The sequence below is a fragment of the Vulpes vulpes genome, chromosome 2, assembly GCF_048418805.1.
Source record: "Vulpes vulpes isolate BD-2025 chromosome 2, VulVul3, whole genome shotgun sequence".
Classification (NCBI taxonomy): domain Eukaryota; kingdom Metazoa; phylum Chordata; class Mammalia; order Carnivora; family Canidae; genus Vulpes; species Vulpes vulpes.
In genome coordinates, this window is record NC_132781.1 from 25,604,275 (window position 1) to 25,885,960 (window position 281,686).

General features: G+C 50.5%; 6 protein-coding genes and 2 long non-coding RNA genes across 16 annotated transcripts; 3 read left to right on the forward strand and 5 right to left on the reverse strand.

Annotated features, from left to right (window-relative positions):
* Window positions 1–3,775: 3,775 nt before the first annotated feature.
* On the reverse strand, window positions 3,776–13,006 carry SLC35B1 (solute carrier family 35 member B1). Its single transcript, XM_072747437.1, has 9 exons — window positions 12,567–13,006; window positions 11,582–11,685; window positions 10,891–11,021; window positions 10,590–10,620; window positions 9,841–9,998; window positions 8,683–8,809; window positions 7,774–7,880; window positions 7,464–7,617; window positions 3,776–6,335 (listed from the first exon to the last, which is right to left on the reverse strand). Exons 1-9 carry the CDS (start codon window positions 12,782–12,784, stop codon window positions 6,283–6,285), a joined length of 1,083 nt encoding a protein of 360 aa, XP_072603538.1. The 5' UTR covers window positions 12,785–13,006; the 3' UTR covers window positions 3,776–6,282.
* Window positions 13,007–15,369: 2,363 nt separating this feature from the next.
* Window positions 15,370–58,401, reverse strand: FAM117A (family with sequence similarity 117 member A). 2 transcript variants are annotated; one of them, XM_072747442.1, is made up of 8 exons: window positions 58,168–58,401; window positions 33,083–33,252; window positions 24,885–24,980; window positions 23,079–23,189; window positions 22,471–22,605; window positions 21,183–21,384; window positions 19,649–19,799; window positions 15,370–16,609 (listed from the first exon to the last, which is right to left on the reverse strand). In XM_072747442.1, exons 1-8 carry the CDS (start codon window positions 58,361–58,363, stop codon window positions 16,309–16,311), a joined length of 1,362 nt encoding a protein of 453 aa, XP_072603543.1. In that variant the 5' UTR covers window positions 58,364–58,401; the 3' UTR covers window positions 15,370–16,308. The 2 variants fall into 2 exon arrangements, with proteins under 2 accessions (XP_072603543.1, XP_072603544.1); XM_072747443.1 differs by lacking the exons at window positions 33,083–33,252; window positions 58,168–58,401 and adding an exon at window positions 25,444–25,623.
* A 1,695-nt stretch (window positions 58,402–60,096) lies between these two features.
* LOC112917847 (uncharacterized) lies at window positions 60,097–78,642 on the reverse strand. Of its 2 annotated transcripts, XR_011999700.1 has the most exons (4): window positions 78,457–78,642; window positions 63,457–63,560; window positions 63,133–63,209; window positions 60,097–61,717 (listed from the first exon to the last, which is right to left on the reverse strand). It is a non-coding gene; the product is annotated as an uncharacterized lncRNA (long non-coding RNA). The 2 variants fall into 2 exon arrangements; XR_003234562.2 differs by lacking the exon at window positions 63,133–63,209.
* KAT7 (lysine acetyltransferase 7) lies at window positions 78,460–111,838 on the forward strand. Of its 4 annotated transcripts, XM_025996286.2 has the most exons (15): window positions 78,460–79,283; window positions 81,732–81,879; window positions 84,582–84,758; window positions 86,087–86,326; window positions 91,027–91,109; window positions 94,099–94,188; window positions 95,620–95,718; window positions 99,222–99,332; window positions 100,892–101,083; window positions 103,545–103,634; window positions 103,846–103,986; window positions 105,045–105,138; window positions 108,270–108,416; window positions 108,966–109,072; window positions 110,155–111,838. In XM_025996286.2, the coding sequence occupies exons 1-15, from the start codon at window positions 79,269–79,271 to the stop codon at window positions 110,254–110,256; spliced, it is 1,836 nt and encodes a 611-aa protein (XP_025852071.2). In that variant the 5' UTR covers window positions 78,460–79,268; the 3' UTR covers window positions 110,257–111,838. The 4 variants fall into 4 exon arrangements, with proteins under 4 accessions (XP_025852071.2, XP_072603539.1, XP_072603542.1 ...); XM_072747439.1 differs by lacking the exon at window positions 94,099–94,188 and having other exon boundaries at window positions 79,044–79,283; XM_072747438.1 differs by lacking the exons at window positions 81,732–81,879; window positions 84,582–84,758 and having other exon boundaries at window positions 78,974–79,283.
* A 7,329-nt stretch (window positions 111,839–119,167) lies between these two features.
* TAC4 (tachykinin precursor 4) lies at window positions 119,168–127,404 on the reverse strand. Of its 3 annotated transcripts, none has more exons than XM_025995860.2 (5): window positions 127,118–127,404; window positions 123,855–123,954; window positions 121,751–121,783; window positions 120,736–120,807; window positions 119,168–119,536 (listed from the first exon to the last, which is right to left on the reverse strand). In XM_025995860.2, exons 1-5 carry the CDS (start codon window positions 127,232–127,234, stop codon window positions 119,505–119,507), a joined length of 354 nt encoding a protein of 117 aa, XP_025851645.1. In that variant the 5' UTR covers window positions 127,235–127,404; the 3' UTR covers window positions 119,168–119,504. The 3 variants fall into 3 exon arrangements, with proteins under 3 accessions (XP_025851645.1, XP_025851644.1, XP_025851647.1); XM_025995859.2 differs by having other exon boundaries at window positions 123,910–123,954; window positions 127,118–127,351; XM_025995862.2 differs by lacking the exon at window positions 119,168–119,536 and having other exon boundaries at window positions 120,697–120,807; window positions 123,910–123,954; window positions 127,118–127,351.
* On the forward strand, window positions 119,704–122,506 carry LOC112917849 (uncharacterized). Its single transcript, XR_003234563.2, has 2 exons — window positions 119,704–121,266; window positions 122,167–122,506. It is a non-coding gene; the product is annotated as an uncharacterized lncRNA (long non-coding RNA).
* A 106,239-nt stretch (window positions 127,405–233,643) lies between the features above and the next one.
* DLX4 (distal-less homeobox 4) lies at window positions 233,644–239,455 on the forward strand. 2 transcript variants are annotated; one of them, XM_072742925.1, is made up of 3 exons: window positions 233,644–234,155; window positions 237,581–237,777; window positions 238,202–239,455. In XM_072742925.1, the coding sequence occupies exons 1-3, from the start codon at window positions 233,900–233,902 to the stop codon at window positions 238,445–238,447; spliced, it is 699 nt and encodes a 232-aa protein (XP_072599026.1). In that variant the 5' UTR covers window positions 233,644–233,899; the 3' UTR covers window positions 238,448–239,455. The 2 variants fall into 2 exon arrangements, with proteins under 2 accessions (XP_072599026.1, XP_025852018.1); XM_025996233.2 differs by having other exon boundaries at window positions 233,804–234,139; window positions 237,538–237,777; window positions 238,202–238,518.
* A 14,547-nt stretch (window positions 239,456–254,002) lies between these two features.
* Window positions 254,003–259,692, reverse strand: DLX3 (distal-less homeobox 3). The gene is made up of 3 exons (XM_025996234.2): window positions 258,754–259,692; window positions 257,445–257,635; window positions 254,003–255,869 (listed from the first exon to the last, which is right to left on the reverse strand). Exons 1-3 carry the CDS (start codon window positions 259,076–259,078, stop codon window positions 255,522–255,524), a joined length of 864 nt encoding a protein of 287 aa, XP_025852019.1. The 5' UTR covers window positions 259,079–259,692; the 3' UTR covers window positions 254,003–255,521.
* Between the last annotated feature and the right edge of the window lie 21,994 nt (window positions 259,693–281,686).

Genomic DNA, 281,686 nt, shown 5'->3' on the forward strand with positions numbered 1-281,686 from the left:
CAGGTTTCCTTGTTCCATCTGCCCCACACCCAGAGCAGTAGTAATAAGAACTTCCATCCACCGACTATTGTTCCCAGTCGTGTCCCTCTTCCCTCCCTATTTTCAGCCCTCCCACAGACATTGATTGATGTTTGGCCCCCAGCATTCACCAGTCACTAGGTTAGGGGCGAAAGACACAAGGATGGGGTCTTGGGGAAGCAAGTATCCATAGATATTAATCAGATACAAGGCAGTAATATAGTGTTGCTATATGGTAGGTGGCAAACTAGTGGCCAGAAGGCCCAATCCACCCTACAGGTGTGTTTAGTTTACCTAGTAAGAATTTTAAAAATTGAAAGAGTTCATATAAAAATCAGTATTTCCATATCTTTTTGAAACGATGGATTGATTTAGTAACAATCGGGAAGAGATGATAAGCCCTTTGGATGGGACACAAACTCTGTTTGTCACAGGGCACGCACCCCCACCTCTCCACCCTACCCCTTCCCTGTTAACGTCAACTGGCTATCTTCGTTCATTTGTGCTTCTGCAACAATTGTACAGGTGTTAGAATTCGGAACCCTTAAAACAAAAAGCCCTCAACTCTGCTGGAAGAAGTCAGACTGGTGAACTCCGGAACTAATTTTATGTATCTTGTTGATTTGATTACTTGTGTATTGTTTCTCCCCTCCTGTGGTGAGATGCACAAGGGAGGGGCTGTAGGTTGGCTGCCTTTCTGCACCTGCACTGTCTCTCCTGGCGCAAGGCTGAGTGCCTGGTACCCAGTTAGCCTCAGTACCTGTTTGTGCAATGTGTTGAATGAATAGAAATGCTAGAAGCACCAGGTGGAAAAAGGGATTCCAAGCAGAGGAAACCGTAGTCACAGAGGAGAGTGTACAGGGAAACTGCAAATAGTTCCTGGTGAATGGAGATGCTGGAAGTGTGAGGTGGGTGGGATCACGTAGGGTAGAAGCAGCAGGAGTTGAAGCAGGGAAAAGAGACTTCAGTGGGATCCTGAAGCACTTTTTATGCCACGTTCTGATGGTAACCATGGACCCTTAGAAGTGATTTAAGGAGTGAAGTAACAGGATCAGAGTCTTGCTTCAGAGACGAGTCTGGCAAGGTGTGAGGTAGGGAGAAGCTCCAGGAGGGGAAAGAGGAGCAGCAAATAGAATTCAATTCAATGCCCCACGGCCTCTTTCTGAGGCCCTTGAAACACCACTGGGGATCTATTTTAAGAAAATGGTGCCCCCTGCTGACGAGGTCTAAGCTTGCAGCTCCCCTGGGCCAAAAGGGGGAATTCGACAATGCTTGGCCCTGAACAAAAGTACCTGGAATCCCTAGGCGTGGGATTGCAAGGGGTGATGTATCAGAGAGGAAAAGAAAGACCGGTGAGAACATGTGTAATAATGACTAATGCCACAGTCTTGTAAGTAAATACGCAACACTGGCTAAACTTGAATTTCAGATAAACAACACATATGTCTCAAATATTGCACAAATAATTTTTAACGTAAGTATGTCCCAAGTATGACATTAGATGACACATACTTATACTAAAAAAAAAAAAAATTATGTGTTGTTTATCTGCGATTCAAATGTAGCCAGGCATCCTGTGTTTTTATTTGCTAAATTGGACAGTTCCAGCTTACGAAGCGTGTGGAGGGGCAAGGAGAAAACCAGAAATGAACTTGGTTGTGTTACACTCCTGGCATATCTCTGCAACCTCAACCCCACTCCCTCCTCTAAGCAGAGCTGGGGATGGTGCTTTCTCATATTTTGCAGTGGTGCCCAGGTACACTACTGTATTTGGGAAATTGCTTTTCATTAAATGAGCCTCAGGATTATGGCAGATATCATGTATGAACCCCTTTGAGAATCTGAAGAGAGCTGTGGACTCATTACAGAAAAATGAACCTACCAGCTGACATATGTGTGAGCATTTGTGCCATTATGCCTGCACGCACGCGCACACACACACACGGAGACACTTTTATTTTTTCATGCACAGACACTTTTACTTAAAGTTTGAGGGAGTTCCAAGCCTTCACACAAGAGTGACACATTCCTTCTAGGGCTGTGGTCTCTAATGTGGCCATTCTAGACACTGAGTAGGAGGAAATGGTGACCAGTCAGAACCTAAACTGAAACATGGTGCTTCTGCTAGCTCTGGCCACCCACACACCATGACAAAACGCAGAAGTGGGCGGGAAGAAACATTCGGTCCCTCCCCTCCATAAATGCTTTGAACCTCCTTCCTCTTCCACTTTTCCCAGAAATAACAGGGAATCAGGCATATTTGGACAGAAAGCCCACCAGCCCTGTGGACCTCTACCTCAGTGGAGTGGAAGGCACTCCCTATTCCAAGACCCTCTCTGTTGCCATTCCTGCCCTTCACACCATGGCAGGCAGGGCCTACTGGTTCTGAGTCTGAGAACTAATCTGTCAGAACTTGGCTTTAATTGGTAGGTGAAAACCTTCCAGAGCAAAATCTGGCCGCTCTGAGCTAGGTGATCAAAGCCACGGCTGGAACATTTTGGGAGTAGATCTTGGAGCAGGGCACTCCAGATCTCTAAGTCTCCCTCCTACAGCCCTTACTGGAAAGCTCTCTGACCCCCATGGCCTGCTCTCCTTCTAACCCTATAGAGCGAACACAGAAGTGGCCCAGGTGAGGGGGATGTTGTTTACACACTCCCTCAGAATGTTCTAAATGATGTGAGACCTCATTGCAGGGTGCTTCCATCTTTGTCAGCATGTTTATGTGACATTCCAGCGTCGGTGGACCAAGTTGTATTGAGCGAGCAATCATAAGGATACAGCCTACAATGCATTATCGTGGAATAACATTTTATGTTGAACATTTTCTGTAATTAAAAAATTACCTCATCTACATCGTGGTGTGATTTAAACTATAATTTCTTTGGAAGAAGGGTGCTTTATTTTGAGGTGGAGAGCTCTTCCTAAAATTTTTTGGAGTTAAAATGTTTTGTTGTAAGCCATATTGGTAATAGGTTGGTTTTTTTTTTTAATGTCCTTACTTAAAAAAGTAACAAAAAGCCAGCCCCCCACCCCAATTATTTGGAAATTCTACTGGACCAGGAAATCTTAATTGCTGGGAACCAGTGGCTTAGCTCACTGACTTTCTGACATGGGGTAAGTGAAGATTCACTTCTGGGCCCTGCCTTCCCACAGCCATGGGACTTCAGCTGATCCACTTTGGTGGGTTTCAGTCTCCCTATCCCAAATGTGGGGAGACTTGTCCTGGCCTAGGCTCTCCCGCCAGGAGTATTGTAAGGACAAATTTTCAGGAACTAAAGAGCTTTGGGAAGGGAGTTCAATAGATATGAGACTGTGGCTCCTGAAGACAGCTGGTGTGTTTTCAGTGGGAAGGGTTGAATGATCCCACAGAGACCCAGGATAATTTCTCTGCCACGGCATCTGGAGAAAGTGACCAGCACCACCACTCATAAAATGTGCAAACTGTTCCACTGACAAGAGGGAGCAGACAGCACAGGCAGTGGGCCTCCTGAGGAGCTTTGCTTCTCCCCGCCTGAGGGCACAGTCCAAGGTGTAACTAGGACTCCAGGAACCCTGCGTTCTAGCGAATCTCTTCTGCACATACCCAAAGACCTACCGCAGGTCACTTAACCTTCCCTAACTTGTTTTTCCATTTCTGCAAGGGACAGGTGCTTGCTCCGCCCTCCTTGCGAGGGTGTTAAAGGGCATTGATTCCTCAATGTGTCGCCTGACTGACACAGGAAATGTTTTGAAAGGGATAGGAATTACAAGTAGACTCTTTCTTTCTTTTAATATTTAATTCCAGAATAGCTTTCGCCACGTTTTTACTCCAAATCACACTGGTGGGCCACTCCCCTTACACGAGGCTGCTAGGGGTCCAGGATATGGACAAACTGCTTTACCATAAGCCTGAGACCAACAGCTCAGGAGGTTGACCTGATGGTGTGACCAAAATAGGCATTAAATACAGTACACCCCTAACTAAAAACATAGTGTTTGGGGAAACTTGTGTGCCGGCTCCTTCCCTCGTACACATAGCTGAGAATTAACTACAGATGAAAAGTCCTTTGATCTTAAGAAACCGGAGGCATTGGGCCGCCCAAGGTTAGCGATCAACACTACTTCTGTTGGGACTTGCCTGGTATTTCACATTTATCAGCCCTTATGCCATGACAGAGCACCATGGACTTGGGTCTAACTTGGCACACTCGGTTCCTGAGATCCTGTAGGTAAGTGTGCCACCTGAGCACACGGGCAGCTCATGCCACATCTTCACCTGTCCCCCATTTGAGCTGAACAACTGCCTCAGTGCAGAGCCACTGCTCTCATCTGACCTGACTGAGGGCAGGAGCATGGTGGGGGGGGGGGGGGGGAGGCGGGCAGTTGAAAAGCCCATTTCCCACTTGGCTCCACTTCCTCCTCCTTTCATCTTCCCACACGCTCCAGCTCAAGCCTCGCCTTGCCCAGACACTTGGTTGTTAGCTCTGCGCATCTGAGATGCAAGGATTTGTTTACCTGTCTCCCTCTTAGACTATGAACCCCCCAGAGGGGAAGTACTGGTCCTAGTTAGCTTTGAACTCCCAACAAGTTCACAGTACATGGCACACAGGAGGGATGGGTTAGGTGGGCAGACGGGGGGGGGGGGGGGGGGTGGACAGATACACCAGTGCCAGGCTCTCAGCACACAGTAGGTAGGATATACTAGCTCTGCTATCAGGTGACAGCCATGCTGGGCTGTTGAAGATTTTGTCTTGCTCTTGGTGCCTACAATTAGGCACCTCTGAGACAGCTCGTTGGGAAGGGTGAGGTGGATGGGATTGTCCGATGGCCAGGAGAGCAGGCCTGTCCCCAGCACTGGTCACACCCTCTAACCTCCTATCCAATCCACAGAAGACAGTTTGGAAGAACTATCAGTCCAGAAGAGAAGGAGCTAATTGCTGCAAACTTTGGGATATAAAAAACAGAAAGGGGAAAGGGGTGGAGAAGGAAGGAAGTTCAGTCAGATGTACTTAAAGCCTCTTCTCTCAAGGAGGAGTTCGAAAAGAGTGGGGGCCTTGAGGGCAGAGCTGCAGCAACACCAGAGGCCCTAGAGAGCAAAACGAGTGCAAGTGAGGCTGGCTTGAAAGCCTGGGGAGGGATGGCAAGGCAGCCGCTCAGGAAGGAGGCTGGGCTCCCAGCTGGAGAGCCAAGGGGCTGGGGCTGCTGAACAGATGGAGTGCAAGTTGCAGCTGGTGGAAATGCACTTTCATGTGTAAAGTTTGGTCCATGGAGGATTGCGATTTCCAGCTCTGAAGGCGGCTGTGGGCAGGTGGCTCTGCTCCATGCTCCGCCTTTTCCCCCCGATGCCACCCAGGAAACTTGACAGAGGCTCTGTGCCAGCACCCAGCCACCATGCCTTCCCCCAGCATCCCTTTCAACAGGCAGAAGCTGGCCTGGGGACACCTTGGCACAGCCACGACAGCAGAGGACTGCAATGCTTTAGCAGCTGAAGGGGACAAGGGAATAGGATTAATACAGCCTCCCCAGGAGGGGACTGCATGGACTGAGAACAGATGCAGGGATGGAGGGAGGGAACTGACCTTCCCAAGCTGTTCATGATATATACAACTGGGTCTCCACTCTGCGCTTGCTGGAGCTCTGGCTGAAGAGGAGGCCATTGGGAAATGTGAAAGCACAGCAGACTTGGAGGCTCTGGGCTCATTTCCCCCCAACCTCAAGGGAGGTTTCTTGAGGAAAGACTGTATCTGTATCTTTTTAAAGAAATATTTGCCCACCAGAGCTTGAAGAGATACAGTGATTTTTACATTCTCTGGCTCAGCAGCCAGCCACCTGTCCTGGCAGATTTGGACCTCCACCTGTGGAAACTGAGGCCACAAGCCCAACTGCAAATCTATTAAAGCTTCTCCCTACAATGCCTGGGCTCGTGGCAGGGGAGGTGGGGAGGGATTAGCCACCCAACCAGGTTACCCACATCCGAGAGGGAGCTTGGGCAAAGAGTATCAAGCTCTGCCTCTTTCCTCTCTCTTCTGTTTGCATTAGGCTGGGCTCCAGGTCATCTAGTACAGAAACTGGCAACTCTGTCTTGTTAAAATCCAAGCACTTTTTTAAGAATATGTGATTTTTGTTTCCTTTTCTTAAAAAACAACAACAAAAAAAAAACCCCACAAAAAAACAAAAACAGACTGGAACCCAGTCCTTTATCCCTATTGTGTCCATTTGCCCAGAGATGTCCATATTTGAGACAATAACTTAAATACTCTCGAAGTGGAGGTAGTCTCTCTCTTCCTAGTGGGATGTCTTCTTGGCTCCTTTCCCAAACTTGGCATCGAGACCGAGACCTATGGAAAGGGAGAAGATGGGCTTAGGTTTATGAGGAGAAATGAAACCCACCAATGATTCTGAGCGGGGGGGAGAGGGGGGGAGGTCAGCTTTGATTCTCCAAAATTGGAGCTTTAAATAAAACTAACTCCAAATACTGGTTTTATAGAACTCCCTCAGAGAAAAAGTATTGCATCAAATGAAAAAAATCACCAAGATACAGGCAATTACATATAAATAATAAAGTACAGTGAAACTAGAAGAAAAAATGTCAAAACTTTTTAGGTAGTTCTCTTAGCTCATCCACAGCAGCACAAATCTAACTATAATAGTTTTATCCTGTTCAGTGTTTGAGGAACCCAAGTCACTGGAGGAAAATCACTAAAATGAAATGCTCATTAGGAAGGGTGCATTAGAGGCAATATTTCCTTTCCTTTTATTTATTTTTGAAGATTTTATTTATTTATTCATGAGAGATACAGAAAGTGAAAACAGAGACCCAGGCAGAGGGAGAAGCATGATCCCTGTAGGGAGCCCAATATGGGACTTGATCCTGAAACTCCGAGATCACACCCTAAGCCAAAGGCAGACACTCAACTGCTGAACCCCCTAGGTGTCCCTTCCTTTTCTCTTTTAAAAACATTTTCTCTAAAATAACTAAATCAGGCAGCCCAGGTGGCTCAGCGGTTTAAGCGACGCCTTTAGCCCAGGGCCTGATCCTGGAGACCCAGGATCGAGTCCCACATCAGGCTCCCTGCATGGAGCCTGCTTCTCCCTCTGCCTGTGTCTCTGCCCAGCCTCCCCCTCCTCTCTGTGTCTCTCATGAATAAATAAATAAAAATCTTAAAAATAAAATAACTAAATCAATTTCATAAATATAACCTCAGAAAAAAGTATCATTTTAAATCAATCACAGGTTGCCTGGGGGTCTCAGTCAGTTAAGTGTCGGACTCTTGATTTTGGCTGTCATGAGATCAAGCTCAGCATCGGGCTATGCGTGGAGTCGGGAGGCTGCATGGGATTCTCTTTCTCCTTCTCCTGCTCCCCACTCCCCCCTCTCTCAAAAAAATAAACTAATTAGAATAAAAAGAAATAAAGCTCTGTGACTATTGCTTCACATGCCTGGAGATGCTCTGCAGGAAACTTACCCAAGAACACAAGCACGGTGCCCACCCACTGCAAGGGGCTGATGGGATTGGCGAAGAGGATCACAGAGGCCAAAATAGTGAAGAACTTTCGAGTTGTGGTGATGATGGAGCAGGTTAGGGGGCCAAAATACACAACTGTCATGAAGATGAAGCTCTAGAGAGACCGAGAAAACAAGATCAGGCTGGCCCTGGGGATCCACCCCAAAATCTAAAGTCTGCACTAGGACATCAGGGCTAGCCTTGCCACCCCTTCTCCCAGCCAGGTCAGTGTCTCTTGAGGAGCCAAGCCACCCCATCTCGAAGTACTCACCTGACCCAGGGCACTGGTCAGACCAAAGAGCAGAATGTTATAGATGATGTTGGGGTACCTTTCGGCAAAGCTCAAGAACTCCCAGAGCTCCCCAGTGAACAGGATTCCTGGGGAGAAATGCCAAAGATGAATGGCACACCTTGTGTGCCTGTGCCAGCACATGTGTTTGTACATAGCCCAGCAAAGTACTCTGCAGGAGAGCCAGGTGTGGGAAGTGCAGGAACTGAGTTCACACTGCCCCACCAGGCATCCTATTCCTAGTTTCCTGATTAGAGAAAACTAACTAAAGACTCTTCTAAGAGAGGCTTGAGAGTCAATTCGTTACTTCTGCCAAAGTCACTGGAAGCAGAGAATGTCAGATGTTGGGGAGATACACACATCCCCAGCCTAAGGCAACTCCAAGCACTGGTCACCTCCAGCCATCAGCAGTCTCTTCTGTTAACCCCACTGTGCTATTCAAAAGATACTTCCCACATGTGTCCAGATTTGAAAAAAGGTTAGGAAACACCGATTTAAAAGCAAATGCAAAAAATAATAAAAAAAAATAAAAAATAAAAAAATAAAAGCAAATGCACTCATATTCGAACTACATTTGAAATACCAATATCTCATCTCTCTTAGAAAGGAAGTTCTCCCAAGGTCCTGCTGTGACCCACTACCACGTGTCCTCCCACGGTAGCTGGCACAGGTCTAACCATGATTGTGCCAGTCATGAGAAGCAAGCAGAGCCCGCCAAGAAAGGTTTCTCCAGGAAGGTTTGGCAGGGGTTTGGACAGAGGGGCATCTTAGAGCTGAAACAGGCCTTTGGCCTGGCAAAATTAGCAACCACCATCTGAGCTAGGGATCAACTGGAGGGGGGCAGTCTGCCCTCTGGTGATACACAGAAAGAATAGCAGAACCACTCCTTACCAGCTCCCAGCAATAATGTCGACCAAAGGTTGATATTCAACATCATGTGGTTGGAGCCTGTTTGGTAATGAGCCCGCATGTGGTCCTGGGAAACGCCTGTCAGTCCATCCAGGGTCAGAGATAATAACTGAAAAAGAGAGAATGCACCCAGCAGTGAAGAGGCCACCAGGGCCCCTCCCTAACCCAGGACATAGGACTCACTTCTCTGAGACTCCTCACAAAGCTGCTGTCTTAAGACAGGGTCCTCAGAACAAAATGCTACCATTTGGTCATGGGTGAAGGGTCAAGAGAGATCATGATCACTGCCTCCTGCCCCGCCCAGGCACTAGAACAGCAAGCTATCTGACCCACAGAGTCGTAACGTAATCAGAGTGGGATGGGAAACCTAGCACTTCCTAACGTAGTGCTACGAAGCCTCACGTGCAGGGGCCTGAAACTCATTGTGGTGAGCCATATATTTTCCCATTATGGTAGAGAAAGGAAATGTAGTCCTGGCCTGTTAGGCTCCTGGCTTGGAGTAGTAATCCAGACTGGATTCTGTGGTCACACTACCAGGATTAGAAGGCTGGGCAAAGTTAGCCACTACCTCTGCCATTAATAGCCATGTGACCATGACAAGTGACTTATTTTCTCTGTATCTCACTGTCTTCACAATGAAAATGGAAATAGTACTTTAGTATCTCAGTGTCTTTACAAGGAAAATGGAGATAGTATTTTATACGTTATAAGGTTTCTGTTGTAAAAATTAACCAACGAATAGGTGAACCACTGGGAACAATACCTAATCCAAAGTAAACAAGAGCTACTATAGTATTATTTTAAACTCCTGGCTTCCAGGTTTCTCAGAAAGCCACAATGAGAGACACGCTATTCCTTCTCTATTTGTTCTCAGGTCTCTCTGGCCTCACACTAGCATTTAACTGCAGGCCTCAGAGTTGTCACTTCCCCAGGAGAGCTGAGCTGTTGTTAAATATTTCAGGCTTCCCACTATGGCCTTAGCAGAGCCAGGGGCCACGCAGCAAGAGACAAAGACCAGAAATGGGGGCAAGGAGCATCACAATCTCTCTTGACATATAACCGGCCTTTTACATGCCCAGGTGGGATGCTCCTTGGTTGTGATTACTGGAAAAGGCTGCCTTTCCCACCAGGATCACATACCAGAAGCAGCTCTCCGTAGCCAACTGTGTGTTCTTCCATCCCAACTACTTTCTTGGGTTTGTACATGAAAAGGGCCACTCCAGCCACAATTAGCAACACACACAGGTACTTGGCCATTGGGTACTTCTTCTTCAAGAGGGTAACTCCAAGGAGCATGACTACAGGGAAGAAACAGTGGAAAATTCGGGTACACACAGGCATTGATGAACCCAACACTGTCCTCTTAGGAGCCAAGAAGAGACTCCTGGGAGAAAACAATGTCTGAGAAGGAAGGCCTGCAGAGGCTAAGAGGAAGGCACAAGGCTGGCACCTAGATACAGACGATTGAGCAACAGGGTGAACAAAGGATATAAGGCAGGGAAAAGGCAGAGAACAAAGGTGAAAGATCCAAGAAGGAACGGGGGCAAGGGTGGGGACTGAACGTGTGAGAGATTGAGAGAAAGAAACTGATGATCAAAATGCGACTTAGGATGTCTAATGACGATGTAAGCACACAAGACACCAAAATGACTGGCATGTGAAACACTAGGTAAGCCTCTAGCTTCCAGCCTTCCAGCCCATGCATACCCAACACCATCGGAAGTGATATAGAAATGACAGGATGACAGGAGAAAAGGACAAAGGGACCGCACTGGAGATAGCTGGGCTGGCATAACCACTCCAAAGGGATACACAGCTCTGGGAGAGGAACAGAGAGCCTACTCCAGGAAGGGTGACGATGGTAGAGGGAGAGATCATCTTCTGCTTACCTGGGATTGGCTTGCAGGATTTACCAAGGACCTGAAATGAAATTCAGCAAATAATATCTGAGCCTCTGTGATGTGCCAGGCACCGTGGTAGGTGCTATGCTAAGATGAGTAATTGTGGGGCCTGCACCAGAAACCACAGCCTATTGTGGGCAACCCACCACCACTATGCTTCAGATCTGCAGTTCTTTGCTCTCTGAATTTCTCCACCACATTCTCTCTTAAGTCACAGACCTGAGCGAGGAATTCTTAGTTCTTATCAAACAACTTCTGAGCCAACCCATGTCACACCCTGAGGTTTCACCTGAGTTGGATAGTTGACAAACTGTAGTGCTGAGTTGCTAGAGACCATGGCACCCAGATAGGAGACAGAACAGGCAGCATAGAGCCAGCTCCGAGTACGATCCACCCTGGCAGTGTCAAAAAACTGGATCACTGGAAAAAGATAAAAAAACATATAAGAGAAACCTGGTGGGCCCAGGATGGGCCACTGAGCGAAAGTTGAAGCCACATGAAAGGAATATGTCAAATAAGACGAGAAGCATAAGATATTTCTGTCCTCTTAGACTGGAAAAACCTCTGAAGATTATTCAACTCTCCAGTCTCATCTACACCAAGCACAAGACCACATGCAGAGCAGAAATGGGGGCTCATTCAGTTCAAGGGACGAGTTAGCTCTGCTGTAGCTCCCAGGCAACAAAGAGAGAAGCTCAAAACATGTTTGAAGCGTGCACATAAAGGAAACTCAAAGGGAAGAAGAAAAAAAAAATTAAGTATTCCCAGTGGGGATCTGGAACACAGAAGACCCATTCTCTGCACATTTCTGACTCAGAAGTTGGTCTAATTTAAGGAAATAGGGTTTTACCCCATTCCAAACCCATTGGTTTTGTCGACTGAACAGAGAACGTCCTAAGGATGGTGGGAATGTTGAGAGTAAGACCTCATAGGTGGACAGGGAGGGGGGCACAGAACAGATTTACTACATAGGTACTCACAGATCTTGGCAAACACAGCATTGATCACACACTGGATGAAGACCAAAGTTAAGGCAAAAGTGAATGTTTCCTGCTTGGCTCCCTCCCCATACTTTCCTCTTGTTCTAAGAATGAAATGATAAGAAAAAAAGGGAGAAGAATTAGTATATTTTCGTTCGGGGCCATCTAGTATGTCTAGTCACTGACAGCTTTATCTTTTTTTTATTTTATTTTATTTATGATAGTCACAGAGAGAGAGAGAGAGAGAGAGAGAGAGGCAGAGACACAGGCAGAGGGAGAAGCAGGCTCCATGCACCGGGAGCCCGACGTGGGATTTGATCCCGGGTCTCCAGGATCACGCCCTGGGCCAAAGGCAGGCGCCAAACCGCTGCACCACCCAGGGACCCCCTCACTGACAGCTTTAAAATGATCTTGCTTCTTCGGATGACGGGACAGTTTGGTAAGGTTCACTGGCCTCGTTCACAAAAGGGGGGGCTGATTTTTATTGGATCTAGAAAGCAGACATCCCAGTCTGCTGATCTCGGAGCCCTGGGAAAGAATATCCGTAAAGGATGGAGCTAGAGGAAATGTGGAAAAACAGACGGTGGAATGAGTACCCCCAAATAGCAGATGAAAGAATTTGGGCTACAGCAGTAAGGCCAAAGGCAAAAGAACCAAACGTCGGAACGTCCCGCTGTCTGCAAACATCGGAAGTCCCAAAGAGAAGGTGGCACAGGCACGGAAACTCGGTGGGGGTGGGGAGACTGCTCAGCCTGTAAAACCCAAGCCCTTGGAACCAACAGGGAGAAAAACAAGGGAAGAAAAATAGCCAGGTCCCGAGAATCCGGAGACCAACTTTCGCATTTCGGAAATGTGAGCAGGCTCAGCCGCGGCGGCAAAGGTGTGGGGGTGCTGGGAGGGCGCGGGCAAGAGGGAGCGCCCGGGCCGGGGCCGGGGGCGGGGGCGGGGGGACAGGTGTGCGCTCCGGCCCCAGGAATCCGCTCACATCTTTTCCTGCAGGATCCCATAGTAGAAATAGCAGACAAAGACGCCGAGGAAGCAGAGCGGCAGGCGCAGCCGGTCGGGCACCAGGGAGCTGCTAGCGGCCATGAGACGCCCGGACGACCCGACCGGAGACCCGCTCACAGCCGGCAGCGGCAGCGGCAGCGGCGGCGGCGGCGACAGCTCCAGCCGGACATCGCCGACCGGCGACAGGGGCCTCATAGGAGCTGCATGAGACCGCCGCGCAGTAGGCCCCAGCAGCCACCGCCAGAGCTGCCAGCTCAGGGCCTCCGCGGGGGGAGACGCCTTGGGACCCAGAAGCCGTCCCCAAGAAAAGGAGATCCGCCCTGGGACCTTAGTTTCGTCCCTGCTGACCAAGGGAGTCAGCCGCTCGGGCACCAATTCCGTACCCTCGGGTTCTTCCGATCAGGCAATTCCGAGGACAGCTGCTACCCGGAACTCGGCGGGGCGGCCTAGGAGCTACGCAGGCGAGGAATGATGACGTATGAGGATGTGGAGCTCACCCATTGGCTGCGCTTTGCGGAGACGGACAGGTGAGCGGGGAGGAGGTGCGGCCGGCTGGGCTAATCCCACGATTTCTTCCCCAGTCGGCGGTCAGGCTTCCGCTGGGTCCTAACTCCCGGAAGTCTCAGTGGAACCTCAGCGCCCCCTAGCTGCTGCCCCGCGTCAGCGTCTCACCTTCTGCCAGAGTGTTCAAGGCCTCCTTCCAAGGGCGCATCACTAGGCTTCCAAGGGGGTCACCTACACGTGTCGCCTACCGTCCGAGCCACAGTTTTCCCAGCCTGGAAACTAGGGATAGATAATTAGCAAAAGCCACCTTGTCGCCTCTTCACTGTTCCGAGGATCACATGAGCTGAGATTTGTGAAAGTGTTTGATAAACTGTCAAGTGTGCTGTGAGCAAGCTTAAGGTATCATTAGTCATTACACTTTCCCCAACTCTGATCTTATTTTCTCACATCCTGTAAGGAAATGGAAGCTTACCGAAGTGGATCTTCTCCTGGGGCCTTACACCTCACCAATGATGGAACACAACCCTCCGGTGGCCCTCCAGGTTCAAAATTTCCCATTCATCACCTCTCTTTTTACCCCTCCCTCATTCGAGGCTGGGCCTCCTCACCTGCTACCTGCTAGCACCAAGGGCTAGGGCAAGACCCCAGGACATTGCACTACAACCCCCAAGCCCCACTTAGCCAATGGACTCTGGGCTGCTATCTGGGTAGAGGCTCCTTCTCTGCTTCTGAGAGCCCCGTCCTTTGGCACAGCCTCCGCCAAAGGAAGGAAACTCGGGGCAGCACCACACCCATCACTCCAGGCCTGACTCACTGAGGCTTTGGGGGTAGGCCAAACATCTTTCAGGGGGAGGGGTAAGAAATAGCAGACAGGGTCTGTCCTCAAACCCGTGTCTCCTTTATATCAGTGGAGGTGGGGGGGGCCCTCACATTTGCTGTCTTGCCCAGTGGCTTATTCACAAGCCAGCCTGTGATTCCAGGGCCCGAACAATAGCTGGGGTGAAAGACCTGGGTTCCGGTCCCAGCTCACCGGCTTCACCCACTGGGACTTCAAACAATTCTCTTGACCTCTGAGTCAAGTCTCCTCATCTGAAATCGATGGGAAAATAACAAGCGGGAGAGCGCTGTAGTTAGAAGCATGGGCACTGGATTCAAATGATCTGCTTCATCTTAGCTCCCCAACTTTGCATCTGTCTTTGGAGTAAAGTTATACAATCTTTTCTGTCCTCTCATTTAGTACAGTGGGATTGATCACATTTCTCTCATTGGGTTGTGGTGGTATTTCGGTAACATTTTATGCCAAGTGCTATGACACGATCTGATGCTTACCAAGCCAAAGAATGATAGTTGGCATAGCCGCCTTTGGGAGTTTGTCTTAAGGTCTTAGGACATAGATACAATGGTAGTTATTATGACTTCCCTTGGGGTAGTCAACTTTTCACCCATACACTGGGGATAATATGTCCAGTGAAAATGTTTGTAAATCATAAAGCACCATCAGAATGTTGGGATGGTCATTCGCACCCCCCCCACCCCCCCCCCCACCCCCCGCCCCAAAGCCTCTGAGCTTTTATCAGATCCAAGCTGAGAGGCCAGGATCCCTGGGTGGCCCAGCGGTTTAGCGCCATCTTCAGCCCAGGGTGTGATCCTGGAGACCCAGGATCGAGTCCCGCATCAGGCTCCCTGCATGGAGCCTGCTTCTCCCTCTGCCTGTGTCTGTGTCTCTGCCTTTCGCTCTCTGTGTGTCTCTCATGAATAAAATCTTAAAAAATAAAATTTAAAAAAAAAAAGCTGAGAGGCTGCAAACCCCTCTGTGCTATGGGTACTCATGAGATAGAATACTCCAGAAGAGCTAAAGCTTCCCTAAACCTGTGCCAAGAGATGCAACCCAACCACCATTCCCTGGTTTGTTCCCCTTGCCAGTGCAAGGAGCACCCACAATGTCAGACTTGGTCACCCTCACTTCCTCTCTCAAAACCATTCTCCCTAGGGAGCTTTGCCAGACTCACCCAGAATAAGTGACTTCCCCACTGACTCCTTCACCCCACCTCCACCATGCTATTCATTCTGGACAGCCTCTCCATGGACCTACTGCTTAGATGTCCATCTAAAGAATCCAAGCCTCGTGACCTGAGGACAGAAACTCTGGGCATCCATACAACACCCACATCCACATCATTATGTGTTAAGACAAGGATGAAGCGATCAATATAATAACCCTCAATCTCCATCCCATTCTCCGCCCCCCCCCCCAAAAAAAACCATTTAACAGAACCTCAAGCTGCTGGGAATATTTATTTATTTGGTCTATTAACACCAAGATCTGCAAAAAACAACTTCTAAACACAGGATAAGAAAACTTGAACATTAACATTCTTCTTCAATTTTGTGTAAGCTCTGCAGTACGGAAAATATACAAACTTCAAACAGCTGCAAAAATAGTGTCTTTGGGAGAAAATAGAGTTTCTACATCGATACAAGAAAAATAGGCATTTTTCTAATCCAACCCAGTCCTGGGGCAGGTGGAGGGTGTAGAGTCGCCGCTTGCCACCTAGAGGAATGCCAGCTCTCCTTCTCCCCCACCACCCACCAGGGGCTGGGCAAGCTGGGTTGCTGCTTAAGACAATCTTAGGGTGAAAGCGAGATGAAAATGCCACTTGGGAAAACGCTTGGTTCCCCCCTCTGCCAGCAGCTGGATTGGTCAAGTGTTATGGCCCTTTAGGGCTGCTTTGGTCAGCTCCTCCAATCAGAGGGAGGCATGGGGATGGGGGCCGGGAGGACGGGGGTATCTATCTTCAGGTCTCCTCTTCCATGTCTGTGGAGGAGAGGGAAGGAAATCTGTTGTGTCCCCTCTCCTTTGATCATGGCCAGCTTGTTCCATGACAAGGTCAAGGGGCCCAGATATAGTCCTTTGGACTCATACACAGAGGTGGGGGACCCAAGACCTTCTGGGTGAATTTTCCACCAAGTGAGAGAGGCGGCAAGAACACAGGTGTGACTTGTGAGTTGCCCAGCTGCTAGTGGAGAAGGCAGGTCCCCTCACATCCGGAGGGGCCGGTGTCCATCAGAAAGAGGACCCGGGGCTTTGACACAATAAATGAAAGTGCTCGAAGGCCGAGAGGGAAGGGCTCCTTTGTCCCCAACCTCAGGGGAGCTGGGGAGGGGCCTGCCACCAAGGCACTGGTCTCCATGGTGAAGTGGTAGGGTTGGGGCCCTCAGACCACCAGGGAACTCTGGAAGAGCACGGGCTCTTCTGATGGCGGAGTGCGCTGCCATGGCTCAAACGGCAGCGAGGAGGCTTTGGAGGCCTCTGGATCCTTCCGAGGCGGTGGCCTGGGGCTGGGGGGCGGCAGGGGGGACCCCGGGCTTGAGGGGCAGTTACGGAAAATGAAGCCCATGCTGGGGAAGAGAGGCTTCATCAAGCTGACGGGGCAGAAGGCCGAGCCGGTCGGGTTGAAATGGACTTTGTTCTTGTCAGGACAGGAAGTCAGGAAGGCCAGGTCAGGGCCTGGGGACCTGGAGAATGGTGAGAGAAAAACAGACACACACACACACGTAGAGAAAGAGCCAGTGAGAAGGGATGGGAGACATCACGACATCAGGGGACAAAGGAGCTGGGTCTCTGTTCGAACAGGATGGTGACTCTACCAAAAAAAAATGACAGGTGACTGAGCCTTGACCAGCCTTTAGGCCTCCAGCAACCCATTTATTCGGAATATGGCTAAACAACAGGAAATCTACTTCAGCTAGAAACAGGAGGACCTGAAGGTAGGCAGAAAGGAAGATTCCTGACAATGTGACTTTTAAAAGAGGAGCCAAGGGATCTTTTAATTGGAGGTATGTCATCAGTAAACAGTGTTTGGGGGGCAGACAGCTTGCCTAGAAACAGAGACCAGGCAACATTATTTTCTAAGACTTTGTGTAGCCTAAAGCAGGGTTTCTCAATATCAACCCTATTGACATCTTGAGCTGGATGATTCTTGGTTGTGGGGAGCTGTCCTGTGCATCGTAGGATGCTTAAGAGCATCCCTGGTCCCCTACACACTAGAAGCCAGGAGCACCTGTGCACCCCGGATGTTGTAACAACCAAAAAAGTTTCCTAATATTGCCAAATGCCCCCGGCGGGGGGTGTTTCCCCCATTAAAATCTACCAACTTCAGGAGTCTCATTCACACCTTTGAAAGGTGTGACTTTTCAAAGGCCTTGCTGAGACACAAGGGTAACAACCATTGGGAGAAGGCAGGCAGACCTTATTAGGAGGTCTGGGCTCTAACTCACCCTGTGGTCTCAACCCACCTGCCTTACCTTTCATGTGGAAAGAACCATCCCCACCCTTCTGATCATGTGGAAGAAATGGAAGAATAAAAGGAGTGACGTCAGGTAGAGTAAGGGATCCTTATGATAAAGAAGATTCGGCCATGCTTTGAGGGGGAAGCAGCTGAGAAGCTGCTGGTTGTGAGGGTCGCGGGAAGAAGGCAAATGTGTGGTACGATGGTGAAGCTCTGTTGCCAGCAGATCCCTTGACTGCCTTCCTCTTTACTATATAGACAGAAAGATTAACTTAGCATATAGTACGGTAAATTGATGACCACTTTAATTATAGAATTCTAAAAAAATTTCAAACCCAGGAAGATGAGCGAGACACAAGGAGGGCAGGGGTGAGCAGAGAGCGATAGGTGAAGAAGAGGTGAAGATCCATGTGCTGGGTGTATTTGGGAAGGCCTGGGCAGCAGGATCTCACCTGACCAAGAAAGCTTTACGAGAATCCCACCTTATGGACAGTGGAAAATGGGCAGGAGAGGGGACTGCTCTCAGTGTGTGCATGCACACATGGGGAAGGTTACCCAGGAAACCAAGCACCACTCTAAGGACATGGGGGCAAACGGCATGACCCTGAATGGCTTGATTCCCTGCCCTGGGAAATCCAGGCCATCTTATAAGATCAGCAGCTAGGAAAAGGAAACGTGACAGAGGAATTGCTAAACATAAGAACTTCTCAATGGGAAAGTTGATACAGTGACGAGGCCCCAATGAGCTGAGAATTTCTCTCCCAGGGCATCTTAGAAAGCAATCGGTGAGTCAGCTCCCCCCCCCCTTTTTAAGGTTTATTTATTCATTTGAGACACAGTCAGAGCATGCATACACAAGCAGGGAGAGGGGCAGAGGGAGAGGGGGAGAGAGAAACTCAAGCAGACTCCCTGCTGAGTTCAAAGCCCGACACAGACCTGGATCCCACAACACTGAGATCATGACCTGAGTTGAAATCAAGAGTGGATGCTTCACCAACTGAGCCATCCAGGTGCCCCAAGAGTCACTACCTCTCTTAAAGGGTTAACACAGGGACAGGGAGCTAGAAGAGATGGCTTTAAGACCTCTGCTGGCACCATGAGTCTGTGGAAGAATCAGGACAGGCAATAGCCTAATTTCCACAAGCAATCCCAGGTTGCAGTTACTTGAATATAACATGGACTGGGGAAAGACACAAGAGCCCAGTCTGCTGAAGCTGCAGGAGCTGGTGTTTTGCCTCCATACCACCCCTGAGGAGCCAGGTTTCTTGGGAGAGCTATACCAGGCAAGAGCTAAGCTGGGAGCAAAAACCCCGGGGACCATGGTTCTCTCCATAACTCCCACTCTGGCTTCTAGCTGAACCCTCTGCCAGTACCACGGACTGTCCCCTCCCTCATCTGCAACACGAACAGAGCTCTCAAGGCTCAAATCCTGTCTTAGCTGCAGCTCAGCTCACACACTATGACCAAATCTGAGATTTGGCCTGAATCTGCCTGAGAATCTGCCTGAGATTCTGCCTGAGAATCTGTCTCGCTGACTACCAAGCTGGTGGGGGGAAGGAAGTGAGCTCTTTGGGCACCTGTTACAGGGGGCCGGGTGGGCATTTGGGAAGGTTCAGCCCTCGATTCTCTCTGCTCGTGGGAGGGGGCTGTGGTAAAGAGATCAATCATCATCAGAATGGCTTCTGAATTGTCCCATCTGCTTTGGGGATATTCCATAGTCCTTTCTTGTAAGGACTAGAAATTTAGGTCTGGGAGTTGAAGACACTTGAACCACTGCAGGCATGGGGTAAAGACTTGACTCAGAAGCAATGAGGAAGCTGTTTGGTGCCCCCACCACTCTAGTGGGGACACTTCCCATCTCTGCTAGTATATTCTCTCTCTCTCTCTCTCTCTCTCTCTCTCCGACTACTGTCTAGCACACTCACACCTTACCCAGGGATAGAAAAAAATTGAAGAAACAAAGGGTTCGAGTTTCAGATCTCTTTCCTTTCCAGCTCCTGCAGCACTTGTGGCTGGCATGTGGGCAGAGAGCAGGTTTCCATAGAGATCATGATAAGCAAAGATTGAAGGGCTCAGAGTAGGTAATGTCAACAAGTTTGATCATGGAAAAAGTGCAATCCGGATCTCTGAAGTTGACAACGGCCCCAGGCCGAGAGAGTCCAGGGCCGAAGAAGGGCAGTTCAGAGGACAGCCCAGGGCTCATCCTGATCCCTGCCCCTGCCGCCACCCTCCGCCCCGTCCCATCCGCGGAAAGTACAGTACTCACGTGGCCTCTTCGAACACGCGCACTCTCTCGCAGCCTTCCGGGGGCTCCCGCTTGAACACGTAGCTGTGATTGGGCCGAGGAGAGGCGGCAAAGGCAAGGACTGGAGATGGGCTGCTGTCCTCCAGGCAGGTTGGGCGGCCTGGAGAGGAGGCTGCAAACAGAGCAAGGCAGAGGCCAGTGGAGCTGACCCGCTTTCCTGGGCTCAGGCTTCAGTGTAAAGGGGCGAGACCGGGACATGCAGTGAGAGGGTTGGTGGCGCTTATGCTAAGTCAGGTTGTTTGTCCACGCTCTACCTTAAAATATCTTTGAGGCAGCTTACAAAAATCCGTATCTTGTGCAGGATAACAAAATATAGTTGAGGGGCACCTGGCTGGCTCAGTCGGTTGGGCATCTGACTCTTGGTTTCGGCTCAGGTCATGGTCTCAGGGTCGTGAGATTGAGCCCTGCATCAGGCTCCATGCTAAGTGGGGAGTCTGCTTAAGACTCTCTCTCCTTCTGCCCCTCTCCCCCTATGCCCACTCTCTATCTCTCAAATAAATAAGTAAATGTTTTTTTTAAATACAGTTAAATTGGTGGGAAAATCAGGTCTAACAGCAATGCTATATTCCCAGGAGGAAGACTGCAATCGGGATTCTAAGTCTGACTTACAGAAATCCTAACTTCTGTCTCCCTGCTTTCTTCCAAACCCTTCCTGCACCACCCTGCTCTGCCAGCATACCACAGCCTCATTCTCTCCACAGTCTTAAAAAAAGCTATCCCTTCTTCCAGGAAGAGCTCTTGTACTGACTCAGAGAAGCAGTCTTTACTCAATCCCACTTGTGGGAGAAAATCGCTCTCCCTTTCCACACAGCAAATGTACTTTGCCTAGGCTGCAAATATTGACTTTATCTGTATTTATCTCACATTTATTCCTTATTACTCTATGCTCTGTTTGCCTCTGTGTATTGTGAGATCATGCCCTTGACCAGCCTACCTCACAGGGCTCTATGAGAATCCAATTCGGTGAGGCAGGCCACAGTGCTTTAGGACAGGAGGATCATTATTGTGGGGAGGAAGGGCTTGGGTCTCGTCCTCCTGTAAAGGAGCCAGGCACAGGACTAGGTAGAAATTTTGGAGTCAGAAAGCTTGGGTTTCAATCCGAGTCAAACAGTGTGACCCTGGGGCAAGAGGCCACATTCGCTTATTTTGTATCTTTCACAACCACCTTGAGACCTGTTGCTGGTAATGTGTGCAGTGGACACCTGGACAGACCCACGGGCTTTCTACTCAGCATGCTGAACCTTAGCCAAAGCAGGAGAGTGAGAGGTACTGCTTGGGTCACAGTGAAAACAGAAGTGTAGGCACAGAGACTTTATGTAAGTTATAAATCAGAATCTATGCAAAAGATCATTGCTACTACTGGCATCACATATAGAATAAAGATGACCCATGAAGATATTTCAGTTGGTTAGGCAAGGAGGGCTCCCAAGCTTGAAATTGATTAGAGGTGGAAAGGGTGGGAGGGCCCCCTGCTACCCCAGCCCCCTCAGCTTACCTTTGTCATTGGGGATGAATGCCAACTCCTCGACTGCACCCCGGTGTTCCTCACGGCTGGCCTGGCCTGAAGGCTGGGGGGATGCCAGGGGCACGGAGGGAGAGCTGGCAAGGTTGCCAAGCTCCAGCAGGAGGAGGGGGTGGTCACAGCTGCCACTCTGAGGGGGAGCTGGGGCACGGTGGCCATCAGGAACATCAAGGATCTGCCAGGAAAGAGGGTGGGGAAGGACTCTCAGGCCCTTCTCTTCAGGCCAGCAGAGCACCAGTGACCCTTAAGCTCCTCCCCTTGCTGTTCTTCTGGCCTCTATCCCTAACACACAGCAGTAACTGGACCTGGCTTTCTCAAGTCACTGATTTAAGGGAAAGCCCTCCCTATTTCTCTCCTAGCATTTGCAACCCAATCTGAAATTGCATGTTTATTTGTCTTGCTTCATTAAGGTGATGCCAACAGCAGGCTGTGGGCCAAGAGAACAGGGACCTTCTCCAGGAACCTGTGGGAAGCACAATAGGGGTCAAACCCCCAGGATGCTAACCACGTAAGCCCCTGTAGGACAGGTGTGCCCATCATCATCACGTGTGAAATACCCCCTCCCTGCTTCTTAACCATCAATGCTACTTGTACCTGCAGCTCACCTGTGCGGATATCTGGGTGGGTATAAAATCCTACATATACGTAAATTAAAAATCAACTAGCAAGTAACTCATAAACTAAGGAGTGTGCCCATTAGAATTATATAAATACTGTCCAACTGGCATTCTCCGATTATACTGTGTCAGTATAAAAATGTGCCTGAGACTGCAGAAAACATAGCAAATAATTGTGCCTGGTAGGGGGTGGCTGGGGGTTGGGGGAGGATGCACAGGGGCAACTGGGCATGAAGAATAAATGCAGGTCACTAGGTGGACATGGGGGAGAAGTGGTGACACTGACAACTGAGGCCAGTGAGGGCAATGGGGATGAGGACACAGGGAGCAGGGAGCCATTGCCTTGGCAGAAGAGTGATGCTAAGCCCCTTCCTTCTAGCTGGGGAACCTTCCCTCCACCCAGCATCGCTCCCTCTCTTTCCACTCAGCACCACAAAAGCATGTCCCCGGCCCCACTGCTGGCTCTGCTGGCCTGGTGGCTGAGTCCATGTGAATCTAACAAACTCGATCTGTGTTCCTCATGCAGGCTAGGGTCTGCCCTGCACCAAGGACATGGCTGCAGCGTGGAGCCCCCAGAAAGCAAGAGTCCCACTGGCCCGCACCCCGACTCTGCTGTTACACAGTGAGAGCACGCCCCCACTCACCCGCAACAGCTCCTCGTCACCCTGCTCCTTCACAAACACCTCCTCCAGCTCTTGGTTAAGCCCTTCCAGGCTCCGGTGCAGGCAGGGGCTGAGCCGCAGGACAGGTGACCCTGAGGGAAAGCTGGGAGGGGACGCCTGAGGAGGAGGCAGATGCAGCGATCACAGACCCCCCGCCACCTCCCCAAAGCCCCATCCAGTGACTAGTTCTGAACAGGGAGTCATGTCCCATCTACACAGCAGAACCAAGCGAGTAAAGGGGGATCTGGGGACAGAGACAGACTGCAATGGGAAAGCTCAGTGGGCTTTTCTCTGGAAGTCAGCACTTTGAGAGGTCCTGAGGGGCTTTTAGAGTCTGCAGGCTCATTGCCACTCAATCGGAGAGGGGTGCGGGGGTTGAGGGAAGAGCCATTTGCGAGGACAAGGAGCCCTTCCAGCCTCACCCAGCAAGCCTGAGGTTGCACCCAAGCCACCTGGGCAGCCATGGGGCCACAGGGTGTGCAGCGTGGCCAGCTCAGTCAGCAGCAGGAAGCCCCGAGAGAACCTGCCCACACGAGGACCACCACCAGTGACAACAAGGGGAGCGGCCTGGGGAGGGGGCAGAAACATACCCTCAGTGCTCCGCGTACCGCATGGTCCCCTTGGAGTGGGGAGCCCCGCTCCTTCTCTTTCCCACTGCGGCTCAGCTTTGTCCTCTGCAGTTGTTGCTTCAACTTGGTAATCTAGCAGCCCAGAGATCGGGTGGGGGGGGGGGGAGGGTAGGGAGAAAGAGGGAGAAGCAGGTGAAGCAAAGCTAAAGGGCACAGGATCCCTCCTCCCAGGCGTGGCTCCTGCCCGAGGCCCATGAAAATGCATAAAAGGAAGATGGAAAATTTCTCAAGAAACCTTGGTGAATTCAGAACTGATGATACGTTCATCGGGCAAGCTGGAGACCTTACTAACTAGATATGTGGTGTCTCTGAATGATCATGTAGTTCATAGATCAGTTGGAAAAATGAATCAGATGGATCAGTTTCCAAAAACTTCAAAATATGCAATGCTGAACCCATTTTTGTCTTTCACGGATTCCAAAGTCGTGGACTACTACTCTATTAATAGAAATAGGAAATGATGTTTTTAAATTCACTCTTCAAAGTATATTCACAGCTATCTCAAAGGCCCTGGAACCAGGAAGGATGGAAGGATCCCCCCGCCCCACCACCATTTTAAAGTAGACTGAGCTGAGCAAGGAACAGACTCTCAAGGAGGAATATCAGATTTTGTCCTGACTTCCAGATCTTGTAACAATTATGTATTATAATCAATAGGCTGGGCTATTATCCCTGTCACATCTATAATTCTGCATCTACTTGTCCTCAGCTGGCAAATGCTCAGGAGATGCAGATCTATTTAAATATGGGCCCAGGGGCGCCTGGGTGGCTCAGCTGGGCAAGCGACTGCCTTTGGCTCAGGTCATGATCTCAGGTCCTGGGATGGAGTCCCATGTTGGGCTCCCTGCTTGGCAGGAAGTCTGCTTTTCCCTCTGCCTCTGCTCCTTGCTTGTGCACTCTCCCTCCCTCCCTCCCTCTCTCTCTCTCTCTCTAATAAATAAAATCCTTAAAAAATAAACATGGGCCCAAATTAAATAGGACTTCAGAGAATAGATTTGCTGCCCATAGCCATACAAGTTATGACCATTGCCAAGAAGAAAGTGTTTCTAGATTTGCTATCAGGCACCATTCACACCAGGATTCCACATTTAGTATAAATAACCTGCTTACTCTGATATACCAACGTTACATACTTCATATTTTCCACTAGTTTTTAATTTGTAGAGCATTCCTTTCTCATTTTCACTCTGTTCTTGCAACCAAGATGGGCTTGAGATGACTTCCAGCGAGTCGGCCCTCAGGGGCTGCCACCTGGCCCGGGAATCCCAGTCTGTGCTTCTCTTTACTCTACCTTAGTGACTAGAGTCCTCTTGAGAGAGGGGAAGGGCCAGGGAAAAGCATTTGCGAACCCACAACTATTTTTCCCTTCTTTTAAAAACAAGGCTGTTTGCGTAGTTAAGTAGGATGTGAGGTTGGGGGCTTTCGGTTTTAGAAACTCACGATCTTTCTCCAGCATTGGGATGGCTTATCTGGATAGAACCTCAAAGTAAAGCGAGAACAGTGGTGGCTCCCACTCTGCACTTGGCTGCGGAGGGCACCAGCAGTCACTGGCAAAGCCCCTGCCTGCCGGCAGAAGGGCCTGGACTCCTAAGGTCCAGCCACCAGGACGCTGACAGGCAGCTTCAAAGGAACCATCTCACTAGGAAAAGGCTAGATCCAGGCAAGTGAGATCGGAGATGTGAGGCCACTCTGGAGCAGACGCATCCATGGTGCTGCGTGTGGACAGGAGGCAGCTACCATGGCCAGGGAGTCAAAGGGAGCAGTTACCTCTTTTCGGTGGTCTGTGCTGCCCCAGGATGCTGATCGCTTGTGTGTACAGGAGCTGGCCCGGTCACCTTCAAGCTCTTGCCAGGACAGGGGGGTCTGCAGGAAGAGAAACCCCGTGAGACAGAGTGGCTTCCCAGTCGGGCTCTGGGGAAGCAGCCACTTCCAGACAGAAGTGGTGGCTCTTTGAAGCCTTCTCTGTCATCTTGTCATCTGCCTCCTAAACACTGCCCACCTCTTTTATCCTTTGAGGCTTCTCCACCTGCAGGATCCACGTCCTCCAGGAAGCCTTCCCTGATGAGCCAACAAGGCTAACTTGCTCTTTACTGTCTTATGACTTTTGCATATGGATTAGGGCCCCAGCTATTCCAGGTGCCCCACCATTGGGCAAGTTCTACCCCCTACTCCCCATCTTTCCCAACCAGCTCCAAAAGAACACAGGCTCAGGGAACCACTGGCATCCTCGATTCTTGGACCCTTTATGGGTCCAGCACAGGTTCAGGTTCCTGGGAGTGTAATGAAAAACAAGTTACTAGACAGGATTCCATTTAGCAATCATTACTTGGTAAAACAGGAAAAATGTCAGTAGAGGTCCCCCGTCCTCCATCTTCAACCGAAGCAGGAGACTTCCATGTAGTGCCGCGTCTCGAGCTCCTTTTCACGATTTTTCCCTGCACACAGAGTGAATGTTGGGCGCCCCAAAGTCCTCCTGAATATGCACAGGAGGGTACATTCTCAGCAAGGAGGAAGCCAGAATCCTGAACTCAGCCCTGACCCTTACCCTGACCCCTCTCAGGTTTATCACAGCTCCTTCTCCTGAGCCCTGTGCTGCCCTTCCTGAGAACAGACCTCTCAGATTGGCCACGTCCCACCCCACCGCCCACCCACCAGCTGCATCAAAGGCCAAGGACCCAAGAATGAGGCAGGGGGAGGTGTAACCCACTTCCTGTGCCCCAACCTGAGGGAGGAAACTGTTGGCTTAAAAAGCATGAGGCAGAGGACAACTAGATCACTTCCCACCACCAACACCCCTACTTCTATTCCAAGGGAGGGGCCCAAGGGGGAATGCTCCAGAGGAACCAGCTCTAACTTCTTTGCATGAGCTGCCAAACCACGAGGGCCTGGGAACCGTCTCCTCCAACAGATCTGCTGACCTCCCCCGAGAGGTTGTTGCAAACAGAAAAGGGGGAGGATAGAGGGGGGAAAAAAACCCAACCACTCACCACCCAACAGCTGTGAAGAAGAGCCTCGGGGTGGGAGGCAGACTGCCCCGTGTGACAGCTGTATGGAGGGGCCACAGGGGGCTGAGTCTCCCTGGCTCTCCCTTCTCCCAGCTGCTGAACCAGGACCTTTCTCGGACCATGCGACACAACCAGGGTGAGACAACTGCCCCACCTTCCTTCCCCTATGCTAGCCCCGCAGGGAAGACCAGCCAGGGCTCTGGCCTCCACACCCCTCCTCCTTCAGGAAGAGGGCTGCAGCCCAAGCCCTCAAGGTAAAGCTGCCTGTGACAGTAGACGGCAGCCAAGCAGCTAGTCTACTTCCAAATGCCCGCGTCTCCCCCAAACTGGGGTTTTGGCAGACAGAGCCTCAGGGGAACGCTGCACATACTACAGAGTGAGGAGGAGGTCCCCCCTCCCAGAGCCTCCTCAGCCCAGCAGACCCACAAACATGCCTCCCCTCCCAAGGCTCCACAGCCAACCCTACAGATCACTAGCTCTGCTCAGCAAACCTGAGGGCCACACAAGCCTGCTGTCCCTGGAAGATGGCAGAGGCCACAGAGGAGAGATGGCACAGGCCTAGGTGGCGATGCCCATTTCCCTTCCACCGGGAAGGTACTGCACTCACAACAGCCCCATCCAGGCTGCCAACAGTTCTACTAACATCTCTTACAGAATCTTCAACTACCTCCTTCCTTCCGAAATGCGTGAGGGGGTGGAAGGAGAAATGGGGGCTGGCACTGGAGTTTAGAAAAGATGTGAAAATTCCTGCCAAACTGGGATCATTTCTCTTGGTCCGTTTTACTCCACTGCTCTCTGCTCACCCACATCTTCCAGCAACTGCTGCTGCCTCGGTGTAAACTATGTTGCTAAGGCCATCACTTTGCCTCAACACCCAGCCACTCCCTGGTCAGGGATATTGCCATCTTACCTTCCATTCCATGGGCCCTCTGTACTGGGCACTCATCCCACCCAGGCAAACCTAGCTCTGCCTCCTTTCTCCCCTTACCCTGGACCTCCAAGCCTGGCCTCTCCAACTAAGAGGGCCTGCCCTACCAACTCTTCCCAGCCTTCCCCTCAGCGAGCCCTCCTAACTTGTCTACTCCGTACTGACTGCTCCTTTGCTCCACGTCTCCTCTGTACAGATGGGCTCAGAGTATATATCATCCACACACTCAACATATAGTTACTGAATGCATACTGCGTGTCAGGTACCGTTCCAGGTGCGGGGGACACAGCAATTCACAAAACAACAAAAATCCTTGTACCCTTTGAGTTTATGTTCTAGTTGGGGACATAGTTTAAACAGTCATAAGTACTAAGAGAAAAACACAGCAATGAGAGAAGATAGGAACGTGGAGAGGGAGAACATGATATTAAATGTCAAGGATATCCTCAATGAAAAAGTAACATCTGAAGGAAAATGTGAAGAGGATGTGGGTGTGAGCCACACAGATATCTGAGGTGAGAGTGATTTAGATGAAGGGAACAGCAAGTGCAAAGGCCCTGAGGCAGGAGCAAGCTTGGTTTGTTTGAGAATGATACGGAGGCCAGTGTGGCTGGAGCAGAGCGACCGAGAGGCAAAGCAGTAGAAGATGAGGTCAAGTAGGTGTGACAGCCTGAAAAATGGCCCTCAGAGATACCAGGTCCCATTCCCTGAAACCAATTACTTCCTATGGTAAAGTTTTTACAGATGTGTTTAAGTTACAGATCTTGAGATGGGAATATTATCCTGGGTTATTCAAATAAAATGGGCCATTACAAGTGTCCTTATAAGAGAGACAAAGGGCAATTAGACACACATGGAGAAAGATAAGGTGATGTGACCACAAAGGCAGACACTGGAGTGATGTGGCCACAAGCCAAGGGACACTGGCAGCCACAGAAGCTGGAAGATGCAAGGAATGGATCTCCCAGAGAGCCTCCAGAGCATGCAGGCCTGCCAACACCTTGATCCTGGCTCAGTGAAATAGAATTCGACTTCTGGCCTCCAGAACTGTGAGAGAATAAAGTTTTGTTGTTTTAAGCCACTAAGTTTGAGGTAATCTGTTATAGCAGCCCTAGGAACCGAATACAGTAGGTCATCCTGTGTTTGAAGCCGTTTAAAGACGGGTTTTGAGTATCTGGAAAGCAAGCCCATGCACAAGTGTGGGCATTGGCCCCTCCCACTGACTTGGAGGTGTCAAGATTGGGGACCAGGCCCTGCTGCTTAGTTCCAGCACATCTGGGTAGACAGGCCACTTCTCTGGGTCTCATCACAGAGGTCTGGGCCAAGGTCACCCTGGGGCACAGAAAAGTCACAGCTAAGGAAGGTCACCCTTCAAAGAGTGCCCCTTTCTGGCACAAGGGTCAAACCATGCTGCAGGCCTACAATGGAAGGAATCATTCCAGATGAAGCAGAGTGGAGCTTGAGCTCAGAGGACCAAAACATCATTGTTTGTCAAAGGGATTCATGCACTGGAACAGATTTATTTTAACACTCTGGCCCAAGGGGAGCAGCTGAGGGAGAAGCAGGGCCACTTTCTAGCCATGAGTGACATCAGCCAACTGTGTAGATGATGCTTGGATTATGTAAAACTGCATGTGGGTCCAACTAAGGAAGCCTTGCCTGGGCTTCTGAGTAACCAGAGCAACATGTGGAAGGATAACTGGGGATGGGGGTGGAGGGCAGCTTTCCAAAGAACAGCCTGATAGGACAAGGCAAGGATGGGATGGAGCTGGAAACCCTCTGAATTGGAACCTGTTTCTCTGACACCACCTCAACTCAGTTTCTACCTGGATTCCAAGGCAGGAGTCCCAGCTGTGCCATCTCCAGGGAACTTGGCAGAGCCAGCTGGGCCCTGGGAGCACAAGCCCATATATCTAAGAGGGGACAGAGAACAGTGTGGTGCCTGGCCTGGTAGAGATGCTCAGTAACTATGCATTGAAGTGAAATTCGGCAGGGAATCAGCCCCCTGGGGACTCTGGTGAAACACAGGCAGGAAAAGGCTCTTTGAGGGTGGTCTGCTGGCCCATGCCAAGAACTCTGGCTGCAGGTGGCCAAGGCCACACCATCCCTGGCCCTACAGTGACTACATAACCCTCAGATTTTCCATCACAGACCCATTTTCAAATATTCTGTGCTGCTGTCAAACCATATGCTGAACAACTGGTCCCGCTCGCCAGTTTGGAAAATAGGCGCCATGCCCAGGCCCCCACACCCACAAAGAAAGCCCGTGATGGGCAGACTGAATTGTGTGTCATTACCAAACACCGAGGCGCTGGCTTGGGAAAAAGAGTAATGAAAGGAAAGAAAACACAGTAGGGAAAAGTCATAGAAAGGGAAGTCTTCCCAAAGTATGCTGCCTCTCCCTCTGGCCTACAAGACACTCCCTGAGATTTGTTAAGGACTTAAGCTATTTTTCTCCTCCCACAGGCTAAATCAAGCCTAGAAGAAAAAAAAAAAGGTCTATCATAGAGGCTTCCACTGCTCACCTGGAGCATGTAGAGGAAGCAGGGCTGGGATGAGAGAACAGGGGGCCAGGCAGGGCAGGTGCCCCAGGACCCATCTGTCTAAAGGATGAGACCAACGGGGGAACTTTGCTCAAACAGTCATTCCAGCTGCGGTGAGACCACTTCTTCCCTCCAGGAGAACGCACAGAGATCCTAGTGCCTCACACAGCAAGAAGGTAGGCAGTGACCACAACCATGGGCATGTGCAGCCATTGCCCGCCCTGGCCCAGCCACTGGGAGTGCCAGCCCAGAGCACTTGGTGGCCAGCTCTGATTTACCAGCTGACCTGGGAAGACAGTAGTCCAGAGAGGAAAAAACATACTCAGATTAGTTTGGAGAATCCTGACAAAATCCTCTAAGACACAATGAACCTCCTCCATATGATGGTGATTGCATACAGGAACCTTGCCAGTCCTCCCTGGATGGCCACTCTGTGCCCCACTCCCATTGTACCCAAGCTCTTCCTTGGGCTCACAAAGCTTATCTCTGGAAAACCTGGTCTGCTCTCCCCCATTGCTCTTCCTGGCTCAGAACACGCACGACTTCACAGAACCACCATTCCCCCAAAAAACCCATCTACCTCTCTTTCTCCCGTGCCCCCCATACTTGGGTAACCACCCTGCAAAGAAGATTCAGGAATGCAGTATGCTTGGCTATCTAAATAGGCAGGTACTCTGTGCTTGCTGCCCAGGTTCTTGTTTCCTCTAGGAGGTTCAGAGAGGCGAGCTGCTCAGCCGAACAGGGCTGCTGCCCTCACTACAAGGCATGTCCCTGGGAATGCCAGGACTGATGTGGTCTCCAGGCACACACACTCTAGCTTCTGGCTCTGGGGTGGGGGGCAAATCAGAGGGCAGAAGTGAGGGTCTGCCTGCCAGACACAGTAGAAGTGCTGGTGTGTCAGGAAGAGAAGGGGCAGACGGCAGCTGCAGGGCTCAGAGAAATAACGAAAAGGTGCTGGCAGCAATCTATTTTCTAACAACATTAAAGCTTTCAAGGGCTTTGGTAAATCCTGCGTCCCCACCTTCGCTCTACCCTGTCCAAGCTCCCTTGTATCTCCCCAGGAAAAGCCCTCCCTCATTTCTAGTCCTTTCTGGGGATATGCCCATGCTCTGTAGAGAAGGAACACCAATTACTTCGGGAGATGTCAGGGGAGCCTCAGGTCTTTCTGGTGTAATGCCAGAGTTGAAGGACGTAGCTTGTGCCAGGCCAGGGGGGCTCGAGCAGGAATTTGAATGGAAACCCAAAATCTAGAAGCAGAGAGTTCCCAGCAGGCCAGGAATGAAAGATGGGCAAAGTGCATATTTTGGTTTGGATGCCTACGTTGATCAGAATTCTCTCACCTCTTGACTGCAGCCACAATATTGACAGGTTGCTAAGAGTTCCTCGAGGGCTGGAGCCCATCCCGGGAAAAGAGGAAAGCTGCACAGCATGGCCTTGCCAGACCCACGGAGGCGCATCGCTGACCTCTGCCTTGCTGTGGCAAGAAGCCCAGACTTGTTATATAAAAGATCTGGCCTGCAGCTGGAGCCCAAGCAAAAACACATAGCCTAGAGCCTATGCCTCTAAATCCAGCCAGGGAACATCTGAGGCCAACCCCCCCTCGAGCTGACAAAGAGAACTCTCTCCAAGGAGTGGGGTAGAGGCTTCCTAGAAGGTTGGTGGCTGGAAGTGACAGAAACAGGGAGAGGTGGGAAGCCTGCACCTGGTAAAAGGGGTTGCACCCATGAGGTTGTACCCCGGAAGCAGCCTCGAGTCCTGTCCTCCTGGAAGTCCTCTTTGACTTGGTACATTATTGGAATTAAACACTCCTTTCCAAAGAGAAGGGGGCATGCACTCCAGGCCTGGGAGGGCAAAGCATAAGTCATCTTACTCAGCCTTTGCAAAGGATGCAGGGAACAGAAGCGCCTAGAGCTCCAAGGAGGCGGCCCCCGCTGTTCACCACTGGAGTGTGTCCTCCCTTCAAATTCTGTTTGTAGATCTAAAGAGGGCCACTGATATTAGCTGCAGCAAATTCTTGTTGGTTCAAGGTGGGGCATTCCCGTGAGAATTCCTCTCCTCTAAACTGTGCCAAACATTTGGCCCCATCTCATCCCTTGGCTGTCTGTTCACTGGCCTTCATGGAACTGGCATCCAGACCTGTAGAGGCCAAATCTTGTTCTCATTTCCTTATTCTTCATTCCAACATGCCGAGAACAGTACTGGGCATTCAGACATTCACTAGCAACATTTGAAAATAGATCTTGTTAAAGAAAATAAATCAAAGAAAGGGACCAATGTGATGTGCACAGAAGAGGAGGTAGGGGGACAGAAGTGCACAAAACACTTTCACACTTGGCCATCACCCCACCTGCGAGCAAGCAGAGTGGCCACCTGCCCCTGGCTGGCAAAGGAAGAGCCAACGTGCCCAGGACCCCCCAGGATGGGGCCTGCTTCTGAGCTGGTGTTCTTCCTACCTCGTTTCCTCTTTCCTGAGAACAACTCATTTGTTCTGAAGTTGAACAGGAATGGGTTTAAATCTATCAAAATGGAAAATATTTGACTCTTAACAACTGCTAAGAACATTGAAGTTCTGAGTGAGACTAAGAAATATATTTGAATAGGAGCGCCTGGGTAGCTCAGTCAGTAGAGCACCAGACTCTTCATTTTGGCTCAAGTCATGATCCCTGGGTTGTGAGGTTGAGCCCCATGTCAGGCTCTGCGTTCAGCTCAGCTCTTTCCCCCACTACCCCCCCCCCCACCCTGTGCACACACTCTCACACTTTCTCTTTCAAATAAATAAATAAATCTTAAAAAAAAAAAGGAACAAATATCTTTGTATAATTTCACACGGAAGATAACTGCTTGCTCAGGTGAACACTATCTTATTCAAAAACCAACCAGTGGGCCAGGTGATCTGTGGAGATTCCGTCCAAGTTTAGGATTCTTACTGAGAAGACTGCCAGGAAAGAAAATACTGACAGACAAGTCCTGGGCTCCAAAGGACTCAAATGAGCCCACCAGACTCCCATGGGCTGCTGGCTAGGGCTCAAGTCTTCATTATCTGAGAGCTTTCCACTCCTACTGCTCCAGTGGGATCTCTCCTGGCTCGACACACTTTCTGGCCCCTTCTTCCAGTTGTCTGGGGAATGTGAACTTGGTTGAATGTTGGCCTGCTTAATTTTAGAAAGGTAAATCTCATTTTTGAAAACCTAGAATAGATTCCAAAGTCAACTCTTGCTTACCCACACACGAATACTCAAAGCCAGACTGGAAAGCCCAGATTGAGTTCTCTCTTCCACTAGCCAGGTGGAATGCAAACTCATTTTCACGTAAGTTTACAGAGAAAACCAAGCCAGTAAATATCAGATGCTGAAAAGCCACATGGCGAAGATGTACAGCCAAAACTCAGGACAGATCATTTCAGTGACTAAGAGTTGGTAAATAGACCAAAGGCCTCCTCAGCCAGCCCCTTCCCCCCATCCTTAACCCATTAGGAGAGTGCGTCATTACCTGGGTGGCCTTGTCATTGGTACAGCAGGTGAAGGCCCCATCGGCATCTCGTGGCCACTGGCCCAGAAGGTAGGAGCTGAGGATGGTGTCCAGGGAGAATGTACGTCGGACTTGGGGTGGCTGAGGCCTACACACTGACTTTTCTGGGGCCACGGAGCATGGGACGCTGGCTGGAAGAGAGCACAGCCCGCAAACCTTGACATCAGCATGGAGGAAGGAGACGTGGTAACAACCTTCTCTCTCCTAAGAAAGTCTCACCTGACAGCCACGTCTTCACTTGTATCCACCTCCCTCCTAAAAGATTACTCAAAGTGGCCCATAAAGCAGATATAGTCTGACCAGAGCTGTCCTGATTTAACCAGCTGGCCTTTATCACTGGAAACAATTTATATTATTTTACTTTGGACAAGGGATTATTTTATATATGCCTTCTTTTTCCTGTTCCTAATGGACTATGAGCCCTGAATTCCCAAGTCTCAGACTAGTTCCTGAGAACAGGACCATTTCCCATCATTAATGAGGAAACTCTAAGTGGCAATCTTTTATCCCCTGGCCTGCCTCTCTCCGGCACCCACTGCAGGGCTCCTGCAGGGCTCCTAAGCACTACACAAATTCAACTCAATTAACTGAAGAACTCTTCATATTTCCTTCAAGACTGGTTAGCTCAGGGAACCTAGGTGACTGAGACAAAGAGAACAATAGAACTCCTTTCAACCATCCGGGATAGAGGAATCCAGCTAAGGAAAATCAGTCTTTGGGTTCCCTCCTCTGTCTCTGACTCCTGGCTATACAGGACAAAAATAAAGCAATTATAAATCCATCCATTTAATTTTTACCTTGGTTAAAGCCTTTTTGGAAGAAGGTAAAAATCGAAACTGTTGATAAAATGTAAAGGTTCTGGAATCATCTGTAAGTTTCAATCATCCGGGTTGACCCTGTTTTCCATGGCCACATTCAAAACATTCTATCTTAAGATCTATAAAGGCTCTTTCCTTTAAACAGAGCAGAAACATTTTCACATCTGTAGTAATCCCTTGATAATTCATGTGTGCATTAAGCACAGTGAAAGGAGCTGGGGATCGTAGGTATAAATAAACTTGAAGAGTTTTATATTAAAAAGACACCAACAGGTTGGCAGTTTCTCAAAAAAGTTAAACATAAGATTACCATGCAAGCCAGCAGTTGCCCTGGTAGATAAATATACAAAAGAATTGAAAGCAGGGTCTTGAAGAGATATTTGCACACTCAGGTTCATAGCAGTGCTATTCACAACTGAAAAGTGGAAGCAACCAAATGTCTGTCAACAAATGAATGGATAAACCAAATGTGGTATATACATTGAGCAATGGCTCATTAGTCTCAAAAGGGGATGGAATTCTGATACATTCTACACAACTTCAAAACATTATGCTAAGTGAAATAAAGCAGACACAGAAGGACAAATAGTATATGATTCTACTTCTATGAAGCAAACTCATATGGACAGGAAGTAGAATAGAGGTTACCAGGGACTTAGGGGGTGAAGGGAATGGGGAGGTATTATTTATGGGCAGAGTTTCTGCTTGGCATAATGATAATATTCTGGAAATGGATGGTGGTGATGGTTGCACAATATTGTGAATGTATTTAATGCCACTGAATTTATGAACTTAAAATGGTTAAATGCTAAATCTTATGGTAAGCATCTACCATAATAGAAAAAGAAATGCTGGGAAGCCCGGGTGGCTCAGTGGTTTAGCGCCGCCTTTGGCCCAGGGCCTAATCCTGGAGATCCGGGCTCCCTGCATGGAGCCTGCTTCTCCCTCTGCCTGTGTCTCTGCCTGTTTCTCTCTCTCTCTCTCTCTCTCTCTCTCTCTGTGTCTCATGAATAAATAAATTAAATCTTTTAAAAAAAAAGAAAAAGAGATGCTAACCACACTATGTATATCCTCCAAGTCCATTTACGTACTTACACACATTTTGACATAGTTATAATCAATGTGAAATGTATATTATGTTCTGCTTTGTTCTATCCATTTCATAGACCCATTTCCAAGTCTCAACAATCTACACATTTGTTATTTCCAATAACTACATAACATTCCACTAGGTTGGTATAGTCGTTTGCTTAGCTGCTCCCATATATTGGGCATTTGAGGGGTCTTCCTGCCCACAATCTAGGTATCACAAACGTTACTGCATGGATAACTTTCAGTCTGTTTTTATCTAATTCAGCATCTTTCCGAGTCCTCTCCCTCAGCTATCATACGTGCTCATTTAAAACAAAAGAAAAATGATATACTACAAAAGTAGTAAGTGTGAATTGCAGAAAAGTCAGGAAATATATAAACAAAGATAAACCTCAAATCTTGACATCCAGAGATAATCACTGATTAGGAGATATATCCTTGTCAGCCAGATTGCTGCTGTGTATGTGCTTTAAAATGAAAAATGATATCATACTGTACAAATTGTTTTACAATATGTTTTCACCTTATACCATAAACACTTTTCCAAACAGTATATATTGATCCGCAAGACATCCTTTTAAAAGATCTTAACATTTCTGTTAAAACTCTTCAAAGGCTCAATAGTCAAAGGCCTCAGGTTCTGGTCCCACTTACCTTTCCTGTACATTTCATTCCTCTTCAAGGTCTCTATGTCCTGAACAAGCTGTACTATGCATCATTTCCTACCTATGTCCTGTGACTTCCTTCCTCTAAGGTTTTGCACAGGTGCCCAGGGTCGAAATCTGCCCTGTGGGTCAGGGACAGCCTAACTGCCTCCACCTCCACAAAGCCTTCTGGATTTTCTGGAAGGAATATCTCAGAATTTTCTGATTTTCCTCAGCACTTTGTACTCTTCTAGTACTTAGCACCCTCTTGGATTATGGGTATTTTAACTCCTAGGTAATAAACAACCTGCAGCCAAAGATTGTCTCTAACTTATCTTTATACCTCCATACAGTGATGAAACATTGGGCTGGCGATTGGCAGACACCTGAGTTTTCGTGTAAAATCAAAAACTGTTACTAAAGGGAGCAACTGCTCTAATTATATCATGAATTCAGTTTGTCTGCCTTGTACATCCATGCTCAACCCACTCCCCATGAGTAAAGCCCCCAGGGCTGCCTGTCTCTTCCTTTCTCTGACTCAGGAAGGTCTGACCTCTCTCTTCTCCTCCGTATCTTGTCACCCAGTAAGTCAGTGATAGGCATGCTGGGCTCAAGCCCCAACTTCATCTCCCACACTAGCATGTCAACCAACCATTCTTTTTCCTGTCCTGGGTTTGAGACCAAAAGGTGACAATCCAGGTATTTTGGGGAGGTTTTGATGCATGCTGGCAGGCAGGTCAGACACAACACTGCTGCCCTATGGTCCTCCAAAACCATACATGAGAACCCAGGGATGAGGCAGGTGGTAGCCCCAGAAAACAAGTTTACAGGATTATATAACAGAACAGCAGAGAGGCAGGTGGGAAGCAGATGAGCAAGAGGTTAGCTTAAAGGCCAGAACAAGGTGATCCTGATAGCTGCTTCATCACTGTGCGAAAGAGGGCCATGACTTCTGGGCAGGGAAAGCAGCAAGGAAAGGGGATCTCTGAGAACAGCCTCCTGAGCCCCTCAGCAGAAGCTGCTGCAAAAGCCTCCTTGAGATTTTTCTTTCACTGAGACCACAAGGGCTCTCTGGTATTTATATAGAGCCTTCAAGTTTTGCCCCATCTCCACAGTCTTTTCATGTGAGTCTTTACTCTCTGGTCAGCCCTGAAAGGGGCTTGGGGGGACTATTAGAGAACCAAGGCCCAGGGAGAGCCTACCTCAGACTGGACTCAGTTGCCCATGAGGTCCGATGTGGTCCTATGCCTAAACCCAAGCTTCCTTCCTCCTCAATCACCCCACGTAGGCTTCCAGCCCCTTGGCATCAGGAACACCCTCTGAGGTTGCAGGGATAACTGCCTAGACACCTTCAGAAAGGACTTTTAGTTCCTTTTCAGGGAAGGGAGTCTTCTGATGGCAGGCACTGCCCAGATGTCTATACTGACTTTCTGTTTCTCGGGTTGGTTGGTTTGGGTTTTTTTGAAGTCTTTGAAACCTTGGGATTCTACTATCTCCCAGGGACAATTTAAACCACACCCATTCGATAAGTTCACATTACCCCTCATATCCCACCTCACTCACAAGCTACAGTAGAAATCCAACTTCAAAGGCAGTAATCAGAGATGGGATCGTACTCCCAGTACTCCCGGGCAAAGGGAGGACCTAGAATCCTGGAATTTGTTGCGAGAATCCACCCACCCACCCTGGTCAACTCTACGTGCTTTCTGGCTACCTTTGACCAAAGTGATTCACAAAGACTCTGAGGGCATCATGGGTCCTGACTTGCTCTCCATATACAAAGAAAAAAAAAAAAACACGAAAGGAAGGAAGGAAGGAAGGAAGGAAGGGGGATCCCTGGATGGCGCAGCGGCTTAGCGCCTGCCTTTGGCTCAGGGCGCGATCCTGGAGACCCGGGATCGAATCCCACATCAGGCTCCCGGTGCATGGAGCCTGCTTCTCCCTCTGCCTGTGTCTCTGCCTCTCTCTCTCTCTCTCTCTGTGACTATCATAAATAAAAAAATAAAAAAATAAAAAATTTTTTAAAAGAAAGGAAGGAAGGAAGGGAGGAGGAAGGAAGGAAGGAAGGAAGGAAGGAAGGAAGGAAGGAAGGAAGAAAGAAAGAGAAAAAGAAAAAGAAAAAAGATAGATAAGATAGATAGAGGGAACAGATAGGAATGGAGAGAAACCGAGCAACCCAATCCAGAACCAGTGGCCACGCATGCCCTCCTCTCTGCCAGATCTGTGAGGATCTCACTGCATTGAGGTCAAATTGGAGGCCTTGACTCTGTTTCTTTTCCTTTTAGGAGACAGCTCGGCCTCAGCCTTATTTCTAGGGTGACCACATCCTATCACTGGCACAGTTCCTACCAGTTACATGATGACAGAACCACCTTCTGTCTCAGACTCAGCAAGTCCCCACTTCCCCTCCCCAACCCCCAATTCTTGGCATGTCCTGACACCACTGAAGAGAGTAAAATGCCGTGTTTTCCTTCTCATCCAGAAAATAGGAAGGGGAGCACTTTTTGAAAAATTAGATTTTGATAAGTAAAGAAAACTTACCACTTATTTCAAAAACCTGGCCCTAAATGGTTTGGTGAGCTCCTGCTAATTTGGGTGCTGAAACTGAAGGGCTAAACCAGTGTGTCAAGTTCCCCCCAAATACAACACAAACCAAAGCTAGAATCAGACAGTGATGGGTGTTATACCATCCTCAAAGGGGCAACAGGCTGGAGCGGCGTGGCTCCGCAATATCCAGAAGAGGCTCAGATGTGAGGGACCCCGTTCTGACCAAGGCTCTACCTTCTCCTGATGCTATAGCAGTCAACAACAACCCAACCTCCCTGGGCCTACTCTCTCATCTGGCAGGTGGGTGCTCAATCCCAGCCGACATTACTTCCTAGGAGTGCTCTCAAGAACAGAAGGTGAGATGCAAAACTGCTTTAAAGTCTTCATTAGACTGATTAGGTTGAACCAGTTAATGTCACTTAATCCCTCCCTCCTCCACAATTCTTAAGGATAGAATGTGGGGGTAAAAGAGCCTAGAAAAAGAAGATAGCCCAGAAAAGACACACAGAATGAGTCCCGACCACACTATCCCTTCCTTATCCCACACTTCTTTATAGAGTGTCAAAGCCTTGCCTAGTGACTGAGCCAGCATGGACACCACCTTGAGGAAATGGAGAGGCTGCTTGTATGTGCTGTGCTGCCCATGGAGCCCTTGCTCAGTTGGGAACGTCCCAAAGAAATCTCACAAGCCAATATAGTCAAAATAGGAGCCTCATGGGCTCATCCCTCATGGATACACTGGAAAGATCTGGGGATTGGGTTGTGCCCTGCCATTGTGTGATTATGGTCAAAGAAGAAGCATTGAGAAGTTACAACAGTTGCTTGTGGTTGGAAGCTGAACTGTTTCATTTCTGGAAAGTACCCTCTCAGATTTGGGAAACAGGGGGAGGGCAAGAGGACAATCGGCTCCCCTATCTGAGAAGGGACGCCCATATCATGACGGGTCATGACAAAGCAGCAGGCTGCCGGGGCACCGGCTGGGTGCCTGCAGGAGGGTGGAGTGTCCTGTTTACAGTGCAGTGGGGTATTATCGGCCCATCGCATGCAGCAGCCTCCACAGCCCAACCACCTGGCGAAGCATCCTGGCACAGGGCCAGGCCATTTCACCATGCAGCTGAGCAGTGGCGGATGCTTGCGTTCTTGGGCAACAGCAAATGGAAAAAACAAAACAAAACAGCACACACCGGAGATAAGAAGCCTTAGGTGCTATCTTCCAGAGACACTTGGTTCTGTTTCCCAACTGCTGCATTTATATGGCTTCGAGGACAGGGGCTCTGAGTAGAGAGCGCCAGTAGTCAGGTGTCTGAGCACTTAAGGGTTAGATCAGAGGGCAGAAAGCAGAGAGCAGACAAGACATTGGACCGAGAACAGCCAAGAGGGGCCTGGTGCACCACCATATACTGACTAATTCCTCCAGTGAGCAGATTTTGAGCGCCTATGATGAGCCAGTCTACGAGCACCGGTGATATGGGAGGAGTGCACGCAGCTACCGACAAGGGTGAAGTGCACAAGGCTGCTATAATCCCTAAGGGCCAGGCTACCAGGCACAGCCCCTGGGGGTCCCCCCAGCCAATGCCTCTTCAGAAGGACCACCAAACTGTCTCCGCAGCTCCCTCTTCTCCTTGGCTAGAAATCAGCTCAGGCCTGACCATACCAGCAACCCCCCACCCTGGGAATCCAAAGGAGAAGGATGACAGCACTTAGAAGAAGAGCAAGAGGGGGTCAGGGGAAGGCAGCAGATGATGCAGGAAGTGAGGCTTTTGTGGCTGCCTTTCTCAATTTGGCCAGATAGTGTGGGGTGGAGGTTTGGCAGCTCACAAGGAGAAACCAGTGGCTGGCCAAAGGGTCCCAGCTGGGCATCTAGGGGGAGCTGCTTCACTCACATTACTACCTTTGAAGCAATGTAGGAGAAGCCTGGGGAGTGAGACAAGGCTATTCTCCCCACCCTCCATTAACACGAGGCCCAGTGATCCCAAAATACCCAAGAAGGACTGCAGAAGGCAGAAGGACAGCCGATGAGATCATACATGTGGCCCAAACTCAACAACTAGCTGGTCTAACAAATGAGCTATGAGACACTTTCTCACGTTGTTGGGCTTTGAAGCATTATTAGCCCTAGTCTTCTCACTGCTCCTCTTAAAGACAGATAGCTTAATATAGCAGAAGCTGTACCTTTTTAGAGGAAACATGAAAATGCAGATGAGCAAAAACTGAAAAATAAAAACTGTGCTGGTCCCCGGCTCAGAGATTGCCACCTATCCACATCCTTCCTGATCTCTCTGCGTGCATGCATGTATGCGTCTTTTTAATGAGATATTAGACACTTTTTCCTACAATCTGCTTATTTCCTTCACTGATCCTCCTTCAGAAAGAGGAGTAGGCAGGGGTGAGGCAGTCTAGGAAGGTGAGGCCGGGCACACAGACTGGCTGGCCATCAGGGGAGCAGGTCCTGCCCTGTCCCCCACCCCCCACCAGCTGTGATACAGCGCTTTTGCTGGGGGTGGGGAAGGAGAGGAGTATGCTAATCTGGAGAGGAGCAAAGTAAACCAGGGAATCAGAATTTCTAAACAGTTCCCCAATAACAGATTGGCAGTTAAGTCGGGGAAGTTCCCCTCCAGCAGCTTTATAGGGATTCTTTTTCCATTTCGGTATGCGAGTTGGGATTGAACACTGCAGGCAGTCTTCTGAGCAACCTGTGGCCTAGCGCCGCTAAACTGCTTAACTCAGGGATGTGTGTGGGTTTTGGAGGGAAATTGTGGTCAAACTGAAATTCCCAATATGACTGTACAAGAGTTAGAAGCCCTCCTTGGAAAGCCCAAGGAGAACCCATCCATCCTGGCAGGAAGAATAAAGCTGGGGCTTAAAACACTTTATTCAATACCAAGCAAGCAGCTCATTTCAGCCACAATGGGGAGAAGAAGCTACAGAAACTAGATTGAAAAAGAAAGAAGGAGGGATCCCTGGGTGGCACAGCGGTTTGGCGCCTGCCTTTGGCCCAGGGCGCGATCCTGGAGACCCGGGATCGAATCCCACGTTGGGCTCCCGGTGCATGGAGCCTGCTTCTCTCTCTGCCTGTGTCTCTGCCTCTCTCTCTCTCTCTCTCTCTGTGTGTGTGACTATCATAAATAAATAAAAATTAAAAAAAAAAAAAAGAAAGAAGGAAAGAAGAGTAGCATCACATTTCCCTTACCAAGGAGGCATATCTAAAGGGAGAAGTGATGATATTTGTATACGCATGAAAAAACTACCTGGCCAGGCCCTCTGTTAATTACTAATTCCATGGTTAAGTGTGCAGCTCACATGAAAATATTTCTTTCTGGCTATGTGTCTGACTTCCCAGCACGCAGATCACATCTATGGGAAGCTGGAAAGAAGCGCCAGGAGAAACCTATCTAGAGAGGTCACTGTGGGGGAAAAAAATAAGGAATACCGTCTTTGTATCAGCGAGGAAAAAGGGTGATCCCAAGTGTGAGTGTGTGCGTGCGTGTGTGTATGTGTATTTAAATAGAGTAGACACCAGTTATTTAGACGGTTGTTCAATTCTCAAGAAGCTACAGTTAGAAGAAAAGGAAGTGGTGTGAACTTTTCACCTTTTATCTGAATTCTCTGAAGACTTCTGTAGGATTTCAACATTCTTAAAGCAAAACAAAATACTAGCAGTTAGTGATTGGAGCATGCTTTTTCCTTTGGGATCCACTTGGCCTCTGCAAGAATAGCATAAATAGCACATAGCCTTGCCCTCTTCTTCTTAAAAAAAAGAAAAGAAAAAAATCCCCACCCATGGTTATTTGGGAGTGACAAATCTCTGGGTGGCCCATAAACTCAGAGGACAGGCATAAACCCTTCTATATCTTCACTTCTTATAACAATTTGATTCCTATCAAGTCAAGAAGAAATCATGACATCCAAGTCATCTCTCAGGTAGTCTTGTAAGATAAGTGAGGGAGAGGAAGAACCAGAGATCGAGGAGGTTCATCTATAATGAACCCTGTGAGAGCGCATCTGTGATTGAAACTTGCCGATTTCTGCTCTGAAGGTGTGCACCCTATACTCTCGTGAACTCATCTATGGAAAAGGATGCAGAGCTTCTGGGCGGGGGAGTGCGGGGATGGGTCACAGGTGAGGTGAACTGATTTCTGCAGTGTCACAGAGGAAACTGAGATTCAGATCTTTTCTCCCCAGAAGACCTGGATCCCTGTGTTCCATCGTCAGATTCAACTGTCTTGACTGCCTGGCTGCTTTGGTTCAGGAACTAGTCCACAGGTTGGAAGGGTTCTACTTTTTTCCCTTGCTAGGAACCAGGGTGATCATACCTGGATCTCAGGAACACTGTTTTACTCACTGGGTATCTTGGGTGGGTCAAGGGTGAGAAGACAAATGAAAAATGAGAGATTCCTTTTCTAGTAAGGAGAGCAGAAACTGTCTGAAAGAAAGAAAAGGAAATAGGAACAGAATTACGAAGAACTTCCAATCAAAATAATTTCTGCTTTGTGAACCAATTAGGACTTATTTTTAGCTCCAGCCAACCTGCCTTCCCCTGACCTGAAGCAAACTGCCAGAGTAAGCAACTACTACTCAATTTAATATCAATACCAACTCATACAAAATACCTAGTCTTTGACAGAATTTGACTGACCCCATTTTGTTGCTTTCCCCCCACACCGATGATTTCAAAAACCAAAAGAAAAATATTTTTATATCTCCTTTGAGCTTCTCATGTCCATACTCACATCCATAAGTGTTCATTCAGAATTAGCTTTATGAAACTCCCAAAGTAATCTCTTAGAAGAGTCATTAGTGGGTGCCAAACCACTGGAAGAAATATTGTGGGGAACAGAATATTTAACTAATGCCAAAGTATCACCCCATAAACCACTTATTAAAAGAATAATGTATTTTTACAGTGGGGAGTCTGGTGGCCACCACCTCAAGTGATCATTTGGCCATTACTAGTAATGGATGCTCTGACCTTATATGCCTCCTAAAGTGATATATTATAAAGTATACAACTTCACTCATGAAATGTTTTTACTAAAAGTGTTTTACCTGAATCAAATCAGGCCCTAGGACCTAACTTTCCATTTGCAGGAAATAGAGAGGATAGAGGAACAAGTTCATTGCCACCATGAAAAAAACAGAAAAAATCCAGAATGTGAGATAACTAGAAGGCAGAACTGGTCCACATTTTTCAAAGTCACTCAAAACCAAAAACCAAAAACATGAGTGGGAGAGGAATTCTAGATAAACTCTTTAAAAAAACAAGTAAGAATTTTTTCTTATTCTTTTTTCTTTCTTTCTTTCTTTCTTTCTTTCTTTCTTTCTTTCTTTCTTTCTTTCTTTCTTTCTTTCTTTCTTTTTTTTTTTTTTTTTTTACCAAATAAGAATCTTGACTGGATTCTGGCCCAAAGACAAAACAAGGGGCGCCTGGCTGACTCAATTGGTAGAGCATGGGACTCTTGATTTCAAGGTTGTAAGTTCCAGCCCCATGTTGGGTGTAGAGATTACTTAAAAAATTAAAAAAAAAAAAAAGAAGAAGAAGAGCAATCAGAGGTGAAATTTGAAAATGGACTGGATACTAGATATACAGGATTATAGATAATCTCTTTAAGGGTAATAATGATATCGTGATTACATAGAAGAATGGCCTTATTCTCAGGAGATACCACTGCAGTTAAGGGCAAATTGTGTCATATTTACAACTTATTTTCAGACAGTTCAAAACAAACACATACAGATGTACATATAAATCTAGACACACAGAATGTAATACACAGGAGAGAAGAGAGATTTGACAATTGTAGCAAAAAATTTTCAGTGAGTCTAGGTGAAAGATAAGTGGGTGAACATTGTGCTTATAACTTTTCTGTAGGTTTGAAATTCTTCCAAAATAAAGTCGGGGAGGAGGGGAAGAGCTGGCTTAATTTGGGAAAACGGAAATTCAATTCACTCCTCAGCAAGGATCTAAACCCTTCAGCATTTCCATCTTGGCAGGCTGTAGTCAAATTCAATTGGGTCACTGCTCTGGACTTCTAATTTGGGGAACGGGAAGGTGGGCAAGAAGAAACAAAACACTGAATGAGGCTTAATCTGTAGCAAGGAATTGAAAGATGTAAATCATACAAAGTAGAATAAAGATACTGAGTGAAGGAGGCAATGTTAAATTAAGAAAGGTCACATCATCCCAGGAGCAAGGCCAAGACTGTGGGCAGAATGAAGGGGCTCCTACTGGTCCAGAAACACAGCTGGAATTGGACAGAACCTCGGCTATGCCCAGCAATGTTAGTGCTGGGCATCCATCTGCCATTATTGCTCCTCCACAGGAACACTGAAACCAGGGAGATCTTATGGGAGGATAAAAATGGCTGACAGGAAGGTAGGTAGGTCCCAGGGAATGGCAAAAAGATTTAGCATTTATCAGTCTTCTTCTATGTGGATGCAAAAATGAAGGGAAGTCAACAGACTTGAGTGAGAATAGGAAAGAGTCCAGCTAGGTGAAAGGAAGACCTTGCTCATCACAGTTGGAGGAGGAAGACTATGGAGTCTGCCCCTGAACAGCTCTGAGAAGAGAGAATTACATGCCCCCAGACATCTCAGTAGTTCCCCCCAGCGCCCCCCTCTCCCTGGAAGGCAGGGAAGTACAGCAGAGGAGTCTGAGCCTGACTAGTTCTAGAATTCCCCAACTATTAAAGGGTAAATAAGAGATGGCACTGACCAATTCAGCTAAATGGAAAGCTCAGAGCCCATGCTATTATCTGGGGCGAGATAAGTTAAGGGGGAAGCGGGGGAGGCGCACATTCAAAGGGAGATTTGCCTTACCTAGCCTGATCAGACAGCTGTGCTCCAGGCTCCCAGACCAAGCAAGAGGGTATAAACAGCACTCAATTTACCTGTGGCTAGCCACAGGCAGAAAGTCTGATCACATGACGAGGCAAGCCAACATCAGAGCTCAGAGGGCAGGTTTGCTCACTGGCTACACCTCACTAGGTTGGAACCTGTCAGGCTCATTTTGCTTGGGGCTGAAGAGTGGGGAGGGGGGCTCCTAAAAAGCAATTGCTCAATTATTCAGGACCAGGAAGTTCCAGTCACAGGATTTGCTTTGCCTTCAGGGTCTGAAATCCTACTAGGGTCACTCAGCCTGTCCCTGGCAGCCTCACAAAACTGCATGGACCACACTGTCCCACTTGCAGAAAGTCTTCTCTGGTTACCTCCATCTCCTTCTGCAAGTTCTACTGTGTCCCCAGCTGCAAAGGGGAGATACCCAAGAGTCCACTATATCCCACCCAGTGGTTCCCCCCCTGGACTCTGACATCTTGGACCTAATCCAGCCTGACCCCAAGTCCCAGGCAAATTCCCAGGTTGTTGCCCTACCGGTGGAAAAACCCCAAAGTGTGCTGGGCAACATTCCAGGGCAACCCCTGTGCTGCAGCTTTTGTCTTGCCAGTTGTTCAGATCTCCTAAGGGAGGCTCAAAGGTTAGGCAGTGCCTCCAGGGTAAACCTAGTCTGAAAAGCAAGATCAGATGGCCCCTCCAGAAACAGCCTTGAAAGGTATAATATTGGGAAGATTTTCTCTACCATCAGTGTATGCCCAAGACCACTGATGACTTCAGAGCAGAAGGACACTTGTCAGGTCACCTCGCTACATGTGCTTCCAGAGGCAGAGATGGACAGGGCAACACACAGCCCTGGTGATCAACCACCACTCCCACCCCACCCCCGAAGAGCTTTGTGTCTGCTCTTAGAATCAAGGTCTAGTGTCTTCTTTTATAAGTCAGGCAAAGAAAAGGCTTAGCTTCCCGAAATAAAGGAGAATTTGATCCAGGAAAATAGTTCGGGATGTTAATTACCAAGACATCCTATCTATACATTTAAGAATTGAAACACAAAGGCTCCATCCATTACTGCTGTCTTAAGGAGACCCTTTGGCCATTTGCACACCTCCATGCTGCACACAACCCAACAGGAATCGGGGCGGGCGGCAGCCTTTCCTCATCCTCCTACATCTTGTTCTGACCAGGGATGTCATTCACCCAGCACTTATTTTGGGGTAGGACAGAGCCAAGAAGAATCAGAGAATAGCGGGGATAACTATAACTGCCTAAAGACCAGCAATCTAAGTATATATAAGCTGGGGTAATAATATAGTAAATGTTCACAGGTCTATTTCACATAACTGGCTGGAGCCCATGAAAAAAAAATCTTTTGATGCCAACTTAACCTCAATCTCATGGCTCTAGGGTGGCTGCCAGGAGGCACTGCAGATAAAGGACACATGCTAAAACTAAAGATTTTCAAAACTGTTCTATGTTATGAACTGGAGTATATCTCATTCACTTATCCTAATTCTGGAAGCTGCTGGGGGTGGAGGGAGAATACAGGAAATAATCAGTAAGCAAAACAGTCAGGAATGATTCTAGTGCCTTCAAGGAGCACAGAGGGATGTAGAGTATGTGGTTTGGTGTTAGAGGAGCCAGGAAGCAAACAGCAGTGTCTGAACCTCTCCCTCCACCTGGCTCCCTAAGATGATCAGATATACCCCTCCTTGGGCCCTGTGGTCGGTAGGTTCTCACTGATGGACAGTGAGCCCCCAATTTGTGTACAGAGTTGTAATTCCTGTCCACTTGGTCAGACATGCTGCACAAACCACACAAATGTCCTCCCTTGGGCTCCTATGCCTTCACAAACCGACTAGGGTGCACAGCTGAGAAAGCTGTCTGGCCCAGGCCCATGCTCTGGCATTGCTCTCCATGCTGAAGCCGACTGCTTTTACCCTCAGATCTCTGACATAAAAACTCGAAGTAGAATTACTCCATGGCTCCGGCACAAGAATTACTCCATGGCTTCTGATCTCAGGCTCTTTAAGAAACATAAACAGTTAAGAGCAGAGAAAGAGTGTTTCTTAGAAAAAGTAAGCAGTTGTCCCGAGAAGGTACCTGGACATCCTGAGTGTGCTCAGTGCACTTGAGCAGACTGCAGCAACCCCACGGAGGCCCTGCTAGGGGCATGGACAGGGCGTGGGCACACCGCAGCAGGCACCTGATCATTCCTGGAATCTGATGCCTGCCTTGTCCAGCTCAGGTAGTAAGGACAAGCCGCAGTCTAGTCTCCTGAGTGGCCTACTACAGTGTCAATACTTAGGCCCACATCCTGCCCCGGGCCCAGTATGCTATGTGAATTCAGGTCACTTGACTTCTCTGGGCTTCAGTTTTGCTGTCTGTTAAATGGGGAGAATAAGAGATGTTGTAAGATGAAGAAAACTTCCACTCTCAAGAACTCCTGGTACCGTCAAATTAGTCTAGCATGTACTCATTTTTTTAACTTTTTATTTGGAAGTAATTTCAAACTTACAGATACAAGTAGAACAAGAGCAGTACATACAACATCCGTATAACCTTCACCCATGTTCTCCCTCAGGGAAGCATTTGCCCCACCTGCTTTGTCATTTGCTTTCGTTCACATGTACTTTTTCACACATTTGCACACACACACATGCTTACACTCAGCACCTACATGCTCAAGACTCACACACACTCAGATAAAACACTGTTGGGTTTTTGTACGTTTGTTCTGCTCGAAAACAGGGAGTATAGGAGGGTGAGAGGTTCGAGATGAAATGAAAACAAGAGGGCCCTGGTACTTGGTGATGGCTCCATTGCTCTTCTCTCTCCTCCCTGCAGCCAAGGCGGACAGCTAGTACTCAGGGGCCCTGGCTTAGGGACGAACCATTACATGGACAGGGACCAGAAAAAGTACCTGATACAGAAGAAGAGGCTGTGTACTCTTTTCTTTAAACAACAAAAACCACACAAAAAAACAACAAAGCATTTATATGAACCATGGATATAACTTTATTATACAGAATTATTTTTTAGAATGTTCATTATAAGGAGATTTTATCTTATGAAGTTGAGAAGTAACAGGCAAAGAAAGGTTGCACATAAGTATATGGTTATCAGGACATTCAAGAATTCCATACAAAATCTGGTTTCGTAAGAGGTAAGGGGATAAGACCTGCCCTGCCCTGTCAGGAGGGCTAGGTAACCTCCATGAAGCAGGCTGGGCAATTCATGATACCAAGTCCCTAGATGGAGCTTTCTCCTGAAGTCAAGTCCCTGCTATTCTCCTTTACTGGGCACACACTTGTCTCATAAAGGCACTATCATGTATTGCAATGACACCACTCCCACTTAACCTAAAGCCAGAAGAAGGGAACATACTCAAATAGATCACAGGGATGGTTTGCACCAGGAGTTCCCTACATGGAAGACTAAGTTGTCATTGTGACGTAATGCCACCTGAACCTACGCCCCATCAGAAGAATGCACCACCCACATCTATTCCCAAGTGCTTCTCGGGGTTTCATATAGTCACACATAAGAAAGACACCCTCTTTCCTGTAAGCTCCATCTTAGAGGTGTCTCCCTGACACAGCCCCAAGCTCAGTTACTATGACCCCACAAGAACAAGAAAAGCCTGCCTGCCTCCTAGGCCTAACTGTCCCTGGTTAGCTTCTCATGCTACATGGAAATTGCTTATCTCAAACCAGTCGGAGACACCCAAAAGCCACACAAGTATCACACATTTAATGTAATAGCCATCACCTTCCAAATAGCCACACCAAGTGAATAGTCACTTATGGGGTGCTGAAGGAACAAGAGACTTCTTTCCAGCCCACTTTCCTTTCCAATTCACTTTGGGCCAACTGAACATATGAATGTTTGCTCCTGGAATACAGGCATACAAGCAGAAGGGAAACACAGGCTGGGCGTGTGCTAGGCAGGCAGCAGAGAGGATGCCAACTTGCAAGGAAATTCACAATGGACTCACCACACACATGTGGGAAGAACCCTGGGATCAGGAGCAAAACGGCTTTATAGTCACATGGTCTTAGGCAAGTCACTTCCTTTCCGGGCCTCATTTAACTTATCTGCAAAAACAAGTCAATGCCACCTGCACCTGCAGGAGTATCATGAGGATGAATGGGAAACATTCTAGAGTACTGACCAGGAGCAACAAAGAGCTAAATGAACGGAACACACGGTTAAAACTAGAGCCATCTAGACACTCAACTTCCATGAAAAATACAAAAATTGATTTGAGATTCCCAGACTCTTCCACAGAAGCAGCTGTTTTTGCCTTCTCGTGTGAACACAGAACTACCCAGGACTGCAGTTCCAGTGAGACAGTCCAGGGACTGCTCTGGGCAGTAGGAAGTGCACACACCACATGGGTGTGACTTGCCCCACCTTCTTCCCAATCTTAGCATCAGGCTATGTCATGCTGCAAAGGCTCTCTGGCTGCCTCCCCTCCGTCTCGCCAAATGCCATCCAGCTCCACCCTCAACCCCAGTTTGTCTGTCATATCTGATGGGTATGAGTTACAAAGACAATCCCCAAATGGAGGCAGCAGGTTTTCAGCCAGCTTGCAGGTGTGGGGCAGGGAGCGCACGTGTTATCAGCGGTGGTTCTCTCAAAGCCATGTGGGCGATCAAACATGCACCTAGCACAGAAAACTCGTACAGGGACAGCAGTGTGGGGTAGGGAAAAGGAGAAGGGAGGGCGAGGTAAAAGATGCTGTCTTTGTTTTCTCTCAATTGCAATTTTACTCTGTTCAAAGTTACCCACAGCTGGGCAGGTTTATAAAATCATTTGCCTAAGCCACCAGGTCCATGGTTGACAACTTGAACAGCTGGGGAACATGGGCTCCATGGATGACAATGTATGCAGCCAGGGTGTGGGGAATGAGAGCATTTCTTGGTAGCATTTCCCAACTCGTGGCAGGGTTGGGGAGAGAAGGAGAACAAGATGGTGCCTGGCTTGGGAGGGGGGGCTTCCAGCCTGATCACACCTCTAGGTGAAGCCTGAAGCACCCCCAGTCTAGAAAAGTCACTGATTCAGATTTGATTTTTCTGCCATTATAACACTATGAGGAATTTGGTGTAAATCTACCTGGAGTGAAAGGATACCCACTACTCCTCTCAGTTTCCTTGGCCTGTCACCCATATCTGCTTCTAAGCCTAAAAGCCAGGTAGTCTGACTTTTTTGTTTGTTTGTTTAACAAAAGCCTAACAAAATCCTAAATGTTGGCTGTTTCCATGGATCAACCTGGTAACTAACTGCCCAAGCTCACCCTCTGGCTTTAAGCGAGAGGAAGGGAACCTACAGGCCTAGCAATGACATCCATGGAAATGCCACGTCTTTGCCACCAGCTGGGCTTCAAGCCCAATGACCAGGATGAATAGGAGACCAGTGATTTAAAGAGAGAGAGAACACTAACACTTCAGCGGGGGAGGGGGGTAGGTTGCCTTGGAAGTAGCTGCAGAGAGGTATTATAAAGGGGGCACAGTGTGTGGGGACCAGAAGTGGGAAAAACCATTTCAAGTGAGCCTGGGGGAAGTGTGGCTCACTCTCCCCACCCTGGCTGCCTTTCCAGCAACTCAATCCAACAAGTATTTATTGAGCACGACACTCCCCATCTGCCCTGGCCCTCCCTCTGCAAAAACACTCAAATCTGTTCAAGCTGCAGGGTGAGTTCCATTGCACTTGAACTTGAAACATGAGGTGCCTACCTTTTAAAAAGGCAGGCACACAATTTGCAGCATGGAGCTGAAGGGGCTAAACAAATCTGAGAAAGTGAAGATACACAGCTGACCAGACAGGGCCATGCCAATGCCACTTTTGAAAGGGAAGGGAAAAGAAAAGAGCAAAACCTTAATTTAAGCTTAGGAAGAATGATACATTGGCCAATTTAAAAAAAAAAAAAAAAAAAAAGCTTACTGCAAACATCCCTGTTAATTCTCCAATGTTCCTTTATTCTATGCCTCCTCCCGTTTGATTTTATATTTTATTCTCTTGTGGACGAGTTAGACATTTGCTTTTAAGAGTCCTATGTTTAATCCTACCTTTCCCTCTTAAGGAGGTGAGACCTCAGTGCTCCCCTACATGGTTTCATTGAGGATCAGATGACAGGGGATTCAGGTGACAGGGCTGGGGACAGACTAGACCTATGCTTATTAACATAAGTTCTCTCCACCTTGAAAAGCCACCCTCCATTCACGAGATAGGGAGCTCAGGGTCTGAGAAGAGGCATCCCAGACTTACAGTTCTGCCCTGCCAAATAACTATCCACCCTCTAAGGAGCCACATTCAGGCACCCTCAGAGAAAACTTCATCATCCCTGATCACAGGCCTGCTGCTTCAGATCAACCAAAGCCCTCAGAGGAATCTTCCCAGGCCTCCCCCAACCTCCACCCCTTTTTATTAGGGAGTTGGAAACAGAAACTGCTCATGTGCAGGCAGTGCTGAGCCCAAGGCACTCCATCCACCCCCAGTGTCAGCTGGCTGGGGCTCATGAGCAGGGCAGGGTAGGTGTCCAGAGCCCCAACTTCAGTTCCAGGTTCCCCAAGGGCTGGAGCTAAGAGATTCCCCGTTATGAAATACTTTGATAGCATTCTCTTAAGTTCATTAAAGTCACCCTTGATTGGCTGTGGTTTTCTGACACAGTAAAAGTCAACTGAGGCTTATTTGGGCCTGAGGATAAACATTTAAATGACTCCAAGCTGAGCATGCAGCTTTGTAGTGACCCTGAGAAAAAAATCATGGGGGAGAAGAGCAAAGTGCCAGGAAGAGTTTTCAAAACCAGGAGGTTTGGTGGGGACCCAGAGCTGAAGGCCTGAGTGTGGGCAGCCAGCTGTAGAGAAACTCCCTCCATCCAGCTGTTCCTAAGAACAACGGCCCCTTCACAAGCTCTACACCGCTGGAGAGGAACTGGAGCACAGATAATTTATAACTTCGAATATAATCCAAAACTCTTTTCTCTCAGAGATCAGGATTTGGTTTTGACCTAACAATGTGAATAGATTCGGCTTGTGTTTGGTTAATTCATAACCCTGCAAACCAAATAATGGAGCCCTCTATGAAGACTCAACTCAGCCCTCAGCCCGAGGGGGGGAGGGGGAGGCAGGGAGACGACACACACGCAGGTTTGGCCAGATTTCTTACTCATCTTTTGTCTGCTTCCACTCTCCCTGGCTCCTCTTCTATCCACTTCCAGGTGGGGCAAAACGTATTAACCCACGAAGAGATCGTCCACTCGCACTCAATTAAATGCTAGTGGGCACCCACCTTCACTCTGAACTGGGAAGGAAATGCAAGGTTTTCCTCCCAATCCCTTGAAAGGGCTCCAAACTGCCTGTAGAATAAGGGTAAGCCCAGGCAAGACTAGGAAAGCACTGGAGCTAGTGTCAAATAGTTTGATTAAATGTGATAGTGTAAGATTTCAAAACCAGACCTGCCTCCAGAACATGTCACATCCTAAAGTGTGAAATCTTATGGCACAAAGGCTCTGTGGGAGAGGTGTAAAAATCCAGAGGATGATGCTTGATTTCTTTTTTTTTTTTTTTAAGTAATCTCTACACCCAACATGGGGCTTGAACTCACAACCTAGAGATCAAGAGTCGCGTGCTCTCCCAACTGAGCCAGCCAGGCACCCCCAAGGACGTTTGATTTCTTACAGTTTCAACAAGATCGAGGAATACACAGTAATGTACAGAACTGTTGAATCATTATGTGGTACAACTGAAACTAATATAACACTGTATGCGGGATCCCTAGGTGGCGCAGCGGTTTGGCGCCTGCCTTTGGCCCAGGGCACGATCCTGGAGACCCGGGATCGAATCCCACGTCAGGCTCCTGGTGCATGGAGCCTGCTTCTCTCTCTGCCTGTGTCTCTGCCTCTCTCTCTCTCTCTGTATGACTATCATAAATAAATAATAATAAAAAAAAAACACTGTATGTTAATTACACTTTAATTAAAAAGAGAACAAGACCAAGAATAGTGTGGCCTTGCTGGCCATCACACCATTCAGTTCTAAACTAGCCAAAAATATAAATAAAGCATTCTCTGCCATTAAAGCCCACCAACCACTTTGGCAACACTCACATGGCCACCATAACTGGAAGTTTTGCGATCCTGCCCCCAATTTTTTGGAGATATAACTATATTTGGAACCAGAGAGAATGATGTTCTCTTACCACCACACCCACTTTTGTTCTCACCCCTCCTCCGCTGACCTCAAATGGTTTAAAATATCCTAGCTCTGGGTTACATGAGTGGAGAACTTCCCATATATATATAATCCTTTGCTATCCAAAACATGAAAGAACATGTGGACCCACACTCCTTTGGCCCGGAAATTTCAAGGATGTGGTCACTGGTGGTAACATTTAAGATGGACTTCAGCAGTGCATTTTGGGGACCATGTGCCTGGCACAAGCAAAGCTGTCAAAAGCAAATTGGCAACATCAGGCTAAGCAGTGTTTAATGCTTCCCAAACAGAAGCTGCCTCAATCACAGAGTTTTCAAAAATGATTGTAGCTCTTAAAAGGATTTTAACTGCCCTACCCTGGCTTCATTACAGCAAGATGGCTCCTTGGTGTTGAGAAGTTGGACTGCTCCTGGCATCAGGGTCCAGGGGGACCATGATTTAATGAGGACGTTTTTTCAAGGTCTCTAAAATAAGGGACCTCCTTTATGTGGTTCCAGACCTATCTAAACACCCATCCCCCAAGAACTAAGTTTTCAAACCATTGCAAGGAAAGAAGTTTAATAATTACCAATAGCATTGTTAATAACAATGCTGCCTTATATTCACTAAAACAGCTATCCTGGAGAACCGAATTTATGTATGAAATAAACCTATCCTATGTCCCTGTGGGGAAGCTAGTATTTTAAGGCAGCCACAACTACTGCCAGCTGTCAGTGATCTGTTTGAAAAAATAAAAGGTAGCGAGAAAAATCCCAAACAGGGGATAAACCTAAAGCCATTTCCAACTGATTTGAGATGTGTTCACTGCAGTTGTGGGTGGTTTGGGAGGGGGCTTAAGGGGAGGGGATGCACATTTGCCTAACAGTCAAGCTTTTATGTAAATCCAAATTAGTTTGTCTACTGAACACATGCCACCTGACAACGGCCCGCCAGGGTGGGGGCAGGGAGGGGGGGCACCTCCACTCACATGTGCTGATCTTCCACAAATACTGAGAACTGCCTGGAAGCTGATGACCCCCCTCTTTTTTTTTTCACCTAAAACATGAGTGGGGATACAGGCTTGTTACTTTTCTTTACCCTGTTAGGATGTTCTGAGGAGATGTACACCACATGCATTAAAACTGATCTTTATACAGGAATAATGAATGGTAAGGAACGTTGTTTAAGACAAGGAAGGGTAGGCTAACTTTTCCTGTAAAGTGCCATGTTAGTAGATATTTTAAGCTTTGTGGGCCTCACAGTCTCTATTACAACTACTCAACTCTGTTACTGTAGTGCAAAAGCAGCCACAGATAATACTAAATGAAGGAGCATGGCTGTGTTCCAATAAAACTTTATTTACAAAAGCAGGGAGAGGCCTAGATTTGGCCTGCAGGCCATAATTGCCAACCCTTGGTTTAAGAAGGTTCTAGTAGGGATCCCTGGGTGGCGCAGCGGTTTGGCGCCTGCCTTTGGCTCAGGGCGCGATCCTGGAGACCCGGGATCGAATCCCACGTCGGGCTCCCGGTGCATGGAGCCTGCTTCTCTCTCTGCCTGTGTCTCTGCCTCTCTCTCTCTCTCTGTGACTATCGTAAATAAATAATAAAAAAATATTAAAAAAAAAAAAAAGAAGGTTCTAGTGGACAGAGGAGGTACAGAGGCAACATGTGGCTCCCCCCAGCACCCAGCTGACCCCAGTGGGGCTGGTCCACTAGAGGGGAATCTGTAAAGTTGTATTAAACATTATCTTCATTCTAGAGATGTGAAGAGACACTAAACAGGATAGGTAAGACTGGAACCCAGAACAATTCACCTCCTAGTCCCATTTTGTCCATCAGTAGTTCTGGAAGAACATAAAAATTAGCAGCCTCCAATTGACATACTGACATAAGACACAAATGAGAATTTAATTAAAAAGGGATCTGCCATAAGAAATTTATCTTGGGTTGCTATTCCCCATGGGTGGATCTCAGCTTTCTTAGACTTGACCTTTATTTTTCTCATTGCTTTCCACACCCCTAGCCCCGGCTCAGAAAAATGAAGCCATTCCTCACTTTATGAAGACACCCCTCATGGATGAATGGCCACAGAAAGTAAATCCTGTTCTTTACACCATCACCCTGTTTTTACAAGGTCTAATATATCTTGTCAGGAACACAAAAGGGTGTGGAGTAGAGAAATAACTGCATAGCCCTGAGCATCATGTCACTTCGGGATGGGAAAGAAACAGTGATGACACCTAATTGTCCCTGAAACCCAGTCCCAGCTCACATGCCTTTTTAAACAGCTGGGTTCTGGAGCCCTGTTTAGAAAAGCTCATTTTAAAAGATGAGGGAATAAAACTGCAAGAGGAGGCCTTGAGATTCTGAAACCTGCAGTACTGGTTTCAGACCAATATAGGTTTGCTCTTTGAAGCCTGAAAGGCAATGGGTTTTGGCCAACAGTGCTCTCATCTTGGCTAGGTGGAGGAAAAGTAATGATATAAGCAGTGGCAAACACTGATGGCACCTACTAGGTGCCTCGACACTTTCTATCTGCTCACTCATGATATAGTTATGATTCACATTTTAACAGATAGGAAACTGAGGCACAGAAGTTAAGAAACCTCCTCCACACCACACTGCTAGTAAATGGCAGGGCCTGGATTCAAAATTCAGGAATCCTGGCACCCAAAGCCAGGAGGATTCTCTTAAGGGTTTATGAACCCAAGGTGTTTCCTCCTACGGCACATACCCCACTGGTTTAGAGGAAACCACTTCTGCCACTTCTCAAGTGCAAAGAATGGAAACAATCTGAACACACGTAGACGGTAAAGTTAACACACAGAAGAGCCAACGTGCTCCCAAACCAAAGGCCAGGTACATTCCCTTAATGTCTGCTCACAAGGAAGCCCACAGGCTCAGACCGCTCTTTCCTTCTGTCTTTCCTCTCTCCTGCCTCACTGAAAAGCTATAGATAATCCCACTATACACCAGAGAAGGACCTCACTAATGCCTCTAGGATACTAAAATGTGGAGGGATGACCCATCAGACCAATCCCTTACAAAAGAGACCACTCCACTTGCCCTAAATCATCCAACAAGGTATGCAGACCTCTAGCATCCTATGGTTTTTACCAGTTATCCTCGGGCCCCTGATCCTATAAAAAAGGAAGAGGCCATGTAGAGAACCCAGTTATCCAAACCTACAGGTTTCTCCATTCCACAGCACCCATCAGTGTCTCCATTCCACAGCACCCATCACTTAGTTCTATAGTAGACCTAAAATAACTGCTCTTAAAAGATGACTAGTAATAGATTTCCAGCTACTGCATAGGCAGGCTTTCTGCTGATTTCTACTTAAAGTGACTAAGGTCCTGGTGCTTGCTGTTCTATTAACTTCCCTGGACTCCAAGGAAGTCCAAACAAAACCAACAGGTTTATAATCTTGTGGTTTGCTTTATAGCTCATGATAGGCACGAGCCTGGGCACTGCTCTGCTCTATACCACCAGATTCTAGGCATACTTTTACTAGTTGGTCTCCATCTTGCTACCAGATTTGGCCATTTCTGTGTTCCAAGATGCAATGTTAACATTTACAATGAGATCCATCCAGATAGACTTGGACCTTCTGCTTCAGAGACTCTCCTACCTAGAAAGGCACTTTAGCTGCTCTAACTTCAGGAGGGGAGTATGCAGCAACCAAGCCTGGTAATTGCAAAAAGCTCAAGCAACTCTGATGCAGAGAACGTCGTTAACCATTAGACGGCGGGGACCATGACTTTTGTACATTTGGTAGACTCTGAGGCTTTGGAAGTGTGCAATGATCTTTTTCACATCTGGTGTGAATCAAATGCAAGCCTCACTTTCAACTTATTGCCAACCTCCTCATGCAAGTAGGTTCTTTTTCCCATTCTGAACTGCCTGCCTTTGTGGGGGATCTATCAGAGCTTTGAGTGTGAAAGCAAGGTTAATCTTGCTCCTCCCTAGTTTCCCCACACCCACTACATCAAGCTGCTATTAAGACACGGTTTCAGTGCTGTTCAGAAAGTGGGGGTATTTGCCACAGTGTACTTGATTGTGGCCCTCACCCCACTGCCACGTTGGCTGGCAAGGCCATGGACAAAAAGCCTTGGTGGGGGTAGAAGGGAAAGGCAGGGGGCAAACTGCCCGGGCACTATACACACACGCACACGATGGTTGGAATGAGACAGCCATATTAAGCAGGTCAATGATCTGGGAACATACAACTTCTGCGCTGCACCAAGAGGAATGTAGGGAATCGGAGCGGAGCGTTTGTACCGTAGTAAAAGCCGTTAAACTAACTTATTCCAACGGCTCGGTTCGGATGAAATCAGCTCCGGGATGTGGCATAAAGGGAAGTGCACGTGAAGTGGGGTGGGGGGTGGGGGGAGGAACTCCTGAGCCGGAGAGCGGGATGCTGGGGCCAAACTCAAGTTGGAGAAGTAACACATGGCTCTACGGGGCTCTCCTCCATGCCCCTCCCCCCTCCCCGTGCAGGCGTCCAGCGCCCACCGGCTCCCCACTCCAGCGCCAGCCTGCACAGGGCGCCCCCATCATGCGACACTCACTCCTTCCTCACACCTCGCTGCCACCCCTGCATCTTCCACTCACCCCCATACGACACCTCTGCCCACTTTTCGGTTACGCCCCCAAAGCCAGCCTCCATCTGCCATGTCCCTCCCCTCACCTCCCGGCCCCGACTCCCTGCACACTGTCCCAGCGGCGCACGCAGCGCTCACCGCTCCTCGCTCTCTCCCCCTCCGCCCTCGCTGACTCTGCGCGACCCCCTTTCTCTCCCTTCGCCCCCATCCACTTCCCCCTCACGCTTCTCCCCCTACCCCTCCCCCCGTCACGCGCCCCCCCCTCCCCCAACGGCTCCTCTCCCCCCTCCCCCCGGTACCCGCTCCAGGCCCGGCTCACCTGCACGGCCACCCCCGTCCCGGCGCTGGTGCGGCTGCTGCAGCTGGAAGGGGACCGTGGCCCTGAGCGGCTGCAGCCCAGCCCGGGGGGAGCCGGCGGGGGCTGGGGGAGAGCAGCCCCGCCGGAGCCCTCCGGCCCCTCCGCGCCCCGGCCCCCAGGGACCTCCGCCTCTGCCGCCCGCTGCGGCCCCCGCCATCGCCCGCCCGACCGCCTGCCCGCCTCGGCCCCACAGCGAGCCCCACACAGCCCCCCAACCCCCGCTGCGGCTGCTTATCTGCTCTGCGGGGCGGAGACCGGCCCCCTCAGCCCAGAACTCTCATTGGCCTACAGAGCCCCAGACCCCTCCCCCCAACCAATCCGTGGCTTGTTCTTCCCATTCCAGAGGATGATTGGTCTAGATGCCTAGCGATCCAACCCAAGACTCCGCCCTCATCCCGCCCCCTCCCGCTTTCCTCCGTCCGAGGGGCCGCTGATTGGTCTGCCTGGAAGGGGGCTGGTTCTTCGGTGCCGCCAATGAGATGACACAGAAAAGGGGAGCGTCACACCCAGTCCCAGGTAGTATGCAAATACGCTGTCACGTGACGTCAGGCTAAGCGGGGGTGGGGCCGGGAGTAAGATGGAATCAAGCACTAGTGAAATCATTGTGGGGGGTAGGGAGGAGTATCAAACTTTCAATAGTTGAACCCGGCGAGCACCGAGAAAGCGATAACTTCATAAAGCATTACTTTTGGTTTAACCTAAAAATATTAGTTGTGAATCTTCATAGGATCTCAGTGCTGTTTGCAAGCTCCAAAGTTAAGATTCTATAAATTAATGCAAAGTTTGCATATATTTGCATGCGATTTGCATTATATTCGTGCAGTTAATGGCTACCGTGCCTCATGTGACACCCACGTTTGTCTTTATCCACGTTTCCAAGTCCCTAGCTGGTGTGGGTCCAACCCCCCCCCCCAAAAAAAAAACCACCCAGCTGCTAGCCTGTAAATTATATTGAGACTGAAAAGGAGCAGGGAATTTCCCTTCAGAGCCGTCCATTCCAAGTCTAGCTCAGCAGAGTGGAAGGAACAAAGTGACTGAGAAACTTGCCCAAATTTGTACAGTAATTCCATTAGCAAATCCTGGTCTTCCCAATTCAATGCTCTCTGACCTATAAGTCAAAATGAGATGAGATGGTCCCCAAAGAAAATACATGTAGTTGTAAAAATCACATGCTAACATTAGGGAAGGAAAACAGCATTTAAGTTACTATTAAAAACTATTACTCTTCAAAAGAAAAAAATTATTACTTGGTATTTATTAACCATTTTGTTCTATATAAGGAAAAAGCAGAAGGCAATCAACCCTGGATTGTCTGCGATAAGGGACCATACAAATAATTGGATAATTCCCTCCAGATTTATATTTAGCTATGAATTCTATTTTTGATCTTGCTTCAGATTTATCTTTCTATTTCTGTTTTTGCCCACTTTAATGTTAAAATGAAGGTATTCCCTGAAGCCATACTAGCTAATCAGAGAAAAGGAGGCAATCTGGGAGCATCCTCCAAGGCTAAGAGAGGTCATTCTGTGATTACGTATTGAAAGCAGATAATACCCAAAGTGGAAATTCAAGAGTTGGTTGAATATTAAAATCACCCTACATACACAGAACAAATTGAGGCAATGGAACATCCTAAAGAATGGTTTTCTTTGCAAAGAGTGTGTGTACTCTAGCATATTTGAGGGATTTAGGTCAAGATCTAACATTTGAGGGGGGCCTGGGTAGCTCAGTTGGTTAAGTGTCTGCCTTCCACTCAGGTCATGATGCCAGGGTCCTGGGATCCTGCTCAGTGGGAAGACTGCTTCTCCCTCTCCCTCTGCCACTCCTCCTGCTTGTGCGTTCGTGCTCTATCAGATAAATAAATAAAATCTTCTAAAAAGAAAAAAGATCTGAATTTGAAATATTTTTTATTGGCTGGGAAATGCTATATTCCTTTTTCATGAAGAGGACAACTTTACCACAGACAGACAGGGATGAACAAAAACTGATGAACTGATAAGAAGTCAGAGTCTTGGGGCAGTTGGGTGGCTCATTTGGTTGAGGGTCTGCCTTAGGCTCAGGGCATGATCCTGGGGTCCTGGGATCAAGCCCTGAGTCGGGCCTCCTGCTCAGCAGAGAGCCCGCTTCTCCCTCTCCCTCTGCCTCTCTCTTTGCTCATGCTCTCTCTCTCTCAAATAAATAAATAACATCTTAAAAAAAAAAAAAAAGTCCAGAGTCTTTACAAACTTAGTTTCTTAAAACAAAAAATCTTGCAATTTATAATGTTCCTCAAGTCCAATTAGTTCAAAGTCTTCATATACTTTTTTTTTTTTTAATTCTCATGACAATCTGGAAGAAGAAAACCATAGATTTTTGTTATAGAGCAAGTAGAAAAACTGAGACCCAAAAAGGTGAGTCCTTTTGATTTCTAGCTCAGATCTCTATCGGATCTTACTGGACCGCCCTGCCTCACCTCTCCATTAATAAAATCGGTAATGGTAGCAGCTAACATTCATTGAGTTTCTTTCTCTATGCCAACTACATGTTAAGTACTGTGTATACATTCATTTATTTAATGCTCATGACCACATCTATGAGATGGGTATTATTCCACTTTAATGAGGTATCAGAAAGAAATAGCATGCCCAAGGTTATTCAGGCAGCCTGACACCAGACCAGAACTCCTATTTTTATAAAACTTTGTTATGAACACAGATATTACTATTTATATTTTACATAAACAGTCTCCAAAGATGCAAATTCAGCTGACATTAAAATTAACACTTGCCTAGAACTTTATAGCTTCACATACATCATCTCACTTAATTTTCACAATAGGCATGTAAAGTAAAAACAAAAAACAAAAAACAAAAAGCCCACAGACTTCTTGTCCCTATCTTATAGAAGGCTAAGTGTTAGGTGACTTGCTCCAAATCATCCATTCAGTAAATGGCAGACCCAGGACTTACATCTGAGGTCTTTTGACTCCAAATTCAAGTACTTTCCTAACTAACACTCAGCTTCTAGACCATTGGCCTACCTGAAAGCCAAAAAATGGCTAGTTGATCTCTTGAAGTCTGTTCTTTCCTGACCACATATTCCATTTTAGGACCCCTCACCATGTAAATTCTCAGGCATTCTTAGGAGGTGATGGGTAATTTTTATTTGTTAAGCTATACAGTGTGTGTTAGAGGTAAAAGCCCTGGAATAAGGAATCTTAACATACTTTGGGCAGGTGGCTTCCTTTCTCTATGCAAGGATCACTTCCACTAACCTCACAGAGTTATTCTAAAGATAAAATGGCATAGTATTAGACAGATGCAGTCTTCCTTGGAGAGAAAGGTAATGTGGGTAGTCTCAAGGACATGGTGTTTAAATTTTGTTCTAAAGTCAAGGTGCCAGGAATTGAGGACCTGGACAGTGGAAGAAGAGCCAATGGAGGTGGCACAGCTGAAGAATTGGATCTTCTGAGTCCAGAGAGTCATGCTCCTTCCTGATAAGTTGTTGGCAGAAGACACTCGAGTTGACCTAGCTGGAAGAGTGAGAAGACAAGCATGCATAGGAGATCCCTGTCTTCTCCTTACACAGGTATCATGCCCATGCAGCTGTCTCTTATTCCCTTCTCTATCACTGATAGCTTCTCTTGGTGTGGGCTTGATGGCAGGGATAAAGACCTCATCTGAAGATAAACGCTTGTCTTTTTCCTCCACTGAAAGAAACCATGGCTTTGGGGGGAGACTGTGTGCTGCTAAGGGAGATGCCTTGCTTACAAAGCATCGTATAGCTTGCAAAAACAAACAAACAAACAAACAAACAAGAACCCTTTTGTTACTGCCCCCCCCCATCATCTTTAGCAACATGATTGTCATTAATTAATTCACTCAGGGGATGCCTGGGTGGCTCAGTTGGTTAAGTGTCTGCCTTCAGCTCAGGTCCTAGGATGGAGTCCTGCATTGGGTTCCTTGCTCAGTGGGGAGCCTGCTTCTCCCTCTGCCTGCTGCTCCCCCCTGCTTGTGTTCTCTCTCTGACAAATAAATAAAATCTTAAAAAAAAAAAATCACTCAACACAAATCTATTCAGATGATGACTATGTACCAGGCACAGAGCTAGACACTAAGGAATGACAATAATGTTCAGAGACATGCTCCCTATCCTGGAATTCACAACCCAGCAGGCCTGGAAACCTGTATGCAGAAATGGTACCGGGCTAAATGCAATTCTGACTGAGACATGACGTGGTTCCTGCTTTCAAAGAGTTTGGATCAGAAGCAAAAGTGGAGGATTACATACACAACGTATGTCAAGAAATTGTCAGCTATAGGAGAATCAGTTGCCTCAGAGGGTTCAAACAGCAGGTGCTCGGTTGCTTGATCCCAGCCTTCTTCGGGAACATCCACAGTTGTCACAAACAAATGAGGATGCAAAGAATTGGAGTAATTTTTCCTACAGGAGTGAGTCGGAGGTACAGCCACTCCCCACGCAGTCCCTCTAAGGTCTGGGGTCTTAAAAGTTGCAAGAGTCTGAGGAAGTACTGCCAACGAAAGGCTACAGGGCAATCTGGCAGGTCAGAGGATCAACAGGGAAGTCTAACCCTGCTGGCTACTGAATTAGGAGAAGGCTAGGGTTCTCATAGCCAAGAGAAGCATTCTAGCTCTGAAGGTGCTGTCTGGTCCTACTTTCAGGGCACCTTGACCCTCACCCTATGCACTTCTGCCACAATTACCAACAAGCATGGGAATTCCAGATCACCATTTTTACCCTCCAAACCCTGATACTCAGTCACAATTATTAAGAGCATGGAGAGCTCTTGATATTCCTTGGTACCTGGCAGACTACCTCTGAACTTCCAGGTGAATTTCCAAGTGCTCATGTCTTTGGCCCTCTGGTTCAAAATAATAAAAGAGAAAATAAGATGACGCAGACACACAGTGTCTCTTTTCGACCTACCTCCTTTCCTCAGCCTCTGTCTGAAATGTCAGGCCTGGCTCCTCAGGGAATGAGATCCTGAGGAAATGGGGTCAGAACTGAAGGGAGCAGAGCAGCCGGAGAGGGATTGGGAAGGAGGGTTGAAGGAATGAATGAGGTTATGGGAACAGAGTAGGGAGGGGTCCCCGCCCTCAACACTTCTCCCATTCTGGTGGCCTCTCTCTCTCTCCATCCTTTCCCTCTGACTCCCAAGGTAACTAGATGGCCTGGATTTCGACCTTCGGTGCTGCATCTGACACATTTCATCCCTTGCTGCAACCCACCGCTTCCTGTCTTCTGGCTTACTTGTGTCACGGGCTCCTTTTCCTTCTTTCAGACCGGATGATGTTCACTCCTTCACTCTTCATTTCCTCTCAGTGGGAATCAAACTTTGCTGTGAAATTGCAGCCCTTTTTTAAAAAAAAATTTTATTTATTTATGATAGTCACAGAGAGAGAGAGAGAGAGGCAGAGACACAGGCAGAGGGAGAAGCAGGCTCCATGCACCGGGAGCTCGACGTGGGATTCGATCCCAGGTCTCCAGGATCGCGCCCTGGGCCAAAGGCAGGCGCCAAACCGCTGCGCCACCCAGGGATCCCTTGCAGCCCTTTTAAAATGACGATTCCTTGTCCTTAACAATAGAGGATATGGCAGAAATTTTAAAACAGGTGAAGGGTAAATGTAGAAACAGAGGCATCAAAATTTCGGAATACCAGTTCTGGTGGCACAGTGAAAGAAAAAAAAAGCAGGGTTTTTTTTGTTTTGTTTTGTTTTAAGAATTGAGAAGGTATGTGGGTGGCTCAGTCAGTTAAGTGTCTGGCTTTGGCTGGGGTTGTGATCTCGGGGTCCTGGGATCAAGGCCCAAATCCAGCTCCTTGCTCAGCAAGGAGTCTGCTTCTCCATCTCCCTCTGCCCTTCCCCTCCCTCCTTATGTGCGCACACTCTCTCGCTCTCTCTATCAAATAAATAAAATCTTTAAAAAAAATTGAGAGAGATGTTAGAGAATCCACCTGATCAGCCCTCTGATTTTAGAGATGGGGAAATAGATGCCCAAACAAGGGAAAGGTTGATCAGAGGCCACTCAGAAAATCAGAGATAGGGTAGGAGTCCAGGGCTCCTGCATTCTGTTCAGTGTTGCCTCAAAACATAAATAACTTCCAAAATAATGTAGATGGATACTATTCAGCGATGAAAAAGGAACAACTATTGCTATGTGCCATAGCATGCATGGACCTCAAATACATGATGCTAAGTGAAAGGAGCCAGATGCAAAAGACCACATATTACAGGATTCCGTTTATATGAAATGTCCAGTAAAGGCAAATTCATAGAGACAGCAGATCAGTGGTTGCCTAGGGCTGGGAAGGACAGCAAGGATTATCTGAAAATAGGCACAGTAAAACTGTGTGGGGTGACAGAAATGACCTACAACTGGAATGTGGTGATGGTTGCACAACTCTAGAAATTTATGAAAAATCACACAACTATACACGTGTTATAAGTGAATTTCATGGTAATTTATACTTCAATCAAGCTGTTTCCCCTAAAAAGGAATTAGGTATGTTTATGAACAAGGGATCTTGGATGTGGGGCAAGCCCTTCTAATCTTTTAAGGGAATGTCTCTGGAAACAAATAGAGCTACCCCTATCTCCCTAAAAGGTCACTGTGAGAGACAAAAGATTTGGCTCTTTGGCCTCTGGAATACCCAGGCTGGCATTTTTCATTTGTTACAGAAGTCCTCCTTTCTAAAAGAGAGAAGTTGCCTAAGGAGAACAGGTGTGTCTCGGTCATCACTCTCATTACTACACGGAGTGCTGTGACCAGCACCCAGGCAGTGCCTCACAAAAATGAACTCTACTTCTGCCATGTGGTCACGGGGGCCTTGGGGTACCATTAGGTTTCTAGAGCAGTGCTTTGGTGGGAACAGTTTGCATCTCCCCACACCCAGGCCTTCTCAAAGATCAGAGTCTTCGGAGAACACAGGTTAGGTTATGCACACTCCCAGACTACAGAGTCTCAGCTCCCTATATTTTTTTAAATATTTGTATTTGAGGGGGGCTGCCTGGGCGGCTCAATCAGTTGAGCATCTGACTCTTGGATTTGGCTCCGGTCATAGTCTCAGGGTCAGGAGATCGAGCCTCACATCAGGCTCCACACTCAGTGTAGAGTGTGCTGGAGATTCTCCCTTTCATGCCCTCTTTGCTCCTTACTCCCGCTTGAGCTCTCTCTCCCTCTCTCTAAAATAAATATTTATGTATTTAAAGATCTGTATTTTTAAAATTTGCGTCTATATCCGGCGCAAGGCTCAAAGTCACAGCTCTGAGATTAAGAATCACATCTTCCACCTACTGAGCCAGCCGGGCACCCCTGAGCCTTCTTGACTTCCCACTTCCCTTCCTGTTTACCTTCTTTAAATTGGCCTCAAAAATACAATTACCTGGGAGCAAATAAGCTACAACATCCTAAATATTCTCCCTCTAATTCTACATCCAATCCCTCTCCCTTCCCCTCACACCAGGCACCTAGTCAGGCATCACTTATCATGAGATCCAATGCAAAGAGATTCTAAATGTAACAGAAGGAAGGGGTGATTGGAAAGTTAGTCTGTAGTCTGATTTCCTTTAGACCCAGGGCATGGGCTCCAGAGCTTATTTTCAGAGCTCAAACTACTATCTCAAAAGAGCTTTTGTAATAGATAACCACAAAATATCACCACAGATTCTTCCTCACTTTTGTTCTCTGGGCCTTGGTATATGAGATCTGTGCCCTGCCTCCACTCTCCCCTCATCGACTCCCTCCTCTTCACCATCTGCTTCAACTTCCAGTGAGACCTCACTTCCTCCAAACATTCCTCAACTGTCCTGGTCAGGCACTACTGATTCCTTCAGGACTTAGGTGTTTGGCTTGCAGCTCATTACTTTGTTTTTTTTTTTTAAGTTTTTTTTTTAATTTATTTATTCATAGAGACACAGCTAGAGAGAGAGAGGCAGAGACAGACAGAGGGAGAAGCAGGCACCATGCAGGGAGCCCGATGTGGGACTCGATCCTGGGTCTCCAGGATCACGCCCTGGGCTGCAGGCGGCGCTAAACCGCTGCACCACTGGGGCTGCCCTGCAGCTCATTACTTTGTGCTAGCTTATGGATAGCTTTCTCACTTCTCCTAAGTCATTTTAAAAAAGATTTTATTTATTCATGAGAGACACAGAGAGAGGTGGAGACATAGGCAGAGGGAGAAGCAGGCTACCTGCAGGGACTTGATCCCAGGACCCCGGGATTATGCCCTGAGCCAAAGGCAGATGTCATGAGCCACCCAGGTACTCTTCCTAAGTCATTTTATGTATGTTTGTCCCTTCTCCTCTGAGCAAAGGGAACCATTTGCTCTCCTTTTGTGTGTGTGTGTGTGTGTGTGTGTGTGTGTGTGTGTTTTAAATTCATTCATTTGAGAAAGAGAAAGAGTAGGAGGGGGCAGGAGAGAAAACCTGAAGCAGACTCCATGCTGAGTGCAAAGCCCAATGTGGGGCTTGATCCACAACCGTGAGATCATGACCTGAGCCAGAACCAAGAGTCGGTCACTTAACCGACTGAGCCACCCAGGAGCCTCTTGCTCTCTATTTCTTGCCTGCACTAATGTGAGCCACTGCCTCAGGCAGGGGTGAGTAGGTGCTGGTTACTTAAGTTATTGACTGGTTCCCCAGCTGACCACTCTTGAATGTTTCTGATCACTCTTGGAAGTTGAGGCTAAAAGTCCTGCAGACTGAAAAGAGGGGAGGTTCCAGATTTTGTGAAGCCTAATGCTTATCACTTAGGGGTTCCTCTTTAAGTTAAAGAGTAGAGAAAAGATAGAATTAGGTACAAGGCCCTGAAGGGTTCTGTGCAAGTGAAGGGCTCAGTCTCTTAAAGTTTCATTTGCTTCACAGTAAGCCTGTTTCTGACTGAAACAACGAAGTCCAGTTATATCCTGTCCAACTCTTCAGCCCTGACTGAATTAGGTGTCTATTCCTGGTTTTTCCTGTGGATATCCTGTACCCAACACATCTATTCCACAAGATGGCTCTGGCTCAACAAAATGGCTTTGGCAACTAAGTCTATCTAATGAGAAATTCCCATAGGGCTGGAATGACATTCCTCCCATTTAGTAACTTCATGGCACTGACAACCATTCTCCTTTTGGAGCAGGTGGTTGCTCCTGCTGTGCATCATGGAGGGTGAGGAGCTTGTGCTCAATTCTGAAAGCCCCCGATGGCTCAAAGACTTGAGGAGTTGTGTGGTTGTACGGCGGAAAGGCCTGGAATGTTCCAGTACATTCCACCAGTGGCCTTTGTGACCCCTGCTTCCAATCAACTTGGGCAAAGGCCTGGTAGTCTACAAAGTAGTAGCCTGTATTCTGCTGGGGTAGGAAGCAGTTTGGCCTTGCTTCTTCCATGCCATTCTGATAATATCACACAAGTTGGCACCTTCCTTAGAAGTCCCATACGGAAGCTCTATCCAATTCTTTGACCTCCTGGGTGTTTGCCCAGAACGTCAACTGAGGGTTTAGACAAAAGCCCTGTCAATTTCTCTGCCCTATCCACTCATCTCTGAGTTCTTCCCAAGACAGATCAGAAATTCTGGGACCCTTGAACCAGTAGTGGGCCTGCATTCCTCAAAATGCCCAAGAAGTCTGCATTACCTAGGGAGGCAGTAACATGTGGACCTCAGGAAGGAAGTAATATAATCAGGATGCTAAAGGCCATGTGCTCCTGCTACACAGCATTAGGAGAAAACATCCATTTACTGATGCTTACTATAGGCTGTGCAGTATTTGCACACATAATCTCATTTAATCCTCATAGTTATTATATCCTATATAGTACATATAATTATTCCCATTTCACAGGTGAGAAAACTGAGGATCAGAGAAGTCAGGAAATGAGTTGAAGATTATAGAGCTAGAAGTGAGAGGTCCACCTATACACCATGTGTATAACCACCATTGGGGGGCGGTTACTACCCCTTATCCAGAGGTCTAAGGTTAGAATTAGAAATACAGACCAGATCACTCATGCCACTCATCAGACTACCCACTCCCCTGCCTCCCTGCCACCTCCCCAGCCCTAAACTCTCTAGAATTCTGACTTTGTTTATATTGCAGGAAGCAGTGCTCAGAAATTATGGAGGTGAGTCTGGCAGGTTCCAGCTGTTCCTGGTGTGGGAGTTGAACATTTTCTGGAACTTCTCCTCAGCAAAGGCATATCTTTCCTTCAATGGACTAGCCTAGGATCAAATCCATTTGCTCCCTCCAAGCTTTCCAGCTTGGGGGAGGAGAGTAAAATTGGGAAGCTGGGGGATTTCCACTGGGAGAAATGAGAAAAAATGAAAGGAGGTAGAAGGGTGGTGCTGTTCTCTAAGCAAGGCCGCCAGAGCTCTGGAGCCGAGACTCAAGAAGAAATTTCTGTATTGTGGCAGGTAAAGTGAGAAAGCTCTTCGTGGAATCAAAAGAAAGGTGACAAGAGGAGTCCCTAGGGAAGACTTGGCAGAGGAGGAGGTAAGAATTGATCCAGGACTGAAAGTGTATTTTAATTCTGAAACCACAGTAATCACAAAAGGACTAACCCCTTGACTCTATCTCCCCACTTCTGGGGCAGGGCAGCCAAATTAGGTACACTCTTGCTGAACTGTGCTCTCCATGGCCAGAAAACACTGGCTGCGCCTCTTGCCCAGCACACGGCAGGGAAGAGTGCCCGACCACTGTGTTTGGCTGATAAATAATGAGCACCCCAGTTGACCATTCTCTTTTCTCTCTCTGAGTGTGCTGCAAAAATCTGCCTTGCAGGGAGCCCCGGAGATGGGTGGGGAAAAAGGGTCCTCCAGACAGTATTTAATACTCCTGTGATTTATAGCCTGCTGGAAGCGGAGGGGGGAAGCCAGAAAGGGGAAGCCCCTGGGACTAGTTTCCATGACGCATCAGAACACCACTGACAAGAGTCAAAGTATTTTCTTGATGCCTGTGCCTTCAGTTTCAAGATACAGGCCTCACCCCTCCTGGGGCCCAAGACTCTGGTACCATCTAAGACGAGACCCGTGGAACTGGCTGGAATGAGACTAATGGACATACATCCAAATCTGCAGCCTTTTCTGTAAGCCTTATGCTGTCTGGCCAGGGAAGAAATCAGTGAGGTCGAGCAGCTCAATAGCTGTTTTGGGAGGATTTATTTTTTTAATGTACAAGAATTCTTTTGAACCCTCCATGGCTCCAAGAAAAACTATTTGAAATGTCCCTGCTTAAGGGGCCAGGGGGTTAAGTGCCAGGGATGGAAGGCTAAAAGCCAGAGATGCTGGTTGCAGGGATTCTTGGGATAGGGGCTAATGGCCTCCCTGCTGTGGGCTCAGGAATACCAGGCCTAGGCTTTGGTTGCCCTGAGAGATGCAGCCATTTTTACTTCTGATTGGAGGGCACCACCTTCTGGGATTTTCCCTTCTCTGGTGAAAAACCAGAGTAGAATATGCCCCTGGGATCAATAGGCCATGTGCCCAACAGTCTGGGGGGCATTGTCGGAGGTAACAACGTGAGGTAGGGTGAGACCGGGGCTTTATATAGTTTACAGTTTGGTCCTGGCTGGTGGGAAGAAGATGCATTTCATGAGAATGCCGGGTAATTGCCCTTCATAAGTGTGATCTCAAAAGGTCAAGGGATGAGCCTTGAATAGCCCTAATGTCCCTGAAACAGTCTATTGTATGGCTATTGTCTATACATGTAAAAGAACCCTGCTTGACCCTCTTCGTATTTTTCTCTTTTTTCTGGCCTCTGTGGTTTCCCAAGAGAGTAACTGCACACAACCTTATCCCCAGACCCAAGTCGATACCTTTAAGCTTTAACAACAAAGGAGTTCCCCATGCATTTCTTGAGCTCCTACCACGTGCCAGGCATTACACTAGGTACTAGGGATATAGAGCCGAATAACACATGCAGGTCACTTCTCTGCAGAGCCCATGGTCTGGGTTTCAAAAGATTTTCCTTTGTGCTTTGGGATTTGGTCATCAAATGGTCATCAAATGGGCATGTAACCCCTTTACATTGTCATATGCGGGGCTCAGATCCTCAGCTACCATCTTTCCACAGTCTTTTCAAGTGGTAAGCCCCACTTTTCCTTTGGTTAATAATTTACATGACTTTCTCTGGACTCTGATAGGTTTTCCCTGGGGAGCTGAGTGACTGGAATTAGGCACTATATTTTGTATATGAATGTTATATGCGTGTGTGTACTACAGGACGCCTGGTGGCTTAGCAGTTGAGTGTCTGCCTTTGGCTCAAGGCGTGATCCTGGGGACTGGGGATAGAGTCCTACATCGGGCTCCCTACGGGAGCCTGCTTCTTCCTTTGTCTGTGTCACCGCCTCTCTCTCTGTGTCCCTCATGAAAAAATAAAATCTTTAAAAAAATAAAAATAAAAAAGGGTAACACTATGTTTTCTTCATTATCTGTTGGCCAGCTTTCAAATGTCCAATAGTCACTGAGTGCCTCCTGGGCACCATGCACTATGCTAGGTACTGGGGATGCAATAGCAAAGTGAAATGGAACCTGCCCTCATGGAACCTGTGGTCTGGGGTATGTGTTAGAGGATGGAAGATAAAGAATCTAAATGTCACACAAATAAATATATAACTACAAACTGAGACGAGAGCTATGAAGAACATACAGGATGCTTAAGGGTATAGAAATGGAGGCCTGGATCTAGTCTGGAAGCTTTAGGAGAGAGTTCCATGATGAAGTGACATTTGACCTGAGATCTAAGGGATTCATGGAAAGAGGTGAAGAAGGGTATGAGGAAGAACCCTGTAGGCAGAGTAAAGTGCAAAGGTCCTGAGGCAGAAGGAACCAGTGCACTCCAGAAGAATTGTAGGGAGGCCAATGAGGTTACAACACAGAGAATGAGGTTGTGTGGGATGGGCTGGAATATTAAACAGAAGACAGGCCATGCAGGATACTAGAGGTCAGGTAAGGATTCCAGTCTTTATTTTCCTGAAGCACATGAAACAAAAATCTACAGAAGAGTTAACAATGGCTCTTTTTCTCAGATTACTAATGCCACTTATACTTGTCTTGAAGGAGAACAGTAATGATGGCCTGAACTGCTAGCAACTTTCCCACTGTCCTGGCATGGTGTGGCCATATTTGCCTGGCACTGGGGAGTCCCAGGACTGATAAGCCAGCCCCAGCCTGGCAGCCATCAGGCAGGGGATGGCCTCTGCTAATGTGGACAGAGGAGCAGGGGTGGAGGTTGGGTGGAGTGTTTTGCCTGAGGTATCAGCTCCGCAGTGACATTTGGAACACCCCCAAGACTATGGCTCTTGTTTCTAGATAACTCTATCATGTATGCCTCCCATTTAAATGGCCTGCTCACCCTGCCACCCTTCCTGTATACAGCTGGTCTCCCCACCCAATCTGGGGAAGTCTTCTGGGTAAGAACCCTTGATTGCCTAGAACCTGGGGTTTTGACCTGCTTGTTCACGCCTCATTACTGTCTGGAATCACATATATTTACATATCCTTGATAGTTTTCCACTCTCATTACTGGAAGTCATGGGAGAAGACACAATGGTTGGACTTAGCCTTTCTCAAGGCCTCTCTTTCTTTCTTGTCCTATATTTGGAGAATGTGGTTTGGTGTAGTGACATCTACTGGCAAAGCGAGGCAGGTAAGCAAATGACCAGATGCCCACTTATCCTCAAGTAATTTCTAGACTAGTAAAAAAATCATCCTAAGCCCCTGATATTGGTTACAGCAAGACTAAGAAGCCCATGGTTGTGGGTTTGGACCACGTCGGTGCTGGTTAGCCTTAAATAGAGAAATGTTTTCTCTGGTTGCAGCTTGCATCCCTAACTTTGGCCAGTTGATTCACATTTGGGTACAGTTAGTCACTAGGGAGGCTGGGTAAGCATGTGTAAATGACTCACAGGGACCCATTTCTAGCCCCCATTCCTGGGAAAGCATCTCCCAACAAAATAAAATGACCCACAGTTTACAAATGGCAAAATTCAGGGCCATTTTTTCATCGTCCTAAAGTTTAACTGGTTTGGAAATTTTTTTTTCCTTGGGACTTGGTTTCTCCTAGGTCACTGGGAAAGTACTGTCTACAGAGAGAACCATCTTCAAGGTTTCTGTAGTAGGCAAGAGTGACCACAGTTTTTAAAGTGGCCCCTCACCTCTTGTTGAGGTAAAACAGAGCCTACCTCATCACTGCTTTCATGCCTGTCACCTCTACGGTCTGCTCATGGGGTATTCTCTCTCAATAGCGTGCATGCTTGACTAGGAGTTTACCCCCTAGAGGTCACTGGGAAGCCAGAGCAAAACACTGAGGAGAAATAGTAGGGCAAGAATTATGAAGCAAATGTTCTCTTTTCTTAATAACAATGACTCCATAACTGAATATGGCTCGCCCTATCTATCTATCTATCTATCTATCTATCAATCATCATCATCTATCCCTTATTCAGACTTAAAAAGAAAATCATCAGGACCCCAGTAGAGAAATGAATAACAAGTAGGATTTTATGGAAGAGGAAACAGAACTAGTAAAGAAACACATGGCAGACTGAAGTAAGTCCTAACCAGAAATCAAATCCAAAGCACACTGGAGGCACAGTTTTAATTTTGACTAAAATTGCAAGATCATTTTTAAGATTTTTATTTTTTTTAAATGTTTTATTTATTTACTCATGAGAGACACACAGAGAGAGGCAGAGACATAGGAAGAAGGAGGAGAAGCAGGCTCCCTGCGGGGAGCCTGATGCAGGACTCATCCAGGGACCCAGGGATCATGACCTGAGCTGAAGGTGGATGCTCAACCACTGAGCCACCCAGCGTCCCAAGATTTTTAAGTAATCTCTACACCCAAGGTGGGGCTCTACCTCACAACTGCAAGATCAGAGTTGCATGCTCTAGGGACTGAGCCAGCCAGGCACCCCAAACTGCAAGATCTTATTAAGCAGTAACACTCACTTCTGGGAACAGTGTCTTAAAATTGGCACCCTTACATGGTGATGGTAATGCTTTACATTTGGGCAAGTCTTTGGGGACAGAAAAAGAGCGATACAGAAGGGGGATACATAAAAATAGAAGAGACCTATAGAGGCATGCAGACGCTCTCTGCAGTGTTACCTCACATAAAAGACCCTCAATAGGGGCAGCCTGGGTGGCTCAGCGGTTTAGCGTCGCCTTCAGCCCAGGGCCTGATCCTGGAGACCCAGGATTGAGTCCCACGTCAGGTTTCCTGGATGGAGCCTGCTTCCCCCTCTGCCTGTATCTCTGCCCTCTCTCTCTCTCTCTCTCTCTCTCTCTCTCTCTCTGTCTCTCATGAATAAATAAAATATTAAAAAAAAAAGACCCCCAACAATCCCACATAGAGAATGAGCACATTATGTCATGGTACCACAAGGCAATGTCACATAATGATTATAATTACAATTGTGAAGACCATAGAGAAACACGGCACATGTTGAGAATATGTAAAAAGTATGGAATTTTATGTAAACAATAGGTGCATCTATACAAAAACACACACAGTAATAAAAGTGTTCATGTGGTAAAAAATTGGAAGGTATTTGGCAAAAAAAAAGAAAAGTAGCTTTGTGTCAGCAGTGAGATTAAGGATGCCTTATTTTCTCAAAACTTATTTAGCATTGGGGTGCCTGGGTGGCTCAGTCAGTTGGGTGTCTGCCTTCAGCTCAGGGTCCTAGGATCTAGCCCCTCATCTGTTGGGCTCCCTGCTCAGTGGCAGGTCTGCTTTTTCCTCTCCCTCTGCCCCTCCCTCCTCTCATGCTCTTTCCCCACACTGAAAAATAAATAAATAAAATCTTAAAAAAAACCCCACCTTATTTAGTGTAATTCTGCTGGGTGAATAATGTTTGAAAAGGTAGAAGGGATTGGGACAGGTAAAAGTCATACTCTTCCAGCTCCCTCTACATCCTCTGCTCTAGGAGGGGAAGGACCAGGTCTGCTTATCCACTGTGTACACTCAGCTCCCAGCCCCATCCTAGCACTTATCAGATGCTCAGTAAATATTTGTTGAACAAATACATGAAAATGCCTGCCATCCAAAAGTCTCAACCCAGGATCACTGGGCATGTTCCATCTTGGGGAATGAAGAAGAATTTGGTTTTGCTCATATTAAAGAAGGAAGGCAGGGCGGCTGCCTGGCTCAGTCAGCAGAGTAAGCACCTCTTGATCTCGGAGTCATGGGTTCAAGACCCTCGTTGGGTATAAAGCTTACTTAAAATTAAAAAAAAAAAAAGTAGGCCCATCCATAATGACAATTCCCTGGTCTTCTTGATAAGTGAATTTGGTCTTGGAGAACCCAGGGAGAGACAGTCTGTTAAAGCAAACCCAATTACCACCCAGGAACATATGTTGCCCTGAGGCCTCTGCTGCCATAACAACACTGTGTAACTATAACTACAGCCCTGGAGGGCTTTGGCCCTGTCAAATATGGAAAAGGATGTCTTCATCACATGCAGCCTTTGTGCGCAGATTGACTTCCCTGGGGAGCTTAGATGAGGGAAGGGAGGTAGATAAGTGGAGGAAGGAGGGAGAAAAGTGCAAGAGTGGGAGAACTGCTATTGAATTAGGATTAGGGTGGTTTTTTTTTTTTTTTTTTTTTTTTAGCAATTTTTAAAATGTGGTTATTTGACTGTTTAGTTTTGGTGGTTATTTATAACCCCAGCTGCAGAGGCGGGAAGCTGTGCCTGAGCCTGCTGGGATCTGTCCAAAATGTTCCCCCACGGTGGGGATGGGGGTGGGTGGTAGATAAGGGTGATACAAGAACCAAATTCACAAGTGGCCAAGAAGGTAAGAGAAGTTCCGGGCCACCTCTAACCCTAGAATTTGAAAGAAGTGGCCCTTAGTGATTTCATGTTTGAGACAGCTATGAATGAAAAGATTTTTAATATGAATTATGGTCACACTGGCAACCTCTGAGGTTCTCCCAAAGAGACAGAAATGAGGCCAACACTTCTACTATAAAGTCATGAGATTGGCCTGGCTACACTAGCCACTCAAAGGGTCAAGGCATGCTTCTCCATCTTATAGGATAGTTGTCTGCACACAGAGGAACCACTGTCTCTAATCCCTCCTAGGCACATCCCTAGTCAAAAACAGGCTTAGTGGAGAGAGGGTGGCTGGTTCTGAGCAAGTCTTTCCTAACTGAGCCAATACTTGGCAGTAGCCACTGCATTTACTGAGCCCTTTGAGATGTCAGGCAGTAAGGAAGAAGCTGGAGGCAGTGTAGCCAGCCAGGCAGGGCTCCCAACCTCCAGGAGCTCCCAGACCTTTGAGGCAAACAGCGAACAACTACACTTTGCATTTGAAATATGGCACCTATCATTTCACTGGCAATGGGAGCATTTGAAAGGAAATTGAGGAATCTTTTAGGGAGCTTACAAGCAAGACTGAGCAGACAAGATACAGATCCAAGAAAGAAAATGATAGGCCCCACAACCCCTGCCCTGTTCAGTTCCTCTTCGACTCTGGGTAAGTTTATTTTGTTATAGCAGGATTCTCACTGGTCTTCCTGCCACTCTGATTAGTCTCTGTTCTGGCTTCCAGAAAGAGATCTCTAAGGAGCAAGTGTGATCATGGGACTCCTCTGCTTAAAGTCCTTCAGAGATTCCCCATCACCTCCAGTCCAGGATCCTCATCAGGGTGTTGCCAAAACTACTCTTCCCTCTTCACCATGCAGTTCAAAACCTCCATGGATGACGCTGTTCCATACTTCTGTGCCTTTGTACATGCTGCTCCCTTTGCCCCTCTTCTCCTTGTCTGCTGGCAAATGTATCTGTCCTATAAAACTCCACTCTTATTTCACCTATTCTAGAAATCCTTTCCTTTACCCTCCAGACAAAACACTCTACTTCCTCCTCTGTACCACTTCTGACCCTTGCTCATCCTTCTATTTTTCCATTAATACTCTACAGTGTTTGGGGACCAGGAGATTACTGGCTTGGGGAAACATGGTGTTTTGCCCATATTGGTGTGACTCAAAACCTGGGACAGAATTCCTGGGTAATCACTCTGTGTTTCTTGACCTGACTTGAGGGTTAAAGGGATAAAAGCAAACAATCATTAGACCTTGTAAAGATATATTCACAAACATTAGCATGTTAGCCATGACTAGGATGACGGGAATTATAAATATCATTAACAGCAGCCAATTACTGAGCACTTTACTGCGGCAGGAACTGTGCTAGCGCTTTACGACAATTGTCTCCTTTGATCCTGACAACAACTTTGTGGGGTGGCTAGTAGTGTTTCCATTTCACAGATAGGAAAACTGAGGCACAAATTAAAAAACCTGTCTAAGATCAATGCAGACAGGAAGAAGTAGTAGAGCTGTTCCAAATCTGACATTGGGGCCCTGTACTTGGGCACTGGTAAAGCTATGAATAAAATAAACAGGAGTTCCTATTACCTGTTTGGAAAGGAAAAAGGGGAACAGAACATCGACCAAATTCATTCTTTCTTTCTTTCTTTCTTTCTTTCTTTCTTTCTTTCTTTCTTTCTTTCTTTCTTTCTTTCCTTCTTTCTTTCTTTCCTTCTTTTCTTTCTTTCTTTCTTTCTTCCTCCCTTCCTTTCTTTCTTTTCAGATTTACCTATTACCTATCTATTTCAGATAGGGGTGGAGAGGGGCAGAGGGGGAGAATCTTCCGACTCCCTGATGAGCTTGGAGATTGAGGTAGGCTCTATCCCATGACCCATGAGATCACGACCTGAGCTGAAACAAAGAGTTGGATGCTTAACTGTCTGAACCACCCAGGTGCCCAAATCTCCAAGCAGGAGACTTCACAAAAGCCTTTGTGAAAGTGTAAAGGCAGAAGAAACAGCGGAGCTGCCTGTGTTAAGTCTGGTGGATGAGGATGGGCTAGGGGCAACTAGTCAAGAAACTCTGAAGCCAACATCAGTTCTTGCTTCAAGAGCTAATTGTACCATGATGTTTTAAAATGACCCTCAAAATAAAGATTATATTTGATTCAGAAAAAGAAAGGAAGGGAAAAAGAAGCTTTTAGGGTTGCCTCTTACTCATTCTAAATACACCTAGCTGTTCCACTTTCATCTTAAGTACACATTTCCCTCATGATCATCTTTCTATCCTATTGATGTTAGTTTTTTTTTTCATCTTTCTTCCAGAGTGCACAGTTTCCAAGGACAAGAACCACATCTAAATGAAACTATAAATTATTTAGTGTCAGCTGCAGTGTTTGAGAATCCAGTGTAAGCTATTAACGTTGAACATTTGTAATGTTGGTATTCGTATGATGAACGGTTAAGTCAGGATAAGATCTTATTCTAAAATACTAATTTCCAGGGAGGGATATCTCACCGTCTTTGAGTGCTATCCATTAAGAGACTTGTGAGGGCAGTAAACGTTCTGATTGACTAGCAAGCATTTACCGTGGGTAGAGTGCGGTCTGGGCACACTATTAAGGACGATACCCCCAAACCGAGATATGCTCTTAGCACCAGAGCATCCAAGACGGACCTCAAGAGCACACGAGGAAGTGCAAAGTAACAGTAATAGTGGGAAATTAAACGCAGAAGGGATAGGAGAGGAAGAAACGTGAGCCCTTTTCCAACATGTTCTTATGTAGGTTATTCAGAAGTATTTATACCAAACACCAAAAGCTAAATCCTAAATGCTGAAAGCTGCTGCCCGTGTTACCACCGGCCCAGAATATCCCCGACGACAGTGCTGGCATTGAACTCTTCAGAATCCTCTGTTTTTCTCATCAGTTAGATGGTTTACCTTCTGCTGCTTTGTTATCTAGCTGGGGGGGGGGGGGGGGGGGGCGGGGAGACGGGATCTCAGGTGAAACTGGGGTCCAGGATTCTAACAAATGACTGAGCATGCCTGGCTTCCACCCGGTTGCTTTCCGCAGGCTTTGCTCCTCTCAAAGCATTTTAAGCCGCGAGGTGAAATCCTCAACGTCTGCTCTCCACTCCCCAGCTTATTAAAATGGCTCTTCTTGCCTTCTATCCCTGACCAACTTTTCCCCCTTTCAAAACTGACCCTTTGATTATCAGCATTATTACTACTTAAATAGCCATGCTTTTTTTTTTTTTTTTTTAAACTCTAGCTTCACTAAAAATATTCCTTCCTCTTCTTCCCTCCCTCAACTCTTGGCGCAAGCACCCAGATCTCCAGGGGTCACTTGGGCTAAACGGGGTTCACCGCTCCTCTGACTCTGTTACCTCACCGGCCCCCGCCCCGCCCCCGCCCCCACCCCCACCCACGGCTCTCAAACCCGCACAGAACCGGGGAAGGAGGTGGGCGCTCACCCTAGAGCGAAACTGGGAACTCTTTGGAGCTACCGCTGCTGGAGAATGGTTTTGCCTTCTTCCGCGACGTGAAGGACTTGCTGCTCTCTACGGGCAAGGACAATGTCTCCTCTACCAGACAACAAACTTCCTGAGGATGGACGCTACCCTTTTTAGTTCCTTTTACACGCCCCCATTCCCATCACGTTGAGACACAGGATGGCTTTTGAAATAGAATTTCTTGGGCAAAATATCCCTTCCCAACTTTGAGTTTATACGACAAACAGGAATGGCCTTTAGCCAATTAGGCAACGAAGGGGTTAAACTTCAGCCACCTGATGGATTCTGGGGGTTTCCTTCCTCGACTTCAGAAATTAAAACGACCGGGAAGGGAAATTTTGCCCAAGGTAAAGATGAGAACCGTTAGCGTCTACCGTCAGGCTTCAGCCCCAAACAAGAATGGCTGCCCACGTCCGCAAAATGTACCAACCCCCTAACTAAAAATGGCTGGCCTGGATTTCTACCACTGGGCTACTTTCTGCCCAATTCCAAAATGGCGCTCACTAGCCTCAGCAAGAGGAGCGAACCTCCCAGCACCCTCTCCGGCCCGCAGCGTCAGGTGACGCGAGCCCCAGCCGGAAGTGAAGGAAAAAGCGCCTCAGCCCGCGGCGCCTGCGCAGAAGGGTCTAGACGCTGTGAAGCAGGAGGCACTTGGGATCGTCCGCAGGATTGGGACTGCTACAGAGGCCGCCACGGAGCCCGCCGGAGCCACCGTTCCTGCTGCTGCTGCCGCCGCTGCCCGAATCGGAACTGTCGGGCCGCAGCCGCCGGCAATGCCGCGAAGGAAGGTGAGGGGAACAGGACAGAAGGGATGGCGGGTGTCTGAGGATAGTCGATTGAGCAACGTGACGCAGTTAGCCACGCCTCACAGTGGTTGGGTTCCAACTTCCCGCTTCCCCGAACCTAGCTCAGCAAGCCTCCCTCCTGTCCATACCCAACAGAAAAATGTGGGCCCGATCCTGGCCTCGGCCTGTGCTTGCAACTATTCCCGCCCTCTGCTTGCCTGGCTCGGAGGCGTTCTTCTCGGTAATTGGTCGCTGAAACGCCTAGAAGCATATTGATTGGCTGGTGGCACCGCCCATTTGGGTCCAACGGTCACCTCCCCGCGTGCGGGGGCGGTGTCGGGGCCCGGCCCAGCCGCGCTCCCACTGGTTGTGGAGAACGATCCCTCCTCTCTTGATTGGCTTGGCTTGGCAGTCTGTCCCGTGGGGGCGCGGTGTAGCAGTAGCGCCATTGGGTGGCGCGAATCCCCGCCCTTCCGGCCGCTGATGCTGATAGGTGCATAGGCGGCGTTTTGGAGCATCCTTCCTTTCCAGGCGGGGGGCACAACAAAGCAGAGGACTGGGTGGTAGGGAACCAGCGCCCACTCCCGGGGGATCACACTCAGGCCTGTTGCGTCTGAGCCCGTAATTTTTCCCTATTGGCCCAATTGGATAGCGGCCAGAAAATGCCGTTTGTAAAGCAAAAACTTTCTCGAGTTAGATGGGATTTCTGAGGTCACCTAGGGACACCCCCATCCCTTTTCTTTGCAGCTGTACAAACAGGCCTGATGGGAGTGCCCCAAGCCACTCCCATTAGGCAGTAGCCGACGGAGCCAGGACTACAGAACAAATCTAATTCAGTTCAACACATGTTTATTGACTACTTGCTACTGTGCTAGTTGCTGGGGATTCACGAATTAATTAGACATGATCCCTGGCTTAAGGAGATCACAGTCTGATGGGGAAAACGGACATAAAAAACTGTAGAAGGAGCTAGTAAATTCTCTACTTGGGGGTATATACTAAGTATTGTGGGAGGGAAGTGAGAGAGCAATTAAGTATGCTTTGGAGTAAGATGGGAAGTAGATGGTGGAAGCCAGAGAGAAGAGCTGAATTCCAGGGTCAAACCAGGAGGGGATGGTCAGGGATCGAAGTATCTAGGTAATTGGACTAGATGACCTTTAAGACTCCTCCCTTCATCCTAGGGATTTTCTGTGACTCTGGAGCCTCTGCTCCTTTCTGGGCAGGTTACCCTTGATATATTTGGAAAGTTGGTGGTGTTCTTGCTCATTTCTGCAGAAATATTTCTTTTCACAGAGGTTTTCAAATAAAGTATTTGTACCTTTTATCTTCTTAAATGGTCTACATTGGTAGACGGTATTCATGTTAAGGCTCACCAAATGCTGGAATAGTATTGGTGCCTTGGAGTAGGTCCACAGTCCCCTTTCTGCAGTTTCCAAATACAAAGAGCTTTTGAAAATGTAAGTGTTTTTAGTAACTTACTTGGTTGGCTGAATCTGTCCTGAACTATCCTGAGGCTACTTAGAGTTTTTGTGTGTCTCATTGGGTGTGATTGTTTATATGTCCTGCTGTAGAAATACTAATGTGTTTGATGATGGGGCGTTACTTGCGGGATATATGCAAAATATCTCTCTTCCAAAAAGCCAAAAAGTTATGAATTTCAAACACAACTGGCCCGAAGCGTTTTGAATAGAAAATAAGGGGCTTGTAGTTTGAAGTTTTGTATGGTTTTCTAAGCAAATTCTCTATCCTTTTTGGCTTGGTAAAGGGTATAGTGTTAATGTTCAACTGTTAAAAGTTACTGTATGGCTAATCATGGTTCAGGAAGCTAATAATTGACAAATAATTATTAATTAAAGAGATGATGATATCTCTGTTTTTGAGTATCTACAAGTCTTCATGTGCAAGCTGCCTTTTTTTTTTTTTTTTAAGCACTTTGGTATTCATGTGGAGAAACTTCATAGTTAGACCACATAAGGAAGAAGGATTTTAGTCTTTAAGTTCTCTTGGTATCAGAGTTGTGGACCATGATATTTTGAATTAGTAGATGTTTAAAATAATGTGATGGCTGTTTGTGGAGACTTTGAACAAAGCTGCTCTAAAGTTAAAAGGACTCTAGCATTGATTTCTCACCACCATGGACTTTAAGTGCATAGTTATGTCAGCCAGACCATTTTGAATCGGGTACTTTTATTTCCAGTTTGTAGTACTGACTGATAAATGGACTTATTACAGAATTAGTGTTAATAAAGTAAGAATTAATTCTCTTTCGTTCATTTAATAAAGGTGCTTTATTTGTAGGTTGTTCCATTTTAAATGCCTTAAGAAAAGAGAGTTTGGCAGTTGAATCCTTCCTTAGTATTTTCAGTATCATGGTTCATTTTATTTCCAGTGTTAACACAAACCCACAGAGTAAATGCTTCTGTGCTAATGTCTGGATCTATGGTGTTACAGAGGAATGCAGGCAGTAGTTCAGATGGAACCGAAGATTCCGATTTTTCTACAGATCTCGAGCACACAGACAGTTCAGAGAGTGATGGCACATCCCGGCGATCTGCCCGAGTTACCCGCTCCTCAGCCCGGCTGAGCCAGAGTTCCCAAGGTATAAGAATTCATTCTTCCTGACCATGCCTCATAGCCAACTCACTGGTCATTATACTATTGTGTTAATATGGAAACTGGTCTGGTCTCTTGGCTTGGTGTAGGTGACAGAATCTGGTAAAATGCAGAGTGTATGACTGCAGAAGTATCAGGTCTTTAAAAATGTTTCTGTTTGGGGTATTGTCCAATTTGTAGATCCAAAGGAACTATGTATAATATAATGGTGTGTGACACATGTATGTCTGAAGTCATTTAACTTTTCCCTACAGCTTTTCCATCAGCATGAAAATGGGAATGCCATCTCTTTATTAGAATGGCTTAGACTTAGGGATTTAAAATAGTATCTTGAACTTGTTTTGGGAGGATGTTCAATACTTCTCAGACTTCCAAAACATTATTTATTTCTGTAATGTAGCCAGACACAATTAGTAGATATAACTAGTTATACCAAACTATCAGTTGCAAATACCTAGAATTTTGCTTTGGTAGTAAAGAACGGAGAATCTCTGTGTTGAAAGGTAGTTTGAAGGTTCTCTAGTGCAATTAGCCATCTGGGCTTAGATTTGGAGGGTACCCCTGATCCCTCCTGGTTCTGCTCTGGGATTCCCTATGGTGGAAGGAAGGTTGTAGTTAATACACAAAGCTGATGATCAATAGGTGATAACAAATTAAGGGGGAAAATTTGTAATATGCTTCAAGCACATAAGTAGTGCCAATTTGGTTATTGCTTTATGAACACATTGCAAAAGGAGAGAAAAACAGTTTTTTAAGCAAGAAAATGGGAATATTCTCAACAACTGTTCTTAACTTTATTTTTGAGTTTAACATTTCAGCTGAAATGTAGCTGTCGTCTCTGGATTCTCAGTTTGAAAGTTTTTATTTTTTTTTAGCATAGTGAGAATTTTGATACATGACTGCTGTAATTCAGATATGATGCTGTACTGGAATGCCATGATAGAAAAAAATCATAATTCTTGCCCTTAAGGTGCTCACATACAGTTCAGTGCAAGATATAGATGTTTCAGCTGATCGTGGTCATGCATTGTGGTAAGAGCTCTGAGAGGTTTGCATAGAGTATCTAGGAAGCTCAACAACTGCCTCCAAGAAGCAGACAAACTTGGGGCAGATGTCCAAGGTGGAAATCCTAAAGAATTTAAATATTTTTTTAAAAAATTCATAGAGACAGAGAGAGAGGGAGAGAGAGAGAGAGAGAGGGAGGGAGAGAGAGAGACAGAGAGGCAGAGGGAGAAGTAGGCTCCTTGCAGGGAGCCTGACGCGGGACTCGATCCCAGGTCTCCGGGATCTTTGGCTGAAGGTGGCGCTAAACCGCTGAGCCACCAGGGCTGCCCGGAAATCCTAAAGAATCTAGTAGGAACTCACAGTTGAAAGATGGGAAAATGTTATTGTAGGCAGAGGGAGCAGTTTATGCAAGGGAAGAGACATAATATTCTTACAAAGCATAATTGTATCATCCCTGGACATCTGAAAGTTGTAAATATTAAAAACAGCTAGGAAATACCTGGGTCCTGGGTCTCTTCCTAGTTGTACTTCATAACTGTGGAGTTGCACAACTTCTAGGGATATTGTTCACAATGTAGTCTATGTAAGGTGGCCTTCTCAAAAGCAAAATGTAGATTCTTATGAATTGAGCCTAACCTAGCTGTGTACTAACTTTTTTTTAACCCAAAAGTTTGAAATTTTCAGTTTTCTTCTTTGGAGAACTGTAAAATTTACCTATCACTTTAAGATATTTTGTCATTTAAAATATGCTTTAATTTCAGCTTTGAATCTTTTTCTAGTTCTTTTTTAAGTGTCATCAAATTAGAGACGTAAAAAGGATGCTGGGTGCTTCAGAATAGGTTTTGTTATCTCAAAGAATCCCAAAAGCTATGTTCTTGCCTCACTCTTCATAAATCTATTATGACTTTGCTTCAGAGTATCCAAGAGGGTAATCAGGAAGAAAACAACCTAAGCGATCCCTAAGAAAAGGAAATATTTGTGTATTGTTATATCTTTAGTAGTAGAATATCTGTTTTAGTGGATTGGAATAAGGGAAGAGAGGATACAGCTAATATTTAGAAAGCGCTAGATCTAAGTACCAGAAGTCCCGTTAAATGCTTTATATGTATGAAATATCTCACTTCTCATGGTAAATGTGTGAGGAATGTGCAACTAGTATTTTGCCTTTTTTATAGATCAGGACAAAGGCTTGAAGAGATGAACTTGCCCAAAATGCTATAGCTAGTTGGTATGGTGGAGTGGAATTGAATGAGAGTCAGTCTTGATTCCAGAAGCCAAACTATTCTATACTATATATTTTTAAAAAAATAATTTTTATTTATTCATGAGAGACGCAGAAAGAGAGAGAAGGGGGCAGAAACACAGGCAGAGGGAGAAGCAGGCTCCCTGCAAGGAGCTCGATGTGGAACTCGATAACAGATTCTGGGATCACGCCCTGAGCCAAAGGCAGACGCTCAACCACTGAGCCACCCAGGCGTCCCTATTCTATACTATTTTGTATCTCTATACCTGATCTTGGCTCTTTAGCTTATATTTTATTTAATAAAATAGGTATTTTACCTATTTGTCAGATTTTCTGAAGCATAAAGAGGAGGGTATACATGCTAATAAATCATATGGATAATAAAACCCAAATTTCCTTCTTCTCTAATTGTTTTATTATCTCTTAAAATTGGGGATCAGATTCCAGTCCTGTTCGAAATTTGCAATCTTTTGGCACTGAGGAGCCTGCTTATTCTACCAGAAGAGTGACCCGTAGTCAGCAACAGCCTACCCCAGTGACTCCGAAAAAATACCCCCTTCGTCAGACTCGTTCGTCTGGCTCAGAAACAGAGCAAGTGGTTGACTTTTCAGATAGAGGTGAGTGAGTATGGGATGATTTGGTCAATTACAGAGAAGATCTGGTCAATTTTCTCTTAAGGAAGGCTTGGGGCCGCTGCAGATAGATGCTTTATACTGACCAAATTCAGCTAGGTAAATGCTGTTTACCTGATTGCTTTCTTGAATATCTCACTGAGGATAGTTTTGTATTAGAGTACTCTTGAAGACTAGAGTAATTAAATTATTAGATTGGACCCATAATAGGCAAAAGGAACTGGAGCCCTCTTACCTATAGATGAAGAAAGTTTGAACCAGATTTTCTTAAAATCATGCTTGTCAGTCCACTTATCTATGTTTTTTGAGGAGTAGTGATCTTTGGTAATGGGGGATGGTGAGCTGTTGAGATTGTGATTGACCAGCCCAAATTAGGCCTTAGAGCAGCAATTACAGACTGAGGAGCATCTAGCCTGCCAATATGCTCTGTTGGTTTGCTTGCACAACGTTTACCTTTTTTTTTTTTTTTTTTAAGATTTATTTATTTATTTTAGAGACAGATGGTGGGGGGCAGAAGGAGAGGGAGAGGTACCAACAGATTCATGTTGAGCGGAGCCCAAGGTGGGGCTTGATATCAGGACTCCCAAGATCATGACTTGAGCCAAAACCAAGAGTTGGACGCTTAAGCCACTGTGCCAATTAGGTGCTTCAGTGTTTACATTTTTAGAAGTTTGTTGCCAACATTTGAAAATAGGGAATTTCACATCAAAACATAAAAACCTGGGTTACTAGTTTCTTTTAAAAACTGGAAACTCTGGGAACGTGTGGTGGCCATTCACTCACAGCATTGATTACTGGAGTGGAAAAGTAGTTGTCTCCTTAAGGTGGACAGTCGGTTCTCTATTTGGCTTTGCCCAGCATGTGTAGGCATTTGGTTTACAACCCATGATTTACAATCCGAATTGTTAGATTACTGACACGCTAGCTCGAGAGTCAGGTTCGTTCACACTCACACCAAGTCACTCATCAAGGAAGATACCTGTTTTCATTTCTCTTCCATCCTGTGTGTCTCCTGGAAGGATAGTTGGATAGTCATTTTAAAGAAAAATTTACTTCCATCCAGTTTTGATTACCTGTGATGGGGGGCTTATGAGAAGCACAGATAAGTGAAATATATTAGATAAACCCCAAAAACTGGATTTTACTTAGGATGTAAAGTAGCACAAAGGAATGATGTTAGTTTCATTTTCCTAATAGCTTTATAGCAGATAAGTGGTTAAAAGTCGATGGTTAAATGATAGCCATAAACTCTTCTGAATAGTAAACCTCTAAATGAACCCCATTTATGAGCTCTCCCAATTGCTTTGCTTTAGAAACTAAAAATACAGCTGATCATGATGAGTCTCCACCTCGAACTCCAACTGGAAATGCCCCTTCTTCTGAGTCTGACATAGACATCTCCAGCCCCAACGTGTCTCATGATGAGAGCATTGCCAAGGACATGTCCCTGAAGGACTCGGGCAGTGATCTCTCTCATCGTCCCAAGCGCCGTCGCTTCCATGAAAGCTACAATTTCAATATGAAGTGTCCTACTCCAGGCTGTAACTCCCTAGGTGAGTGTGACCAGCTTTCTGACACCTGTGTTCTATGGTTTTTGCCCTCTGAAATTAGGATCATGAAGAAATGTTTCATCTTCTCTTGTGATCTAGCTCTTTAGGTTCTTCAGTGGTGCTCAGAATATCACTGGGTTGCCCACTCAAACAAGAAGTATTTTTGCTTCTTGGTCTGTTGTCAATAAGAATAGATCTGGTTGCAAGGACATTAAGTGGGATGCACCCACCAGTTTATTGAAAGCTCCCTGTGAAAATTTCCTCCTCTTTCCTGCAAAAATAAAACCGAAGACCAGTTATCTTCAAAATGGCTTGTTGTGTGGTACATAGTTTGAGCTTAATGAGGAGTATAAGCTAATGCAGAATATTGGTTGTGTGGTTAGAGCTGATAAGGAAATGAGAAAAACAGATTTCTTCTTGCACAGCCATGAAACTAAAAGGGCACAGATGAGACCCTGGTCTTTTGTGACTTTGGTGGTTGTAGGTCTTCTATATTTGATAAATATAAACCAGACAAGTATCTCTTCTCAGATAAATGAGTATCTCAGTGTCTTTTTTAATGACCTTTACCTTTTACTGACAGATTCTTATGATGGTTTAAACCTTATTAACGCTCCTTAAGTGAGCTTCATTCCAAGTGTTGGGCTTAAGTTTTTGTCTAGAGTTGGAAGGCACTGATTGACATTATAGGCTTTTCTCCACTGAGTCTGCTTCTCAAATCTGTGAACTTTTCAACCTGGCCATCAGGTTCAGAAAAAAGAGCAGAGTAAGCTGTTGCTTTGCAGGCCCACAGTATGTTTTCCCTAGCATTTAATTTATCTGGATCTTTTCCTGGTCTTCGCACCACTTTCTCAGATAATTTCAACTCCTAAGAATGCATAGAGTATAATAAGTTCCCCTAAACCATCACACCAGTCATCACTCAAAGAAAATAATTGTTTCAGGCCTAAATCAGTATCCTTGGATAAATGATGAAAAACTAAGAATAAACATCATCATATAAACATTAGTATTTAAGAGCTAGGTAATGTACTTTAAGATGGTAAGGGGATCTACTTTTCATATGGCAAGGAAAGAGACTCAAGCTCTGCTAGTCACTATCCATGCTTCCCTAAATTGTTACTTTTATGTACTCTGTTTGCCACATACCAGACCCGTTTTAGTTTCTGGGGGTGTAGCTGTGAACATGTCAAACAAAGTTCCTACTGTCATGGAGCTTATAGTCTAATTGGGAAAGGCAAGACAGGTAGATACATAATACGTCAGCTAGAGATATTTCCTTGAAGAAAAACAAGGGAGTGCTGAGAGGGTAAGGTATTGTGCATATATACAAACCATACACACACAAACAGGTGGTAAGGGTATGGGACACGAGAATGCTTAAGCAGTTTGAAGCACACTTACGGGCCAACATGGCTAGGACAGAGTAACCAGAATGGATAGGAGGAGATGAGGTCTGTGTTGGACCTGACAGTATGTTATTTATGCTCAGTCCTTAACCTCCTTGGTGGAGTAGATGAAAGGATAAATATAAATCTGTTGCATCAGAGGAAAGCTTACTTTGACTTCTCGTATTAATATACTGGCAAAGTTTGAAACATATGAACCTGAACTTCCAAAATTATTTTTTGATAATGGGTGCCTGGCTGGCTTGGAGCATGCAACTCAATCTTAGGATCATGAATTCAAGCCCCATGTTGTTGGGCATAGAGATTACTGAATTAAAAAAAAAATACATTGCTGAAATTGTCTTTGATCCTGTTCCACTCTTTATGTTCAGCAAAATAATGTCATTAATTTTCTAAAATAATTTTGGTGTAAAAGTATTCTGTGCCTGTGAAAACTGAAAACCCTACAGGGGGCCTTGAAGTGCATAAGTAAAAGTTTTCCTTTATTCATATCGCCAGATATAAAACTATTCTTGGGGGTTTTTTATGAATGGTTCTAGCAAGTGTGCATGTGTGTGTAACACATACACACACACACATATATATATATATATTTCTTTTGTGTTATCACTAAAGGGAAAATATAATGGTTGGTTTCGCATCTTAGATATTTTACTTTACTGGGATGCCTGAGTGGCTCAGCAGTTGAGCGTCTGCCTTCAGCTCAGGGCGTAATCCAGAGTCCCGGGATTGAGTCTGACATCAGGCTCCTTGCATGGAGCTTGCTTCTCCCTCTACCTGTGTCTCCACCTCTCTCTCTCTCTCTCTCTCTCTCTCTCTCTCTTTTTCTCTCTTTCTCTTTGTCTCTCATGAATAAATAAAATCTTAAAAAAAAAAAAGATACTTAGGGTTCCATCTGTTTAAAGAATACAGAGAATTCATTACATTGATAGTTTATAAATTTTTTATTTTTGTTTTTTAATAAAGATTTTATTTATTCATGAGAGAGAGAGAACAAGAGAGAGAGAGAGAGGTAGAGACCCAGGCAGAGGGAGAAGCAGGCTCCATGCAGAAAACCTGATGTGGGACTAGATCCCGGGTCTCCAGGATCACGCCCTGGGCCAGAAGCAGGCACTAAACCACTGAGCCACCCAAGCATCCCATAGTTTATAAATTTTTTAAATTGTCCAGTATGGATTGACATTTAGATTATTTCTCATTTTATCTATTTTGAATAATACTGTAATGGAAGCATTATATGTATGTATTTTAGTGTCTTGCTAGAAAACCTGTAGGAATAAATTTATAGCAGTAGAATTGCTAGATCAATAAATTAACTGTCCCTTTTTAACACTTTTAATATAGACACATTAAATTGGTTTTAGTTCATATATTCTAAAATAAGACATGACTTGAATAATTTACCCAGAAGTTATAGATACATAATATTTTAGAAATATCTATAGAAGTATGTCTAAGAAATATCTATAGAAAGAAGGGTTTCTATAACATTGACACTTTACATTTTATACATGATGTTGGATCACTGAGGGTAGTTTTTTCTTTGCAAGATAAATTGAATGGATCTCCAAAAATCACATTTTTAATAATATAGTCCTGGAGAAATGGCAATCTACATATCATGTATTGATTCCTTTCTCCCCCAATATGTGAATTATTTTCATTCTTTAAAGCTTACTCTAAATGATGTATGATTTTTAAAATCCCGTATGATTTTTTAAATCCCGCTGTCTTCATTACCCAGAGGTTTTGTAAACCCTTTGGTTAAAGAGACTTATAAAAAGGAAATAATGTTCAGTTCCCTCTGTGTTTCCCAAAACCACATGAAAAATAGAAAAGTGAAGCGGTATATCCCTTAGATAAAATGAGCTTTCTATATTATTACTATTAATGTCCTCTCATAAGAGTACCTTGTGGTAACTTCCTATTTATTTCAGTGTTTAGTTTTAGGTGTACAATATAATGATTCAGCAATTCTATATATTACCCAGAGCTCATCAAGATAAGTGTACTCTTGAGCCCCTTTAAATCTATTTTACCTCTTCCCCCCCCCCCCCCCCAACCCCTTTGGCAGCCACCAGTTCTCTGTATTTAAGAGTCTGGTTTATTCCTTTGTTTTGTTTCTTATATTCCCCATATGGATGAACTCCTATGGTATTTGTCTTTCTCTAACATATTTCACTTAGCATAATACCCTCTAGGTCTGTCCATATCATAAATGGCAAGATCTCATTCTTTTTTATGGCTGAGTAATGTTCCTGTGTGTGTGTGTGTGTCTGTGTATACATATATACATATATATGTAGAACACGTCTTCTTTATCCATTTATCTATGGATGGACACTTGAGTTACTTTTGTAGTTTGGCTATTGTAAAGACTAACTGCCTGTTTTAAAATCTGATTACAGAAGAAGAAGCCTCAGTCTTTTATTTATTTATTTATTGTTTTGGAAGCCTAAGTCTTTAAAACAGAATCAGCCCCCTTCCAAAAAAATGAATATATTTAATCTAGGTCAAAATTGCCAAAATATGTTTATTTCCATAATAGAAGAGTCCATTTTCTTCTTCATTTTCCATAAGTTTCTTTTGGATTATTGCAAAATGCTCAATTCAGGTTTGATATCATTGCATAATAGAAAGGAAGCAACACTTAATAGAACTTGATAATTTAGCATAGAAAAGTTAAATATCAAAAAAAAAAAAAAAAAGAAAAGTTAAATATCACCAAAAGAAAATGTTTTTGCTCCTTTTTTAATAAATGTATGGCTTTACAATTTTTTGGAATTTGAGAAATACATTATCAGAAGAACAGAAGGAACTACTACTAGTATATTGAACATATTACAAGTATATTCAAAGATTGCCAGATCCATTCTGTGGAAGAAAATAAATTTTTTTTAGGATTTTATTTATTTATTAATGAAAGAGGCAGAGACACAGGCAGAGGGGGAGAGAGAGAGAGAGAGAGAGAGGCAGAGTCACAGGCAGAGGGAGAAGCAGGCTCCATGCAAGGAGTCTGACATGGGACTCAATCTCGGGTCTCCAGGATCAGGCCCTGGGTTGAAGGCAGCGCTAAACTGCTGAGCCACTGGGGCTGCCCGGAAGAAAAGAATTTATTGTGGGTGCAAGTTATGGCCCTGACTTCACTTACCTTTGGTAGATTCAATCTATGATCAGCCATATATTGGATAAAAATAATATATTTGGAAGGTAACACAATTGGCGTACAGAGAACTATCACTTTATGAGCTTACATCTTTTATCTTGAGATTAAGTTTTCCCTTCTTTTAACAGGACATCTTACAGGAAAGCATGAGAGACATTTCTCCATCTCAGGATGTCCGCTCTATCATAACCTCTCAGCTGATGAATGCAAGGTAATTGTATTCATTACTTGACATATAGTTATCCAGTGAGTGCTTACTTAAGGTTTGTCAGGTACTCTACTAAACACTGGGGATCCAATGTGAACAAAATAGGCAGGGTCCTTTTTCTTACATTCTAGTGGAGGAAACACAAGTACAGTTGTTTTTTTAAAAAATAGTCAAACAGATAAAAGAATTATAGTATGTAATGAATGCTTGAAGGAAATAGGGAGATTATATATGGAATACTTGGAATATCATCCTGTAGTGCATTGATACTTTCCATTGAAAGTTGACTTCGATGACAGCCAGAGACCTATTCCATTAGGAAATAATTTGCGTAAATATGTGATCTCAATATTTATGCATTAGATTCTCTTCTCATGAATCTGTGAAGACATTTTGCTCTTTAAATTTTTTCATAATTATTTTCCTTTCTCTCTGTTTCTACAGAATACTTTTCCTTTTTGTTACCCTCAATCACATCTACTCTTGGCTAGTTCTTGTTTTAAGTCTTGAGAAATATAGTCCTAAATAACCTTTGGGATTTGAGGGTAATAGATTTAGGAGAGTCTGAGATCCTGTTTTATATGTTCTGTGTGGGTTGCAGCTACCAGGAATGGAACTAATAATGGAGAAGCAAGAGTTGAAAACGTTCTTAATTAAATGGATTGCGTGGGTAGTATTTGGACAGGTTATCCAAGCTCATTACATCAAAGTATTAACTGTTGTTCTTGTGGCTGTTATTTTCTGACAACGCCAAGGTCACAGATTTATTCCTGTCTGAGCCAGTTTTATCCTAAGAAAAATTAGAATCCCTAGCTAATATTAGTTCTTTCTGATTCAGGAATTAGTTCTCTTATTCAATAGCTAGACCACACGATGGGAAATAACTTTATGTCTTCTATAGTCTTTTAACAAAGTATGTATACTTTGAATTCTTATATGGATTTTAAGGTTGAAGACACTCTTATTTTTCTTCAGTCCAAATCTCTTATGTAAGGAGAGTCATTATTTCTTCTGCTCTGTGTAAGAGCAAGTGGTAGGTCTTCCCATTAGCTTGAGACCAAAACATCTGCATCAGAAGCCAGCAAAGCAGTAGGTCTTTCTCTGAAAAGAACTGTGGTCTCTTTTTTGAGAGCTATCCTCTGCCTCTTGTCTTTAAATATCCTGATCTTGATACTGTGGATGGTTTCACATAGAAGTTTTCCTAAGGTACAACTTTTTAAATTGTTGGCTTGCGGCAATGTGAACAAGTTACTTTAAGCAATTTATTTTTTAAAAAGAAAAATAAAAATTTCAGTTTGAGAAAGAAAATTCTGGAAAAAGAAGGAAAGCATTTCTTGAATTTTTCCTCAGTTTTTTTCTTCCTCGCAAGAGAAATCAGGCTCTGCATAATCCATCTCTACTACTGGAACTTGGAGGATCCATGGAATTTCTGAAAGATACATATTTTTATTATGTTTAGAATTCCAAATGGAAAAATTAGACTAATTCCTTGCATTTATTGAAAGCTTTGTAGTTTTAAAGTACTTGCATATACTTGATTACCCTTGAGTTTCCCGGTAAACGATTGCAATCAAGAGCATTACCATTTTTATTCAGTTACAGATTGCCGTGACTGCACACTTGTGCCAGGTATCTGAGGATTTTCTGACTGAGAAAAGACTGTGTTCAATGAGCTAACTTTCTCATTGGGGGAGGCAAAACACATACAAATGAATAAAGAAGAATTTCATGCAGTGATAAATGTGTGAGGAACAAAATACTAAAGATATAGAGATACGGCTGTTTTGGGAGTGACGGGAGTACGGCACTGCTTTTGTTCAGGTTGTTAAGGAAGAACCTTGCAAAGGAGTTGGCATTGGACCTGAGTCATGGCTGATGGAAAAGAGACTGTTGTGTGAAGATCAAGGAGGTGAGATGTAGGTGGAAGGACGAGCAAGCACAAAGGCTGTGAGGTGGGGATCAACCCTATGTGGAGTTTGAGGGGCCACAAGTAGGAGTAGGCCAGTGTGGCTGGAGCATGATCAGAAATGAGGAAGCAGGATCCAGATCCTGAAGGACCTTTAGGCCTTGACACGAGGAGTATGTCTTTATTGTGATGGCTGTGGGAAGCACTCGGAGGGCTTTAGCAAAGATGTAATATCATTTCATAAATGCTTTTTAAAATCACAGCTTGTTTGCCTGTGGAAGATGGACTGGAGAGGGTAGGAGTGGACGCAGTTGACTTATTAGAAGGCTGCTCTGAAGCTCAGGCAGTAGCTGGTGGCCGGGACTAGGTGCTGTATCATTGGAAATAGTAAGAATTGATCGGATTTAGGATATGTTTTGGAGGGGGCCAGCCTGATAGACTTGCTGATGGATTTGATGAGGGGAGAAGCAGCAGGAAGGTTGACCTTCAAGTTTTTGACTCGATGGTGGTTTAAAAAGTGTTGCTATCTGTCGATAGAGGGAATATTTGGAAGGAGCAGATTTGTGGGAAAACGCCAGTGGTGGTGGTTTGACTGTGCTAAGTTTTTGTGTGAAGTGCAACAGCTGGTTGGATGTGAGCCCTCATTTCTGGAAGGTGAAGTGGAAGCTGTTGGACAGCTGTGATTGGTGTTAAGATCACAGAACTGCAGAGTTGAGTTTCCCCATGGACTTGACCCCCAGCTTTCCAACCTTTTCTTTGCACCTCTTCTTGCGCTTCCTTAGGTTTCTTGTTTCTTCTTCATTGTGTGGTGGAAGGGTCCGGGCTCAGTAATCAGACTTCATTAAAATCTTCGCCTTACCACCGTGTAGCTGTGATGATTTCACTTCTCTAATTCTCAGTTAATGGCTGAGAAAGCAGACCTTGAAGCCTGCTTAACCTATTTTTGTAGAGATGGTGATAAACTCAAAGACCCTTTGAAAGTAGAAGCACAACATAAATTCAAGGGATTACCATTGTATTCTTATGCTTTTAAGTAAACTTAGTCTTAGAAGCAGGTGGATTTATTGACATTGTTGATGGTTGCAGGTGAGAGCACAGAGCCGGGATAAGCAGATAGAAGAAAGGATGCTGTCCCACAGGCAAGATGACAACAACAGGCATGCAACCAGGCACCAGGTATGGGCCTTGTTAAAGCTCTGGCCGCTCACAGTCTGAGAGCCAAGTCTTGGATCTCCTCTGCCTGGGAACGGGCATTAGGTCTAACCATGCCTCTTGTTCCCCATGGTAGTTCTAAGTGACTCATACTCAGTTGTACGTTCAGAAGCATATTTGCTTTCCAGATAGTAAAATTTCATGAGACAAACACTTTTGCTTCATAAATGAAGGGCTCATGTTGTTTATGAAAATAATAGTAATTGCAGATAGTCCTGATTATTTTAGAGATTACACTTGCTGCTCCATGTCCTCATGTTGCATCTCCTTTTTAACCGTTTGTTACTTTCAAACTCCCTCACTGTGCTGGCATGTTTCCGAGGTCACCAGTGACTTGTGCTTATTAGCATTTGACTCTTGTTGATGGTCTCATTTTTCTTCTACTTCTCTCTTGCCTTGGATTCCAAGATGCTGCTTTGCCCTAATCTTTCTGCTTCTCTGAACATCCTGCTTATTGATTATGCTTAATTCCTTGTTCCTTCATGAATGCCTTTGGTCTTTGCTCTTGCTGTCTTTCTGCCTAACTCTGTGCCAAGAAGAGATTGTGTTTATCCTTCAAGGCCTTGAGCATCTCTCAGCTGTTGTAGGAATTTCCCAGATCTCCTGCCACCGGGGACTTTTTCCTTATGTATTCCATTTTAAGGTTCTCAGGGTGCTGGCTTAGCACTTGTCACATATTGTATATACATAGCTCATCATATGGATGTCTGTTTTTGTGGTTAGATTATAGGTGGTTAGCAGAGGAAGCCTGGTGAGGAGGGAGAAGTTTGGGTTTGGAGCCAAACAAATCTGGATTTGAATACTGTGATTCTGTTATGCTAGCTGTGTGATCTCGGGTAGGTCAGCTAATCTCCCTAAATAGTATTTCCTTGTTAATAGCAAGGAGTGAATACTACCTACCTGGTAGGGTAGTCATCTAACAAATACCTATCCCCAGTACTTGGCAGGTAATAAGCACTCCCATGAGTGGTAGCTACGATTCTTTTTTTTGTCTGTCTGGGGTTCTCGTGTTACTCAGTTTAAAAGTTTTATTCATTCTTGTATCAGTGTCTTGGAAAACAGCAAACATTCAAGAAATGCTTTTGAATTGAAATGATCTTTATTTTATTCCTGTTGCTTTGGTGGAGGCTTCCCTCCTTAATTTATGTTTTGTTTGGTTTACTACTAAAATAAGTATATTCCTGAACCCATATTAACTGACAGTAACTATGGTGGTCTGGAACCCAATTTCAAATTTTAAAATCCTCATAGTATTTACAGAGTGACTGTAACACATGTGGCATTTTTTTCCCTGCCCATATTGTGTTGGGTTTTGTGTTGTTACTTTCATTTTGAAATTTACTGACATAATGCATTTTCTAGCTAGCTTCTCAGTGTCCTCTTATTGCCTTTTAGGCACCAACAGAGAGGCAGCTGCGGTATAAGGAAAAGGTGGCTGAACTCAGGAAGAAAAGGAATTCTGGGCTGAGCAAAGAGCAGAAAGAGAAATATATGGTGAGAAAAAGTTAAACAGCATGAACTCTTGCCAATCGCATTTGATTGTTTTTGGTTTCTAAACTCTGCTTTTCAGATCTGCCATTTGGTTTTCTCCAGTAGAAGAGCCCACCTCTGGCCCTTAGAGTTTACCATAATCCTCCCTCAAACTGGGTTAAGAGTAGAAACAGGAGGTCTTTGAAAAACAAAATGGCCTTACAATTTAGATAAACAGAAATTCAATCCTGTAGTTGTTTGTAAACCTCTCTTTAGTTGTAAAGGGTTAAATTTAGCCATTGAACAAATACCAGGATGTTGGAGATGTCTGTATATAGGAAAGTATCTTAATGGGAAAACAGAATTCCTGCATGATAAAAATTAATTGGGTGATACAGTCTGTAACAAGATTTTTTGTGTAGTATTTTAGCTTCTTCCTAGTTTTAAAAATAATGCACATTTGGGCTTATGGGTTTTTTTTAAAGATTTTATTTATTTATTTAAGAGAGAGAGCTTGAGCAGGGGGAGGGGAAAAGGGAGAGGGAGAAGCAGACTCCCTGCTGAGCAGGGAGCCCAAGGATTCAGGGCTGGATCCCGGGACCCTGAAATTATGACAGAGCCGAAGTCAGATGCTTAACTAACTGAGCCACCCAGGTGCCCTAAAAGTAATGCATATTTGTAATAGGAAACACAGAACACAGAACACCTGGGTGGCTCAGCAGTTGAGCATCTGCCTTTGGTTCAGGTCATGATCCCTGAGTCCTAGGAACCGGTCCTGCATAGGGCTCCCTGCAGGGAGCCTGCTTCTCCCTCTGCCTCTGTCTCTGCCTCTCTCCTCTCTCTCTCTCTCTCTCTCTCTCTCTCTCTCTCATGAATAAATAAATAAAATCTTAAAAAAAAGGGGGGGGGGAAGTACAGAACACATAAGAAAAGTATACATAAATAAACATCAATCCTATACCCAAAAAAGTAACCATGGTTAGCATTTGAGGAGATATTTTCCTAACCTTTTACATAATGCCTTGTTTATGTAATTTGGATTTTACTGTAAGTACAGCTTTGGATTCTCTGTTTTCACCTAAATAACTTGAACTATATTTTCCTCATTTCATAAAAAATTTTTCAGGGGATCCCTGGGTGGCGCAGCGGTTTGGCGCCTGCCTTTGGCCCAGGGCGCGATCCTGGAGACCCAGGATCGAATCCCACATCGGGCTCCCTGTGCATGGAGCCTTCTTCTCCCTCTGCCTGTGTCTCTGCCTCTCTCTCTCTCTCTCTCTCTCTCTCTCTCTGTGTGACTATCATAAATGAATAAAAATTTAAAAAAATTTTTTTTTCAAAAAATTTTTGCTTAAAATTTAACTTAAGTATAAAGATTTATGGTAAACATAATTTATAAATATATGTGAATGATATTTATAAATGTGGTAACAAATGTGCTTCCTACTGAAAATACCAAAAATATTAGAGAAGAAAAATTCCAATAAAAATCACCCTCTGAGATAGGACACCCCCCCCCCCCCCATGTGTTTTGCTATTTGATCTTTTGTCTTTTTCTGGTGTGTATTTTTATTTTTTCATGGAGTTGGAATATTGGCTTATTTAGGCACCAGATTTTTTAATGTATGGTTTGTGAATACTTAGCACAGCCTCACTAAAGCAAAAATATGCCAAGCCATGTGTTTACTTTTTTGGTCATCCCCACTGCCTTGAAAATGATAATCTTATGAAGGAAATGGAAATGGACCAGCAGGAAATGGGTGGTGGGTGAACTTGTAGCTAACCGCCTACGCCAGACTGCTGGGTTTGTAGAGGGGGAGGGTTCCCGTAGTGCGTTGTCAGGTGCAAAGTTGTATGTTTCCCTCTGCCTAATTCAGTGTTTTTATCTACAAATAGGGTAGACATGGAATAAGTAACGTGATAATAGCATTTATTGAGTGGTTAGGCACTGTGGTTATGTTGTTCACATCATCTATGAAATCCTTTTTGATGGATGGTGTCTTAAACTATTACATAGGTAAGAAAACGGAGGTTTGTTTGTTTGTTTATTTATTTATTTATTTATTGAAAACGGAGGTTTAGAGAGATAATTTGCCCAGAAATCATATGGAAATAGAGTTTCTGAAGTAAAAGCTCCTAAAATTTACAAACATCTACTTTCCAATAATTTGAGCTAGGTAATTTGGATCCAACCATCCTGTTTAAAACTGCTGAATAGGATTTGTTAAACTTAAAAATTTTTTGATTAAACTAGAAGAAATATTTAGAGCCTGAATCTTAGATGGCATTCCAAATTCAAAGGACGCCTGGGTGGCTTAGCAGTTAAGCATCTGCCTTTGGCTCCTGGCGTGATCCTGGAGTCCCCGATCGGTTCCCGCATCCTGCATCAGGCTCCCCACATGGAGCTTGCTTCTCCCTCGCCTGTTTCTGCCTCTCTCTCTCTCTCTCTCTCTCTCTCTCTCTCTAAGTCTCTCATGAATAAATAAATAAAATATTTAAAAAACAACAACAAAAGATACAGGTCACAGGGGCCCAGAAGAACCGGAAGAAATTGTGTTAGAGGTCAAGGTACTGGTGAATGTTTTTTTCATATGCTAATATACATGTGAACTCTATAACGTTCTCCCTGGGATGAGCCATCCACTCCACTTAACAACCATTGTCTTCTATTCTCTGGGTGAGAGGTGGAGTTAGGACATTGTGGGAAGGGCTAGAATCAGAGGTTTAAAAGAGAAGTTTCCTTTGTAGCCTTTCTTTCTGGTGCCAGCATACTTGTCATGACTGCCATGGTGAGATTTGATGCTTAGTGAGAACTGGCTTATTTTTATGCTACTGATTTTCTATGAATATTGCCTCTTTCTTCTTCCTTAATATTTATTTAGTACAATGTTTTTTAAAGGGGCCAGCTTGTATTTCCCAGGCACTGGGCTGAAGATCTCAGGCAGGAGCTTCAGGCCCCGGGTGGAAAGGGTCATGGATGCAGCGACCACAGAGACACAATTTAGCAAGGACCACTTAGTGCAGATACCCTTCCTTGTTGCGGCTTTTCCTTTTAGTCTAAAATCTCAGACCCTAAGTCTCAGATTTTGTGGGGTTTTTTTGTTTTTGTTTTATTCTTAAATCTGAGAGTATACACCAAGGCTCCTTCCGGATTTCAAGATTCTAGGAATTTGTAGTGCCTTTGGGTTTGTTATATTTTATTTATCTGTATTGTCCACATTTTCAGATGAAGAAGTGGAGGCATAGAATTCTGACCCTCAATTTGCTCATTTAGAGAAGAATGAAACTGTTTAGAAAGTGTAGGAGCATTTTCTTTCTAGATTCACTAAAGTGGATAATGGTTGTTTTTGGCATTAACCTGATAACTGTGTCTTATGCTCAGTCCTTAGTGCCTAGTGTAATGCCTGGCATATAGTAGGCACTAAACAAATAGCTTATATTTGTGGTTGGCCCTCTGGTTGGCATTGATTGAAATGAAATAGATTAAGTTCTTAGAAGCAAAGAGAATCACACTCTGATTATTTTCCTAGGAACACAGACAGACCTATGGGAACACTCGGGAACCTCTCTTGGAAAACCTGACTAGCGAGTATGACTTGGATCTTTTCCGAAGAGCACAAGCCCGGGCTTCAGAGGATTTGGTGAGTATTAAAACCTTTAAGCTGTGGACCACTTGTGAAGGACATGTAGAACTGCCAAGAAAAGTGATCAATCAGTTGATGAAGAATTAAATGTCCTTTACTGCTTGAATCTCTTTCCCCCCGCCCCCCAGGTATCCTTTTATCTGATCGTCCTTCACCCCATTCATATTTAAAATTAATTCCCTCCCTTCTCTTTCCCTGATGGGTTTTCCCTCTCCACCTCACCTCCCAGATGGACCTGTTTGGTCGAAGTGTTGAGGCTGGGTGAGACTATAGATGGCCCTTGGTCTCCGTTGAGCAATTTGCAATTCTGAGAGCCTCTAGATTGTTTGCTTAAGCCTCTCCTGTTCTCTTAACACTCTCACCTCCCCCCCCACCCCTCCAGGAACTTGTCTTTGCAGGTTTTCCTGAGCTGTCCAGCCTATCCCCTAAAAGAATTGAACAGTGAAGAGGAATAATGGAAAAGGCTGGCTGTGTGTTTTAGGAAATTAATCTATGACCTGGTCAAGTTTTACAGTTAGTTTCCCTTCGTTTTCATACCCTAGGAGAATTTCCAACAACTTTGTTTTAAAAAAATTTGTGGTACCTCTGATTTAACAGGTTAAATGTGTTGAGGAATACTTAGGTTGTAGAGTGAATATCTTATTTCCTTTTTTTTTAATTGCATCAAATACTTCATTTATAAATCCTCAAATAGACTTCTCAGAAACTTGGAGGCAGCGGCCTTTGGTGGCTGCTTTCTCTATCGTGCTCTGGAACAGCATTTCCTATCCCAGCTTGCCACCTGGTTAGGATTAAAAAATTCCTAGAGTACACTCCTAGCCATTGAGTAGAGCTTGATATTCACAGATGCAGATATTTTCTACTTTATCTAGAATTTAAATTCCAGTGTTACAGCACTATGTTTCAGAAGTATTCCTAGATAATCTTTTCTGTTTCGTTTTAGAATGTTTTGTAAAAGTGGGGCGTTTGTATTTGTGGGAGATTGCCTTTATAAAACGGTTTGTTTGGTACAGCCTGATTAAAAACAAAATTTTACCAAGTACTTGTTATGAGGTTCTAGAGATGAGGCCCATTCAGCAGGATAGGGAGCAGAGAAAAGCTGCAGTCTGTACTTGTAGGCAATGTAGATGGTGAATTTTCTAGAAGCCTTCCTGACTAGGTCTAGGTAGGTAGCCCTCTTTAGTGCAAGCTTCTCCTGAGTTAGAAGCCAATTGTCATATTTTTTCACATAGCCTAGCATGGTGACATGCAAACAAGTGTATTGCCAGCTTTTTAAAAACAAAGATAATCAATTGTAATCTTCCGACCTTTTTTTTTTTAAGATTTTATTTATTTGGGGGAGAGAGTGAGCAAGAACGTGCGTGGGCACATACACACAAGCAGGAGGAATGGCAGAGAGGAAGGGGAAGAAGCAGGCTCCCCACTGAAGAGGGAGCCCCATGGGGGACTTGATTCTAGGAACCCCCAGGATCATGACCTGAGCTGAAGGGAGATGCTTAACTGACTGAGCCACACAGGCACCCTGTAATCCTTCTGCTTTTTGAAATCTATAATAGGAGAAGTTAAGGCTGCAAGGCCAAATCACTGAGGGGAGCAACATGATTAAAACAATTGCTTTTGGTCGTTATGAGCTCGACACTTGGTACCATTCTCCTTATCCCGAAGAATATGCACGACTGGGACGGCTCTACATGTGCGAATTCTGTTTAAAATACATGAAGAGCCAAACGATACTTCGCCGACACATGGTAAGCTTTCTGGGATTCTGTGATGGTGATAGCCATGACCTGTAGGAGCTCTAGGTGCTGATATCTATCTGGGTGAACCTCTGTCTCACCGCATCTCTCAGTGGTCCATAGTAATGGGGCAAAGGCGTAGGAAATTGAAAGCCGCATTTCAGGGTAGGGAGGATTCACCCTGTATGGCATGGCTGGTGCTGAGTGGTACTCCAAGCAGCTGATGTCCCTTAATCACATCCTGTCACACACATTTCCTTGTCTTTTTTCTTGCTGCCTGCTCTTCACCATTTCTCCTTGGGATATAAATTCCCTCTGCCCACAGTTTTTATGTGTCCCAAACTAGGTAAAAACAAGTAGATTTCATTAGATGGACTTCATTAGACAGGAACAGGACAAGGGGACTCACTTTGTATCCATAGCAACCAGTGTGGGCAGTAAGTGCCCAGTAAATGTGTGTTGAATGAATGCTTATTTAAAGGAGACAAATTATGAAGTGAAAAAAATGGATCCTTTGGTATCTTAAGATCCTTTGGTTCTGTCCAGTTCTTAACATTGTCAAAATAGGAAGAAAGACATGATACTCATTTTATTCATAAAAATGCTCACTAGGTATTTTGTAGCCTTAAGCCATTTTCCTTTCCTTAGTTGTGGAGTAAAAAAGTCTTGTCTTAAAGGAATTTCTGGGAACTGGGATGGGAAAAGGGGAAGGAGCCTTCTTGGGCGGGGCACTTTCCTTTTCCTGTTTCTGTAGTCCCAGAGTAATTTGGCTCTAAGATCTTTTAGGGTTTCCCTCTTTCCCTCCCCTTCCACCTTTATTTCTGGGATTTCTGCATGTTGAGCATCTACAGCCCAGGCTTTCCCACAGTTTCTCTCCCACGCTTCTCCCCAGTTGGGCTGGGGGATAACTTTTTGTGTTCCCATCTCTGGAACACATGGTCTGGAGTGTTGCAGCCTAGAACTGCCCCTATGAATTAAACTCTACAGACGTGTGCACACCAGAGTGGAGTGGAGGAGGACTGCCTGAGGGGTGGGCCAGGGCTAGGACTGGTGGGGAATAATGGTACCAGAGGACTGGTCTCTGCTGCAGTTGTAGACCATGACGATAAAATAAAACATGGTTTTGCTGTGTGAAAGTAAGTCTTACTGTTGTAAACTGCTTACCATGTAGGTTTTAATTCCTTTTTGTTTCTGGTTATTCAGTGGCGTTAACCAATGAAACAGCCCCAAAGGGCAAGACCTCTAGTACCAGAAGGTAAAAAAGGGTTTGGAAAAATTGAGGGTCATGTAAACATTTTGAATATTTGAGGATTTGGATTATGTGAGGTACAAAAATCAAATTTCAGGAAATGAAAACCTGTGTTTTTTTTCTTCTATACTTCTTCCGATTCCCATTGCTGAAATGAACCTTCTTTGGTCATTTTACTAATGGTTTGGCTTTTGTTTCTAAACAGTTGTTGCATTAGTTGGGTTATTGTTGGAAAGAACCACTGAATAAATGGGTGGATATAGGAACAGGCTAGGGATAGAGCTTTCTTGAGGCAATTCCAGTTAGTATTTGGATTCATATGTGACAAATTGGGCATGATTCTTGAGTTGACCAAGTCACAATAAAACTTAGTAGAAAATGTTCCATATACATACGTTTCCTGAATGATACTTTTTAATGTGTTTACATAAAACCTGTTAAGAATTTTCACCTATTTACAGCAGTGGCTGACTGGCTGCATTAAATCTTAGCAACTGAGGGTGAGGAAAGGGGCACCTTGTACCACCTTGTGGCCAGATGCCCACCCACCCTCGGAGTTTCTTGATGCTAAACCAGGCTACCTTGCCCTTTTCTTTTTCTTTTTTTTTTCTTTTAAGCTACAGAAAGACATGCTAAGGCTATTCCTTATATAACAAAAGAAACACTTTGGTGGAGGTTAGTCTTGATTGTTAGGGGGCCTCTTTTCTTTTTTTTTTTTTTTTTGGGGGGGGGGGCCTCTTTTCTAATCCAAAGGAAAGACTAATGGTTAGGTAGTAACAACCTTTACCAGTAAAAGTGAATGTCAGGTATTCCTGCCTTCACTTAGCAACTCTAAGCTGCTAGAAATAAGCTGCTTAAGAATTTCCTGTTGGTGCAGGGCATTTTATAATCGAGGGTATTTTTTGTTTATCTGGCTTTTACATAGTAGATGATTTTAATCTCCTGGATTGAAACAGGGCCGGAATATGATCTAGAAAACTTGTTCTAAACTGCTATAAAAATACTATAAACACATTACTAGGATTTTAGAAGCCTTTAATTGTTTTACTAAAAAAATAAAAAGGAAAGAAAAGAAAAAAACAATTCTTGCTGTACGTTCTCGAGTGTGTCCAGCTGCCTGTCATCTCTGCTAACTAAATTGACCTATGATTCATTTTTCCATTTGAGCAGCAGTCTCATTGGGAAAGGTTTGTTTCCCTGATAATGAATTCCATTCTCTTGCAGGCTAAATGTGTGTGGAAACACCCACCTGGTGATGAGATCTATCGCAAAGGCTCCATCTCCGTGTTTGAAGTGGATGGCAAGAAAAACAAGGTAAGGAGGTGTGGTGGCGCGTGTATATTCACAGATTTCAGAAGCACTTTGTTCCATCTCTGTCTCCCATTGTAAAGAAGATAGGACTCTGCTGTTGACCAAGCACACTTTCTGCTTTATCCACAATGATGCTACGATCCTTAATTTTAGGCCTTTATCTGATAAGTTTCGAAATCCCTGGCCCACACATAAATTCTGTTTCTGCTTCCAGATCTACTGCCAAAACCTGTGCCTGTTGGCCAAGCTTTTTCTGGACCACAAGACATTATATTATGATGTGGAACCCTTCCTGTTTTACGTTATGACTGAAGCGGACAATACCGGCTGTCACTTGATTGGATATTTTTCCAAGGTCAGCAGGATCTGGAGATTAAGAAGCTACAGGCCCAAGCAGGGTGATTGATGTTGGCATTTGGGGACCCAGATCACTGACAGGAAGAGGCAGTATCCTGGGCAATGATGTGACATCCCTTCCCTTAAGGGTTGGGGAGGAGGGTTGCGGAAATCCATGTATAAAAGATTATTTAATGAAAATACAGGATTTTTTATTAAAAGCTTCTGGTTTATTCATTTCTGGACTTGTGGGTTGGAGTTTCCTTTTAATTATTGGCCAAGGCCCTGCCTACTAACCCTGAAGCCCACATTTTGTAGTCAAGCCAGCACTCCTGGCTTTGCCCTCTGTTATTAGCCTAAAACCAGGAATCTGTTCCTTTTGCCTGGTTTTCTAGCTGGGCTTCTGTGATACTGCCACTGTGCTTTTGGAGGCTGAATGTCAGATTTTGCTTATGATTTTTTAAACTATTGAAATCTAATTCTCATAGCACACAGTCCACTCAGTGTTTTTTGTATCATCAGAGTAGTGCAGTAGCCACACAGGCCCTACGCTCCGTTTTGGTTACCCTGGAAAACAACCCCTAAGCAACACTCCCTGTTTCCACTCAACCCCTGCCAGCCCTCTGTCTCTGTAAGTTACCTGTCATGAATTTTTTTACCTAAAAGAAACCATACAGGCTGTGATTTGATTGTTGACTCCCTTTCAAAATGGGGGTTTACTGTTGGGGATCCCTCTCTTTTCCAGTAGGCAACTCCCTTTTGAAAAATTAACATTTACAGATGGGTTGCCCTGAGTGACTTGAGCAGTTGATACCTACTTGCCCTGGCTATGTGACTAGAAAGAACTCCATCGGCTCCTCTCAGTGGAGACTAGTCTCAGAGCAAGGGAAAGCCTGGCATTTATGGCTTTGGCCACAGTAAAGGGTGTGGATGAAACAGCTGTGAGCCTGACAGCCACTCCCCAGGACCAGTTAACCAGATATTTTGCAAGCAGCCTTATTTTGGGTTTGTGGGACTGCTGACACCTTGGTTTCCAGACTTGTGACCTGCTTTCATCTGTTTTGCTCTTGATTTTAGGAAAAGAATTCATTCCTCAACTACAATGTGTCATGTATCCTCACCATGCCTCAGTACATGAGACAGGGCTATGGCAAGATGCTCATCGATTTCAGTAAGTGGATCTGCTAAGACCTGGGCTCCAAGAGGTATAGGGACTACCTGAACTGTTTGGGGTTTGTCCCATGAGTGCTGTAGTTCGAGGCATGCAGTAAGTGAATGAGTATGTGGAGAGAATCTGACCATCATAGGGTCAGCCCTGGTATATCTTGACCCTTAAGTAAATTCGGGACTCAGTCGATACCTGATAGTAGGGGAAATAAAGGGTAGGAAAGGAAGCTCTTGAGGATTATCCCTATTTGAGACTTGGGAACAGCACATACAGGCATAAGACTTCAAATCTGTTCCTTGATTAAGGATTGCAGTTTTATAAGGACTTGCCTAGTAGCAGTCTGTATACCTGATAGAGGCTTTGGCCTCATTAAGTGTATTCTGTGTTTGGGAATTTGCCTACTCAGTCAAATTTATTTTTATTTTTTAAAAAAATTTTTATTTTGTTATTTATTCATGAGAGACCGAGGGGGGGGGAGGGGCAGAGACAGAGGAAGAAGCAGGCTCCACACAGGGAGCCTGATATGGGACTTGATCCCGGGACTCCAGGATCATGCCCTGGGCTGAGGACAGGTGCTAAACTGCTGAGCCACCCAGAGATCCCCTCAAATTTATTTTTAATCCCCAAATCAATATTCTTTGGCACTTTTGCAGTCAATCAGTCTATTATTGCCATACTTTTCATATTTTTGTGCATATCATTGCTGATTTTATTTTTTAAAAAGATTTTATTTATTTGAGAGAGATACAAAGAGTGTGAGTCCAAGGGGGAGGGGAGCAAAGGGAAAGGGAGAAGCAGGCTCCTGAGTAGGAAGCCTGACCCTGGGACTCAATCCCAGGACCTTGGGGTCATGATCTGAGCTGAAGGTAGATGCCTAGCCTGACTGAGCCACGGAAGCATCCTTGTTGCTGACTTTTTTTTTCCCCCAAGATTTTATTCTTGGGAAACGGGTGGGGGCCATAGGCAGAGGAAGAAACAGACTTCCTGCAGGGAGGGAGCCTGATGTGAAACTTGATCAATCCCGGATCACGATCCCGGATCACGATCCCGGATCACGCCCTGAGCTGAAGGTAGATGCTCAACCATTCAGCTGCCCAGGCACCCCCTGGTTGCAGATTTTAGATTGCCCCGAGGTGTAGGGCTGAGAAAAGCCATCTACAAAGGCTGTTGTTGAGTGCCTTACAGAGAAAACACTGGTATTAGATAGGGTTCATTCAAGCATTGGTGTTGGGCTGGAGTTTGATGCTAATGAGTCAACAATGTATTTTTTAAAACATATTAGTAAACAGAAACACATAAAATGAGATGACCATAATGATGGGTTGTAAATATGACCAGAGACTTTGAGAAACCTAACCCTGTTTCCACTAGGAGCAGTAGTTCATGTTTGCTAATTCAGTGCTTGCAGTGACTTTGCAGAACATAACTACTGTAAATGATGAGAATAAACATATCTTATTCGTTGTTCACTGTCATACAACATTTTAGTCAGAATTACAATTCTTAGAGTTAGCCTTCCAATTGTATGTTTATACCCCCTGGGAAGTGGTGAAATCAGGAAATGGCATAATCCATGGAGGGATGGGTAACTATATCTTGTGTATTTTGGAATAGGTGTTAATACTTTTTTTATAAACTTCATTTCATGGACAGTGTTCAATGTTCAATGTTATAAATGTTCAAACATTTATAAATGTTTGAAAATGTCCATAAAATGAAGGTTTTTTTAATTTTTAAAAAGATTTTATTTATTCATGAGAGACACACAGAGAGAGAAGCAGAGACACAGGCAGGGTGAGAAGCAGGCTCCAAGAAGGGAGCCCGGCATGGGACTCGATCCTGGGTCTCCAGGATCAGGCCCTGGGCTGAAGGCGGCGCTAAACCACTGAGCCACCTGGGCTCATATGTTTGAAAATGTCCCTAAAATGAAGCTTAAAGAAGAGTTGGATAATAAAACTCCCTGTAAGTGTGATTAGCATCTCATGGCCAGTCTTGTTACACCTCTATTCTCAAGCTCAATTACTTAGACATCTCTAAAAGATAAGCTCTATTTCATGTCTTAAAAAACCAAATTGGGCAGCCCAGGTGGCTCAGTGGTTTAGTGCTGCCTTCAGCCAGGGGCCTGAATCCTAGAGACCCAGGATTGAGTCCCATGTCAGGCTGCATGGAGCCTGCTTCTCCCTCTTCCTATGTCTCTGCCTCTCTCTCTCTCTCTCTCTCTCTCTCTCTCTCTCTCTGTGTATGTCTCTAATGAATAAATAAATAAAATTTTTAAAAAAATCCAAATTCCTTAATACTTTAAGTTACAGTATTCAGATTTCCCTGATTTTGTGATTTTTATTCCTTTTAAAGAAAACACATGCAATTATTATTATTATTATTTTTAAGATTTTATTTATTCATGAGAGACAGAGAGAGGGAGGCAGACATAGGCAGAGGGAGAAGCAGACTGCAGGGAGCCTGATGTGGGACTCCATCCTGGGACTCCCGAGATCATGCCCTCAGCCAAAGGCAGACACTCAACTGCTGAGCCACCCAAGCCTCCCCACATGCAATTATTCTTACTTAATTCCAAATGGAATTCACGTTGGAATTGATAGTTGTGACTTATAAATTACTTTTATAATCTGAAAGTTCTCACTCCAACTCTTGTAATTCTAACCTATTCATTGAAAGCAGGTTAGTTTTCTGCTAGCATTTTGCAGAGTGGATTTTTCAGATTGCATCCCCATAATGTATAACATTCAAATATTAGAGGCTTTGTGAGATCCAGCATTGAGATAATAATCTATAAAAACTGAAAAATCTCAAATAGAAAAAGCGATGTAATGAAATGGCTTCCCATCTCTATTCCTAGTTTGCACCTACAGATTACCATTGTTATTAAAGTTTCTATCTCGTGGAACCTTGCAGAGTTTTCTTAATGACTAATACAACTAAATGCAAACGCACCATTCTTCCCCCGTGGTTTATCACAAGGCAGCACACTGTACAGCAGCCACCCCATATTTCATTGAATATCTGATGCATAATTGGTACCATGAAGCAGCCTGTCCTTCTCAAGCCTTCCATGTTGGCACTGTGGTGTCTATTATTAGAATGAAATACAGCGTCTGCATTTTGTTCCCCTGTAGGTTACTTGCTTTCCAAAGTGGAAGAAAAAGTTGGCTCCCCGGAGCGTCCCCTCTCTGACCTGGGGCTTATAAGCTATCGCAGTTACTGGAAAGAAGTGCTTCTCCGTTACCTGCATAATTTCCAAGGCAAAGAGATTTCTATCAAAGGTTGGTTTTGGCTCTTTAGGATAATTGGTACCCAAGAAGTTAATGCCAGGAAACATTCCAGTTTCTTCATTGCAAAGAGAAGGCCCCCTGGATGTGGGCCACTACAGAGATCTCATGAAAGTTGCCTAAGGATTCCAGAGCATTTGGCCCTTTGGTAATGGCTATATGATTTTGGTTTCACAAACCTGGGGTAGTTAACACTTTTGTTAACAATTAAAGTCAAGATAAAAGAAAAATGTTGCCTTTTTTCTAAGTCTTGGCTAACAGAGGAGCTGGTAAGACATCTGTATGTTTATGGAAGGGTAGAAGAAATCAGGTCTGTCCTGTCTCTGACCATGATTTCTAGGGGCCAGAGTGATTTCTTCCTGTAGTAGTTCTCTTTCATAGTTATTAGGACCGATCAAATAAATGCTTCGTAAACTTTTTCTGAACAAGTTGGGTTGAGTATCAGAAATCCCAACCATCTGGGTTTCCTTTAAGCAGGGTAGGGGGCTGGTGGGGGTGGGTGTCTGCACTTTGGCCCAGTTCTTAGGAGTGCTTCTATTTCAGAAATTAGCCAGGAGACAGCTGTGAATCCTGTGGACATTGTCAGTACTCTGCAAGCCCTTCAGATGCTCAAGTACTGGAAAGGAAAACATCTAGTTCTAAAGAGACAGGTAAAGTTTTGGTCAGCTGCTGGCTCAGTGCTGAATGTCTCTTGAGGCTTAGCAGAGTAAATGGGGCTTTAACACCTGAAAGGTGTAGCCTTCACTCCTTTTTTAAGATTTTATTTATTTATGAGAGACATACAGGGGGCGGAGGGGAGGGGCAGAGAAAACAAGCGGAGGGAGAAGCAGGCTCCACGCAAGGAGCCCAATGTGGAACTTGATCCCGGGTCTCCAGGATCACACCCTGGGCCGAAGACAGTGCTAAACTGCTGAGCCACCCGGGATTCCCAACAGCCTTTACTCCTTAAAGGAGTTTGCCTACATGTACCTTTTACTGGGTCTCGTTCCCTTTTTCTTTTTTTTTTTTTTTTTTTGGTATGCTGTGCATCGATGCCTGTTAGGCTTATCTTCTATCTTATCAGAAGCTTTTAGTAAGCTGTCTCAAATTTGGATGGCACAAGTGAAGGAGCTCAGTTAAGCAGTTTTGTGTCACACAGTACTTCTGTCATTTATGGTTTTCTTAGATTGGAGCAAATTGCCCATCTGTTAAAGAGGAGTCCTCATTAACTCCAGAGCTTGTGGAAGTGCACATTTTAAAAATTTTATTTATTTTTTTAGAGATATTTCTTTAGGGCAAACAGGGGTCAGGGCAGGTAGTGAGAGAATCTTGCAGACTCCTTACTGAGCATTCAACCTAACTCAGGGCTTGGTCTTATGAGATATTAAGGTCACCACCTGAGCTGAAACCAAGAGTCAGGTGCCCAACCGACAGACCTGCCCAGGTGCCCCTTGTGGAGGTGTTTTAAATTCCTTTAACAAATGCCATCTCAACCAATGCCCAATTTCAACTTGTTTAAGTGGACTCATGTTTAAGGGAAGGTGAATAATGATTTTCACTTTCTGAGGAACACAGAGGAAATGGATTGTAGGGGAAAGCATTTTCTAAATCAAAAGAGAAGTTTTAATACCTGCTTCACACCTTAGTATATTATTAAACCTTTGATTCCTTCACTAACAAGCATTTTGGAATCCATATATAAAGGTATTTTCATTGAATGTGTATAGTCATTTATCCTGTTGTTCTCCCGCAGGACCTGATTGATGAGTGGATAGCCAAAGAGGCCAAAAGATCTAACTCCAATAAAACCATGGATCCAAGCTGTTTAAAATGGACCCCTCCCAAGGGCACTTAAAGTGACCTGTTACTCTGAGCCAGCGAACCCCAGCAGTAGGAATCCGTACCCTAGGGATCTGTCTGTCATTTCTGTTGCTCTTGTGATTGGCAAGTACAGTATCCTTTGGGAAGGCCATCCCCCTCAGGACTGTCCTGGCTCCGACCCTCGTGTACACTGCAGACGCTGGTTCTGAGGAACTGTTGTTTCGGCCTCAGTGAGGTTGCCTGGATGGGATCGCTGTTTAGACTTGAGTGCAGATCCCTCGTAGCACTGACCCAAGGTGTTCTGTTTGGTACTGTACCTGTCCAGTCACTGGTTCTCCTCATGTCCTCTAGCCCCATGAGGTTGTGTTGTGTCTTCTAAACTTTGTACTAGTGCTTCTTGCTGCCCGGATACCAGACTTCAAACCATGGTTGCCACCACCAGGACCTTTCCAATTGCTCCTTACATGCGGTTTTTTTGGAAGAGCAGGGAAGAGGTAACATTTCTGAGTGTGTGTACTAGGAGGGGTCCATTCCCTTTGGATTTTATCTCACTTGAAATTTTTTCTGCCATTTTTATTGAAAGGCCGGTTTTTGATCCGTGTCAAGCTGACAAGAGACCAATATTTTTTAAAACTCTCCCAAGGATTCGTCTTGGTAACTGCACATAACTTAATCAGAATGAAATGGAGAGAATTGACAGGTGGTGATTCTGTACTTTGATTTGAGTTCACCTGTGGGCATTGTGTGTCAGTGGAAGGAAACCAGTCCTCATTGCCTCACCAGAAAGTGCCCAGCCCTAAATGTTTTCCTCTCTTAAGCCCTTGCTCCTTTTTACATTGGCAGGGGCTAAACAGTGTCCGGTTCTCCCTTTCATGCTGCATGCTAACCAGTTCATCAGACTGCAGAAACCTACCTCCCCGCCCCCCACCGTACCTGCCGGTCTCATCTGGCACACCTGTACTTTGCATTGATTTTTTGCCTAAACCTCCTTGAAGAAGTAGGAAATGAGTGCACATGACTTCCAGATCTCCTCTAAGCCCATGACTCAGCAAGGCAGAGTGCCACCCCCTCCCAGTGTTTGCTTCTCTGACAGTGCCTCGCCCTCCCTCTTGAACTGAAGTGCTCCTGCCCTTCCAAGAACTCCTCCTCCATTTCCTTTTTGGGATTTGCCACCATTCCCCCTGTTCTCTGCTCTATTTTTGGTTTCAAGCAAAGGAAGAAATGCTCCCTCTAATTTCTCTCCAGCCCATTATAACCTGCTATCTTGGGGCAGCTTTTGATGTATGACATGCCACCCTTCCCAACTTGGTCTCCTCCAACACTGCTGTCTTCGTGTGGAGCCCTTCCCACAATCCCGACTCTGGTCATTTGTGCCTTTCTCTTGTCATCTCTGTACACTACTTATACTCACTGTGGGTTGGGGGGAGCTAATTTTAAGCATGTTCAGTGGCAGCTCCCTGCCAGTTTCAGTGTCACTGTTAAAGTTTATCCAAAAGCAACTTCACTGGGGGTTTTCTTAAGGGGTAAAGGTCTTTTACCGAAGCTAACCCTTCCCCACATGTGGTAGAATGTGCTGTTCTATATCTACTCCTCAATAAAGCATGTTCTCTGCTCAAGCCTGTTTCATTCAGGAGCTCTTCTTTGTGTCTGAAAAGGGTATAGCTGACCTGCTACTAATAGTGACTACACCTGGGGTTTACTTTCCTCAGCAGTGAGCTGGCTGTTAAGGGATGTGGTTTGTGGCTGTGGAGGTTTTTTTTTTTTTTTTTTTTTTCTGTGATGCAGGCTATCTATAGAGGGAGTGATTATTATGAACTTGTCTAGTTGGTAGGACGAATTCTGCCTCTCTTGGTTGTGACTAATAGATATGCATAACAATGACTAGTAAATATTCCTTACCTTTTTAAAACCTGTATGCCCAACATGGGGCTTAAAGTCACGACCCCAGGATCAAGAGTCACGTGCTCTTCCCACTGAGCTCAACCCCATGCCTCAGTGTTATTCATCCCTAACTTCATTTTCTTGTGATTTCAAGGGCAAAGGTACTGACTGTACACCAGACTTCAAGTGTCCTGATCTCTCAGCATTCCAGTCTCCTGGTTCCTATTATCCACCCCCAGGTTTTCGAAATGTGAGGGAACAGAATTTCTTTTAGATACATATATGACAGGGAGATTTAGGCATATATCATTCTAAGAGTGTAGAAAGGGTCTTTTTTTAGGCTCAAGCTTCTCTCCAACCCAGTCTCCACCCCAAGAAAGTGACATACGGGACTCTAATCTTACAAAGGAAAGCCTTTAGTTTATCCATTGGGATTAGGTTTTCAACCCTACTGGCTTATGGTGAGCAAAACCATCCGTGCATATACAATTTCCACCATACAGGAAAGTGTCAGCCTCCCTTTTCCTGCACTGGGTAAATGTTATAGGTTAATGCAACGGCTTTCAGATCCTTTCTGCTGGTATCTTTGCCCTTGAAATCACAAGAAAATGAAGTTAGGGATGAATAACCCTGAGGCATGGGGTTGAGCTCAGTGGGAAGAGCACGTGACTCTTGATCCTGGGGTCGTGACTTTAAGCCCCATGTTGGGCATACAGGTTTTAAAAAGGTAAGGAATATTTACTAGTCATTGTTATGCATATCTATTAGTCACAACCAAGAGAGGCAGAATTTGTCCTACCAACTAGACAAGTTCATAATAATCACTCCCTCTATAGATAGCCTGCATCAAGGAGTGCTGATTGCCACCCAGCATTCCTTACCAAAAAATTAAAGGAAGATTTCTCTGGTTTAAATCTCTTGCAGGCATGGGAACAGTTCACTTCCTTAGTAACTTTGTGTAAGACTGTCCCCTCTGACTGTCTGCATAAGAGTAACTCCACTGTTGGGCTCCTTCACACAGCAAGTCCATAATACCTCCTGGATCTGACTCCTGAAACCTAAGTAGAGCACCTACTCTTATATCCAGTGGAAGAAGGGAGCCCTGGCAGGTGCTAGTTGCTTACTATATGCTTGGCACTGCTGGCAGCCTTCCTACTATCTCCTCTCACCCTAGTGTCAGCCCATGCAGTAGTAATTTACTCTGGTTTTGCAGGACACTGGAGCGTAAGGTGATAGCAACAAAGAATTCATTTTGGTCTGTCCACTTTGAGAACTTCGGCCTCCCCTCTACCATTTGCTTTCTCTGTTTTTTTTTTTTTGTTTTTTTTTTTTTTGTTTGTTTTGTTTTTAGTTCATTAGTAATAATTCTTCATTCATTGAAGAATGAATGAATCATGAATTCATTCATTAGTAATAATGAATTCTCCTTGCCTTTTTAGATTTCCTTGCTTCAGCCATAGGCCTCCATGCTCCTGGTGGGTGCCATTGCAAGAAAAAGTGGTGGGAAATTTCCAGATGAAAGCAGGGATTTTAGTTGATCCTATTAGTAGCCATTGGGGGCCCAAGACTTGAACCAGGAAGCCCCAGCCCCAGATTCTGACGCTGCTGCCAATTTAGGAAAACTATTCAATAAGGACTGGCTCTTCCCTGGTGTCCCTCACCACACCTCTGTAAGGTGGACGTTCTTCTCTTGGCAAAGGTGGAGGCTCAGTGGTCTTGCAGCTGGATTATGGGAACCAAGCCCTGATTCTCAGATTCCAGATTCATTAATGCCATCTTGAGGCCTCTGATGCCTCTGCCTGTCCCTATTTCTCACAGGGGGGAATAGTGAGTCAAATCATTGGGTTTACCCTTTATTTAACAAGAGGATGCTTTTGACTTAATTTTGTTTTTTCCCTGCAGTTCTAGGCAGATTTCCTGCCTAGGGTTAGGAATGACCTCAGCGGAATTGATGTGAGGACAGTTGGTTTAGATCAGGGTTGGGGCTTCATGTCAAAGGCTGCTAGAAAAAGACCACAGCTTGCTTACAGCACACACTCTGGGATTACAGAACAGAAAGCATCTTAGAGGTCACTTCAAGGGTAGTTCTAAACCTGCCTTCGTCTGAAGAGCCAATTGATAAGCCAAATGGCCCTCCAGCAGCAGTTTGTGTGTAGTGCCAGGATCAAGCAGTGTATCTCAGCAGGGCTCCTTTACCTTTTTTTTTTTTTCCTCTTTAGAACTTTTGAGAAAAATCCTAGCATTGGATCTGTGATGCAAAAATGCACGTTTGTCTACAGTTCAGGAAATGGTGCTTTCGAATTCCATTCTCATACTGGGGTTAAGAAAACTTTGGTATAAGAAAGCTTCTGTGAGCAGTTGTGAACCTTGCCTTCACTCACTCTGAGACCCTCAGCTGGGATGTGAGTGTGCAGGCTCAAACCGACAGGTACCACTGAGTGAAGTGGAGTGACCAGCGAGGGATCAGGCCCAGCCCTTTGTGTCTCCACTTCCTCCCATGCTTCGCAGGTGCGTGTATGTACGAAATGCTGACCAGGGTTCTGTATGTTATTAAAGCAAAAACTCCTTTGCTTGCTAAATACGTGTGTGTGCTAGGAATTCTGGAAACTACCTTTTGCTATTGGTGAGGATCTTGAATTCTAGTACCAGATCCACATAGTTTGCCCTAGAACTTTCTGCTACAGACTTGCATGGCTGCCTCTTCCAGACTGTTTCCTGGGGTCAGTAGAATTGCCCACTCCCTTTGTGGCACCTTCTAAGAGAATGCCAGTGAATGTCACTGAGAAGGAAACAAAGGACTGCCCAGTGGTGACAAATATCTCTAGTGCTGGTTCGTCTCTTCTGTCTTGTGCAGTAGTTGTCCATGCAGGTCATACTGTCACCATTTGGGGGCTGGGGTGTTTGTGTCCAAGAGTGGAGAAAATAACCTGCTTCTTTGGCAACATTGGCCATGCCTCCTCCCAGCTCTCTAAGAACACCTTTATCTGTTACAAGTCCTATTCATTCCAAGAAGCTACTCTTTTCTTAACTGGGTATTTGTTTCTGGGAACAGCCTGTATTCCAATGATATTAGAAGTCTACACTCTTGTCACACACACACACACAAACCTAGGTCATCTCTAGAGCTGGCCACCAGCAATTTCTGCCATTTCTGGGTATGTGTTCTGCTCCTTCCAATAAGAATTTTTTCACTTCTTGAGTGGACCTTTTTACTTGTTTTGACTAATTGGATGTGTCAGATATGATATTCTGGCAGCTTCCACCTTGGCTGTCGAAAACCAGCTGAAGTGTTTCCACACCAGAAGCCTGAGCTAACGTAAACAGAACTGTGTAAGAGACCATGCATGCAAGGACCGAGAAGCTGTAGCCAGTAGCACCTGAATCCCAGACCTCTCCAGTGGAACACAGCTGAGTCCTGCCAACCAAGGGAATTGTGAGAAAGGCTTATAAGCCATTGTTTTTGGGATGGTTCAATACACTGCAATGGGTTAAGTGCAGGAAATGAGAGGACTAGAATTCAGTTTGGCTTGGAGGTCCCATCTACCCGTTGCCTGTGATTGTGAATCAGATGTGTTGGGCAGAGGGACACCACCCTGTATAACTCTAGGGGGTGTGATTCCTATTCCATCCAGTGGCACCCTGGGAGCCAGTTCAATCCCTGTTTGTTTGTATTGTCAGTCAAGGTGGGGCTGAGGCCCCTCCCTACCTGGCCTGGGAATATTCGCTACCTCCTTGCAGAAGACGATTGGGAAAGTGAAGGTTCTCCTATCAAGACGTGGCTCGTCACTTCTCTGCTCATCCATCAGGCTTCCCCTTTCCTCATTGGATTAAGGTCACACTGAGCCTCGCTTTCAAGGCTTTCCATAAGCTGACAGCCTACATAGCTTTCATCATTCTGACACCTAACTCAAAGTACAACTGGATTAGTCTTTATCCCTTTCCCCCTTTTTACTGGGAAATCTTCCACTTCAACAGTCCTCCCAAGCCCATTGAACGCAGTAGTATGGGCAAAAAGGATACTGTAGTCATATACTTGGAAGACAGTTAAAAAGTATCAGTATGTTTCTTAATATCGCAGCTTCTCAAAACCTCCCTTGGGGTTATCCTAGAAGAGGACACAGTAACATTCCCTAAAGTGAGTTGCTTTGGAAGGATCCTCCCTAGAGACTGGTTTGCTGGAGGCAGATATTTGGAAGTTTCTTTCCTAAGAGTCAAAATGGCCCCGCTAAAAAGTAATTCCTTATGAAGTCTTAATTCTGCCAGAGAATGGTCTGTATGATTACGGCATAGACCAAGTAAGGTAGGGAGGGGTTGGGTGTTTGAAGTGAAGGCACCTTGGCTCAAATCCTGGCTCTGCCATTCTCTGTGTAATTTAAAGCACGTGGCTTTTCATCTACGGAGTAAGGATAGTAATTGTGAATGGAAATTGTTCTTGCAGCATGCCTGATTTGTACAAAACACATGGGCCTTGAAGTGTCTGTAGGAGACATATTAATACATAGAATTTCTAATTGTGATCAGTGCCATGAAGGGACAAGGACAAGGTGTGTGAGTAGAACTAGAGGGATGTAGTTGATCTCAGTTATGGAGGAAACCCTGTTGGAGGAAGGGCCTTTATCCTGGACCTGAACAATGAGGAGATAGTCCAAGGAAGAGTGGAGGGATGGGGGCAGCGGTCAGACAGTGGAGAGCACTTAGGTATAGATCCCACTGTAAGCAAGCCCTTGGTGTGTTCAGGGGCCTGAGAGAAGAGCCAGGCTTGTGAAGAATGACCTGTGAGCACTGGGCCTTGGAGGCCTTAATGAGATTTAGGTTTATCCCAAGATAAACTCAGGTTTATCCCAAGAGCTGAACTGTGGTCAGCAGGGGATGGCAGGACCCAATTTCTCATTTTTAAAAATATTTGTGACTACACACAAACGGGGAGCAGCAGGCAGAGGAAGGAAGAAGAGAAGCAGATTCTCAGCTGAGCAGAGAGCCCAATGCTGGGCCCTATCCCAGCACAGGATCATGACCTGAGCCAAAGGCAGGTGCTTAATTGACTGAACCACCCAGATGTTCCACCCTCCCCCCCACAATTTCTTATTTCAAAAGGCCATGCTCCAGGTGGAAAGTGGATGGAGGTGGGTCTGGCAGTAAGATGGGAAGCAAGGAAGTCTCTCAGGGCTGCTTCCCTCCAGGCAAGAACAGACTGGTTTGTATTAACCATGGTAGTGGAGGGGGCAGGAATTTGAGATGGATTTTGGAGAAACCAAGAGCTAGGGGACATTTTAAATGTTGGGAGTGAGGAGTGGAGGATAACTCCCAGGTTTCTCATTCATAGAGCAGCAGGGCACACAGGCAGCATTTCTGGAGATGCTCACCACAGTGAGGACTGGCATTGGGGCAGTAGGTGAAGAGTTGAGCATTGGGACATGCTTAGTTTGAGAACTACAGGATGCGTATGCAATAAGTTTTAGCTGCTATTAATTTCAGGTACCTGCATTAAGTTTGGTTTCCTCATAGCTCTCTAGAGACAGACCTGGCGAGGACAGGAAGTGTGAGTCCTTTGTCAAAACATTCTCCTGGGATGCCTGGATGGCTCAGCGGTTTAGTGCCGCCTTCAGCCCAGGGCCTGATCCTGGAGTCCCAGGATCAAGTCCCACATCGGGCTCCCTGCATGGAGCCTGTTTCTCCCTCTGCTTCTCTCTCTCTCTCTCTCTCTCATGAATAAATAAATAAAATCTTAAAAAACAACAACAACAAAACTTTCCAAGGACCTCTGTGTGCCAAGTGCTAGTGCTGGCACTGGGATAAAGATAAGTCGGATGTGGTCCATGTACTCAAGAATTAGAACATCATACGTTAAGTGTTCTCATGGAAGAATGTGCAGGGTACTTTGGGAACGCAGGGGAGGGGGTGAATGGGTGGTTCCCAACTTGGAAAGGCTTTACAGAGACATTGATCTCTGAGTAAGAACTCCCTAGAATGGTATGTGCAGAAACCAGAAGCTTGAGGGAACATAGGTGGGTTTGAAAAGGACCAATAGAGCAAGGCATGGGCTTTGCACATCTCAGCTCCCTTGGATGGTGTTAGGTCTCCAAGGACAGATTTGTCTTCTACTTCTTCCATCTTCCTGGTCCCATCTGGGTTCCTGGCAAAGTGCTGGCACAGAGGGAAACTCACAACGTGTTTGGGGACTCCAGTTTCTCTTAAACGTCCCAAACTTCAAAAATAAAATCTTTAATCTTTGAGGATCCTTCAAGTTTGGTTATGACCGAACTGCCTCTTGGGCTCCCAGCACTGGTGGGTGGGGAGATGGGGGCTGGTGGGTGTGCACCAGGCACTGAAAATAAGGAGTTCGGGAGTGGATCTGATAAAGAGTGTGTTACCTGGGGGATCCTGCTGTGGTGTCTGGAAAGGGCGTGCACTGCCCCACTCCTATACAGCTCACTGAGAGTAAGGTAGGAGTAGGAACACTGGGGAGGCCTGAGGGCTCACAACAAACCGTCTCTCTTGTTCCTTCACACAGCCCTCCCTGCTTATTACCAGCCTTGCCCTCCACAATTTCATTCTGGCTGATGTGTCTCTCTCTAAGCATCCTAGGGTCCTCTGCGTCCTCCCCATTAACCACAGGAATAGCGCAGTGACAGTGGTCTCCCCATCAGACTGGGGACTCCCTGAGGGTAGGAAATGTTTCCTTCCTCTGGAGCTCTTCCCAGTGCTCAGAGCATGACCAACTGCCTATGTTCCAAAAGGAAAGCCTTTAGTTGAATAGCCACGTTATACACGAGAATTGATGAAGGATCTGGGACCCAGTTCTCCAGGTCAGAAGACCTAGGGATTTGGGGCATTGAGATGATGACTATGAGTAGGGAGAGGGTGTCTGCTTTCAGGCGGGAGACTGTCCTCCATACCTGTGTCCCAAGCCTGTTTTCCCACCTAAAGGTGGGAACCAGGGCTGTTGACTATTGCCCTTTGCAGTTCAGGAAAGGCCCGACTCTGGCCTGCGTTGCCAAATCACTGGGCAGAGTGTAGAGTCCAGGCCATTCCTGCTCTCTGCTCTGTACCAGAGAAGAAACTACTCGCTGTTTGTCCATTTATTGAGCCCCTACTAGGTCGCAGGACAGGAGACATAGAAGTGGGTGACACTTGGCCCTGCTTAGCAGTGAGATAGGGACTGAGCACTGAGGGAGGGCAGGGTCACTCCAGCTTGCAACTGCAACAGTGTATTTGTGCATCACTGCTGCTTAGGACTGAGGACAGGGAAGGAACCGCAGTGAGTTCAGTGAGGCTGGGTGGGACACACCATTATCGGGCACAGGAGACACATGGAGAAGAGGTTGGTGTGGCTGGCTGGCAGCTGTAACATCCAGGGCAGGAGCAGGGTTTAGTCCTCTGCAGAGTGTGTGGTGGGGGCTCTCACTCTGGCCCCTGGTCCTCATCCTCTCTGCCTGGGGAGAGTTCCGTACATGACAGTGGTTACAGGAACCTTGTCTGTGTCCTCCACCCTTGGAAGGCTTCCCTAGTCACTTCTCCCTGGGCCCTCCCTCCATCTCCCTAACTCAGGCTGTAGATATCTGAGGCAATCCATTACAAATTCATCTGCCGTATCTTCCAGTTCTCAATCTCAAGCGGCTCCAGGGCACGGATGAGCCAGCCTTCAGCTATTCTCTCTAAAAGGAGGTAAGTGGTAATCCAGTATTTGAAAGTCCAAAGGCCCTCCTAGAGATGCGGAAGGCTCTGTGGACTAGGTGATGGGAGACCCAGCTTTAGGCCCAGCTGCTCACTGTGTGACTTCGGGCAAGCTACTTTCCTTCCCTGAGAAGGGGATTCCTGCCCACAAACTGCATGGAGGGACATTCATTTCTATTTTGGTACTGGGGTGACTTCCTTGGCCCTTAAAATAGAACAGCACAGACATTGAGAATCTCGGGGGAGAAATAGAGAGCTTGCCATCTCTGTTCCCAAGAGCCTATATTGGAAGGAGCAGGTGTTCTATCAGGGAAGCTAGAAAGGCACCCCGCTAGAGGATGCATTCCAGGGGAAGGGGCCAGGCATCAGTGAGGGCAGACTGGAGCTCACTATCTCTGAGCCTCTCCCATGGTGGCTGCCTTGAGCTTCACCCCCGCCTGGTTCACTTACCTACCTTCAGGCCTATTCATCCATTTATTGAATGTACCCTTGGACCCACTGGGATTGTGGCCCCTGCCAGAAGGTGTTAGCTGATAACTGCTTAGGGTGTGACCCCTCCCAGAGTGATCCACACAATTGTTGAAGACAGGAAATATCTTAAGACTAAAGGCATGACTTTCTTACAATCACTCATCAGTGAGGGAATAAGGGGGATATTCCAGGGTCTGAAAAAACATACATCATTCTCTGTGGCTTCAGCTGGTCCGAGAGGGGGAGCAGAGTATGTTGGGGGTGGAGAGGGTGCAGCTTCAGGACTCTGGCAGTCTCAAATCTGGATCACCAAAGGGACCACCTCCCTGTGCCTCAACTGCTCTCTTCTACCGGACCTCTGCCTAATGGCTTGTGGGGAGCCTGCTCTGGCTGGCTGACTGCCTGGCCCCCACCATGGAAACTGGCAGCAAGGCATCTGGTCACTTTCTCATGAGGCCCTTGCAATCCACCAGAGGCTCTCACCTACCTTCCGGAGATGGCCCCACCCTGCCCAGGAGGCCCTGCTCCGTTCGCCTTTGCTGGTGCCCTGGTGGTGGAGCTAGAAGACACAGAAAAGAAAGAGGGCAGCAGAGTAAGGCCGTCCTGGGACCCAAGAAGGGCATGGCAGGGCCAGGACCAGAGTTGGGGCCTCATAAATGCAGTCCTTCCTCAAGCATCCTGGGAGCTGGCGGGAAAACCGTGGATTGGTTCATTCGTTGACTAATTCCTTCATTGAAGCCCACTTCTTTCTCCCTCATTCTCCCTCCCTTTGCCCTTCCTTGCACAGACACCCGGTGGGCACCTCTAATAGCAACTGCTTATGTTACAGGCACAGAGGAAGTGGCAGTCCTGCTACTGCCCGTGGGAGGGGTTCTGCTCTGGGGACACCAGCCACATGACCCTGCAGTGTAGTGCAGGACAGCATGCCAAGGACAGCATGGCACCCAGGCCGTGGGGACCAGCTCCGTCCGGGTAGAGCCCACAGTCGGGGAAGGAGAGGTGGGGCTTGGAGGATGTGGTGAGTCATCAGAGCATTGGACTTGATCCTCAGAGAGCACTGAGGGTGTGGTGGCTAAGGGTTGGTTGGTTTTCTTTTGGTTTTTTTCCCCCCTTTACAGCAAAGATTTTGAGTGGCGTACTGGCTGCTCAGATTTGCACTTTTCAGATCCTTCTAGGTGCAGTGTGGGGAATGGGATTGGTTCGTTTTTCCAATTCTAGGCTTTAGACCCAAAGTGATTTTGAACCTTTGGCAGAACTAGATTCATCCTGTCTCCTCCTTATCCCTGCAACTCCTCCCCCTGTATGCACAGACCCCCTTTCTAAGGAAACAATTGGGAAGCCTAGCGAGTGGTCAAACCATGCTGGCCTTACCTCCTCCAATGCCAGCCTGGGGTGCCCCTGGCCAGAGCATCTCCCCCACCTCCCTGACTTGTTAGTGGCCAGGCCAACTCAGCCCTCCCTAGGGAACGTGCTGGGGGAAGAAAGGTCTGGGCAACACTTACCTGTTCTTCTCTCTGGCTGGATAGGAGGTATTCCTGGGGGAAAGAGAAAGAAGGAATGAGGGCCACACTGCTTCCCTGGGGGCTTGGTGTAAGGCAGGAAGGGCTCCTGGATCTTTGGGGTTCGATGCCTTTGGTGGGTAGTCAGTGGAATTCCAGTCACTTCCCACTGACCTCGTATGCCTGGGCCATTTGGCTGCTCCAAGCAGGAGACAGTGGGAGAACCGGGAAGTGCAGAGACTTCGGAGTCACTGGTACCTGGCCGCTGTTGGGCATCCTTGGAAGAGTATTTAACCTATCTAAATCTTAGTTTTCCCACTGGTGCTAACGGCGACATTGTTGTGAGATGTCACCACATGTCAGCATACTAGGTGCTCAGTATATCTCTCTCCTCTGTCCCCATCCCCTGCTCCTCACAGGGTGTTGGATTTGGAAGAGAATCCTGAAGCAGCCCAGTCCAGAACACATCGTGTGGAGGAGAAGACTAAGGCCAGAAGTATTTTGTCACCAGCCAGTTTTCTCTGCTTTTATGTGCATATTTTTTAATTACAAAAGCAGTCTTTGAGTACATGCCCACTGTAAAAGCAATCAAGTAATGAGAGGTTTATACAGTAAAAATTAAGGTCCCTTTCACTCTCTCTCCCTTACTTCCACTTCCCAGCCTAGATGTGGCCACTGTTGATGGTTTGATATTTATCCTAAAAATTTGCCTATGTATTTGCATGTATGTGTGCGTAAATATATTATTTTTTTATTGTTTTAAAGACTTATTTATTTTAGAGAGAGAGTACAAGCAAGGAAAGAGGCAGAGGGAGAGGCAGAGAGAGAATCTCAAGCAGACTCATCACTGAGTATGGAGCCCGACTCAGGGCTCAGTCTCATGACCCTGAGATCATGACCTGAGCTGAAATCAAAGAGTTGGACGCTCAATCAACTGAGCCACCCAGGCGCCCCAAAGTATGAAGTGTAAAGAAAACCAATTGAACAAACAAGTAGGCTCCTAGCATGCATATCATTATGTAACTTGCTTCTTCCACTTACTTGGTATCTTGGCAATCTTTCCATATCTTTCCACAAATCTGTCTCATCCTTTTTAATGGGCACAAAAGCTATGGGTGTGCCTAATATATTTTGACTATTCACCTATTGATGGTTTGTTTTAAAGATTCATGTGTGAGGCACCTGGGTGGCTCAGTTGGTTTGGTGTCTGTCTTCAGCTCAGGCCATGATCTCAGATTCCTGAGATCGAGCCCCATGGTGGGCTCCTTGCTCAGCCAGGAGCCTGCTTCTCCCTCTCCCTCTGCTGCTGCTCCCTCTGCTTGTGTTCTCTCATACTTTCTGTCAAATAATAAAAATCTTTTAAAAAATATGTATTTTTTGAGAGAGAGAGTGTAGGGTAGGGAGAGGGAATCCCAACCAGACATGTATATGTATTATATAGATAATATATATATATATACACACATATGTTTTATATATATATATATATATATACAGTTTTCTCTTTTTCATTGTCAATGTTTTATGTATATATATATATATATACACACATATATACACAAACACACACACACACACACAACCACACATATATATATATACACATAAAACATTGACAATGAAAAAGTGAAAACTGTCCAGACTATTTGCTCCTTGTCCTCCTGGGACATGACTCCCACATGGAGAGAGCCCTAGAGAACACGGTTTCAATTTAATACTTTTCCCTGAGTCAAACAGAATCGACTGGAGCTTGGCTGGTGGCTGTGCACTCATCTAGACACTGATGTCCAGCTTCACCACCTGTCTCCAGAGTCATCCCTAGTGTCGACTAGGGATGCAAGGGCAGCAGCAGGGTGGGAGGCACTGCTCTCACCCTTAAGGTGACTGCACCCCGACGTGCCAGAGATTGTCCCAGGTTTATCACTATAGCCTGCCATAATGAACTCTCCAAAGCGGCAGGGTTTGCTGATCATTCATTTGGACACTATTGCATGGGCGACACCTACCGGCCCCTGGGGGCCTGGGCTTGAAGCCTGGCCTCTGCTTGGTGTCTCCGAATCCACTCAGAATCACTCCCTGCTGGGCAGCACCCACCTTTGTCACTCACCTCCCACCCGCTTCCCCATCAGCCCAAAGAACTGGCTTGCTTTGCCCCTCTTCACCTCCTGGAGCTGGAGCTGGAGCTGAATGCCCGGGATGCCACCGTCCTGGAGAAGCAGAGAGTTCATCGTTAGAGCCGGGGGAAGGGGAGGCTAGGGCTGGAGATGGACAGGGAGGGCCACCTGATCGACAGCAGTGTCACGCCACTTGCTCTGTGCTGGCACCTGGTTCTGGTGCATTCTTGACACAATACTGCGCCTAGGCACAATAATTCATAGTTAACATTCCACCTACTACATCCCTAGCACCAGTCTCAGCACTTTCATGTATTAACTCATTTAATCCTCACTGAAACCACGCCAAGTAAGAACTGGTATGGTCACCATTTTACAGATGAAAACACTGAGGCACAGAGACATTGGTTTGGATGAGCTCACCAGCTAGGATGTGAGACGGAGCCAGATTTGAGTCCCAGTCATCTGGCTCAAAGGCTCAAACAGTGCAGTCAAAATCTCACTTACTCTTCGAAGCCACTGTATGACATAGTGAGTATGATTTATCCCCACTCTACAGATGGGGAAACTGAGACGTAAGTGATGTGTCCAAGGTCACACAGGAAGTGGTGGAGGCAGAGTCTGAACTCAAGGAGTCTGACTCCAGAGCATGGGTTCTGCACCATCTTAGAAAATGTCTCCAACATAGACAGGTAGGGGCAGCTGATGAACTCATGATGGGTACCCCGTAGGCAGGGTGGCGTCCCTGGTACCCCCACTCTCACTGCTGCTATCTTCTCTTCCCCCCCATACTCTCCACATTGTCCCAGATTTACCCTAGCCCACAGCCTGGGCCTCCCACAGGGAATAGGGTATGGGGCCTGGGATGGAGGCCACTCGTCTGGGCAGAGACATTTTCATCCTTGAGCTGATGGGGTGAAAGTTCTGGGCCAAGGGCTCTGAATTGAAGTTCTCATTCTTTCCTTTGTGATGTTGGCCAAAAAGTCACCTCCATTTCTGGTCTTAAGCTGAGCCCCCAAAGATCTTGCTCAGCTATGCTGAGAGGGAGACATGCATGCTAATGGAGAGGATGACAGTGGGTGACAGTCATTAGACCATCCTCACATCTCTGTGTGCCCTGAACCTGCCACAAAGCCTAGAACACAGCCTGTGTAGGATACAGAATGCTGAAGAGGGGCCCCCCCTCTGACAGTCTGAGAAGAGGGGGAAGGACAGGGTCTCCTTTTCCAGGAAGGCTGAAGACAGACAGCTAGAGCCCTAGAGTATCCCAAACCACCTGCGAAGAGGATGGGACCTGAGCTTGGTTCAGGGGTGCATTCTTCAGTCCCCGCCTTCCCCAGGGGTGGCACTGGAGCACCTGAGACCCACAGGGACCTGGCTGGGGTGTAGTGGGAACCCCTTTGCCTCTCACGGCTGACCTGGTCTTGACATTCAGGACCAGGAGTGGGCTGTTCTCTGAGCCCTGGACTGATTCAGTCACTTCCACTCTGCAGCCCAGGATGTCAAGGGCTGGGGCAACTTGTTTTGGGCAGGAGTCGCCGAGCCTGGCCAGGAACTGGGAAAGTCTCTTTGGAGATTTGGACTCCTTTCTGAAAAGCTCATGAAAACCACGTTGCCTGGGTAAAAGGCAGCCTTCAAATGCAAGCTGGAGAGGATAACTACTTATGAGTTAAATAAGACTTAAGCTTCTCTCCCCACCTCCCTGGGTTTCTGAATGCTGGTTCCATTTCCTTCAGGAAAGATTCTTCCCCTACCTGAAGGCTTCCTTATGCATTTAACCCAAATCCCTAGCTCAGGGATAACTGCAGGTGAGGGAGCCCTTAGAGCTGGCAAGGTGATCAGGTCATCCTGTCACCGTCTCGTTCCTTCCTTCCATTGCCTCACTTGTGTGAATGTTTCCTCTACTCCCACTCTCATGTCTTGGCAAACAGAAGAGGCATGAGACCCAGCTGCAGGGGGATGTGCTCACAGGTGGAAAGCCCAGCAGCACAAGGTGAAGTGGATGATGTAGAGAGCTCCCTGTCACACCACTCAGCTTCCCTGGGCCAGCTCCTACGGTGATTGACTCGGACTCTGCAAAGCATGTTGAAGCTTGAGAATGGGGCACCTGGGTGGCTCAGTGGTTGAGCGTCTGCCTTTGGCTCAGGTCATGATCCTGGGGTCCTGGGATCGAGTCCTGCATCAGGTTCCCTGCGAGGAGCCTACTTCTCCTTCTGACTATGTCTCTGTCTCTCTCTGTGTGCCTCTCATGAATAAATAAATAAAATCTTAAAAAAAAAACTTGAGAAGACCCTTGGGGATCTACTTCCCTCTCCTCCCATTTCACAGGTGTGGAAACTCATGGCCAGAGAGCATCAGCGACCTTCCCAAGGTCACACAGAGCCTGCAGAGAAGCTAGGACTTGAACCCAGGTGGGTCCTGCTGTGTTCTCTACTACACACATTTCCACATTCAGACAGAGCAGGAAGGAAACTCACCACAAATGGCAGGAAAATCTTTCCTGAATCTTTCCTGAATCTTTCGATGGCTCTTGCAGTGGCCCCAGGGTCCTAACCATCCCAGGACTGGGAAAGCCAGGCTCAGGTTCGCCCCATCTGCCCTCCTGAAAGCCCCCACTGAGCACTGATCCTATTTGGTCTGTTGGCCTCACTCCTCTGTCTGCTTGGGAGCAGCCCAAGTTCAGGATCTTTGTCTTCAGACGGGTGCAACACAAGCCGTGTGCCGAATTTCGGGATTTCTCTCCAGTGACAGCATTCAGGTCAGTTTAGTAGAAGACAGTGGCAATCAAACAGTACTTACCAGGAAATAAGAGTTTCTACACGTGAAATGAAAGAGTGATCCTGCCCCAAGTTGACCCCCTTGAAAGGAAATTCTGGAAAATGTCCTGTGATGCATAGACAGACACACCGAATCTGACCTTGGGCAAACGTGCAGTCGTGCTCTTGAAGCTGCATAACCTTGTACACACTGTTTGACCTTTCTGTGCCTCAGTTTTCTTATCTGTGAAATGAGGATAGTAACGGTGCCTTCCCCACAAGGTTGATATGAGGTTAAACTGGTTAATACTTAGGAAGCCTTTCAAACAGTGCCAGGAACATAGGATGTGTGAAATAAAACACAAACACTCAGATACATCCTCACACACCACTGCTGCCATGTACATGTGCCCCTGCCAGGCCAGGCAACATGGCTAACGATGCGCAGCCGTGGAAGGCATCCACCCCGCCCCCTCCACAGCAGATCAGCCCCGAGGTACCTCCAGGGTCAAGGTTATCCAGGACCCTGCTTCAGCTCCCACTGCCAGGTCCTCGGCAGCTGTCCCAGTGCATGCAGACAGCCCCATCAGGAGAAGCAGGGGGACGCAGAGCAGCATAGCGAGTACGGCTCTGTCCTGGGACCTTCTGGAAGCCCCTCTTGGCCTGAAGATGCTGCCGCCAACAGGCCTGCGTCCTCTCTCTGGCTCCTTTAGTGTGTGTTTGGGGGCGTGTGTGAGGGGGGAAGCGCCACCTATTCTCTATCCTTCCAGCTACCCTGCTTTTCCTTGGGCTTATCTGGCCCCTGGGGCCACTTCCTGTGACTCCCGTCCCTCCTTCTCTGGCTGGCTGGAAAGGCCGATGATAGGAGGAGGGACCAGACCTCTTTCACTGCCACCCCTGCACTTGATCCCAGGGCTTAGCACTCTGATGCAACACTGGCCTCACCTTTGGCTGCATTCCCTTGGTGGCAGGTGCACAATGGGGCACTGTGTGGGGGCCTGGCTGGAAGCCCGAGGGGGCCTTGTCACCCTGGGCATGAGGCGGAGGACTGTGTGGCTCCTCCCTTCCTGGTGTTCTGCTCCCCTGTAAGAGAGGCCTCGGCTCCAGAACTCAATGTTCTACCACTTGTCTCCCCATCACAGCGCACCCCCTTCCTGAGGTTCCCCTCCATCGGGGGTTCCCATGTGCGTATAGAAATGGACATCTTGCCCTAAGAGAAGTAACATAGCACTTAAAGGAGTAAAGCTCCTCATAAGGAAGAACTGGGGTTTGCTAGAAAAATGGCCTCCTGCTCAAGTGTCATCAGCTCTAAATTACTTCCCACTGCTGTCAAAATGATCTTTCTAAAGCCCTAACCTGACATGTGTCTCCCTGTTTACAGCCTCCCAATGTCCTCCCATGGCCCGTGGCATAATGTTCGGGCTTTCTAGCATGGCTTTCAAGGCCCTTCTCTACTTAGTTCCTCCCTGTCTCCCATCCATCCATCCATCCATCCATCCATCCATTCATCCAACCATCCATCCCTCCATCCACCCATCCCTCCAACCATCCATCCATCCATCCACCCATCCATCCATCCATCCATCCATTTTTCTGTCCATCTGTCAGTGTGGAACAAGGACCCTGTGGTCAGAGACCTGAATTCCAACCCTAGCTGCACCACTAAATAGCTGTGTGACCTTGACACATCACTTAACCCCTCTAAACCTTAGAATCCTCATCTGTAAAATGAGATTACCAATATAACTTATTTCCAAAGTTGCTGTAGAATGAAATGAGACCATGTGGGGTGCCTGGGTGGCTCAGTCATTGAGGCATCTGCCTTTGGCTCAGGTCATGATCTCGGGGTCTTGGGATCAGAGCCCCACATCAGGCTCTGCTCAGTGGGGAGTCTACTTCTCCCTCTCCCTCTGTCTTCTCTTTCTCAAATAAATATTTAAATAAAATCTTTTTTAAAAAAGAAGAAATGAGGTTATGCATCCTTAGCACAGAGCAAGGAAGTAAATATTTCACACCATTAACTGTCATTACTGTTACTGTTACTGCCTGGGTGAGGCACGGAGTTACAGAGGATGAATAAGATGTCAACCCTGTGTTCCAACATCTCATAGTCCAGAAGAGACCTATGGTTGGCAGGAAAGCTATGTTCAGCTTCCTATGTGCTGGTTTAGAGAAGGACGTGCCCCCTCCCCATCTGCCCCAAAGCCATTCCCTGGTCCTAGACAAACTGCACCATCTGTTCCCAGACGAGACTGAGACTCCCTGCCCCACGCCTTGACCTTGGCTTGTTGCCTCCGCCTGCACCTCCTTTTCCACCTGGTGTATTCCCACCCATTCTTAAAGGGCCTGCTTCATGGTCACCTCCACAGTAGAGTTTTTCTGAGTCTATTCCTGACTCCAACAAGAATTGATTGGTCCTCTTCTTTGGCTTTCCCAGTATCTCCCGCTTACATCTCCTGTGGCTCTGCGCAGGGGTGGTGCAGGAGTGGCAACCCAGAGGGAGAATGGATGTGAAGTCCAGCCCTTGCTTTGTTCACTGAGCCTCACAGCCTGGTGTGAGGCCTTTGCTCCCCTGGAGGAAGGTCTGTGCTCCATTTCTCCCAGAGGGGACGGCTGGGCGAGGGCAGCCCTGCTGGTGGGCTGTGTTACGCCAAGAGCTATCTGAGAGTGCAGCTGTGATATAAATGTGCTTGGCCCACAGTGGGTCCTTAAGAAATGTGCTGTCACTCTGAGTCCAGGCCAGTGATAGCAGAGATGGATGAGGGCAGGTGTGGAGGTTTGGGGGCAGACACCCCAACATACCCCCTCCACTCCCCTCCAGCAATCTCTTTGGTGAATCCCAAACTGATGGCTTGAGAACTAAGGCATGTGCTAAAATGCAGATCCCCCAGCTCAGCCTGATTCTGGCTCCAGCAGCCCTGGGCTCTTGGTCTGTCCCAACACTCCAGATGACAGTCACTCAGCTTCCCACTGAACTTCCCCAAGTGTGTGGCCTTCCACTTTGGGTCTTCCACTGTTGTTGATGAGCTCTTCCTTACAGGGAAGAGTTTCGCTTTTCATCTCCTTCATTTACAGATGTAGTATCTGAGGCAGGTTGGGCTTGCTCTAGGTGACAGTAAGAACTGGTGGCAGACTAGCAGCCCTGACCCCCGTCAGCTGCTTCTCACCTCCCACCAGGGCCTCAGCCTCTAAGAGCAAGCAATACAGGGCTGGAGGCAGAGTGACAGCATGGGTCGCTGGGTGGGGGAGATGGCTTCCCATTTTGCAAGTCGAAACAGGGTGACTTTAGGACTTAAGAAGTATCCTCAAGCCTCAGTTTCTCCATCTGCAAATCGGAGCTGCTGCTCATTGGGTGGTGGTAAAGACTTGATGATTTCCCCAGTTTTAAAGAGCTCAGCACAGTGCCTGGAGCATCGTATGCCCTCAGTGAATCCTCACTTGTTTTCCGTGATCATTCGACCTCTGGAACCCTGGGCCTCCGTGGACTCCCGGCCCCGCCAGCGCAGAAGCCGCCCCGCGTGGGACAGGATGTGGCGGGTGCACAGCGGGCAGGAGGCAGGGGCCACCGGGCCGAGGAGAGGGCAGCGGGAAGCAGGGGAGAGAAAATCCCAAAGGTCCGGAAGGCCGAGAGCAAGGCAGGGCACCGGCTGGAAACCGCGGCTATTTGCAGCGCTGCCTTCGGGCTGCGGTCTCGGGGCTGGCGCTCGCTGCTCTGGGGCCGAGCCCGCCGCCCCGCCCGGTGCCCTCGGCCACCCCGCCACGGCCCCGGCCCGCGCGCCCCGCCTCGCCGCGTCCTCGCGGCTCCAGCGGCGGGAGGGCTGGGGCGCAAGCCGGGCGCGACCCCGGAGGGCTGCGTGGAGGCGGGTGCGAGTCGGGCGCGCGGGGCCGGGGCGGGCGCGGGTGGCGGGGTGGCCCGCGGGGCGAGTCGCGGCCGCGGCGAGGCTCCCGGGGCGCCGGGTGGGCGCGCAGCATTGCTACAGGCTGCGGTTTGGCGAAGACGGCGGAGCCGAGAAGAGAAAGGGCGCGGGAGGGAGGGAGGGAGGGAGGGAGGGAGGGAGGTTTTTTTAAAGCTGAGGGCGAACAGCGAGGAGGGAAACACGAGAGGGGGGCGGGAAGCGGGCAGGAAGCTGACGTTTTCCGAGCGCCCACTCGGTCCCCAGCAGTAGGAGGCTGGGCGCACCGAGTCGGCCGCTCCGGGAGGCCGAGCGCCGCGGTAAGGCCGCCCAGCGGGGGAGTGGCGGCGCGGGATTCGAACCTGGGGCCCTGGCGCCGCGCGCTCCCTCGCCTGGCCCGAGAACGCGGACGCCGGCCGGGCGGGGCGGGGGGCGGCCACCCGGTGGGGACACCTGTGCGGAGGGGGCGGCAGCCGGGCGGACGATCGGCTCCGGCACCCCGGGTGACGCCGCAGAGACCCTGCTTCAGACTTTCCCGCGCCCTTTCAGCGCCCCCGTGTGGAGCCCGGTCTCCCCTCCCAGGTCTCGGAGTTGGCGGATCCAAGCCTGGCAGGAGCTGGGCCAGGTCCCCACCGTCCGTCCTGTGCAGAGGGGGACAGGAGGTAAAGGAGGGGGCCGGCAGCCTGGCCCTCCCAAGGGAGCGCAGTGGACGACAGGGAGCGCGTGATTGGTGCAAGCTCTGAGAAGGTCACCCCCCCCCATCTTTGAGGTTACGCCCCTGCATTCATTGATTCTGGGCTTACTGAGCACCTGACAACATGAGAGTTGCCCCAGAGCAGGGGTGAAAGAACCAGACAAGCATTTATAACAATTTTATTTAATTTATTATTTTATTTTATTTTTAAAGATTTTATTTATTTATTCGAGAAACAGAGAGAGAGGCAGAGACAGGCAGAGGGAGAAGCAGGCTCCATGCAGGGAGCCAGACGCGGGACTCGATCCCAAGTCTCCAGGATCACACCCTGGGCTGAAGGCGGCGCTAAACCGCTGAGCCCCCCGGGCTGCCCCATTTATAACAATTTTAACCCAGCGTGGAAAGTGCCATGGAAGGGGCATTTGGGGGAGAAACCAAGATTCCTGGACCCCCTCTAATGACACTTACGGCCCAGGCTCATGTCCGACGCTTGTCCTAGACAGGACACTAGGTTTGGAAAGGTGGGTCTCCACATCCCGAGAGCACATGAAGCAAACAGAGCGGTTACCCTCTGTGTCCAGAAGTTGTGCGGGCAGGTATCTCTGGGTGGGGTCGTGGCAGGTATTTGCACCCCAGCCTGCCTGGTTTTTGACATCTAGCACCTCGGTTATGCCTGGACTATCTCGGGAAGGGTCTAAAGTTATCGCTCAGTTTCAGAAAGAAATTCTCAGAGTCCCGAGAATGATTCAGAGCAATCCCTGACCTCACCGTTATGGTCAGGCACCTCCCTGCCATGGAAGGCGCATCCTGGCCACGGGGCCCCTTCCTCCCTAGGTCCCTGGCACCTACTCACATTTTTTTTTTTTTTTTTTTTTTTTGCAGTTAGGCTCTGTAAGGAAAGAAAAATATACGTGGGAGGTATGTGTTCCCAAGAAGGATTTGAGTCAATAGTAGAAGCAAAAGCATAGCAAAGTGGTTAAGAAGGAGACTCTGCGTTCAAATTCTGACCCATCACTTACCATCTGTGTGACGTCACGTTATTTAATCTTTCTGAACTTCACTTAACCTTATCCCTAAGGTGGGGATTATGATATATTCACTTCAAAAGGTTGCTGAGCTGTTTAAATGAGATAATGCATAAAAGAACTTCATGTAGCACCTGGCACATTGTAAGCCTTTAATAAATGGTGGCAGTTATTATTGCCATTAATAATATAATGTAATGAAGCAATAACACTTGTCCATGTTTTATGGGAAAGCCCGGATTAAGGAAAGTCATTTAAGGCATTCCCTGATATTTGGCCATCAGATCGAGAATTTCATAAGGATGGGGACTGGGCTTCTCCCGCCTCACTGGGAGTTCCTTGTGGCCAGGTCTCTTGGACAAGGTTTGGTGTGCCAGATCTTAAAGGTAGGGTTCAGAAAATTTGGGTCTGAGAACCAAGGGAAGCATGGGAAACCCCCCTTGTTGGGGGATGTGGCTTCAGCCCCTGCCCCTGCCTCACTGTGGAGGGGGTTGGGCAGAGAGAAGTCTCTCTCCTGAGTGTCTGCTTCTCCCAGAGCCCTTTATGTGTATAAAGATACCCAGAGTCTGACCCCATTAGTGGGAGAGGAGAAGCTCATGATGTAAATCGGTCTTTTCTTCCTGGATCTTGGTTAGCGAGTGTGGGAGAAAAGTGAACAGCTAATTGAAAATATAATTATAATGCACTGTCCTTTGTCTACTGAGTGGAGCCTCCAAACCCCACTGTCTGCGGAACAGTTTGTTTCTCGAGTCGTTGAGGACTCTGGAGCCAGCCACCCGGAGACGGCACCCACTGGTTGGGTAACTTGGCTGGCTGGGGCTCGGCGGGAGGCTCAGGATTGAACCTCTGTCCCGCTTTCCCTGACCACTGTCTGGAACACCTGAGCTGACGGAGCTCAGAGAAGAATGCTGAGTTCAGTGAGATCCTGAGTAGGCTGCTGGGGAATCAGGGAAGGAAGAGATGAGGCCAGACTGGGGAGTGTGAATGTTACCCAGCAGACACTGGGGACTCATTGGAAGCTTTAGAGCAGAGGATTTATGTGGGATTTGGGGTTTTTTTTTTCCCTTCATGGGTTCCCAAAGCCTCCTCCCCTCAATGAGGTGATGAGAAGGAAGGGCTGGGAGTGAGGAGGAGCTGGAGGGGGAGGGGAGCCTCTTAGGAGGTAATTGTAATAGTCTAAGGAGGAGGGGGGTGGGGAGGTGGGGGTACGGGGTGTCCGCAGGTCTGAGCTCTGGATGGACATGGACGGACAGGGGAAGCACTGGGATGATGAAGAGGAAGAATAGGCTCTGGGAAGGTGGGGAGAGGCTGGTGGTAGTTTGGACAATCTGATAGTTTGAAGTGTCTCTAACTGTTCCAGGGATAGACCAGGAGGGGCTCAGAGGACAACGTCATAGAGCTTTCAGGAGGTCAGTGTACCAGGTGGGTGAAGCGAGGGGAGAGCAAGATAACCCAGGGAAGTCATGAATAAAAAGGCTGAAGCCAGGGGTGCCTGGGTGGCTCAGTTGGTTAAGTGGTTAAGCGTCTGCCTTTGGCTCAGGGCGCGATCCCAGGGTCCCGGGATTGGGCCCACATTGGGCTCCCTGCTCAGCCAGGAGCCTGCTTCTCTCTCTCTCCCTCTGTCCTTCCCCTGCTTGTGCTCTCTCTCTCTCTCTCTCTCTCAAATAAATAAATAGAATCTTAAAAAATTTGTTTATAGGGCTGAAGCTGAACATCTGAGCAGCCTCAATATTTAAAAGGCAGGTGGTGGGGGGAACCCTGGGTGGCTCAGCGATTGAGCGCCTGCCTTCGGCCCAGGGCGTGACCCGGGGGGTCCTGGGATCGAGTCCTGCATCGGGCTCCCTGCACGGAGTCTGCTCCTGTCTCTGCCGGTGTCTCTGCCTCTCTCTGTGTGTCTCTCATGAATAAATAAATAAAATCTTAAAAAAAAATAAAAGGCAGGTGGTGGATGGGGTAGAGGGGTGGGGGTGGCAAGAGAGATTACAACGGAGAAAGTAGAAAGATGGGTGCATGGGAGAAAGTAGAAGTACAGACAGAGGCAAGAGATGCTTATGAAAGGTACATATGGATATGAACGAACATGTTAATGCCTAGAAAAAGTACTACAGAATATACACAGGTGGTTGGCGGTGGTACTTCTGGAATGGGGAGTAGGTAAAGGGTTTCCACAATCTAATCAATATCCTAGAATTACTTGGATATTTTACAATGAGATATGTACATGCATTACTTTCACAATTTTTTTAAAGATTTTATTTATTCATGAGAGACACAGAGAGTGAGGCAGAGACACAGGCAGAGGGAGAAGCAGGCTCCGTGCAGGGAACTCGATGTGGGACTGGATCCCGGGACTCCGGGATCACGATCTGAGGTAAGGGCAGATGCTCAACCACTGAGCCACCCAAATGCCCCTACTTGCACAATTTAGAACAAGATAGGAACTGCTCAGACTGTACATTAACAGGAGAATGGATAAGTCGATTGTGGCCATGGAATACTACACAGCAGTGAAAATGAATAAATTGAAATGCATGTATCAACTCGAATAAAACTTACCCAGTGTTAAGCAAAAAAAAGCAAGTTGTGGGAGGATACCTATCATGACTCCATATATGTAGAATTAAAAAACACTAAAAATATAGATCCATATTATAAATGGACACATACACATGTATATATACACAATATATAAACATATAAAATACTCATGGGAATAACTAATACATTCAGGAGAGAGCTTCCAGGTGGTTTCAGTTTTCTCCGTAATGACTCATTTAGTAAGCTCGGTAGTGAACATTGAGGCTTGCTATCCTATTATGTGCCTTTCTATGTGCCTGATATAACTAATACATTTGAAAAACAAGATGAGAAATAGGAAAAGCCATGGGGGAGAAGGGTTTTAAGAAAGAGGGGAAGGTTTGGGGTGCCTGAGTGGCTCAGTAGGTTAAAGCAACTAACTCTTGGTTTCAGATGGGTCCAGGTCATATCTCAGAGTCTGCTTGTCCCTCTTCTTCTGGTCCTCCCCCCGATTGTGCTCTCCCTTTCTCTCTTTCTCAAATAAATAAATAAATAAATAAATAAATAAATAAAATCTTAAAAAGAAAAAAGAAGAGGGGAAGGGTCAACAGTATGAAATGAGGCAACAAGCCCTGTAGTGAAGTATGGGCTGTAGGAGGACCCTGGGTTTTCCTGGGGTCAGGGACTGCCCACCAGCACTGGGGGCACAGAGGCAGAGGGTCTGCTTCAGTGTTCTTGCTCAGAGCCCTGACAGGAGGGTTCTGAAACCCCATTATCAGCCAGCGGCCCGCCCAGGGCACCCCACTCCCTCTGGCACATATGGGAAACTCTGAGGCTCTTTGATGTTGCAGAGGATGGTATAGGGAAGTTGTCCTCATCTCTTACCAAAGAGCGGTTGCAGGTACTACCCTAGGAGAGGCTCCCTGAGGACCACGGAGGTGACAGCAGCCCTGCCAGTCGGTGCTGCTGGGGGCACAGATTGGCCCTGAGGCAGGGGGATGACCATGCTTACTTCGGCGGGAGTCAGCTAGTCTCTGGCACCCAGAGGGCGGGTGGGCGAGGACAGTGTTGAGGCTTGAAGGTTTGAGGAGGCAAAAGCCAAATCCTGGTGCCCAGGCATGGCGAGTGGGCGATGCCCAGGCTTGGCAGACTGCGGGCTGAAAGATGCAGTGCCAAGCTGGGGCGAGGGGCTGCCAGGGCTGGAGATCAGAGGAGTGGATGGGGGAGGGCCCAGGCATTGTCAGGGCTTGAAGCAGAAGGGCCTCCGGGGGCAGGGTGGGGGGGAGTGCGGAGAGTGGGGGATCAGTGAAGCCAGCGGGTGGCCAGGAGGAAGTGGGTAGTGCCAAGGGAGCAATGGTAAAGAGCTGGTGCCAGCCTGGGGCTGGGGGCAGGAAGGGGAGGCGGCGAGGGAGCCCTAGAGCTTACTCTTTCCCTGGGTCTCATTCAGTTTTGCAACAAAAACAGATGCCTTCGTTGATTAGTTATAAGACCACTGGTGGTGAGTTTCAGGGTTCACAGGGTCCTTGGGGATCATGTTTTCTAATCCCTTCTTTGTTTCTTGTTTTTTTAATATTTCTTTTTTTTAAAAATTTTATTTATTTATTCATGAGAGACACACAGAGAGAAAGAAGAAAGAGAGAGGTAGAGACGTAGGCAGAGGACTCCTCAATGCAAGGAGCCTGATGTGGGACTCGATCCCGAGACCCCAGGATCATGCCCTGAGCTGAAGGCAGCCACTCAACCACTGACCCACCCTGGCGTCCCTTCAATTCCTTCTTTGTATAGATGGGGATTGTGATGGCCACAGGGGGGAGGCTGGCCTTCTCAGGGCCACCCAGTGAGTCTAGGGACACCTGAGTGTCCAGGTCTGTATCATACCTATGGGGTACCGAGTGGGGTGCTAGGAGCTGGGGGTGGGGAGCTGGGGTGCCTGGAGTGAAGGGCTACAGTCTTGGCCAAGGGAGCCAGTGGTCTTGCTGGGGAGGCAGGCCAAACATATCCAACCCTAGCCAGCTGTGGAAGACCACATGCACCCCTGGGGCAACATTTTGGGGCAATAGTGGAGTGCATCTCCTGTGAGCTGGGACCTCTGTAGCTTTGGCAGAGCTCAAAAAAATGGGGAGACACTAAATCCATTAAGAATTCATTTTCGGGGGATCCCTGGGTGGCGCAGCGGTTTAGCTCCTGCCTTTCGCCCAGGGTGCCATCCTGGAGACCCGGGATCGAATCCCACGTCAGGTTCCCGGTGCATGGAGCCTGCTTCTCCCTCTGCCTATGTCTCTGCCTCTCTCTGCCTCTCTCTCTCTCTCTCTCTCTCTCTCTGTGACTATCACAAATAAATAAAAATTAAAAAAAAAAAAGAATTCATTTTCGATGGAAATCAAATAGCCTATGGTGCTAGAAAAGACCTTGCAAGACAAAAGTACATCACAAAGGTGGGGTTATTGTTGGGTATCTGGAGCTGACCTTGGTTACTCAGCTGTCATAGGGGGTCAGGGCATAAGGCATCTGATCAGCAGATAATCCTGAGGCCTGTATGTCTGTTGGGGGACAGAGCCAAGGGCTTTCTTTTAATTTTCATCGTTTCGGGCCCAGGAAACGAGCTGCCAGCCGAGGACAAGGCTCAGTTGGGAAGTGCCCCTGGAGAACATCCATCCCCCTCCTCATTTTACACTGGAGCACACTGAGGCCCAAGGAGAAGTAACAATCTCCAACACAACTTTTTTTTTTTCCCCACATTTCATTTATTTCATTTATTTCCAAGGTGTGTCTAAGGCTTTGCATGAAGGCGCGCTTGGCATTCTGGGAAAGTGTTGGCATGAGCTGGGATGCCCCAGAGGGCAGGGAATGCTCCTAGATGGGTGCTCAGTGGGGTGGGCCTGATTGGGCGGAGATGGAGGGGTGGGGATCTGCCCTGTTGTCCTCTGGTCAGGGAGGGGACCCAATGGAGGCCTCAACCTCAGGACCCTCCCACACGGCCCATTCTCCTGGGAGGGCCTGACTGCTTTGGAAGGGCAGCCTACCGTTGGGGAAGGGTGGGGTGTCCGGCAGCTCCCAGGGGCTGCAGGATGGGACCCATTTAGCCTCCGTAGTCATCTGACCCCCATGACTCAGGCCTGGCCCTGCCCATGGAGGGCAATGGGCCAGTCTGAGCTCATCACTGCTGCCCGGAGCAGAAGTGGTAAACAAGTTCACCCTCTGCCTCCTGCCCCTGAGAGGAAGCAGGAAAGAGGGTGAGGTGGGGGCCCTTAAACATTCCACCTGGCCCAAGCCAGTCTCATAACATGTCACGGGTGTCCACGGGACCTGTGCTGGGCTCTTGCAGGTGGGTGACATGTGCGGAAGTGTGTTTGTCTTCCCTCATGTCCTCAAGGGAGCTGTGGCCAAGCTTCTCTGGGGCTGAGTTGGCCAGGATTCATGGGGACCATTTCACCCTATCCTTGTTGTCTGGGGGCCACTGGCTGTAGGCTCATGAGGCTGGGCCTGAAGGCTGGGGGGTCCTCGTGAAGTAATACCTGGTTTGATCTGCTGGATCTCTGCCTCCGGCCTTCAGGCCTCAGGGCTCAGACTCATGTGGAGGGGCGGGTGGCGGCTATGCCCTCTGGGGACCTCTGGGAGACTGCAGACGAATGTTCCTGGACTATTGCTTTGGCCTTGCCTGGGCCCGCAGCAGCCTGTGTGAGGGCTCCAGCTTCAGCAGGTCCCCTCTTGCTGTGGGCCTCTGGCTCCGTCTGTCCTTCCACTTCACTTTCTCTCCTTCTGTCCTGTTCTGCTTCCTCCCTCCCTCCTTACCTCCCTCCCTCAGGCCTTTCTCATCTTCCTCCATTTATTTTATACCCACTTTCCCCACCTTGCCTTCACCTCTCCTCTCAACCCAGTAACCGGCATTGCTCTTGGGAGCCGCCAGATGGCAGCAGTGCATCGTGGGTCCCGTCCTTGCTGGGGGCTCCTTCCCTCGCCCCCCACCCCCCACCTGCCCCTGCCACCACACCAGGGTGATTAACCACCTCTAACCCTTCACAACACCCACACCCTGCCAACGCTTTCCGGGGACTTTAAACATGGAGGAAAACAGAGCAGCAAAATAGGGGCAGGGCCAGGGTGGGGGCCAGGAGCTCCCTGGAGATGCTCTAATATCCTTGGCAGGGTCACACCTCACCTCTACTCCTGGAAACTGGGAAGTCCTGGTGAGCTTCCCCATGCTACACACGAAGAAGATGAGACCCAAAGAAATGAAGTCACTTGCTCAAGTTGGGACCAGTTTCGACAGAAACTGTACTGTTCTATGTACCTTCATGTTGTCTCTTCTAATGAGGCTGAAATGTAGAAGAGGCAGCCCCTGTCTGCCTTCTGGGAGCCCCCAGGCTGCTGGGGGAAACACAGCCCTGTCTTAGAAGCCACAGAATGGAGGAGACAGAGGTGAAGCCTTCTGGGGTCCCCTAGTGGTGTTGAACTAGAGCTAGGTGAAGGTAGTTGGGGCAGGCTTCCTGGAGGAGGCAGCAGCCAAGACCAAGGGAAGGTAGGCCGAGTAAGGGCAACGCTTTCCATGGCAGCTATCAGGTCAGGAGCTGCTTGGTGAGCCTCATGTATGGGAGCGGATGGGGTGGGCTGCTGCAGTCCTGGAGGCAAGGGAGGGGCCTGTGGTGGCCCCAACTTGGGCCAAGCTCCTTTACTGGCCCGTTGCCCTGCCCCACCTCCTCACTCCGTGTCCCACTGGGAGGCCAGCAGTGGGCTGGGGACAGGAGGCCCAGGGTGGGGTCCCTTCCCCAGGGCCTGAGCAGGATCCTGAGCCGGCTGTGGCAGTGCCCAGGAGCCAGAGAGGAGCCACCGCCCCCCACCCCCTTGGGCCCCTCTGTAATTAGGGCTATTTTTAGGCCCCTCTTCCTTCCTATTTCAGGCCTCTGGACTGGGCCGGAGAGTGGGCTGTCCTGGGGCCGAGGGCTGGAGCCGCTAAACTGGGCCCTGGCGTGGGAGCTGCAGCCACAGTGCAGACCACAGCGGGGGCGGAGTCCTGGCGGGGGAGGGGAACCAGGACGTGGCCAGGCCCAGGGCAGGGCCCGGTGGGGGCGTATCTTGGCTCCTCTGACCCCTCCCCAGGCCCCTCACTGCTCTTCCCCACACTGGCCCATCTCCTTCAGTCCTGTTGCCCCCAGCCCTGCTGATTGGAGGCAGTAAGCCCTGGGACTCCGGCTCTGTGTGTGGACGTGCAACCCGGGCGTCCTCAGGACTATCACCCTAGGTGAGGTGCCCAGCTTGTCCATAATAATGACAGCATTATTGAGTGCTTACTGTGTGCCAGGTGCTGTCCCAGCACTTCATCTATATGAACTCATTTACTCTGTACAACAGCACTAGGAGGTCAGTGTTATTTAATCCTTATTTTACAGACAGGAAAACCGAGGCTCAGAAGTAAAACATTTTTTTTATGTACCAGGCTTGGTCTCACATGTCCTGCTTTGAGAAATCCTTGTGTTTCTGAGGGGGTTAATTTAATTTTATTTTTTAAAGATTTTATTTATTTATTCACGAGAGACACAGAGAGAGGCAGACACACAGGCAGAAGGAGAAGCAGGCTCCCTGTGGGGAGCCTGATGTGGGACTCGATCTCAGGACCCAGGGATCACGACCTGAGCCAAAGGCAGACACTCAACCACTAAGCCATCTAGGTGCCCCTCCCTGATGGGGTTTCAGGAAAGCCTGAGAGACACCACAGCTTTCCTCTTTGTCTACTTCCATACTCCATGCTAAGTTTCCCAGTGCTCAGTCAGGCATGGCTCCTGCTGCCGATCGGCCTGTCCATCGTCCGAAAGCCCATGGCCTGTCCTACAGGCGGAAGGGTGGGTCTCGCCCAGCTGGTTCCAGTTAGGCACAAGAAAGCTGGCGAGGGGTATATTTAGCCCTGGTTTCTGGAGGAGCCAGAGGTCTTTCATCCTTGGAGGCGCTGGCCACAGTGGGCCTCGGCCTGCCAAAGCTGGGCTCATGAGCTGCAGGGCAGGCAGGCTTTGGGGCAGGGAGTGGGGTCAGGGAGGAGAAGGGGCATGTCTCTGAGGCTGAGGGAAGAGTGGCAGTGCCAACCAGGGCAGCTGAGGCCTGCCTGCCACGCTCAGGATGTGTTTCTGTAGGCGCGAGGGCTTCCATGGGAGGTGTGGGAACTATGGGATAGGAGGGCAGGCCTGGGGGAGACCTGCCACTTGCCCCCTCTGGCCCAGGCCCAGCTGAGTCCTACCATGTCCATGGCATGGGGCTCATTATTGGGGCTTTGCCCTTGTCTGGGAGTGTGGGGGCCCATTCTCAGTGGGCGGAAGGTGGGTAGGGGGCAGAGTTCAAGAACAGGAAGGGGGTGGCCTTTCTGTTCAAAGGAAACTGATGTGTTTGAGCATCGATGTTTGGAGAAAGTGGGAGGGCCGGGGGGGCAGCTACATGTATGTGCAAGAGAAAAAAGAAACAGGCACACAGAGGGGCAACTATGATGTGCCCAGTGGCACTATGCGGTGTGTTGGAGTGCACAGAAGGCGCCCACCTGCTGGACTTGGCACCACGTGTCCCCGGGCAGTGGACAGTCCCTGATCACCGTGTGACAGGGCCCTGGGCTGGGATTCTGTGACAGGTGGGTGCCTGTGGCCGGATGTTGGTGGTATGCAGGGCTGAGATGACCCACAGGTGACCGTGGCATTGCTCTGCTGTGGGGGACCGGGATGGCACATCGTGATGTTTCTGGGGGGCAGCGTATGAGGATGGTGGTAGATGAGGGGCTATGTGATTTTGTGGGGCTGTGTAATTATCCCCCTGGATGTTGGTCTCTGTGTGTGTGACTGCATAAACACACGTGTGGAGGCAGTTAGGGACTCTGGCTCTGAGTGCATCTGTGTGTGTGTGTGTGTGTGTGTGAATGTGTAGACTGTCATTCTGGGTGTGACGGGGTATGTGAGTGTGCAGCTGGGCTAGCCACCACCAGCCGGTTTTCCACTGCAAACAATGCTTGCTCCCGCTGAGGGTCATGCCCTGTTGTCCTTCCGGGGACCCCCCACCCCAAAGCCACAGGCCCTCTGGGCCTGAGGGAGGGAACCCTACGAGTTGTAAGCATCTGTCTCTCCCTTAATCCTCTCACCCCACTCCCTCCGACCGTCCCCACAGACGGCAGGCTTCTACCTGCCCCAGGGCGGGAGGCAGGGGAGAGAAAGAGGAGCCTGCCCGCCTGCCCGCCGCCCCCTGTGTCTCTGCGCGCAGACAAAGAGCTCACCCTGGTCTCTGTGGGCGTCTGGGAGACGCTGGGGGGATTAGCTGCCCGCGCCGCCCTCTCCCCACCTCGTGCCAGCCCACCCGGCTGGCACCAACACCTCGGAGCCCAGGGGCGGTGCCCTCACCACAACCTCTCCAGCAGGGGGAGGGGGGCCGGAGGGGGCGGGGGTGGTGGTGGTGGGGTAGAGTATGTGTGTGTGTGTGTGTGTGTGTGTGTATGTGTGTGTGTGTCTCCTCCCCCAGAACCCCGGCAGAAGCAGAGGTGCACCCCCTGAGAAGCAGGTCCTGAGACTCACACCTTCCATTAGGGTGGGGACTGGGTCTCCACTTGGTTTCTACTTCCCTATCAGCCTACTCTGGCCTACCAGGCCTACCTCCTTGGTGGCACCTCGGTGTCTTTGAATATCATTCCTTGTACCCCTCCCCCCCCCACCGCTGACTGCTGCTCAGACCTTCCAGTTCTTTCCCTTTGCATTCCTGGGGGAGGGCCTGATGGGCCCTGGTGAACCTCAGAGCCAGAGAGAAGGGAGTGGGTGCCTCTGCTGTGTCAGCATTGGGTCAGGAGGGATGGGCTCCAAGGAGGAGACTTGGGAATATTGGGTCGACGCCATTCATTGTGAATCTGGAGAGCTCTGGTGGCTTCTCCTCCGTCAGGGAGAATGAGAGTACGGTTAGAGTCACTGCCTCACGGCTTCGAGTCTAGACCTGGCTTTGTAGTGCGCTGAACCCGATGTGGTTCTCTTTTCATGTTGACTCTCATTTGGATTTTCTCCACAGATAGGGCAGGTATTGCTTCTTTTCCCATTTAGAGATGTTTAGACTGAGGTTTTGAGAAGTTAAAGGATTTAGCTGAAGTCATGCATCTAGAGAGCAATAGAGCCAGGATGGCTTGGCCCCCAGGATCTTGCTCTGTATCAGGAGAGCCCCTTCGGCCTTCACGTGGCGGGGGCTCCGCCTCCTCGGTTCCTTGTCCCTGCCATCCCTGAAGAGTCTGCTGTCTTGAGAAACCTGGGAATGGAAACAGGTCAGCGGGAGATGACCTGGCCCCTCCCTGAATCACACCCCAACCTTAAGCAACAGGGATCCTTTCCCCAGACAATTCTTGCAGTCCTCCTGTGCTTCGGGGGCTATTTGTGGAAACTCCCTTCCTCTTCCTGACAAGTGGGTTGGGATCTACTTTGTCCTAAATGCCTCTTCATAATATTTTCTACGAAAGTGTGATTCTGTAGGGTTAGTCCAGTCCTGCTGCATGTGGGGCCTATCTCCTTTAGTTTAGTGTTTGGTGGAGGCAGGGAGGCCCGGGTGCCATCCCTTTCATGGGAGTATGCTGCCAAGAAGGAAGCTGGGATTTCCCAATAGCTGGAAGAGGCCATGGAGGCTGGGAGCTGGCTCAGTGCCTTGAAAATAAAACAGGATCAATACATGTAGATAGACATACAGTGGTGAGTGGGTGGATAAATACATGGAAGAGGGTGAATGAATGCACAGGTGAGGGGGTGGGAGTTGCATAGGTAGGTTGTGGGTGAGTGAATGGATGGGTAAGTGAACAGGTGGGACATGTGGATGGGTAAGTGTGTGGTGTTTGAATGGATGGGTGGGTGAGTATTTAGGTAAATGGATATATGGATGAATGGCTGAATGATAGAATGTAAGGTGGATGGAGGATGGATGGATGGATGGATGGATGGGTGGAAGGGTAGATGGATAGATGGAAGGACAGATGGAGATGGACAGGACAGTGGGTGGATAGGTGTGTGAGTAGATTTGTGGCAGAAATCTTAGAGCCTGGGGATGCCTTTAGAAGACTGGCTATACACAGGGAATGAATTTTCCACACTTTGGTTTTGGACAGTTCTCAGTCATTGGAAGTGATGGAGAGAAACCATGTCATGGAAAAATCTAGAAGATTCTGATTGGTTGCAACCTGATTTATGTCATATTCAGGGGGAGAGGTGGACAACTGGCTCTCACCTATGAAGTCTGAGGGTCTGAGCATTCACGACCTGTCAGTCACACTGGCAGATGTGGCTCATCTTGGGAGTCCAGCTCTGACTTCTCTTGCTCTGCCAACACTTTTCTTCCTTCCATGATGAGGACAGCCTCCCCTTTCAGATGGATACAGAGGGCCCACAGCACTGGAGTGATTCTCCTGAATCTCTCTGGCAGATTCCCTCCTCCCCTAGGGCCAGAGAAAGGTGACCAGACTGTCTGAGGGTCCAGTGTTTCCTTCAGGTTTCCCAGAGATTGATTAGCCAGCACAGAGAGGCTCAGAATCACGGAGGTTAGCCTGGCATCTGCCATGCGGTGTGATGCTGCCAGGTAAGCTGCCTGACAACAGAAGGGGAACACTGGCAAAAATCCCTGAGCTGCTCCCCGGGATGAGAGGAGGCGACCGGAAGCTGAGGCAAGACATGGAGCTCAGATGCCAGGGATAGGGTGTGCTTGGCAGGGGGATGGGTGGGGTGGGCCGTTGCATCATTTCTCTGTCCCATCCCAGGTACCAGGCCTCTTCTTAGGTTTGAGAGGACTCTCTCCATGGCCCTTCTCTTGGAGGGGAATCTTCCCTGGGGAGAAGGAGGACTCTGGATGGCCCCACTTTCCAGGACAATTAAAGGAGCCTCCTGTAGAGTACCTGCTGGATGCCAGCACCTTAGTACATTCTCACAACTTCCTTTCAAGGTGGGGAGCATTTCTCTGTATCTTACAGAGGAGGAAACTGGCTCAGAAAGGTAAAAGAATGTGCCGAGGGTTACCTGTCTTGGAGGCCATAGTAAAATCAAGATTCCTATTCAGGTTGGCCTGGCTTCTCTGCCTCATGAAGCCTCTCATTTCTGAGACCCCCGCCCCCTCCCGGAGTCTCAGGTTTAGCTGCAAGGAATGGGTCTAAGGAGTAACAGCTTGGAGGGCACAGTGGAAAGACCTAGGGGGAAGTTTCCAGAAGGACTTCCTTGGCTACTGGAGGTAGAACTCTGGAGCGAGCGGACAAGGAAAGGTGTAAAGTCACATTTTTAATTATTTTTTTAAAGATTTTATTTATTTATTCATGAGACACACACACACACAGAGATTGAGAGAGAGCGAGAGCGAGAGCGAGAGCGAGAGAGAAGCAGAGACACAGGCAGAGGTAGAAGCAGGCTCCATGCAGGGAGCCCAACGTGGGACTTGATCCTGGGTCTCCAGGATCACGCCCTGGGCTGAAGGTGGCGCTAAACCGCTGAGCCACCCAGGGATCCTGAGTCACATTTTTTAGAGACCATCTGTGGTGGTCTGAAGCTGAAAGGGGGTGGGACCCCCCAACTGGGTGGAACTTGGAGTCTTGAGAGTGAGGTTTTCTGGATTGGAGGAAAAAAGGCAAATCATGAGGACAGAAGCTGGGTGGTTCAGAGCCCAACTCTGTACCCCCAAAGTGGGTCTGGGGGCTGCCAGGACCTACTTTCTGGGAGATGGACAGGGAGATGGTAGCTGCAGAAACCGTGAGGAAAGCCTGCCCCCTTCCCAGGCTGGCAGTCCTTGAGGCCAGAAGCCTGCCATGCCCCCCGGGGGTTCTGGGAGGGCACTGGGGGGAGGGAAGCCTGAGCTGGAGCTCAAGGCTCCGAGGCTGGGGACCAGGAGGCTCAGACCCCTGGCCAGTGGAGCAGCTGGGTGGAGGGCTGCGGGCCGGGGCAGGGGAAGGTGGAGATGGGAGGTCCAGGTGGGCCTGAGCAGAGGGCGGCCCCTCCTGTGTCTCCCCTTGTCCCCCTGGCCTCCCTCCTCTGTCTTTGATGCTTCTTACCACAGACTTCAAACAGGCTGCCCTGGGCTTCCACCGCCGTCCATAATTAGAGCCTCTCGCTCACTCCCGTCCCTGCTCTGATCTGGCTCTGGCTCTCCCGTAGCCTTTCTCCCTCCACCCTTTCCCCTTCTCCATCTTTCTCTTTCCCTCTGCTCCTAGTTGTCTGGCTTTCAGGCTCTAGATGGTTCCCCCGGCATCCCCAGGTTCGGGTTTTGCCCCCCTACCCCTCCCATGAGACTCAAGTCTCTTGCCTCTGTCTGACTGTCCACCTGGGTTTTCTATGTCTTCCTTGCTTCCTTTTCTTCTATTTTTTCTTCTTCTTTTTCTTTCTTCCTTCCTTGTCTTCTCTATCTCGACCAACCTCTGTCTGTGTGTCTCTCCTTTCCCTTCTTCCTTTCTTTGGAAGTCATCTGTACTCCCTTCCCACTTTGAAGGCTGCCCTTAGCTGTGCCTTCTGGGGTTGAAACTGGCCCCTAGGGCCTCCCACCTCTCCCTGGACTTCCCTCTGGTTTTTCTGGCCAGGCTGACCTCCCTGGCTCAGTGGCCACCTTGATGGCCCTGTGGCAGGTGATGTCTTGTCCATTCTCTTTCCTAGGAGAAGGGGCAGTGTCTCACCAGGAGCGTCTCCAAGGCCTGGGAAATAGGGGATGAAGAACCCTACAAAGCCCCACCACCCCAAATGCACTGGGGCTTGGGTTGGACCTTGAGCCTTGTTGGGGCCCAGGCATCCCTAGCACTATCTGCCAGTCAGGCATAAGGGTTCCCCACCCTCTGGCCAGGAAAGCGGCTCCTACCCTCCTGTGTCCCACCCCGAGGGCACGTGGTATCCCAGACCCAGGCCCCCTTAGAGAGACTGGCCTTGAGGGACAAGTGGTCTGGATGAAGATGGACCCCCTAGGGCAGAGAGCTGGGTTGGAGCCCTCCCTGACACTGCAGTTCTGGACTGGCCCGGTCTGCCCTGGGCCTGTGTCCCAAGGACACAGTGAGGGGGGTGATGATAAGAAGGATGTGACTAACTCCTAGGTTGGACATGATGTTTTCCAGCTAGCAGTGCCCTTCCCTGGTCATGTGGGAGCCTCATGACCTCCAACATGGGTGGGGAATGAGGTGACCACATCCTTCTTATAGAGGAAGATTCTGAGGTTCAGGTATGCCCCAGGTGCTCCCTCAAGGGGCCCTTCCTAGTGGGGGAGGGCAAGCTGACAGGGCTGGGGGCTCAGAGCCCCATGAGAGTCTGGGCTCCAGACCACCGGGGGACAGGCAGGACACATGGGTGGTTCTGGTCAGGTATAGGTTCTAGGCAAAGATGGGTACCCACTGGGTACATGGGAGCTCAGGAGTTGTGGGGCTATACAGGAACCCCAGTATTGGGCATTTCTGGACAGGCCTCAGGAAAGACCATGCCTGGATCATGCTCAGGGGATCAGGAAATTGATGGGCTGAGGGACCTCTCCACCCCGAGTTGGCCCGACCTTGGGCAGAGGGGGGTTGCTCTGGCAGGCAGCCCAAGGATGTGTGAGTGTGTTTGTATGCACGATGGTGAGGGAGTGTGTGATTATGTGTGCGTGTGTGACAGGGTATACACCAGCGTGAGTTGACTGGGTGTGTGTGCGCGTGCTCGGTGTACATGGGACCATGCAGGCAGGCGTGTGAGTGGGTGTGCTTGTGTGAGTGCAGGCGGTTACAGGAGCCTGTTTCTGAGTGCAAATGAGGGAGAGGGACTGTGTTAGCCCTGGTGAGTCCCAGAGTATGTATGACTGTGTGTGCGAACTGCCCTGGAGAGCGTACACAGAAACACGAACATCCCCAGATGTGAGCAAACAGGTGTGAGAGTATGAGTGCATGTGCCAGGTTCTCTCCCCATCTTCCCCATCAGCAGCATCTGGCCACCTCCCCTCCCCTCCTGCTGGCCTTTCCCCCTTGTTCCTCTTTGAGAACCAAGTGCCAGGACCACTCCTCAATTCCAGAGGAACCCTGGGGACACTCTTTTCTCCCATTGCTGGCAAGAAGGGGGTCCTCAGAGCCCAGGTTGGGGTGGCTGGTTCAGGAAAGAGGGATGTGGGTGTGGTAGCAGCCCCAATCTCTGAGGCCAGGGCGCAGAGGAGGGGAGGAGGAAGAGTGGCCTCCTGGCCTCCTTCTTCCCCACCCTCTCAAGGCCCAGTGCGGGATGGGAATGAGAAAGATTGTTCTGAGCCATCATCTGAGTCCTGAGTGTGTGTGACCATGCCACATGCCAGGTCAGGGAGGTGGCTCCAGCCTCACCAGCCCCTGCATCTCTGGATCTCTCTTCCTCATCTGTGAAGGCTTCTCCTTCAGGTTCCAGCATCTGGCTCCCTGGTTCTCACCCTCTTGCCTACCCCAAGAACTCTGGCCTGTTTTCTCAGCTCTGCCAACTTGGCAGGGCCTCCCATCTGAGGTTCTGGCTGGGGAGAAGCCTGGAAGAGTGAGGGAGGCTTTTTTTCCTTTCTTTCTTTTTGCCTTTAGAAATTAGGGATTTGGGCTAAGGTTGGCGTGCGCACTCCAGACAGACTTGTCTGAGCACATCTCTGCTGCAGGGAGGGACAGCTCTTTCTGCCACCATGGTCCCAGGGGGTGGGGGAGGTGGCCGTGGGCACAGTGGTAGAAAAGCATCGTGACCAAAGCATGCAGCCCGTGATCTGGGGAGCCCTAGTATTGGGGGGGAGCAGCTCTGGCCTGGGGAACCCTCAGTTTGATGAGAGAGACTAGACACACTGGATGCCTGGAGAGCTGGCTCCACGTGGTGAAATAAGGACACGACCACCAGCCAGACAGGCCTGGAGATGCACAGCGCTTCCCAAGGGCTGGGCTTCTGTTCTTTGGATAAATGAAAGTAGAAAAGGGAAGAAGGAAAGTAGGAAGAAAGAGAGGACACCAGAGCTGGAGGGGACAGAGGGACAGATAGAAGTGAACTGTGAGGTCCTGGGCAGCTTCCTGAAAGCCACTGGGATGCAGAGACACCTGTCTTCACCCTGAAACTCTGCATGCTGTGGCCTCTGGTATATTTTGACCATCGCGGCCTCACCAGGACCCTCCAGACTGTCCCTGCTTCATCCTCTCTTCTTTTTGCCTCCATCTCCCATTAATATTTTGTCTCCTCAGCCTCCCAGAGGGCTATGGAGGGGAGAAAGAGATGACTCAGCCTTGAGGAGGAAGCAGCGTCCTCAGCACCTGACGGCAGCATGGGAGACTCCTCAGCCTGGGACCCCCACCTTCTCAACTTCTGGTTCGCTTCCTCGTGGCCCCCACTCCCTCCTTCCCTCCCCAGATCCAGGAGATCCTAGCCTATCTCCCAGACGCCTTCCCAGTCTTCACAGGGGGAGGAGGAGTGCAAGGGGGTGGTGACAGTGCAAAGTGCCACCAGGGCATCTCTGTGGGGGAGGTGGGGTGGGGACACTGCTGTGGGGAGCTCTGGAGAATGGAGCCCCTGGGGGTATCTGGGACCCACCCATTCCCAGGTAGCCTGCTTGGCTTCAGCCTCAAAAACGAGGCTCAGAGAAACCTTGTGGCAAATGCGTGAGTGGGTGGAAGCAGGCTCCAGGCCTCTCCCTCCTGGATGGTTCCAGCACTGTGAACCCACTTTGCCTTCCTGTGCCCTGCATTCCTCCCCAGGGTCTTGTCTTGGGAATCAGATGAGGGAGGGCATCAGGTGGGTCCTGAAACCTGAGACTGGTTTTCCCCCATCAGCTGGGGGAGCGGAAAGTAGGGAATATATATTCCCATCTGACTGTTTCCAGCTTCAAGGAAGAGGGAAGTGGTGGGTATGACCAAGGATAGAAGGATCTAGAATTCAATTCTGAGGGTAGGGGGTGGCTGGGTGGCTCAGCTGGTTGAACTTCTGCCTTCAGCTTGGGTCATGATCCCAGTATCCTGGGATTGAGCCCTACTCACCCCTAGTCAGGCTCCCTGCTCAGCGGGGAGTCTGCTTCTCCCTCTCCATGCTCTTGTGCTCTCTCATTCTCTCTCTTTCTCCCTCCCAAATAAACAAATAAAGTCTAAAAAAAAAAAAAAAAGATCCCGTTGGTAGGTGGGCCCATTCCCTCTGTGCTCTAAGGTCAAGGTTCTAGAGGGCTGAGTGGGCTGGCCCTTGCCAAACATTGGATTTGTGAGCACTTTACAGTTGACAAATTCTGATCAGGACCTCTGATCTCATTCGGTGCCGGAGCCCGGCCGGTCCTGAGCCGTGGGGCGGGGGGTGGAGGGTGGGCTTGTTTCTCCCATTCTGCAGGTGAGGAAGCTGAGGAGGGGGGCACCGGGAGTTCAGGAAGAATGCCTGGTGCTGGGGTCAGGGCCCCCTCCTTCCCACTCTGCCTTATTATTTACCACATTCAGGAAATCACTGGGTTTGGTCCTTAGAGCCAAGAAAGCCTCAAGTCCCTTGTGGATGTGCTGTGTGTCTGCTTCAGAGCAGGGGTAGTGGATGGGTTCATCTCAGGCTGAGTCCAGACCCCTCCACACCCCAACACAGCCACAGTCCCTGGGCACAGTCCCTGGGCCCCCGCAGCCTGGGCACTCAGGCTCCCCTCTGGAGAAGTAGTGCCCTCTCTCCAGGGGCCATGCCCTGGCAGCCGGTATCTTGCAGCCCTGGGGGCTGGCAGGAGGCACAGGGTCCCGGGCTGGCCCCAGACGAGGCTGCCCCTCCATGCGTGGGTGGGAGATGCCAGTGGGAGCCCTTTGATCTGGTGCCATCTTACCCAGAGCTGGGTGCCAATGCAGCTCCCTGTTGGCGGCTGGCCAGGCCACTCTAGAGCACATTTTTCTCTGGGTGACACCCTCCTCCCCATCTTGGCCCCTGGTCTTCCCTCCATGCATCCCCTACAACCCAGACACCTCAACTGACCATCTCAGGACCTTTGGTCTTCCCCTTTCCTGCTCTGTAATGAGCTTCCTCTGGAGCCAGGCACCCGGCAGGTATATCACCCAGGTGACCTCCTTGATTCTGCCTGAAAATAGGTCTCCTTATGCCCTGTTTCAGGGGATGAGGAGCTGAAGCCTGGGAAAATAGAGTGATTCACCCAAGGTCACACAACAAGGCAGGTGGCAGAGGTGGGGTTCAGTCTTTCTGGCTCCAAGGTGGAGAGAATGCTACAGAAGGAGCTCAGAACTTGGGAAGGGCTCTGAATGCCTCACTGAAGAGCCTTAACTTGATTTTGCAGGTGTAGATTTTCCTGTTTTTAAACAGGAAAGTTACACAGCAAGAGCAAAGAGCCAGACTGCCTGGGACCAAATGCCCCTAACACCTACCTGGCTGTATGACCTTGGGCAAGTTACTTAACCTCTCTGTGCCTGTTTTTTCATCTGCACAAAGAGAATGGCAATAGTGCCTAGGCTTGCTGTGAGGATTAGGTGAGTTAATGAGCCTAAGGCGCTCTGGGCAAGCAAGGCACACACGAAGCACTTTAGATTTGCATTAGTACTGGTGGCTTCTCAGTGGACCCCTCCCTCCTTCCTCCCTTTCTTACCACCTCCCCCTACCTCTCACTATCCTCTCATTGAGGAAGGAGAGACACTGCCTTGAGTGAAGAACTGGGCCTGTGACATGCTGTGAGTAGAGGCCCCCGTGGGCCTTGCAAGCTGCCCAAAGCCCCTGCTCTTCTCTTGTGACTGGCAGGTGCCTGGTGGCCAGGAGGTATGTACATTTGAGTCAGGTGGGGGAAGCGGGGCAAAATGGAAAAGTCTAAAGTGATCCCAAATAGCCTTCCTCATGACCAGATGTGGCTCGGGTCTCCTGAGAAGAGGCCTGAGGGGGATGCCATCTTGTCCGGGCTGTGTGGGTAGAGAGGGGCTTTGGGTGCTGAGTGAGGGGCAGTTGGGGTGCACTTCTGCTGGGAGGGCCCGGAGTAGCTGGGCTGAGAGGGAGGGAGGAGCAGACTAGGGAATGATGGGGGAGGCTGGGAGGGGATTGAAACCCACCCCTGGGCGGGAGGTGGGAGGGCAGGCCTGCAGGCAGAGGAGGCCCGCCAGACAGAAAGGTGGAGACAGCGGCCACCGCCCAGGTGGGGAGATAAGTGTCTGGAGAGGCTCCCAAGCCACCCACACACTGTGTCCCCTAATCCCTGCTCACTCCTTCAGAGGCTATGGCCTTCCCAGAGCTCGTGGTCGGCTCCCTGTCATCTCTTAGGAGCCCATCCTTCCACCCTCAGCTGGAGCCAGGACTGGGGCTGTGGGCAAGAGCCAGACGGTGGAGCCCACAGAGCACAGGATGGTCCCCTGGGTGACCCAGCTGGAGGAGTGTCCCAAGGCCTGAGAGGCACATGGCCTTTCCTGGTGGTGTCATGGGGCAGTAGGTGAGGGGGTGGATAGGATGTTAGCTGTAGGACAAGGGGCTGCCTCCCAGTGGGAATTAATAGAAGAGCAAATCGTTCCCTTCCTCCCCTTTCCCCCTCTCTCCTTCTCTTTATTCTTATTCTAGCACTGAGTACTTTTCCTGACACATAGTGGGCATTCAATAATTATTTGAATTCATAAACAGAGCTAGAGGATGGTTTCTGCTGATGACCTAATGTCAGGATCCAGCACGTTGGGCTGTGAGGACAAAAGTTAGGGTGGGAATTGGGGATGGGGTTGCTGGTGGCAGTGGGTGGGAGACAGAGAGACAAGACATAGGGGTGAAGCCCAGCAGGAGACCCAGCAGGGATGGGTCAGGGGCCTGAATCTTTTCTCATCAGCTGGGATTGGGCAGAGGAAAGCAAGAGAAATGGGTGAAGGACTGGAACATGGCCGAAATATGGAATATGAATGATAACATTCTTTTATTTTTAAATTAATCTTCACAAACAATTAAAAGAGATAAATAATTGGATTGGACATAAAATTCCAATTATGTCCCTTGAATTCGGAGCTTCCCACGCTTCAGCTATGGAAACACCACCATCACAATTGCTACAATATGGGAGTGCCTGGGGGGGGGGCGTCAGTCAGTTAAGCATCTGCCTTTGGCTCAGGTCATGATCTCAGGGTCCTGGGATTGAGCCCTGCATCAGGCTCCCTGCTCAGCAGAGGGTCTGCTTCTCCCTCTGCCCCTCCCTCTCTCGTGCACTCTCTCTCTTTCTCTCTCTCAAATAAATAAATAAAATCTTAAAAAAAAAATTTCTGCAGTATGGGATCTTTAAAGTTGCCTAACTTGACATCAACCTACTTTATTATTTTTTTTAAAAATTTTATTTATTTATGATAGGCACACAGTGAGAGAGAGAGAGAGGCAGAGACACAGGCAGAGGAAGAAGCAGGCTCCATGCAGGGAGCCCGACGTGGGATTCGATCCCTCCCGGGTCTCCAGGATCGTGCCCTGGGCCAAAGGCAGGAGCCAAACCGCTGCGCCACCCAGGGATCCCCCTATTATTTTTTTTTTAAGTAGGCTCCATGCCTAGTGTGGAACCCAACACGGGGCTTGAATCAGACCCTGAAATCCAATATCTAAGCTGAGATCAAGAGTAGGTTGCTGAACTGACTGAGCCACCCAGGTGCCCCACATCAACCCACTTTTTAAACCTAGCTCCTCCCCCCCCCCTTCCTGGCTGTGTGATTTGGGCAAGTCCCTTGACTTCTCTGTGCTTTCTGGTCCCTCATCTGCAAAGGGTGTGTAATAATAGTGCTCCCCTCATTGGGTTATTGGGAGGAGCACATTTTTAGTTGTAAAGCAGCTAGAAGTGGGCCTGATGCATGGAAAGTGCTATGTAAGTGTTTATTAAATAGAAGTAAATAAACACTTCTGAGCAATGACATCTGGGAGATTGTGGCTTGGCGCACCCGGTTATATTTTCTCACACATATTAAAACAGTGAAGTATTAACTATTCCTCTGCCTAAAGTCCTTCCATGCCACCAAAGGGAAATGGTCCTGGATGCAGCCCCCACTGCTGTCTGCACCCTGGTGTATCTCCCGTTTCAATCCCTGCTAGCCTTAGCGCATACCCTCTTCTTGTGGGTCCCACTGCAGCGTCCTCATCAGCCTCTTCACCTTGGCCTTGCCCGAGCTCCTCTGCAGAGGGATGGCCCTGCTGCTTATATCCCGTGTCTGCTGTTGGGAACAACACCGCTCCGTGGGACGTCACTGTTCCCAAGAGGCACCTGTGGGGGGGGGGGGGGGGCATCTGTGCTGGGACTCTTCCCCAGGAGCGTCTACTCCGGAATCCCAGAGATTCCGTGCTCCGCCCCAGCCGAGCCCCTGCCTTAGCCTTCTGCCTTTCCTGAGCCTGGGAAGAAGGGGAGCCCAGCACTGAGCATGCTAAGCAGGTAATCCTGAGGCCTGGGCATGCTGCCTTCAGTTTACCCTCTGGGCGCCTCCGGTGGGATCAGCTGCAGGACTGTCATTTGCCTGTGTTTGAGGTTAACCGCCTCCCTTAATGAGGCTGGGGATGGAGAGGGCAGGTGGGGAGAAGGCCCTGAAGGTGCAAGGGGTGTGATGGCCTCTCTCTCTCTCTCTCTCTCTCTCTCTGAGGCCCCCAGGGTGGCTGTGTGGGGTAGAGTGGAGGAAGAGAAGGTATCTGCCAGCGCACTACCTCCTCCTGCCCCTCTAGGATCCAGGGGAAGGCATCACCAATGCCATGGGATGCACAGGGGACAGGCCCTAACACACTTCCCTCCACTTGTTGGAAAACCAGAATTGTAGCAGGAGGATTCAGGGGCAGACCCCAGGGAGGACTTCCCACCGGACCCAGAGTGGGTAGAGGGGCCGATGGAGGATTCCAATGGTGTGGGCATAGCCATATTGGTCCGATCCAGTGGCAGTCTAGATGACCAGTCAGGCAGTGAGGCCTCCAGCTCTGCAGTGGGTTCAGATCAGGATGGCCGAATCAGAGAGGGGATGGCTGGGCTGCCTTCCTCCACCTGCCACCCGATGTCTATAGCCCAGGTGTGCAGGAGCGCCAGTCTCCACACGCAAGTCTCCATGTCCCGGTGTGTCTGTGTGTGTCTGTGTGTGGGTGTGTGTGGGTGTGAAAGAAGAGAGAGCTGCTTCCTTCGTCAAACTAGGGGCTCCCATGGCAATGTTGTATGTCCCCCATAAAGGGGGTTGCTCCCTGAGGGCAGAGTCAGTGCTACCTGCACTCACTCTACCCAGGGCAGGCCTCCAGGCCCTGACCCCCTTCCCCGCCCCACCCCCTTGGCCTCCTGAGTTCTCTACCTGCCCACTCTCCCTCCCTCCCTCCCTTCCTCCCCATGCACATGCACCACCAGGAGACTCCCTTTGAAGTCTTGCTGAGTCGTGTTGTTCTTATGACAGAGTAAACAGTATGGCAGAGCCAGGGGCTGGGGCCCTGGTAATGAGGCTTTTCCGGGGGAGGGGGCCTGAGCAGCTCCCATCAGATAAGGCCAGTCCTTTGCTGCCTCTCTATTTGCTATTCTAATGAGGGACGCAGCTGAGAGACAGGTGGGTCCAGGCCTGGCTGGCGTGGGGCACCTGCCTGCCAGTCCCGCCAGAGATGGGCCAAGTGGCCCTATGACCTCCAGGGTCTCACGAAGTCCTGTGTCCAAGAGAGCCTTCAGAACCTGCACCCGAGGGCAGGGAACCGTGGTTGCCTCTTTCACCCCTAGTAGAGCCTTGGCTAAGCTGTTAGAAACAGGATTTAGGTCAGACACTAGGAGGAACTTCCCAGGTCATAGGAGTACATGATGTTATCCATGCCAGAGCTGGGTCTGCAGTGGGGCAGAGTTAGGGGATCCATCCCCTGTTCCAGGCTTTAAAGGGCTAGTCTGCTGGTGTGGTACTGGGGAATACGGGGGTTGGGGGTGAGCCATGGATGGGAGAAAGAAGATGGATGCTACAGGGTGAGTACTGAAAAGACTTGAGGCTCCTATGAGGCTCATATATGCACAAAAGAAATACGATTGGTCCTCTTCTGGCTCATTTTCCTCTTCCACAAGTAATTCTCAGGTCATATGAAAATGCTGGGGAGGGTAAGACCAGTAGTGTGCTCAGCTGAGGCCTGGATCCCTCCACGATGATGAGGAAGGGCACAGTCCAGCTACGGGTGAGTTGTACCAGTAAACTTCATGGAAACCTACAGGCCATAATATTCATCCTACGGGGGGGGCGGCCACAGGACCTCCCACGCATGCTCCAGCCTCCAGACTGAGTGCACCACTGCTGTGCCGGAGGCTGCCTCTGGAATCATATTCCCGGGGTTTGACAAGGGCATTCACTCTGCTCAGAGCAAGCCTCAGTTTCCCCACCTTTGACATGAAAATAAGAATCATAGTGTTTCTCTCATTGGGAGAATGGGAGAGAGAATTTCTGTAAAGCCCTTAACACAGTCTTTCTTTTTTTTTTAATTTAAGATTTTATTTATTTGGGACACCTGGGTGGCTCAGCAGTTTAGCGCCTGTCTTCGGCCCAGGGCCTGATCCTGGGGACCCGGGATCGAGTCCCACGTTGGGCTCCCTGCGTGGAGCCTTCTTCTCCCTCTGCCTATGTCTCTGCCTCTCTGTGTGTGTGTCTCTCATGAATAAATAAATAAAATCTTAAAAAAAAGATTCTGGCCTCAGTTTCTCCCTTCTTAAATGCTGCCTCCTCACTTCTCCCCCTCCCCCGCCAAGCCTGCTCGGTGAGATAATGTCTAAGAGATACTTGGAGTTACTTGGAGGAAGAGGCCAGACAGTGAGTGACCAGAGGTGATTATCTGGCGTGACTAAAGCAGTGGTTTCCCTCCCCCCAGCCCGGGCAGAAGGGAGGGGGACATCTGAGGTCATGCTCCAGGAGGAACTTCCCAAGAAGGGCTAGAGCTGGGGAAGCCTAACTTGGGGTGGCGGAAAGGGAAAGAGGAAAGAGGCTGGGAACTCGGCTTCAGGTGGATTTTCACTGGGGGAAAAAAAAGCCACTGCCAATAATAAGTCATCCCATTTAGGAGGGGCTTGGAGGCAGGGGGCTGGCCAAAAAGCCCTCCCCCGTGGCATCTCAGTGCCATTCCCCCTTTGAACGGCCAGGTCTCCAGCTCAGCTTGCCTCCACTGTGGACCCTGTCCTCTACCCTTGCCCTGGACCCCTGTCCTTCTTCCCTGCACCTCTCAGCCTGGGCCGAGAGCCCTCCTAGCTTCATCTCCCCATCCCACCCCTGCGCTGGGGTCAGCAGCCCAGGTCCAGATGCCCCTTGTCCCTTGAGCTGGAAAACTCCCTACAGGGGGAAGGCCTACTCTCCTCCTCTCTCTCTCCATCCTCTCCCCTCATGCCCTCTGTCCCCCCTTCCCCCAGAGTTCTGCAGAGGGCTGGGTAGCTGCCTGTGGGGTGGTGGGACTGGGCGACTGGACTCTCATCCGGCTCCCCTGGCTGCTTCTCCAAGGACCAGCCTGTCTGGGGAAAGCGTGCAATTCCCACTCAGACCTCTGGGTGCTGCCCGACAGCTGTGCTTGGTCCCTCCCCTGCAGGCCCCTGGCACCTGGCAGGTACTCACCTTCACTCTAACCTTCTTCCCGCCCTCCCCAAAGGGGCCACCTTCGTTTAGAAAAGAGAAGCAGCCACTAATGCTAAATATTTTCACTAACCTCACCTTGTTTGCTCCTGGTTATTAGTATTACTGCCTCCTGCTTTGCACATGGGGAAGTTGAGGCAGAGTGAGGCCAACAGCCTTGCCCAGGCTCCCACAGAAAGGGCAGGAACCCTGACAAAGACTTGGAAAGACAAGGGTGCCTGGGTGGCTCAGTGGTTGAGCGTCTGCCTTTGGCTCAGGGCATGATCCCGGGATCCTGGGATCGAATTCCACATCAGGCTCCCTGTGGGGAGTCTGCTTCTCCCTCTACCTGTGTCTCTGCCTCTCTCTGTGTCTCTCATGAATAAATAAATAAAACCTTTTAAAAAAGGAAGGAGGGGAGCCTGGAGGGAGCACTTGATCTGTAGGGAGGTGCCTCATGGAGGGGGCTTCTTCCTCCCCTCCTCCTCCATTTGACATCCAACTCTTGCCACCCCCACCCCCGCACCCCTACCCCATGCATGCCTAGCAATGTCTGAGCAAGGCTTGAGGAGGTGAGGGCAGCTTTAAGGGTGGGGCTGAGAGTACATGGTATGGTGTCAGCGTGAGTGGGCCCCAGTTTGCTGAGTTGAAAAGCTGTGGGTTTGAGTGACGTGTGTGTGTGTGTGTGTGTGTGTGTGTGTGTGTGTGTGTGTAGACCCTATGTGTGTCTGCTGTGGTGGGGCCTGTCCCATTGAACACGCAGGGACTGCTGAGGTCTGGCCTCCCCCCCACGCCCCATGCCGGGGCCCCTGGGGCAAAGATCAGGCTCCTTCTAAACCCTCTGCCTAGGTTGGAGCAGGTGATCTGTGAGTATTCAGTGGAGCTCAGACTGGATGGGAGGGGCCGGCCTCTCCCCGGTGTGAAAAGGGTGTCTCCAGAAGCTGTCACCTCTACTCTACTGCCTAAAGGCAGACAAGACCCTCTTCCCTGCCCTGCCTCCTCCCCTCGCCCCCCTAAGATATGTGTATTTAAAAAAAAACTTGTTTCATCTAAGAAATCTCAAAAGTGCTACATGCTTGTTATAAAATTTCAACAATGCAGGAGTCTACAGAATAGAAGAGCTGCTCTGTAAGCCCATCCCCCCCATCACGTAACTGTGGTTAATGTTGCTGTGCTTCCTCCCCAAACTTTCTAAACATAAAACCTTTCTTTTTTTTTTAAGATTTTATTTATTTGTTTGATACAGAGAGAGAGCATGAGAGAGAAGGCGCTTGAGAGAGAGAGAGAGAGAGAGAGCACAAGTAGGAGGAGGGCCAGAGGGAAAAACCAACACGCTTGTCCCGCTGAACAGGGAGCTGGACCCAGGGCTTGGTCCCAGGACCCTGAGATCATGATCTGAGTGAAAGGCAGACACTTAACAGAATGAGCCACCCAGACCCCACCCCTGAAACCTTTTTTTTTCTTTTGCACACAAATGGGACTTTACTAATAGTGGTAGAACAAATCGTTCTTCAACTTGTAAGTTCCCTACCTGCATGCACAGAGGATCCCATGTTGAAGGGCTACCAAGGATCCCCTCTGTGGACGCAGTCTAACTTGGTTAACCTCTCCTATTAGAGGCATCTAGACAGAATCTGATCTTTCATCATCACAGTAACACTGAACAAAGATGCTCGTCCGAGTACCTCCCTGTTAGTGGGAATGTGCTTCTGTAGAACTGACTTCACGCACAGAACGGCAGTACCAGTGGGTGTGTGCATCAAGCCATCTGATAGATGCTGCCCAAGTGAGTTACGAGGTCGCCACCATCTCTAGAGGAGGGCATCCTGCCTTCCCCCTTGGTGATACAATCTTGGGGTGGGTCTGCCCATTTGGGAGGTCCTTCCTCAAGTCTGACCCAGATCCCCTCTGCTTTGTTTGGAACAGCTGAGCTGTCCCTTATCAAAATCCCCTGGGCAGAGTGGCGCTCAGCTGGCTGGGTGGTCTGGGGAAGGCACTTTCCTGCCTCCCAGGTCTTAATATCTGGGAAGTGCTTGGACATCCTCTCAATGCAAGAAATTTCAAAGCACTTCCCAGATACACATTCAGGCTTCTCTTCAGAGGCGAGCAGAGGGCTGTCCCTTCCATAATGGGAAGCCAGGTGGAGGTGGGGCTTGGGAGAAGCCTGACCCTCTCCTTAGTTACCTGCGGCATTAGCTCCTGCCCTCACTCCTCCCACCCGCCTGTGGTCAGCCTGGACAAAGGTGCAGGCATCCCGCATGTGTGCATCTGTCTCCAGGCTTACCTGATCACCCAGCAGTTCAGAATACCTGGGTCCTTGGGATGAAGAGGGTCAGAGGAGTCAGCATTAACCCTTTGTGTGTTGACCCAAACCACAGAGCTGTGGGTTCTCAGCCAGAAACCAGCCAGTGGTTCAAAGACAGAATCTTCAGAGCCACACTCAGTGCTTTCCAGAAGCCAATGCTGATTTCATTCTTCTTTGCACTCACACAGCAGCTTCTTCTACCCCCAGGCACTGAGACCTACAGTGGCATGTCTGCTGTGTGTGTGTGTGTTTGTGTGTGTGTGTGTGTGTGTCCTGGAACAGACAAGAGACAAAGCCCACACAGTGTGATAAGTGCTTTGATTGGAGAAGCAGCAGCAGGAGAAACGGATGGTGAGAGACTCACTCACTGATGTGGTTACCTCAATTACCCCTAATTGACCCTACCCTGCCCTTGGCACTCTAACCAGCCAGGGGAAGTCCCAGGCACGAGGGGCAAAGCTCTAGGTGGTTTTTACCAGGAGCCAGAAGGCTGGGTTCGAACTCAGGACTGTGTGACTGCAAAGCTCCACCCTGCCCCACATCGGTCCATCACAGACAGAAGTGCTATTGGGAGGGGGTCAGGCCTAGGACACCTGGTACAGGTGTGAGCCAGTGAGCGAATGAATGCCTGAACGGCCACGGTTGCCAGTGTCTATTTCATGGGTGGTCCCCTCAGGCACATCTCCCCAGGAAACCACACTACAGGGCTGCAGGCCCCTTCGCCTCTGTGCAGTCCAGTACCTTCAGCGACCTGCACTCTTACCTGGCCTGGGCAGTGTCCTGAGGAAGCAGAGAGAAGCCTGGCTCTTCTGGAGAGCTGGGGGTGGGAAGGCTGGGCGGAGGTGCCTCTGGGTCCCCAGGGGATGTAAAGAAGTCATCGTGGCCCTCCTCTGGCTTCCATGGCAACCCTCATCCTCTCCTTTGCCCCTCAGACAGGTGGACAGGACAGCTTCTTTTTTTTTTTTTTTTTTTTTTTTTTTTTTTTAGGACAGCTTCTGAAATGACCAGCCTCTAGCACAGAGCCACAAACCCTTAGTGGGTTTGCAATAATCATTAAACAAATGTCAAAAAAAAAATAAATAAATAAACAAAAGTCATGAAAGGAACAGAGACATTGGGGAAGGGTCTTTGTTATTCAGGCCACTAGTCATAGGGAAGTTCCCTCACTGGTCCCACTGTTCTCCTTGGGGCTACAAAAAGCTGGAAGGCTTTTGCCCACGTGGTTTGAGTCCCCCAAACAGCACCATCTAGGAACTGCTCATTGGGCTGGTCTTTGCAGACTTAAACTTCTGAGAATCTCTGATGAGTTCGGGGGTGGGGACTTTGATAGGGAAAGCCATATAAAATGCAGGTTCCTGGGGCCAGTGAATTTCAGTGCAGGGACTGTGGGAACCTGCATTTTGAACAAATGCTCTCCTGATTCTGAGGCAGGTGCATGATCCATGCTCCACCTTTTGAAAAAACGAAAGCTCTGTGCCTATCTCCCTGAATGCTGGGAAATGGACTTTGGGTAAAAATCTGGTCCTTTTCTTTCCAAGAGGGGCCACGGTTTATTTCTAGGGAACAAGATCTCTGGAGCCACGGAATCCTTGGAGGGGCTTGGGTTTGGTCCCTTATAGCCCCTCCCACACTTGCTGAGACCTACTGTGCATGAGTACCAGCATTGCAGCAGGCCCAGGAAGCGTGGGTGTGGGGCTTAACCACCCAGAGCAGTGAGAAGGTCCCAGGTAATAGAGTGAGCCCATTCTTGAAGAGAGCTGGGCTTGACATGTCCCTTGGGCCACCCTGGAGACTTAAGAAGTTTACCTCCAACCACCAGGGGTGCTTCTTTGGGCCTACACTAAATCTCTGTTGCTGCAAAGGATAATTCTTATCCAGGTAGTGCTAGGGGCTGGAGTTTTTCTTAGGTCTAACATAGCCTCGGAGGCCAGGAAGCAGGGTGAGGATAGTAGAATGGCACCTCCACCCAAAGCAGCTGCCCACCCCCACCCCCTGGTAAGGAAGGAGGTGATGGTGAGGCGGCAGTCACATCCTGAGGTTGCACTTTCTGGGTTCATCCTATGCTGAAAGCCACTCTCTCCTTTTCTCCTTAATGAAAACTTCACTCCTTCCTGAGCAGCATCCAACTTATCCATTGGGGAAGTTCTTCTTGATGTCTGATTGTAAGCTTTCCTGCTTACAAGCAAGACATCTTCCCTTTCAGACTGAGAGAAATAAAGAGACCTGACTCCCATTGGCCTCCTCCTCCTCCTCCTCCTCCTTCTTTTAGATTTTATTTATTTATTCATGAGAGATACAGAGAGAAAGGCAGAGACATAGGCAGAGGGAGAAGCAGGCTCCCTGTGGGGAGCCTGAGGAGCTCAATCCCAGGACCCTGGGATCACGAACTGAGCAGAAGGCAAATGCTCAATCACTGAGCCACCCAGGCATCCTTGTTCTCCTGTTTCTGCAGTCTATTAAAAATGCCCCCACCAGCAAGTTAAGCCTTACCGGCCAGAGGAGCTCCTGACCTATTCCTATCCCACTTCCTCCTCTCCTGTGCTCCCCTCCTCCAGGATTCCCCTCCCATTCCCATCCTGTGTGGAATGTAGGGAACCACCAGTTCCTGCTGACGCCCTCTCCTAGAACTCCAGGCTGGTAGGGGGGCAGTGGAGGGGGGGATGGAAGGAAGACCAGTTTTTCCAGCCCTGAGACCAGCCTGCCCCTGGGGGCTCCTCCAAGCCCAGTAGGATGGCAACCCGGGCCTCCCCGGAATGTGGCAGATCCGGCTCTTGCTGCTGAGACAGAGAGAGGTCGGAGGTAGCCAGAGTCCAGGGCCAGTGAGAGACATCCCCTCCCACTCAGGCTGGGAACCTGTGCCAGCGGCAACCCTCCCACTTCCAGTCCCCTCCTCTACTCCGCCAGAGAGCCCACTCACCTTGGCCAGGCCACCACTCCTTTCCTTGGCCCAGTCTGCCCTCCCCTATTTCCTTCTGCAGGCAGGGCCCCCTCCCCACCCTCCCTTTCCATCCAGCCTGACATCTGCCTTTAGGGGCCCTTCTGGGATTGAGGAAGGCACTGCTCCCTCCAGACTGTATGAGCCCCAGGCTCAGGGAATCTGACTTTGGCAGGACCCGGCATAGTCAGTGCCCCAGAAATACAAGTACCCCCCTGCCGGGCTGCTGAAACATGAATACATCAGCCAGAGGCAGAGAGGGACAGCCTAGGAGGACAGGCTCACTGTGCCCCCCCGCCCCTCGCTGCAGACATGGCTCATTGGTACCCAGCCTGACCTTGCCAATGCAGGGCGTGGAAAAAAACAGTGAGGAGCCCTCCCCAACTCCTCCTGTGGCTCCTCTGGCCTCTCCATCCCCTACCTCCCATTGTTCCCCCAGCATCAGCCCAGCATCTTCCCCTCCTCCTGAAACCCCCTTGTCCCCATGCTGTCTCTGGCTCAGAGGCTCAGAGCCTCTTCTCTCTGCTTATTGTCACTGCTCCTGGGAGCTCTCTCCTCCATGAAGTCTTCCTGGAATTCCACCGGTTGAAACTCTTCCTCCTTTTCCCCCTCAGCGAGTCTTCACCAAATGGAGCCTTGAGACAAGTGCCTCCTCGCCTCGACCATTCCTGCCTCTGCCTGGGGGTTGGAGTCCCCTCTGGTAGGTGGTGGGCCAGTCTGAATCCTGGGGGTTGCTCTGAGGTGAGCTGTCACTGGAACAGCAGGTGCAGGGGCAAGTTCTGATTAACACAAGGCCAGGACCCACTCGGTTTGTGAAGGTCCAGTCTGGCGCACAGTAGATGGGGCTCTCCACACACGGTGTCCTCAGCTGGAGTGACAGTACTACTCCTCACAATGATGCCTGCACTTTATTGAGCACCTACCATATACCAGGCTCTGTGCCAAGAACTTTACATGGGGGACACCTGGGTGGCTCAGCAGTTAAGCGTCTGCCTTCGGCCCAGGGAGTAATCCTGGAGTCCCAGGATAGAGTTCCACATCTGGCTCCCTGCATGGAGCCCACTTCTCTCTCTGCCTATGTCTCTGGCACCCCCCTCCGTGTGTGTGTGTGTGTGTGTGTGTGTGTGTGTGTGTCTCATGAATAAATAAAATCTTAAAAAAAAAAAGAACTTTACATGGTTTTCCATTTAATCCTCCCAATGACCTTATCTGGTAAGTACTATCATCATTCCCATTTTACAGAAGAGCAAACTGAGGCTATTAGCTTTCTGTGGAGGAAACAAAACAAAACAAAACAACAAAACCTTACTCTTTTTTTAGACCCCAATGCCTAGCATGAACAAGCAGATGTTCACCTGACATGAGATCTGGTTAGGGCGGTAGAGGGCTCTGTGAAAGGAGGTAGACCTAGGTATCCTCCCTCAGGTGCAGAGATTCTAGAATCCAGAGGAGACAGTGCCAGACAAAGCACTGGCCTACCCTCTGCTTGTTTCCCAAGAATTCAAGAAGGAGAAGGTAGCAGGGAGAACTTTGGGACAAAGCTAGGTGGAGCCTCCTGAAGCACTGGCCCCCAGCTCTGTGTCTGCCGGGCCATGGTGCTCTGCAGCTGTGCGTGCGGGTCAATGAGTGTGTGCAGCCTCTCAGCACCAGGGTGGGAGGACCTCCAGGATGACCCGCCAGGCCCTCTGTGCCTTGAATCCTCCATCCTGTGTCTCAAGTCCTTCTCCCGAGGACCTGGGGGAGTCCCTGGCGGGTGGGGCTGCTGTCAGGCCTGTGTCGTGATGTTCTGGGCAGAGGGCGGGGTGCAACACAAGCCCTGACCCGGTTGGGCAGGTTGGCCCACCCTGAGTGGCACCTGTGACCAGGTGCCAACTCCACCCACCGCCCTTTGAAGTCATCCAGCCTATACTCAAGGCCTAGCCCCTCTTCTGGGTCACCTCCCTCAAAAGAATTGGGGTCCTCTCAGGAGAAATCTCCTCTTGCCTGGGGCCAGCTCCATGCAGGAGAGGGAGACAGGCCTGGGCCTGGCTGGAGGAGATGGCAGTCTCCTTAGATCTGTCTCTACAGGGACTGGCAGGGGCTGGGCCAAGGAGCTGAGTGAGGGGACCAGGGAAGGGAGGGGGCTAATGATGAGGGTTTTGGAGTGGGGAGCTCAGTGACAGAGTGATTTCTGCCAGGGAGATGGGGGCTTGTCAAGGAGGCGTTCTCTTGCTGACAGCCCATGGAAAAATCCTCTGCTGCGGCCCCAAAACGAGCCTGGGGTACTTTAGCCTGTCCCCTCTCCCCTCCCCCATAGATTGCTCTGCAGTTGGCATTTCTGTTCTATGTAAGGTGTTGGGCGATTGTAGTTTTAAGACAAGCCCCTTGGGCACCTGGGTGGCTCAGTGGTTGAGCATCTGCCTTTGGCTAAGGGCGTGATCCCTGGGTCTTGGGATGGAGTCCCACATGGGGCTCCCTACAGAGAGTCTACTTCTCCCTCTGCCTGTGTCTCTGCCTCTGCATGTCTCTCATGAATAAATAAATAAATAAATACAATCTTAAAAAAAAAAAAAAGACAAGCCCCTGATACCCCCTCCCCACCAGCCCCTTGACCGATCTTCATCCCTCCTCAGCCCCTGCATCTGTCTGCGCAGCCCCGGGGAGATTTCACCCCACCTCCGCAGGACTGGGCACGTGCAGAGCCCTGGCCACCATCCGCTGCACGACCCAGCTCCCTTTGCCCAGCGCAGCCCGGTGGCCCGGCCGCCCGTTCCCTCCCGCCCTGCCCGCCTCTGGGCAGACCTCTAATCGGCCCGGGAGCCTCCTCTGAAAACCATTAGGCAGCCGGGCCCCAGCCCTGCGGGCCTCCAACCCGCCCTCCCCCCGCCCCTCCCTTTGGCCGGGCCGACGCCCCAACCCTGCGGTCCTGGGCGCCAGGCCCAGGGACCCCTCTGTTTTGGCTCTGCTGCCTGATTTCTACAGCAGACCGAAGCTGGGCACCAACCCCCCCAGCCGCCGGAGGAGGAGCTCAGCCCTTCTATCTGGGGCGTCGGGTCCGCGCCGCTCCCGCCCCATGCCCCGGGTTTGGGGTGGCCGGAGACGTGCTGGCCTCCCGTCAGCTGCGGGGTTCGCGGGGCTGCGACTCCTCCCGGGCTGCCCCGCCCCGCCCTCCGGCACCCCGACCCAGCCCCAGTCTCCTGCCTCTTTGCTCCCCCCACACCCCCGCCGCCCCGCCTTTGCTTCACCCCTGTGCCTCCTCCTCTTCCTCCAGGAAGCCTGCCCTGAGGCCGAGGCAGCACCTCCTATCCTTGGGGGAGCCCTCACCCCGTTTCTGCCCCCCCCTCCCACCCGTGGCACCGAGACCGGGTTTGTGCTCTCGTCTTGGGCAAGCCAAGCCACTTGACCTCTGCGAGGTTGTTTGCTCAACTGTAAATAGGGCTATTAACCTGCCGCCTTAGGGTGTTAGATGAGCTTGGCCCATAGGTGTCCGGTGATCTTATGGTGTAGCCACGAAGGGCGGGGACCTGTCTCTCCCTTCAAACTGGTCAGGGACTGTCGCCTTCCAGCTTGTGCCCACGCTGGTCACGTTAGGAGAGAGGCCAGGATAGGCAGTGACCTCTCTGCCTCATAGGTCAGTATAGGCATCAGAAGCAGGTGTTTCCCCTCCTGTCCTTACTGGCCAAGACAAGGAAAGGCAAGATAGGGATGCGATGTTGGAGGGTAGGCATCTCTGAGCATGGAAGGTGGGGAGGGGACATGGCATCCTTCTCCCCAGAACTTTCTGTTGACAGGACTCCAGATTAGGGGGGCCAACTCCCAAGGAGAGTGTCCCTCACCCTCCTCTCTTTATTCAGGGCTCCTGCAGAGAGGAGGTTGGGTTCTCAGCCTCTGTCATCAGTGATTAGCAGCTTTGGTGGGGGGGCTCCCCCCACAGGCCCAGGTGGCCACAGAAGTGACATCTCACTGATGGCCCAAATCACTCACTCAGAGGCTGGAGGGAGAATGCTTAAAGAAGATGAAGAACTGGCAATTGTGGAGCAGGCTTGATTTTTGGAGCAAACACAGTGGAGTCAACCATCCCCTAATCAAGATGGATAGTAGGAATGGCAACAGAAATGTTTATTACATGAAGCAATATATATAATTTTGGCTGAATTTTGTTCTTCTCCTCATGAAATTCCAATCTTTTTCAGTCAGCCTCATTGGTGTGTGCTAAAAAATCAGAGTTTCCATTTATTGTTGCCTATCATGCGCCAGAAACTGTGCGAAAGACTTGACAGGCTCCAGCTAGCTTTGCTTCCACGTCTCTGCTATTCAAGATTAATTCAGGGCAGTATTATTGAGCATCTACTATGCTCCAGGCATTATTCTGGGTACTGGGACTGGATATACAGTAGTAATAATCATAACAAAGTCAGCCAAAACCTCTGCCCTCTTGGAGCTTACATTCTGGTGAGGAGAGGAGGAAAGAAATGTGAGGAAACAGATGTGTGATGTCAGGTCATGATAAGCACTCTGAAGAAAACTGAAGCAGCATAAAAGGACAGAGAGTGGTGGGGTGGGCTTCCTGGAGGTGGTGATATCTGAGCAGAGATCTGTGTGAAATGAGGCAAGAGGGACAGCCAGTGGAATGGCCCTGAGGTCGGTTGCTTGAGTGGGTTCTGGCACGTTGGCACAGCAAGAAGGCCAGTGTGGGGGGCAGCAGGAGCTCAGGGGAGCATGGGTAGGGGGCGGCTAGACCGTGTGAGGAGAGCAGTAGGAGGAGTTTATGAGGAAGGTAGTATTGTTAGGTCCATTTTACATGGGGAAACTGAGGTATAGAGAAATTGAGTACTAAGTGTGGACACTGGGCTACACCAGGTCACCACCACTTAGGCCAAAGTGCTTAATCATAGCACCCTCCTGCACCCCCATGTTGGTCTACACTCAGTGCAGGAGTAGGGGTGGGGCTGTGTCATATCACCAGGCCTCCACAGGCTCTGGTACTTTAGGGTTTAAATGTATGTGATGAAAAAAAAAAAAAGGCAGACTTCCAACATAATAGTAATGTCCACATTTGAGGTTTTTTTATTTCAAATATTTTGTTTATTTTTGGGGGAAAGAAAGAGAGCATGAGGAGAGGGTGGGAGAGGCCAGAAGGAGAGGGAGAAACAGACTCCCCACTGAGTGGAGAGCCCAACACAGGGCTCATTCCCAGGACCCCTAGATCATGACCTGAGCAGAAGGCAGATGCTTAACTGACTGAGCCACCCAGGCACCCCCACATTTGAGTTTTCTGTGGGAAACCATGCTTTACCCACAGCCCCAGAACCTTGCACAGAGCAGGGCACATTGTAGTTGCTTAGCAAGTGTTTGCAAAATGAGTAGAAGAATATTCATTTTGAAGCAGAGACTGATTTTTTTTTTTAATCTTATTTATTTGAGAGGGCACAAGCAGGGGGAGTGGCAGAGGGAGAAGGAGAAGCAGACTCTCCATTGAGCGGGGAGCCCAACAGGGGCGGTGGGGAGAGGCTTGATCCCAGAACTCTGGGATCACTGATCTGAGCCAAAGGCAGATGCTTAACCGATTGAGCCACCCAGGTGCCCCAGAGACTGATTTTCTAATGAGGCTGACAGTTTCTATAAAGAGGTTAAGATTCTTGCTGTGGGAGGGACCCCTAGAGACCAAAGTTCAACCTCACTGGTCTGCGGATGAGGACAAAGGCAGTGTGACAGAAGGTAAAGAACACAGCTGTTTGGGAAGGTGTCGGGGGCGTGCCAGGCTCTGTTTTGGTGCTCCCCAGCATTGGAACTGCCAACAGCTCTTTCTGGATTGGAGCAAAGAGTTTGGATTGGCTTGAATTGGGAGCAGAGAGCCGTGAGGGAAACCCCAGTGCAGAAAAAAATCTGAGAAAAACAGGGCATGTTTGGGAGTTAGGGCTGGAGAGCTTGGTCTCACATACAGTCAGATTAGTAAGGGAAGGGAAGAGGTGATGGTCCAGGAGAGCTTTCCCCAGCATTCCCTGACCACCTGTTCATGCCCCCCAACCCGGATCTCCTCCACCTGTTTTCTCTCCCTGAGCTTCTCCAACAGAGACACTGATGTGCCCTTAGCCACATGGCATGTGCCAAGGAATACCCAAAGCCACTGTGCATTTTCCTGACACATGTATTTAACCCAAAGGTTTTGGAGGAAAAAAAGAACTCAACTACAATAAGTGGGCACCTGGGTGGCTCAGGTGGTTAAGTGTCTGTCTTCGGCTTAGGTCACCATCTCAGGGTCCTGGGACCCAGCCTCCAGTTGGGCTCCCTGCTCAGTGGGGAGCCTTCTCTCTCTGTCCCTTCCTGTGCTTGTGCTTTCTCTCTCTCTCTCAAATAAAAAAAAATCTTAAAAAATAAAAAAGAACATGTTTTAGGGGTGTTTGGGTGGTGCAGTTGGTTAGGCAGCAGACTCAGTGTCAGCTCAAGTCCTGGGATTATGCCCAGCAGGGAGCCTGTTTCAGGATGCTCTCTCTTCCTCTGCTCCTCCTCCTGCTTGCTCTGGAGTGCTCTCTCTCCTTCTCTCTAAAATAAACAAATCTTAAAAAAAAAAGAATATGTCTTAGAGCTTGCTTTTTATACTAAAACAAACTTGGAAAAAAAAACCTTGGAGATAATATGGAGTACAATGCACATGTAAATATGTACCTGTCTACTCAAGGTAAAACAGAGGCCGGAGATGAAAGTATTTGAGTGAGTTGCATTGAATGGTGTCTATCTCCATAAGCTTCTGCTCTTACAGGTACCCCAGGAGGAATTTTGAGAAATACTGCTTGCCCATAGCTCACCCCCCATTTGGGACAGGTCCCATTTTGGAATGGGGGCAGGTCAGCCACAGCACGGAAAGACCGTCCAGAGAAGGCCAGAGCCCAGGCGGAGAGCACGGGCCACTCCCTCGGACAAGCTGTCAGAGCCCTCCCGGGACAGGAGTGGGTATGCGGGGAGTGTTGGTTTCTAGGGAAAGGTGTTTGGAGCTAGTTTCCTGGCGGCAGCGGCAGAAGGGGATGAGTGTGTGTCCACAGGGGCTGGGAGGTGGCAGGTTTCAGCAAGAGGAGGCCTGAGCCACCGGCCCGGGCTGGTCCTGGCACCGGCGCTCCTCCCAGGGCCTGCTGTGGACTCACTCTGCACACCATCGCCACCCGGGAGAGACCGGCCCAGGTGCCAGCCAGAGGGGTGGCCAGGGAGGAGGGCTGAGAGGGAGGCAGGTCACTGGCTGAGAGCAGGGCAGGAACTCGGGAAGGATCAGTCCTGGCGACGGGTGGGAGGGGAGGGGAGGGTAAGCCACGCAAACTGGGGCTGGGGTGTGGGAGGGAAGGGGAGGGTAAGCCACGCAAACTGGGGCTGGGGTGGGGCTGGGTAGGCTCTGCGGAACGTGGAGCTTCCTGGAGTTTCCAGTCCTGGAGAGAGTATTTCTGAGCAGAGGAGTTTACTGAGCAAAGGGCTTTCTGATCTCCTAGGTGGGAGGACTGGGCCTGTGGGACAGTAAGATTAGGAGAAGAGGAAGGGCCCTGGGGCATCTTGTTCCTTGGCCATTTGAAGATAGTGTGGTACAGGGGAGGGAAGGGCCCTGCTCTGTGTTGGGGGTGGACAAAATGGCCTTTAGTGTCACCAGACCAACATTCCTGGGACTCTTCCTGAGACCAGACACTGCTCTAGAAATGTTACCTGAATCAACTCATTTAATCCTTAGAACAATCCTGCGAGGTGGGTATTCTATGATTGCCCATTTTATAGATGAGGACACTGAGACATGGAAGGGTTAAGTCCCTGGTCTGTTGGAAATGCAGATAATGGGGATCCCTTGGTGGCTCAGTGGTTTAGCATCTGCCTTCGACCCAGGGCATGATCCTGGAGACCCAGGATCGAGTCCCACGTCGAGCTCCCTGCATGGAGCCCGCTTCTCCTTCTGCCTGTGTTTCTGCCTCTTTCTCTGTGTCTCTCATGAATAAATAAATAAAATTAAAAAAAAAAAAAAGGAAATGCAGATAGTGTCTAAGAATCTGTGAGGAAATCAGGCAAAAGATAGAAACAGAGAGCCCTTCAAGTTTATTCAGTCTTTCATTCGTTCGTTCATTCATTCAGTGGACGGAGACCCGGTCCGCCAGCTCCATGTACTGGGTTTAAGGGGCCTGCTGTAGTACTCACAGTGATCGTCTGTGGCAGTTTCCCACTTCCCAGGTGTGGGAACTGAGGGTCCAAGGGGTGACCTATGAGCTCAAAAGTTGTGTAATACTAGATCACGGCCACAGAGCAAGTAGCAGACCTCGAATCCATACCTGGGTCCGTGTGACTCTGGGCCTGAGAAAGAGCTCTCGTTCTTAGGGCAGAGAAGCCCACAAAGCAACTAGGAACTGCAGGAAAATAGGAGGTAGAGGGTGTTTCTAAGAGAGATCCAGGGACTTTCTTGCACACAGCTCTTCCCTTCCAGCGCTCAGCTCTCTGGAAGCCTGACCCTGCCAGGAGAGGCTTCTCTGCTCTGCCAGGGAGGACCAGAGAGGCAGGTGAGGGAGCATCAGGAATCATTACAAAACAACATCAAGTTGTTTATGGGACGGGATGGACTCTGGGCAGCACTTGGCCCCTTCTCCCCTCTGCCCTTTCTCCCCCCACCGCCCGGCACCCCCCATCTTGGGCCACAGAGTTGGCTTCCTCAGTCATCTGGCCTCCTGAGCCCCCTGCCTCCAGCTCTGCCCTGTTCCTCTCACCAGGAGCCCTCCACACCTGGTCCTGCAGGTTATCACACCAGGTGATTTCCTTGCCTCCCGGAACCTGGTGGTTCATCTCCCCCCTGCAGGGCTGGCCACTCCCCCACTGGTTTCCTGGAGTGGAATTCCCCCCAAGGGAGTAGCAAATCGCAGCAGGTATGAGCCTTGGGAAGCTTTGGGATTTAGGGTGAAAGGTGGCCTTGGAAAGTTCCTAAAGACCATGCCCAGGGGCAGGACTGGCTTAGCTCTCCAGTGGGGGAGATCAAGAGGGAAGGGGACATGGGGATGGATGGGAGGTGTTATCTTCCCCAGGACTGGCCAAGCTGGGGCACCCCAGTGCTCTTCACCTCTCCAATCAGAAGTGAGGTCCCTGGGCACAGGGGCCTGTGCCTTGGGCCCCAAGGTTACTAGCCTTGTTTTGGCCCTCTCCTAGCCTCTGCCCATGACTGAGGACTCCATGTGGTCTACAAAAGTCCCCTTTGTAGACTACAGACCCCCAGATTTCCCTGGGCCCACTCTCAGGGTCTACATGGGCTTTTCCCTTCATTCCATCTTTTCTTGGCCCCAGAGTGGTTGTTTGGAAAGGAGGTGAGGTTGGTGGGGCAGGGGGAGAATGGACCTGGGTCGATGGGCTAGGGCACTGAAGCCCATGTGCATGAGCTCCATTTCCTGGTGCAGGACAGAGAGAGAATTTTTAATTTTTTAAAGATTTTTATTTATTTATTCATAAGAAGCACAGAGAGAGGCAGATACATAGGTAGAGGGAGAAGCAGGCTCCCTGAGGGGAACCCAATGCAGGACTCGATCCTAGGATGCCATGACTTGATCCAAAGGTAGACACTCAACTGCTAAGCTACCCAGGTGCCTCAAGAAGAGAGAGTTCTAAAGCCTGGGACTTCCATTTATGCTCCCACCCTGGATCACCACCCCCTGACCCGCCCCACCATCATCCCTCTTATCCTACCTCCTGGAACCTCCAAACCTCAGTAGGTGCCCATTGTCTTATCACTTTCTGATCCTCATTGGAGAAAAAGAGGTCCAAATGGAGTGGAAGATGTTCACCAGCAGCCCTTCTGCTACAGTCCCAGCCTCCATAGGGTTTTGGGTATAAGTATTTAAGGGGTCAGTTTGGCTCCGAGTTGGATGAGGGACAACGACTCTCCTTTGCCTCCCCTCACCGGCATCCTCAGAGTTTGTGGTCCTAACGGGACCTGGTAAACTCCACTGCCTCTAAGAGGTAACATCACCTTGCCTTAAAAGGTCCCCTCGCCTCCTCTCCCCTCCCTGCTCTTTTCAAGAATATCTCCAACCCCCTGCCAGTGTCACCCATTCCCAAGGAAGCAGATGGCCTAGCCTCTTTCACTCCCTGCCCCCCTCCCCAGGGTCCCCAAATTGTGTGGCCCTCAGCACCCAGGGCCCCCAGGGCTGGCAGAGATAGAGTGAAGGCAAGCCCAAGCCAACTCCTGGGGTCCTCCAGGGAGAGAGGGTATGTAAATCTGGCCTCATCCTCTCTCCTCCAGCCTGCTGTCAGCTGGCCAGCCCCATCCCCAGAGCAAAAGTGCTTCCATGCGGGAGGGAGGGAAGCCTGCTCAGTGGGAGAAAGATGGAGCTGGTCCCCCCACGTGTCAGTGAACAAATTGGGCCAATTTGGTGTGATTAGTGAAGAATTCACATCTGGCCAGCAGAGTCCACCCCCTCCACCCCCCAGCCCAGCCTGGCTCCTGCTCCCCATTAGAAGCTATTTTCTCTGACGGCTCCATTTGTCTCTGTAGTGGGGGATTTGACAGCTCCCTGCCCAGCCTGGGGGGCCTGGCTCAGAGGGAGAGGCCCAAGGCTAGGCTGCTTGCCCACCCCCTTGACCTGATGCCACAAGGGATGCCATGCTCCACACAGGGCCCAGGCACCTGTAGGTCCCATGTCTCTGCTGTGTGTGTGTGTGTGTGTGTGTGTGTGTGTGTGTGTGTGTGTGTGTCTGAACGTGGATCTATAGTAGGGTAGGGCCTGGGGAGCAGCATCTCTACACTTCCCTACCAGAGCATCTTGCACAGTAATGGTTATGCTCTGAGATCAACAGAGACGTGTGTGTGTGTGTGTGTGTGTGTGTGTGTATGTGTGTGTGTGTGGTGGGTGGGGGGAGGTAGGGGTCTGGTGTTCCCTAAAAGAAAACAGCTGGGCATGTATAAGGGAGGACCCACCCCCGCTTCCTTCACCCCTTCCCTGCCCCTCCCAGAGACCCTGCTACAGCTACCCCTCAGGAATGCCTGTGGAGGGCTGTTGCACAGCTGGAAGGCTGGCCCCCAGAAGTGGCTTCAAGGTAGTGCCATTGGGGGGTGTGGCCTTCAAAGCCTTGGGTCTTCCTCCCCCAGCAGTGACCCCAGGTTGCCTGTGTCAAAGGCAATTTGGGGCTATTTAAAGAAGCCTGACCTAGAGGTCACCTGGGCAAATCTCTTCCCTAGGGAATTACCACCAGATGGCAACATGGGGCTTGTCTCCTGGAAGGTTCTCCCTCGTTGCTCAGGAGTGCCAAGGCTCTGCTGGTGTCTGGAGTGTGGATGGAGGCGGGAGTCCAGGACCTGAGTCCTAGGATGGGGATTCTCCTTGGAAGAGAGAAAACTGCGGGAAGGAAGAGGTCTTAGACTTCAGCATAGGTGGCGAGGTGGGAGGGCTGCTTTTCCTTGTGATGTTCTATTGTTTGGGGGGCAGGCAGGAGCTTCTGAGGCCCCCACCATTTTTCCATTGCCACATAGATATCTAAAGAAAACCTGTGTTCTCTCCAATCTCCAAATCTGCCCTGAGAAATGGGGAACCAACTGTCCCCGTTTACCCCAGACTGAGGGGTTTCTGGGATGTGGGACTTCCAGCGCTAAAGCCACAACAGACGTGGGCACCCCGGGACAGCTTGTCACCCCTACTGAGGCACAAGCCCCAGAGACCAGGTGTGGAGGACAGAGTAGTTCTGAGGTCTGTTGCTTGATTTCTTATTGGATTTTATTCCATCCTTACCTGATTTTAGCCTCACGCCTTATTATTATTTGTAGCCTTCTTTTCGAGGTAATGTGTCCGGTGTTGGACGATGTCCAGATCCAGGGGGCTGATGGGGCTGGGGGTGAATAGCTTGGCAGTTCATCTCATTCCTGCCGGGGACCATGGGCTTGGCGTCCTCAGCCCAGCTGGCCTGCTCTCCTGGGGCACCAGCCACTCAGCACCCATTTCTACTTACAGATGAACCGTCAGAACACCCACTGTGTGTGGTTTCTACAGTTATTATCCCATTTCAGAGATGAGAGAACTGAGATGGAGTCACTGGCCCTGGGGCTGGGTTGGGGGAGAGTGAAGCAGGGTCTCCTGGGTATCACACTGCCCCACACGGCACCTCGCCCCATCTCCTGTTCAGGTGAAGAGGGCTGTTTTCTCGAGGTCAGGAGAAGCCCCAGGTCGGGGGGGCGGGGGTCCGCTGCTCCTGCCCCCAGGATGGCCTCAACCCCACTCCTCAGATACGAACAACAAAGTTAACTGAGTACTGAGGAGGGAGGGGAGCACTCTGGCAGGATTCCAGAGGCACAGAAGGGCTTCGTTAAACCTAGAGATCAAACCACACTTATACCTGTTCTCACAGCAGCAACTGGCATCCAACGGATGGCACCTGAAGAAGCCAAGATGTGAAGGAGGTGCCTGGGCGGCCTTGCGAGGGAGAAGAGACCAGCAGGCAGAGCCGTGCTCCTGCTGTCCCCGAGCCGGGCTGCTCTGCGGCTGGTCCCCACCTGCTCCTGCCCTCACCCACTCTCCTCTGCATGCCCCTCGCCCCTCAGCCTCCCCTCCCTCTCCTTTGCCACACATGCCCAGTGCCCTTGGAGCCCAAACAGAAGAAGGCTAGAAGCCAGCGCTGAGCTTGCACTTCAAATTGAACTTGAAGTGCCAGTTCGAAGGGGCATTGGAACATTCTCGGGAGAGCTTTCTGCTGGCTTACTGGGTCTGATGACTCTGTCTACTGAGGCATTTGGGAAGTTGTATAGTTTAAGGCTGGGTGGCTGAGCTCCTTTTTCTGCGCTGCCCCAAAGGGCCCTTTCCCAGAGGGCTTGGGTGGGCAAGCTGATGCTGGGGAGGGTTTGTCCCCTAGAAGGGGCAAGTGTCCCATCCCATATACTAGTCCAGAGGAGGGGTGCAGAGCCTTGGGGGGAGCTCCACTCTGGGGACAGGCTTTTCTTTCGGATGTAGACCTCACTATGAAGTCATACTCTGTCTAGTCCTATTGGCCTTCTTGGAGAACCCCCCAGGTGGAGGGGTGTATTTCCACCACTTTCTCAGACCCACACTCCCTCTTGTCCTGACACTTGGTGTCCATCCTGGGGAAGCCTGAAGGTGGGGTGCTTGCCTGTTTACACCCTGTTTGAGTTTGCTTCAAGCCAGAGGCGACTTCCTGTTTCCACCAACAGGCCCCAGGAGAGATGAAAGGCAAGGGCCGGTGAGTTCAGGGAAGAGGAATTGAGGATGGCCATCCTGCCACCCTGTAATGGTTGGGTTGAAATTTATGTGGATAGCCGGAGCCGAGGGAGGACACACACGGGGCACAGAGGCCACATTCCCAGGGCCCTGGGCCTTGGTCTGGCTGTGCCCACCCTGTCCTGACTCCCTCCTCCCCAAGCCCGGGGCATCTCTCCATCCCTGGTTCCCGACCTCACAGCGAGGCTGTGGCTGCATCCGCTCCTCCTCCGTCCCCCCCCCACCCCCCAGCAGGGCTGTCCCGGTCCCTCTCCGGGTAGTGCTCCCCGCAGAGAGCCCGGCTGCAGCGGGAGAAGAGGAGGGGACCAGCTAGCCGGCACTGCCCTCCGGGCGGCCGCCCCCACCCCTGCGCGGCGGGTGGGGCGGAGGCCGGGCGCCCCGCGAGGGGCTCGGGAGAGGCGGCGGCTGTCACTCACGCACTCACGCGGGAGGAATGCAGACGGCAGGGCTGCCCTGTGGTCACGTCTCCGCCCCACCGACGGAGGTAGGCGCCCAGGTACCCAGCCTGTGGGCCTTGGGAGCCCGCCAAGCTGCTGATGAAAGGCGCTGCAGATTAACCCTTTCTTGGCCGCACCCCCTCGCTGCCGCCGCCTGCCTGCCGGGTGGTCGCCGACCGCGAGGGGCGCGGGGCCGCGGGGGCGGGGGCGGGGGCGGGGCGCGCCGGCTGAGTGGGCGGCCTTGCCCTGGGGCGCTGGCCTCGGGCCCCCTGGGGTTTGGGGCCAACCCAGCTCAGAGACTGGGGGCCTGGGGGACGGACGATGACCCTCCTCCCCCACTCGGCCTGCCCCCCTCCTGGAAGGTCCCTGTAGCTCAAGAGCACTGGACAGAGAGTCCAGAAGCTCCAGAAGCTGTGGGTATTCATCTGACACCCACAACTGAAAAGCTGAGAGGGTCGGTTGGACTGATGGATGCAGGGAACACGGGCACCGTGCCTCCAGCTGAAGCATTTCAGGGTCAGCCTTATTTATTTGTGTCTGTCTTGGTGGCAACCTATATTTCTCCCCCAAGCAGAATCTCAGGCAGATGCTTAGTGTATAAATCCAGCAAAGTGGAGGGTTTCTGGCTGGAAGAGGGAGTGAGGTCTGCTCTCCCTCTGACCCAACTCCTGAGACTGCCTAGGGAGGGCTCCAGGGAGCACGGTTTGGAAAGCTCTCAGATCTAGGTATGGTGTGAGATCCTCTTGGGCTCTAACAGCTTTCTCTTCCTTTTGTCTGCATCTGCTGGGTGATGGGGATGCATCTCTGTTCAGCGGGGGCTTTGCCAACCAGGCATTTGCTCCTTGGCCAGGGCTGCTGTGGGGGCATTCTGTGATGCCCTGGGGTCTGTGCTTCTGCTTCTAGGGTCTGTAGGCTGTGTCCTGCCCTCCACTTGTGATTATCATCCAGGGGCTGTTCCCTGGGGCCTGTGCTCCTCTCTACACCCAACATGTTGCCAGACCCAGTGCTTCCCCATAAACCCCATGTGTTTTCCAGACCTTCCTCTCTTGCTCTTCTGCTAAGAGTTGCAGGAATCCAGGTTTGCATTGGGGTATCTCTTGGGCAGGGAGAGGAAGACAAGCTAGACCTGCTAGCTTGGAGCTAGACCTGCCTCTGATTTCAAATCTCTTCCCCTTTCCCATCCCCTAATTGCAAGGACATTTCCCAGAGATCAAAGCACTTTGGTAACCCTCACCAACTGGCCCTCTGCCCCTCTGCCCCTCTGCCCCTCTGCTGGGGAGCTCCCAGATCCCTTCCCCATCTTTTCCAGCCAAGGTGGGGAGGGACGCTTCTCCCCACCTATGAGGGGTGGGAGCTCCAAGCAGGGACAGGAGGCCAGGAGGCCCAGTGCTCAGCTCTAACCCCCATCCACCCAACCACTCACTCTTCAGTGGTCTCGGCGAGCCTCACTACCCTGAGAGAAGCTAAGCCACCTGACGCTGGGGTTCTGCAGGGGCAGGGAAACAGAGGCTTTGGCTCGACTAGGACAATTGGAGAGTAGCCATCAGGAAGGACTGAATGTCCAACCTACCACGTCCAAATAGAACTCATCTTCCTCCAAAACGGCACCTGGATAGGCCCCAGCCAGCCTAAAGGCATCACATCCCTAGGATTGCACACTAGAATTTAGAAGCCACCCCTCTTCACCATCCAACAGGTTACTAAACCTCACCCTTCCTGCAGCAGTAGTGGGTTCTGGGGTGCCTGCTTTCCTTTCCACTTTGATTACTCTGGACTCAGTTGAGGCCTTTTTAAACCAGTCTGAGACTATTGCAACAATGGTTGGTTCCCCTGGCTCTAGGGGAGCACTCCCCCAACCCCCGCCCCATCCCTCCTTCACAGTGCACTAAGAGGGATCTCAGCACACAGGTTGCAACATGCCACTCTCCTGCTCAAAAACCTTTGATGGCTCCCCATTGCCAACAGGATAAAGTCCTAACGTTGCCTAGTATTTACAGCCTGCCCTGATCCAGTGCCAATTTACCTTTCTAGCCTGAGCCCCCACTATGCATTTCACCGTCTTCAACTCGGGCTACATCCAGCGGCTTGTTTTACTCTAGTCCTGCTGTGTACCTCCATGGCCGAGCATCTTGGCTCACAGACAGGCTTGTTCCTGGCACTTATGGTATTGTGGGGGAGAAGGATTAATTCCGTAATCCCATAAATAAATATATCCTTACACACTGCAATAAGTTCAGGGTGTCTTTAGGAACAGAAGGAGAAGATATAATGGGGGTGGGACCTATTTAGACCAGGGACTCAGAGAAAGCCTCTAGGCAGAAGAGGCACTGCTGGGTGTTGGGTTCAAGTGACCTTTCGCTTCTTGATGCTCCTGGAGGTTATCTTTGATCTTTTGTGGGGATGAATTTCCCTGTCTGCACACCCAGATTTCTGGGCATCTCTGCCCAGCTTGTGTTTCATTCTGTCTTGAACGAACTGGAAACCATTTTGTGTGTTGCAGTCACTAGGTTTGAGCAACTGAGGGAAGGGAGCATTGCTTGATCATGCTTAGAACATCACCGTTCGGCACACGGCTGATCTGGAACACTTAGTAGGCCTTTAATGAAAGCGTTTTTTAATTTTGTGGTGAGGATGTAGAGACCTCTGCATTGAATGCTCAGGGAAGTAGATCTTTAATCAGGAGATGTTCTCTGAGAGGTAGTGAGGTTTGGCACGGAAGCCAGGGGTGAGCGAGATGGTGTTCCAGGTGCCCCACTCTCCAGCTCTGTCCCCTCTCTGCCCCAGTGACTCCTGACTGACTGAGATTTCTCAAGTTCCTCCAAATCCTTCCAATTCTCATCTAGGAAATAGCATTCCGTTTAGCTGGCTCCCCTCCTGCCTAATCCCTCAAGCCCACCCTCCTCCACCACCCCCTTCCCCCAGTGATCCATATTTGGATAGGGTGAGGAACGGTAGGGAGGGAGTTCTCTTTCCTGATGGGAGACTGGGTGCTGGTATCAGAAGCGTGGGGGTTATCAGCAGTGAATCTGAGCTGCCTTCAGCATCCCCCCTCCCCAATGGTCCCAGCCACCCCAGACTGCCCCCTGCAGGCTGCTCTGCCAGCCAGACTGCAAGTCTTTCCGTTGGTGGCACCCCCACCACTAAATACCATGCATTTCCTCCTGGGCAGGGCACAGAGGGAGACAAGGCGTTAGCCTGAGTGGATTCCAGGAGGGAAGGACAGAAGGAGATTGATTTGGGAATGGCCCTAATCTAGAGGCTGCCTCTCCACACACATTGCCCTCCCCTGACCTCACCCATTTCCAAATCACTGGACACCAGGCAATTCCCGAGGCTTTCCAGGGTCCTCCAGCTTCCCCCAGGGACTTTACCATTAATAGAGAATTTGGGATCTAAGCAGGCAGTGGGGTGAGGCTTTTGAACCCATACGGGTGCTGGGCTAACCCATCAAATCCCAGCCTAGTCCCCTTAGGTAAGGTCCCCCTGCACCAATCCTCCAGTTTGAAGGGGAGAGCCCAACCCCTGCCTCAGGGAGACCCCAGTCTGAGGGCTTCGATCTAGCCCCTGTTGTAAGGATACTCCCGGGTGCTGAGTGTCAACAGGATGAAACCAGGACTTAGCCGCTTTGCCCCTCCTTGTGGGGCAGCAGCTAGGGAGCCCCAGCAGGAAGTCCCAGTGAGACCTGGCTCCCTCCCTCCCTCCTCTCCTTTACTCATTCCTTTCCTCAGAGAAGCCCTGTATGGTAGGTAGTCTCCCAGCACTCTTTCTTGCTGCAGAGGCCAGGTGAGCTGTGGTGCCGGCTATACAGGTGGCAGCCAGCAGGTGGGGAGAGTGGGGGAGGAGGAATGTGCCTGGGGCCAGGCAGGATGCCACAGGACAGTCCCAGCAACCCCACCCCCTCCCTGTGACGTGCTCACACCACTGCAGCCTGCCTTGGTCCTGGTCCCTATGCCAGGGGTCATGGCCAAGTCCTGGGTTCCAGCTACCCCTTCCCAGGAGACACGGCCTCCAGACACATGGGGGATCTTGTGGGGCAGTAGTCATAGCTGCAACTGGTATTTTAGGAACACTGGCCTTGGACTGGCTTGTTTAATCTTCACAGTTAAATATGGCATTCCTCCCATTTTATAGGTAGGGACACCAAGGCTCAGGGTGATGAAGTCACTGCTGTGGCTTGCCTTGTGCAGCCTGACATGGAGAAGCACCATGGTGGGGGGTGGGGGTGGGGGGGTGGGCACCTGGGTGGCTCAGTGGTTGAGCATCTGCCTTGGGCTCAGTCCTGATCCCCGGGGTCCTGGGATCCAGCTCCTCAGAAGGAGCCTGCTTCTCCATCTGCCTGTGTCTCTGCCTCTCTCTGTGTCTCTCATGAATAAATAAACAAAATCTTTAAAAAGAAAAAAAAGCACTGGGTGGGGAATCCTGGGCGTTGGAGGGACAGATCATCTTGAGGACTCATAGCCCCCATGAGGTTGAGGGGGGGGCAGAGGTTCAGTCAAAGGGTCCTTCCCAGCCCACCAAGAAATTTTTCCCTCCAGAGAGAAGGAGCAGGTATGGGTTGGGGATGTGGACAGAGGGGCAGCAGATCAGCACCCCACAGTCCCATGGCAGGGACACGGCATTGGGCATTGAATGTCCTCCACCTGCCTCCTCCCCTCACCTTTCCCAAAGCTGAGGGAGCCACAGTGGCCCAGATGCTCCACAGCAGGTGTCACGGGCCCAGGACAAGCAGCCCTGAGACTCCCCCCCACCATTCGCCTCATGATGCCTCCTTGCTGATGCCTGAGAACGCGGGCAGGGGCGCAGACCAGTGAGTCCAGGGCAAGACTCCCCAGCTTCGCTCTCCAATCTGTCTGCTCCCTCTCCCTTCCACCGCCAGCACCCCCGCTCCCTCCCCACCAGCTTTCCTCCCAAACACTCACTCATTCATTCCCCAGACCACCTACAAACCACCCATTTGCCCAGACCACACAGCTCCTGCCCAGCTCAGCTCCTGGGGATAATGGCCACACCACCCCCACCCTTCCAGGACCCACCCCCAAGCCTAATTACCACCTTGCCCCCCTCCTCCAGGCAGGCAAGGGGGGCACTGACCTCCGTTTATGCTTGGAAATCTCTTGGGCACAGGAGGCTTGTTTTCCTCTGGACATCAAGGGGCAGGAGCAAATTAGAGGCCCTCTGGGGTCCCTCCCACCCCACTGCCCTGTCTCGGGGCCCAGGCTACTGGGGCAGGAACAGGAAGACAAGATGGTAGAGACCCCATTTGATCCTCAGTCCTCTGGGCACAGCGAAAGAATGGAGGGAATGGACCTAGCTGCTCTCAGGGGCGAGGCAAGGAGGGCTCCCCAGAAAGAGCCCTGGACTGGAAGTCAAAGACTGGGGTCCAGTTCAGAGCCCTACTCCTTACCTCTCCTCACTCACTTGGGCCTCAGTTCCCTAGTGAGAAAGAGAGGATGTCCACAGTCTAGGAGGGCTCTCTGGGCTTGAGACCTGAGCCCTAGGTGACTGAGAGGCTGACTACGGGTGTCTGCACCACTGAGGGACCCCAAGCAAAGAAGGGGGGCACGACGTGGATGGAGACAGCAGCCAGAAGAGGGCAGGAGGGCAGGACTGGGAGACAGAGCAGGATGAGCCTTACACCTGTCGATGCCAGGTGGGAGGGGGGACTGGGTGCCATGCAGGTAAGGAGTGCAGAAGTGGGGAAGTCCCTCTCTGGCTCCCGGACCTCTTGTGCTCTGCTCACTGCCCCCACATTTCCTATCAGCAACTCGGTGGCAGGAATGGACCTCCCTCAAGTGGCTTGTGATCCCAGAGGGGCCCTCTGTCTGCCTTTCCCACTGCAATGTCCACAGTGACCCGAGTCCCAGGAGCTGCTCCATGAGGGCAGGGACCAGTCTACTTCCAGTGCCAGCGTGGGCCCTGGCATGGAGACGAAGAGCAATGAATGTGGGCTGAATGGACGAGGACGGAACAGCTTCGGGGAGATTGAGGCAAACCCAGATGTCTGAGCTTCCCTGTGGCTGCAGGGGTTGGGGTTGGCAGGCAGAGTGCTGGGCGGGGGTGGTGTTGGTGGGTTCAGCCTCACCAGGCAGAGCTGAGCCAGGCCTAGGCCCTGGGGGCCAGGGCCACCAGGGCTGGGCCAGGGCGGATGAGGTGGTCTTTGTGGGGTCCCTCGCAGGATCCCTCCTTCCCCCATAATTACTTCTGATTAGCTTTACCACAGCAGCCAGGCTGGAAAGAGAGGGGTGTTTGGGACATGGGGGGAGGGGACAAGGTGGAGCAGAGCATGCAGGACAAGCCAGGGCCCCCAGCTGAGTGCGCACTCACACACACACACACACACACAATCTGGAGACTTCCAATAGAGCCCCATCTACACAGGCCTAAAAGCAGCAGTGATCCAGAGAAATCAGGCCCTTTATTTTTAATTTTTTTTATTTTTCTGGATTTATTTATTCATGAGAGATACACAGAAAGGGGCAGAGACATGGGCAGAAGCAGGCTCCCCACAGGACACCCGATGCAGGACTCGATCCCAGGACCCTGGGATCATGACCTGAGCAGAAGGTAGATGCTTAACCACTGAGCCACCCAGGTGTCCCGAAATCAGGCCCTTTAGGCAACTCAGCCTATGTACTAACTCAACATGTCCCCTCCAAAGTTCCAGGGCCGGAGGGTAGGTGGGCACAGCTTCTAGACAGAGGACAGAATAAGCACTTCAGGCCAGAAGGGAGCTTGCCAAGCATGTCCACCATGAGGACTCAGGACCCAACCCGGAGAAGTCCCTGGAGCCCCTTGTCAGTACTCAGAAAGTTCTTCCTGGTGCGCAGTTACCCTTTCTGCCTGGCCGGTGTGAAGCTGAGGATCTGCCCACAGTCACTGTGTCCACCGCCCTCACCCACCCACTCCTCTTAAAACAATTCATGCTAGGGCCTTCTATGGAGGCCAAGAGGCTTGGGTCCCCTCCTCTCTAACCTGGGGGCAGGGCTCTCCTTCCCACTTCCTTAGCAAGCCAAGCAAGAACGACAGCTCAGGTCACTCGCTCAGGTCACTCCTATTCCCCTGGTCTGAAAAGAACGAACCCCTGCCCTCAAGGAGCCTCCAGTCTGATGGAGAAACACAATATACAAATGGAACCGACACTCCTGACCCTGTCTCCTCCCCACTCCCTAAAAGGGAGCTGAGCTTGCAGGGGTGTGAGCGACCACAAGGCGGCCCCCATCTGGGGGGGACACGCGCCGGCTTCCCGGAGGAGCAGCTCCGTGGCGGCGGGCTGCTTGGAGGAGGCGGCGGGGTCCGGCTGCGCGCGCCGCGCCGAGGAGGCCGCCCCAGCGGCGCTCCCACGACCGGGGCAAGGCTGTCTGGGCGCCGTCTCCGGTCTCGGGGCCTGCGGTCGGGGCACCGCGGGGCCGTGTTTGAGCCGGTCAGCTCCCCGCGGAAATTACAGGGGCGCTCGGCGCTGCGGTCGCGCCCCCCGGGGCAGCGCCCGCCGGTTGGAGGCGTTTAAATTGAAAGCAGCTTTGGGGAGATGGGGCGGGCGCGGGCACCGAGCAGGGGAGGGGGCGGCCGGGCACAGCGACCCCATTGTCTGCGCCCGCCGAGGGGCGGAACCCTGCGGTGAGCGCGGCGCCCCCTCCCCGCGCCCCGGCCCCGGCCCCGCGCCCCGCGCCCCTCTTCCACCTGAGCCGCTCCCGCCCCTCTGGCGGCGCACGCGCGCGCTTCCTCCTGGAGGCCCTCCCAGACTAACACGCCCTGACGGCCTCGGGGTCCCTGAGTCCCAGAAGGTCAGGAGCTGTGAGCTGCGTCCTCTAATAGTCTCGGCGACCTTGGGCAAATCTCCATCTCTGTCTGGGCTCCAGGGTCCTCGGTAAAACAGTAGACCCTTAACCCTCTCCGCCAGCTCCCTTCGTTATTTTAATGGTTTGAGCCGCCGTAGGGAGAAACGTTATGAAAACTGGAGAGCGCTGCACCCACCCATCTGAGGAGCAATAAACACTGAGAGCACCGCCCCACCCCGCTCCTGTTCTTCACTGCGCAGGTTCATGTGAACACGAGTGTGTTTGTGCTGGAACACAAACTGCTCCTGGTGGGGCAGGAGTTAAGTAGCCAAGAGCATGGAGTGGGGAAATCATGGCAGACTTCTTGGAGGAGGGGAATGTGGAGCAGGGCTAGGACGGCATGAAGGGAGCAATACTGGCCTCCTGGGGGGATGTCAGGAGGAGAGGCAGGGACCAGGAAGCAGGAGAGACTTTGTCAGATGAATATGACGTCCTGCTTGGGGACTGCAGCCAGAGAAGTGGCTTGGGGAGAGCTGCTCTTTATCCATTTCTGGGAGGGAGACATGTTTCTTGGGAAGACAGGTTGGTGGTAGAGCCTGGTGCATCCCTGGGTCGTGGGGGGGGGGGGCTGTGTGCCCTGTTGCCCCTGGAGTGTGGGGACCTCCCCTTGGCCCCCACACTGGTTCTTTTCCTGAGGGCTTTGGAGCCCCAGAGACTGGTTCTTGGGCTCAGGGCAGCAGGTGCAGGAAGCTTGGCTTGTTTCTTTTGCTTCCAACAGCAGCAGAGGAAGGTTATTTGCCAGGCTTGGTGACCAGGGACATGCCCATTTGTTCCACACCTGGCACAGCCATATGTTTCTGCTCTATTTCCTGGAAGTTCCTCATGGGCAGCAAGGTATGGGAACGAAGCCCATGGGACCAGCCCCCTGTTCTGGGCACCTGACACTTACACACTTGGTGGCAAGATGGAGAGCTGAGCCTGGCCCAAGGGAAGAAGAATCTGTAAGGGTTTCCTGAAATGGGGATTGAGGAGCATCCCCCGAAAAAAGGGAAAGAAGAGGGTGGCCAGGGCAGAGGGAGGTTAGAGAGGCCAGGCTGTGCATTTCCACCAGACAAATGTCAGATAGAACTGGACTTCCTTTCTAGTCCCCTCCCCATGTCTGATGCCCCTCTGGTCCCCACCCTTCCTCCAGAGCCCAAGAGTCTCAAAGGCCTACAAGAGAGAGGACTTCAGGGGCACAGTGGTTGAGCATCTGTCTTTGGCTCCGGTTGTGATCCTGGGGTCCTGGGATCGAGTCCCACATCGGGCTCCCTGCATGGAGCCTGCTTCTCCCTCTGCCTGTGTCTCTGCCTCTCTCTCTGTGTGTCTCTCATGAATAAATAAGTAAAATCTTAAAAAAAAAAAAAAAAAGAGAAGAGGACTTTGATTTGACCAGTGGGATAAGATGTACCAGTGGGCTTTGGGACACAGACTGGAAAGGCATGCTCACGGGCTCCATCCTGTCTTACCTCCTCCCCCGACCTGAGCAGCTGCTGAACCCAAGCTAGCTCACTTACCCCTCCCCCTGCCCCCGCATGTCCTGTGCATGTGTGCCAGCTAGGCACACGACAGGGATGCCGTGGAAAAGAACACTTCTTGCAGGCCTGCAAGAGGTGGTGACTGTCCAAAGTAACCTGATTGGTTAGGGCTGGGCCACCCCTGTTGGGAGAGCTGGCCAACCTCAAGGAGCCTCCCTGACTCCGAGGCCTGGGATATACTGGACACAACCTCTCTTGGGAACAGGAGCCCAGAAACTTCATACACACCGCACTTGGCATTAGCAGCCAAATAGTAACAGGACTCCATTCCCCATCTAGGCTGAGGGCCACCAGAAGCCCTCTGAGAGTGTTTCTCCTGCCACTTTCCTCCAGCTTGTACGCATCCACACCTCAGAACCCAGACTGGCATCTGCACACAGCACCACTTCTAGACCGTGAATGAGCCTTTCCTGAGCCCACCTCTCACAGGAAGTGCATCAGGTCAGGAAGGGATGGGGAAGTGGGGAGCCAGATACCCATGAGGCCTTAGCCTCCAGCCCCCACAACAGTCCAGACCTGAAAAGGCAGTGTCCTATTTTATTCTTGTCCATCCTGCATGGCCCCAGGGGCCTAGAGGTCAAGGCTATGAGCAGCTGAGAGAGAGAGAACTGAGGCTGAGGCCTCTACAGGCCCTGGGCCCCAACTGACAGGCTCATCATGGGCCTGGGGGTGACTGCCCTGATTAAAACACTTCTTTGGGGCCAGGAATGGAATTTTGGAGAGAGGGCATCAGGAAGAGACCTCCTTACCCACCTGGGTCTTCCTTGTCATTGAAATGCCCAGAGGTGGTGCCACAGATAGAGACTATTACAGAGGTGTCCTTGCTCTTGGGAACTCAGGTCTTAGAGTTCCAGAAAGGGCAGGCTGGAGAAGAAAACCAGAAGGTGAGAAGGTGAGCTGCCCCAAAGACTATTGCTAAGACTGCAGCAATGAGGTCCTGAGAATATAGGAGCCTGTGAGGTTAGGGTCCTGAGGTATTGCAGTTGTAGTAAACATCATCCTAAGAAGAGGGCCAGGCACTGTTCTAAGACCTTGCATGCATGATCTTGCTTCCTGCTCCACAGTGGGGGAACTGAGGCACAGAGAGGGTAAGTTAGCTTGTTCCCTGAGAATCGTGGGACAGGGGACCTAACTCATGTCTGTCTGACATCCGAGCTTGCCTCGCTGTTTCCCTGGAGCTACTGTGATCCCAAACCCCCATCTCTGTAGGGTCCCGGGTTCTGCAAATCGTTAAGTCCAAAAACCAAGCCCTGACTCGGTGTCTCTTGCAGAAAAGCATCAGGTGGGAGAGGTGGATCCTGGCAGGGGAATGGACTACGAAGACAGTCGCCTGTCCTCCTTTGGGTCGCAGAAAGCATCCAGGGGTAGGAGGATGGGCAAGAGAAGGCAGAAGGGGAAGAAGGTATTTCAAGATGGTTAGGGGGCATGGCTATTTTCTGGTTTAGTTTGGTTTAAAATTCTATTTATTTTCTTTAGTAATCTCTACGCCTAATGTGGGATGCAAGCTCACGACCCTGAGATCAAGAGTCACCCATTACTCCTGCCAAGCCAGCCAAGTGCCCCAAGACATGGCCATTTTGGATGGGAGGGAAATGACCTTGCTTGAGAATGGAGGGCTGGAGGGACGCACAGGGGGCAGGGCGGAAGAAGGGAGTCTGGTCTGGCTGCATTCCCTCCTCCACCAGCCCAGGGGCTCAGTGTCTGAGGACTCAGACCCCAAGGGGTAGATAGGGCCACGTCCCATGACTCTCTGAGAAAGCTCCTGGTTCTTGGCCCCTCCCCAAGCTGCTCAGCCCTCTGCTCCAGGCTGGAGGCCACTTCTAGCCACACTCAGGCTGAGCCCCAGGGGAAGGGCCCCTGCAGCTCCCCCCTCAGGGCTGATTAACAGCAAACAGCTGGAGGTGAACATCTGCTCTTCTTCTCCTAGGGGAGGCCTGTCCTTATTCCCTCAAACTGTACGGAGCCTGCAGACATCACCCCTCCCCACAAAGGAGACAGGAGGCTGGACAGAGAGAAGAGAAAAGATAAACATTCATCAGTAAACATCCCCATTTTGCGGAGGGGAAACTGGCACAGGCTGGGGCGGGTACTTTCCTGAAGTCCCACAGACCTCAAGACTCAATGCCCATTGGTCTGGCCCTGAATCAGACTCTTCTCCAGCTTCAAGGCGCTGGGGGTCTGTCCCCAGCAGGTGCAGCGCCCCCACTTCCGACCCCCATCCCTGCCCCTTGGCCCATGGGTTTACCCACAAAGGAGCCCAAAGCTCCACAAAGGAGGCTGTGGTGTTGACTGGGTCCCTCCAGAGAGGCGGAGCTGGCAGCAAGGCTGGCCCACTTCCCCCGGCTTCTTGCTGCCACAGCTGTTCAGCTCGCAGGCAGGTGGGCATGGCTGACTTCCTGGAGAGCCTGCTTCGTATCAGGCACTGGGGTAAACATTTCAGCACATGACACGTTTCATCCTCTTAATGGCCCCATTGAGATAGGTCCTTTCCCTCTACCCACTTTACAGATGAGGAAATTGAGACTCAGAAATCTGAAGTCCTGCCCAAGAGCACAGAGCTGTAAGCAGCAGAGGTAAGATTTTCTCTGGAATCCTCTCTTATAAGCTCTACACCACTCCCTTGGGTGATGTGTCCCATCTCCCTAAATTGGGATCCAGCTAGATTGGAAGAGCAAACCCTTTTTTGCCTGCCCTCTGACCTCCTCTCACCTCCCAGAAAAGGACTGGCCTGGGCTCCGCATCTAAGACATGAGGCCACCTCTCCTGGCCCCCGGGAGTGCTGGGGCAGCAGGAGGAAGCCAGACAAGTTATGAATCCAGCCTCCTGTCTGCTCTTCCCTGTCATACGCTGGAATTCAGCTCCCTCTTGGATCTGAAGGAAATGAGTCGAGGGATAGAGCTGGCACTCGGAAAGTAGATAAAGGTGCAGGCTCACATCCTGCTACCTGCTTGCTGTGGGCCCTTGGGCAAATTACTTAACCTCTCTGTGCCTCAGAGTTGACATCTATAAAATGAGGAAATAAGACTACCAGGCTCATAGGGATAATGAGAGGATCGAATCGCAAAGAGTGGCAGTTTGGAGTAGTGCCCAGCGCACAGTAAATGCTATTATTATTACTTATTATTATTACTAGAGAGAGAACTTTTTAAAAAGGGAGGCCTGGAAATATGGGCAAGTCTATAAAAAAGACATGGGTGATTTTGGGGGGGGGGTGTCCAGATTTCCTCATTTTTCAACGTTGAGGGTTCCCGAGAGGGAAGGAAAGGGTGGATGGTTTCCAGGTGACATTCCTCCCTTCCCACCCCCATCCCCAGGAGAATAAAAATTCCTCACAGGTTTCTGTGCTTTCATGTGGAGCCTGCCAAGCCCTGGCCAGCATTCCTCTGCCCCTCCTCTTGGGTTGGGGGCTGGCGGAGGGGGTCATTAGCCCCTTTTACAGCTGTGTAAAGTGTGAGGGCAGACGCCTGTCCCTGAGGTCCCAGGTGGGACCAGCTTGAAGCAGGTGGCTTTGAGGCTGAGGGCTCAGGGAGGAAGCCCATATGGGTGGCTGTCGGGACTACCTTGCACCCTCACACCAGCACCTGCAATGTGTGCTGCTGCCTGTGATGGGGACCTGCCAGGCCCGGGGGTCGGGGGTGGGGGAACCCAGTCTGGTCATTTCCTCTGCGATAAGGCTTCATATAGACACCAAGGGACAGGGCCATGTGGCCCCAGGGGAAGGAACCTTGGTTCTTTCCCTGCTGTTGCAGTTCTCAGGCAGCTCAGGGTGGGCAGGACCTAGAGAGACATCCAACCTGACTGGTCAGATCTGGGGAACCAGAGGAGATGGAGGGGAAGCTGCATAGGTGGGAAGTAAAGGGTGGGCCTCCTAGAGGAGAGGGTAGGAGGGATCAGGACCCCATAAGGAAGGATCAGGGCTGGAGCTTACAGGCTGGGTGCAGGGAATATGGAGACCTGCCCTTTTAACCCTCCATCTCAATGCATACCTGTTCTTCCACACCCATCCCTCCATCCCGCGATCCATTTTATATTTACACGTCTGCACAGCCCTTTCCCCATCAGCCGGAACTGTCCCACCATGGGATGGGTTAAATGGCAGATAGTGAGCTTGCCCTCACTGAAGTTTTGTGAGCAGCTATTGCAGGGAGGAGCCCCACCCAGGGTGAGGGTTACCCTAAGTGTCCTCTAAGATGTCCTTCCTGCTCTGAACTGCTGTGAGGACTTCCGCCTCCAGTTCTGCCCTCTGAGAGCCTGGAGTGGGTGGCTTTCTCCTTCAAGCCAGCTGCTTCCCCCATTTCTCTCATCTCCTTCCTGCTGTCTCCAACTCACCTCTCCTCCCTGCTGAGGCTGGGGCCCTACTACAGCCCATGTGGACTTTGGTACCCCTCCTTCTCAGCCTCCCCACCGCCAGCCCCGCTGGTGCTGCGGCCAGGCTTTCTCCAAAGGACCTTGCTGGAAGTGTGGACTTCCCTTGCTCAAAAGCCTTCCATGGCTTCCCATTGCCTGCAGAAAAACAACCAAATTCTTCCATCTGCCTCTCTGAGTGAAACCCAGGCTCTGTCACTTTTATACGTGACATTTGCTCCACCTACTGTGGCCTCCTCACGCCTTGCCAACCAACTCACTCCGAAAACAAGCCCCACTTCCAGTCTAGGCTCGGAAAGCGCCTCCTTGCTGAAGGTGCTGGTGCCCCATCAAGACTGGGATTGAGTGGTTGGGGTGATTTTCTTGAGGGCAGGGCCACATCCTTTCATGTTTGTACCCCCAACACTCAGAAAGGGCTCAACACATTATAAATCAACAGTTATTGGAGCCAGCAAGTGAATGAACAGTCTCCCTTCGGTTTGCTGTGTTGTTATTAATGTTGATATGACCTCTAATGCTTTAAAAACATTCACCCATACCCTCTTCAAAACGCATTCTGCAGACAGTTACTGAGCCTCTGTGGCCACAGCATGTGCAGGGCACTGTTCCAGGCCAAGCCTCACAGCTGCAGGGCTCCACACTCCTGTGGGGGAAGCAGACGAAAGCGCACCTGCCAAGGTCAGGCCACCGGGGCCTCCATCCCCACTTCAGAGCTGAATTACTGAGCCCAGAGAGGTTGAATCTTTGGTCAACCAGATCTAGGTCATCCAGCCAGGGAGTAGGGGCACGTGGCTATTCCCCAGACTACCCCCTTTCTCCCTGTGGCCCACAAGGGTCCTTTTACCCAGCACCACCTCCAGCCCAGGACCACCCAACTCATGTGGCTGCTCAAGAAGGGGATAAATCTGTAATGCTGAATTTCTTTTTTTTTTTTAATGATAACAAATGAGGGTTGCCTGGGTGGCTCAGTCAGTTCAGCATCTGCCTTTGGCTCAGGTAATGATCTCAAGGTCCCAGGATGGAGCCCCGCATTGGGCTTCCTGCTCAGCAGGGCATCTGCTTGTCTCCCTCTGCCCCTCCTCCTCCTGCTCTTGCTCTCTCTGCCTCTTTCTCAAATAAATAAATAAATAAATAAATAAATAAATAAATAAATAAATAATTTTTTCAAAAAGATATATATAAGTGTTTCAAATAAAATGATAGCAAATGCAGCTCTTTTTATTTTTATTTTTTAGAGAGAGAGAGAATGAGGAGGAGTGGAGGGAGAGGGAGAGGGAGAATCTTAAGCAGGCTCCATGCCCAACTTAGGGCTAGACTCAGGCTGGACTTGGGGCTGGACTTGAGGCTCGACCTCACAACCCTGAGATCATGACCCTGAGTGGAAATCAAGAATCAGATGCTTAACCAACTGAGCCACCCAGGTGCCCCATTTGCAGCTTCTTCATATACTTGGCATCTTTTTGATTGGGAATCCAGAAAGTGCCCTAACTAGGTGAAAAGCTATTTCTATATGGACATGAAAAGCCATTTCAAGGGCAGCTTCCCCAGTAAAACCAAAGTTGGGGCCACTCTAGGTCTTCCACCTGCTTCCTCTGTTGCATCTTTCCTAAAGGGAGATGGTTAGGTCTCATCTCTCTGGGCCTTCTTCCCACACTGGCAACTCCTACAATTAGGGGCTGGGTCCCTGGTACCCCTGGGCTGCCTCTCAGAGCAGAGAAGTGCTGCGTCTGGACTGGGAATTTATTCCCCTGCCCTACCCAGGAATCCAACCATAATGCTACCTGCTGGGGCCACCGCCATCTCCCCATCCACATCCCCTCTCTGGCCCCAGAGGGAACAGGTCTTCAGTGGGGAGATCTCTGCCCTCTGGACCTGGAGGTCCTGCCTCTCCTGCTGTAGAACAGGTTCCCAGCACCACCACCCGCAGCCTCACCTGCTTGGCTCCTGTCCTGGGGGACATAGAGATGTTATCCCTGGGGGTATGGACCTCAATGGGGGCATTGTTCCCACCAGATCCAGAGTAGGATCAGGGAGGGACAGGGCAGAGACTGGGAATGTCCCAGGTGCCACACAGGCTGGCTTTGTCCTCCTCCTCCTCCTCCTCCTCCTCCCCCCTCCATCCCTGCCCTCCTCTGTTGCCCCCTCCCTCTCACTCCCACCCAGACCACAGACCCTCCCCCAGGCTCCCTCCTTAGGCTTCTCCATAGCCTGGGGCGATGCAGCTGTTGTGGGGGTGGGGCTCAGGATGGCCTTGGGCAGTTTTGCAGGAGCAAGGTGTCCCCTCAAAATGACAATGCTCTTTGGAGCTGGGTCTCTGTCGGGGGTAGGTCCAGTTCTGTCTGCCCAACTTGTCTGGGTGTGGCACCCCTGTCCAGGGAGCACCTGTCTGGTCCTCGCCCTAGGCCTGCCCCTTCTTTTCCATGTGCCATCCAGACTCAGCCCAATCTAGCTGCCCCACCAAACTTCCTGGCCCACAGTAGTGGGCCCCCAGGAGACAGGATAGGCTGTTGCCAAGAGCTGACCCCCGCCCGATCAGGACCTCTGGATTCGGGTCCCAGCTTTGCTGGTCACTGTGTGACCTGGGTGAGTGATGGCACCACTCAGGCTTCTCTGGTCCCATTATAAAATGACAGCACCCGACCATCCTCCCTAAGCTCCTGTTGGCCTCCTGGGAAGTAGAGGCGCTGCTGGAGACTGGCTGGGAGAGACAAGGGCCCCCACCTCCAGGCCCTGCATCTCCATCCTGAGCTTTGTCCCCAGAGCATGAGTGACAGCCAAAGAAAGCTAATGGAAATTCACGCGCGCGGCAAGTGAAACTGATCTCTAGCTCCAGATCCAGTTTCTCCTCCCAGGCGGCCCCCAGGCCTCCCTCACACCTGCTCTGGTCCCCTTTGTACCTTAGGCCAGCAGCGCTAGCTGTCTTTCATCCACCTCCTGCCCCATTCACGCCTTAAGCCTGGGGCACCGCCTCCCACCTCCTGGCTGGGCCAGGCTGCTGTAGGCTGGCCAGGCGGGCACCCCCCCGGAGCCCAGCTTCCCCGCCCCCCCACTTCTCACCTGGAAAGATCACAGGGGAGATCAGGATGGGAGTGAGAGGGCAGGAGGGAGGCAGGGTGTCCTACTGGATGTGGCAAAGGAGTTCTCAACACTAGGGGTTTTGTTTTTTGGCTGAAAAAAAGTTTAAATTCGAGAGGACCTCTTGGAGGAGGGGCAATTTCTCGCAAGGATTTAGCACACTGTTTCTGCCCAGCAGTGCCCAGGAGCAGGCCCTGCCTTTCTGTTGGGACTGGTCAGGGCCATCCATTTATTTATTCAGCACATATATATCGATGTTGACTCTGTTTTGGGTGTTGGGAATACAATCCTAAAGAAAACAAAGCTCCTACTGATGAATTACTAAACTCTATCTCTGAAAGGAATAAATAATACACTATATGTTAATTAATTGAATTTAAATAGATTTTTTGAAAGAGAGAGAGAGAGAGAGAGAGAGAGAAAGAAAACAAAGCTCCTGCTTTCACAAGTTTATATTCCAGAGTAGAGTTGTGGGAGACGGACACAGATCGATAAGATGTCCATTGGTTATAACTACTTACGAGAAAAGTTAAAGCAGGTTCCAGGATAGGGAGTGACCAGGTGATAGTGTAGATAAGTTGCTCAGCAGGCCTCTGAGAAGGTGACATTTGAGCAGACAGCCAGGTGGACAGCTCCTGGGAGACATCTCAGGCAGAGAAAACAGTAATACAAAGGCCGTGAGGCGTGAGGCCAGGAGAGCTTGAAAGCTTGCCCTGTTGATAGAATCTCGAGGAGCCCACTATGGCTGGTGGGGGGGGCATGAATGGGTGGTGGAGGGTAGGGGGAGGAGATTGGTCTGGAATCAGATTGGTAGGGCCTTGCAGACTGTAGCAGTGACTTTGGATTTTAATTAGAATGAAATGAAGTTCTCTCTATGTCTATCATGAATAAATAAATAAAATCTTAAAAAAAAAAAAGAATGAAATGAAGTAATGAAAATAGCCAGGGTGCCTTTCCTTTGGGATCTCTGGGAGGTTCTAGCAATCCCCCCTTCCTTACTGCCTCTCAGAATTAGGGAGAAGCTAAGAGTTAAATTTGGGGATCAGGGGCACCTGGGTGGCTCAGTGGTTGAGCGCCTGCCTTTGGCCCAGGGAGTGATCCTGGAGTCCTGGGATCGAGTCCCAGGATCGAGTCCCACATCAGGCTCCCCGCATGGAGTCTGCTTCTCCCTCTGCCTGTGTCTCTGCCTCTCTCTCATGAATAAATAAATAAAACCTTAAAAAAAAAATTGAGGGACCAGACAGACCGATGCTTACTCATCCATTGTCCATCCATCCATCCCTCCATCCCTCCACCCACCCACTCACCCAGCCATTTATTTAACATCTATTGCACACCCATTCTGTGCATGGAGCTGCCACTTCCCTGCTGGGTAAATTGCCCTTATCTGTAAAGTAGGGCCAGCAATAATTCTTTCTTACTTCAGAGGACCAAGCAAGAAAAGTGCTGAAATCACTTAGCACAACACTGGCACCTAGTCAGTCAGTCTTTATATGCGGTTGCTGTAGGCCAACTGGGAGGATTTACAAGTTCCCCCACACTAACCCTCTTTGACTGGAGGCCCCTCTGAGGAGGCCCCAGAGCTACAGGGAGGGAGAGAAACAGTGATAAGCTCTCCAGAGACACCAGGCTAGAGAGAGAGATGCTGAGTGTGATGGAGGGTGGCATGTTTTGGGGATAAGATATGGTCCCAAAGTCCCTAACAAGCTGGGATGTCCAGCTCTGTGTTCAGTAGACCTTGAGAGACCAAGAAGACAGCCCAGGCCCAGACCCTCAGTCCACAAGAGATAAAGTGCCACCACTTTCATAGGCTCAGGGGTCCCATTTTGAAAGTACTTCGAGGGCAAATCCCCAAATCTCAGGAGCTCCTGGGCAGGCTCCCGAGTACCTGAGGAAGCTACCTCTTGCTCCTGACATCTGAGTGCTGTCAACACAGAAAACAGAAAAACCCTAATTTTGAAAAAGCCAGTACTGCACAGCCAGTATCCCATAAATCTCGCTCGCTACCCTCCCCTGCACACACTCAGGGAGAAGAGATGAGTGGGTACAGACCCAAGGGAGTCGGACCTGTGTCCACCCTGCTCTGGGGAGCTCCCCTAAATGGGGGCCCCTGCGCTGCCTTCTCAGAGCTCCCCTGGGCTCCCCTGCCTTCCCTAACTCCCCCAGCCCTGCTCCTTGCCCTTTGCCCTCTGCCTCCTGCCCCATGTGTGGTGTCAAAGCCCAACAGAATGTTCTCTCAGGGCTTCTGTTCTAGTTCGCCCCCTTCCCTTCTCGGGCAGCCTGGCACTTGCGCCCCCCACCTGTCAGTCTTTCTAGTAAGATGATGTGCTGTGTCTTGTGTGAGGCTGGAGGGGGTGGGGATAGGGGAAGCAGCAGCCAGAGACAGAAACTTAACTTCTAGGGAGCAAAACCTGGAAATAGCCCAGGCTTTGAAGCCCTGGGGAGTCAGACATGTTCAGCAAACCTGCCCCCAGCACAGCCCTGCCCTTGGCCCCTGCAAGTCACTTCATGTTCCCTGGCCTCAGTTTCTTCATTCGTAAAAGGCAACAAGACCACCTGCAGGTGTGGGGCTGCCCGTAACCTGGAGGTCACACACGTAAAAATCCTGGTGAAGGACGTGCTTCACACATGGCATTTGGCCACAGAGGAGTTGGAAGGCAGAGCCCCTCACCAAGGGGGGCTTCCAGGCCCAGGCTGGGGGTGTGAAAGCCAGGAATCTACTGGAATGCGAGCGTTCCCTTGGCTAGGGCAAGGATCCACAGCTTTCATCAAATTCTCCAAGGGGTCCCCAGCCAAAAAAAATGAGGACAGGAGGATGACATGGCCAAAAACCTTAAAAATATTTGAAGAAGTTAAATCTAGAATTTGTTCATTTTTTTAAGAACTCGGGTTATTCAGACAACATGTTTGGCATGCCTACTCTGTGCCAGGCCGTGTGGGGAAGTCGGTGACACACAGGGAACCTCCTTCCCGCCAACGTGCTGCCCCTTCAGCGGGGAGATGAGCCCCACGGGGGCACCACGCTTTGCAGTTTATAGGGCACCTCATCTGGGTCATCTCCAATGACCCTCCCTGCTTCCCCAGGGGCGAGGCAGTGCGAGGAGGGTGGGGGGCTGTTTTACAGACCATAACATCGAGGCTCAGAGATGCTAAGTGACTGGTCCAGGGCCACACAAACTGATTCGCCAGGACTGAGGGCCCGGCACCCATGCCTTCCTCCTGGCAGGTCCACCAGCCCACAGGGAGTGGAAAGCAGCTTCTTTGGCCTGGGAGTTCAGGGGGCTTCCTCTTCTTCCAGGCTTGAGCTCCATATGGGCTGGGTAGGTCCTCCTCCTTCTCCTCCTGGCCCAGGATGCTTGATACAGCCCACCTGCTGCCCTCTGCCATGGGAATTGAGGAGGGGTGGGGGGTGTCCTGGCCTGGGTAGGACTGCCCTTCCAATGACATGCAACCACTGCCTGCATTTTCTTCTTCCTACTGTTGAGGGATGCAATCTGGACTTGCTGGCAGAGGTAGGCTGACTTTGGAGTTTAAAGATGTGGGGGGGGGGGGGCAGCTTGTGTGTGAGGTAGCAAGGGTGTGGTTGTGAGACATGGGGGGTCACCTGCCCAGGGACCTTCCTTCCCCCTCTAGCTTTCCCGCCCCCCTCCAACACACAGTCTTTTTGATGCTGCTGAGGATAAGCCAGGCTCAGCCCACGCGAAACTCTTCGCACACAGCTCCAGCTCCAGGCTGTCCCTGAGCCCTCGTCAGGGCCTGGCCTGGTGCCGAGGTCCCAGCCCAGGGCAACGGGCAGCAGTGAGGGGCGGGAGGCCCAGCGTGTTCCAGTATTTATTTATTTATTTATTTGAGGACCCAACATTTACACATACCTGGCTCTGATTACTCCCCCAGGGCCGGGAGGAGGGGGACGCTGAGGCCTGGGCCTTTGATGTGCCAGAGAGGAGATGGCGAGATGGGGAGATGGTGCTGGGAGTCTCTGCGGCTCTGGGGTGTGTGTGCGTGGGGGGAGCCCTGGTGATGTCACCTCGGGAGGCCGTGGATGGCAGGCGCCATGGCCAGGCCCAGGAGTGAGCAGAAGGGGTCGGAAGGTGGGAAAAAGGAGGGAGGCTCTTCTGGGGTGGGACCCTTGGCCCACAGCCAAGCTGCCTTGCCCAGGACCACCACCATTGCCTTGGGTTTGGGAGCATATATGTCCTCCAACGGAGAAGGAGAAGAGGCTATCAGGTTGAGGAAGGTAAGGAGGAAGGAGTCGCCAAGGTCCTGTGGCAAGGCCCAGGTCCTCCACCACTCCACTCAGTACCTCCCGCCTCCCACCCGACAGAGAGGCCTAGACAAAGGTGACACTACCTGAGGAGATCAATGTTCAGGGGTCAGGGCTTCAAGGTATAAGCCAGAGACCCACTCAGAACCACCAAGAGCTGCCAGGATGTGTTCTGTAAGTGGGTTCTCCTGTCTTCCCTCTAAGTCCAGGGTTACCAGGGGGGATGTCTGCTGAGTGACAGAGGCACTTCTTCATAAGCTAGTGAGGGAAGGAAAGAAGAGGGAAAGAGTGGGGGTGGGGAGAGAGGGAGGAGGGAGGAAAATGTTGACACAGATGCAAAGATGGAAAGCCAGGAGGATCCAATATTCACCAATTTTACTACTGAATGTCTTCTGTGGGCGAGGCACTGATCCAGGGATGACAGAAGGAGTGAGACACAGGGACGCTCCCCCATCCCTGGGCTGCACAGGAGGAGTGCAGGGCAGAGAGGGTGCCAGCCTTTCACGTAGATTCATCTGTTGCTAATATTTACCCTTCTGCTTTATTTTTTTAAAGATTTTATTTATTTATTCATGAGAGATACAGAGACATAGGAAGGGGGAGAAGCAGGCTCCTCACAGGGAGCCGATATGGGACTGGATCCCAGGATGGGATCACACCCTGAGCCAAAGGCAGACACTCAACCACTGAGCCACCCAGATGCCCCTACTCCTTTTGCTTTATCTTTCTCTCCTTCCCTCTATGCATTTGTGTGTGTATGCTTTTTTTTCCCTGAACAATCTGAGGGTAGGTTCCATCTTTAATGTCCTTTATCCCTAAATAGTCCAGTGTGTATTTCCTAAGAATAGGGATGTTCTCTTCCTAACCACGGCACAGTTATCAATCTCATAAATTTGCTTTGGTACAGTATTTTATCCGATCAACCATCCATATATCCATGTTTCAAATTTGACTGGGCCTGATATAATCCTTTCTGGGGTCCCCTCCGCCCCCACAGTTCACAGGGATCGAGGAGGCCCCAGAGCTACAGGGAGGGAGAGAAACAGTGATAGGCTCTCCAGAGACACCAGGCTAGAGGGAGAGATGCTGAGTGTGATGGAGGGTGGCATGTTTTGGGGATAGGATATGGTCCCAAAGTCCCTAACAAGCTGAGATGTCCAGCTCTGTGTTCAGTAGACCTTGAGAGACCAAGAAGACAGCCCAGGCCCGGACCCTCAGTCCACAAGAGATAAAGTGCCACCACTTTCATAGGCTCAGGGGTCCCATTTTGAAAGTACTTTGAGGGCAAATCTCCAAATCTCAGGAGCTCCTGGGCAGGCTCCCGAGTACCTGGGGAAGCTACCTCTTGCTCTGGACATCTGAGTGCTGTCAACACAGAAAACAGAAAAACCCTAATTTTGAAAAAGTTTACAAAGCTGCACAGCCAGTATCCCATAAATCTCGCTCGCTACCCTCCCCTGCACACACTCAGGGAGAAGAGATGAATGGGTAGGAGAGGCACTGCATCAGTTCTTTTATTTTTTATATTTTATTTATTTATTCACAAGAGAGAGGCAGAGACATAGGCAGAGGAAGAAGTAGGCTCCCTGCAGGGAGCCCGATGTGGGACTCCATCCCAGGATCCTGGGATCATGACCCTCGGGTCATGAGCAGATGCTCAACCACTGAGCCACCCAGGTGGCCCTGCATCAGTTCTTCCAATTATTCCAGCCAGTGAGCCCCAGGCTCAGGCAGGCCAGGAGGGGCCAGTGGTAAAATGAGGTCCCAATCCCCGGAGCCTCTGGGATTGATGGTGGGTAGCCTCTGGGATTGATTCCTGGAAGGTGAACTCCTCCTTTCCCTCCAAGGCCTTTTCTGGAAACAGACCCTTACCCCCATCCTTCTGAAGGGCTCCGGCCCCTTCCCCACATTCTTGATCTGGCTGGAGCAGGGCTTTCCAGGGCAGGGCCCCTACCTAACTCCTTTCCCGCTGGATCCCCATGTCAAGAGCAGTGCCTGGTACCCAGTAGGTATCCATAAGTATTTGTAAAATGAATTAATGAATGAACAGTTCTTTTTCATATTTGTGAGAACAAATCAGCACTTGTATTATATGGTTCTAAGGATCTACCAAACAAATCACTGGGTGGCCAATTCTGGGGGCCTTAGGATTCGCACAGCAGTGAGTGGGACAGACTTACTCCATCTATTGGCTAAGTGCAACGACCTCCACATACCACCTATTGGAGAACATAAAAGGAACATGAGAGAGAAAGTATGGTGGGGTAAAGAGGGGTCCCAGGAAGAGGAGTGACCACCTGCTGAAGGCCTGATGGGTGGAGCTTGCAGCAAGAAGACTCATGATTTGACATCAAGAAGGACTTCCTAGTTTACTTTTAGTATATCTTGGGTGGTGTCATTGTTGACCTGTCCAGAGGCAGGGGGATACCAGAGATGACTTCTTGACCTTCTCAAATGGGCCTTTGGGGCCTCCCAGACCCATCTGAGACTCTGCCCACCAGGCGTGGGAGGCTGGACTGTGGATGGTTAGCTCAAGCTTGCATCCTTGGACCGTGCCAACCCGGCCAAAGGTGCCCCACACACTGCCTGGCCCGGGATAGTGTCCAGACTTGGTCCCCAGGGTCCTCCCACCCCTGCTGGACAGCGGCCTCTCCCAGTGACTCAGCCCTGACGTCGTGGGGCGAGCGGAAAGGCCAAGGGCGTGGGAGGTGGTGCCCCCTCCCTCCTGTCCTCACCTCCCTGGGCTCGGTCCCCAAAACCTCCTCTCCTCCACCAACCCTAGCCTGTCTAACCTCCTCATGAGTTTCCCATGAGCCCATGTGCCCAGAGCCATTGCCCTGTCCATGGAGACATGCCCTGTGTGTGCCTAGCATATCCCAAGAACTGGAGTCCCAGGGCTCCAAGCCACACAGTGCGCTGGAGCTCGAGGTCGGGATCCCACCACCTCTCCTCAACCCAGCAGTGCCACCCTATGAGGGGGTAGTGGGGTGCTCGCTCCTGTCTTAGGAGGCCTGGGGCAACTTGGTTCACACCCGGAACTCTTTGTGGCCCCAGACCTTGGATCTGCTCACCTACCCCTGCTCTCCAAGGCCTCCTGTAGGTACGTGCTCTCTGCTTTGTGGTTTCCCCCAAATGGGAGGGGGTCCTGGGACTCGCGCTGCCGCCCACTGCGGCCAGTGGACTCAGGCCTCCTGCTCAATCCAGCTCTGTCTTGCCTGTGCACCCCGTCCCCTCCCCCACTTCAAAGCCCAGAGCCAGCAGGCACTAATTACACGCCCCCCCACCCCTCTCGCTCGTTAAGTGTTATTAGCCCCAGTTTACAGATGAGGAAACTGAGACCGGGAGGGAAGTGGAGGACGTCACCCCCTCCGTCCCCACCCTGGCCCCTGAGCCAGGACTGGGGACCCTGCCAAGATTCTCCTTCCTGGGAGAAGCCGGGGCACAGTGCCCGTTCCAGCTCCTGCTTCCTGTCCTTCCCCAGCACTTCTCTGTCCCTTGAAGCTAGCTTGACCTTGGGCAGACAGCTGCTGAGCCCTGGCATGGGGTGGGCAGGGAGCCTTTCTGAATTCGCATGCAGGCAAAATGCAAATGAGCCCCCAATTATTATAGAGTCGGGGCGGTGGCACTTTAGGTAATAGGACTCGGGAGGTGGAGGGACCCCCACCCTGCTGCTCGTCAGCTTGCCAGAGGCCCCTGCTGTGAGGCTGGTGATGCTGTCACCCTGAGTGGGGCTGGGCTGGGTGGGGCTGGGTGGGATGAGGTGGGGTGTGTGGGGGAAGGGGTGTTGACAGTGGCAAGATGTAGGAGGGCACCGGGACGCCGGGGACTAGGTTAGCCCTGCCTTCAGGGACAAGAGAAACCCCATGTCTCAGCCTCTCCTGGGGAGGGCAGAGGCTAGTCTCTGTGGTCTGGGGGTGAGGCCAGCCCCTGGACCCCATTTGACTCAGCCAACCATCCTCTGTGACCTGTGAGATCTTTGAGGCACCCCCACACACCAAGGGAGGGGACAGGCTGTCCTTTTTGCAGGGAAACTGAGGCCCAGAGAGGGGAGTGATTTGTCCAGTTGGGGATGTACCGTGTGGAGGGAAAAACACAGAATTTGGAGAATTATACGGTCAGTGAAACACTCCTGAGGCAAAAGCGGAGGCCGGGAGTGGGGAGTGCAGGAGTGGTGTGGGGGCTTTCCAGGGAAAATGTGTGGCTCACAAAGCTGTAACCGTCCCAAGTGCTGGGATCTTGTGGTTAACTTCTTCAGGGCTGCTGTGGATGGCTGGGGGCTGGGCCTGTGGCAGAAGAGAAATACTCATCTCCTCCCTAGCTGAGTTTTTCAGGGCTAATGACCCCAGAACGCACAGGGGTTTGAATTGCAGCAAGAGAGACGGAGGGTAGAGTTCAGAAGAACTTGGCCCTTTTGTGGCTGAGGGCCTCTGAGACAGGCACCTCACTTAGAAAGGGGCAGGCACCCTGCCTTGTCTGCTACCTTCGATCCTTTCCTGGGGTGCGGGGGCATCCACCCTCCAGGCTACCCCCAGCTCTTCCCTCGCAAGGCCGTCTTCGGAGCGGAACGAAAGGCTCATGGAGTTTGTCATCTTGGGAAGATCCCACATCCCGGAGAACGGGAGGTGACGTCACCGCAGCTTTGGGCCTGGTGTGCGGCCGCCCCTGGCTGAGCCTTCACCCCTGCAGCTGTGGGGGTCTCAGCTGAGATCTTATGGGGGGAGCTGTGCAGAGAGGCAGAGTCAGGAAGCAGAGGGAACTAGAATCAAAGTCTGGCTCCTGCTCCTCCCTTCTGTCCCCACCCTGTCTCCTTCATAGGCCTTTCCAGAACAAGATGTGTCTCTTCAGGGTCCTTTTGGCCTAGCGACTCTTTGCTAGTGACCAGGGCCAGATGAAGTGATTTAGAGCAAAGAGAAGGCGGAGGAGCCTGCTCTGCATGACTCTGTGGGGGTGTCAGTGTCCCTCTCTGATCCTTAGTCCCCAGTTTTCAAATGAGGGACCTTGACCTGAGCAGCGGCTTCACACCGGTAAGGATTCCCCACTGTTGAGACCTGCATAGACGGGCAGTTCACAAGTTGGATCTAAGCAGACGTGCTGTGGGTACATCAAGGGTGGAGTCAAGAGTGGGCCTCCTCTCCAGGCCCCCACCCCAGGGAAAGCCCTCCAGAGCCCCCACTGCCACAATGAATCTCTCCATCTTCTTCCGCCCTCATCAGCAGAAGCTCAGGCTTTTCCCAGGACACAGCTCCTAAGCCTTATATTAGTGTCGACGGGCTACTGCCCACCTCCGTTTTGAGACTATAAGACCTTCATGGGGCCACCCAGAATGTACCCAGCCCCGTGACCCAGGAGGGAGTCCCAGAGTCCCAGAGTCCCAGAGAGGGTCCCACAGAGCCAGCCCACCTCCGGCAGCTGGCATCCTGGGCAGTCTGCCTTACTCACACCTTCTCTGCCATGCCTGTCATCTTGGTTATCCAGTGCTGTCCCTAGGGGAGGACTGAGAGGTCAGATGATTTCAGGCCCTCACCACCTCAGAGGGGATTAGAGCAATCACACCTATTGGGGGCCCAAGGGGAAAAGCAAAGAGCCAGGCTCTGAAATTGGGGGTGTGCATCTGGGAAAATGCCAGGACGCATTCTTCAGGGGCTGATACCAGGGCCCAGCCAGCCTATCCACCCTACACTCCCCACCTTTCATCAGCGCTGTTTCCAGAGCTCTTCTCCAGGCCATTTGTTCAAAGAGGCTGGGTGGGGAGTCCCTGGGCCCAAGCCTTCCCTTTCTGCCCAGGACTCCTGTTGCTTTGACCAGATACCAGGGCTCTGTGGTTGAAGGCCTTCCTCGGGGGAGACCAATCAAACGCTGAACTTTTCAAACTACAGTTTGGTCTGGGCTGGCAGGGAGCCCTGCCCAGAGAAGGGGTGACAGTAATCAGTCTGATGGGGGGGGGGGGCAAGACACCAATGTACTCAGGGTATATAGATATAGGGAAGGACAGCAGTGTGTAGACAAGTGAGTATGAGAGAGCCAGGCACAGAGGGAGGGGGGCAAATAGAATTTGGGTTCGGAGTCGTGGCAGGCTGCATGGAAGAAGGGCTTAGAACCTGAGCAGGGGAGGGGAAAGACTTAGGAGAAGGGGGAGCACCAGGGGATGACAACCCCGAGCCTAGGAGGATGGGAGCTGGGAGACGACCTCTCAGGGCTCCGAGGAGCTACCCAGAGCAGAGCTGGGAGCCTGGGAGAGAGGAGGAAGGAGGATGGGAGGCCCGAAGATGGGTCCCGTGACCCCAGGCAGAGGGGCTGAAGGGGTGAAGGGAGGCCGCTGAGCCCTCCCAGGACAGGGGGAGGGGTGGGGGGATGCAGGGGCCCAGAGGCAGTCCTGGCCCAGAGCCCTGACGGCGCTCCCCCTCCCGGTGCCCATCCCGGCCCACCCCGGCTCTGCCCAAGGCCAGCCGTATCCTGGCCCCCGGCTCTCCCTGAGCAGAGCCAGCCCCTAGCCGGTGCCCGGGGAGCAGGGTGCCGCAGCTGCGAGAGGGTTCTGCGTGGAGCCTTGGTGGGGGTTGATAGGAGACTGCCAGGCGCCGCTTAATAGGATTTTAATTATACAGCTCCAGCAAGAATTTTTTCCCCCCTGGGCTTGGGCCCTCACAGATACCTCCATCCCCACCTCAACATCTTCCCAGCCCTGGCAGCCTGCTCTCCCAGGCCCCCGCTGCCCGCCCCCACCCACCGTGGGGGGCTCTGGCCTATCTCCTGGGGACTTCGTTCCTTTGAGGAGCAATTCTGGGAGGACACCGGCTCCCGGGGAGGGCCCCACCATGGGAAGCTCCTCCAAGACCTATATCCAGGGCTGTGTGCGGCCAGAGCTGCCTTCGGTGCCGGGCACAGAGGGTTGCCCCCCTTCCACTCACTGTGGACTCAATGCTCATCTTTCCAGGGCGCTCCACACCAGGCCCTGCCACGGTATGGTTTGCCGGTGACACACCAGCTCTGGGAGGCAGGCAGGGCAGGTGGGGCGATAATTTCCATTTTATGAATGAGGAAACTGAGGCCCCAAGAGTTTAAGCGCCATGGCCGAGAACACCATGAGTAAGGAGTCTGGACTCCAGGCTCCAGGATCTGGCTGTAGCCCTGCCCTGCCCACCCTCCACTCCACACTCCAGCCGGAAGGAAGGACGTGCAGGTCTTTTTAGAAACCTTTTCCCCCCTCCTCTCTCTGTCTGTCTCCTCCTTACCTCTCAGGTATGAGATGTTACCTGCCCGTGAGTCCAGGTTAGGGTCCAGCATTTTGCCAGCGTAGCCCCATCGTGCCATGTTGGATTGCCCAACCGCCTGGGCACTTGCTAGATGTCCCTTGACCCACCGAGACAGACCTCCGTGATGCCCTCTGGTCCCGCACTGAGGGCCCCAACCAGCTGTACCCTGACCCCAGTACCCTCTCCTGCAACTGGCCTGCTCCCCCAGCCTCCCGGTCAGGTGGCTGTGTGGCAGGATAGTGAATGGACTTTCTCAGTGGCAGTCCTTTCTTGGGGGGGGGGGGGGGCTTAACTATATTTTTAAACATTATTTTTTTCTTTTAGTTCTGTTTTAGAATAATTTTAGATGTGCAGAAAACTGGCAAAGACAAAACTGGGAGTTCCCATCCACTGCTCCACCCAGTGTCGCCTGTTGTTAACAACCTGTATCACCGGGGTACCTTGGTCCCAGCCAAGAAACAAACATTGGTAGGTTTCTATTAACTAAATCCAATGCTTTATTTGAATTTCACCATTTATTGTATCTTTTGATTCCACAAGTAATTAAGTGAATACATTCTTGCATGAATGAGTCTCCATAATGTAGGAAAATAAGCAATAAAATATGGATCTCTCTTTACCAACCCCCCCCCACTACCCCCTTCCCTCCCCAGGGGTAACTCTGCCCCTCTATGCACATATGGGTTCTTCTAGCACCCCCACTACCCTCATCCTCTGTGTGACGTGAGACAGTGGTGCTCCCTACCCTCTCCCCTGCTGCAGCGGGTGCTCTCCTGCCCAGGTCCTGCCATCCCTCTGGGCTCTGCTCCACCCTCTGTGCAGCGCAGTTCTCGGAGCTGCTCCCAGCCCCCAGGAGCACCTCTTCCTCTCACTGTCCACTCGTCTTTGTTTCCCTGCCTTTGACCAGCAAACAGTTGGGGGTGCTGCGGGTGGTCCTCACACCCTGCCGCTCCCTCCTGAGCAGCTCCTGGAATGCAGAGGATACTCTGCAAAGAGGCTGGGGACAAAGAAGTGAACCAGAGCTTCAGGAAAGTCACCTGGATGTAACCCCAGCACTGCGGTGGAACAGGTCAGGAGGTACAGAAGACCCAGGGTCTGCCTTCAGGAGCCCCCCAGCCTGTGCAGGAGGCACCCACATGGCCTGGCATGGCTCCTGGATGACCACGGCCCACAGAGCTCCTGCCAGGCCCACCTGTCTGTACACAGAGGGTGTCCAAGCCTGAGGGTGGGATGCGGTTTCTGGACAAGGCCTCTGCCCCTGTCTGCCAGGCGTGGCTTCTATTCTTTTCTGCTAGAGGCAGGAGGGTGGCCAGGTTATGCCTTAGCCTCAACTCACCCCAGCCAGAGGAGGAGGCTATTTCCCAGACTTCTCTGTCTCATCTGTACCTCTGTCCACAGCAAGCCCTAGAGGGCAACTCGTAGCTATTGGTCCAGCCTACCTGCTCCCCATCAAAGGATCTTCTGCTTCCCTCTCAGCCTCCCACCAGTATCACAGAGAGCTTATCTTGTGCCTCCTCCCCACCTCTGCTAGTCAGCCTCACCCCACACTTTCCCCCTGGCCTTGGGCACAGGGCTGGGGCTGGAAGGGGCTGATGCCTATGGCGACAACCCATCCACTTGAGAAGCTACTCATCCTGGCCTGCCGCTGGTCAGTCCAGCCACCCCCCTGCCTCAGCACTGCCAAGCTCAGGCAGAGAAGAAAATCCCAGTGGGGAAAGTGCCTATCATTCCCAATGTCTGTTCCTCTGACCATGGGGCCTTCTCCCACGGTCTTGTGGCCTCCACCTTGGCTGCCTGGGCCCCCAGGTCAGAGAGGACAGGGCAAGGACAGGGCTCCTGGGGGGGTGAGGAGTGGTGGAGGGGAAGGGTGTACACTCCTGCTCCAGGGTGAGGGGGAGCGTGTCCCCAGGCCACCCCACTGTGCAGGGTCTGCAGCAGGAAGCCCAAGCCCTGGGGGACCCAGCTCGCAGCCCCATGGGGCACAAGCCCAGGAGAAGCTGAGGAGCTGGCCAGCCCGGGGGGCGGGGGCCTGCAGCGTCGCGGCCGGCTGCTGTGGCACGAGATGAAAGGCCAGGAGTGGGGCTGTTGGCAGCCGGACAGGCGGGAGGGTGGAGGCGTGGGGTGGGGGGAGGGGAGATAACCATCTGCGAGCGCTGCCAGGTGTAGACATGGAGTGTGGAGGACGCGGATGGAGTTTTAGCCCTTGGGATCAGGGCAAGGAGCCTGGAGTTGGAAGGGTTCCCTATGAGGTCATCTTGTCCAGCCTGATGCCTCCAGGCACTGGGCCCCAAACCGAGCAGGCCCTGCTGCAGACGACTTCTGGGGCTGCTGCTCCTCCCGGGCCCCAGCCTGTCCTCCACCTCATCCCAGCCCCAGCAGTTCCCCCACCCAACGTCTTTACGCTTCAGCATTGCCCTCTGTGGGGAGGGTCGCCAGCCCCGGCCTCTGGCCAGGCACTAGCTAGCTGCCGGAGTGGGTCAAATAGCTCAGCACTGGGCCCATCCTGAGCCTCTTTTGTCCATGATTCTGAATTTCCCTTCCTTTAGCAGTCTGATGATTCGTCTATGTTCCCCCCACCCAGCCTTGGAGAGAAGGTTCTAGAGACCCACAGAGAAAAGGAAAGGGAACTTTCTTGCTTCCTAAATATTTCTCAGAACCTCTCTTCAACATTCTATACCCATGTCTTCTTCTGTCCACACTTCCATCTTTTCTCACCCAGAAATCACTTCAACAGTGTCCCCCCTAGAAGTCCCCCTAGACTCCTCACTTCCTTCTAATTCTTTCCCGGAAGTTTCCATAGTGGTTTTGCTAGCATGAGAATCCAACCATGTCTCTTCTCTGCTCCACACCCTACTATGCAGTACTGCCCGGGGAGCCAGCAAGAGGACCTCTGCTCCAGGCACCCCTAAACAGAAACACGGCCCTGATGTTGCATTTGGGACCTACGTGCCTAGGTCAGGCAGTATCTGGTACCGCGTGTGCATGGCGCAACCAAAGACTCTGAACATCTGCTCTTGCAATGAATACCGATCAGACCTGGAATGGGGAAATGTTTCTTGCTCTCAGCTCTTGAAACAAAAAGCAACTGTGTTTGTTATGTCCTCAGAGTGTGCCTCTGCCAGTGACAGAGATGGACATTGTACCAGTGCTTGGGTGACATAAAAAATATATGGATGTACTTGATGAATCCTCCCTTCCAGATGGCGTACAGGCAGTGAGTTATTTTTGCAAAACATTCAAGAAAATTGCAAGGGATTCTTATATGATAAAATATCCTAGTAGGGTCAAGTGTCCCTGTTCTTCTCTTCGAGTTCCAGAAATGCACACAAATCAGCATGGTATTTGAAATAGAGATGCATTGCAGGTGAGAAGCATTTTACTCTACTGAACAGTCCTAACTCTTCATTTTATAAATGGAGGTCTGGGTGTAACATATGAGAAATTTGACAGGGAATCTTTGTATTGGCAATTTGATAGGCACCAAATGTTGGAATGACAAAGCATCATATTTTATAAACACATCCTATCCTATTTAATTATAGTTAAAATTTTTCAGTAAAAAATTATATTTACTTCAATAATTTTAATTTACTATTTTGATACTCATTAAGAACAATTTATATTTTGTCTTTCAGTTTTGATAGTTACACGAGAATATTTTAGCCCACGTAAATACTCAGCTGTATAAAAATCATGGCTTTACACAAGTCTTAAATTTTGTTGTTAGGAAGGCTGATTGTCAAGGAGGGCAAGAAGAACGTATTTTGTTCAGCAGTTTGGCCTCTCGGCTTGTGGGCTTCTGCTGGTACCCTTGTCCCCACACATTTTAGGGGTGGCAGGCTTCATTGCTCCCCTTTCCTTATTGGACTCATCAGTGTGACCCAGAAAGGCCTCCACAGCCCAGCCTCTGCCTGCTTCTCTAGGATGTGGGAGTTCCCAGGAGAACATTCTGTACCTGCCCTGTGCCTGAGGTGACCTCTCCTTGCTTCGCCATTGTTTCAGTGGGAAAATACCAACTCATACTTCTAGTCTGAGCCCACATGTGCCCTCCCCAGCAGGCACATAGGTGCTCTTCTGAGTGCCCCACTGCTTGGAAGGTGCCTATTAACACAGTCCTTTTTTTTTTTTTTAAGATTTTATTTATTTATTCATGAAAGACACAGAGAGAGGGGCAGAGACACAGGCAGAGGGAGAAGCAGGCTCCATGCAGGGAGCCTGACGTGGGACTCGATCCCAGGTCTCCAGGATCAGGCCCTGGGCCGAAGGCGGAGCTAAACCGCTGAGCCACCCGGGCTGCCCTAACACTGTCCTTTTACCATGGAGTGGGGCTTGTAGGCTGCCTCCCTTGAGGACCTGGACCCTCTTGTGGGCAGGGAAGGGAAGGCTCCGGGAGTAGGCAGGTGCTTCAGTGGGAGGAGACAGAGGGTGTGTGGTGACCAGAGTTCACTGCTAGGAAGTCTGTAGAACTTCAGAGGCTCTAAGAAAACAAAATTCAAACTAGCCAAGACCTTGGTCTCTGCTCAGGTCTAAACCAACAAGGGGACCCCAGAGAGCCAAGTCCTATCTGTGAGGAGGTTGGCAGGAACCCTCACCAGCCTCCCTGCCTGTCACTCTATAGTCATGGATAGGGGAGGGACAAGGGAGGCGAGATGCCTGGAGGTAGCCAGAGTAGGCTATAGGGTCAGGATGGCTGGAAAGAGGCAGAGGTCAACCAAAGAGACGAACCAGTACTTTTGTCATAGTCTCTGGCTCCCTGCAGGAGGATCCTGTTGGCAAAAATGGGCTGGGGGGCAGGTGGAGTATGAGGGAAGCTATGCGGGCTCTCTCTCTCATCAGAGGATGGCTTCAAACATGTTGGAACCCCAGTATTTATTGGGCACTTACTATGTGGCAGCCACTGTGCTAACATGGTTTAGCTCACTTCCCTAGGGAACCACAGCCTGTCTGTCGGTGTGGCATTAGACACCATCTCATCCAATCATCCTGTTTGACAGAAGAAGAAAACTGAGGCTCAGAGATGGATTGGGGGTGGGGTGGGGGTGACTTGCCACAAGATGAGCAAGAGGCAGAGCCCAGACTGGGGTCTGGGTGTCCTGAGTCCGTGTCTGGGCTGCTCTCTCACTATCCCTGGGACCTTGAGGATGAGGATATTCTCTGCCCAGAGTGATGGAACCCACAGCAATGAGGACATATCCCCTGTCCTCAGCAAGGTGGTAGGCCCCATGGGAGAGCTTCCTGATGCTGCCATCTTCTGCACCCCACCTCAAGCATGGTCCATAATGCAGACAAGGAGCACGTTTAGCCTGTTTCCCCTTTCTTCCATAGATCGGAGAGGCTGGCCTCCCTGGGCCTTGCCCATGCTAATGCGACCATCTCCTCTCTCTGAGCTCCCAACCAGCCTTCAGCTCCCCTAAGGACCAGCACCCACGGGATCCTGCTTCTTCAACCCAAAGGCCAGAATGAGGGTCTGAGACAATGCCCAAGACTGGAAAGTGAGGGGTTGGGTCCCTTGTTTTACCTTTTTTTTTTTTTTACCATCTCTATAGTCATAAACAAAAGAGAACTCTGTACACGTCACTCTGCTTCTAAGCCAGTACTATTATTTGCTCCATTTCTCAGCTGGGAAAACTAAGGTCAGAACGTGTCAGAAAAGAGCTGGCTCCGCAGTCTGTGGGAAGGGCATAAAGCCAAGCAGTTCCACCCTATCTCTAGTAGCCCTGAGCGACAGCCACTGGCTTCTCCACCTGAGAAGCCTGCCATGACCCTTCCCCATGTCCTGCCCATGCCCTAAGGCTGTGGCTTGGTCTCCCAGAGCAGCTGCTGGGAGCTGGGTATACCTGTGGACCCACCAGAAGGGGAGCTGGGTTTCCTCCTCTCTGCTTCTGCCCTCTGGCTCATCCTGCCCATGGCTGTGCCCACAGGATGTGCCACAGATGGACAGAAGCTCTGCTGTCATTCGGCCAGCAGACATGGACTTGAGCTCTTCTTGTGTGCCCCACACCGCACTGGGCAGACAGTGCTGGGCCTGCACTCCATCCCCCTGGAGCTCCCTGTCTGGTGGGGGTGACAGAGAAAAAACCAGTGATCTCCATTCACTCTACAGATGATGAGCCCTGTGTGCCAGGTACTATTCTAAGCACTGAGGATCCACGAATGAACAGAACAGCCCCAAATCCCAGGCCTCACAGAGCTCAGATTCTAGAAAAGGGAAACAGAAAATAATTAGAAGAAATAAGCAAGTGATACGGCCTGTAGAAGGGCTTGTGCTGTGCAAAAAAGTAATACAATGAGGGGGTCTGGGAGCCGGAGCAGGAGGCAATTACATCACAGAATGAACTGGTGCTGTGACAGTGTGGGGGCTCCAGAGGAGTAGAGAAGGGACCTCGGACCCCTTCGTCCTGCTGGGCCACTACTCTGGAGGGAGAGGGAAGCGGAAGCAGACTGGGAAATTGGGAGCTCCTGAGTCTCAGGCCAGTGGTCCCTATGCATCATGGTAGAGTGGGAACAGTGGAGCCTCCTGAAACAATCTCTTTTTTAAGATTATATTTTTAAATGTATTTATTCATGAAAGACATGGAGAGAGGCAGAGACATAGGCAGAGAGAGAAGCAGGTTCCCTGTGGGGATCCCGATGTGGGACTCGATCCCAGGACCCTGGGATCACGACCTGAGCTGAAGGCAGATGCTCAACCACTCAGCCACCCAGATGCCCCTGAAACAATCTCTGACAGCCACCTGTGTCAGAACCCACAGTCTTGGGCAGCCTGGGTGGCTCAGGGGTTTAGCACGGCCTTCAGCCCAGAGCCTGATCCTGGAGACCCAGGATTGAGTCCCACATTAGGCTCCTTGCATGGAGCCTGCTTCTCCCTCTGCCTGTGTCTCTGCCTCTCTCTGTGTCTCTCATGAATAAATAAAATTAAAAAAAAAAAAAGAATGCACAGTCTCTGTGAGTGCCCAGAGTGCACAGGGACAGGCCTGCACGCACATGGTCACACGCTCACTTGGACATGGATGTGCATGCAGGTGCGTGTCATTGAACAGACCCCCGATCACTGAGCATCTGTGCTATTTCAAGCACCCTGTCCCCAAGAGGCTCGGAGTCCTGTGGCAAAGAGAAGTCATGGAACCGCAGCTGGCATGAAGGAGGGAATGCTAAAGGCAGAGCCACAGAGCAGATTACGGAATACTGCCAGGAGGCAGCAGAAGTTGAACCAGGCTGGGTTGCCTTCAAGGGATTAAGCCCAACTAACTATAGCCTATCTGCAATGAAATGAAATGGGCTAGCTCAGAAGGCAGTGAGTTCCTCACTGGGACCTCGAAGGAAGCTTGGCCACCACTTGTCAGAGGATTCACCGACTGGATTGGGGGACAGTATTGATATCTTCTAAGATTACTGGGGTCCTGTGAAGTTGGGGGAAGCCCCTGAAGAACTGGAAGGAGGAATGGCGGGGTTAAACACTTAGACTTTATCTTAGAGGGGGCAGTGGGGAGCCATGTAGGACGTTGGAGCAGCAGAGAGACATAGGAAAGCTGGGTCTTAGGAAGTTGAATCAGACAGCACTGTGTAGGACCAGACTGGAACAAGGAGGGCTATGGAAGGGAGGAGACCAATTACTATACTAGCCAAACGCCCCAGTGGGTGTGAGTGCATGTGAATACATGTACAAAGTGTGTGCAAGCAGAAATCTCCAATGACTAGACAACCATCAGTTGTGAGAATGCTGATTGGTCTCCAGTCTTAAGGCAGGGGGAGACTTAAACAATCCCTCAGCCCCATTCCCAAAGTTTTAGTCACGTGCACAAGTCCATGTGGCTGTGTGTGCACGTATGGTACATGTGAGTACACAGTTGATCCTTAACACGGGCTTGGACGGCATCAGTTCACTTGCACATGGAATTTCTTTTTTAATAAATACAATACCATAAATGTATTTTCTCTATGATTTTTAAAAAATATTTTATGTATTCATGAGAGATACAGAGAGAAAGGCAGAGGGAGAAGCAGGCTCCCTGCAGGGAGCCCGATGCGGGACTCGATCCCCAGACCCTGGGATCATGATCTGAGCTGAAGGCAGACACTCAACCACTGAGCCACCCAGGCGTCCCTATGATTTTCTTTTCTTTTCTTTTTTTTTTTTTTAAGATTTTATTTATTCATTCATGAGGGACACAGACAGAGAGACAGAGAGGCAGAGACACAGGCAGAGGGAGAAGCAGGCTCCATGCAGGGAGCCCAATGCGGGACTTGATTCTGGGACTCCAGGATCACGCCCCGGGTGGAAGGCAGGCACTAAACCACTGAGCCACCCGGGATCCCCTCTAGATGACTTTACTGTAAGAATACAGTGTATAATGCATACAACATACAAAACGTGCGTTAACAATTTATGTTACCAGTAAGGCCTCTGTCAACAGTAGGATATTAGTAGTTAAGTTCCAGGGGAGTCAAACCTATACACAGATTTTTGACTGAGGTGGGAGCTTAGTGCCCTTAATCCCCGATGTTGTTCAAGGGTCTACTAATAACGTAGTTCGGCACCCTTTATTCGTCGATGGGTCTCTGTACAGTGAACAAAAATGCACACTGTGCTGGTGTTGGGGTTGGGGCAGCTTTGTGGGCCTCTGTTTGGTGGTGTAGCTGCAGAGTAAACTTTAAAGATATGCATGGCCTTATGGGAATCTGTGGGAAGGGAAGTTCAGGAATTCCACTGTCACAGGTGTGACACACAGGTATGTGTGTGGGTATATACAGGGAGATGGAAAGTGTGGGGAGGTCCACATGGTGTGCGAGGTTTTGTGAGTGTATTTGGCTCATGCCAAATACACACAGTCCGATGGAGGACTAACCTGGCGTATGGCTCCAGGTGAGAATGTGATTTCCATTCGGGCTGGGGATACCTGTATTAAGGATTGCTACAGGCCAGGGGCTTTCCTGCACAGCAGCCCACTGATCCATCCCATCACCCCGCATGGTACAGACTATTGTTTCCATTTCGACAGGTGGGGAAGCCCAGGATCCAAGAACATGGCCCCTGGGTTACAGTACGATCCAAAGCCGAAGCAGAGCCCAGGCTTTCTGACTTTGAGCCCAGCACTCCTGCCTCAATGGCTACCTCCACCATCTGGAGAGGTGAGTCACCAGAAGACAGTCATGGGTGACAGTGTTCCCTTTAAGCATCTCCTCCCAGGCACTCATACATGTTCGGGATTTCAGGCTGAAGGGCACCTGCCTAAGTTCTCTGCCCCCATCCCTGCCCTCATCCTGACCCCCTCCTGCCACTCCCAGGCTCATCTGCTCCCCGCAGACCCCCTGGCCCCACGGATCCACATGCCTGCAGCCTCCCAGCAGCCCCGGAACAGCTTGCCCTCCCCATGCATTATCCATATGTTTTCACCCCCAGCTGGGCGCTGGGTTATTGTTCTGGCGCAGGAGGGCGAGGGGGCGGCTTGTGGGCGTAGCGACGCCGGGCTGTCTGCTCGTTCTCTGCTTGTTATTACCTCTCCTCCAGGCTCCCATTAGCCAGCCTGCCCCAGAGGCCTGCGCAGGCTCCCTGCTCCTCGGCACCTTTGTTCCTTAATTATCACTGGGGAGACCCGCTCACCTGCCTGCCACTTTCTAAGAAGCTGTCTGGCTCCCCTTCCCCACCCTGCAACCCCAAGACCTAAGCCCCTTCACCTCCTTGGGCAGGGACTGATGTCTAGCAGCAGCTGGCCCCAGGCTTAGGCAGGCTCCCGGCCAATCCGGCCCCTGATAGAAACCCTTTTTTTTGGTCGCCTCCTCTGAGAACCCCGCCCAGATTGATGCTGTCTTGGATGTCAGGGCTGGAAGGGACTTGAAACTATCAAGCGGCTGAGCCTCAACACCTGCCTCCCCACTTACTGCCTGGATTGGGCCACCTACAGAAGGTACTCAATGAATATTCAGTGAGAGTGTGATTAACTTCTGTAGCCTCTATTTGAATGCCTCTCCAATGGGCAGCTCACCCCCTCCCAAGGCAGCCAGTGCCACCTGGAGATGGCTGAGACTTTTGTAAAACCGCTCACCGACATCTCTCCCCGGGGCCCTTGGATTTTCATGGCCCTCAATCTAGACACCACTTTGCTGTGTTTCTGGGTCTGGGGCTCAGTCCTGTCTTTCCTGTGGGGGGTGGGGCTGGGACAAGGGGTGGGCAGCTCACCGATGCCACCTCGGGCAGGCAACCCCCAGCAGGAGGCTCTGTCCGGGAGGCACTTGATTCTCTTGTTGGACTTGGAGCCTCAGCCACGGCTCAGGCTGGCTCTAGCCCCTGGCTTGCCTCCCGTCTCAGGCCTCTGGCTGCTGTTCTTGGGCGGAAGGTAAGGGGGAGGAGGCACTGGGGTGAGAACCCTCAGGCCAAACAAGCTCTGACAGCCGGCTACAACCGCGGAGGAGGGCGCTTGCTGCACACACAAGCCAGGGCTTCGGGGAGGGAAGGCCTCAGGGAGTCCGGGCAGGAGACAGGAATCTCCCCTCCCCAGCCAGCCTGCCGCCCTGCCTCCTGACCCTTGCACAACTCCCTGCCTCAGTGCACTGTGGGTACGAGAGGGTCAGAGACCGAACTTCCAGATGCAGGAGCCAGGGATGAGCCGACCCACATGGGTCCCAAGGACACCCTCACGTTGGGACAGTGTCCCCCGGAGGCTCTTAGGGCAGGGCTTCCCTCCAAGGGCTCAAGGGTGTTGCCAAAGCCTACGACTGCCTTTGGGCCAAGCCTTTGGGTGGCAGTACAGGAGGGACACACACTGAGCCCAGGAGCCCTGTGTCCACAGAGGGTCTCAGAGCCTGGGCCCGGCCTCATTCCCTCCACCCTCCTTGGGGGCCACTCCACTCGATCCTCCCTCCCACCATTATCATCTTCCACTCCAGTTTTGATTCAGTTGGAGAGTTTCCTTTTGATCTCCATCTCTGTGGTATTCCCAGAGACTGGGGGCTCCCTGAGGGCAGGGGCGTGTCTGTCCCCAAGTCTGCGGGCTCCAGGGGAACAGGGTCACGCTCCCTTGTCAATCGGGCCCATGGGGAAGGGTGGGGATTGGAGCCCAGCCACAGCCTGGTCTTGGCTCTGAACATCCTGGGTCCCAGGAGTGCCACAGTGAGGCCAGGAAGGAGCCTGGTGCATGTCAGAGGGCTCTCTGGACAAACACACCAGCTGGGGGTGGAGGACTCAGGTCGGGAGGCCACCTCTAGCCACTAGACTGTGACCTCAGCCAGGCCGCCCCTGGTGCTCTCCGGATCTGACTCAGTTCCTTCCCAGCGCTGCTGGGCATCCATCCCCAGGGGCAGCCCCCAGGAGATCCGCCAGATTCCACAGGCCCCACCCAGACAGAGGCTGCCCCCTGCCCCACTTGGGCACCCAGGGGCTCTAGCAGGACTGGAGGGGTCAGCAGAGGGCAAAGGTCATCTGCTGAGCCATTGGCTCCACCCCCTCTTCCCTTCACTCCTTCAGTTTCTTTGGATGTGAATTTTTGTCTAGGTGTTGGTGTGGGCCCTGGTCAGGAGCCCCTAACATGCAGGTACCCCCTTACCAGGCTGGGAAGAAAAGGAACCCCCACAAGGCAAACAAAGCAGTTCTATGATAGCCACTCCCTTAGGGGTCTCTCAGGTCACCCCTCAGAACCTTCTCATTAAGAGACAATAAATGAAGGCAGCTCCCGTAGAATGTTCTCTGAAGCCTGTGTCCAGATATGCAGAAGAGGCTGGGGGCTACAGGGCATTAAGATCCTGGAGGCGCAGGATGGGAGATGACTGGCTGATCAGCACTCAGCCCCTCAGCCAATGGGATCCTGAGAAACTTAAATCAGAACATGCTGCTCCCCTGCCTCACCCTGCCCTGCCCCAAGTGCTCTCACCTCACTCAAAATAATACAGAAACTCTACAGGCCCTACATCATCGGGACTCTGCCTGCCTCTCGTGCCTCATCTTCCTCTACTCTCCCCCTCATTCACTGCACTCCAGGCTGACCGGCCTTCTTGCTGTTTCTCACAGGTGCTTGGCCTGCCCCCTGCCTCAGGACCTTTGCACTTACCATTCCTTCCAACCAGAATGCTCTTTCCTATACTTTTCTTCATTTTTGTCATTCACAGCTCAAGAGATCTCTCCTTAGAGGCGCACTAAATGACCCAATAAAAATAGTGTCTCTCTGTCTCTACAACTTTGCTTCTTTCTTCCTCACAGCACTGTTGCTACCTGAAATGAGCTTCTCTTTCATTTCTGGGTTATTGTCTGTCTCCCCGCTAGAACATAAGCTCTCTGAGGACGCACTGTATCCCTGGGACCCAGCACGGGCCTTGACATGGTGGGTGCTTAAGAGATAGCTTTTGAATCAGTGAGCAGCCTGGGAAAGGAGAGAGACATGTGCTGATAGCCCAAGGGCTGGCGGGGTTGGTACAACCCCAAAGGAGCTGGTCCTCTGGCTCCCAGGCCTCAAAGGGCGTGCCACGGACTGAGGTAGGAGGAGGATGGGAGGTGATAAGGGAGGCTGCCCATCAGCATCTTTCCAGATGCCCCCCAGGCTCCACTCTGAGGGCCAGAGGGGAGGCTAAGGAAGGAGGTACCACAGGCCGCATTCTCTGAGTGTCTCATCTGGAAGAGACAGGCAGAGGTCTTGGAGTTCAGGCCTTTCCACTGAGCTTGAAGCCAGGGCCTTTCTGCTTGATCCACTGTGTCAGGTTCAGTGTGTCCCGAACCCAACACCTTGTCCTTCCCGGTTCCTGGACAGGCAGGCTCAAAGGCCCAGAGTCACTGCTGACTCCTCACTCACCCCTGCCCTCCAGACTTCTTGGTCGATGACCATTGATGAGCGGTCCCCTGTCTGGTCCCTGTTGTCTCCACCAACTCACTGAGGCAGCTTCACCTCCACTGGCCCCAAACACTCCCAGCCCCTGAAGCAAACTCCACCAAGGAAGGGGTCAGGGAGGGTGGGGAGGAGGGGAGAGGTCCTGCCAGATTCTGACCCCCAGGCTCCAGCAGAAATTGGGTTGTGCTGGCAAGTGTAGGGGCTCTGGACTTCAGCAGACTTCAGTTGTCTCACTTTGTCCCCAGTTCTATGATATTAGGGAAGTCACTTAACCTCTCCAAGTGTCCGTTCCCCCACCCATAAAATGGAGACAATGTATATCCTACTGGGTTTCTTGAAGGTTAAGTGGGAACACATAATAAGTGCCTAGCAAAAGTCTGGACAACAGTTAACGCTTAATAAATGGAAGGCCCATTCCTTCCCTTTCAAACTTCATTCTCTTGCTCAAGAACCTGCTGTAGCTCCCTGTTTCCTACTGTGTCTGATCGAAATGCCTCTACTCGGCATTCAAGGATCTCCGTGTCTGGTCTGAACTTTTTTTTTTTTTTAATTTATTCATGAGAGACACACACAGAGAGGCAGAGATGTAGGCAGAGGGAGAAGCAGGCTCCATGCAGGGAGCCCAACATGGGCCTGATGCTGGGACTCCGGGATCACGCCCTGGGCCGAAGGCAGGCGCTAAACTGCTGAGCCACCCACGCATCCCTGCTCTGAACTTCTTGATCCAATTTTCACTCCCAAGATTTCCCATACACTCCTGTGTCCCCACTAAGCACACCGTGGTCATCCCTCTGCCATGCCCTCTGTCCACATTGCCTTTCTTGTCTCCTCTGCCTATCCTACTCATCCTGCAAGGCCTCCTTCTCCAGGAAGGCAGAGATTGGCAGAGACAGGACTTGATCTGAGGCTGAAGGGGGTGTCCTGGAGGAGGGCATTCTGGAAAGAGCTGCCAGCTTCAAGCCTCAGAGGGGAAGGCTGAATGGAGAATGTAGGGGGAGAGAGCGGGCAGATGGATTGGAGGGGGCAGAGGGTACATGAGGGGAGGCATCAGACTGCCCATTTAAAGAGGAAGGAGCAGGATCTGGAACCATCATTCTGACAGGCTAGAGAAAGATTCAACAAGACCTTCCTGGGGAAGTGGATGTAGTTCCAGAATTTTCCTGACCAGAATGTGCCATGGCGAATCCCCTGAGTCCATGCCAGCTAACACGCTCAGCCTCCTGTCCCTGGGGCTCAGGGACAGAGGAGCAGAGAAGATGGTCCCTCCACCTGCTGCCTGCAGAGGCAGGGATGTCAAGAGAGGCTAAGAGTGATGTCACTGGTGACCTTAGGTTTCTCACCCATCTTCCCAAAAGCGTTTTCTTCAGTCACAGTCACTTGTCCAAGTGACTGACCCAAAGTCCTTATGTCACGGACTTTGCTGCTGTCACCCCAGCACGTGTCCCTGGTGTGGCTCCACAGAGCCTTGCTGGTCCCCAGCTCTCATTAGGGTGCCAGTCTTGAATTCTCCACTTGTCAGCACTTGGCACGGAGACCCTCGCAGTTTCTCCAGCCCCCCACTGGCCAAGCCCTCCATTCGGGCAGCCAGGCCCAGCTGGAATAACAGCTTCCCTCCTTCCCTCCCACGGACACGAGACTATTTATGGCTCACTAGGACCTTCACACCCATGAGCTCACTGGAGCATTCCCCACCCGCTCTGGGAACCCAGTGGGGCAGGCGCTGTCAGCCCCATTTTGCAGATGGAGAAACTGAGGCTAAATGCCTTGCCCAGCAATTTCCCCAGAGCCTGGCTTCCTTAGTCAGAGGTTCTTCTCTTTTTTTTTTTTTTTAATTTTTATTTATTTATTTATTTATGATAGTCACACACACACACACACAGAGAGAGAGAGAGAGAGAGAGAGAGAGAGAGGCAGAGACACAGGCAGAGGGAGAAGCAGGCTCCATGCACCGGGAGCCCAATGTGGGATTCGATCCCGGGTCTCCAGGATCGCGCCCTGGGCCAAAGGCAGGCGCCAAACCGCTGCGCCACCTAGGGATCCCCCAGAGGTTCTTCTCAATTCCTCCAGGAGGATGGCCCAAAAACCCCTAATTCTGAAGTGGGGGAGTTTCGCACCAGGGCCAGGTGGGTGGAGGGGTGGGCTCTGGTGAATTAGCCAGTTCCAGGAGTGGAAGGAGCCTCCATGGCAGTGGGCGAGGGGGGCAGCAGTGGAGGAAAGTTTTCATGGCCTCGGCTATGGTAAGAGTATGGCAGGGTGATTTTCAGAGAGGATGTGGGGGCCTACAGTCTGGGTAAGCAGGCTGGGAGTGAAGGTGGGGTGTGGGCTTGCCAGGAGAGTGCAGGGGAAAGGGGTGGTCCCCAGCCTCAGAGCTCCCTCCCAGACAGCCAGACACGGGTAGCTGTGTACTGGCTGCAGCTGGAGGGATGCAGGGTAGATACCAGAGGGGATTTCCTGTCCACAGACTGTTTAGGCTGAGTTCCTCTGCCACATGGACAAGAGTCTAGCCCAAGCCCTTCCTATCACCCCCATACGAGGACTGTGGCATCTCGGTCTCCCCACCTCCCCTTGTCTCCTGTATTTGCTCCCTCCTGGACCCTCCCAGATGTCTACTCTCCAGGATGCACTCACTCCCGGCTTGCAGACTTGTACCTGAGTCCCTAAAGCCCCTTCCAGAAGCCTTCTCTGATCCGTCTTCAGACTGAGAACATGACTCTTCTTCCAGCCCAGGGAATGATAGTTTGTACTTTGTACTTTGTCTCAGAGCCTGTGCATGGGAGCTTCTGACTCCTCACTAAGACTGGTGTGTCCTCGGGCCTCCACTGTGTCTCTCCCACCAAACTGCCCAGGTCTCCATCCTGAAGCCCCACTTGCTGCAGCTGCGGCAGCCTCTGCCCATAGGGGGCGCCCAAACAGTGTTGCTGAGTAAGGACATCCTTGCTACTGCGCCAATTACCTGTAGGGACGCGGGTCTGGGTGAGATGTCTCCTCCCAAAACTCCAGCTTGCTTTTCAACCGACCTGGCCGCTAAGGGGAGGGAGACACCTTACAGAAGGAGGGAGGCCTCCTTGTTTGGGATAGGAGGCATGGACCAGACAATGACCTCTATAGAAGGCTCGTTGACCTTCTAGGCTGGAGGTGCTCACACAGCCTGCCCTGGACCCAGATGTCTTCCTTGGCCCTGCTCTGAAAGCCCCAGGGGCTCGTAGGCAGAGGCCCCAACTAAGCAACCCCTGTTTCCTTCCCCAAGTCTCTCGGAAAGAGTGGTGAGTCAGTTGCGGCCATGAACTCATCCGAAGCAGTAAAAATAGGAAAACAAACAGGCCTGTCCTCCAGGCCACTGGGAGGAGAGGGTAAGAGTGAGGGGGAAATGGGTTTTCCCCCCGCTGGGCAGAGAGGACAGCCATCTTTTGAAGTCCTCACAAGTGAGGCAGGCGTCCTTATGGTCCCTAGAAGCTCAACCACATCAAAGCCACCCAGGGAAGGTGGTTTGAGAGGCATGCTGTCTCACATACAGTCACAGTCACATGGTGACACAGCTGAGTCCCTGAGGGACACACAGTGACACACACAGTTGAGGGCCCCTCAGCTAGCTGCACACACAACACGCAACACACAGCAGTGGCCCACCAGGCAGTGGCACCCGTGCACACAACCACACAGATGGGCGGGCACACCCGGAGACAGTGCTGCAGAGTCCCACGCAAGCACACACGTCCACGGCAGCTGTCTCCACCCAGAGGTGCACGCAGGTCACGCAGAGCAACACACAGCCACGCAGACAGCCACATGCACACACCCAACACCCGGCCGCTCTCAAAACCAGTCTCCGAGAGCCACACAGAACATCACATGGCCAACGCCCATTTCTCTGCGCATAGTCACACAAACACAGCCACACGGACGGTCACATGCAGCCCCCAACCACACAGCTCCCTCACAAGGCCCAGGGCCACACCCAAGCCACACGCAAGAGTCACAGGCACACAATCTCAGTTACACACTAGTCACGTGCTCACAGTCACAAAGGCAACATGCCCACATGACCCAAACTGTCGCTAAGACCCGGTCTGTCCATGGAGCCTCTGGGGCTGAGATCTGCTGGGAGCCAGTCCGCAGGGGCGATGTGGGGGTGTCTGATGCGCGGCTGCCAGCTTAACCCTCTCCCCGCTCCTGGCTGCCCTTCCCTGGCTACCATCTGCTCGGAGTGCCCACCGTTTAGCATTCTCCAGGCTTTGCTGTCTCCCCCATACCTCCTGCCCTGGAGCAGAGGGGCAGGCAGCCTTGGAGATGATCGAGCCCAATCGACATTAATCACTGTCCAATTTATTGAACATGTCATTGTGCAGGCCCGTGTGCCAGCTGCTGTGCTAGGTGCTGGTGGACACAGAGGCTCTTCTCAAATCAGACCACAGTTTTCTGCCAGCGAGATGGCTGTGTGTGACCCTCCAAGGATCTAGCCCCCAACACTGACTTGCTCCTACACCCTGACTTTGCAGAGGCCTCCAGTGAGTTAGAGATGCTCCAGTCTCACTGGGCAGTGGCCATTTCTGGGAGGGTGACCAGGGCTCACGTAACTGACCCCGCCTCTAAAAGCGGGCCCTGGGGGATGCTCAGGAAAGACTCCTGTGTGAGCTTCTCCTCCACGGCTCTCGGGGAGTGAGCCTTGATGAATAGCTGGGTTGGAAAACATCCTGTACCAGGGTCCGGAGAGCCGGGCTTGCATCCAGCTCTGGCATGTCATCTTGGGCCAGTCACATCCCCTTTCAGGCTCAGCTTCCCGGGAGAGAGGGCGGGTTAAGGGCGTGGGCCAAATCAGTTTCTCACAGGGGGTGCTTATTAATATGCAGCTTTCCAGGCCCACTCCAGACCTTCTTCATCCCAGAATTGGAGACCCCCTGGCTCTGGGGATCTCAGAGGTGCATCTAGCTGTAAGAAGGATGACAGAACTTTGAAAGTGAGCCAATGGCTGCTCCAGGGGCTCCTGAGGGCTCCTCCTAGCCCGGGTGCCTGGCATGCAGGAGCTACCACCACCCTCCAGGAGGTGCCACGTCATCTGGCTGGTTTAGAGGCTTGAGCCGGTGAAGGGCTTGTGGTTAGGGCAGGTGCCGGCCAAATCAGAACATTTGGGCCCTGTCCTTGGCCGAAGCTAGACTTCTAGGGTGTACCAGGCTGTCTGGGGACTCTTGGTACCCCGTTCAGGGCTAATGATGTCCAGGCTCTCTAAGGACCAGGTCCCAACCCAAGACCTTGGGACTTGCCTAAGATGGGCACAGGCAGGGCATGGTAGGAAAAGTCCATGGGTCAGTCTCAAATCCCTAGGGACTCTGAATGGGGGTTCTATTTATTTTGAACAGTTTCCTCCATTGAGTCAACCTGCTTCCTGGTTTCTACTTAGCTCCTTTCCTGATGCTTATGGGATAGAATCATATGCTGTTAGAATTGGAGAGACATAAGTGAGCACCTACCCCATTTCCCTAGCCCATGATAGAGCCCCTCAACCACATACATCATAAAAAAGCCACATTATGAGCTTTCCATGTGCTGGGCACTCTGCTTGTCACATACAGTACGTCATTGGATTCTCACAACAATTTTATTTGGTAGGTATTATTAACTCCACTTTACAGATGAGAAAAATGAGGCTCTGAAACTCTAAGCCAAGTGTCCCAGCAGCAAACTGCCATCTGTCCCTAAGCTCAGGGTCTCAGCCACATCTTAGAGTGTCTCTCCACTTCTGCTTGAATGCCTCCAGTGATGGAGACTCCCAAACTCTTCATGAGGGCCAGCTGTACATACACAGTGGAGGATTCTCCAAGAGAAGCAGACCTACCCCCTAGAATGCCTTATTCCAACAGAGGAAACAAGATGTGAAATAATTACTCCACAGAGGATTCTCACCCTGCTGCCCTAATTCTCTCCCAGTCTTGACTCCTGTCGCTGTACTACCCCTGTCCCCCTCAGAGGCCAGGGCTTCACTCAGATCACCTTCCCACACCAGGCCAGAGGCCCTATCAGGCCATGCAACAGCCAGTTGCTAACAGCTCTGTCCCTGTCTCCCTGTCTCCTCCTTCACCCATCCAGAGACAGTTGGGATGCTTTGGAAAAAAACAGAACCTCAGAGTCCAGAAGCTGGGGATCCAATGCCAGCTCTGCCCCTCACTGGTTGTGCAATGTTGGGCAAGGTGCTGAGCTGCTCTGAGCATTGGTTTCTTCATCTGTGAAATGGGGACAGCCATACTTGCCCCACCTGACCAGGTGGTGAGGATTAGCTGAGATCCCCAGTGTGAAAGTATTCCACACACTGCTGAGGGAGACAGACCCTCCAAAGCATCCCCGTACTTAGGAAGAGAGCTCAGAGTGACTTCGGGATTAGCTAGAGAATGAAGGCTGCCCTGAACAAGTCGTTGGTATTTGGGCCGCAGGGAGGGATGAGGTGCTGAGGAAGGCAGATTGTCTGCCCTGCAGATTTCTGTTCTGACACCTCCTCCAGCCATCACCAAGTCCTCTGGGAATAACAGCTTTTTAATCAGGTTGGCCCTCGTACCCTTCAGGTAGATTAAGTGATGGAGACAGGCATATTCCCTGTGGGTGAGTCAAAGGAACCAAGAGAAAGAAGGGAAGCAAACAACTGAAGACACCTACTATATGCCAGTCACTTAGAGTAATTCACTAAATCTTTACAATCCTGTGAGAATGGGCTTCTTATGATGTCCATTTCACAGAGGAGAAAACTAAGGTGGCACAGGGAAGTTTTATCTGCTCAAGTCAGTAAGATGTGGGGGTGGGATTAGCATTTAGGTCTGCTGGGCTCCCAAGCTAATATGCTTTGCATGGTACCTGGTTGGGCCATGGAGAAGGCCAGGATATGGGCTATGCTACAGCCTCTCACCCCTGCAGGGCAGCAGGAGGGTAGGGAGGGAGAAGAGGCCCTTTGGTAGGAGCCTACCTCATGACTGTCACCCTATGGCCTCCTATAAGCCCCCTGCCCCTGGGATTTCTCATAAATGCAAACACAGGTACACCATTCCACTCATCCTCATTCATTCATTCCTCGCTTGTGTACTTACACACCCGGCCCTGTGCTAGACACTGTGTTCCCTGAGGTGGGACCCATCCTTGCCCTCATGTGGCAAAACCACCCACAGAGGGCTAAACACATGCTCCAGGGAAGCGGGAGTGTGGTTACAGTCGGGGATGAGGAGATCGGGGAGGTTGTCTTAGAATCTATAAGCTGTCTAAAAAGGGAAGCAAGAATCCTAAGTACAGTATGATTCTATTCATGTAAAATTCATCAACAGGTAAGAAAAAGTACACACAGGTGACAAAACTGTAAGGAAAGCAGGGAGGTGATGAAGACAAAAGCTGGGGCACCACGGAGAAGAGGCTTATGATCCAGGAGGGTCATTCAGGAGGTCCTGGGGAGCTGGCTGGGTCCTATTTCTTGACCTGGTACCTAGTTTTTAACCATTTCTTTTTTCTCTCTATTTGTGTGTGTGTGTGTGCATGTGTGTGTATGAGAGAGAGAGAGAATTCACTCTTTTTTATATATTTTTTAAAAGATTTTTATTTAATTACTTGAGGGGGGGATCACATGAGCAGGAGATGGGGCAGAGGCAGAGGGAGAAGCAGATTCCCTGTTGAGCAGGGAGCCATGGGCTTGATCCCAGGAACCTGAGATCACAACATGAGCTGAAGGCAGACCCTTAACCTACTGAGCCACCCAGGCACCCCTGTATATTTTTTCTCACAATTTTCATACACATAAATTGCTAAATTCACTGTTGGGTGGGACCTAGGCCAACCCCCCACAGTGTCCTGCACAAATCCTGTGCTTAGTAGGTACTTAAAAAGAGATTATTGACCTGCAGTGAGTCTTAGGGAGCTGGAAGGGGTTTGGTCTCAGGTCTAGAGACAAGAGTTCCCATACTCACTGAAGTTCTTGAGGACCAAGAGGCTTAGAGGCATCTTTGCCATGAATATCTAGACACCTGAGGGGTAGGAATTCCCCAGATGGAGTCCCAGACTTGAGAATTAGCTTCCCTTCCCCTCAATCCACCACCAAAGCATAGCGCCGTACAATGAAAATGGAGTCAGAGGGCCTGGATTGGATATCCAGCTCTGTACATACGAGGCAGGCTTTCCCCGACATGAGCCTCAGTGACTTTATCTGCAAAATGGAACTCATAAACCACCCACTTCACAAGTTACTAAGAGCCCCCAGTGAAGTCATACCTGTGAAAATACTTTAAGGAATGCCATGTGCCTCGCACACTTATAAATGCCATATTACTTAGGTAGTCTTCCCACCCCATTTGCACAGTTTTGCAAGGAGAGCTCAGAATAAAGTCTTACTCTGATTTAGAAAGGCCCCAGCCTCAGCGCCCCCAGGTCCTTTGGGCTTGCGATCTGGGCCTGAGCTTCAGGGTGATTCCAGGAGCAAGTTCCCCGAGTTGGAGGAAGCCCAGCTGGGGAGGTGGCATTCCAGGCGGCATGTCAGAGGGTGAGTCAGGGCTCCGGCGGCAGCCATCCTCCTCCCTTGGCTTTTGGCGCCAGGCCCAGCCCGGGTTGTTTTCATTTGCATACATCTGCATATATGCAAGCTTCACCTGTGCACCCTGGCTGGGCCCTGGGGAAAGACACCTGTGCAGGGGCAAAGGACAGAAAGCAAAGTGGCTGGCTGCCTGCTGGAGCATCTAGACCTAGAATTTGGGTGCATGATCCATCCACCCATCAAATGCCTAAATCTCTGGACCAAACACATCCCTTCTTGCCCACCCTCTTCTGGTTGCCCAGGCCAGGAACTTCAGAGTCATTCTTGCCTCCATCCTCCTGTGGTACAGTCACCAGGCCCAGGAAAGTTTCTCTCTAGGCCGACCTCTGACACTTTCCTTCCTTTTCACCAACCTTATTTGCAACAGCCTCCTTTTTTTTTTTTAAGATTTTATTTATTTATTCATGAGAGACACACAGAGAGAGAGGCAGAAACACAGGCAGAGGGAAAAGCCAGCTCCATGCAGGGAGCCAGATTTGGGACTCGATCCCAGGACTCCAGGATCATGACCTGAGCCGAAGGCAGACGCTTAACCGCTGAGCCACCAACACGTCCCTGCAACAGCCTCCTAACTGGGCTCTTTGACACCTGACTCTCCCCTTCCCAGCACACGTTGGTACCCAGATGCTCCAGGGAAGCCTCTCAGCTCCCAGCCTGGTCCTCCCCATTACCCATGGCCTCATCCTAAGCTCCTGGTTGGTGTCTGAGGCCCTCCACAGTGCAGAACCTCCTGACTCTCACTTCCTTCCTCCCATTTTTCCCTTCTAACCAGGTGGGTGTAGACCCTGCACACACCTTTTCTATGCTTCAGTCTCCTCATCTGTGAAACGGGTGATAATAACAGGACTCCCTTACAGGGTTGTCTGTAGATTTCAATGAGGAAATGCACAGGAGGCATTGTGCACAAGCACACAATAAATATCAGCCATCATTGATATTATTACTCCTCCTACCACCCTTCCATAGAGGGCTTTCCTCTCCTGGGGTGCCTTCTCCCTCCCAGCCCTTCCTCCTGCCCTTAATGAGTAGAACTTCACCAGGTAAGACAATTCCATGATAGTTAAGAGGACAAAATGGCCAGCATTCCAATTTCAGCTGTTTTTTTTTTTTTTAAAAAGATTGTATTTATTTATTCATGAGAGACACACACAAAGAAAGAGAGAGGCAGAGACACAGGCAGAGGGAGAAGTAGGCTCCATGCAGGGAGCCCGATGTTGGGACTCTATCCTGGGTCCCCAGGATTACGCCCTGGGCCGAAGGCAGGAGCCAAACCGCTGAGCCACCCAGGGATCCCTCAATTTCAGCTTTTAGGCAAGTTATTCTTTCTGTGCCTCAGTTTCCTTATCTGTAAAGGGGAGATAATATGGATACTTACCTCATAAGTGTGATATATGAAATGATGCATGTAAGGGCTTAACATGGTGCCTGGAACACAGAAAACACTTAACAAGTGTCATCTATATTGTCATTATTGTGTTAACCCAAGATACGTGTCCTCAGATCACTATTGTTCCCATTATGCAGGCTCCAGAAGGTTCCTCGGAGGTGTTTCCAAGAAGAGCACCTCCATCAGGATCTTCTTGTGCTTCAGACAGCCAGAGAACCACTACGTGCGTGGCCCTCTCCCAGGCTTTCCTGTGGACAGAAACTGAGGCAGCCAGTGCTTCATTGGGTTGGCTAGCAGTTTGGGTGTGGGGCTGAGCTTCCGCCTCCCTGCTAGTTCTGGGGCACATTCTACCCACCCAGAATTTGGGCTGGGAAGGGCTTGTCCCTCAGCCAAGGCTGAGATGGGACAGGTATGGGTTAGCTCATAAGCTGAGAAGGGTCTTTAGGGGAGGGATGGGCAATCTGGTCTGAGAATCTGGAAACATGTAAGCTGGGTTCCCCTGGGAGACCAGGACCAGTGCACAGCCCCCACAACTTCCCAAGCACAAACCCTTTCCCCTTCTCTGCCCACTTTCTCCTCTGCCAGCCTTCTCCAGGCAGCAGTGGATGAACTTCCACCATGTGACCCTTTTCCAAAGGGAATTAATGAGGGTAACTGACCACAGTAGGTAAATGCTGGTGGGTAGAGGTGTTTGTGCCGCCCCCTCCTCCTTGAACAGCCTGGAGGGGGCTGGGCCCCTACTGCTGGCTTAGTGCCCTCACCCACCAAAGCTGAGCCCAATGGGGGAGGGTTTGGAAGACCCGAGAAGAGTGGGGTGGGACCCAATTGCCTCTCACCCTCCCCCCATATCCTCCCCCTGCCTACCCTGCCCCCACACCAGGTCTGACAAGGGCAGCTCAGGGCTATGAATCCCAGAGCGAAAGGATGTGGGATTTTTTTTTTTTGTACTTGTGATTATTTTTCTCCTTTTGGGGGGTAGGTATGGGGGTGCAGGTACCGTCACCCATGTCGCCATCCCACTCTATTCCCTAAGGCAATATTCCTCTCATTCTCCCAAGCCCAGCCCAGCAGACGTAAGGATGCCCCTTTCTCCCTGACCTCGAATCCCAGACTAGGATTTAGGGACTGAACCTACCCTTTTCTTATGAAAGAAAAGCAGTCTGGACCTCCAAAGGGTCTGGTAAGGGAGAAAGTGAAACCAGTGACCCACCCCCACAGATCTTCCACGGTATAGAGGGAGTCACAGGCGAGTGTAGCGTGTGTACGTGTGTGCCTGTGTGGGGGCGTGTGCTGGGTGTTTCGTGTCTGTGTGACACGGCTCGTGTATGCGGCAGGTGTGTGATCGCCTGTGGAGCGAGTGCCGCAGCGCTGGTTCCGGGATTACGTGTGTGTGTGGGTCGGGGTCTGCGGTACGTCGCGGGGGCCTGTGCACACCCGCGCTCCGCCGGTGCCCGCTGGATGTACTTCCCCACTCCCGCCCGGTCCTACCGCCGCCTCCCCCCGCCCCGGGACCGGGACCGGGACCGGGCGAGGGCGACCTCGGCGGGACGCCCGAGTTCCCGGGCGCGGGTCTGGAAAACTGCGGAACTCGGCCGAGCCGCCTTCGTTCGGGGCGCGGCGAGTTCGTTGCAGCCGGGTTGGCCTCGGGGCCTCCCGCGGGCTCTCCGCGTTCCCGGCATCGGTCCGCCCGGCTCGGCGCGGGCTCCTCCCCCAGGCCCGCCGGGTCTCGAGCTGGGGCAGCGGGTCGGAACTCTGGGGCCCCCCGCGCCCCCACCTCGCCGCCTCCGGCCCCCGCGCGCCCAGATCCAGCCGCTGGGCCCCCTCGCTGCGCAGGGCGGCGCCCCCAACGCACCTTCCAGAACGCCCCAGTTTTTGTTAACTGTTTTCTGTTGCGGGGTTGGGGGTGTTGTGGGATGTCCAAGGGTGGTCATAGTTTTGTTTGTTTTAACATAGTTTGGTGACTTCATACATACGTGCCTGTCATTTAAACGTCCCGGTCAATCCCCAAAGAGAAGACGGTTTCTGGAGCGGAGGCTGGCATTGGAAAGAAAAGCAGAGAGGACCCGGAGGGAGTGTGGCTTGGGGACCGAGCAGAAGACTCCTGAATCTTGCTAGCCGAGCACTTCCCAATCTCGAGGGGGCACAGACCCTGAAACCGGCCCCCTCCCCTTCCTCTGGTTGCATCTCCAGAGTTATCTGGAAAATGATACTGGGGGTGGGAGGGTGTGTGTGTGGGGGGGGTGGAGCAAGGTCAATCATAGAGAAAGTTCTCCCGGGAGGCTGCAGGTGAACGCAAACCTAAGTGCACGGCCAGACTGGCGGTGACCTCAGTCAGCAGCCTGCAGTCCCGCCAGCGCCGGCGCTCATGAACTGATCAATCAGAGAGAAGAAAAGAGACACAATCATTCAAAATTTCGAGACAAGGGGCACCTGGTTGCCTCAGACGAGGGAGCCAACGACTGTCGATCTCATGATTGTGAGTTCGAGCCCCGAGTTAGGTATGGAGATTATTTTTTTAAGATTTTATTTATTTATTCATGAGAGACAGAGAGAGAGAGAGAGAGAGAGAGAGGGCAGAGGGAGAAGCAGGCTCCACGCAGGGAGCCCGACGCCAGACCCTATCCGGGACTCCAGGATCATGCCCCGGGCCAAAGGCAGGCGCTAAACCACTGAGCCACCCAAGGATCCCCTGGAGATTATTTTTAAATAAAGACTATAAAAATTTTTTAAATATTTAAAATAATTTTTTAAAAATCACCTTTTAAAAATTCAAGACCAGTCAAATCGGAGCGTGTGTGGCAAGGTGCGCAGGTCTCTACGAAATGTCCCTTCCCCGGGCCTTGCCAAAGGTGGGGGCTTTACCACCGCACACACGGAGCAGAGGGAGGAATTCTCACCCCCCACCGCCCCGCCGAATCAAATTATTCACAAAGTTTCCCCCAAACCGAGATATTACGAAAGCCCTCAATTCAGACTTAAATTCTGCTGAGAGTAGACAAGAGATAACGAAGATTTCGTTTGGAGATGGTGGGTACCATGGAGGGCCAAGGGCGCCGATAATTTGGCACTGGCTGCCCAGGGCTAGGAACTGGGGTCCAGTGGAACCTCTATTCCCCTGAGCAGGTCCATGCAAGCCCTGCGCACCCACCGTGTTTTTGGGGTGTTGGATGCAAGCATATGAGCCCCCGGGGAGGAGCACTAATTCGGATGGAGTTTCCCCGCTTTGGGGAGAGTCCCTCAAGCAGGGATTGGTCCCACCGCTGAGGGTATTTATTCTGCGTACAGAAACGTTACCTGGCGGGATCGGGTGGGATTGCGTTTTTCCGGGGAACCAAAAAAAGCCTGCAAACCACTATGTACCCTGTAAATCTATCAGGTGGTCGCCCACCCTTGGCTGGCTCTAGAAGTGGGGCACGGTGTCCCCCACTCTGAACCCTGGATCATTTCCCGGGCCCTCACTCTGGTGCTGGGGCTCTCCAGGCGGGCCCCTTTGGTTAATGGACAGGATCTGCGTGAGAAAGAGCAGAGAGAGCCACTCCTGATTTTTATGACAAGCCAGAGGCTGAGGTATTGGGAGGGCAGGAGAGAGTCCGTTTTGTTTTGCCTGCATGCCTTCCTCCTCCCCCTTTTTCTTGGTTTTATGGTGTTTGGGGGTTTCTATTTCTACAGTTCATTCTAGACCAAATGACAAAGGCTCAAATGTGTTAAATGCAGCTCCCTCAAGTTACCCGTTCTGGATAAAACAAGTCTCAGAGATGGGCAATGGCCAACGGAGGCTACCACAGCTAGTGAGCTGGTGAGCTGGGCTGGAAACCCAGGCCGCAGGCTTCTCCAGCCTGCCCTCTCCCCTCTTCTCAAAGACACCCTTCTCAAACACAGCTCTTCTAGCCCCCATCCTGGCCCCTTCCACCTTCCCTGCCCCCGCCCTCACTGGTGGGCTGTGATACCTGCTGGAGGTGACCTGTCCGTGAAGAATCTGCTCCAAAGAGACCACAGGATTTCTTCAACAAGTGCCCCAGCCCCACACCCTCCAGCCAGTGGAAAAAAGAAGCCCCAAAGAGGTAGATATGGATGAAAGGACACGCTTCCTCATTCGCCAACTGAGGATCAGAATAGTGCTTACTTCATGAGCTTTTTGTGAAGATGCGCAGGACTTGAATGTTGTGTCCTACCGTTGTATAGAGCTTCAGGAGAAGGGGAGACTCCTCTTTGGGGAGTTCAGGGAAGCCCCGTGAGAGTTTAGGAGAAGCTTTCATTATGTGTCTCCTGGCTTTGGAGGATGCCCAAAGTCAACTGCTACAGAGGCCTGCCAGAAAACCCACCCTTGCCCTTTTTATTTTTATTTTTTTCTAGTTCCAGCACAGAAGAGAATCTGGGTACTTGACCACAGGACAAAGTGTCCTTCTACTCATTCTTTCAGTTTGACCTCAAAAGTATCCCCTTAGTATATAACCTTCCCTGACAGCCAACTCCACTCCAGAGAGAATTCTCTTCCTTTGTTGTGCCCCGAGAAGCCATCTTTGGAACACACCACAGCCCTGTTGTGTAGCTGCCTCCTTCCAGAAGAAAGTGATGATGGTAGACAGAAAGGTTTGGAAGGATATATCCTTGTAAGTTCAGAGCCCCCAGCTCGAAGCTGGCATGGTCAGCCACAGGATGGCTAGAGTTGGGTAAGAAAGGGGAAAGTGGTCCCATGTGAAAAGAGCATTTCTCCGAGGAGCAAACCTTGCATACCCTGTTGGATGGGAGAGAATAGGTTCTCCAGCCACCTCCCAAAGAGGAGTCTCCAAGGCTTCAAGGGGAGAGCTCAGAGCCAAGTGCTTTCTGGGAAAAACTCATCTCTATCCATTCCAGAGGAGAGTCCAGTTTGAAGCCAATTCACTCATCTGCCCCTGGGGACACCTGACTGGGGGGGAATCAGCCACCCTTAACACTCCTTTGATCTTTCTGCCTCTCTGAACCTGGTGACCCTCCAGTGCTTTCTCTTCCTCTTCTAAGTCTTCCCTCTTTGTCTTGATCTTTGTCTTCTCCTACTCTCCAATTCTAAGACTGCTGCCTTCACTCTGAGTCCTGATAACAGCAGCAGATGTGTGTGTACAAGCATGAATATGCTCATCCAAGTTGCATACTCAAAGGTGTGTATGTGGGTATGCTGGAAATCTGTGAGGACTGGTGGGTTTAGGGGTGTAGCTGTCTCTCCCCCTACCATGAAGCAACTTACACGTGTGTGGACAGTTGCCACTCAGAGGGTGGATACACATGCCTAGATGTTTATGTGCTTGGATGTCGTGTGTTTTTGAGTGTGTACACGGGCAGTTTGCCTTGTTATAGGTATGCGTCTGCGTAAGAGACAAGTATCCTGCTTTTTTTTATTTTTTCAGGGATCGTGCTATTTATCTTTGGGTATCTAGGTACGCTTTACATCACAGCCTATATTCCGTATTTGCAGATCCATCAAAGGACCTTTCTGTTCGTGCTGGGATGCTAATGTGAACATCGGTGCAGACGCCTCTGTCTGTATATGTGTTGTGTTTGAATGGAGTCTTGTGTAGTTGTGTACCTGTGGCCACAGATACTCGTCTACGTGGACACCTGCTCGTCAAGGCCTGGTACTAAAGTTTAGAGGCAGGTCCCGCACAGACTGGAAAGCAGACAGGGCCAGCAAGCCAGGCCGCCGTGTTTCCTGCGCCCTCGGAGGGAGTCATCAAACCGGCCTCGCCTCCTACTCTCGGATCGTGTCCCGGTGCCTGCAGGACTTCTGCCTCCCGCGGCGGCGCCGGGAAAGGCGGGGTGGGGTCGCGCGGGGCCAAGCCAGGACGGCGGGTCCCGCCGGCGGCCTCGGGGGCCCGCGGGAGCCGCAGCGGGGCCGGCGCAGCGGGGCCCCCGCCGGAAGCGGAAGCCGGGGGGGGGGGGGCGGGGCGCGGCGGCGGAGGTCGCGGCGTGTCAGGCCGGGCGCCCGCGGGGGCGTGTGCGGCGCGCGCGTGCGGGGCCGGCCGGCACCTTTCCCGACCCGGCGTCTGTTTACCGACACGCGGCAGGCGCTCTGCAGCGACGCATTCCGACCTGCTGAATAAGCTGCCCGCGCGGGCGGCCGGGCTCGATTCCCCCGCGAGGCGACGGCGGCGGGACGAGAAGCCCCGCGCAGCTCCCCGACAGCTGGGGAGCGCGCCTGCCGGTGCCCGGGGCCCCCACAGCGCACCCCGCCTCCCCTGCAGCCGCCGCGCCTCGGCCGCGGCCCTGCTGCCTCCCCGGGGCTGTCCCAGCCCCGCCGGCTCCCTCGCGTGTCTGCCGTGGAGACCCAGGTTCCCAGACTGCTCCCATCGCCCGGACCCCCCAGCGCCCCTGCCGGAGGAGCCCCCGGCGCAGCTGGGCCCCGAGCGTGTGCACCGCCCCTCCGACCTCTCGGTTCTGAAGGTCCCCGCCGCGGGCTGCCCCGGGGGGCGGGCCCCGGCTCCAGCCCCCGTGAGGTCACCGGGCGCGGCAGCCAATCCGCGGTGTCTGGGTGGGCGGTGCCCCCGTCAGGTCCCGGGAACCGAACCCGAGAGCGAGGCGAGGGGGGCCCCATGGATTTAGGGGGGAGGGGTAAAGCCCTGGGGGGCACCCCTTCGGAACCCCTTTCTCAGGCGCGCGCTCTCCGCTGGAAGAGGCGCAGAGAGACACTTTCCGGGCAATTTTAAGTGTGCGGGAGGCTGGCTGGGGGGCTCCTCCGGTCCCAACGCCCGAGGCTCGGAAAAGAGAGAGTTGGCGGAGGGAGCGGACTACGTGCCGGGCCATGGCCTAGGCCCTTCGGCCCCGGCCCCGGCCGCAATGACCTCTTTGCCCTGCCCCCTCCCTGGCCGGGACGCCTCCAAAGCCATCTTCCCGGACATCGCCCCTGTCCCATCGGTAGTGGCTACCTACCCGCTTGGCCTGTCCCCCGCAAACGCAGTTGCCTCCGATTTGCCCTACTCTGGGCCTTATGGCCACCTCCTGCCCTACTCCTACACTGCGCCGGCGACCCCGGGAGACTCCTACCTGCCCTGCCAGCAACCGGCGGCGCCCTCTCAGCAGGAGCCCAAGGCAGGTAAGTCCGGCCGCCGCGGCTCTTCTCACCTCTGGGGTCCTGATCCTGTGCGTCCCTAAACTTCGCCCTCGCCTGGTTGGGCGCAGCTAGCGGGATTCAGACCTTACTCAGATTCCACAGGATCTGGGGGTGGGGGGAGGGCGAAGGGATGGGGCGGGAGACAGGGGGGAGGGGCGGGGGCGAGTTGATCTAGGTCTCCTTTCAAGACCGACCTGGTTTCGATTTGCAGTTGTGCGAAGCCGGGCAGCAGGGCTCCCTACCCCACCCCCTGGAGCAGCGGGGTTGTGTGTACCTAGGGGTAACGGAAAACTGAAACAATCCAGATGTGGGTGCGGGTGTCTAGCCCCTGCCCCAGGATTCTTTACGTCGTACTCTCCTTCCCTTTCCCAAGTCGCCCCTCTGCCTTTGTCATGTCTTAGAAAGCAGCGCCCAAGCCAAAGCCAGACAAATGAAGTTAGGTCCCAGCTGGGGAACAGTGGAAGGGCTTTGGGGGGCCCCTCCCCCTTGCCCTTGGCTAGGGCCTGAATGTGCCTGACAGGAAGCTGGCCTGGCAAAATCTCGGGTTAGGACCCCACCACTCATTGTTCTAAGCAAGTAGTCACAGGTGGGTCAGGTAGTCTCTAGCAGGTCCTGACTACCCTAGCCTTGCTGCTGAAGGAGCAGGCCGTTCTGGGCATATCCACCCCTTGGCTTTGTGGAGGGAGGCCATAGGCCCCAGTTATGGTTGTCTGGAGCAACTCTGAGCCCCTGAGAAAGTGCTCACTGGAAGGCCTCAAAGAGGCCAAGGAGCCAGGCCGTCTTCCTGGGCCTGGGCCTGGGCCTGGTCTGGGCAGAGTGCCTGCAACACTATACATACCCATCCGTACTAGCTGCAGATTAGACCTCACATCTCCTGCCTTCCCTGCCCCCACTAATTGCCCCCACAATTGTCTTTAGCACAGGCTCCTCCAAGGATGCACATCCACGGGGTGCCTTCAGGAGAGTCGGCCTGGACCAAGACATCTCTCTCTTACTCCAACATATGAGCTCACAAACCATCAGAGCCAAAAGTGACCCCAAAGATTTGGGAACTCAACCTCCTTGATGTATAGATGGCCAAACTGAGGCCCAAAGAAAGGGTGTGTGTGCCTGTTTTGCAGGCACTTGGCCCTTGCAAATTGATCTTCACTGCCTGAGGCCAGAAAAGAGGATTTTAGGGAATTTCCTCAGAGCCCCCAAAGTTAACTGCCTTCTGTGCCAGAACTGGAGCTGCCTCTCCCAAGCTTCTGGGTTTGTCCTCTTTAGAGGAGGAGTGGTTGGGAGAGGAGGTTTGTGTGTATTTGTTTGTTTTTGTTTTTTTTATACAAATGATCTAGTTCCTACAAATGGTGGAATCCCTTAGACTCTCCCCTTTAGTATATGGGACATTTGTGTGTACATGTGTGTCGAGGGGTGGTCATAAGATAGCTTTGTCCTTCAGAGAACTATTTATAGGGTCAGTATTTTCATTCCCATTCTCCACACTCCTAGCCTTCCCTCTGCTGGGTCTAAGGACAGAAGAGTGGAGAGTTTCTTTTCTTTACAGAATTTCCCCGGATCCAACGAAAACCATACATGTTCTTAGTCTAGATGGTTAGCATTTTTCTCCTGAAACTGGTGGATTTGCCCCTAGTAGATTGAATGATTGGGAGTTGAGAGAGGGCTTGAGTCCTCCTTTTCGCCCCCACTCCATGTCCACTCCTGCCTTTGAGACGTTTGGCTCCGAGTGAGCTGTGCCACCACCCCTCGGAGCCCGCGGGTGCGGCAGCGGTGGCTCCTGGAGGGAGGCCTCCGGGCTGCATAACCGCGACCAGGGCTTATCCCTTCGCGACTTGCCGCAGGGGGTGTGGAGAAAGGCGGCTGTCGAGGAGGGAACTCGGAGGGGCGCCCCCGGGAGAGTTAGGGCGCCGCGGCTGCCTCCCGGGTGCGGCGTCCCCACCAGAGCCGCGCGCTCCACGCAGCTGGACAAGCGCGGGTGGTCGGTCGCTGGGCGGCCAGCCTGGGGCTGCGAGCGCTAGGGTCGATGCAGGGGAGGCCGGACAGGCGCGGGCGGGAGCGGAAACCCAACGGTTTTTCTGGGAATTGGCCGAGGTGGGGGTCGAGGGGGGTGGATCTGAGAAGTAAGCAGCGCCCGGGGCTACCGGGGAGGGATGCGGGGGAGGTGAAGGCAACTGGTCACCGCGTCCGGGCCCAGGGCGGAGAACCACACGACTGGGGGAGCACGACCGGAGGGAGGGGCAGGGTAAGGGTTCGGGAAGCTGGCGGGTGCCAGCTGCGTCTGGGCACCGGAGCCAAGAGCAGTCTCGGCTGGGACAGCCCGGCAGACCTGCGTGGAAAGCTGCAGATGTGGCCCGAAGCCCCGAGGCGTTTTGGCCACTTGGTCCTCCCAGCTCTATCACTCGAATGGAATGATCCCGGGGTGTCCCCACCCACTGGTACAGGTTGGGGCTGCTCCGACGGGAAAAGGAGGACCCTTTGCCCTGCACCCGCCGCATTCTAGGGCCACTGTTCCCCCACTGAGATTCCTAGAGTGGCTGGGCCTAGGGACAAGAGGTGACCAGACCGCAAGGCAGCGCGATCCTGGGGCGGCCCTAGGGCTTGCGCTGCCGGCGCTGTGCGCTTTCCGAACCCGGGCCACCTTCCCGCGAGCGGTTAACCCCTCTGTGAGTGTGGCAGGATGCAGGAAGGGGCCGCCTCAGTCCAACCTGGCTTCTAGGGTCCCCCCAGCTGGCCTTGGGGGAGGGCAGAGCTGGTCACATTCCCTGTAGGGTGTGCCTCGGGAGAGGGGCTGCGCCCTGCAGTAGGGGATGGCAAACCCTGAGGGCCCTTTCCGCACTCCGATGCTGGGAGTGGTGGTGGGGACGGGCCGGTGTTCATCCCGGCTTTCAAGGCCCGCTTGGCCGGGCCCCTCTGACCCATCCCTCCTCTCTGAGCCGGGAGGCTGCCACGCAAACACTGTCTCGGGCCTCTGAGCCTTGCTCTGGAGTTCCCTCCGCCTGGAATGCCCTGCCCCCTTCAGCTCCAGGCCTCAGCCCAGTCCTCTACCGAGCCTTTTGGGCCCCGCCCCACCCCAAACTGGCGCCACCGCACCCGCCTGAACTCTGACCTCCCGCCCCTGGCGCCACCTGTACCCTAGCTTCAGCCCTTGGCGCTCTCTTCCTAGGGTCACAGGACCCGTAAGAGTGGGAGTTCCCTGAGGGCAAGAACCGCTTCTTGTGCCACCTGGCGCACAGGGGGCCATGGGGTCAGAAGGGGGCGTGGAGCGGAAGGTAGAGCGGGCCGAGCCCCGCACCTGAGCTGCCGGCCCATCCAAGGCCTTCATGCAAACGAGATGCAAATGAGCTCCTGAAGCTGCGCGTCCGGCCCTCTCACCTTCCCGCACGAACCGCCTGGTGCTTGCCCCCCAGACTCGGAGAAGCCGCCGTTGTCCCCGGAGCCCTCGGAGCAGCGCCCGCAGGCCCCGACCAAGAAGCTCCGCAAGCCGAGGACTATATACTCGAGCCTGCAGCTGCAGCACCTGAACCAGCGTTTCCAGCACACGCAGTACCTGGCGCTGCCCGAGAGGGCCCAGCTGGCCGCGCAGCTCGGCCTCACCCAGACCCAGGTGAGGCGGGTCCAACCTTCCTGCAGCTGGCCTGCTCCAGAAATGTCCTCTGGGAACTCAGTCCCCTCCCTGGGGAGGGGGGGGGAAGCCCCCAGGGGTCTCCTAGCCCGTTGTCGCGGTTCTCCAGGTGTGTTAAGAGCCCGCCCTCAGTAAGTGTTGGGGGAATGTGTTAAAATGTGTTGTGGGGAGGGGCAGATGCAGGTAGAGGAGGGCACCCAGACCGGGAGAACTGGATAGAGCTCAGGGGCAGGACTCCCGCCACTTCAAGGACTCTGGAGGACTGCAGCATTGTCCCCAATCTCTGCTGGGCTCCCAGGACTGCACCCACCCGCCACAGCTGCAGTTAGGTCCGTTTCCCTGGCTCACCGCCTCACACACACATACTCCTCCTCATCTTCCCTTCTTTTCCCTTTTCTCCCCAAAGGTAAAAATCTGGTTTCAAAATAAACGTTCCAAATACAAGAAGCTCCTGAAGCAGAACTCTGGAGGACAGGAAGGGGACTTCCCTGGGAGACCCCCATCCTTATCTCCCTGCTCCCCACCCCTTCCATCCCTCTGGGATCTGCCCAAGGCAGGGGCTCTGCCCACTGGTGGTGGCTACGGCAACAGCTTTGGAGCCTGGTACCAGCATCACTCCCCAGATGTCCTGGCTCCTCCTCAGATGATGTGAGTCCCAGGAAGGGTGGGTCAGGGGGAACCCCTGTCCTCCACAAAACCCAAGACCCAGCACACCTGCACCCTTTCTGGTCCGGGAGGAAACCAGCTCCAGATAGATTTTCTCAAGAGCAAGGAGTTGGAGAAGGACAAGGATGGGGAGGAGTCCTGTCTCCCTTGCCTTGTAACCCAAACACCCTACCTAATCAAGAACTTTGGTCTGAAGCACCGCCCCCCACCAATACCGTGGACTGGACACCTTCCTTCCAGCTGATCAGAGGCTCTGGAGGGAGAGTCACTGGCTGAAGCTCAGACTCCTCCCAGGACCCTTAGTCTTCCCAACGCTTCTTTGGACTGCAGTCTACCACTGCCTGGAGGCAAAAAAAAAAAAAAAAAAAAAAAAAAAAAAAAAAAACGAGAAACACTTGAGTATTTGTTCCTCTCCGTGTGCCTTGGGCCTCGCCCAACCCTGTTAGGAGCAAAAGCAGAAGCGAAGCGGGCATCCCGAGTCTTCATGCTGAGCACCATCAGGTCTCTCCCCTCCCCCACCGATTTTTCCTGGGGGTGGGCACGTGACCCCCGTGACTGATACACCTCCTCACCATCTTGTGAGCTAGAAGAGATGCTGAAAAGGTGGAGTTTGTGGATCTCTGGGTAATTTTTGCTCTTCTAAAAAAAAAGCCTTTTTCTCATGTCTATTCAGTTTTGGTAGATAACAGATCCAATTATCTTTATAATTCAACGGGTATTTATTAAGAGCCTGTCCTCTCCTTTCCCAGCCCTTAGTACCTAACAACCCCATATGCACACCCTCTTGTGAACCCAGTAGGGTAACATTTTGGGGAGAATGGGGGACAACTGACTCTCTGGATGAGTGTAAGTAGAGACACCTCTTAGGGAGGGTGGGCTGGCAGTTCAGCTCCTCACAGCTGCCTCTGTCCAAAGGAACTGCTCCTATTTATAACCCATTTAGTGTTCCCCACACTGTGAGCTTTCAGAGATTAAATCTGTACAAAAACCTGGACCCTGGCTGTGAAGTATGTTTGTTTTCTGACTTCTAGGGGTGGGGATTGGTTGCTCATCGCCCTCTTGTCTCCCATCTGACTCTTCCAGCACCAAGCTAAAGGACTAGATGTCAGTTTTGCCTCTTCACTAACTAGCTCCTTGGTTGTAGTTCTGGAATGTTCTAATGATCATTTTCATACACTCCAGTGTGAAACTGAAAGATGCTAATACTGCAAAGTCTGAGTGGTCCTCACCTGCAAATTCTGTCCTGGCCCAGTTCTGGGGGGAGCCAGGGACAGGAGTCCTCTGGGCTCTGTCTCAGTCCCCGCTCACCTGGAGAGAGGATAAGCCCACTGAGCCAGTCCAGTCCTCCCAGTGTGCTCCGTGGGCAGAAGAGTCCCCAGCCCACCAAGGGGGAGGGGGAGGAGAAGAAAATCCCAGAAGGAGCTGGACTTCTCCTCCATCCAACAAACAAGTGTGAAGCTTCTGCTCTGTGTTAGATCCTGGAGATATGAGGTGGCTGAGGCACAGGGGAGCCAGACAAAATAACCAGCCCCTTGTGTGGTAAGTGCCAGGTTAAAGAAAGTAGTGCTGGCATGGTCAGGGGCTCTACCTCAGCCTAGACCCCACAGTAGATTTGTGGCCTCCACACCCCCATCACACACACAGCACCCAGTGGCAGAGAAGTGGCCGAGAACAGGGCTGTGAATGCTTCAGGGAATCCAGCCCAGCCTGAGGGATTGGGGGAGGGGCCTCCAATTCCAGGCAGAAAGGTCTGAGTCTTCCCCTTTACTGCCTAAACCTATTCCAACTGCGGGCTGCTTGCATTAGAAAAGCCCACCCACGTGATCCTGGAGACCTAGGATGGAGTCCCAGGAGTCCCACGTTGGGCTCCCTGCATGGAGCCTGCTTCTCCCTTTGCCTGTGTCTCTGCCTCTCTCTCTGTGTGTCTCTAATGAATAAATAGATAAAATCTAAAAGAAAAGAAAAGAAAAGCCCACCTAGGCACTCTGAGCCAACTCCTCTGGCCAGAGAGAGGCCCAAGTTGGAGTCTCTGTAGGGTAGAGGGGGTACAAAAGTCAGTGGAACTCCTACCCCAGGAGGCCTGCAATCAGCCCCTCTTAGGCCCCTCCAGCGTCAGTGGTCACCACCACTCACCAGAACACACCTGGAGGGTTATCCTGAAGATGGCAAAATGCAAGGAGTGCATGAAGCCAAGATCAGAGAACAGAGGAATGATGGTGCCAAGAAGGGAACCGCCCCTTCTTCCTCCCGGGCTCCCCGTGCCCCTAGCCCACAGTTCTGCAGGCTCACAGGCCCCAGTCCCCGGTCCCTCCCCTGGGTCTTCTCTGAGGCCACAGGCCCTCAGGGAGGCTGTTCCTCCCACTGCAGGTTGCACTCCTCTTTCCACAGACCCAAGATAAGATCTACCGCCCCATCTCGGAAAGCCTCCAAAGGCGAGATTAATTGGACAGCCCAACACGAGTCGCATCGTTAAAACAACAGCCCAGGTTGTAAAGTTAAGTAGCAGAAGGAGTGTAATTACTCTCCCAGCCAGAGGCCAGCTGCCCCCCTTCCCTACCACCATCCACCTGACCTTTCCAGGGGAAACGAGGGAGTCTTTTTCACTTGGGAGTTGGCCTTACCTCCCTGGGCTCCTGGGTGGGGATGGGCTTGAAGGCCCAGGGGGGGTGTGTGCCCCATTCACCTCCCTCAAGCCCTCTGAGCTATAGAAGCTTCATGGTGGTTTCCCATGAAGACTCTCCTCTGGGAAAATTGGGTCAATAACGAAGCAGGGGGCCAAACTGAGTGGTTGAGAATAGTGGTTTGAGCCTCCAGAGTCCAGCTCTGCTGTGTGACTTTTGGCGAGTTACCTAACCCCTCTCTGAACCTGGTTTTCCTCCACACTAAGTTGGGAATGCTAATAGGACCTGCCTTGCAGTATAGCTGTGATGATGAGGTGAGATAGTGCTTGTAACATGCTTGACATGGTGCCTGGAACATAGTACGCGCTTCACAAATGGCATTTATGACTGTGGTGTGATTATTGGGGAGTAGGGGTCATGGCCAGGGTGAGTTCATACTGCCACTGCCATCCATTCACCTCTCACCTCTCACCTCTCTGCCACCGCCCCCACCTCAGGGTAGGGAGGAGGAACGGGCTCTGAGACCTACATGCATTCCTTGTTTGTTTGTTATTTAAGATTTTATTTATTTAATCATGAAAGACAGAGAGGCAGAGACACAAGCAGAGAGAGAAGCAGGCTCCATACAGGGAGTCTGATGTGGGACCCTGGGATCATGCCCCGGGGCGTGAAGGCAGGCACTTAACCACTGAGCCACCTAGGTGTCTCTTTTTTTTTTTTTTTTAAATAAATTAATTTTTTATTGGTGTTCAATTTACCAACATACAGAATAACACCCAGTGCTCATCCCGTCAAGTGTCCCCCTCAGTGCCCGTCACCCACTCACCCCCACTCCCCCAGCTAGGTGTCTCAATTCCTTGTCACCACCACTTGAAAGCAGGGCACAGGGGAGGTCCTAAGTGCAGAAAGGCATCTAGAATCTGCAGAGACCAGAGGATGGGAATAGGGAAGCCAGAGCACACTCTCTCACCTACAAGGGTCTCAACCACGGGGAAAAGCTGACTTGGGGCTTCCCTCCCCTCTCCCCATATGCTATTTTAAGACAGCCCCCCATCCTCTCCCCCAACAAAATGAGATTCAATTAATTCAATTAAAGCAATTTTGGGAGCAGCTCCTGAAGGTTTTCAATGTGAGATAATTACAAGTAATTTGCTGCCGTGAAGAGGAAAAGGGTGCACGGGGGTCTGGGGGGGAAGGAGGGAGCCCCTCCCCACCAAACACACACAGATCTAGAGGGATTCCACACTGCAATCTTAACTGCCCTCCCATTGGCCAAATTACTTGCAGGTGGGAAGTGGGAGAAGGCAGTGGTGGGAGGGGGCTGGGAAGACACAGGAGTGACAGACCAACCCTCCCCCAGCCCCAAATCTGCTGTGCAAGGTGGGGGTGGGGAGCCGGTCCTTCCGGACAAAATGTCCGCAGAGCCCGAGCAGCTGATTACTCAGCTCCAAACCTCATTTGAGTTTGGATGCCTGAACTTGCCTCTGGGATTGGATCCAGAGTCAATGGAATGTTATCCGGGTGGCTACGGCCTGTGTAGACGGGGTCTTGGAGATGCAGGACTTCCGCAGAAAGTGTAAGGGATGTGGGTAGAGAGGGGAAAGGCCAGAGGAGGCCACACTGACTTCTTGCTTCCCAGGAGGTGATGATGTACCCACTCCCCCTCTTCCCCCATCAGATGCTTGCTAGTTCTCCTAGAGTCTCAGCTCAATTCTTTCCATTGTTGTGGTGGCAAATCTCTCAGTTTTCTGTCCTCAGGGCCATGGATGCCTCTTCCTTCAGAAAAGCATCCTGCAGGTGCTTCCCCCCCCCCCCCCCCCCCAGTCACCTGGATAACCCTTTCCTTGCCAGGACTCCTATGGCCTAGGAAGGGGATGGGGTGGAGGGACTAGAGGTGGAAGGGAGGAGCAGGGAGCTGAGACAGAGGGGAGGAGGGGGTCTTCAGGCCTCTACAAAGACCCCTCTGAACCCTGCCCACAGACAACTGGTTTTCAAGGGACTAGGGTCCCCCTCTTACCTGAAGCCCCTATTCCAGGAAGTGAGTAATGTTTTAGCAGTTAATAGCGGAAAAGAAAAATTCTCTGACCCCCAAAGTCTTTCTCTTTCCCCCCTCCCCTTCTCTGTCCTATCTTTCCTTGCTTCTCTCATCCCAAGGAGGGGTAAGTGGAGGGCCTCCATCTCCAGTTTCTCTCTACTCCAGCCCCTCCCTGCCCCATCCCTTCTCTGAGAAGCCTGGCTGTTGGACCCTGGGGGAGCCAATGAGTTCCACCACCACCCCCAGGGTGACCACTGTCTCTTCCTTTCCAAGATGAAAAGGCCTAGAGTTCAAAAAGTCAAGGCCTCTCCAAGCCTTCCACTTCCCTCTTTCCTGGCCAGCTCAGATGGGTTCAGGGAGATTAAAGACCCTTCTATCCCCATTCTCAAAATGCAAAAGCCCGAGACCATGCACAGAGACAGCAGATGTGGGGACCCCCAGTACGGGGACTTCACCAGTGCACACCTATTTCCACTGAAGAAGGTGCACGCACAGGTGGGCAGACATACCGTTGCACATGGGTAGTTGGCAGATCTGCACAGAGACATGCACGAGTGCATGTGCACGAGGCCTCGCTGTGGTCATATCTGCACACGGACGCTCACAGGTGACATATTCACAGCAAGAAGTATGACACACAGGGTGAGCTGAGGAGAGGTCTGGGGGCTTAAACATATTAAGCACATGCAGAAACAGAAACATACACAGAAACACACAGACTAGCTTCCTGGGTGTGAGTGTGTGTGGAGTGGGGACAGCTCTCTCTCTCTCTCTCTCCTCTCTCTCTGTCTCTCTCTGTCTCTCTCTCTCTCCTCCCACTCTCCTCTCATTCTGGCCTGTTTTCCTAGCTCTCTGTCTCCTATTTCGAGGGAGTATTTCCCTGGTGAGCAGTTGGGGAGGGAGACTGAATGGCCACAGAAACCCAGTAATTTTATTATGACTTTATTTTCTTTGTTCCCTGAAGCCTTGGCTCCTTCCTTCCCTGAGCTCTAGCAAGAGCCCCTGCACTAGCCCTTCCTGGCACATCCACGGCTCCCAGACATGGCCATCAACTCCAGCCAAGGCCCGGGAGCCCAAAGACATCCTCTTTGATATATCCCCACCAGATGCCGCCCACTTGGGAGAGTGAGTCTCCAGGGAGGACGGGTGATCACAGGGTGATGAGGGAAGTGCTGTTCTGTCCCTGCTTGCTGTGACCTTGGGCAAGTGACCTACCCTCTCAAAGCCCAGATAATTTCTCTTGCCAAATCCTGTGTGTGTGTGTGCATGTGTGCGCATGTGTATAGTGGTTGAAATGTGTCCACCGCTGCTTTCCGCGCCAGTCTGGAGCTTTGTAAGGCAGAGCCTGTCTCCCGTCAGACTGGAGGGCTTTGCTTCCCTCATCAGAATAGACGCATTCAGCATTTCTTGCCAACCCCATAGCTTGATGACTCTAAGGTACTCAACCCCATTGGCATCCTGGGGGGACATGTCTGGCCAGCCCGGGAAGGGAAAGGAGTTGGCCCCAGGCTTCCTCCAAACATCAAGGATTCTGATTCAACGCCTCACAGTGCCAGGCCTTCAGCTTCTCTGGCCCCTAAAATGGAGAGATGACTTCATTTCCAGGGGAGGGTGCCACTCTCTATGGAATATATGTGGAACATATTCCTCTCAGCCACATCTGAGCCATCCCCCTTTAGAGTTCAGTTGAATTTCGGGTCAGATGGAAGAAAGACCCTTTGGCTAGCATGAGGAATTCCACTCTGGCCTGTGGCCCCCACTCTTATCCTCCCCACTTCAAGCTAATGAAGAACATACAGGCCGAATCATGAGGCCAGGAGCATGGCATCAAATTATTCAGTTGAGATCATGAGGCACTTTGGGGGGCATCATTCTTTCCCCCTCTGCTCAGGAATCCCCTCAGCTTAGAAGCCCACTCCCATCATCACCTTCCCTGTCCTGTTTTGCCTGACCCCTTGGGACTCCTCCCTCAGACTGGGTTGCCAGAGAACAGGGCACTGTCCTACCCTCTCAGACTGGGGGCTCCCCCACTCCATGGTTCCTTCCTCTGCCAGACCACCCCTCTCCTAACCCTCTTTTGGGGTGGAGGGCCTCAGTGTATGGGGTTGGACTGAGGTCTGACTATAGATGAGGGTATGTGATGCCTGTCCAGGTCCCACGCTTCCCACTGCCCATAGCTGACTGCTGTGCCACTAGTCCACTGCTCTAGGGCTGAACTCAGCGGTTGCTTTCTCTGTCTCTGCAAGCCGGGGCCTGCTGCAAACTCCTCCTCCCAGCCCTGGAGCCACCAGGAATTCTTTGCTCCAACAGATCCTGAGGGAAGCCAGACTGCAGGAGGCTCCTGACATGCCTCTGCTGGGCTCCTGTCACATTCCCCAAGCCCAGGGGGATCAGCTGGATCCACCAATTGTGACCTCCTCAAGTCCTCTTGCCTCCTTTTCTGAAGCCTGAGTCTGCCCTAGGACTCATCCCTGGCTTTGGATCCCTCCCACTCCCAGCCCCTTGGCAGGCCCATCTGTGCAATAAGAATTATTCCTCCTGGCTCCTTGAAAAATAAAATCTGTCTCCTCTGGGGAGACTTCTTGGAGTCTCTGGAATGCAGACACATAGCTCAAAGGCCTTGGGCCAGTCACTTTACCTTCCCGGGTCTTCATTTCCTCACTGATGGGGTGGGGATAATGATCAAAATATCTCAGAAGGTCATGGAGACAGAGAGTGTCTCCTTGGCACGTTGTGAAATATACCAAGCATGCCAGGGGATACGCTGACTTATCTCTTCACCTTGGCCATACAAATTTGGTGCCCAAAGTATCCCTCTTCCCCCACCCACCTAAATTCTCCCCTGATTACCAGCTTACCATGTAATGGTGAAGAGGACAGTTCTATCTCCAGGAATATAACATAATAAAGAAGCAATGCCTGAGTTCAAATCCAACTCTGAACTTGGGTCAAGTTTCCTAACCTCTCTGTACCTCACCTTCTTCAACTGGAAAATTAAGATAATGATAGCATGGTCTTCACAGAGTTGCGGTGGGGACTACATGAATGAAAACACAAATGGTACTAGGATAGAGTAAGGATTCAGCAAGGATTAATTATCATCACTATCACTGACCACCAAGCAAGAAACACTTTCTCCGTCCATAAGAGATCTTGCCCAAGCACCCCTGCTCCTCTGTTGCTCTCGACCTGTGAGCAGAACTCTAGTCTGGTTGTCTTCCCCAGAAACCCAGCAACATGAGTGGTGGGCTGCATCAAAGCTGCTTTGAGAAGAGGGAAGGAAGTTGTACAGGAGACTGACTACAGGATGAGGGTATCTGACTGTGTTCCCAGGACAGCAGGTACCTGAAGAGGCGAGACCATCCAGCAGGTGCTTGGCTCAGAGCTAATGCAGAGGCACATGGGGCCCCTGACTTCTGCATTCATGAAAGGCTACCCCTCCTATTATTCTGGAATTCCTTCTACTAAGTTAAGAAGCAGAGGTCAAACCATTCCTTTTTTACTGATATTTGATTGTACACCTAGAAAACTCAAGAGACTCTAGGGGAAGAAAAAATCAGAATTAAGAAAATTTTGGTAGAGGGGTGCCTGGGTGACTCAGTGGTTGAGCCTCTGCCTTTGGCTCAGGTCATTATCCTGGAGTCCTGGGATTGAGTCCTACACCCAGCTCCCCACAGGGAGCCTGCTTCTTCCTCTGCCTGTGTCTCTGCCTCTCTCTTTCTCTGTGTCTCTCATGAATAAATAAATAAAATCTTAAGAAAAAAAAAAGAAAATTTTGGTAGAGTGACTGGATACAAGATATATATAAGACATCAGTAGCTGGGACACCTGGGTGGCTCAGCAGTTGGACGTCTGCCTTTGGCCCAGGGCGTGATCCCAGGATGCTGGATCGAGTCCCACATCAGGCTCCATGTGGGAAGCCTGCTTCTCCCTCTGCCTATGTCTCTGCCTCTCTCTCTCGGTGTCTCTCATGAATAAATAAATAAAATCTTTTTTTAAAAAAAAGACATCAGTAGCTGTTCTTTCACAATAAATAAGGGAAAATTCTCCTGTTATAATGTAAATACAAAATAATACAGTACTGTAAGTATATAGGTGTGGAGAGCAGCTGATTCCTAACTGAAAAATATTAACCCCTGCCCTCTTCTCTTCTGTTGGCACTAAAGACCAACACATGGCTCTGTCCTCGGTGGCTGTCCTTCCATTATATCTGAGGCATGACAGACTTAGATCAGAATGGAGAAAGCAATTTCCCAGTAGAAGGAGGAATTCTGGGGCACCTGGGTGGCTCAGTGGTTGAGTGTCTGCTTTTGGCCCAGGGCATGATCCTGGGGCCCTGGAATCGAGTCCCTCATTGGGCTCCCTACAGGGAGCCTACTTCTCCCTCTGCCTATGTCTCTGGCTCTCTCTCTGTGTCTCTCATGAATAAATAAATAGAATCTTAAACAAAAAAAAAAAAAAAAAAAAGGAGGAATTCCCAGTATGAGAGCTCTGCCCCACTCAGAGGAGGAAGGGTCAACTTTGGGCCCACTGAGGGTGCCTAGAACTCTCTAGGCCAAGTGAGGAGTGTCCTACATGTACACAGGCTGCTTTCATTGAAAACTAATAATATAGTTTGTTGAGCTCCCATCACAGTGCCATGCTATGTGCTAAGCCCTTTATATGTATAATCGCATTTCCTCAGCAGCCCTGTAAGATAGGTATGATTAGCTCCATTTTATAGATAAAGGAAAGGGAGGCTCAGAGGGCAGGTGACTTACCTGAGGTTACACAGCTAGTAAGTGTCAAAACCAGGGTTTGAGCTCAGGAGTGCGCATACATGTGCCTGTTTGGACCTGTGTGTCCTAGTCTACGGAATGACAATCCCGGTGTCCCTAAGGGCACAAAGCCAGTCTGATAACAAGGGGAAAGGTTGAGCCTGACCCCCTCTATACTCCTCTCCACCTCACTATTGGAGGCCTTGAGGATGGTAAGAGGCCCACGGATCAGGGAATGGGAAGGCTGGACCCTGCTTCAAATTCACTGAGTAACTTAAGGGGAAGCTACTGAAACTCTCTGAGCCCCAATGATCTTACTTGTGAAATGGAACAAAAAGTACACTAACTTTTCCACGCAGTCAAGAAGATCAAATGAGACAATACCCATGAAAGCTCCTGGCAAAGGGTTGGTGCACAGTAGGTACTCTCAGCATCCTCCCTGCCTAGATCTTTCGAGGATCTGAGTCTGTGCTTGGAAGCAATTTTCTCTTGGTCTATTTCCTTACAGCCAGACTCGTACTGTCTCTGGCCTCCTGTTTTCCTCAGCTTCCTCCCTACCCTCCCTTAGCTGAGGGTATGTCTCTCTCTCCCCCACCTCCCCCATGAGTGATCCCAGAGCTCAGGGCAGGCCTGTCTGGCCCCAGGGATGGGTGTGGAACAGTGCCACACGCGGTGCATGACGTGGCCAGGCAGTCTCAGTGCACAGGGAAGGGCACACTGCCTCCTTTTGCCAGGTTCAAGTTGAACTGCCTGGGGTGGGGGGACGCCCCCTCCCCCGTACCAGCTAATCTTCCAGGGTGTGGAGTCTCCATGTCCTGCTTACTCAGCAGACATTTCCAATCCTGCTCCATTTCGCCCCAGGAGACAACCAAGAAGTTTGAGCCTCCGGGCTCCGCCCCCTCTTGGCCCCCTCCCCAGTCTGTCTCCTCCTAGGGTGCTTATTCTGGTCCCCCTTGCACCCTTGAGCCCCTCGTCTCTTGGACTGCCAACCTTGGAAAGAGTAGCCACCAGATTCCAGACTCTTCCCAAGTGCTTCCAGGGCCTCTGAGCTTTTCAGGGCTCCAAGTGGCCCAACAGGCCAATTTTACACTTCCCCCCTACCCTCAGCAGAAGCCTCCAAAATCACCAGGCCTGTGGACTACACCAATCGCAGACCCTGGGAGGGGGGTGTTCAGATCATTAGGTCTGACCCACTCATCATCCAGAAAACATTCTCGGATCAGCAGTCTGGAGGCCAGGGTTCCAGAGCCCACTTGGTAGTGCCTGCCCAGCTGTGGACGGCTACTAGGCAGAGGAGCCCCCACAGGCACTCATAGCACTGTCCCTCATTTACTGTGTGACCTTGGGCAAGTCATGTCATCTCTCTCCGGGGCTGCTTCCCAACAATTAGATGAGATGATGCGCAGGGAGGGCGCAATCCCTGTTAGCTCCTGTGGTAGCTCAGGAACAGCGATTGGGTGTTGGGCTTTCTTCTCCTGGTCTCATTGAACCCCCAAGAGCCGAAAGACAGGGACAGTTATCATTCCCCCCTCAGAGGGGCTCAGCCTCATCTGATGGGAGCAGGAACCAAAGCCAAGAGAGTTTGTGTGAGGGACCCAAGTGCTCTATCACCTCTTTTATTCAGTGCTCACTTAACATCCTGCTCCTGCTGGGCATCAGAGCAGGGAACATGTCCTGGTGAGCATGCCCAGGACCCTGCCCTCACCCCCTGTACCCCCATGTCAGATCCTCTCAAGGTGCTGTGAGCTGGGGACAAGGCAGTGAAAACGGGGATGCGGGGAGAGGCACAGATGCCTCCACAGAACTGGGGACTGGGATCTGGAAAGTCACCCTGCTGGTCATAACCAGCACAGCCTGCCTATTGAGAGACAAAGGAGAAAGAGGGGGCTGCCTGGGAGCTGGACTTCAGAGAAGGTGGGCCCAAGGAGCTGACTCCAGGGCTTCTGTGGGAAGGGGCTGGGCCTCTTCTTCGAAGAACTGCAGGCTGGCCTTCTGGACTCTCTGGCCCCAGCCATCTCCACCAGCTCCCACCTGCCCCCTTTGCCCCCAGCCACCGCCCCCGACCTCGCCAGGTTCCCCCAATCAGCACTGCCTCCCCTTCCCTGGGGCTGCCGGGGAAACTCATCTCCAAGCACTTTCTGGCTGCTAAGTCTCTCAGTCTCAGGCTGCTGGGTGGCTGGTAAACAGCTTATTAAGGTGATTAACGCTGCAATTAAAGCTGGAAAAACAGAGGCCAGGGTGCTGGCTGCAGGCGCCCCCTTCCCCTCCCCCTGGGTTCTCCTCCCCTCTCTCTTCTCCCCTCTGCCTCCTCTCCCCTCCCCTCCTCTTCCATGCCCTCTGGGCTTGGTTGATGCAACTCCTGCAGCCTCCCTTAGCCAACCAGAGCCCTCACCTAGGGGCTGGGTCCTATCTCAGAGCATGGAACCCCTTGCCCATGGAGGTGTGGGGCCTCTCCTGGACTGAAGAGTAAGTGGTGGTGATGGTGTGTTGCTGAGGCAAATGGTGTATGCAGGCTGAACGGAGGTGAGAGCTCTAGGATCCTCTGTCCAGGCCCCATAAGGGAAGGGCCTCGGGACAGGGAAGGGCAGGGGCTGTGTCCTCCCAGAAGGAGGGCAGGGAGCTTCCTTTGCCTGAGTTCGTGAGTTCATAGTGTCAGGGCAGCTGCCAGCACATTGGAGGGGCTGGAAACTGCCAGACTCTGCCCTTCTCTGAGCCTGGCATCCGGCATCCGGAGAAGGACTTAGGGTCCTTCTGGATCCATGCTGCCCTTCCTTCAGCAGCCCTCTAGGCAGCCTGGAGCTCTCCCATGAGCCTCCTTCCTCTCCACCCTGAGTCCTGGAAGGGGAATTATTCCATAGGTGATGCTCCAGGTAGAGTGTTCCCAGGCCCCGCTCTGCCTTCTTGCTGTCATCCTTCTTTCAAGGCATAATTCAAACACTACCTGTTCCAGGCGCCTTCCCGGGACTCCTTCCCACCCGCTGCCCCTGCCCTTTCCCTGACAGCCCTTCCAGTCTTCCATACTGTGTCGGGTCTGCCTGGCTGGGGGCCTCTCTGGGACTGGCCCTGCTTCTGGCCCGGAGCACCTAGGACAGGTGTGTGCCTCCCTTCCTCAGGCTTTGGGCATCAGTTGTGCTGGCTCCTGGAACTGCTTGGCATGGAGTGGATGCTCAATGATTACTGACTGATTTACTCTTTTGGGGAGCACACTGACTCCTCTTCGAGATGGCTGGATCTAGAGCAGCCAGCGGCTTGAGTTTGAATTGGGGGTATGGAAGGGCAGGAGAGGGCAGGAAGCAAGGTGAGGAGTCAGTGCCTTCTTCCCCCCCCCCCCCCCCCCCCCCCCCCCCCCCCCCCCCCCCCCCGTCACCATCATCACCATCAGCACCATCAGCACCATCAGCACCATCATTACCATTGTCAATAGCAAGTCTGATGAACTGAGCAGTACTCACCCTGTGCTGGGTACCTAGTTAAGCATTTTACTCACATTATCCTATTTAATCCTCTCAACAACCCTATAAGGCAGGTGGCATTATCCCCACATTACAGATGGGGAAACTGAGGCTTAGAAGTTTAAAGTGACTTGTCCAAGATCACCCAGCCCTTGAAGTGGTGGAGGCAGGCTTCAGTCCAGGTCAGCTGACTCCAGTGCACACATTCCTGACCGCAGCATTAAGCTTTTCCTAGGACCAGCCCCTCCCCCTCCTTGTCTCCTCCAGGGAAGAGCCTGGGGAGGAGGGCTGGCGGGCTGGGGTGGGTGGAGTGGCAGCGGCTGGGCTCCAGCTCTCTGACGCTCTGCCCTGGGGCTCCTTAGTAATCTGAGCGGCAGGAAAGCCCATTAAGAGCACCCATTCTCCAGACAGAGCTGGGTGCAAATCCCAGCATGGCCACATATTAGTTATGTGAGCTCGACAGAGACTGAAACTCACTGAGCCTCAATTTCCCCATCTGAAGAATGGGTCCTATATCACCCACCTCCCCGCCCACTGAGGGTCCCGTGCCAAATGCCTGGCCCGAAGCAGGACTGTAGCCAACGTCAGCTGTTTGGAGAGCAGTGACCAGCACCCCCTGCAAGGCAGACTGGGATGCCCTAGCCTCCCCTTCTTTCCCAAAGCTTGTCAGGAGACGAGGGGTGTAGTCAAGAAGCACCTGGCAGGAGATGGGCTCAGCAGCCCCACCCTGGCACCCTGCCAGGTGCCCCCCTACAAGCCCTTTCTTTGCATCCCTGGCCCAGGGACGGTGGGGAGGGTAAGCTTCGAGGCCTGGAGGTGAGGAGAGGAGGAAGGGGAGGTCAGGGGTGGGGCTGACCCTCGCGGGAGGTCACCCGGGCAGTTAATCCAGCCTGACAGAGCAGGGATGAGCTGGGAGGAATTAGGGAGCTTACAACATCCTTTCATCCCGCAGCAGCCCGCCCGCCAGCCTGCCTGCCCAGCCTCCTCCTTCCTTCCTCTCTCTTTCTGCCCTTTTTTTCCCTCTCCCTCCCTTTGCTGGCAGCCCAGCCCTAATAAAATGCAGTGTCTCCAGCAAGTCTGCCCGGCTGCCGCCTCGCTGCTCCTGCCTGCACGCATCCCTCAAACCAAACTGCTCAGCACAGCCCCGCCTGGCAGCTGCCACTTAACCCTTGCCAGCCCGGCTGGAGTCCGTGGGTGGAAGGCCCTCCTCCCTTCCGCCTCCCTCAGGCCCCGGGGAGGGAAGGCTGGCCTCCTGAGAGGGAGAGGGGTGCAGTGGGGCTTGGCAGGTGGTGGTGGGGGCTCCCCACCGTTCTAGAACCCAGCCCGGAGAACCCCTGGGCCAGGTGCCCTGGAGGGCTGTCTACTGAGGTCCTCGGGGAGACCCAGAGACCTTTCCTTCTGACTTCTCACTTTGTATTCTGCTTGATGCCTCCTAACAGCTCCAGAGGCCAACAGGGCGAGGCTTGTTGTCCCCATTTGACGGATGAGGAAACTGAGGGCCTCACAGGGAGGTTTCGGGCTGAGCCGGGTGACCTGGGCTGCTGGGTGTTGTTGCTCTTAATCCAAGACTTTTTTCCAATATGAGAAGTTGCCTCTGTCTCCTGTATGTATGTGTGTGTGCACAAACCTGTGTGTAACTCTGGAGTGACTTGGGGGATGCGTGTTTGGGCACCTGTGTGTTGGGGGGCCCTGTCTCTCCGTGTCACGGCTTTGTACATTTGTGTGATGCTAAGGGGTCTCAGGTGTGTGTTCGTGTCTGTGTATCTGCCTACAGATGATGGCATGTTTGCTCCAAGCTGGAGTCCACAGAGGTGTGAGGAGGAAGAGATGTCACCATGTGTCTGGGTACATGTGTACAAGAGAGAGGGGTAGCTCCCCAGCACGTGCACGCATTCACACTGTCTCCACCTGTGACAACATTATGTCACTCACACGTCTCCCTCCACTCTACCACAGCCGGCTCCCCGACTCTGTCCTGGAGTTGAGCAGCTAGAAGGGGAGGGTGGGAGCAGTGCTGGCCCAGGCGGTTGGTGGCAGTAGCAAGAAGGCTCTGAGTCAGGGCCCAAGCCTGAGAAGGTAAACACAGAACCCCCTTCATCTGTTTGCTTCCATCATCCTGCTTGGATCCCCGGCCTGGGCTGGGGTCCCTGCCAGCTGTGGGAGCAGTGGTGTTCCCCCTGCCTGAGGCCCCACCCTTACCCCAAGCTGGAACAGACCAGAGTGAGGGACCGGGGAGTGCCTGGGCGTGGAGGCAGGGGGTTTACACGCGTGTGCAAGCATGTCTGCGTGTGAGCCCAAGATCAAAGAGCAGCCCTGAGGTGACCTGGCGGCGGCGGTGGCGGCGCGGCGGCAGCAGTGGCGGAAGGCAGCTGGCTGGCAGGCAACGCCAAGCTGCCAAGCAGAGTGGAGTCAGGGAGGCCACGGCTGGGAGCCTCCGACCCACCCAGACCTGCCCAAGTTGGGGGCAGCCTCCGACTCAGGAGCACCTGCCACCAGGGGCCAGGCCCAGCCCGGCCCTTGAGCCCAGAGTCCCAGCAGTGGACCCTCAGGGCTCTGAGTCCCCTGGGAGCCCCTGGAGGCTCCAAGGCCTCTCTGTATCCAACACCTTCCCCAACTCCCAGGCCCTCCCCGAGAGCTGTCTGCCTCCAGCCTCCAGTTCAAAGAGCTCAGTGGTTATTTTCTTCTTTTTTATTAACGTTATATATAAAGATGGGTCCAGTAAGAAAGCAGAAATGAGAAGCCTGGGAGGGAGTGGGAGTTGGCTTCGTTCCTGCCCCCCCGGGGTGGGACTCTGAGATCCACCAGGTCTCTCTTTGCTCCTGCACTCCCACCCAACCCAAATCCAGCCGGAGCCCACACCCCTGTTTCTCTCTGCTCACAACGCACAGGCAGGTATGTCCAGGAGGAAAGGACCACATAAATAGGAAACCACAGTAGGGAGGAGGCTGCTTCTCTCTGTTGCTCTTAAAAAAAAAAAAAATACATACTATATATATATATATAGCTAGTCTTCCACCTCCCCCTTTTCTTCAATGTTTGACCACATCAGGGTGGAGGAAAGTTAGCTCTGGGAGGATGTCTGGGCCAAGGAGGGGCGGTGCTACCAGCCCTCCAGACAGCCACCCCCTCACCCCTAAAGGCACGGAGCTGTCATCCTCCCCTCTCTGCCCCGTGCACCTCACCCGCCATTCTCCATCTGTGGGAGCAATCTGTTTCCAAAGTCACCGGAAACGGGATGTTTGGGGGTTTGTCTTGCCTGGCATGTTTCCTTGGAGACTTGGGGTTTGGCGCCCAAACTGCCATCTTTCTGGAGGAGAGGAAGAGGTGAGTGGGGGTGGCAGAGCAGAGGCGCCCACGCAGGGGAGATTGGTCCTATCGGTTAACAATGCCCATTGTTTTCCTAGTTTTCAACAGCTTTTAAAACCAAAGTTGTGCAAAGTCCTGTACACGGAAGAAATGGGTCCTTAGGAAAGGCACCTGAGACCCACTGCCCCTCTCCCGACAGAGAGGGAGAGAGGAGAGAGATGGCTCCTTGAGTTCTTCCCTCTAAAGCCACAGATATTAAAAGATTCCCTCACTTGGGCGGGGGGGGGGGGGGTTCTTTGGTTTAACCCTCAAATCTGAAATGAGGGCTAGAAGCACGGGCTGGGGTCTGGTTGACATCCCCACCCTGAGTCCTGGTCATGAGGTCCAATGTCTTTTTGGCAGAGGGGATGCTCAGGACGTGGGGAGCCATGAGTGGCTTAGGAGGGACCAAGCCTAGCAGGTGCCGGGATCCACGGTGCCCAGGGCCCCAGCCCAGGCCTGACCTGCGAACGCTCTGCAGTTTCCTTGGTCCCCAAGGTCTCCAGTCTGCAGAATGAGCACTAAATTTTAGAAGCTGGAAGGTGATGGGCCACTGAAAGCCAATCCAGGCTCCTGGAGCAGAAGGGGAGCGGCTGTCCCAGCTGGAGTGCCCCAACATCTGGAGGGGGACCCCAGTCTCTAGGCAGGGGTAGGGAGGTTCAGGGGACATCCTTGGTCCATGCAAATTTCATCTGGAAGCTCTTGGGTCCCTGGAGAAAGGGGCAAGGGAAGGGGGAAAGGGGGTGTCCTTTCCCCTGTGCTCCTCGATGATTCCTGAGTGTCGGCTAGGACGGAGGCGCCTTCTGCCTGGTCCCGGGTCCTTCGTGGGAGGTTCAGGCCAGGTGGGTGCTCAGTACACAGCGCCAGGGTTGGGCGGGGGCCCAGGGGAGGCGTGATGCAGGGCAGCCGGCTGAGGCGGCTGCTGCTGTAAGTGGGGTCCACTCAGATTCTGTGCATGGTACCAGGAGTTGGTGGGGTCGTCCAGATAGCTTGGGGAGGCACTGTATGGGAGCGGTGGGGGCAGCTGACTTCGGGCAGGGGCCGGAGTAGAGTGGGAGGAGGTGTCCCAGAGGGCAGGTGACGGTGGTGAATTGCAGGCCATGGAATCACTATTATTGGGGCTATGCTCCAGGGGCACCTCCCCATTCTTGTAGAGCTTCTTGAATTTGGAGCGGCGGTTCTGGAACCAAATTTTCACCTGCATGGGGGGGGGGAGAAAAAAGGGGGAGCTAGTTAGCCTCTCAGGATGCTTCGTGAAAACCCCAAGGGGACCCAGCCAAGAGATGGCAAGTCCAGCACCCCATGTTACACACAAGATCCAGGCAAAACCCAGGTGTCCTGACTCCCGGGCCAGCATCTTTTTTTCTATCTGGGATAAAATGCAGTTAGGAACATTCTACTGCCTGGGTCTACATTCCGCTCTGCCACGTACTAAGTGTGTGACCTTGGGCAAGCTACTTAACCTCTCTGATTCTTGCCTTCCCCATCTGCAAAATGGGGATGTTGACAGCCCCTACTTGATGGGGTCATCACAAGGCTCAAATAAGTTGGGACAGATAAAGAGCTCAGGACCGCCTGGTATGTAGTAAGCACTCAATAAAAGGCAGCCCGGGTGGGGGATGGGCAGTTTGTGGCATTTTGGTCACATTAGAAACCCACAAGCAGAGGTGCACAGATACACAGAGACAAACACACACCCACATAAGCATCTCCATGTGCAGGAATGTACCCACTCACAGCTTCACACTCAGACACCAGGTTATAAAGATACACACATGCACCCAGATAAATGCCCCACAAATGGGGGCACCCATGTTCACACACTAGGGCATGGAGACGCGCTCTGGGGCTGGCTAATGGGGGTGACCTGGGGACTTAGGAGCAGGTGAGCCATGATTCCCCAAATTTCCCTTGGGGTATCTCCCCCTCCTCCTGCTCCTCCCCACCCGATGACTGGTACAAACAATGAATCAGCTCCTCACTGGGTGACCCAGATTCCCAGCGGACTGGGCCCCACGCAGCAACCCAGGCCAGCCTGTCAACACCTGCAGGGAGCCAGGCATCCACCAGCCACTCCGCCCCTGAGCAGTGACAGGCTGCTGGGGGCTTTAGAAACAGGCTAGGGGGCAGAGAGGGGAGCTCATCTTTGAGTTTCTATCCCCCTTTGGTGGAAAATCTCCCTTCCTGGCTTGGGGCAGAGGACCAGGTGAACCATTTGGGTGCTGAGCATGAATGCAGTGTTTTGATAGAAGCATACATTTTTGTACATGCGCTCACCAGTGTGCACAGCTGGGCACACGTGTCCTTCCATCTATGAACACAATGACCCTTGAAAGGTCACACTTCTTATGCCACCATTCCCACAGGTACACACACCCATTAGCATGTGTGCAAATATACATGCATATACACGTGTATATACATTTCCACACGCACATGCGTGGCCTGGGGTGGGGGAAGACATGATGTGGACTCCTCTGAAGTGAGAGACAAACACGCTGAGAAGCGTGCGAGCTAGGGTGTCTGGAGTAAGGGGAGGATACCTCTCCTTGCGGCAGACAGACACAGTTGCACAGGTTCACAAATACGCACGCCTGTACACGTTTGAATGCAGAAACTTCCGACAGCAGTTGAGACTTGGCATGGGGGAGGGGTGGCCTTCCATCCACAGGCAAGGGTTTCAAGGGCCTGCAGGGGATTTCAGAGGCCAGCCAGTCCGGCGGCGCCTGGGGAGCCCCCGGGTCCCGCGCGGCTCCCCCTCCCCCGCACTGACCTGCGTCTGCGTGAGGCCCAGCTGCGCGGCCAGCTCGGCGCGCTCGGGCAGCGCCAGGTACTGGGCCTTCTGGAAGCGGCGCTGCAGGGCGGCCAGCTGATAGCTGGAGTAGATGGTGCGCGGCTTTCGAACCTTCTTGGGCTTCCCGTTCACCATGCGCACCTCGGCTTCCGGCTCCTCCTTCACGGATACTGCGGGCAACGCACCGGGTTGGGGGGCGGGTGAGCCTGGACCTGCGGCCCCTGCGCCCTCCCGGGCCCCCGCCCCCGCCCCGCGCCGGGCTGCCTGGCTATGCGCTCCACCGCCCTCTCCCCGGCCGGTCTGCCGCGGCTACGCAGCCGGAGCCCGAGCCGGAGCCGGAGCTCGGGACCGGCCCCGGCGGCCGCCCACGACGCGCGCCCCCCAGCCCGCAGCTCCGCGCCCCGCTCCCCCAGAGCGCCGTCCCCGGCGCCGGCCACCCGGGCGAGGCCGGCCGCGGCTGCGCTCCGACGCCTCCCGGCTCCTCGCCCCCCTGCTGGCCACCCCCTGCTTGCCCCGCCTGGCCCGCGATCACTTCTCTCGCCCTTTCTCCGTCCGTCCTTCCTGCCTGCCTTTTTCTGGTTTTTAAACTTTTCATTTTGGAATAGTCTTAGATTCTCAGAGGAGTTGCAAGCCCAGTACAGACTCCCTTTTCCTTCCTTTTTTCCCCTTCTTGGCCTTTCTTCTGTTCCTTTCTCTCACTTGGTCTCTCCACGTTTCTCTTTTGGTCTTTCTCCACCTTTCTTTCTTTTCTTTCTTTCTTTCTTTCTTTCTTTCTTTCTTTCTTTCTTTCTTTCTTTCTTTCTTCTTTCTTTCTTTCTTTTCTCTTTTCTTTCTTTCTTTTCACTTTTCCACTTCTCAGTCTCTGCTTCTCAGTGTGTGTGTGTGTGTGTGTGTGTGTGTGTGTCCCTCACTAGGTCCCCCTCACCATACCCCTCCTCTCCTCCGCCCATATCCAGAGTGTCCCTGGAGCTTCCAGTTCCCCGCTGCCGAACCCCAAGCCCTCGGAAACCCGATGGAGAAGCTGACGTCCTGCGAAAGCACCTCGATTCGCAGGTCCTCTGACACCCCACCCTCCTCTCCTTCCTCCCCTAGCCGGCCCCATCCTCACTGGCCCCATCCTCACCGAGACCCACGCACACAGCCTCGGGACTGGAAGGTCCTCTGTCCCCTCTGGGGTCATCTAGCCCACCTTGTCTAACTTTAGACAGCAGCCCGCCCTCCGACGCTTCCCTAGATTTGAGCTTCAATCCCTCGCCTTTCTCTCCCCAGGGGAACCCTCAGCCCTCACCTGGGTCCTGGGCGGGCAGCGGCTGCTCCCGGTACGCCCCGTATTGCCGGTAGGAGGCTCCATAGGTATATTCCGACTTGGGCGAGTAAGCGCCCGCGCCCGCAAGCCCGTTGAGATTGAACTGGTGGTGGTAGGTGTAAGGGTTCACGGTCTGGCCGTAGGGCTGGCCCGAGTAGTAGTCGTGCTGGGGAGCGCTGTAGTAACCCAGGTCGGTGACAGAGGACTCGGGCAGGGTGGGCGAGTCCTTGGAGCCCGCATGGCAGCTCAGCGAGCTGGAGATATCGGTGAGGATGCTGCTGAGCTTGCGATCGAAGGAGCCACTCATCCTGGCGAGCGCCGCGCGTCGCGGGGCTGGCCTGGGCCGCCGAACCGAAGCGGGCAGGAGCGCGGGGGCGGCGCGGGAGACCAGGCGGGGGTGTGTGTCCGGAGGCCGGGGGGAGGGCCCGCAGGGTCTCGGGGGAGGGGAGGCCAAGGGCTCCTAGACCATTGCTGGCCTCGCGGCGGTCGCTGCGCGCCTCTCGTCGCGTCCCAAGCCACAGTCAAATGCTGCCAGCTCCGCCCGGCCAGCCGGTTATAGACTCAATAGTGGAGTCGCGGAGGGAGGCTCCAGCGCTCTGATTGGCTGCAAGTCTTGCCTTCGAGGCAAAACATGCTCTTGCGCTCTTTCGTTCTCTCTTTCTCTCCGCTCGCTCCCCCATTCTTTGTTGTTACCCAAAACACACACACACACACACACACACACACACACACACACCTTCCTTCTACGGCCCCTGTCCCCAGTCCAGATAACTCCCCAGTGTCTCTGAAGGAAGGAGTGGGGGGAAGGTGTCTCTGCCGGGGGGGGGGGCCCCCCCAGGATTTGTCAGTCTGTCTGTCTCCCTGGCTGGGAGGTGGGCTCAGGTGCGATGGGGAAGCAGGGGAATTTGCCCATTGGGTGTTTGTGGAGGGAGGTGGTCCAAGGTGGTGTATGTGTGTACGCTATGCAAATGACAGGCAGACTAATGTGACCAGAGTGGGAAGGACCAGGGCTCGCGAAAATAATTTCTTTTACAATCGAAAGAGAAGGGAAAGACACTTTAGGTTGAAGGAAATGTTTGACTATATATTGATATATTTACAGCAATGCAGTCATAAAATGTAATCTTGAATGTCTTTACAGAGAAAGGGGCCCATCAAGAAAAAGTGCCTTGGGACTGTGTAAGTCATAATGGGATGGAGAGGGTCCTGTTGGAGAGACAGGGAAGGGGCTAACTGGGGTGGGGGGCAGGTTGTGTGGATTTGGGGGCTTATGCAGAAGGCAGAGGTGCGTAACCTGTCCCGTGATGCAGTTTCAGAGATTGCCCAGGCTTGCTGGAGGAGGCAGGGGACCTGGGGTCCCCATGGGGCTGGGTAGGACACAGCCTGGCTCTCTGTGTGCCTCAGAAGTTTGGGGGGCAGATTCTGTGCACTGGGGACAACACTAGGGAAGGCAGGCATTTTTAGAGATCAGGTATATGGGACAGGTGTACTCGGGGTGTGTGGTGTAAGAGTTTCACATATTCCACAGTATACAGAGATGCACAAGAGTGCAGGAGTGTGTGTGTGTGCGCGCGCGCGCGCGTGCATGTGGGGTGGGGAGGGAGTAGAAGCAGTGTGAGTGGATGCCCATGGGAGGGGGTGTCTGCGCATGAATGTGCAGTTGTATGCAGATGTGTATGGATCTCTTAGCGCCTTTCCAGTCTCCAGCAGCTGAGAACCATGATGCTCCATTGAGTCCTGTGCCTCCGAGAAGGCCCTGGAGAGGCTCCCCTTCCCGCGCTGGCAGCTCCTAAGTCCTATCTGGCCTGCAAAGTCATCCAAGCTGTCCCCGACGCCCACGGCATTTCTCCATCCCACCCCCAATTCTGCTCTCCGCCATTCTTCGGGGGGAGGGGGAGTTTCTCCGAATCTCAGTCCCTGGCCGCGCCTGGCCTTCACACAGGGCGGCCCCAATCAATGCTGCTGTCCCCTTCCACGGCCCCGCGGCGGGGCTAACGCGACCCAGGACACGCAGTGCCAGCGCGCCACCCCGTGGTCGGTTCTGGGCACTACAGTCCCCCCAAGTCCCGCCGAGCCTGGGGGAGGGGTTTCGTTCGTAGACGCCTCCGCCAGGCAGACCAGTGTGCGGGGTGGGGGGAGGGGGGGCTCTGTGCCCCTTTGCAAAGTCAGACTCCGCGGGCAGGCTGCCAGGGGCTCCCGGGGCTTCGGGGGCCGCAGATGGCGGAGGCAGAGGGCCCCGGTCCCCGCCGAGGGGCAGGAGGCCCGCAGGTCTGAGCCGCTCCGGGGAGGCCGCGGCGTGGGAAAGGTGGGGGCGGGGGCCGGGCGAGGGGAGCGCTATCTGTCTGTCTATCTCCGCGTCCCCCCAGCGCCTATCGCGCGCCGCTCCGAGCCCGTGGCGGGGCGAGTTGCCACCCGCTCTGGATGCCCTCTGTTCTGTTGCCAAAAGGGCGCCTAGAAAGCCCGAGGCGCTGGGGGCAGCGAGGGCACTGGCCCGGCAGGCTCCCCTCCCAGGATAGGAGCGGGGGAGGCAGGCAGGACCTGTTTTGGAGACCCCAGCTCCCCAAAGAAAAGGGACGGCGTGTGGCAAGCCCCTTCTCAGGGGCTCATTCATTCATTCATTCATTCATTCATTCACAACCGTGGCAAGGAGGCCCAGGTGATCCAGAGATGGCAGGAGCCAACCAGTCTATCTTCCTCGTGTGGTCCTCACAGAAGCCTCGGTCCTTTCTCTCCTTGCCCCCACCCCAACTCCTGAGTTCAGTGAGTGAACAGTGAGTCCAGAATCCTGGAATCCTGAAAGAGTGGTGGTGCTGGTGGGATTACATTAGCATAGTTTCTGTGTTCCATTCTGCTCTGAAAGTCTGAAAGAAATGGACAAAACTGCGCGCTAAAGACGTAAGTTAGTGATTCAACAATTGTTGGGTAAAGTGAGATTAGCATCTGGTCCTCCATTGCACCCTGTGCTCCAAGACACCAGGGACTGCTTCTGGCAGTTCACTAGTACCTTCCAGATACCTAGAGCAGGTCCTGACACACAAAACCTCAGTGCTCAATAGATGTTTGTTGAATGAATAACTGAGATTCTCTAGTACTGGAGAGAGACTGAATCATCTTGGCTAAGGGTGCTTGCAGAGTTAGAAAAAGGGGAGGCATGGAGCAGGCACTGGCATCAAGCTACCTCACTCCAGGATAGGAGCAGTAGAACCTTCCCAGATAGGGCCATGTGTGGTCTCAGAGGGGCCTGTCAGGCCAGCACAACTGGAGCCACCAGCCCTTGGACAGGCACTTGCAAGCTCAGGGTGGCAAGGTTACTGGAGGATGTAGTGGGATCAGTGCCACCTACTGGCCCTCATCTGGGCCAACAAGATGAGCAGGTGTCAGCCAGGCCAGAGTCCTGCCCCTGTGGAAGGATGATGCAGGCAGGGCAGTCTGTTAGGGGCCTCTGGGAGGCTGGTGGAGGGAGGAGCAGTGCTGGCTGATGCCCAAGTCAGAGTCCAATGTCCTTCTCCCTGGGCATGAGAAAAGGTACTGTTGAAGCAAGCTGTTTCCTGAAGCCCAAGCATCATGCTATCTGGGCATGGCCACAGCACCTGGGCTCACAGAGTGCCGGCTCCAAGGGGGGGAGCTTAGCTGGCCAGCCCTGTTCTCTCCTTTGCCTGGGGAGCTGACTCCATCTAGTGGCCAATGTTAGGAGGCCAGAGTCCAGCTCCCCTGGGGAGACCCTGGAAGTGAGCTCCTTGGAAAGCTCCTGCCATCACCCTCAGAAGGAATATTCTCTTCACCGATTTTAGGAGCCCTATCGGCACGAAATATTCCCTTTTCGTCATCACCTTGCCTTATCCTGCAGCTGCCACCTCTCCCTCCTCCCACCCATCCTTGTACAGCCCTTAGGTTTCTCATTTGTAAATGTAAAAAATGGATTATTATTTGTGTGGCTCGGTCAGTTAAACGTCCAACTCTTGATTTTTGCTCAGGTCATGATCCTGGGGTCGTGGGATTGAACCCCATGTTGGGCTCCTTACTCAGTGGGGAGTCTGTTTACCCCTCTTCCTCTCCTTCTGCCCCTTCCCCTCCTTCTGCCCCTTCCCCTGCTCCTGCTCTCTCTCTCTCTCAAATAAACAAATCTTTTTTTTTTTTTAAAAGCGGATTGCTAGATGGCCTCTGAGGTCCCTTCAAACTCTGATTCTAAATTCTTTGATTCTTGTCACTCAAAGGAGAACTTTCCTCTACCTTCTCACCAAATCCCTTGGAGATACACTCCAGACCTCTAACACTTGGCAAACTTGATGTCTTCTGGAGTCATTCATCCATCCAATAAATTCCTCCTGAGCCTCTACTATGCTTGCTGCTGGGGATGGAATGATGAACAAGACACACACAATGCCGCCTCCATGGAGCCCAAGGTCCAGCAGGTGAAGTGGACACATAAGCAGCCAGTTTTACTACCATGTGACATGTACTAGGACAGATGTAGCACACACTGCTGCGACATAGAGGCAGGAAGATATCTGAACTCACACCTGAAGGGTGTGTGAGACTCAGCCAGGAAAACCAGGGATAAGAGGAAGGAGGGAGTTCTGGAAAAAGTCTTTGCAAAGGCTCATGGGGCTGTCTGGGGCATAGCTTTGGGGGAGGGTTGGTTAAAGGTAAAGCTGGACTGGAGCCAGGGACCCAGAACACAGAACCCTTAGAACCCCAGGGCAGAAGAATGGGCCTTATCTAGCGGCATCAAGGAACCACTGCAAGATTTTAATCAGGGGAGAGACGTGGTAGGGTTTTGGTTCTAGAAGGGTTCCTCTGGCTGCTGTGTGGGGATGAATCAGAAGGAACAAGATTAGAGGCTGGGGGAACAGCCAGGAGGCCACTGAAGAAGTCCAAGCGAGAGAGTAATTGGATCCAGGGTAAGGAGGAGCAGTGAGGGTGGAGAGAAGCAGATGGGTTTGGGAGACAGTGAGGAGGTGGAGCACTAGTGCTTGGGAATGGACTGGATGTGAATGACCAGGAGAGGGGACAGTGGGGAATAGCTCCCACACTTCTGACTTGGACAACTAAGTGGAAAGTTGGGACCATTTTCTGAGATAGAGAGAGAGAGAGAGAGAGAGAGAGAGAGAGAGAGAGAGAATACCAAGGAGAGGGGCTGCTTGATGAAGAAGAGGATGCTTCCTTTTTTGTTTTGCTTTTTTATTTTTTATTTTTTTAAGATTTTATTTATTCATGATAGAGAGAGAGAGAAGGGCAGAGACACAGGCAGAGGGAGAAGCAGGCTCCATGCAGGGAGCCCAATGTGGGACTCGATCCCTGGTCTCCAGGATCACGTCCTGGGCCAAAGGCAGGTGCTAAACCACTGCGCCACCCAGGGATCCCCCTTGTTTTGCTTTTTTAAACTTTTCTGCAAAAAAGTGCACAAATCAGGGCATTTGGGCGACTCAGTCTATTAAGCATCTGCCTTTGGCTCAGGTCATAGGATCGAGCCCCGTTTTGGGCTCCCTGCTCAGTGGGAAGTCTGCTTCTCCCTCTCCCTCTGCCCTTCCTTCCCACTTGTGCTCATTCTTTCTCTCAAATAAATAAAATCTTTTTTTAAAAAAGTACACATATCAGGATGCCTGAGTGGCTCAGGGGTTGGACATCTGCCTTAGGCTCAGGGCGCGATCCTGGAGTCCTGGGATCGAGTTCCACATCAGGCTCCCTGCATGGGGACGGAGTCTGCTTCTCCCTCTGCCTGTGTCTCTGCCTCTCTCTGTGTCTCTCATGAATAAATAAAATCTTTAAAAATAAATAAATAAAATAAAAAATATTTTTAAAAAGTGCACATATCATAAACAACGGATTTATGCATACCAAATACAGCCCTGTAACTAGTACCCAGGGTGAGAAGCAACAGTTCCAGCACTCAGAAGCCCTAGCATGCTCCCTTCCAATGACTACTCTCCAAGAGTAAAGCCACAGCTTCTAGTACTAGAGGTCAGTTTTGCATATTTTTGACTTTTAAATAAATGGAGGTACACAGTATATATTCTTTTATGTCTGACTTATTTTGTTCAATATTATGTTTGTGTGGATTTGATATTATTGGATGTATTTATACATCATTTATTTTCATAATTGTATGCAGGTTTGTATCACATGAATATACCACCATTTATTTATCTGTTCTACTGTTGATGGGCATTTGGGTAGTTTCCAGTTTGGGGTTATCATGAGTATCGCTATATGCATTCTTGTATATGTGTTTCGGTGCACATATGTGTGTGCTGCTATTGGGTACCTAGGAGTGGACTCGTGGGCCATAGGATGTATGTTTTGCTTTAGAAGACACTACCAGGGCCCCTGTGTGGCTCAGTTGGTTGGATGTCCAACTTTTGATTTCAGCTCGGGTCATGATCTCAGGGTTCAAGGTTGAGCCCCACCTCGGGCTTTGTGCTCAGTGTGGAGTCTGCTTGAGATTCTTTCTCTCCCTCTCCTCTGTCCTTCCCCTGACTTGCTCTCTCTCTCTCTCTCTCTCTCTCTCTCGTTCTCTCTTTCTCAAATAAATAAATAAATAAACAGAGAGAGAGAGAGAGAGGGAGGGAGGGAGAGAGAGGGAGAGAGAGAGACAGAGACAGAGAAGCAGACTGATGCTGGGCTCCATCTCAGGACCTGGAGATCATGACCTGAGCCAAAGACAGATGCTTAACCAACTGAACCACCAGGCACTCCATAAATAAAATCTAAAAGGAGGAGGAGGAGGAGGGGGAGGAGGAGGAGGGGGAGAAACTGCCAAATCATTCTTCCAAGTGGTTAGGCGCTTAGCTCAGTTCTGACCATGTTGAGTTTGAACATCTTTGCTGGAGCTGTCCAGCAGGCAGTTAGCTCCATGGGTCTGAAAAATCAATAAAGAGGTTGGGATTGGAGATGCAAATAGGGGATTGGAGGCATCTTGTGGTAAGTGAAGCGACAGGCATAGATGAGATGGTTCTGGAAGGAAGGGAGAGAAGAAAGCCAAGGAGGGTTCTAGGACAGCACCTGTGAGAGAGTGGCCAGATTGGTGTGCAAGGCAGTGCAGAGGGAAGTTGCCCTGAGTGTATGTGTATGTGGGACCAGGGAGTGGTGTTGAGAGAGTGTTTCGAGGAGGCGGGTATGGTCAACAACAAGGTCAAATCCTGCTGTGGATGTGCAGTTCAGGCAGGATAAGACCTGAGATGTGCCCTTTGGATGACATTTCAAGGGGGCAGTCAGTGATATCAGGAAGAATGGGTTCAATGGAGGGGAAGCAGGAAGGCTGTTTATAGCCGATTGAGGGGTGAGTAGGAGGGGAGGAAGTGGAGGGAACAAGTGCAGGCAACTCTGCCGTAAAGCTTGGCTATGAAAGGCAGGAGGGAATGGAAAGTGCGGTAGCTGGAGGGTATTTGGCATATTGGGAAGGGTGTGTGTGTGTGTGTGTTTTAAATGGAAGCAAGCTTGTTTAAGTGTCAATTATAGCAGCCAGTAGAGAGGGGTTAATCAAGAGATCCATCCCTGAGTAGGTGGGAGGGGAAGGATCTGGAGCCCCACCCAAGGGGTTAGCCTCACAACAGATTCTCCCTCCCATTGAGTCAAGAGGGAAGATGCAATGATAAGGGCTGGCTTTCATGGAACACTCACTGTGTGACAGGCACTGTTCAAAACAGTCTACACCAGAGTTCATTTACTGCCCCACCACTCTGAAGTGGGCACTCCCTTTCCACCTTTCAACAGAGGGGGAAACTAAGTAAGTGGCACATTCAAGATTTGAACCCAGGCAGTCTGACTTTTAACCTCTATGGAGTGGAGCTACACTTGCAGGTTTGGAGTCAGAAGTAAATTTTGAAAAAATTCTTTTTTAAGTAATCTCTACACTTGATATGGGGCTCAAACTCACAACTCTGAGATCAAGAGTTAGATGCTCTACCCACTGAGCCAGTCAGGTGCTCCTCCAAAGCTAATTTGATAGCATTTGGTACAGGACACAAGGGTATTTGCTATGTCATTCTCTGTGCTTTTCTGGATATTTGAAACATTTAAGAGTAAAGAGAATGGTTCAAGATATTTTGGGGTTCCTGTATGGGTGTGTATGCAAGGTAATTGTGAAGTTAACAGCTGAGGAGAGGGGAAATGGTGGGACCAGAGGCTTAAAGGTCCAGAAAGGTGAGCAAGTCTGAAGTGTAGCTTTTGCCATGAGGACCAGGAAAAGGACTGATCAGGGACAAAAAACTTTGGGTTGTCAGAGCTCTCTCTGTGGTGGGAGACTCTGAGGTTGTAGTGACCCAGAGTGCATGATGGGGGCCATCCTAGGGGGTACGCTGCTCTCCAGTGGGACTGTAGTTGGCTGTGAGCAGACAGGTGGGCTGACCAGGATGGAGGTTTGTTGGACAGGCAAGGGTGAAGCATACATTAGAAAAGTGGTTGCCCAAGTGGTTTCTAGGGGAGTCTCAGTTGAGCAAACAAGGAAGTGAAGAGTGGGGTGGTGGGTAGGGAAGTGGAAGAAAGGTCTTGGTTGGAGGTCCCCACGTGAGCAGAGGGAGGCAGCAAGGGCATCATGGAGGGAGCACTCTTGGGTGCTCTCAGATAGCAGGAGACTGGAGTTTGTTCAAACTGCAGAAAACAAAAGAAGAGAAAATCTTGGATGAAGCCAGAGGGGAAAATACAACCTTATTTATAAAAGAACAAATATATGAATTATTGGAGCACCTGGCTGGCTTAGTCTTGAGATCATGAGTTCAAGCCCTATGTTGGTGTTGAGCTTACTTAAAAAAATAAATGAGATAAAAAATTAAGTTAAAAAATCTATTTATATACAAATTATGTTGGATGTGTCAGAAACCATGTGAGCAAGAAGAGAGGAGATTGACATCTTTAGTGTTGAAAGAAAAAAAAACCCCATAGAATTCTGTATTGAGGGGCACCTGGTTGGCTCCGTTGAGTCAGTGTCTACCTTTGGCTCAGGTCATGATCGCAGGGCCCTGGGCTCAAGTCCTGTGTTGGGCTCCCTGCTCAGCAGGGAGTCTGCTTCTCCCTCTCCCTCTGCTCCTCCCCTCACTTGTGCTTTCTTGCTGACATGTTCACTCTCTCAAATAAATAAATACAATTAAAAAAAAAAAGAATTTGTATCTAGTGAAAATATCCTTCAAAAGTGAGCATAAATAAATATTTTCTCAGTCAAACAAAAGCTGAGGGAATTTGTTGCCAGTAGATCTGCTTTGGAAGAAGTGTTAAAAGAAGTTCTTCAGAAAGAAGGAAAAGGGTAAAAGCAAAAAACTCAGTCTGTGTAAAGAAACGAAGAAGATTAGGGGAGGAACAAATGAAGATAAAATAAAATATTTTATTTTTCTTATTCTTTATCTAAGAGAAACATGTTTGTATAATAAAAGCAATAATGTATTGGGTAATTATAGCTTATGGATAAGTGAAATGAATTACTGCAAAGTTATAAGGGATAAGAGGGAGAAATACAGAATATTCTGTTATAAGTTACCCATACTGGCCATGAAGCAGAATAGTATCATTTGAAAATGGACCTAGATCAGGTTAAGTGTATATCATAAACTCTAGGGCAACAACTAAAAAGATTTTTAAAATAAGTATAGTGGGTATTTTAAAAAGCAGATAAGATGGAATAATATAGAATGCTCAACTAAAGCCAGAAAAGGAAAAGAGGGGACAGATTTCAAAAAGAAGGAAACAGAGGACAAGTGCAATAAATAGAAAACAGCCACCAATATAGTAGATATTAATCCAACTCTATCAATAATCATTTAAATGTGAATGATATAAGTACATCCATGAAAAGATAGATTGACAGGGTGGATAAACTAAACTAAACAAAACCCAACTATGTGTTGTCTATAAGAAACCTTCCTTAAATATAAAGATACAGGGATCCCTGGTTGGCGCAGCCGTTTGGCGCCTGCCTTTGGCCCAGGGCGCGATCCGGGAGACCCTGGATCGAATCCCACGTCGGGCTCCCGGTGCATGGAGCCTGCTTCTCCCTCTGCCTGTGTCTCTGCCTCTCTCTCTCTCTCTCTGTGACTATCATAAATATATATATATATATATATATATATATATATATATAAAGATACAATTGATTAAACATAAAGGAATCAAGAAAGATATACATACTAAGACTAATCAAAAAAGGCTGGAGTAGTTATATTAGTTTCAGACAAAGCAAACTTCAGAAGGAAGAAAATAACCAGAGATAAAAAGGGGCATTATATAATCATAAAGGGATTATTTTTCCGAGAAGACATAACAATTTTTGATGTATATGCACCTAACAGGAGTGTCAAAATATATGAGGCAAAAAAAAAAAAAATTGAACTACAAGGAGAAAAAGACAAATTGCTATTATAGTTGGAGACTTCAACACACCTTTAGTGATTGAGTTTGAATTACCAATGGGGTTGAAGGAGGCCAATGTGGTTGGAGAGTGAACAAGAGTGCCAGAAGATGAAGACAGGGAGGTGATGTGACAGGGATGGAGGGATTATATATATAGGGCCTCAAAGATGTTGTAAGGACTTTGAATTTTACTGTAAGTGAAATGTGGTGCCACTGCAGAATTGTGAGCTGAGGAGTGACATAGTCTGACTTTTTTTTTTTAATATTTTGTTTATTTAAGAGGCAGAGAGCACAAGCAAGGGGAGGGGCAGAGAGAGAAGGACATGCAGACTCCCTGCTGAGCAGGGAACTCAATACATTGTGGGGTTCCATCCCAGAACCCTGGGATGATCACCTGAGCCAAAGACAGATACTTATCACTGAGTCACCCAGGAATCCCCTGACTTTTTTTTTTTTTTAATTTGAACGTGTCTCAGTGTGGATCGTTTCAAATTTTTCCTACTCTGAATATGTTGAGATTCTTGGATGTGTAGATTTATGTCTTTCATCAAATTTGGGCCATTTTTGGCCATCTTTTCTTTAAAAAAAAAAAAGATTTTATTTATTTGTTTGAGAGAGAGAGTGAGAGAGATCACAAAGGGAGAGGAAGTTAAAGAAGCAGACTCATTAAGGAGGGAGCCCAGTGTGGGGCTCAGTCCCAGGACCCTGAGACCATGACCTGAGGCAAAGGCAGACGCTTAACTGACTGAGCCACCTGGGTACTGTGGCAATTGTTTCTTCAAATATTCTTTCTGTCCCCCTTCTCCATCTAGGCCTTCCATAATGCATATGCTGGTATACTTGATGGTGTCCCACAGTTCTCTTAGGATCTGCACTTTTTTTTTTCATCTTTTTTTCTTTCTGTCCATCAGGCTGGATGATTTCAATGGACTTTCTTTCTATCACTGACTCTTCTCTTTGTTCAAATCTACTGCTGAATCCCTCTAGGGAATTTTTCATTTCAGGTATTGTACTTTTAAGTTCCAGAATTTCTACTTAGTTTCATTTTATAATTTCTATCTCTTCATTGATACTCTCCATTAATTCAGACATCGTTCTTTCAGTTTCCTTTCATTATTTGTTCATGCTTTTCTTTAGCTCTTTGGGCATATTTTATTTTGTTTTATTTTATTTTGGGAGGCATATTTTAGAAATAGTAAAGTCTTTGTCTAGTAAGTCCAATATCTTTGTTTGTTTATGTTTTTGTTTTTTAGTAAGTCCAATGCCTATGCTTTCTTTCTGTTAGTTTCTTTTCCTGTGAATGGGCTATATTTTCTGTTTCTTTTTAGGCCTTGTCATTTTGTTGTTAAAACTAAGTATTTTGAATTTTGTAATGTGGTATCTTTGGAAATCAGATTTTTCTTTCTATCTAGGATTTGTTGTTGTCATTTGCTATGGGAAACAGTCATCCATTTGGTGATTTTATCAAACTATTTTTGCAAGGACTATCTATATTCCTTGTCGTGTGTGCTCAGTGAAGCTTCTGTGCTGATATTTTAGCAAATACCATTCAGTCTATAAACTTTTTTTTGAGATTTTATTTATTTATTCATGAGAGACACAGAGAGAGGCAGAGACACAGGCAGAGGGAGAAGCAAGCTCCATATAGGAAGCCCAATGCGGGACTTGACCCAGGGACTCTAGGATCACACCCTGAGCTGAAGGCAGGCACTTAACCACTGAGCAACCCAGGCATCCTGAGTCTATAAACTTCTTACCAAAAAACAGAAAATATGTCACCTGTGAAATGTCCTGCACATCCTGTGCACAATGCTGCTAAAAGGGGGAATAGTGTACTTACTTGCGATACTGAGGCTTTCATAGCAAACATTTTTAGTCATGCTTCAGTTTCTTCAAAATGTGCAGAAGTGCTTACTGAGATCACTGACCTTATACACATGGAAAGAGATTATCCTAAGACATCTGCCTACAAGGTGACTATCAGTATTGCTATCCATGGCAGAGATGTTAGCATGTTGATCTGTAAAGTCATTTTTAAAGGGTAAAAGAAGAAGAATCCCCTTCTCTAATTTGGAAGCATATGAAAGACAAAAAGAAAGAAAGAAGGGGGGCCCCAGGGGGCTCAGTGGGTTAAGTGTCTGACTTCAGTTTAGATCATGATCTCAGGGTCCCAGGATCAGGCCTGTGGTAGGTGCCATGCTCAGTGGGGTATCCACTTCTCCCTCTCCCTCTGCCTCTTCCCCTGCTTTCTCTCTCTCTCATATAAATAAATAAAATCTTTTTTTAAAAATAAAGAAAGGGGGCATCCCCGGTGGCCCAGTGGTTTAGCACCACCTTCAGCCTGGGGTGTAATCCTGGAGACCCGGGATTGAGTCCCATATCAGGCTCCCTGCATGGTGCCTGCTTCTCCCTCTGCCTGTGTCTCTGCCTCTCTCTCTCTCTCTCTCTGTCATGAATAAATAAATAAAATCTTAAAAAAATAAATAAAAATGAAGAAAGGTATCACAGTAAAATGGAAATATATGTGCTATTTCTCCAAAACTGTTTGATGATCTTTGGAGCCTACGGAAGGATGAACTGACTGCATTTGAATTGTTCAATATCATGTGTAGGTTGTGACAAAAACTTATACAGGAAAAAAAAAAGATTCATATTTAGGAAAAAAGACTGCTTCAGAACTAAAAAAAAAAAAAAAAAAAAAAAAAGGAGGTTACCACAAAAAGGCAGCCAGGTTAAATAAGACATTGTTAATTTTAAATTAAATTTAATTTTTTATAAGATTTTATTTATTTATGCATGAGAGACATGCAGAGGCAGAGACAGAGAGGCAGAGGGAGAACAGGCTTCCTGTGTGGACTCCAATGTGAGACTCGATTCCAGGACCCCGGGATCACAACCTGAGACTCGATTCCAGGACCCCGGGATCACAACCTGAGCCAAAGGCAGATGATCAACCATTGAGCCACCCAGGTGTCCTTCTTAATTTTTTAAATAAGAACTGTAACTTATACTTATTTGAAATCTGCATTAGTCTGGGTTCTCCAGAGAACAGAACCAACATATCTATCTATCTATCTATCTATCTATCTATCAATCACCTATTTTTTTTAAAGATTTTATTTATTTATTCAGAGAGAGAGAGAGAGGCAGAGACACAGGCAGAGGGAGAAGCAGGCATCATACAGAGAGCCTGACATGGGACTCGATCCAGAGTCTCCAGGATCATGCCCTGGGCTGCAGGCGGCGCTAAACCGCTGCGCCACCAGGGCTGCCCTTGCCTATCAATCTATCATCTATCATCTGACTGTTTTAGGGAATTGGCTTATTATGTGGTTATAGAGGTTGGAATCTCAAGATCTGCAGTTAGCATGCTGAAGACAGACCCATGAGAGCTGATAGTATAGTTCTAGCCTGAGTTTCAAGGCCTGAGTTCCAATGCCTGATGATATGTTTCAGCGTGAAGGCAGGCAAAGACTGGTGCCCCAACACGAAGACACCAGAAGATACGGTGTTTTCTCCCTTACTCAGCCTGTTATTCTATGTAGGACTTCAAGAGATTGTATGCAGGGGGCGGGGGAGGGGGGCGGTGTGTGTGTGTGTGTGTGTGTGTGTGTGTGTGTGTGTGTGTGTGTGTGTGTGGAGTCTCCCCACCTCCCGTCTCCCACAAACTACCACAATGGTGAAGGTAATCTGCTTTACTCTGTCTATTGATTCAAATGTTAATCTCATTCGGAAACACTCTCATGGACACACTAGAATGATGTTTATTTTTTAAAATTTTCTTTATTTATTCATGAGAGGCGCAGAGAGAGGCAGAGACACAGGCAGAGGGAGAAGCAGGCTCCATGCAGGGAGCCCGACGGGAGACTCCATCCAGGGTCTCCAGGATCACGCCCTGGGCTGAAGGCGGCCCTAAACCGCTGACCCACCTGGGCTGCCCTAGAATGATGTTTAAACCGAACACCTGGGTACTCCATGACCTAATTCAGCTGACATAAAACTGATCATCACAGAATCCAACTTGGATTTCACAAGCCAGATCACCTCTCTGTGTTTTCTTTTTAAGATTTATTTATTTGAGAGAGTGAGCGAGATAGAGCATGCATTTGAGCTCACAAGAAGAAGGCAGGGACAGAGGGAAAGAATCTCAAGCAGACTTCCTACTGAGCATGGAGCCCCATGCAGGGCTTGATCTCAAGACCCTGAGATCATGACCTGAGCCCAAATCAAGAGTCAGATGATTAACTCACTGAGCCACCCAGGTGCCCCCAGATCACCACTGTGTTTTAAAACCATTTTCCCCAAGAAAGAAGTCAACTTTTTGATGACATTCGAGTATTTAAAAATGATGTTTTAGACATGGCTAGTCTATACGATAAATTCATAGACACAAAGGACCAATTTGATAAGCAACTGGTCTACTAAAACAAGTCCATAGATACAAAGTAGATGGACATTTCGGAGGAGCTGTAATGGATTCCCACAAATCTACAAACCTGCTCTACAAGTTAGTAAAATCCTAAGTATTCCATGCTCACATGTTTTTGTCAAGGGCAGAGTTAGTTGGACGTTACCACACTGGACAGACACAAAGAATCAGTATGATGTGGGCTTGATCAGTGCAGAGCTGTGGATCCTGGTGGATTTTACAGTTGACTGTGTGAAGTTCCAGCACTACATAAGGGAGATGGAGGCTGTCCTAAATAAAGGCTGCAGGCAGTTCAGAGAAGTATTATTAAAATAAAACACTGAGAGTCACATTACCCTACTATGTCATGGGTCAGATAAAAATATATAATTGTATTATTATTATTATTATTACTAAATCTAAGCAATATCTGCTTAATTTTTCCTATTATATATATTTTTAAGGTTTTATTTATCCATTTGAGAGAGAGAGAGCACGTGCATGATCAGGGGGAGAGGAAGAGGAAGGAGAAGCAGACTCCACAATGAGCCAGAAGCCTGATGTGGGGCTTGATCCCAGGACCCCTAGATCATGACCTGAGCCAAAGGCAAACACTTAACCTATCTGGTCCACCCAGGCGCCCCTGTCCTATTATATTTATGATCCCCCCTTTTAAAATCTTACAACATTTGCAGCCCAGGTGGCTCAGCGGTTTAACGCTGCCTTCAGCCCAGGGCCTGATCCTGGAGACCTGGGATCGAGTCCAGCATCGGGCTCCCTGCATGGAGCCTGCTTCTCCCTCTGTCTGTGTCTGTGCCTCTGTGTGTGTGTGTGTGTCATGAATAAATAAATAAAATCTTAAAAAAAAATGAAGTCTTACAACATGTGTTGTAAGAATACACAACTGGGGTGCCTGTCTGGCTCAGTTGGAAGGGTGTGCAACTCTTGATCTTGAGGTCATGAGTTGGAGCCTTACACTGGGCATAGAGATTACTTAAATAAATAAATGAATAAACTTAAAAAAATTAAAATTACTTAACTTATTATTTTTAAAAACATTTTAATTTATTTATTAGAGAGAGAGAGTATGCACATGTGAGTGGGGGAGGGTGGCAGAGGCAGAGGGGGAAGCAGACTTCCTGCTGAGCAGGGAGCCCAATGTGGAGCTCAAACCCAGGATCCTAAGATCATGACCTGAGTGATGGCAGATGCCTAACCACTGAGCCACCCAGGCATGCCCTAAAAAAAATTTTTTTTTAAAGAATACGGTCATATATATAGTCCACAGAATTTAAATGTTCAGCAGAGTTCTAAAGAGTTCAAATAAATTTTCCTACATCAGACAAAAAGAGGTGTCCTAAAAATATTGTTACATTTTTCTCACAGTTATTATTTATGTATTTATTTTTAAATAATTTTATTTATTCATGACAGACACAGAGAGAGAGGCAGAGACACAGGCAGGGAGAGAAGCAGGCTCCATGCAGGGAGCCCAGTGTGGGACTCGATCCCAGGACCCCAGGATCACGCCCTGGGCCGAAGGCAGATGCTCAACCACTGAGCCACCCAGGTGTCCCTCTCACAGATATTTAACTGGTCCTATTATCATTCAGCACTGATTGTCTTTTTTAACTAGTCCTATTGTTTTATCTAAATAACAGCATTTATGGAGCAGAAAAGAAAATAATAAGGGAATAACATAATTTCAAATAAATATTTTCATACTTTTATGTTAAAGTCATAAAACATGCCATAGATGATATATTATCAAGGTTTCTTTTCTTTTCTTTTTTTTTTTTTGCTGGTATGATGGCTGTGTCCCTCTAAAAAGATTGGCCCTCTGAAAAGCTAGTCACCGTGGCTGAGGGACTTCACTGCCTTCTGGAAGCCCAGAGCTTCACAGAGCTCAAAGGATGTCACCAGGTCTCCCTGTCTCGCCATCGGCTTTCCCTAACAATCCTCGCCAGGAAAGCGCTTCTGCAGACACAGTCTGGGCTTGAGTCTCAGTGGCTGCCCTTAGCTCACACGCCTGTCCCTGAACCACTTACTGTGTCCAAAGGAAGTGGTGGAGCCTGGGTTATCAGCTCTCCCCAGAGAGGGAGGGAGGCTGGAGGGAGCCAGCTGCCTCCAAGACAGCACGAGGGAGAAGTGGGAAAGGGAAACCCGGGCCTCTTCCCAGAAGAGGGGATAGATGCTGTGCAGGCGAAAGCAGCCTTAGCCATCCATTACTCTGTCAGTGGCCAGCCCGAGTGCTCTCTGCGAAGCTGTTTTGGGCCAGCTCCCCGGGGCCAAACAAACATGCATCCATTTTATCACTTACCGTATATTGTACTGAGATGGTCTGTCGCTGTGTCTCTCTTACTGATTGGACAGCGAGTTTCTCGGGGACAGGGGCCATGTCTGATTCCTGCTCTGTTCCCTGCACCTTGTACTCAGCCAAGCACATAACGGATGCCCTGGGATCCTCAGTTCATTGTTCCTTGCACAACCTCTTCTGCTCCTATGGCTTCCAACGACAGCTCCCGTGCAGGTCTTCCCTTTGAGTCCGGAGCCAAGTATCCTACTGTCCCCTGGACGCTCTGACTTGGATGTCACCCACAGGCCACTCAAAACTATGTTGGAAATTGAGTCTCCCATCTTCATCCCTAAACACTAAACATTCTCCTCCTCCCTTGCTCCCTTTCTCAGCGCCCATCGGTCACTCAGTTTACTTTGCTCTCATCTGCCCTAATCAGTCTACTCCCAAGTGGTTTTTGATCCTGCCTCCCAGACAACTCTTGATGCTTGATGCTCCCTTTCTCCTCATCCCACTGCCCGGCCTCAGCACCCCTCCCCTGATGGTACAGTAGGCATCCCGCACCAGGCTTCCCTCAGCCTGTCCCTCGGTACTTCTCATCACTTGCCACCTTCGCCTTCCAGCCACACCGGCAGCACCTGCAGGCTCTGACCTGCTGCTCTGTGCAGGCTCCATGGCCCCAGCCCTGCCAAGGACCTTTCTTGGTGTCTGCCCTCCTTCTTCAGATGGCTAACTCCTTCTCGTCCTGGGAGACCAGCTTATCTTCAAGGAGAAGCCCTCTATGAGGACTCAGTGCCCAGCTGAGAGCCCTGTGCTTTGCTTTTCCCTGCCTATCACCCTATCACCCTCATTCATCCAATCTTTCTTTCTTTCTTTCTTTCTTTCTTTCTTTCTTTCTTTCTTTCTTTCTTTCTTTCTTCCTTCCTTCCTTTCTTCCTTTCTTTCTCTCTCTCTTTCTTTTTTTTCCTTTTTAAAGATTTTATTTATTCATGGGAGACACACAGAGACAGGCAGAGACATAGGCAGAGGGAGAAGCAGGCTCCATGCAGGGAGCCCGATGTGGGACTCGATCCTGGGTCCCCACGATCAGGCCCTGGGCTGAAGGTGGCGCTAAACCACTGAGCCACCAGGCTGCCGTGATAAGGTCTATTTTTAATCATTGTAACAAACCTGGTCGATACTGCATATTTGAATGATGAGACTGTAGGATTTGTGGAAGCACTCAAGATTAGAAGAAAGCACTATTTTAGTGAGAGACACCAACTTCCGAGGGATAGGTTTTTAAGATCTTATTGATGTATCTAGTCATATATTTTTTTAAGATTTTATTTATTTATTCATGAGAGACACACAGAGAGAGAGAGGCAGAGACATAGGCAGAGGGAGAAGCAGGCTCCATGCAGGGAGCCCGATGTGGGACTCGATCCTGGGACTCCAGTATCACACCCTGAACAGAAGGCAGGTGTTCAACCACTGAGCCACTCAGGGGTCCCCGTTCAGTCCTCTTTTCAGGGGCATATTTCTGTGGCCACTGTTGTACTTGACAGCAATTTGAGTTCCTGTGGTAAAGCCTCTGGTTCGACAGGTGGTCACTTTACATACTGGCTTCTCCCTGTAGACTGTGAGTACCAAGGGAGCAGGTGCCATGTACCTTATCTCTGTGACTCTAGCCAGACTTTGTCCCGGTAGTGCCAAACAGTAGGTGCTTATCAATTGTTCAATGAGTGAATCAGCAGAGCAGCTACCACAGAGGCTGGCAAACTTTGGAAATGGAGAGTATTTTAGCCTTTGTAGGCAGTGTGTTCTCCATTACAACAAAAAAGCAGCTACACACAATACGCAAATAACACTGTATTCGCAAAATCAGGTGGCCCTTCCTCACCAATCCGGGTGAAGGGAGGGGAGCCCTCTGATTCTTTCTCTGCCTTGAGGACAAGAAGGAAACAGGGAAAACATGGTCAGACCATAGATAGGATTTTCTAAGGAGCAAGGGTTAGGGAGGAATCTCGTTCCTTGGAGGTTTCATATGTATGTATGTATGTATGTATGTATGTATTTATTTTAAAGATTTTATTTATTCAATTGAGAGAGACATAGTGAGAGAGGGTGTGAGCAGTGGGGAGAGAGAGAAGCAGGCTCCTCACTGAGCAGGGAGCCAGCAGGAAGCCAACACGGACCTCAATCCCGGAATCCTGGGATCATGACCTGAGCTGAAGGCAGACGCCTAACCGACTGAGTCACCCAGGAGCTCCTCCCTGGAGATTTAAAAAATTAGAGAAAACTGCCCCAGTGTGCTGAAAAACAAAGTGGTGTGGCCTGGAGGCAGGAGGAGGTGCGAGGAAGTTGTTAGAATCCAGGGTTCTGCGCTTGGCCGGAGGCGCGGCGCCCCATCAAGGGCTGCAGTTAGCGCAACCGCCGCCAGGTGGCAGGCCTGCCCATTTCTCAACGCTGCGGACTCTGGCCGCTGGGAACTCCAGCCGAGGCCAGATATGTTTATGGAGCCATCATTTATTCATTCATTTGTATTTGTATTCCCCAAGCACTTTGGGCTCCTCAAATGTGCCAGCAGGCATTGTGCTAAGTGTGGGGAGGAAGCGAGTGGCCAAGACTAAGTCTGTGTTTTAGGCACCTGGCCTACCTCCTCCCTACCCAGCAGTGGGACAAATGCCCAAACGACGGTCCGTGGTGGTGGTTAGGTGTCTGTGGGGCAGACCTGCTGCCTGGGTCTGTTCCCACTGAAGCCCCGTGCCGTGGTGCCCCTTGCCCTCCGTTCTCATTCAGCGAGAGCCAATGGGCAGCGGGCCCTGAGCAAGGTTTGGATTGCCTCCCGCCCCAACCTCAGGTCACCCACAGTGGGTCTCAGGTGCAGCCACACACTGGTCCCTGGGGCTGAGGCTTTCTCCATCTCTGTTCCTCTTCCAACCAGGCCCAACCTCAAACCACCATTTCCTCCCCTCCTCCGTTCCTCCTCCTCCTTTCCTTTGCTCTGTTCTGGCAGCTTTTCTCAGAAATGTCCATCCAGAGAGCAGGAAGTGGGCAGGCCCAAGTTCTGGGGCTATTGGGGTCGCTGTGCCTGGCTGGCTTCCTCAACTTTTGCTCTTACTCCCCCGCACCGCACTCCCCCATCCCCTGGGTTCCCAGTGCCAGTGTTCACCACCAGTGCCCATCTCCTATGTGCTGGAAGCATCCATGTCTTGGCTATTTACTCCATCTCCCTGGGGTATAGTATCAGGAGGTCAGGGACCCCTTGTTCACTGTCAAAGCTCCAGGACCTGCACAATACCTGACACGTGCCGGTTTCAACCAATGTGGGCTGAGTCACCTGGCGGAGGTATGTGAATGCAGCTTTGCAAAAGTGTTGAGGTCTTCTGAGGGAGCCCCATGGATCCACAGAAAGGCAGGGTGGGCTGGGGTCAGCTTGGAGGCTGAGTATGCAACTGAGGGTAACTGCCCTGAATTGAATTGGAGGACCCCCTGCACCTGCTTCAGGAACATGAGGCTTCTCCTTCTGCACTGGGACTGCAGACCCAGCAGGGATGGGGGAGCACCTAATGGAGTTACTTTTTGAACAGGGCCCCCGGATGGCTTCCTCAGCCATCATCCATGGAGCCCCATCCTCTAGAAGAGTGCCAGCCACTGCCCTGTCTTATTTCCTTCTCTCCCCCCCCTCCTCCTGCCCCAGCTTCCCTGGCGACTGGGAACCCCCTCCCTCAGCCCAGGCCCCGTGCCTTCTGACTCACTGCGCAGCTCAGCTGGAAAGCATCTGGCCATGCCCATGGCCCTGGCATCTGGCCTATTGTCCCTGCGTGAGAGCCACCCTTTCTTCAGACCTTCCACAAAGTGCCTCCAGTAGGATTATGTCCATTGAAAACTTCCCCACCCTGTCCCCAAGAAGAAAATCCCCTCTGATAAGTGGGGGTGGCAAAGCACCCCACACCCAGTACCCTGTGCCAGGTGGAGTGGGAGTCCCAATCTTATCAGCTCATCACATTCCAAACATTCCTTGTGGGCGGGAGGGGGGGGCAGAAGAGGAGAATGTTGCTTGACTCCAATATGCCAGATCCCCCTATGCTCCTGTCCCCCCACCCCCACCCCCGTGCTCAGGTGCCTCTTAGCCCCTTGCACCTTGGTCTCTGTATCTAGCTCTCCATCTTCTGGTCTGTTCTGTTCTTCCTTTCCCTTCATTTTCTCTTCCCTGTCATCTCAGGAATTTGCAGCAGAAAGCAGGGAGACCAGGCTGGGGTTCTCTGCAGGGCCTTTGTTCCTGTTCTAGGCAATCAAGGACTCAGGGTTTGATCTGGCCCCAGCTCGGCACCACTTCCCTGTGGGTCTTGGGTCCAGGACTTGGCTCTCTGACCATGGGCTCATCCTACCCCTTGAGTGGTTCTGGGATCTGAGTCTTTGATCTCTAATACCTTTTCAGAGTGATAGTTCAGGTCTGTCTGGAGAGAGTTCCCCAAAGCGTCCTCCCAAACTGCACCAGAAGTGAAGGTTAGCTCTTCCACTTACATCCCACCTCCACCCAACCCAGGTCCCCTCCCTCTCTTTCTGCCTCTCAGCTTCTTTACACAGCATCCGTGGGTATGGGTCCAGTACTCAGACAAAGTTATTCTATTCCCAAAACCACTTACACATACATCCTCTACCTTCTGGCCACCTCACAACTTCTGACCAGAGTGGTGGTTGAAGCGGGGGCTGGAATCCAGCAACTGAGTTCCAATTCTGGGTCTGCCACCTACTTACTGTGTGATCTGAGGTTAGTCACTACCTTACTCTGGGCTTTGGTTACCTGAGAAATGATGAGAGTAGACTGGTCATCTCATGTTCCACAGCCAAAGGGAAACCCCCAGAGACCTAGACTAGACTGAAGTTTAGATGGAGGACATGAAGGGGAGTCATCATGGAGGTGTCACCCTTTTGGAGACATCCTCTTCTTCTTCTTCTTCTTTTAGATTATTTATTTATTTAATTCATGAGAGACACAGAGAAAGGCAGAGACAGGCAGAGGGAGAAGCAGGCTCCCTACAGGGAGCCTGATGCGGGACTCGATCCCAGGACACTGGGATCACACCCTGAGCCAAAGGCAGACGATCAACCACTGAGCCACCCAAGTGCCTTGGCTCCCTTTTTTTAAATTGTTTTTTGTTTTAAAGATTTTATTTATTTATTCATGAGAGACAGAGAGAGAGAGAGAGAGAGAGAGAGAGAGAGACAAAGACACAGGCAGAGGGAGAAGCAGGCTCCATGCAGGGAGCCTGACGTAGGACTCGATCCCGGGTCTCCAGGATCACACCCTGGGCTGAAGGCAGCACTAAACCGCTGAGCCACCTGGGGTGCCCCTTTTTGTTTTTTGAGTGTGGAGCAGGCTACTCCCAGGGGCTCCCTTCCCACCCAGTGCTCCCTACCCCAAGCCCTTAGACCATTCACTTATCCAAAAGTGTCCAAAAGAGCAGTACTATGAAGAATATCTCCAAATATGCACAGCCAAAATCAAGCATAATGGTGAAATATTGAAAGCTTTTCCTTTTCTTTTTAAGATTTTATTTATTTATTCATGAAAGACACAGAGAGAGAGAGGCAGAGACACAGGCAGAGTGAGAAGCAGACTCCTGGAGGGGAGCCCCATTTGGGACTCCATCCTGGGACTCCAGGACCACACCCTGAGCTGAACTGAGCCACCCAGGCACCCCTGAAAGCTTTTCTACTGAGATTGGAAACCAAACAAGGATCTCACTATCCCCACTTCTGTCCAGCAGTATGCTTAGGAATCCCAGACAGGGCAATATGTCAAGAGAAAGAAGTTATGAGAATTGTAAAGGAAAAAATAAAACTGCCAATATTTATTTTTAATTTTTTAAAAAGATTTTATTTAT

What these genes read in the sequence shown, in the direction of transcription:
- SLC35B1 (XM_072747437.1), bottom strand. Translation starts at nt 12,784, where the DNA reads ATGAGGCCCCTGTCGCCGGTCGGCGATGTCCGGCTGGAGCTGTCGCCG. An exon ending in TTGTCAACTATCCAACTCAG is followed by an intron (nt 10,621 to 10,890) that starts GTGAAACCTCAG and finishes ATTTCATTTCAG; the next exon opens with GTCCTTGGTAAATCCTGCAA. An exon ending in GCTACGGAGAGCTGCTTCTG is followed by an intron (nt 8,810 to 9,840) that starts GTATGTGATCCT and finishes TCTCTTTTTCAG; the next exon opens with TTATTATCTCTGACCCTGGA.
- TAC4 (XM_025995859.2), bottom strand. Translation starts at nt 127,234, where the DNA reads ATGCTGCTCTGCGTCCCCCTGCTTCTCCTGATGGGGCTGTCTGCATGC. An exon ending in GGATAACCTTGACCCTGGAG is followed by an intron (nt 123,955 to 127,117) that starts GTACCTCGGGGC and finishes CTGCTTCTCCAG; the next exon opens with GACGGTGGCATCCCGGGCAT. An exon ending in GGTGGGGCCATCTCCGGAAG is followed by an intron (nt 119,537 to 120,735) that starts GTAGGTGAGAGC and finishes AACTCTCCCCAG; the next exon opens with GCAGAGAGGATGAGGACCAG.
- DLX3 (XM_025996234.2), bottom strand. Translation starts at nt 259,078, where the DNA reads ATGAGTGGCTCCTTCGATCGCAAGCTCAGCAGCATCCTCACCGATATC. An exon ending in GCTGCCCGCCCAGGACCCAG is followed by an intron (nt 257,636 to 258,753) that starts GTGAGGGCTGAG and finishes CGTTGCCCGCAG; the next exon opens with TATCCGTGAAGGAGGAGCCG. An exon ending in TGGGCCTCACGCAGACGCAG is followed by an intron (nt 255,870 to 257,444) that starts GTCAGTGCGGGG and finishes CCCCCCATGCAG; the next exon opens with GTGAAAATTTGGTTCCAGAA.
- DLX4 (XM_025996233.2), top strand. Translation starts at nt 233,900, where the DNA reads ATGACCTCTTTGCCCTGCCCCCTCCCTGGCCGGGACGCCTCCAAAGCC. An exon ending in AACCGGCGGCGCCCTCTCAG is followed by an intron (nt 234,140 to 237,537) that starts CAGGAGCCCAAG and finishes TGCGCGTCCGGC; the next exon opens with CCTCTCACCTTCCCGCACGA. An exon ending in TCGGCCTCACCCAGACCCAG is followed by an intron (nt 237,778 to 238,201) that starts GTGAGGCGGGTC and finishes TTCTCCCCAAAG; the next exon opens with GTAAAAATCTGGTTTCAAAA.
- KAT7 (XM_025996286.2), top strand. An exon ending in CGATACTTCGCCGACACATG is followed by an intron (nt 101,084 to 103,544) that starts GTAAGCTTTCTG and finishes ATTCTCTTGCAG; the next exon opens with GCTAAATGTGTGTGGAAACA. An exon ending in CAAGATGCTCATCGATTTCA is followed by an intron (nt 105,139 to 108,269) that starts GTAAGTGGATCT and finishes GTTCCCCTGTAG; the next exon opens with GTTACTTGCTTTCCAAAGTG.
- FAM117A (XM_072747442.1), bottom strand. Translation starts at nt 58,363, where the DNA reads ATGGCGGGGGCCGCAGCGGGCGGCAGAGGCGGAGGTCCCTGGGGGCCG. An exon ending in GCACAGACCACCGAAAAGAG is followed by an intron (nt 23,190 to 24,884) that starts GTAACTGCTCCC and finishes CTGGGCTGCTAG; the next exon opens with ATTACCAAGTTGAAGCAACA. An exon ending in CGCGTGTTCGAAGAGGCCAC is followed by an intron (nt 16,610 to 19,648) that starts GTGAGTACTGTA and finishes ACCATTCTCCAG; the next exon opens with GTCCCCAGGCCCTGACCTGG.